This window comes from Rhipicephalus sanguineus, chromosome 1 (assembly GCF_013339695.2).
Source record: "Rhipicephalus sanguineus isolate Rsan-2018 chromosome 1, BIME_Rsan_1.4, whole genome shotgun sequence".
Lineage (NCBI taxonomy): Eukaryota > Metazoa > Arthropoda > Arachnida > Ixodida > Ixodidae > Rhipicephalus > Rhipicephalus sanguineus.
This window is the reverse complement of record NC_051176.1, coordinates 70,171,251-70,448,199: the sequence shown is the minus strand read 5'-3', so window position 1 is coordinate 70,448,199 and position 276,949 is coordinate 70,171,251. Positions and strand designations below refer to the sequence as shown.

Below are 276,949 nucleotides of genomic sequence, written 5' to 3'. Positions count from 1 at the left end.
GTTATATAGTGTACATTTGTATCGCTTCAGTCATGGATTATGAAGCGTAGTAGAATTTATAGAGACGATGTAGTACACCACAAGGAATGTTACTGATATTGATAATGACGATGTATTTATTTCATTGGTGCTCCTTGGGTGGCCTCTAAAATATGTTGTGATCATAAAACATAGGCCTCAATCTATACCTTCATAACTTTATCTACCTCATTGTATTACTGCACTCGCACCTCGCCTGCCATCCATTATCATTTTCGTGTGCTCTGCTCTACAAATACTGAACACTTTTATCACATCTAGGCATTTTCTATGTTAATTTCTTTTTATGGTTATCTCGTCATAAATTGTGCTTGCAACTGAGATCGTCGCACTTCCGTTTTATGTTATCTATTCTTGATAATTTGAACCAGCCAACGCACCAAGCACAGTATGGAAACCTACTATTGTAATCAGCACAGCAACTGGGCTAACAGTTTTTAGTCCAGCCATAGTGGGAGCCACTTCTCATCTCTGTGCTTCTTTTTTTGGCTGGCTGAAATCTTCAAAAATATGTACTAACTGACCCAGATCACAGCGCTACTGTAGGCGTTCTATGTTTGTAGAGCGATAACTGACAATAAACGCTTGCTTTTGCTTCCACAAGATTCACGCTGTCTTGTCAGCGGCTCTTTTTCTGCCTGATTTTTATTGTGCTTTTGTGCTAGATGCAGTGATACAGAAATCCTTAACAATTGTTCGCTATTGCATGATTATTGTTTGAATGACGACACACGTATAAACGGATAAAGATGAAAAAAAAAGAAACTCAGGGAGCTTGCTGACATCTACCGTCGATAGTCAGTTGTCAGCCTATTGGTGAAAATCAAGGCTCAGCGGCCTCAAGGGGTAAGGACAATAGTGACCTTTCTTTCCTCACAAACTTTTTTCCTTCTCAAGTGCAGGATGGCCAACCAGGATCATCCTTGCTTAACTCTTCTGCCTTTCTTTTATAATTCTCTACTTTCTCCCCACTGTGGGAAAGAAAAAAAACTATGGAGAAGCCAGAGTACTTCATACTCGTGCATTCCTTACCTTATCAGCTCGAAATCTGCAGCACATGTGAGTAGATCACCGTGCCCTGGAGAAGCAACATAATTTATACGTTTGGTTTCGTAATAACGCGTGCTGCATTTTAGGGGCGAAGCACCTTAGGGTCTCTGCTTGTCGGCGGTGCATCGTCATCATCCGTCGCCGCGTGCATCGTCGTGACCCATTTGCTTGCTTGCATCGTCGTGTCCCGTCCATTTGCTTGAGCGCAAGCGAGGGCGCCACCACCTTAGCGCTCGCCGTGTGGCAAGAGAGAGCGAATGGCGCGCGGTGACTATGGAAACGCTCTTTCTGCGATGAACCCTGAACTACCAGCTCGCGAGGAACGACAACGCACCCTCGCTCGTGAGAGACAACGCCGACGCAGGCAACGTCTGCTAGCGAGTTTCTTGAAAAAACAGACTGCTCGCGCTGCAAAACCGTTCACCGGCCACGCCTTATACATAGGCACTGGATCTTGATCTGCAGTGTAATACCCTGGGAGATTTCTCGTGGGTGTAGTTGAACATTAAACATTCGCAGCGTGCACGTTAACTAAAAGCGGACTGCGGGTCTCTGTGTCTAATCTTTCTTCTGTCTCTCGTTGCCGATTAGCAGTGATTTTGGTGTGGGAAACACCGGCGCACACTGCATGCTTCGCCCCTCCACAGGTTTCACGTTACTGGACCTGAAACACCCTTCTCAACATGCTTCGCCCCTGCCCAAATTTCTATTGGGGCTCAATGCTCATGGAACGTGCAAATACTTTAATGGTAATTTGGTGTAGAAGAGCACAGCAACGCGTAAGCATGCCTAGTTGTATTGAAGATACAGTTTAATCGTATTTCCATTACTATGATCCCAAAACTGTTCCGGTTACTCGTCGACTATTTCAGCAATGTTTTAATGACTTAGGCCTTCTCATGGTCGAAAATATTAGCTTTTCTATCGAAGAGTTCGCAGCCAAATTATATTTAAAATATTGATCCCTTAGCTATGAGCACTGTCTTTAATTTTGGTGTTTGAGAAAGCCCCGCCACGGTGGTCTCGTGGTTATGGCGCTCCACTGCTGACCCGAAGGTCGCGGGATCCAGTCCCGGTCACGGCGGCTGCATGTTCGATGGAGGAGAAAATGCTTGAGGCCCGTGTACTTAGATTAGGTGGACGTTAAAGAACCCCAGGTGGCCGAAATTTCCGGAGGCCTCCACAACGGCGTCTCTCATAATCATATCGTAGTTTTGGGACGTTAAACCCCAGATATTATTATATTATTTGTTTGAGAAATGTCGGAGGTATCAGTAGCCGCTGCAATAGTTGGAAATGTTGTAGCAGGGTATTATCTTGTGGCACGGATGCGGATGTGTATTGTTGAATGATTGTCAGTTGTTATTACAGGCGGGATTTTTAGGCATAAAAAAGCGCGATTTAGGCGCCAAAAAAAGGCAGGCAAAACCACGCTTTAGGCCTCCAACATTGTAAATTTAGGCAAAATACTTTTTTACATAAATGCCAATAATTTCGAACGAAGGCGTGCGCGACATCGATCTACGAGAGGAAAACAAAAAAGTGTTGGTGTTTATAACGGCGCAAAGGTGCCATCAGTTGGACATAGCCGCGAAACTGTCCTTTGTCCCACACGGTTCGCAGAACATGGTCTCTCAGTTTAGCCTGTAGCATGGTGAATGAAGTGTCCACTGTCCAATCAACGCACTCCTGCGTGTCTTTTTTTTCGGCACGACTGAGAAGTGCAGATTAGGAGCAGATATTTTTTTAGGGGCGAAGCTCCTTATGCCGTGGGTCTGTCCATCCTCTGTTTGTATTACCCACCCCAGCTGCTTCTCGCATTGTTCGCTAGATGACGCTGCGCTGTGACAGTACAGGCGGCGCCGAGGGGTTTGCAAGAGGACGGACGTGTATCGTGGGCTCCGGAATGACAGTGTCAGATAGGTTTTTTTTTCATGATTCGAGCTTGTTTTTTTGGTTGTATGAGTACATAAGCCACTAGATTGAAGCTTAATAGGACTTACAACTTTGTACTGTTTCCTGTGTGACAGTCGCCTGGGTTTTTTTATTATTTGTTTGTTCGGCCACCACGTGGCTGAAAGTTACACATGTGCTTTGAAGTGTAGCATACTTCCGGAGTTTTGTGATACCATTTGGCTTTAAGTGTATCTAATCCGCCGTGTGAACGATCTATCCATGGTCAAAAAGACCGTAAAGTGTTCAGGGTGCGGAATGGGATGGAAAATAGAGGTTTGTACGGATGAGAAGACAGAGGGAGCTGACGCCATGTGTAAGCAATGCGAGTTAGAGGTGAAAATGGAAATAATGATGGCTGCCCAGAATGAGCTCATGGTAAGAATCGCCAAGCTGGAGAATCCGTTGGCGACAGAGCGGGAAAAAACGATGGCTATGGGGGAAAGGCTTAAGTCAGCCGAGGAGGGGTTAGCAAAGGTAGTCATGGTGAACAAGGAAGCAAGTGACAGCGGGAACAGTGGGGTATCGACCCCCACAGTGGCAGACGCGAAGGTGGAAACAGGTTTGGAAAAGACAGGTGCAAGGGTCACAGGACCCAGCTTCCACGAAGTAGTTTTGGGAAGGGAGGGGACAAAACAGAAGCAGTGGCACGCGCTAGTAACCGAGGCAGTGGCCAGGTGCGGGACAGTCCAGCAGAAAAGTCGGAGCACGTGATAATCGCCGGGGACTCGAATTTAGTTAGATGCGCAGAAGCAGTCAAGGAAAGGGTGAGAGGCGACAAACGAGTTTTAATAGGGAAGTTCCCGGGACATAGGCTGGTATCAGTGATGAGACAAGCTACCGCAAAACTCGCAACTAAGGCTAATGGACGTAACCTCGTGATAATCGCGGGAGGTCTAAACGACGTCTTGAATGAAGAATCAGCCGAACTAGCGACCACATTGGCGAAAGGGGTCGATGACATGCGCGCCATTTCCCCTCAGGTGCAGATAGTGGTATGCACATTGCCTGAAGTACCGGTGCGTGACGGCAACCTGCAAAGCGCGGTTGTCGACGCAAACAAAGAGATATGGCAGATGAGTCGAGAGAAAGGCATCGAGGTAGTGGAAAAAACAGAGAGGTGCACAGGTGGGGTGGTTTTCGAAGAGACGGAATACACTTCGATAGGAGGCTTGGTCATGAGGTGGGTTGGCGGCTTGCAGGACGCGCAGTAGCTTTTTTGGGGGGCATGCGGGCCCTTCGGTGCCCAGGGTAGCTTGTAATGAGGAAAACAACCAGGGGGACTCTTTGACAGGCAGTATAGCGAAAAACCAGAGAAAAGGTAAAAGAAGGGAGAAGGCGCGTGTTGCAATTAGTTACATAAACATGCAGGGTGGCAGAAAAAAGGCAAAATGATTAGAGATTGAGGGACAGTTAAACAAGGAACAGATAGGTGTTTATGTGGTTACAGAAACACACCTTAGAGACTTGGAAGAGCCACCACATATTGACAGTTATATTTGGGAAGGATGTTACAGGATCACATCAGAACGGAGAGGTGGGGGTGTTGGAATGTTAATTCATAGCAGAACAAAATGGGATAGAGTGAAACAAACGTGTTCAGAGCTCATATGGGTCTCGGGCACAGTAGGTGGAAAGAAAACGTGGCTAGGTGTAGCTTACTTGTGGACGGGGAATAACTGCAGAGAAAAGAATCTGGAGATAGTGAAATGCATAAGCACCGCTATTAAAGAATTTGGCCATGATGCCGAAATAATCCTTCTAGGGGACGTGAACGCTCACATTATGACATTGATGGATATTCAGACACCAATGGCAGGCTATTGCTAGATCTCTGCGAGCAACATATTCCTGAGATAGTTAACGTGGGTCCTAAGGGTGAGGGGCAGATCACGTGGGAAGTCGGAAACAGGCAATCGAGCATTGATTATTGTCTCATGACCGAAGGAATATATGAGAAACTTAGAGAGATGAGAATGGACGAAGGAGGCATTAACAGCTTGGGTAGTGATCATATACGTATATTATTACAAATGGGATATAAAACTCAAAATAAGAACATAGAATCAAAGTTTGGCAGCTTGTATCTAAATGACAAACAATTAACAAATATAGCCGCAAGAGTCGAGGAAAAAGTAGACGAACTACCAGGCAAAGACTGGAAGTATAGTGAACTGCTACATGTAATCACGAAAGAAATGGAAAAAGAGAAGAAAACTATTTGTTGGAAAGGAAAGAGAAAGCCAAAAAGTTGGTGGGACAAAGAAATCCGGGAGGCAATCGAGAAGCGACGTGAGGCATCACGGGAGCACAGACAGGCAAAAAAGGAGAAGCGGCCACAGGACGAAGTCAACCAAATATGGGAAATATATTTAGAGCAAAAATCCATTGTGCAGAAGTTAGTCGAGGCAAAAATTAAAGGTGAAAGTGAACGCTGGATGACAGAGATTCGCGAAAAGAAGAAGGCCGCGCCTAGGATATTTTGGAGGCACCTAAAAGCGCAACAACATATGGTAGATGAAGGGGGAAATCAATTGGAAGGGTATGAAGTGCTTGGTTACATCCGAAAGATAACAGCCGATTTGTTTAAAAAGGTCGCTCAGGGGATTGCCCCGGTGAGTAAAAGTACGCAAAGGACTGCAACCAACCGACGAAGATGTAGTACTAGAGAATTTCAATTGGAAGAAGGCGGAAGGAAAAATTCCTAAGCGCACTACTCCGGGCTTAGATGGGGTTCCCGTCAGCCTCATTAACGAACTCAGACATAACACTAAAGAAGCACTGCTGAAAGCCGTAGAAAAGTGCTTACAGGAGAGGGAAATACCAGACAGTTGGCGAAAAAGTAGAATGAACCTAATCAATAATGGCAAGGGAGAAAAGGATGACATTCGCTCGTATAGACCGCTAACCATTACATCGGTGCTATAAAGGTTGGCGATGCAGGCAGTAAAATTAAAAATAGAAGCGTGGGTAGAACGAAATGATATTTTGGGAGAACTTCAGAATGGATTTCGAATCGACAGGCGGTTAGACGATAATCTGTTTGTTCTTACCCAGTGTATAGAAGTATCGAAAATAGAAAACAGGCCCTTATACGTAGCTTATCTAGATATCACAGGGGCGTATGACAACGTTAATCAGGAAATTCTGTGGGATATATTGAAAGAAGTGGGCATAGGTGACGACTGTAAACAGCTTTTGAGGGAAATATACCGAGAAAATACACTTTGTATAGAATGGGAAGGAATAAGTAGCAAGGACATCGTTGAAATTAGCAAGGAGCTGAGACAGGGATGTCCTTTGCCCCCGCTCTTATTCATGGTGTACATGGTGAGGATGGAAAAAGCGCTAGAAGGTAGCAACATTGGATTTAATTTGTCACACAGACAGGTCGGCACGATGGTTGAGCAGAAGCTTCTAGGTCTATTTTATCCTGATGATATTGTCTTATTTGCAGACAGTCAAGATGATATACAGCGACTGGCAGATATATGCGGAAGAGAATGTGAGGCTCTAGGACTAGGATTTAGCGTAACAAAAAAATGTGGATTGATGGTATTCAATGATCACGAAGACCATGCGGTCTTATTACAGGGCCAAGAAATACCGAGGGAAGCGAGTACAAGTACCTCGGAGTATGGGTAAATGAGGGGGATAGATATATGGAGGTACAAGAGCAAGCATCGGTAGCAAAGGGAAATAGGAATGCTGCAATTATGAAGCACAGAGCTTTATGGAGATACAATAGGTACGAGGTGCTTCGAGGGCTGTGGAAGGGTGTGATGGTCCCGGGGCTTACATTTGGGAACTCAGTGGTGTGCATGAAGTCAGACGTACAATAAGGAATGGATGTAAATCAAAGGACGGTGGGCCGCCTCGCGTTGGGCGCTCACGGGAAGACGACAAATGAGGCTGTAAAGGGTGATATGGGATGGACAGGTTTTGAAGTGAGGGAAGCTCAGAGCAAAATGAGATTCGAAGAGAGGCTGAGGAAAATGTACAAGAGTAGATGGGCAGAGAAGGTTTTCAGGTATTTGTATAGAAAAAACGTTGACACGCAGTGGAGAAAAAGAACTAGGAGGCTCAGCAGTAAATATACGGCTAGCAGTGCGGGCTATATGGCAACAAGGAGCATTAAGCGGAAGGTCAGAGAGGCGGAGAGGACTTATTGGATGACAGCGATGGAAAAGAAACCGGCTCTGAGCAACTACCGAAAGGGAAAAAACGAAATAAAGAGGGAAAGGTTTTATGATAATTCAAGGGGAAGCGCTTTACTGTTTGAAGCAAGGTCGGGCTGCCTTAGAACGCGTAGTTATAAAGCGAGATTCAGTAACGAAGAAGAACAATGTACATGCTGCGGGGGAACTAAGGAAACGATGGAATATGTACTGATTGAATGTGGCGATATTCACCCAGGTGTACGTGTGGGCACGAGTCTACAGGAAGCCTTGTATTTCAGGGACAACAATGGAAAGCTGAACACGTCCGCGATAGAAATAAGTAAGAGACGGTTAGAGTATTGGTGGCAGAAAAGAAGAGATAAAATACAAAAATAAATAATGGGAAAAAAAATGTGGTTGATCCCTCTAATATAGGAATCGGTATAGAACACGAAAGTGAAACAGTTGGCACATAAGCGGAAGTCTTGGAAAAACTCGCGACCGGGATATTGTCCGGAGACACTGCATTGCACGCGCCGTAGCATCGCGCAAATCACACGTGAACCACAGGCGTTCGCAAACCGTGCAGGCGAAACCGAACGGGTTGTCACTGAATAGTTTGGTGAACTCGCGGTCCGCTGCAGCGAAGGGAGCATGATTTACGGGTCGTGGACCACCCTGTGGGTGTGCTGGGCATCCTGCGTCGTATTGTCGAGCGGCGTCCCGCTGGCGGGTCGCTTCGGCGAAGGTACGATCATTTCGGTCTTGGTTCGGTGTGTGTATGGCAGCCAGTTGGGTCGCGATGCGGTCAACTTCTGGAAAGCGAGAGGCAGAGTTCTCAGCTTGGGCCGTGAACGCGCGAAGGCCTCCCGCTCCCCCCTGGCGTGTCCATCGCTGCACCAAACTCACTTGCGCGACGTTAGCTCGCCGACGTCGTTGTCTTTCGACGGCGCTTAATGCCGCAGTTCTCGTAGTCGGTGCCATCACACTCGTATCAGTAGACAGCGGAGAAACACCGTTGGTGCATATGAAAGCTGCACTACGCTGCACACGCTAGCACAACGCGAAAGACGAAGCACGTAAGTGAATCGTCACCGAGTCACCTCCGCGATCAACTTCAGAAACATTTTCACAGCTAATTGCGGAGGCCACGCTCCGCTGTGCTGAGTAGGGCGAACGCCACCTAGGTGGGGTTGGTAGCACTTCTTGATACCAGCGTCCCTTCGAATGCTGGCATCGAGGCGTCGCAGTGCTGAGACCATCGAAGCGCTCACTGTCGGTGCGCGTTAGTGTCATAATGCAGTACTTCTCTTTTCTGCTCGTAGGCGGCGGCACCGCCCCGAGCAAGGAGTGTCACGGAGGAGTGTCAGATATATAAAGCGCGTCTGTGTAGTTCTTTGCAAATGCGTTTGTGGCGCAATGGGTTAAACGCTCGGCGTTCTATCGTCGTGGACCGAGAGGTCGTGGGTTCGATTCCCAAATTTTCCATATTCGTGAACTTTTTCTTCTGGTTTTTTTCTTTGTATTATGTTCGTGTACATTTTAAGAACGTCACATCCGTGACGGAAATACGTCAGTGAAGTCTTGGTGGACCCTGGCATAAAACACTTTCGTGTTAAAATAAGGTCATTCTGCCCTAAGAGGCAGAGGGATGGACCGTGAATTTATATTTTTTTGGTATAATAACATAGATTTATACAATGTAGATAAGGTATTAGGCCAACATGAAACAAGGAAGGTGTATCTTTTTTTTTTCGAGCCTGGTGGTAGACATGTCACCGCCCCATTATCAAGGGGACGCTCATAGCATCCATCCATCCATCCATCCATCCATCCATCCATCCATCCATCCATCCATCCATCCACATGAATTGCTCAGTAGATGGCATGGAGGCGCGCGCTGCGTGTGGGGTTAGTGTGATAGGAGAGCGCCAGATGGCGCGTTAGGAGTCGAAAAGGCGCTCGCTCTTGACGGGCTTCCTCTTTCGACGCTGCGCCATGAACAGCGAAGACAAGGCGGCGGAGCGGAGGGCACGCAAAGCGGCTGCGGCGCGCGCTCACCGACAGGATCCGGCGGTGAGAGTTCGTGAAGTGATCACTAGATGGCGTTGGTGGCGCTCACTCTATACACCAGAGCACGCCTGTCTCGCACCCAGGCTGCTGGCGAGCCGAGCGGATACTCTCGCACCCAGACGCCGGGCTGACCGGGCTGCCGAGGCGCGCGTGGGCTGCACCAAGTAAACAGGGCAAGCTGCAGTTCTTAGGCTTTAAAGTGCAAAAAAGTACCCGTTCACGCTGCTTCAGCGTATAAGAGCTCGTCTGGGCACTACTGCGTCGTCTTTGGATGCCAAAACAAGCAGCGCAACAAAAGGATAATAGCGTTGTCTGCGACGATTACGACATGCCACGGAAATAGTGCCGGCGCGGTGTTTTCAGCTTCGCCGCGAGTGGATAATTGTGATTCAAGCAAAAAAACTAGGAGCCGAGTGAAAATGCGCGAGTAAGTACGCTAACTGCGTGTATTCTGCAGTGTGATGCCCACCTATTTCATTTTGCGAACCTTATTTGTGTGACACGCAGCTGGGTTGAAAGCAGGCGCGAGCTTTGCGTGGGGGTGCACTTCATACCTTTGAGCGTTTCCTTTGACGAAAATCTTGTGCAAGGTAGTGCTTTGAAGCACAAGCAATCAGCGTGCTTTGCCACTTTCAACGTAGTATTAAGCTTTAGTGCTTTTGATGGCATCCACGCCTAGCTTCGAGATTTCGTCTTCAAAAGGTAATAAATGGCACGGTGCTCCTCAACAGCTGGCCAGAATTTCGTGCTTTCATTTCAGTGTTTGATGTCCCCAAATTTATTTGGACACGAAGCCTCCAGCTGCACATAATACATATATTGGCACGTAAGTAAACAGTACTCGCGCCAGTGTCCTTTACGTCGCAGGCGTAGCTAACCGGTTTAACTAAGAGTTGCACAGTTTCGCTTGTAAAGCACGTCGTTACAAGAATAAAATCGCGCAGGTAGCTTCCAAAAGGGATCGCTGAACGATACTGCAGGTTATACTCTCTGATAGCACGCTTTTGTGAGCAAGACGCATTATTGTAAGAGCGCTCGTGAAACAAAAATTACGTTCCGCGAAACTACCCGTAAAGCGTACTCTAATTATTACGCGATGCATGCTGAAATGATGAGCTTTCACAAAACTTTGTGCACAACTTGTAATATGGGGCAACAAAACATCGTTTCACTCTTTCGCGAGCTGCACTGCAATTACGATTCACGCGTACTACAGCGAGAACGTTTTTTTACAAATGTAACAGCGTACGTATCTGACGAGGTTGCTTCCGCAGCCCACTCAGCACGTACTGTATGCATTGTGGACTTGCATGAGCAAGATGTTCTTGATGTTCCAATAAAATCAGCGAAGATATCCAGGCTAGAAAAGACTCGAAACACGCTCTCCGACGGGGTGAGTTTCGGGAGTTTCACGTTTGCTCTGTGTATCGTCTGCTGGCGTGGCAGCCCGCGCATGATGTTTCGTCGCGTGTGCAATAGATGGCGCGACGCGCGATGCAAATATGGCGATGCGCATGGAATTCGCTGTGTTCTGGTCTATAGCCTAGAAAATGTACCATGTATTTCTATGGAGCATGCTCCATAGAGATACATAGTAAAGGCTAGTGTGACGGGATATCACTAGATGGCGCTACCGCAGCATAGTTGACGATTTAAAATACGAGGTGGCGCTGCGGTGCTCGCTCCATTCAGATGTATGGGATTCTAGGTCACTCTAGTATGGGAGCGCATAGTGTGATGAGCGATCACTAGATCATTGGATGGAGGCGATTGTTCGAGATGTTTCGATGCAGTGCGATGGGAGACCGCTAGGTGTGAGAGCTATAAAATGCGCTCGCTCTTGGCGCGCTTCCTTATTCGCTCGGAGTCGCTGCGCCACATGGAAGACAAGGCGGCGGAGCGGAGGGCACGCAAAGCGGCTGCAGCGCGCGCTCGCAGACAGAACCCGAAGGTGAGAGCCCGCGAAGCCGAAGCTGCATGGAGGCGCCGAGAAACGGATCCCGATGTTCGAGCCCGCGAAGCCGAAGCTGCACGGCGACGCCGAGAAGCGGATCCAGAAATTGTGAGAGCCCGAGAAGCAGCGAGGAAACGCGCGTACATGACGTGCATAGGCATTGCATTTACGAACGTCCACTGCAACCCATACAAGAACCGCTCTCCTTGCATTTCACGGACCACAAAGCCGTCACTTGGAAGGGACAACGGAAGCCAAACCTCATCTAAGAAAATGAATAAAAGCTCTTATATAACCTCACACACTGGTTCTCACGTCTTTCATGATGATGTAATGGGCGAATTTTCACGGAAGAGTCATGAACCTCCGGAGCTCCGCCCACTCATCATCATTCACCCCGTGGATATGCTGTAATTTTTTCATTTGAGAATACCTCACAGGCCCCGTAAGAGGCATAGGGTGAGGGGGACATACAGTACAATTCAATACATTGTATATGAAGATTTTCACAGCTAAAAGATTGTACAGCTAAAAGATCAGAATGGAGGGATACGTCGTCTGGTCGAATCGCGTAGGGTCAATTTCTTCCCTGGCGATGAATACCTTAAAAGGTGAATTACAAACAAAACAAAAAGAGCATGCACATCACATTCTTCTTTCTTCCTTTGCCCTTCACACTCCTTTCCCCTGCGCCGCCACGGTAGTCTAGTGGTTATGGCACTTGACTGCTGACCCGAAGGTCGCGGCTGCTGCATTTTCGATGGAGGCGAAAATATCTGAGGCCCGTGTACTTAGATTTAGGTGCACGTTAAAGAATCCCAGGTGGTCGATATTTCCGGAGCCCTCCACTACGGCGTCTCTCATAATCATATCGTGGTTTTGGGACGTTAAACCCTAGGGATTATTATTATATACTCCTTTCCCCTGACGGCTCGCTGAGATTCCGCATTCGCCAACAGCTCACGCCTTGTCAGCGCGGCGGCGTATGCTGGCCGGCGCGTTCTATTTCACTGCTGCTAGCGGTTGTTTCCCGGAGTTGGCTGAACCAGAGGACTAGGTTGAACCACATAGAGTTGAGAACAGTCAGTGTTGCCCAGTAACATGAATAGCTGCCTAAAACTGCTCCCAAACGCATTTCTTGAGGCCAAATAGTGCTCATGTAGGCGCCGATATTGAAAATTGGAATCTGTAGGCACACACGTCCAAATAGGCATTTATAGGAACTTTAAAAATGCTATAGAAGCCCTTCTTAAGCTCAAATTTATACTCATGTGTCAAAGTGGGGCGATAGGATCGCAATTAACAAAATAGGCCTTTGCCTAAAGCCCTGTCTCTAGTTATTATATATCAGTTAAAAGAACGTAGTCAAGAGTTCGACAAAAGTTCTCTGGTCAGGCATTGGATGAGGTAACACGGTCACTGACCAAGTCTGATTAAGGTATCTGACGTTTCGGAACCGCATACGGGTTCCTTCTTCACTGCGCTGAGGTGCTATGCAGGATGGCCCCAGTTTGGCGAAACTCGGGATCTTTCCGAGCTCTGGTGACACCCCCTTTTGAACGAGCTAACAGTACGGGAAGGTGAAATCCATCCCTCAGCGCGCGCTCCGTTCCATTGGTTACGATGGAACGCGGCGTCACGTCAAAGGCGGTCGAGAAGGTTGGGTGGCGTCGTCAAACTAGAGGCACCTTCTTTCATTTCTTTGTTGTTCCACTGAGTGCAGAAGTGCACCCATGCAATGAAAGTGACAGAAAGTTCTACTAACTATATTTTTTATGTGTTCACGGGCCGTTTGAATCCATTTTCAAGCGTTTAATGTCTGCACTAAGTATCGTTTAGAATACTCAGCACCGTGGTCTCGGAGATAAGTTCCGACGAGCGCCTTACAACACCGCGGCTAGAGCTAATCGCCGAGGCCACATGTATAATCACCATGGTCGGCCTCTACATTCTAGCGCGTTGATCGGCCGGCGCGTGCCCTCGTCGTTCTCTTCTTCATCGTCTGCTCGCTCCCCGAGCAGGTGCGGCCGGCTTATTAACTAATTGGCTCAGTGGTATACCTAGCTAAGTCAGGACATGCTATGACGAAGCTGATTAAGCCTAATCATGCTAAGGCCGAGCTAATTAAGCCACGTCTTACTAAGACCATGATAATGAGCTGTGTAATGCTAAGAACAAACTAATTAAGTTCATAATAATTATCACGATGCTAATCAGGAGCGTGTAATTAAAACGAAGATAATCAAGACCTTCCTCACAGAGATTGTGTTAATTATTATAGTGCTAATTGGGTTTATGCTAATTACATCTGTACTATTTAGGACCTTGCGAATTAAACCTGAGTTGTTAATGCCGTGGTAATTAAACATTGACAATCAAGACAGCACTATTCAGTATCATGTTAGTTAAGACCGAGCTAATTAGGGCCACGCTAACACGACGCTAATTAGGAGCATGCTAATTCAAACCAAGCTAATTAGGAACTTCCTCGCCAAGTACGCGGTAATTATGATCACTCTAGCATTATGTTAAGTACATTCGTGCTAATGAGGACCTTGATAACGAAATCTGGATAATTAATGCCCTGTTAATTAAAACACTACGAATTAAGACAAAAGTATTCGCTGCCATGTTAAGTAGGGCCTAGCTAATCAATAGCAAGAATATTGAGACCGAACTGACGCGGTCATTAGTCTGAGGCAGGCCAAGCATACTGAGTAGACGAGCCAGGTAATAAGCTCGAAGAAGCTAGGTGACCACAAGCTCCTCCGATGGCCCCAGCCTTGCACAAGTAGTGCAAGCTGACCAAATTATCTTATGTGCAAAGAAGCTGCTGAGTAGCGTCCGCTGCATGAAACACTTGACAGGCAGACCGGCACTATGACAGTCCCGAGTAGAACGGGGGCCTTTTCAGAATGAACGAGTTTGTGCCCGAGTTCGCACGTCAATCAATTTGTTTAACAGACTCCCGCTGCGAAGATCGGGTCCGCCTACCACGTTTGCTCTTGCGGAGGAGCAGTGCTCACGGCACGATTAATCAATCAGCTCAATCGCACAGACTATGCACACACGCACGAAGAACTAAAGCTGATACCATCACGTGGCTACGATGTCTCGCATTCCACTTCACCGCGCTCACGATGTACCACTCACAGCCACGAAGCAAGCGCCCCTGGTGGGATTTGCGGCGAGAAATGTTACTTTTTACTTGTTTGTGGAAACATTGTTTCTACCGATTCGTTACTACAGAAAAATCTTCAGACGTGTAATGTAAGTATAGCAGTGACCTGTGCATTTATTTATTTGTATTATTCCAGAGAAGCGAAACGAGCTGCATCAGAGTGCTGCGTGTGCGGCCTTGTTACGTTCGAGAGTGGAAATTTCTATGCTGCAGGTGGAACGAAAGAATTCTCCGAAAGAGGACAAACGCCCACGAACACGGCCCATGGAAGGCGCGATGATCACTTGGCAAAAAGATAGCGCGACAATCACGCTGACGACGCTAGACACTGTCAAAATGTTGACTGAGTGGTGGTGCTGACGCGTTCGCACGCGGCGTTCCTTTGAAAACCGCCGCAAATGCCGTACATGTGTATCTGACGCCATGCTCGTTCTTGTAGCCGTTTTTATCAACGCTGCTATCGCATACTCCGCACTGTCTTCCTGTCATGACCGCCGTAATGCGAGCTCGGAGCAAACTCGTGTGCCCGAGAAGCTCGGGCCATCCTGCATAGCACCCCTGGACTGGAAGTCGTCAATTATGTAGCCAGTAGGTGACGCAACGAGCGTGCGTAAAGGGCAGACATAGTCCCTGTTCTCCTATTCATTGTTGCTGGCATCGACTGAATGATTAGTGATTCAGAAGCCGGCGGAATGACATGTTATCTCCCTTGGCGACGATAGTGGCACTATCCCAGTCAATGATATGATTACGTTCATGCGCATGCTCAGCAATGGCGTTTGTCGTCTGACTGTTATTAGCCACGTCATATTTGAAGTGTAACGATCGAAGACTTAGCGCACGAAAACAAGAGGACGCAAGAAGGGCACGAGGACACAGCGCTACTAACAACTGATTTTTATTGCGCATGGAAACATAATATACCCAGATTCAAAAGGAAAGAGTGACACCCCCGCACCACATCGCGTCACAGCAACCGCGTCCCCACTACCGCGACAGGAACTTTATCTCTTTTTCGGTTAACGATACAGAAGGGCTGCTAAAACAATCTGCGCTTTTGTGAATTGCGAACGCCTCTACAATTTCCCTAGTCATCTGATCTGCATGTTTTGCTATCACTTTCGTTCTAATAAAACTGGGCTTACAACCACAGCGCATGCAATGTGCAGCAAGATGACCGCTCGTTGCTAGCTTGCTGACATTATTGCAATGTTCTCATAGGTGGTCGTTGACACATCTGGCCGTTTGGTCGATGTACTATTTTCCGCATGACAAGCTGACGCAATATACAACACCTTCCGCGCACGGCACGAACTGTTCACGATGTCTTTTACTGCACACGATGCGCTCCTGAGTGGGGTTTTTAATAGGGCGCACGACCCTGAAAGCTTTACTGGGGCAGAGAAAACAACGTCCACACCGACTCTTCTACCAATGTTTTTAAGATGGTGGCTTAGGCTGTGAAGATAAGGCACCACAGCCATTTTGTTTCTGCGCGTCTGCGGAGCGGCATCAGGGCTTTCGCGGGAGCACTTTCCTAACAAACTAACCAGCCACCGCTGTGAGCAGCTGAATGACGTAGCCAGCTGCGCAGAGGCGCGAAACTTGCCTATCGAAGTTGTTCTGCACGAGATGCTGACAAGTTTTCGGAAGAGCATTCCCATACAGAACTGTTCATGTGCGTGGAAGGCGCTATTGACAACCACAGCACAGTGAGCTTTCAGAACGATGTTGGTCTGATCGCAACTGAGTTTCTAGAACTTTTAAAGTTTTATTTGTCGTCCGCGTTCACTGCTTCGGGTGAATCAACGTTTTTCCAGAGAGAAGGAGTATGTATCGGTCCTTGGCTCGCCCCTTTTTTGGGTGACCTCTTCCTTGCACATTATGACAGGATTCTGCGCGCTCGCTTGGAAGCAACATCGGTTGATAGTCTTCCGCTATGTTGACGACTATTTGGTGCTTATTCAATCAATCAGTTACAGAGTACAGTGTACTGTACATTGATCATATATGTCAGATAAGGAGCAGGGTTAGCAAAAAGGCAATTTAATGCCTGACAAAGTGCTGTAACCCGTCCCAGTCAATAAAGTGCACAAGGATCAGTGATGTATACATGTTAAAAAATTAGAAACGATACAATCAGCCACAGTTACACAATTTTTGTTGCTATATGATGGGAACATATAGCAATGATAGTGTCTGTATTCTTTTGTTGTCTAAAATCTGATGTACATTGTATGATGCAGGTCATACACAAGGAGCAATTATGTATATATCTTCCCCGATATCTCGTCATTATTTTTTATTTCTTATTATTTTTTTTAGATGATAGTGGTGTTATGGTTGTTGGATTTTTGTCCTTTGTGTTTTTTCTATTGCTTTTTTTCCTCTTTTTGCTCGCGTCCATGTAACTATTCTGTGTGGTATGCTTGGTATGAGGATGTTTTCGTAGTAATGTATATATATGTTTTTCTTACACCGTATTTGGTATTGTAATGTTAGCTTATGCTCATTTTATCGCTATTACACATCTATTTCATTGTCCCAACTGCCTTGTATAGGGCTCACTGGCCTCGTGAAGCTGTCCATAAACAGCGTTTAGCCAGCGAACCTCTCCGGAACCTGTTTCTTTCTGGGAAATAAATGATTTGAAATTGAAATTGAAAATAGCCTGGCGGTTGCCACATCAACCATTTGCTCAATATTTAGTGACTGCCTCAAACCGTTAAGGATAACATGTGAAGAGTCTGTCGATGGTCGCATTAGGTTCTTGGACCTAACCCTTCCTTTTCTTAGTAGTCATACGTGTTGGTGCTGTCAGCCCCGAGGGCAGAAGCCCCTTCTTCCTTACGCGTCGGCCATTCTAACCTAGTCAAGTGGGGTATTATCAGTCTATGCTTTAGAAATGCTCTTCTGAAAGCGTGTCAGCCTCTCGTGCAGAACAGCTTCGACAGTGAAGTTTCGCGCCTCTGCGCAGCTGGCTACCCCATTCAGCTGCTCACAGCGGTGGCTGGTAGTTTGTTAAGAAAGTACTCCCGTGAAAGCCCTGGTGCCACTCCGCAGACGCGCCGAAACAAAATGGTTGTGGTGCCTTATCTTCACAGCCTAAGCCATCATCTTAAAAATATTGGTAGAAGAGTCGGTGTGGACGTTGTTTTCTCTGCCCCAGTGAAGCTTTCAGGGTTCTGCGCCCGTATTAACAACCCCACTCAGGAGCGCATCGTCTGCAGTAAAAGACATCGTCAACAGTTCGTGCCGTGCGCGGAAGGTGTTGTATATTGCATCAGCTTGTCATGCGGAAAATAGTACATCGGCCAAACGGGCAGATGTTGAAACGACCGCCTACAAGAACATCGCAATAATGTCGGCAAGCTAGCAACGAGTGGTCATCTTGCCACACATTGCATGCGCTGCGGTTGCAAGCCCAGTTTTATTAGAACGAAAGTGATAGCAAAACATGCAGATCAGATGACTATGGAAATTGTAGAGGTGTCCGTAATTAACAAAGGCGAAGATTGTTTTAGCAGCCCTTCTGTATCGTTATCCGAAAAAGAGATAAAGTTCCTGTCGCGGTAATGGTGGCGCGGTTGCTGTGACGCAATGTGGTGCGTGGGTGTCACTCTTTCTTTCTGTACCTGGGCATATTATGTTTCCATGCGCAATAAACCTCAGTTGTTAGTAGCGATGTGACCTCGTGCCCTTCTTGCGTCCTCGTATTTTCGCGCGCTAAGTCTTCAAATGCTGTACCAACCAACCCACTAGTCTGTTTTACTGAAGTGTAAGGCGCAACGAGGACAACGGACCAAAGGGAGAGTACACATACACGGAGCGCCACTTGCAACAATTTTTATTACGAATGAGCACAGTCTATACCGGGTGTCATAGCTATCTTTAGCCAAAAGTAAAAATATAATTTTAGAGGCAGGCGAGTGAAATCTGTTGCAAATTGCTGACAGCCACCTTGCGCACTACGGACAATTTTTTGTTTAGTAATTAATTAATTTGTTAGAATTAAGATAATTTAACTAAATGGCTAAGTATTGACTTTAGGCAAGAAATGCGACTTGCAAAGTTCGAGAGCGTCTTCAGAAACCCCCATTGCATTATTTGCGATAAAGAAAGTCTCACGTATACCATTTTTTCCAAGCTGCAAAGAAAGCTAGCGAAATACAAAAAGAACCACGTGACTAGCGCATTCGCGCGCAGCGAAGGTGCTGCTCTCAGCCGTGGTTTGAGCGAACGAAATTAGCTGCGGCCACAACTCGCCGGCTCCGTTGCAGCGGTAGGCCGATAGATTGGCCCGCGTAAGCCAGTTGGCTTGCGTGACAGCGCAAGGTTTACCGAGCGTAGGCCAAGAAACCACCGTTAACTTATCGGCCTACCGCTGCAACGGAGCCGGCGAGTCGCGGCCGCAGCTGATTTCGTTCGCTGCACGTTCAACGAGTTGAGGATGAAAAGCAGTGCTTATGGCTCGTTCACACTGAGCATTCCGGCGACCGGAGAGCCGCAGAATCCGGTTCGGCGGCGGCGAGATTCGCCGAATCGGCCCTCTCCGCGCCGATCGCTCCCGGACCGATTTTTGCGGCAACCGCCGCCGGATCCGCTCGCCGCGGAACTTGAAAACATGGCGGCCAAGCCCGACACGCTCGTCCCGTCGCAGTCGAAAAACATCCACATAGCGGAATTGCTAATCGAAATGGTGCGGAACTACCTCGTCCTTTACGACAAACGCCACCCGAAGCACAAGGACAGTTTACTGAAGGACGATTTGTGGAATAAAATTGGCAACGAGCTTGGACTGACTGGTACGTACGAGTACTGCTGTCTATGTTGCTTTGTTTCTGATGCAGCTAGCACCAGTTCAAGCATTGCGATGTAGCTGCCTTGCACGCCTTAAGGGCGAGACAGACGGTACGATTTTTCATGCGATTCGACGTCCGACACGGCGGAGGGGAAACCGGAATGGTGACCTTTCATAGCATCGTACAGCCACCATTCCCTCTCCCCCACCGCGGCGTCGGCCGTCGGATCGCATGGAAAATCGGACCCGTCTGTCCCCCGCTTTAGTCGCAAAGAGCGTTGAAACGAGCATGGTCGTTTATAGCAGCGCTGAAGACCCGCAAAATTGCATGGCGTAGTCGGCGTAGTTGCGAGCTGCGACAACATCATGAGAACATCCGGGCAACTGCGAATCCATCCCGCGCTCACCCGTGGTTGATGGCTTACTCGACAGATGCGCAATATGGCTATCCGGCGGCGCGGTGCGCGTGCAGTGCGAACGACACTGTGTTTCGGCGACAGGAGCATTCCGGTCGCTGTGGCCGGCGGATTCCCCAGTGTGAATGAGCCATTAGGGTGACATGGGATTGCCCGTATCTGCTTTAATACAAGGTATGCTGCGTAATATTTGGTGCGAACATTTCAATGATGCTAACGAGAAAACGCTGAAGAAATATGAAAAAACGGTTTCAGGGAACCTTTAAAATATGTGAGAACACATAAAAACGGAAAAATGCCCTTTTCCCTAAGCAATGAGATGCTCGCTCGTTGGCATTTTTTCCAAGCACCCAACAATTGTTTAGATAACATTCTTGACAATTATATTACTGTGCGCTGAATGCGCGCCGCTTACATTCCCAGGTTCCAAAATACCTTATATTTTTGTGCGAATGTGTACAACATAGCTTTACGATAGAAGTAAGCGTAGTAATTACCTCGCTTTTTATGGCACTAGCAACGAGCGATATTATGTTAGTGAAGAAGCATGCCGGGATTAGCCCCCAGCTAGCCGGATGTTCAGCGTCGGCTAGAAGATTATTAAATCTCACTAAAATTAAAATACCTCATACAAAAAGAAGGTAATAGAGTTGTATATGATACATATGATATGAGAGCATAAGTTGAGTGAATATATGGGCCAATTAACTGCAAGCATAATTATTTAGGTTATTTGAATATACCCTGAAGCGCACCCACAATGTGGCGCTGCGGTGGCCCGAGCCGGGCGCCATTTTTCGGGTTGTGACGCAGCATCCGGCCCATGCTTGCCACTGTGTTTGCTGTGATTATGTGATAGGTGTTGTGTGATGTTTCCTGGCCTTCCGTGTCCTCGTGTGTTGCATTTACAATGCTACGGCGATGGAAATGTCCTCTACTACTGCGTGTTGCATGGACTTGCAAAAGTGCCCAGGCCGCAGCACGTTCTTGCGCGTGGAGCTGCATCAAATGAACTACGGTGAACTGCGCGGTTTACGGCTGCTCTAACAGCACAAGAAACTACCCAATGACGAGGACTTTCAACGGGTAGGCTTCTATGTCGTGAAAAAAGTTGAAGTGGGGGACTGTGCGGAGACAACGTATCTGCTGAGGGCTGCCTCAGCAGAGGAAGCGCCCTCTGAGCCTCCGAGGGAGGCCTGCGTCGAAGTAGAGAGGAAACGACCCGCCCGTCTTGAACGAGCACGAAAAGACGTAAGCGGGCGAGGTGGGGGGGGGGGGGTCGCTACATTGAATTTCGATTCTAAGGGAGTGGTCGCGATCGCTGGCGCGCGCGCTATCTCGGCAGTCATTCGCGGACGGCTCGTGTACCCTTCTACGTACTGCGCTCTCCACGCGAAGACACTGTGCGGAAAGAGCATGTCTTCCTGGAGCGGCCGTATTCCCTTACACCAGCGTTTTATAGAGTTACGCGAAATCGGATCCAAAAGAGTTAGCGGCTAGCCTTACTTCGCATAAGATTCCGTTTGGTTGCTATCGTAATCATTGCTTCTCCCTTGTGACGAAAGTGTGATTATTTTGTAGAGAAAAAGAACTTGATAATACAGCTTGTGTCAAGGCGTAAACTAAGGTAAAGTAGGAATGTTCATCATAATAATACCGACTTGACGAAAACATGTCATGTTTCTTTTTTTTTATCACCGATAAGAACTTTGAGCACGTGTAATCTGAAATTTTATCATATGTAGCTTCGACTGGTTGTGCACATGCAGCTTGCTTCCGTATCGTGAATGCGGCTTGGACACGTGACTTTTACAAAACTGGCCTGAGCTGTCGTTCTGGCGCACTAACTGGTATTTCCTACGCCCGAAAGATTAAGGACGAACGGACGGGACCGATCCGTCCAAGAAGCTCAGTACACGGATCCGCCGCAGGGCCGTAAATACGACGGAACATTATGGAAACAGTTCGCCAAGAGCAAGGCGTAACCGCCGAAGACGATGCGGCCATACTAGCGAGAACCTCAGCAACTACGCAGGCGAGTAACTACCTACGCTTCGTTACATCAGCTTTTTATTAGCGCAATTGAGATACATTAGAATTGTACACTTGGTCCTTTGGTTATTGGGTTCGTAGTGTTTCCGTAAGCGTGTCGGAGATATTTTAGAATAGCGTTTGTAGTCCGTGAATCTAGACGCCATAGGATCGCGCTCGGACCATCCCGAGAAACGCAAAGGAGCTTTGAGGCGTCTTGTGTACGTGCGCCATTTTGAAAACACGGTGGTCCGAACAGTTACGCCAAGAATGGTTAGAGTACGAAGCATGTACTGTGGTGAATATCAAGGTCATAGCGTACGCTGAACACTAGATACTCTATTACGAACGTATATATTAGGCTCCTTGGCATAATATTGGTACGCGAAGTAACTACGCCTACCGCGGTGGACAAGTGGCTATTACGCTCGACTGCTGACCCGAAGGCCGCAGGATTGAATCCGAGCCGTGGCGGCCAGATTTCGATGGAGGCAAAATGCTAGAGGCCGTGTGCGTAGATTTAGATGCACGTTAAATAACCGCAGGTGGCCGAAATTTCTAGAGGCCTCCACTACGCCGTGTCTCAAAATCCTATTCTGAATTTGCGACGTAAAACCGCAACGGCTTTTATTGGACTTATCATATTAGAGGTAATTGTGCACAAGGATTATTACTGCAAAACAACACGGCACCTTGCAGCGGCTGTGAAAACAATGATAAGCTGATAATCATACAAGCGCTATGCATTGCAACGTTGTGAATGTGAACACAGTTTCAGGTATTCTTGTTTTAACCTGTTCTTGCGCAACAATATGATCCTGTTCTGTTTTCTCGCATCGTTCTTCGAACGCAAAGGGTACGCCGGGGTAGGTTCGCACGTAAGGTGTCGCGCTGCTGACCTCGAGGGCGCCGGTTCGATTTTCGGCCACGCACGGCAGCTGCATTTCGATGGCGCAGCGCGAAGAACTCGAGGGTGCTTAGGTTTATGTGCACATTGAAAAACCACAGGAGGTCGAAAGCAGTCGGTTGTCATCCACTATGTCTTGCCTAATACGTATATCGTGGTTTTTGCTAATGAAATTTCAGTAATTAGTAATATCTAACGCGAAAGACAAGTTAAAAAGGCATAAGCAAGTCTGAAAATATTCTTCTCTCATTTTTCTTCTTTCATAGATTTTTGTCAGAAATCAGAATAGAATGTAGCCAGCGTCGAAGGCCTATTTTAATGCTGTAACATGTATCAGCAATGTATATTTCCTGTGCTGGAGTCCTAGGCAAAGAAAAGTTTGCGGAGCACGCCGACTGCGTTCGTCTAAGGTTGTTGGACTTTACGAATACCTTTGAGTGGGTCAGGAAGTGAGACGACCACAGCCAGCGATATCTGAAAAGCGTCGCTATAGAGAAGCGGCTCGTCTAACTGCAATTCCTTCTTTAAATATATGCAAAAGTAATTACTTTTGAGTTACTTCGGTAAGTGCCTGGCGGCTTCCTCGTGTTAAGGCTAAACGCCACCCTTTTGCCAATGGCGTGGTCGCTTACAGTAGCATGAAAATAACAAAATGGAACTTTCATTTTCCTGTGGTGCCTTCGGCCTAATGAAAACTATATGGGACAGCAATTTTAACAACGTCAAACCCTTCGCTTGTGAGCGCGTATATCTGTCATTAACCCATATGTGCCCAGTATCCTACACATAAAACGCTTCTTTGATGCACTCTAACATCGCTATTTCTTTAGCTGATGACTAGCGCCATCTACAGCACATCAAGCAGGCCTCACTCTCAACGTGTGCAAGCTTAGACATTGCTTGCTTTTCATGCTGCCACGTGCCGACCACTTTCTCCGGGCAAACGCGTGCTTTGTGTGAAGGACGTCATGGAGCGGAAGAAGTGCAATGGTCGGTGTGCACGTGATATGTTTCAAGGCTTACCACACCCGCACATAGCACACCTAATGCCCAGTGTCCTATACGTATAGGACGGCTTGAAAAACGTGTTGCGTTGCAAAAAGTTTTGCGTTTACCTGGCAGTAAATAAGGAACTTGTTCTTTCTTTTGAGGGTACAAGTACACTTTCTGTGAAAAAAAAATATTTGTTTTGTCGTTTTTTCTGAGTTTGGGCATATATGGGTTAAGGAATATCTAATTACGCAACTTAGAACACTGCCAAAGCACAATACTTCGGCCCTACGGTCGTTTGTTTTACATAGCCACCGCGGTGGTACAGTGGTTATGGTGCTCGGCTGCCTACCAGAAAGTCGCATCTCTATGGAAGCGATAATGCTACAGCCGCATGTGCTTAGACATAGCTTCACCTTAAAGAACCCCAGCTGGTCGAAATTCGAGTGCCAACACCACGATATGATTATGAGGTCCTCGTCGACGGAGTAATTTTACCGTACAATCACGTTCACCAGAAGCACCCACAACTAACGCGGCAGAACAGGCGCTTCGTGCGTAGAGCGACCAACTGATGAGAGCTTTGAATCGCCGAAAAAGGATTGCAATGAAAAGGTGAAAGAATGCGCGCGCGCAAAAAAAAAAAAAAAAAAAAACGTGCAGACGTCATTCTAGCCGAAATGTTCGAGTACGCGGGTGTAAAGTTTTTGTCCGCGACGTTACGCGAAAATAGCCTGTGGCACCGTTAAATCACTCTGCATTGCAACGTGGGATCCTTAATAAAGCTGCGTAATTATTTATTGGTGTCACCAAGTATATAGCACGAAAGGTGGCGCACATGATATGAGTAAATCTTTGACTGCATTCAACGTCAGTAAAATTCGTGTACAGCAGACTTGGTAGTAAAGAAGCTACAGTAATTTACTAACTTTTTACAATAATATGAGTAACGCAATGAATTAATTTTGCGAACTGGTAATTTAGTAAGATAATGTACTATTTGAAGCGAGTAATTTCAAGAAAGTCACTCATTACTTACTGAAAAACTTTTGAGTAAAATATGCAGCATGTCCGCTCCCCTTACCGCATGAAAAATTGTCCAAAAAAGACAGAACAATGACAAAGGCAAGCTAGTAAGTAGGACGTCCTAACGGCGAGGTATATTTCTGAACCACAATGTCCAATTACGTATTCAAAACGAGATTTTCTGAAAACCCTTCCGTGTGAGACAGGGAAAGATGGTGCTGGACATACCGAAATACTCCACAGCGAGGGGCGTGCCATGCGACGGGATTGAGAAAGTCTTCGTTACGAGACCACAGACGCAGTCATCGGGTAATACATGCATGCTCCCAGGTATTCTATGGTCAGCACCAAGCTCGCTTTCAATGTGTACAAAAAAGAATCGGCGGCAGCGATCAAATCTCAACTTGTGTCTTCAAGCTCTAAATATACCACACTGGCAGGTAATATGCCACTGCTAAATGTTTGTTTGAACACTTAGGATAAGTTGCAGATTTGTCTGTAAGATCTGAGAATACCGCTTTGCCTGTTGTCATTATTCCTCTTTTGTCTCTGCTTTTTCTGCGCTGTCAGCTTTATCTTGCGAACATCCCCCGCTGTGCTTTCCATTCTGTCCTTCAGGATTCAGTAATAAAGATGTATCTCAATTTCAAGGAACTATGGAGTGGCTAGCACGAAAAATCTACTGAAAGAATTTGTGTTGATACAGAGCATCCCGATTTTTATGCTCACTAAAATTGCGGTGTACGAGCATTTCGCGTAGTCCGTCCACTATGCAAAGAGGCTGCAGCGGCAATGATAAAAAGCACGTTTCGAGTCCTATTACGTACTTCTTCGCACGAGTTTCGCCGCTGATTAGCGCAGAAAGTTGTTTGTGGCTCTTGTAGTAGGCGAAGTCAAGTGCGCTATGAGCTATCGAATTTGCTGATGAATATATGGAGTAGTGTACTATCCTTATGGCAAACAATATAAGCAGTTTAACAATAAATGTTGAAGTTCTGTGCGTGTAAAAACCGACATTAGATTATGAGGCACGCAGTGACTTTTGACAATCCTTTCCTAAAGGACAACTACATTTAAGTACACGACATTATTTCATTTCATGCTATCCAAATGCTGCAACCATGGTTGGGAACTGAATTCACGTGGTATTGCTGAGCAGCTTTGCTCTGTAGCTGCTAAGCTATAATGAAAGTTGCATGGCCAAACCTGTAGCGCACTAAGAAGGACACGGACTAAGAAAGTGGAGCCAGGCAATCTTACTGTCTTCACTTTCTTGGTCCTTGTCCTTCTTAGTGCGCTTGAAGTTTCGCCATGTAAACCTTTGTCCCTAAAGTTTCGAGACTGAGTGCATGAAAAAAAAAAACTTCAGCACCCCTTCGAAATAGTCTCCCTTGCAGTCTATACACAGCTTCCAACGCTTCTTGAGGTCTTGGTAACAGTTGGAAAACGCTTGTTTTGGCAGGGCTGTCAGCTCCTTTGTCGTGGCGTCTTGAATGGCCTCCACGCTTCCCATCCAGCGACTTTTAGGGCGCCCGCGATGATGCCTCGTTGCCGTTGGCGCCACGAAGGAGCTCATACATCTGTGCGACTGTCTTGCCAAGCTTCAGAATTTTATGTTTACACGCTGTTTGGCGTGGACGTCCATCTCTCCACATTCACTCACAATAGAATGCGCAGACTACTAATGACAACGTACATTTGTACATGTAGTGCCATCTAGCGGCTGCCACAGCAATTAACATAAATAGCTCAGGTTAGCCCGAAAAGATGGCGCTACGCATACGCTGCAAGATTTGTTTTGGGGAATCATTTCTAGAGAAGAAAATAAATCAGTCCCGAAACTTTAGGGACAAAGGTTTCAAATATTACCACCAACAAGCCCATCCTTACATCCTTTCATGGAAGTTAAGTTTTAAACATGACTGTTTGCATATTATACACAAGTGATTGTCTGAGGTTCACAAGAAAAGCTGCAGAGTTTTCTGGTGTCCAACAACAGTCGATCTTCAGTGACAGTCGTAGCACTCGGCCAAGGAAAAAGGTTAATACAGAACATCTCCTGCGCCTCTGGAAAGCCTGATGAAGCGAATCCTCTAGGGGCCTCCACGGGTTCTTGCAGAGGGGCGAACGAACAGCGGGCACACAACGACACAACACATTGGTGTACCTCATGGTACTGAGGCGCCATAGATAGCTGGAAGGTTTTCAAACGCAGTGTGTCGTCGTTTCTTTCGCTAAGTCCATGTGAAGTCCCGTTTGTCCAGCCGGGAAGCTTGTGCCCCGGGTCGCTTAGCACGGCAGGATCAGGGAGACCTGGGTAGAGGGAGGGGGAGGTAGATTTTGTCCAGGACAATTATCCGCATTTGCAGGAACATCAATCTGGCACAAACGTCCTGGGAACTACTCTGTTGCCGCTGTCTCACCCCGAAAGGCGAAGTCCCGAAAAGAGTTCAGTGGACGCACACCCAGAGCGAGGTTGTCGATTTCTCAGCTCACAATTCTACGAGCGCCGTACCGACGTCGCAGGCTTGCTCGCTTGATTAATATGCAGACAACGTCCGGCAGCTTACAGTCTCTGTAGCACACTAGTAACACCTTCTGTAGCACACAGCCGCTGTAGCACACTAGTTTTCTTCCATGGCAAGAAGCACAACGATGCCAGAATCTCATCTTCGGCTAATGAGCCAAAGGAAAAGCGAAAGGGCAAGACACAAGAAAAGAAGAGGGAAAAACGAACGCAACCTGCGCTTGTCGGTGCCTCTTGTTGTATAGTGATAAGCCGCGCAGGTTGAAATAACAGCAAACTTGACAATACTATATTTGCGTCATAGCGTGTATGCCTCGGCTAAAAATTTGTCGTAAATTCGTTTAGCACTCAGGGCCACCTTTTGCAATAAAATAACGGCAATAGCGTCATTGCAGCCGTTCCCTTACCCCTGTTTCTCATATGACATAGAAGTTGACGTATTTTGTATGAAATAAGCTATCTGTTTAAAAACACGCTTAAAACACAAGTAGCTTTATGTTTTACACATGCGCTACATAACAATCGAATAATCAACGCTGATGTCTTCAATGAGCCGTTCTCTCATGAAGTGACTGCCGAAAGCTGTGCGGAGTTAGTTTCTAGTTGCGTGAAGTGCTACGTTGTCATTATTATGCTGCTTCCAATGGCATGTTCGAGACAATCGGAGTCATTGGACCAAAGTCATTACGTTATTGCGATCGCGATGTCATCGTTACGATGCATATCATGTTCTCCTAATTTTTCACAGTCGCTGTATCTCGTTGCAGGCTTCTGAAGCTGCCGAATCTCTCCAGCAACTGAGTTTAAGAACGCAGACCAGCAGTGCGCCATTACGCACAAGCAAGCGTCGATCAGGCACGCAAGAACCACTCATTTACTCTTCATCCACATCGGGACAAGGAAGTAACACACGAGTTGCGAAAGTCTCTCGAAGCGAGATCGATCAAAGTAAGTTTTCTTTTTGATCGTGGCCGACTCTCATTAATAATTCCACAGAGGTACTTTCTTGCCTTCCTAGAATGACTGTTTGGAATCTGGTAGTACGTTACTGCAGGAAGAACTTGTTATTTTAATGTCACGTGCTCTGGTAGCATTGGAGGTAAATAGATGGAAAAGATAGATTTACTATCTCTTCCCGATTTACAGAAAGTCTAGTAGAAAGTTCGCACGTGTAGATGTGGGTCGACCCACGAGAAAAAAAAAAACATTGGCTGTGGTTAATATCTAAATGAAAATTTACCCGCTGGTTAGATGTAGTAGTATATGCTTTTGGAAAATGCAGAGCTTGATATCGATAACAATAAATATTTTTTGTCTTTAAACGAGCAAATGTCGTAAGGAATAGCAAATCTTTTTGTCACCCTATGGGGGTGTGATGGAAACGTGCTGAACGGATAAGCACCTCGGAGCTGAAAAATTGAAGTCTGAATTGTCCGAAAGTAAAAAAAAAAATTGCCAAAATGAAGTGCCGTGTACATAAAACCTCTTACATTAAGCTTTTTGTTTTAAAGGAATTCTGACTGTTTGAAAGTTATTTTGAGTTCGCCAACTTTACAAATAAGTGGGCCACAGAATTGGCCCGAAGTTATATTCTCGGACGTGTCCACATTTCCGACCCGCTGGTAGCAGCACCGTCGAGTTTGGAGGCCAGTCAGTTGCAGATATGCATACCTCATTCTGATTTATTTAAAAAAACACAATAATTCTGTTGTATGCAGAATACGAACACTGAGGGTTTATTAAGGTGAAAAGGCTGCCCTGCCTGCTCCAATCTCATAAACAATACATGAACCCATGAACCTATCTTTAGAGGACCCGTAAGTTTTGGAGAAGTGTTTAGCTTTCACTGAACAACTGTTCTCACCTTGAGTCCTGGTTAATATGGTTCGAAAAGCTTTTAGACTTGCGACTAATCTTTGCTGCACTGACAATATTGTTTTTATTTGTGCTACAGTTGCCTGGGGCGACATGTCTAGAAATGGGCTGGGACTTCTGGTAAGAATCTAGGGACCCCTCGACTCGGAAACATACGCCAACATCACTGAAACCGTCTTCTTGTCGTACGTCCTTCACGGGCCAGATGGATTCTATTTGTTTCCACAAGATAGAACTCCCGTGCAGACATATCGGGGAGTGGGCGCTGTTCCCGATGCACTTGGCGTGTGGCAGCTGCCATGGCCTCCAAAGGGAACCGACATGAACCCGTTTGAAAATGCGTGGGGTATACTGAGAGCCAACCTAGTGAAGTCCCATTCAGCGAATAACAGCGCGGACACGCTGTCGGAAGGGATCAAAGCAGAGTGTGAACGACTTCGCACGGACACCGATGTGTTCCGTTTTCTGTACGAGTCCACTTCACGCCTTTTGGGAAGCGTCGTCGCTGCTTGCAGTGATTTAACCAAGTACAACGAAGCGACCATCTGTCAGCGAAGCCTGGATAGTGTTTGCTTCTCAGCCTTAGCTTTGTTTCAAGATACTAAATACGTTGCTTACAAATTCTTTCCTTCTGTTACGTTTTGCGTCGGCACGATCATTACGAATGGCAGGCGGTGCATATTAACGCTCAGTCAAAGCATACGAACCAAGTTTTTCGACAAGAGGTGTTCATTACAGCGAGCAGTTAAAAAAAAAAGCAGGTGTGTATCGCAAGAAAGAAGGAAATGATTATTGAAAGAAAAAATTACAGCATATCCACGGGTGAATGATGAAGAGCTTGGGCGAAGCTCCTGAAGCAATGATGGGCTCGGGATTCGCTTCTCGTTGAGCCCGTTTCGCAGCGGCGTCCTTGGCGCGCACCGTCATGGGATCCGCCTGGCTGCCGCCAAGCGAGCGCCCGCCGCTGCGCATCGTCCATGCTCCGCCAACGATCCGACACGTACGGCGACGATCCAGGAGAAAGAGAGGCGCTCGCTCCCCGCGCATCCCCGCGCAGCAGCCAATCGGAGAGCAGCGGCACTTCCAGCGCCATCTAGTGTCGATTCACACAAGCGCCATATTGCACACAATTCTATTGGATGAACGCAATCTAGGAAATGAGACGAGAAACGGTGATGACGACACAGATTGTGTACAGCGCCATCCAGAATACCGTCCCTGAACTGTAGTTTGTATGTACTTCTATGAGACAGCGCCATCTATTGCATCATACGGGAGATCCGTTTACGCCGGACAACGGAGACGTGACAAGGTTAAAGAGGAGCTACGCCCCTAAAATAAAACAGACGGTGATCCACTTTTCTCTTCGAAGACGCGAGATAAACGTAGCGGGAACTGTGACTGTGGCGTTTGAGTAGTCGACAGGCGGCGCGCCGAGCACGACGGTCACATGTCTCGAGCAGTGTGAACAATGAAAAGCGCATGCCCACGCCCAAGTGCGAAATACGCAGCGCCTCGCGCAAAATTGGCGACCAGGCAGGCAAACCGGGGAATATAGGACGCGTATGCAAGATTCATTCATATCGGTCGCGAAACTTGGAACGAAAACTGGTCAAAAACCCCTTTACCCTGTACGTTTGAAGCGGGACTAGATGAGGTGGGGACAAATAATGTAAACGAAAAACACAATTGAATTTTTCCAATGTTTTTGTGTTCAAACATGACAAAGTAAACTAGTAATTGACTGTACGGTATATCCGACATTTTGCTAAATAGTTGTCTGCCCTATTTTTTCGGTGGATCCTCAAAAACGGGGGATTGTAGTAGGCGGTCTCCTAGTGTGTGGGCTTGTTCAGTCCGGTGCACTGTCGGGTCAATAAGGCATCGCCAACTTTTGTGCAGTAGTTTTGCGCGTATGTTCCCTACGTTATTTCTTTGTTTTGTGTTGTTTGCTTCATATAAACTAAGCTAGCTCGCGGAAGCCACGGTATATGCAAACTGGTAGCGAAACTTCTCTAGAAGCCCATGTATCAAGTAGTTCGCGGCTCGTTGCCACCGTCGCCATCTACGTATTATGGGGACAACTTACAGCCAGCAAAAAAATAAAAATTAAATATGGCGTCACAATCGGAAGCGGTAGCAACGTCGCGCATTTGCACTACATGGCGCAAAATTGGAATCTTTTTAAAATTGCTGATCTTTTACAAGCTTCGGTTAACTGCGCGATTTTATTACGTCTTTACGGCTCGCCAATGGCGTGTGCGAGAGGAAAGGAATATCAACAAGAAATGTTGGGGAAGCAAGCTTGTTTTATTAGTCAGAGTGTTCTTGCAATATAGTACACCAAAATAGTTTGCAGATGAAAAAAAAGATGATACAACGGCTGACGAGCACAATAGCAAAATAGTTCGAAAACTCACGTTGCCCAATCTGGAGCGAGACAGCAGCCTTGAAAGTATTATTTTGGGAGCAGTACAGTACAGCATTTACTCGTTAAGCGTACCGCATTCACCGTCACGAAAGGTGAGGGCACGCCGGCCGGGCGCGAGCGAAAGCAGTCTGCAGTCAAGAGGAGCGGTTATCTACACATTCTGTGAGCTTGTTCATCTTCTCTCAAGTAAAGGGAACCCAAGCACAGTTTGGGCGCGACGCTCGTGCGGCCGAGCTATGCGTCACTGGGGGCAGACGCTGCCCTCGAAGGCGGCTTGTCGCCGTATCTGGCAGCGGCGGCGGCAAGGACACGTGCGCGCATGCGCTCCTCAATCGGCCTAGAGTGCTGCTAATTAGCAATAGTTACTGTGACGCATCACAGGTGCAATCCGAGAGCTCTGCGCGTGCTCGGAAGCGGAGGCGGCAGTGTTGCGGCCTTGGACATTCCCAGTTGCGATAAGAACAGTGGCGCCGCTCGACGTTGCTTTGGAAGCCTATCACGCCAGTAAACAACACATGAGCAAATGAATAATCTACGGAAGATACGCGCGAAACCTCTGCGCAAAAGTGAGCGTAGCCTCGTTGACCCGACAATGCGCCGAACTGAATGCACGCCCACATAGCAGACTGCCTACTTACGCCCCCCCCCCCTTCACTTACCCATTCTGGCGCTCGACCGAAAAAATGAGGCAGTCAACTATTTAGTCAAGCGCCAGATAAACGGCAAAATGAATTGATAGTTTACTTTGGCATACTTAAAGTTAAGAATATTCGTAGAGAAATTGCATGCAGTTTTTGGTTTTCATCATTTGTCCCCACCTCACTTAGTTGCGCTTCAATCGTACGGCGCACTTTGATGTCTGTGGCAATAGGTTTTCGACCGCGTTTCTTTCCAAGTTTCGCGACCGATATGAATAGACCTTGACAGAAGCTGTAAACAACCGTTCGTGTGACTGTATAGTCTGTTCTCGCTGGCGCACCATACCGAAATATACTTACGTAAATAGCGGACACTGCCGTAGGACTCTGCGGCCGAGCCACTGCATGGGGTCACTAGAAACATTTTCCAGTTACTCTACCACTGCACTGCTGTCAGCGCCACGAGCAGCTGGCCAGACCGATTATGTCTTACAAGAGCTCGGACGATAATCGCCACGAAGAAATAAATTAATAAAACAAGATTTTCTTTCTGGGTTTGAGATTTGAACCCACGCCCTCATGCTCCGAAAGCGGGTGCCTTTACCACTGGGCTACACACCCATGTTTGATCAATGTGAATACGTGTATATCGAAACCATATGAATGCGCTGCACCCGCGGTGCAGAACGAATGTAGAAAGAAAACACTTTCCATGCAGGCTTCATTGAATTTTGCGGTTGTACTTTAAACACCCTCTACGGGGTACGTTGTAGAGCCGACATAGAGGATTATACACATCAATAAAATTTTTCTTTTGCAAAAATTAAAACGCCACACTCGTTTCGGCGGTCCTCCTGAGGGGGCTGTTAGAGCGGAATCGCTAATAGCTACGCCACCTGGCGGGTGTTCACACGCTTGCTTGCTCCGCCGCGAACCGACTCGAGTGGACACTTTTTACTGCATTTGCTCTATGGCCGCACGGCTGGCGTGCCCTCGCCCTTCGTGACGGAGAATGCGGTACGCTAAACGAAGTAACGCTGCGCCGTGTAAGGCCGACTGCCAAACTCATCCTTTCACGGCTGCTGTATCGCTCCGGTGGTTTTCATTGATTGGGCAACACAAGTTCTTGAACTATTGGGGACTTTCAGCGTGTACGTATACTTTTTAACGTTACCGGAATACCGGATTGCGTTTATCGTGTTACCGGAGCGCATGTTTCAGAAAAGGTCTAGCTCGATTTACGTAAACGTTTACGTACGCACGTAAACGTATACCTTTATGTTTGCGCAAACCGCTAAATGGTGATAACTGCATTTAAACTACATTTAATTTAGATAATATTGAATTAGCGCTGCAGCAAAATCATAAGAGGTTTTTAGCGTGTGCAGTATCCCGGTATAATCAAAGGGTTGTAGCAATACCGGGTTACCGGACGATGGTGTCGACATCCTGTGACGTTTCGTGCAACCACAGTCACGGACACGTTTGTTTTCATTTAGTGTTTTTGAGGGAAAATTGATTAAAAGGTAATTCATTTGTAATTATGCCACTGCAAGGCATTTACATTGGGAGTAGAATGCCCGATGTTTGTGCGATAACAATTTTGTGCCAAGGCTGGCCTGGAGGCGCGCGCTCCCTCCTTCCTTTACGGCCTGCGCACGGGGGACTGTTTCTACCTGTGGCCGCAACTTCGTGGGGGCGCTCCAAGCCAAACCGCGCCCGGCCGTTGCGGAGGCTAGCGAGCGCAGGGAGTGCTTGGCTTCAGACTTACCGTGGCCCTTTCTGAAGTTACTCTATATGGTATGCCTGGTACTAATGCGATGGAAACATGATAGCAAGTATATATGATGACTCTGGTAAATTCCGCTTTTCAGAAGGAGTGGCGCTTCTGCTGCTCGGCAAAGCATCGATGCAGTTATAAGAAAGCCTTTTTTTTTAGTTTTATGTAACTCGAGATAAGTAAGAGGGTGAATATTGCATTCGGCGCGCATGTGCGATCGTGCGTTGCACTCGGAAAACTCCGCCGCATGATCTGTCATCCACGGGCGTAAGAAATGACGCAAAACTTATTCGTTGGAAAAAAAAAATGGTTTAGGAAACGTTTATTTCATATGCACATGCTGGCCGTCACTGTACTTTAAAATAACAAAATTGCACATTTTTTGTTGAAGGCATCAGAATTGGTGCTTTAATATTGAAATATATACTTCAAAAAGGTGAAAGTCACTGTATAATGACTTTCAGCTACTTGCGCCACTGCTTTCCACAGGTAGCTGTGAATCGCAACACAGTAGCAGGAATACTACTACTACTACTACTACTACTACTACTACCACTAATAATAATATTGTTTCGTCGGCTTGCTCGAAGAATCAGTCTCGAGCTTTTGATTCTTTTCGTGGGCTCTTTGCAGGGGCCGCCAGGTACGATGGGTCTCCTTCAAATACGGTTGGCACCGAGCCAGGAGCAAGCTTTTTTCATTTTGCATCCACTGGCATAGTCACTCAAAAGAAAATGCTCGCTGCAAACGACAGTGGAGAGAGACTTGTCATTAATCACGAGATTCTGCCGAGAAATGTTTTTATGCCACTTCGCGCATAGTTCCTCATCAGCAGCGAATTGGTGAAATGACACGCCGGCAGTCTTTCCAGACCGCGACTTTCAAAATGGCACACAACAGTACACCATGTGCGCGCTGTGCGAACGCTGCACCAGAACACCAAGCACACACGAAGATCACTTCGCAAAAGCAGGCAGGTACGAAAACCAAAATGCGTCGGGGAAACTGCGGCACGTATATCCAAGTGCGGTGCGTACGGCAGCGAGCTACTTTACCGAATGAGGCGACCGGTCGACGATCCCAGGCTTCATGAAGTAACTTGATGCACCAGTCGATTGATTTGGCATCCCCACCAGATAACCCCAACTAATCTACTGGGCCCGTATGCTCAAACGATCGCGAAAGGTGATAGTATCGCGTTTGGTGACGTAAAAGCTGATGCGTTCAGTAACTGAAGAAACACTTGACCGTGACGTCACTGTTGCACTGGCCATTGGTGTTACGAATGTCTCGGAACACAGGAGTCAGCGTACCGTACGAGCGCAGAGCGACCTGAGTGCGGCGTTTTAGAGCGCACTCTGGCTTCTACGCAGTGGCTAGGCTTGGCTGTGGCTACTTGAAACATAGGACGAGTTGAAAGTGCGTTCAACGTTTTTTTTTTGTGCCATTGTTTAATGCACAGTATGATATTTAAAAAATTCAAGTTTGTGTGAAATGTATTTTCGTTGAGAGTTTTAACACGGCTTACTCGGAGAGTTCAGCTGTAGTGTGCCGCCGCAGCGACATCGTCTCAACATCTCAACATGTTGCCGTCGCGTGATGAACCACGCGAGCAACGGACGGTTCATGTACCTGGAACTTTCAAAAAACGAAAAAACACGCGCTGGCAAGCAACGAGTACTGAAAACAACCCAAGGTAATGCTCGCTGCAAGCTTCAGCGTAAAAAATGTTGCGCACATCCGCCGAGGATTGGATACTATAGAAGCAACCGTCGTAAGTCACTGAAATGCTAGACTTCACCACTAACCGACGGTGATAAGGTGTGAACGTTTATTCCAGGAATGTCAGGAGCGCCGTAGAGCACCGTCACGTCGACGAAAACACTACACGGCGCCCTCACTTTTCCGGTTTTGCTGAATAGCCAGTAAGCCCGCACCAAAGGCGATACTTTTGCGATTGTCGCCTTTTTCGATCGTTTGAGAATAGGGACCCTGGAAGCTGTTCAGAATAAAGCAGCACGATTCGTCTTATCATCATACACGCGATTTCAAAGAGTTTCATCTTCAAAAGAAACATTGAACATGCCGTCGCTTGCTGCGCGCAGAAAATTCTCCAGATTATCTTTTTTCGACCCCCTGCATCATAGTAACACATAATTTTCCCGGTCGCATATTTTACCGCCATGTCATACTTCTAGTCGCACCGATCAGCTTACAAATGTGAACCCTATTTCAGTGGCTTGCCATAAGGATACGATTACCCGTCTCATTGTAGAAACTGAGCACAAGGACGTACTTGGTGATATCTGCATCAGCATGGTCATCCCAAAACCACGATATGCTTATGAAGGACGCCCTAGTGGAGCTCTCCGGAAATTTCGACTACCTGCGGTTCTCTAACGTGCGCCTAAATCTAAGCACACGGGCCTAAAGCATTTTCACCTCCATCGAATATAAGGTGGTCGGGTCTTAAAAAAAATACTGTTGTTGCTAGTAGCGCTGCGTGTACGTCTTGTTTTGCCGAATGCCGAGAAAGGCACTCGGCAAAACAAGACGTACGCGTACTTCCTTCACCGCTTCCCGCAACCGGAAGAATAATTAGCACAAGAAATCGGCCGGTAACAGCTGATTTACAATACGAAGCGCACGCGGGGCAAGGCGCTTTTGGGGGGTTCGCTCGCGACGCCCTCACGCGGAGCGCGCCGTCGTGTTCCATTGTACCCCCGGCAGCTGCTCAGGCCGTAAGGAGGGGAGCGAATACGTGCCTTTAGACCGGCCGTGTTTGCGCTTGCCTGGTTCACCTTGGCCCCGCTAGATGGCGCCACCTATCCATCCTGTCAGGGGCTTTAGGCCTCTCACGTTTACGGATTCGGTATTTTAGGTCGCTGTAGGCTCGGTAATCTGGCTGAAACAAGGTGATCGCAATTCGGCTTATTTTGACTCGGCCTGCTGGAGTCTCCGCAAAGCGGATATCGCGAGTAGCCACGAACGAAGGTGGATTTGCGAGATAAGGCCGTAAACGTAAAGCGAGTAGTTTGTTCCGTAAAGGTTCGCGCATGCGCATATTCCATCCGGTATCCGGTAACACGGTAACGTAAAGAAGTATACGTACGAGCTAAAAGTACTGTTGAGAAAGGGAAAATAGACAACCACCCGTTTGTAGCACGAAGTCCCAAGGAAATCCATACGGATTTCTCAAAAATAAAGCCTCTTTGCCGAAAAATTCGTCCTGGTACGGGGTTCGAACCCGCAACCAACGCTTTTCTGGGGTGGTCGCTCTACCAATTAAGCTAATCAGGAAGCTAGCAATTGGCAGCGCGAGGGCGAATTCATCGACAACTCGAAGCAACTGGACACATATAGCAAATCAGTTCTGCGGAATCCCGCTAGGTGGCGGAAGGGTTAAGAAAGGGAAAATTGATAACCACCCGCTTGTAGCACGAAGTCACAAGGAAACCACCGACGTGCTACAATTGGGTAATTGTCTGTTTTCCCTTTTTTTTAACCCTTCCGCCACCTTGCGGGATTCCGCAAAACTGATTTGTAAAAGTACTATTGTGCTGTTATGCTCGTGAACTGTCGTATCGTCATATTTTTTTATGTGCAAAGTATTTTGCTGTATATTTCATGTACACCCAGAGTACCCTATTTGGCTAATAAAGCAAGCTTGTTTTTCAAACCCATCTTGTTCTTTCTCCTTTCCTCTCGCATACGCCTATTAGCCAGCCGTTAAGACGCAAAAAAAAAAAATCCCGTAGTTTTCGAAAGCAAGTAAAAGACCCGCACTTAAAAAAAATGACATTTTGTGCCACGTAGCGTAAGTGCACGGCGTCCTACTGCCTCCGGTTGTGACGTCATATTTTATTTTTACTTGTTGCTTGTGGTTAGTTGTCCCCACCATACGTAGATGGCGACGGTGGTAACGATCCGCTAACTTCTTGACACATGGGCCCTGTATGGAAGTTGGCTACCCGTTTGCATATAGCTTGGCGTATGCGCTCAACAGGCGTTGCAAATATCCTAGATGATATCAAGCGAAAGAAATGGACCTGGGCTGGCCACGTAATGCGTAGACAGACAACCAGTGGACAATCAGGGCAGCAGAATGGTTACCGAGAGATGGGAAACGCAGTAGAGGAAGGCAGAGAGTTGGATTGGTTGACGAAATTAAGAAGTTCGCAGGGATAAAATAGAATCAGCTCGCACAGGATTGAATAAACTGGAGATCATCGGAAGAGGCCTTCGTCCTGCAGTGGACTTAAACAGGCTGAGAATGAAAATGATGTCGGGTTTCAAACATGATTATAATTACCTATTTAAATCTCATTAACGAAGTAAATAGTAGTGCCTACTCCGGTGTACTGGGAAGAATATACGTACTAGGCTTGCTTCTCGTAATGTCGTTCCTCTTTTTCAAAATTTTGGTGCAGGATAGTTAAGACGCCCTGTATATATACTTTAATACTCTAATAATATTATTTGCACGAGACATTCTTTACAGCCTTGTGCTACGAAATAACAAATTCTACCGCAATACATCGGGAAAACGCAAACGGCTTTACAGATTTTAAGCGAATATCTTCCTACGGAAGACTTCGCTTGGCTGTTTTCGAAATACACAGGAAGAAAATGCGCTTTACTCTGTGCAGGCGGAAGGCTCCACTCAAATGAAGATGGCACACCATCTGTGTTCTTCTCAACTTTTTCGGACACCACCGACGATTCTTCGAGCTCAATGTCTGAAGACACGGAGCCGTCCTCTGAGGACAGCAGCAGTTTCGAAGGAGCTCACGCACGCTATCAGCCAAATGCATGGGCTCACCTAGGAAAGACATTGTAAGCCACAATTTCTCTGGACGTTCACCAGTTTTAGAAACATGTCTAATGTGTCGGAAATGAATTATTGTCCAGGTGATCACATGTATTTATATACAACTGAACTTAGGGAGTTACTTCACTGCAGGCAGTCTTCTTTGGTTAATATTTGGTGTTCCGTTATACCAGAAGAGTGGGACTTTCCCACATCCATATCCATGGGTTTACTTTGCCTTGTTCGGTAAAAAGAAGATCGTTGAAGAATTTGCTCATGCCAGGTCTTTGTATATTGAAGGCCCTCTTGTGTAGGAGAGACAACACTACCCTTTTTCCACTGTAGCCGGGGCGTAATGGTAGAGCGTTCACTTACAATGCGGAAGGTACCTGGTCCGGTTTCCAGCACTGACCGCGAACCCAGCGCATTGCGTCTAATGAGTAGAGGAGTGCGCCGACGTGGCCATTCGATGTTTCTTTGTACTTCGATGTTTTTGTGTAAAAGTGGCCATAGAAATATGTGCTAAAGGCTTTAGTCCATCCTTCACAAAGCACAGCATCAGTGAAGTCACCGAGCATGTGCCGATGCTGTGGGAGGCAAATAAATGCTACTGTCGGGTATCTACCAATAAAATAGGCCCAGCGCGCTTCTTGCCGAGTGCTCGGCAGTAGGAACTTTAAAGTCCATTGGGAAGATACGCACTTTGTTGCAAATCGGCAGAATGGGACAATCCAACCTAAAACTTGGGTCACCTCTTCTTTTCGTTGAGCTGCGAAAGCGGCCCCCCGATGGATTCCAAATCTTGTGCAGCCCGAATAAAAAAATGTGATCACAATAAAGGTCGGACACAACGTATGTTTGCGAGAACCTTTACAGTCAATGGCGCAGAGACCATCTTTCAGCAGCGCCACAAGTGCTCTTGACAATTGCCCATGTCCCGTGCAGCGCACTGACACGATTGCAAACCACCCGCTTGGATTATGTGGGAATAGCCAGTGCTGTCCCTCCCTGCGTGGCCTCGGCCACGTGAAAGCGCTGGCTGTAGCCAGTGGAGTTCATAGCGAACAAGCAACTACTGACTTCCGGCTCGGTGGGAACAAAAATTTCATCTTTCGTGGCAAGGTCATCTGAAGTGCACATACGTGGCTAGAGCAAGCCTCCAGCGTACCGAAAGAAGCAACGGAGAACCCTTCTATTTATACTGCGCATCCAGCACCTAGAGAGACCTGAGACTCTTAACTATTCGCAAAAGCTGCAAACCGAATAACTGGCGCAGAAAGGGGTGTATAATATAAATCTTTCAATACTTACAATGTAACAGTATGCATGTATGAACATATACAAGCAGTGGGGCACTAGAGGAATTTTCAGAAACAATTACGATATGAAAGAGTTTCGTTTATTCAATCCAATGGAGCTGTGTCATAAAAAAACGCACCTAAAACATACTTGTGTCAGTTTTCTCAGTGAATATGTTATTTACACTAAAGCCATTATGATTCTGAGAAAATGGAACTCGGAACGTCTCTCGAAGAAGTTGCGGTTTGAGCTATACTGAAAAAGTACTTTCTGCATGGTTTTTTAGGTGCCTTTTAGTTAGTAGGTTCATCGACGAGCTTGTATAGATTTGATACATGATATTCTTCAACTGTATTCACCCTTCAGTGACCTAAATGCGCATAGAAATTTGTGCGTGGCCTGTCCTTCTAATCCCAGAGGCCAAATCAGTGTGTAGCGACTATAGCCGCGGCCGCACAACCCCGGCGGTAATTTACCATGCTTCTGCAGCGCCCGCGCTTTTACTGCGATAGCAATTATATGGACATTCTCGGCGGGTTTTTGCCGTCGCCGTCATGTTGCGCATAAAGTCCAAATTAATAACATCGTATGTTCTACGCGAGCGCTGGGGGACGAACGCGGCTAAAGCTTAGATGAAACAAGCCGGCCGTCTCCGTCCCACACAAGGCGCATGCAATAGATCGCACTGCGTGCGAGGCCTGCCATCGATGGCTCCTCAAGAAATGGAGGAACGCCCAAACCGTCTATTGTTGGGGGAAGGAGCCTGAAGGGGCGTTTTTTGGGCGTCGCTGGAGCAGCAACTGCGAACTTTGATCACAAGGGCTTGGCCGCAAGAACTGGCGCGCCCGCTATCTCGACAGCCCTCAGTAGACGGCTCATATACATGCTGTACTTTTGCCGTTTCGTGTTGAGATGACAGACATCACGAAGGCCCCTTCGCTCACTCGAGCGGCCATATTTGCTTAAGCCAGTGTTTTGTAGGGTTACGTGAGATCAGATCCAAAAGAGTTAGCTGCTAGCTTCACTTCATATAACACTCCACTTTGTTGCTGTAACATTCATTGCTTCGCCCTTGCGGCGAAACTGATTTTTATTGCGATAGCCATTATATGATCACTCTCGGCGGGCTTTTGCCGTCCAAGTCATGTTCCGTATCAAGTCTAAATAACATACCCAGCGCATCGTATATTTTACCCGCGGGTAAAATAGCGTGGGTCACGAACGCGGCTGAAGCAGAGGTGAAAAGAGCCGACCCATCTCCGTTGCATGGAGGGCGCATGCGATGACATCAGCCCGCGTGCCAGGCCTGCCATTGATTGCTACTCAAGCAGAGAGGAGACGCCCCGCCCTTCTTCAAGGAGCATGAAAGAACGCAGGCGGGAGCGGGGGGATGTCTTTCGAGCAGCAACTATGTACTTTGACTTTAAGGGCGCGGTCGCGATCGCTGGGGCGCGCGCTATCTCGGAAGGCATGACAGATGGCTCGTATACCCCTCTGCGTGCTGTGATCTCAACGCCCGAATGTAACACGAACAATACAGTTTATTCTAGAACTAACACAACCACCAAAACTGAGGCTGGACTCTTCGATGCCACATGTATAAATGCCAACGCGCCTTACCACTGACCACATTACCGTCGGCCGACGGCTGCGATTGCTTGTATCAGCTTGCAACGTGCCCTTTGACTTTTAATATGCCGGACACAAGTTCGCCCAATAAAAAGTTTCATCTTTAGTAGCCCGGCTGCCGTCTTCTTCACGTCACCATCACGTCGCAATATGTGTACGTATATATATATATATATATATATATATATATATATATAATATATATATATATATATATATATGCAAATATATGGCTTTCCTGATCAACCGGAAGAAAATGAGCGCGCAATTAGCACGATGTTGAAAATAGCACACTTAGATGCCATTTGAACACGCCTAGATACTCGTCATTGACATTTTAACAATTAGGTGAATACTTGTCGAGTTACAAATATAATTATGACTAATTATTAAACCTCTTTAACGAAAAAAATAGCAGTGGCTACTCCAGTGTACCAGGAACAGTATGCAGTAGGTTTGCTTCGCGTAACGCCATTCCTCTTTTTTGAAATCGTGCTGCGTGATAGCTGGGACCCCCTGTAAATATATATGTATATATGTAATCAATGCGTTTTTGCGTCTGTAATAATAATAATTATTTTGGGGGTTTTACTTCACGAAACTACGATGTAATATTGAGGGACGCTGTAGTGAATGTCTACATAAATTTCGAGTACCTGGGGTCCCTCTAGCTTTTTCGCCTCCTTCGAAAATGCGGACACCGCGGTCGGGATTCGATCCTGTGACCTTCGGGTGAGCAGTCAAGCACCATAACCACTAGCATGCGCGCGCGCGCGCGCGCGCTTGTGTGTGTTGAGCAACCGCGTTCTTTACACCTGATTTGAAATACATGTCATAACTTGACCATTAGTGCAAATATAGCTTACGATAGCCTTTGTGACAGACAGCTTGTTGTTATTGCTGCGGGGAGTGAGTGTAATAACGCATAGTTAAAGAAAAAAGTCAGTTTTACCGCAAGGGCGAAGCAATGAATGCGATGGCAACAAATTGTAGTGCTATACGAAGTGAGGCTGGCAGCTAACTGTTTCGCATCCGATCTCGCGTAACTACAAAACACTGGTGTAAGGTAATACGGCCGCTCCAGGGAGCGATGCTCTCCGCATAGCCACTTCGCGTTGAGAGCGCAGCACGTAGAAGGGTATACGAGCCGCCCGCCGTGATGGCTTTCGATATAGCGCGCGCGACCGCGCCCTTAGATTCAAAGTTCAAAGTTGCTCCTCGCGCGACACTCGCGTCTTTTGAGGCTACTTAAAGACGGGCGGGGCGTTTCCAGTCTGCTTCGACGGCAGGCCTCCCGAGCGGGGTGATGTTATCGCATGCACCCTCCGAGCGACGGAAATGGGCCAGCTCGTTTGAACTCTGCATCGGCCACGTTCGTCGCCCCCGCTCACGCGCTTTTACCCGCGGTAGAACATACAATGCGCGGGGGGATCTTATCAATTTGGACTTCATACCGGAAGGACATGACGGCGACGGCAAAAACCCGACGAGGCTGTCCATATAATTGCTGTCGCAATACAATAGTTCTTTCGGGTAACATAAGTAAATTTTCAGTGGGTTAGTATCTTTTTTAGAAGGACGCCGAAAGCAACAACGATCACTAGGAGAGAAACGAACGGAGCGCTGAGAAACAAGATTTTCTTATTGAAATGACGCGTACAATTCACTGCGCGTATATAACAAAGGCGAGAAAAAAATTTATTGGCCATAGTAGGGGACATTTAAACAACAGCCTTCTGGTTCAGCACGCTTTCCTAAATGCAAGCCATCTTCAATTGAACCTTTGTACCGAAAGATGCGGCTGCAGACCAGATTTTTTAAATATACAGTTCCGACTAGGTACACAAACAGAAGAGCATAGGATATTCGCAAGGGTTTCGTGACAAAGAAGCAAACGGGCGTCTCTTGAAAATTCATCACTTGCGTTGCACATAACACAGATTGCGTTCCTTGTTACGCATGTATCAATTCCTGCTACCTTCTTTTACATTTCGGTATGACACCCGCAGTTGTGTACACTTTGTCACATGTCAGCGGTATCGAATACTCGACACGTTCTGTGGGTCTGTGTAGGTCGGACAGACGGAAAGATGCGTCAACACGAGGCTTACAGACCACAACTATCGCTGCTCTCAAAAGGATGCTGGCCACCTTGCCGTACACGGCAGGGATTTCTGCTGCGTACCTTCTTAGGGAAAAACGAAGGTGGTGAGGAAGGAAAAAAGCAAATTAGCGGAGAAGCGGCAGACATTTTTTCAGAGGAAGGAAGACTGCGTTAGTTGCCCGTCGGTTACTCTATCTCTAAAAGAAAAAGTTTTTAGGCATAAACACGTGACATTGTGATATATTCCCGTCTTTTTTGCTCGGTGATGCTTTTGCTTATGCGCGTATTGATTGCTGCTGATTGATATGGTACTGTTGCTATTGGTTACTGTACTAGGCTCTCGTCACGTGTAAAAAAATAAACGCATGCGTCAGAAAAGTGCCTACTTAAGCAATCTTTTCCGGAATAAAGGTTACTTGAAGTTGAGCGCTGTGTTGTCCCTCTGTTTCTGTGTTCGTCGTTTCCCCCGGGTGGCGCTGCCATATGCCGTAATGATCAACCAACTCGTACGCAGGCACATTATTAGCAGGTTAGGTAATTGAAAGTAATTTCCATGTAGCAAAGAATCACAACTTCGGATGCTTGACATTACCATAAAATGCTCTCCTCAGATGTTTGCGCTTACCTTGTTGTGCAGAATCAACCTACTCGTTCAAAGAACACATGAATATAGACAGCATCCACTACTTTCAGGCAAGTGGGGGTCCGCCCCATGATACCATATGGACCACTACAGACAGCAACGTTTGTTGGAGCCGCATCAGAAGGGGCGGGTCCTTCCGGTGCGACACCGTTACGTGCTCTCTCCCCTCCGCCCATGTTCAACAAAAGCACGGAACGGACCATTGCTGCTACTGAGGCACTCGCCTGGCAGACACCGGTACCGCAACCCTCAAGGAGGCCTGGTGACTCGCTGGTGGACAGAGCAGAAGTAAGGCTGCACAAACGCTATTAAACGTGGCCGACAATACATGAAGATGACTGCCGCGTTAGCTTTGAAAACGACTTTTCCTTCGCGCGTTATAAATTTGGACAGGTTTACGAAAGGAGAGAATGCTGCAGACAGCGGTAGTTTAATAACACTGATAATACTCTAGAGCGGCTTTCTATTCACATTGGTATAGGTCTCGCCGGAAAACGAGCGTACATACAATAATATTGCGATTTGAAGCAAGATTTTTTTGCATGATCTTGATATTAACCCACATAGAATTGCATTGTAGACTACGCAGACCATGAATTTTATGTACCGTGTCAGTTAACATGTGGATCGCTTAAGGTGTCAGCTTCTCCTCACGCTTTTGCATTTCTAAGAAAACCATAAACACCACAATCTCTTGGAACGTATATGAATTATACTCCTGGTTTCATCTCACAATGACGTAGAGGAGGAATTTACTAACCTAATTAATGTAACAACGGAATCCGTAAAGAACTGCTCGTACCAAATCTGCAGCTATGTCACGTAAATGTAAAAAACAAATATTGGTCCAAGCTTACAGAGCAAGCTCCTGGTAACTAGCAGGGCACTTGGCAAGTAATAAACGAAGCAAATAGGCATACTCGCAGCGAAAAAATTGTGCCTGATAATGTTACTAAAGGTACTGTCAATGACTTCAATAGCTTACTTTAGAAACCTTGGTCCTTCTCTGGCTAAAATGTTGCCTATTGCTAACAAAGCAATGTATGAACCAACCCAATAATTTCGTTGTAGACAGCATAGAGATTAATGTAGTCGGGTTTATTTCGAGTAAACTAATAACTAGCAAAGCTACAGGTCTGGACGACATTACAGCGCGCGTTCTAAAAGAGAATATTGATATAATCGGAGAAGTACTATGCAACCTCTTTAACCGCTTATTACGTACGGGTAAATACCCATCGATACTTAACATAGCTAAAGTCACCGTTGTCTACGAAGAGGGCGACAGGTCTGAACCTCCTTGCTAACGCCCGAAATCTGTACTGGGTGTTCTTACCAATATTTTAGAAAAAGTAATGGAAAACCACATGCCTCTATTTTTCAGCAAATATCACGTGTTATGTCCGCATCAACATAGCTTCCGACCAATGCGTTCTACAAGCGCAACAGGGCTCAAACTAGCCAGATTTTAAATACTGCGCTTCAACATAACAAATTCGGCATAGTGTTTTTTCTTGACCTCAGAAAAGCGTTTAACATGGTAGACCACGGCATCTTACTTTACAAATTACGTAAGTCGCAATACTGTGCGGAATTGTTTCGAGAGTTACCTTCACGGTCCACAATAGATGGTAACTATTAATAACATTACTTCATCCCTTCAGTCCATACAAACAGGTGTGCCACATGGTTCTGTATTAGGTTCATTGCGTTATTTGCTATACATAAATGACTTGCCACTAGGTTTCACGTATAACTCTTACCTTGGGCCAGTACGACGGTTGCAAGAACGAGCTACACGTACCATAACTTTTTCGCCATACAACGAACCTAGCGAAACACTCTTTTCTAGGTTAAGAATCTTACCTTTCGATTTCTTGTGAGAATTAAGATTAGCTAGATGTATTAAGATTGTTGTAAGGAACAATGAACCATTCCCTATTTCGTTACTCCGTACCCCTCGACGCCTAACTAAGAACCAAACATTTTTAGGACGGCTACTACAGCAGAGAAGTACACGTCGCTGGGCTAGTCGGTTCATGTTTAAGTACAAGCCACAAAAGTATGACTGTTCTTGAGCAAGGAAATAACGAGGGAAGGGGTCCAGGGGAGCGCTCCCCAGGACCCCTTCCCTCGTTATTTCCTTGAGCAAAAACAGCCATACTTTTGTGGCTTGGACTTGTACTACAGTATGCTGGAGTGAAAGTTTCGAATGGTAAACCACATTATATAAAGAACGCCCAGAAGTTGTTTACATCAGTGAAAAAGTATTACATTGAAGCAATTTTCTCTGCCTCTTCAGTTGATCGATATTTTAAGTTCACATTCATTTTTTTAACCGCTGGAAGGGGGTATATGGAACGACTCCGGGTAGCAGGCAGAAAGCCGGCAGAGTGAAAAACGGTCCAAGAGGCTCGGCGCCAACAGCTCGCGATCAGGCTCGCGCTTCGCACCAAGAGAGCGTCCCACTGGCGAACGCTTTGCCCCTTCCCCACTACAATACACCGGCGACGAAGAGGAGTTATCCTGGCGACTCAAGGTGACGAGAGAATAGGAGGGTCCTAATAGGGCTTGAGGCGGCTGACGTGAACCGTCTCACGACCAAGACGAAGACGGCGCTTGTCCGTGGATGGCTTGACCGGCGCAATCACATAGGTGACGGGGGAGGGGCACTTGGTGACGCGGTAAGGGCCGGTATACTTCGATGCAAACTTGGAAGTCAGGCCAGGAGAGTGAAAAGGGTTTCGCAGCCATACGAGGCAGCCGACGATGAAAGTTTCCTGGGCAGATCGGGGTCATGGTGATCTTTTTGGAGAGCTTCATTATCCGCGGTGAATGAGCGCGCGAGCTGACGACACTCATTTCAAAAACTTGGCTGAATTCGGAAGCATCTGGATTATAAGGCAAAATTGTGTCGAGTGTGCTGCATGATTGGCGGCCATATAATAAAAAGAGTGGGGAAAAGGCTGTTGCAGATTGTGTCGCAGTATTATATGCGTACGTCACGAAGGGGAGAACGACATACCAATTGGAGTGGCCAGAATCAATATACTTCGCCAGCATGTCTCTAGCGTTCGGTTGAAACGTTCCGTTAGGCCGTTCGTCTGAGGGTTGTAGGCTGCAGATGTGCGGCGTACCGTACGACATGACTGAAAGAGCTGCTGCAGGACTTCGGATAAAAACAAGCGACCTCTGTCACTCAGTAGTTGTGTGGTGTACCATGACGGAGAACAAACCGATGCAAGATGAAGGTGGCAATGTCACGAGCACCAGCCAAAGGAAGCGCTGCCATTTCTGCGTATCTTGTGAGAAGGCCTACGGCGACAATCACCCATCGATTACCAGCAATAGAACACGGGAGTGATCCGTATATGTCAATCCCAATACGGTCAAAAGGGCGTGCAGGACATGGCAAATGCTGCAGTAGACCGGGTGAATGTGGAAATATTGTGTCCATTGTTGACACAATGAACATGACTGGATGTAGTTTCGCACAAATGTGTACCTACCCCGCCAATAGTAATGTTGGCGGATCCGCTCAAACGTCTTCAGCGCACCAGCGTGGGCATGTTGCGGTTCAGCATGGAAATATGCGCAGAAATCGGATCGCATATGGCTGGGTATGACGAGCAGCCATTTCCGACCCGGCATTTGATAGTTCCGGCGGTATAACAGTGCGTCCCGTATTGCGAAATGCTTTGCTTGGCGACGAAGAGCACGCGGGTATCCGGAAGTACAAGAGTCGGAGAGGATATTCAAGAGAGAGACGATCCCACGGACCTTTGCTGTTCAGATGGCATGTCGGTGACGCTAACAGCAGTGAGGTGAAAGTGAATGGTTGAGCTTTCTACTTCACCGGATTTCACGGGTGGCCGTGAGGGCACATCCGCGTCAGAATGCTTTCGCCCCGATCGGTAGCCGACACGCATGTTGAATTCTTCTAGGAGAAGAGCCCAACGTCCAAGACGACCAGAAGGATCTTTCAGTGAAGCGAACCAACAGAGTGCGTGATGGTCAGTCACCACGTTGAAAGTATGGCCGTGTAAATAGGAACGAAACTTGCTTAACGCCCACACAATCGCGAGGCACTGCTTTTCCGTAACAGAGTAGATTGCTCCCGCCTTCGTGAGGCAGCGGCTGGCATAGGCGACAGCATACTCCGACAAAATTTGTTGCTGGGCTAGTTTGTGCATAGTTAAAATATAAGATGGTGGCGCAAAACGGGATAAGGACGAAACAGGAAGAAGAGAGGTATACAAGCGCACACTACCAACTGATTGATTCTCGAAACGACACTCACTATATATAGAGGCGCAGGAGAACTGGCTGAGGCCTATTTCATTAGATTGTACGGGAGTGGGTGTGTCAGCGTTCCTTCTGTCGTCCTGCACAGCAGCAGTTTTGATTTCGGCCGTCTGCGCATGTGCGTAATGCCATATGTATTGAATGTCTTTTCGAGAATAAATCAGTTGGTAGTGTGCGCTTGTATACGTCTCTTCTTCCTGTTTTGTCCTTGTCCCGTTTCGCGCCACCGTCTTATATTTTAACATACTCCGAAAAACTCCGAAAAGCTGAAGGCTAGCGTTGGTAAGGCACTAGAGGGTCGTGTACAGAAGATTGAGATGCGAAGTGAAATGGCGAGAAAAAGCGACAATGTCATCGAGATAGCACAAGCTTATCTTCCATTAGAGACCGCGTAAAACGCTGTACATCATTCGCTGGAATGTTACAGGGGCGTTGCAAAGTCCGAGTGCAATTACTGTAATTTCGTAGAGTCCATCCGCTGGGGCGAACGCTGTTTTTGGCCGATCACACTCGGCCATTGGGACTCGCCAAGAACCCGAACGCAGGTCTAGTGAAGAATAGAATTCGGCACCTTAGAGACAATCGAAGGCGTCATCTATGCGCGGAAGAGGGTGAACGTCTTTCCTCGTTATTTTGTTAACCCCTTAAGTGCTTTGGACGAGTACTCCCTTCTAGATTTCAGGACAAGAAGCGCTCGTCTACAGGTTGGATTGCGTGCAATCCACCAGATGGCAGCATTTACTTGACAATTTTTCTCCTGCTGAAAGAGCGCGGTTTTTGTATGAAAAGATGGCTTGCGGTGGCGGCGACCTATGCATAGCTGGCTCGTCAACACGGAAAAGAAGCTTTTCATTTTCATCTTCTTCGAGTGTTGATTATTCGGATACAGACGTTTATCTTTTGTCCGGAAGTGAAGACAGCGATGGCGATGAATTGAGCAGCTCCTCCGGTGATGATGAAGACAGCTTGGAAGCGAAAAAGTTGAGAAAGGAAACTCGCTTTTAGTGCAGGAGCTGCAACAAGCCGCTTTGGGTTATTCCGTGTTTTGAAATTTTCGACACATTCCCGAAGCTTCCCGTCTGAAATAGCCCAAGAGTGCTTAGCCTACACAAGTGAAGAAAGGTGTGGCGTCTGCAACTGTTTTCTTTATAAGGTTCTTATTTTTATTAGCAGCAGGCAGCTGGTTTCCTATGTATTGTCCAGAAATAGACTTTATTGTGTTGATTTGACTAAGTATGTGGCACAAATATTTTTTCAACATCGACTAGCTACTTTTTAGAACAATCAGATTCGAAATGAGGAATAAAAAAATAGGCACTTTTGGTTGGGAAATTAAAAAAAAATTAAGCACTTTCAAATAAAGCAATTTTCAAATAAAAGAATCGGATCGAACCGTCTTTTTGCTTGAGAGCCACAGCCAAAGTCACCCTCGTCTACGAAGAGGGGGACAGGTCTGATCCTTCTTGCTGCCGCCCGACATCTGTACTGAGTGTTCTTACTAATATTTTAGAAACAGTAATGGCAAACCACAGGCTTTGATTTTTGAGAAATATCACCTGTTATGTCCGCATCAACATGGCTTCCAACCAACGCATTCTACGAGCACAGCAGTGCTCAGACTAAGCCACATTTTAAATACCGCGCTTCCACATAAGAAATTCGGCATAGTGGTTTTTCTTGACCTCTGAAAAGCATTTGACATGGTAGACCACGATATCTTACTTTACAAATTACGTAATTATGGTTTTCGCAACACTATGTGGAATATTTTCGAGAGTTACCTTCAAGGTCGACAACACATGGTAGCTAATAATAACATTACTTCATCTCTTCAGTCCATACAAACAGGTGTGCCACATTGTTCTGTATTAGATTCATTGCTTTACTTGCTATACATAAATGACTTGCCACTAGTACTAACTGCCGAGATGCTCATGTATTCTGACGACACCGCCCTAACTTTCACTCGTAAAAATCTTTCAGACATAGCAGAAAAAATTATAATTAATTAGCGAAGTTTGCCGATTGGTTTGCTGCTAACAGGCTTACCATCAGTTCCGTAAAAACAGAATATATGTTATTCTTCTCCCGTACGAATCCTACTTTCCATAATGAACTATTACACATCAATAATTGCTCTGTTGAACGTACTGACTTTCACATATTTTGGTGTCCTCTTAGACAGCTTTTTAATTTGGCAGTTTCAGCTATGTGCAGTCTGCTCGAATTCAGCTTCAAGTTTTTACGCTTTCTTGCAAGCTCGCTAATATTTTGTCGTTTCAATACTGCGCATTTTGTATTTCACTCTAGTGAGCTGCCACCTTTTGGTATTGTGTAAAACCCTGGGGTTTGACGTATAACTTTTACCTTGAACCAGTACGACGGTTGCAAAAACGAACTACACGTATCTTTGTTCGCCATACGACCCGAAGATATCGGGATCGAATCACCGCCGTGGCGCCTGCATTTTCGATGGAGGCGAAAATATTTGAGGCCCGTGTTCTTAGCTTTAGGTGCACGTTAAACAACCCCAGGTGGTCGAAATTTCTGGAGCCCTCTACTACGGCGTCTCTCATAATCATATCGTGGTTTTGGGACGTTAAACCCCTGATATTAATATAACGCTTCGCGATACAATTCACCCAGCAAACCACTCTTTTTAGTTTAAAAATCTTACCTTTCGATTTCTTGTGGCAATTAAGATTAGCTATATGTATTAACAATGTTGTAAGGAACAGTGAACCATTTCCTATTTCGTTACTCCGTACCCCGCGACGTCTAACAAAGAACCAAAATTTTTTAATAACTTTAATATCTCATCCGTAAAAAAAAGTCGTAGCAAACGACTGCTACGGTACGCTGGAGTGAAAGTTCGAATGGTAAACCACATTATATCAAGAACACCCAGAACTTGTTTACATCAGTCAAAAAGTATTACTTTGAAGTAGTTTTCTCTGTTTCTTGAGTTGATCCATAATTTGGGTTCACATTTATTTTCTTCAACTGTTGGAAGGGGGTATATTGAACGACGTCGGGTCGCAGGCAGAAAGCCAGCACAGTGAGAAAGAGTCCAACATGCTCGGTGCCAATAGCTCGCGATCTGCGCTCGCGTTTCGCAACAAGAGAGCGTCCCACTGGCGAATGCATTGCTCTTTCCCCATTACACTGTGTACAGGTATTGTTTGCTTAGGTTTTCTTGTCTCCTTTTTTCCCCCGAGGTGTTGTAATATTCTTGTAACGTTTATTAACCTATAGAATAGACTATTATTGATACGTGTACTCCCAATATCATTTGGAGATCTGCACAACTTTATCCCAACTATTTTTGTGCATTCTGTAATGTTCTGTTCTTTTTTTCCCCTTCGCTTAATCGAATTCAATTGACTCTTGCTAATAGCCAAATGTCCTGTGCAATAGCCCAGTGCAAAACTCGTGGTGGACACTTGTTCCCAAAAGTTTTTTGAAAAGCGACCATCTCTTCCAAAGCCATTCAGCCTAACCTGTACCACGACTGCTGCTCAAGCCGAAATATCGCTACACGACACTAAAGCCCCCTTCCATGGAGCGGCTCCCACCATGGGACAAAATTCACATAAAATGTGACGTGCCTTTCTAGCACATAAACAGCACTATCCTCGTGCAGCTATATAACAGGATTTCCTCTCACTCTATTACAAATATCGCGATTGTCACCAATTTTACACAGTTGCGTTGAAGACTAGGCACTCTGTATCTGCCGCTGCCATTGGGCCTGAATTTGCGTCTCCACAAAAACTGTACGCACACTAGTATTTTTACCGCAGAATTACATGCAATTCTGTCATAAAATACATTGTTAGTCGCAATATTAAGAAATAAGTGATATTTACAGGTTAATTGAGCGTTGTGTGTGCATTGCACACTGTAAAACCAAACAAAAAATGCAATCCTTACTGATCTCGAAAATAAATTAATTGCTGCATATTGGAGCACCTCAGAGATTACAGTATGAGGGGTACCAGGCCATGTCGATATTGATAGGAACGTGAACGCCGGTGGTTGTGCAGCAGTAGCCGCACAAAAAAGCAGCAGCTTTGACGTTATATGCGCACGCGTAGTTGGCCCTTCGCTGATTCGCAAAAGGAAAAATATATTGCCTAGTGGGAACTCCACAACTTTACTTGCGTAGGCATTCTAGGATAGTTTGAAATGGTCAATTTTACGCGCACAGGTATTCGTTCCCTTGCGGCAAGGTTGGGGCATCCACCTAGAACCGAAGCCAGGATAGCAATTGCGAAGGCCATGGGCACGAGACCCGATGAACTTTCGCGTTCTACTCTTGAAGGCGAAACGCAAGCGTCCTCCAAGTTTTTGTGCATAATGTGTACGAGATAATGTGTGCAATAAAGAACATAGATAACATATGCCATTGCGCCTAACGACGACGGCGGCTACATTGAAGCCAATAAAATCTCTCCGGTAACGATTTCTTGCTGTCTAAAGAAATAACGCTACTTGAATACTCCTGGAGGTACTCGCTCTCTGTCGTATATCCTCGGTTTGTGAATACAAGGGAAAGATGTATTAGATGCGAAGCAGCTTATGGCGGAGACCAATCCGGTGTGCGGCGTGACCACCCTTACTGCGCATGCGCATCCTCCCCCCCCCCTCCTCTGCTCTCCTACGCTCCCCCCTCTCGTGCGCCTCATTCTCTCCTGCGCAAAGTCGCGATGAGCGCATGCGCGTCCCCTCCCTCTCCTCTCCTACGCCCCCCCCCCCTCTCGCGCACCTGTCGACCGAAGTTCCCTGCTCGCCGTGTGAGAATTAACGGCCAGGCTAGAGGGAGGTCGGTAGCATGCCCAACGGACGCCAACGGAACGTGATCGTGCGAGTGCTCCGGCTTCGCATCGCCTCATGGTCCCCTTTAGCGGGAGATGGTTTAATTTTTTGATAAGTAGTTTACATTGACCTTGTGCTTCCTTCGTGCACCCATAGGTGTCTGCGTATCTGAGTGAAATAAAAATTTAATGTATTTACAGAGTTTCACATGCCAAAGCCGCCATGTGATTATGAGGTATGTGGTAGTGGACTCCGGAATATTTTTACCACCGTAGGTTCTATAACGTACACCTAAATATAAGTACCACTTGCATTTCCTAACTATCTAAATGGGGCCGCGGTGAAGGGGAGTCGAACCCGCGCGCTCTCGAACTTAGCAATGTGCTACACCATAACTGCTATGCTTCCATGGCGGATAGTGTAATAAACATATCGAAAGTGATAAATCTTTTTGTTTTTTAACTTGAGCATCTGGTAGCGACTACTTGCTCATCGTGTGCTGACCCGAAGGTCTCGGCATCGAACACCGGCCACGGCGGCTGCATTTTGGATTGAGGCGAAAATGTTTGAGCCCCGCGTACTTAGATTTAGGTGCACGTTAAAGAACCCCAGTTGGTCGAAATTTCCGGAGCCCTCTACTACGGCGCCTCTCATAATCCTATCGGGATTTTGGTACGTTAAACCCCAGGTATTATTATTATTATTATTATTATTATTATTATTATTATTATTATTATTATTATTATTATTATTATTATTATTACTTGCTCGTCATGTTTTGCGCGCCGGTTGCTTTATCTGTTCAGAAAGAGTGAATATTTGGCTTCCGCAGGCTGCCGATGTTTCTCAGGCCACGAAAACCGGCAGCACACACGCTATACTGGCCGACGAGTCCTCCCCTGGGGAAGTTCCGCAAGGGGGTGCACTTCAAGCATCCAAGATTTCTCGCAGATTCACCAAAGACCAGAGCTTAGAACGCTTGCTCGGATTACATGCACGAAGAGAGACACTCCACCAGCGAGCTGAAGCACCGAGAAGGGTGCACATTCCCCTAGACCTCGTGGAATTCGTAGAAGAGCGCTGCTGTTTCATGCTGATGGCTGACGGCGAAGATGCCAACCGAGATGCTACTGATGAAACTGATGAATTTGAAGGAATGGGTAAGCAGTTTCATGTGTAAAAAAAGCATTCAGCTACAAAGCAACAATGCTCTAGGTTAGCTTTCAGATATAGAGTCAGTCTGTGAACTCGCACAATTTTGAGCAGTCGTGGCAGCAGACTGGCCCTAAATAGAAAATGTTTAGCGTTTTTTTAAAATCGGATTCGAACCCTCCACGGGCAAAACATTGCCGGCCTTTCAGGCAGCGTCCTATTGGCCTTGCTCGTAGTCTACCGCAACATATCAACATGCTGTGGGTGACACAATTCCGACAATCAAAAAAGCTCTTTCGACCTTTTCAATCGTGAGTTATTTTTGGAATAACCATCTTGCATAGCCTTGCAAGCTGGACAGTTGCCGTGAATATAATCTCTAAATTCAGTTAGTGGGCCTGCTTTTTCAAGTAAGTGGGTGTGCTCGTGAACGCAAGATAAAGTTGAAACATTTCGTGATTGGCTTGCTTCCGAATCACGCACTGTTGTGAATTTCGGCAGCCATTGTCATAATTTTCGAGAGGACCCTCTGTCGCATGCAGCCGTTTCCGATGAAATCATAGCAATATTTGCTCAAGGCATGGTTAAAACGAAAACTTTATTTTTGGAGGGTAGACGCCAGCCTCGTTCTTGTCTTCAGGTTTTCTTGAACAAACACGTGTACGCTGGCGAGAATAGACCCTTTTCATAATTGTAAAGCTAGCTTTCCTGCCATGCAGTTTGCCCAACTAATGGCGGCTAGTCACTTACTGCAAACAGCGTGTTCAAGCGCATTTTTCTTACGCTATGACGTGGAAAATGTAGACTGGGCTCTCTTGACATAAATACGCATAATAGACAAGCCTCAGCACGTGCAACTAGGACCTCGTCTCCACTCTAAGGAAGAGAGATGCCGCCATTAGTTGTTCAAATATGCAGCGCAGAGAAGCGCACTTGCGGATTATGAAAAGGGTCTATTATATCGTACAACAGCAACTGTTTGTCTTGCTGATTTACAGTTCACCTCTTCGAATGGGAGTCCTTCACGAGGACACTGTTGAACGTTCACAGTTGCATTCGCTGGTTTTCCCTGAGCATTTCGGCTGTCTCCAAGCTGCCTACGCGCTTCTACCTGGGCTTCGATCTGCGTGATGGAACCGCACTGTTGACTGTTGAAGTCGCTGCGTATGCCGACCCGTGGATGGATCTTATGCTGCCGTACCTGCGTTATCTGCGACAAATACTAAATTCTCAACAGGTTGAAATTGATTTGGGCGATATGTCTCCGCGAAATCATGACGGCACGATTTTCGATGACAATCTTTTGGATGGACCTGCGGAATTCAACGATAGCAGGTAATCTATCGGCCTTTCTTTTCTGCTTGCGCAATGAGGAATCCAAGAAAATAATTATGAGAAAGGGCGCAGGCAATTAAGCGAAACATAAGAGTTTCAAGGGTGCTAAAGTATTCTGTTGTCAGCTTTTATTTCCATGCGACTGCGATCGAAACATTAAAATATTTATCATTCTGTGTACTCCCGATCGGAAACCACACGGGCCATGGAGCTCTCTATTTTTCAGTTATATCCTTTGAGCCCTGAGTATGGCAATGCTTGAACGTAATTTCACATTTTATTAGCACGGGAGATTTCGATCTGTCTTCTGACTTCATATATATTTCACCAGTATTCGTAGTCGATACATCGTGGTCGTACATACTATGAGAACGCGTTACTAATTTTCATAAATTGCGCAGTGTTGCCTTTAGCTGCAGTTTTTTTACGTAAGCCGCAGACGTAGGCTTGAAGCACAAGCAATATTAAAAAAATATATACCGCTGACACGCAACGCGCACGTATATATATATATATATATATATATATATATATGTGTATGTATGTACGTATGTATATATGTATGTATGTATGGGTCATTCCATGCCAAGTGTCCCAGACGTGGCGCTCGCACATCGCAGATTTTGCTGATAAAATTTGTGCCTTTTTCCTGTGCCACATAGAGTATTGTGGCAAAATAATTTTGCTAAAAAAAATTTTCACTATCATGGCGCCTCCTCGAATTTCGCTTGTATTTGTTAAACTGTGCCTTATGGGAAAATGTGTATAAAACCTATTTCTGTGTGGTGAGCTTCGAAACCACGCTTGCGCCATCGCAGAGGTTCTGTTTAGTTGTCCCACTCATGAATTCCGAAATTTGTGTGTTTCACTACCAGCTACGTATCTTCAAAAACTGCGAAAATCTTCGAAGTTCGCGATTTTTTCTTGAGCTATCTGGAACTCTCCCTAACCAATCTTAATAATAGTATAATTTTCAGGAATGTGTATTTTAGTACAAAAATGTCTAGGGGTAAAATAGACTTCAAATCTTCCCGAAAAAAATTGTGAAATTACAGAAAATATGCGATTTGTCGCATGTTTGACCGTATTTTTCATACTGATGCGGTCCAAGTAAAAATCCTCGTCATGCGGCTTTTGATAGTATACTACACCGTTGAGTAAGTAAGAAAGTCTAATCAAATCATTTTTTGTTTTAAGGAAGAAAATAATTTTTGAATTTGGCCCTCCGAACGCGTCCTGCATTTCATTTTGTTGGCGCTTCGCCGCAAAGCACGCGGTAGCCCTTGCAGCTGACACTCGTCACAGGCAGCGGCAAGATGCGAGATATGTCAGTGACTCGTGAGTCCAGGAACCCTCTGGCTTCAACTGCCCTCTTGGCCCTGACGACAAGTTGTCGCTGGTCTTCCGGTTTAGAAATTTTTATAGCGGCTCAGTAGCTGTGTTGTTTTTGGATACTATAGGTCTGCCTCGAATTTGCGCGGTAAGGAATTCATCTATCGAAATCCTATGAATCTTCGGAAGAAGGCAAAATCAGCCTGCTTGCTTGTTTTCGGGCATAAAGAAGTGGTACTAGAAATGCGTGAATAATTCCTTGGCTAGAAAATCTGTTATCGTACGTCATATCTTCTACTGTGCTCTTGAGTCGGTCAGGAGGTTAATTAGTCAACCTCCTACCCGAGGACCCGGTAGTTGCTGCCTTGAAGAAAAGACATTTCGAAACGTTGTCTTCAGCAACACCCCGTGCTCAAGAATTTGTCATCACCGAAGAGCTAATATGTAATTTTGTTTCGCTTTGATTTCTTTGAAAATCACTTGTGTCAAATCTTGCGTTCGTTTCATGACCATGCACGTTGTGATAATCCTCGCCCACTCCTTATGTCACGCTTCCTAAAGGGCATATAAGGGCGAAATAAATGATACTTGTGACATTCCTTGCAGGCTTGCACAAATATTGGAAGCAGCGATAGAAATGCCCCGGCTAAAGACATTTTGTGTAGACCTTCTCAACACCGGAGCGGGTCCCCTCCACGAAATCGACATCCGCCTTTGGCTGACCCAGAATACCTCCGGCGTACCTCGGAACCGGCAGTACGAGGTTGACGCAATCTACAAGGATCTGCTGGACTGCGAGTCCACCAACACGTCCACGGTCGGCAGGGCGATTGACCTTCACTCAGCCGCACTCCCGAAACTCTTCGCCCGTCGCGAACTGACGGGATCCTCTTGCGACATCGCGCCGTATATAGTCACGGTGGAGCACCGTTCATTGCCACATCATCGTGTTCTTGAAGTCATTGGGAAAGTATGCATGCGCAGCAGCGACGACTCAGACTGAGAATTTCGAAGGTTTTTGTCAGGGCCGGCCTACAATTGTAAAGTTCGTCGTGCCCGCGATTCTACGGCGTCCCCTGAGAGGCGCTCGTAGAAAGTACCAGGAATCGCATACGTCATAAATGTCAGTACCACTGCCCTATTTAGTATTCCCATGTGGTCAGTGACTGCCGTTTAGTGCGCTTCACAGAAAATAAAAAAAACATCAGTTCATTTCAGCCAATGGAAGTTGCCGATCCTTTTTTTCTTCGTCAGTCTGCTGAATAATGACAGTAAGCGAAGGACGGTCCGAAGAACGACATTGAGCAACGTATTCGCTAATTGGTCAACACATCTCTAAATGCAAGCCAATTTTACGTGGAGAAATATATTCATGCGTGTACGTCACTGCGGCTCTCACTTCCCCGAAATCAAGGTTTGTGTCCAGCAGACTAAAAAATAACCTATGAACTGCTGCTGTTTTATCTGTTTGAGTCGCGTGAAATACTGCGATAGCTTCCTTTCCAGGTTTTATCTGCTTATATCTAACAATTCTTCGAAATTTTCAGCACGCCAGGAAGTTCGTTTAAAGAGCGAATGCCAGACGCCTCGTTTTTGTACAGTAAAGGCCCAGATAAAGACACCTCGCTGTAACCGCAATTTTGACATACCTGAGTAAGAGGCAACGTCTTTTTGGCGTTCGCATACAATTGAAAGAGTAGAGCCTATGTTCAACAGAAAACATGCTATCGTAATGCTTACCTATAACGACACGAACCCAAAATAGCGGTGATCTCACGAATATGGAACCATAAGTCTACCCATCGTGTAATACGTAGCACCAAGACAGCTGCTTGGGCATATTAATTGCGACGATGTAATGTATCTTAAGATTGCAGCGGTGAGTGCTTTTTTCTTCGTGTTCAGCGTCATGACGAAGCATGCTCCTGTTTGCATAGCTTGCATGGTTTTATTCACCCTCTGAGGCTATTTTTCTTATAGGCCTGACTGGCTGCCCAGGCGGCACTGCGAAAGGGGTGCTAAAGAGCGCCCCCTACGATAAGTTCGTTGGTTTCGAGTAGTCAGACTGGCGGCCGCATGCAGCAGTAAGCTCAGATACACAATGAAGCCGCCGCTGTCGGTTGTGCTGCGCTTTGGATTTCGGCCAATTTCTGGCGTGGCTGAGTTCTTCAGGCCAAGCAATCTGCGTAAAGGCAAGAAGCTCGTCAACGCGAAGTACGTTTACGACGTGCAGGAGATTGAAGGGACCGTTACGGCGCGCTACAACTCGCAAGTGCAGCGAATCTCTTACGATGTTGAACTCGAGGTGAATTCTACGAGGCATGCTCGCGCGATTATCGACAGTGCATAAACTAAGAGATTGCTGTTAAGAAAGCCGAAATGGTTTGCATTACACGACGAAACGGAATCAGGAAAGGTCCAGTGACGCAGGCTAGCCGTCGGCGGCCCGAATGAGCGCATTCGCGCCGTGTGCCGTTTTCTGCCGCATTCATTCGCAAACACACATTTGCACCATGCCCGGTCGTAATTCTGAACATTTGCTTCCAGGGAATTCGTCAAATTCTGTCAGCGTGCGGTGGCGGTCGAGGAGCGACGGCGCGCAATGTTTGTTGTGTGGCGAAGCGGGGTTATTGTCCGGAAATTAAAAGTGGCGCTCTTTTCTGCGCCCCACAGCGGGCACGGCTCACAGTACAGGAATAAAACGAGGAGCTAGCAGGTTATGAGGCGCACTAGAAATAACGAGCTTCTTTCCACATTTTCGCCGCACCTAGACGAGCCCACACTGCTTTATCCTGTGGTCAGTGCATCAAATCATGGTATGAGCTTCTTTTTTATTGCTGTACAAAGGTGATTTTTTTAGCGGAAATGCCACCTCCGCCTCATTTTACTCACCGTGGCGTGTTAACCTTGCCAAATTTAAAGATAACGCTCCTCGTTTTTTTTACGTTTGAAAACGTTTGCCATGGTCCGACCACCCACGCGGTAAATATTTCTGACCGAAACAAACAGCAAGAAAGGTCAACTGAAGTAAACAATGAAAACAAAAGGAAGCAAGAAGTGATGTAATTAAAAAACAAAATGAAGTAATACAATGAAAATTTAAGTGTAGGTAGTACAATGCAGCAGCCAATATTTCCTAAAAAATAAATGAAACTTCGCTTTCATTGATGCTCAATACAATGATGAATAGTTTACAAAAGCCGTCAGGACTGCACACAGGGAATATATCGAAAAGTAATCAGCACGTTACGTAGCAGACCGAGTTTTTCTCGCGTACTCACTTCACACGTCGCACGGCACGTATCCAGCGGTTCCGTCGCTCCACTTCGTACGGCTTTCCATGGAACCGGTAGAACCGCACATTAGGATCCTTACCCTCATGTTCGTGGCAATTAACCACGCCACAATAACGGCGGCGACCGCGCTTCGGGACCGCGCGCTGCTCAGAGCCGTCGCCCGGTCCGCCTGCTTTCGGCACGGTTTCTTGAAGCAGGGATCGCTCGTCAAACATGTCAGGCTTTGCAGGCATAGCGGACAAGTTTCTGCGTACGTTTTAAGCACTTTTTGAGTCTGAAAACTACGCGCAAAATTAAGTAAAACGCTCAAAGCAAGTGAGAACTGTGTAACTCAACGGTCGGCGTCCATTTTTGACTACCCAACCAACTTTGGCGCACGCCTCCAGGCTCCGCCACAGTACTCAAAACTCCAGCGCGTCAGCCCTATTCTACACATTCATTCGCATCTTGCATTATTTCTGTGTACATTTTGTGGTTTGCACTTTTTACTGCGTTGAAGTATATTTGTTGCATTGCCTCTCGGAAATGCCATTTGTTTCGATGACCTGCACTTTAGAGATTTATATTCATGTGGTAAAGTAATAGGTGTATTACTGTGCTGTCAATAGCTCAAACTTTCGTTGTCACTCAGTCATTTTTATTGCGATAGCAAATATATGGACAGTCTCGACAGGTTTTTGCCGTTGCCGTCGCCGTCATGTCCTTCCGCTGTGAAGTCCAAATTGATATGATCCCCCCGCGCATTGTATGTTCTACCGCGGGTAAAAGCGCTCGAGCGGGGGAGATCAACGCGGCCGAAGCAGAGATCAAACGAGCCGGCCCATCGTTCGGAGGGTGCATGCGATAACATCACCCCGCTCGGGGGAGGCCTGCCGTCGAAGCAGACAGGAAACGCCCAGCCTTCTTTAACGAGCCTTAAAAGACGCGAGGGGAGGGGGGAGTGTCCCGTCGCGCGAGGAGCAACTTTGAACTTTGAATCTAAGGGCGCTGGCGCGCGCGCTATCTCGAAAGCCATCACAGCGGGCGGCTCGTATACCCTTCTACGTGCTGCGCTCTCAACGCGAAGTGACTATGCGAAGAGCATCGTTCCCTGGAGCGGCCGTATTCTCTTACACCAGCGTTTTGTAGTTACGCGAGATCGGATACAAAACAGTTAGCTGCCAGCCTCACTTCGTGTAACACTACAATTTGTTGCTATCGCATTCATTGCTTCGCCCTTGCGGTTAAACTGTGACTTTTTTTCTATGTACTTGTTGTGCTTCAGAGGATGTGTTGTTGTGGAGACTTTTAAAGGTCATACGTATGTTTTCTTCATCGTAATAAATGCAAAGCATTTCTTAGCCAACCAAAGGCACCTTGAGCGTTTCTATCTATCTATCTATCTATCTATCTATCTATCTATCTATCTATCTATCTATCTATCTATCTATCTATCTATCTATCTATCTATCTATCTATCTATCTATCTATCTATCTATCTATCTATCTATCTATCTATCTATCTATCTATCTATCTATCTATCTATCTATCTATCTATCTATCTATCTATCTATCTATCTATCTATCTATCTATCTATCTATCTATCTCTAACTATCTAACTATCTATCTATCTATCTAACTATCTATCTATCTATCTATCTGTCGTCATAAATCTATCTATCTATCTGTCGTCATAAATCTATCATCTGTCTGTCGTCGTCATAAATCTATCATCTATCTAATCTGACCGCCTTCGTCTGGGCGCTGTCGTGGTCGCCTCATTAACTTTGAGTTGACCAAAGTAGGCACATGAGGGTATCAGGGTATGACTTATCATGACATCAATAATGGAAAAATCCTGGCATGTACGTCATCAAACTCTTTCCTCCAGTTACGTATGGAACATACCCGTACACACGGGCTGCGGAATGCGGGTATGCGCCACAGGTGATTCACAGTTCATATCTACCCAGAAACGGCGAGAAAAGACATTGATAATTTAAACGGGAGAGCGTCAAGAAAATGCGGCATCAGCCGCGTTGACCCGACAATGCCAATAAAAATGAGGATCCCAGCAGGAATCAAACCCAGACATTCCGCTTGTGGTCACGTATATTCTACTACATAGCCACGCCATGTCCTGAAACTGCTTTGCAAAAAGACCCTATGTGCAAGAATCATGTATGTGTAACGTCAATTTTGGTTCCAGTGCTGGCGGCACTTTTATAAAAGTCGAATAAATATTACTTATGTACTCTTATGAATCAGAAAGCTATATTCAAGCGTTGCTCTACCATGGAGCAATTCGCAAACGAATGCTAGGTATGATAGTCTCAGCATCGCACGCGAAATGTGAATCCTACCGTAGCGTGCGCTTCGTTTCAATTAAACAGGTCTGTGCTCTAACTGGGATGACGTTACGTCAGACCATAAGTTACTCTTTAAACGTCAGTGTAGTAGGTGCTTGGTAAGCGCACGATGCGCACGCAACTACTTCATTTACAAAAACACGTCGATCCACCTCGTAACGCTTGAATCAAAGCCAATAAAATGCAGCATAGACAGCTACGCGCTGACTGCTTCGCATGAAATGGATTCCCACAATGCCTGAGATCTGTCGAATTTTTATTAGTGAAATAATCAAGCAGAAACACTCATCAGAAAGGAAAAACTCTGCAGCGTAGAAAGTGTCGTGCTGGCGCGTTCAGGTCATATGCACGGATCTTTCGACATAAACCTCTTAAACAAGTAATAATCTTCCTGTGTAAATGGCAGAACCTGTTAATAGGACACTAAAGAGCAAAACGATTTTTCTCATATTAGTAAAGTACTCGTTCACGACACCAAAAACACCACACTTGCTGTGACAAGACGTTTAGTAAGCGAGAAAACACGCAAAAACAAAATGTGGGTGGCGACGCCACCTTGAAAGTTTCCGTATGATTCGCCCTGACGTCACATGTTTTGACGGCGCCTACTAGGGACTACGTAGTTCCTAATCGGTAAAAATGAAGTACATTGTCCTCTGAGGGGGCCATAGACTTAACATACCAAGTTTGGGGTTATTTTGTTGAGCCAATGGCGCCAAACTACGATAAGTACACTTTAAAATCCGTGACGTCACGCGGGGAGATTTCGGCACGAAATTTAAAAATGAAACCTTGAACTTGATTTTTTCCTGTATTAATAAACCTATGATGGCGAAATTAACGACATTAAAGTTCTCGGAGCACAATTTATCGATCTAAACCGATTCATCGTTTCTCTTTAGTGTCCCTTTAAAACAAAACACATGCATATAAGAGGAGCAGAAATAGTATAGAAAGAAAGGCAGGGAGGTTAACCAGTTTAGGAGAACCAGTTTGCGACTTTACACATGGGAACAGGATGGGAAAGATTGACAGATGGAGAGGAAAATGAAAGAAAGACAGCACACACACCGTGAGTCACAGTCCGTCACTCTTGCATGGTACGCGTCATGAATGTCACAGCGCTTGTCCAAGTTCGTTTCTTTTAAAAACCTACATAGTGCATTCGTCGCCTTCCTCTGCGATGTCTTCATTCGACGACATGTAAGAATGGTTTCAACAGACATTGCTTTATTGTCAAGGGGAGTTAGAGCGGGCACCAGGGACTGTCTCTTAACATTATATCCCGGACAGTCGCACAGAATGTGCTGTAGCGTCTCCTCGCAACGACATGCATCGCATAGAGCGCTGTCGTCCATTCCAATACGAAGTCAATAAGACTTCGTCAATGCGATCTCTAACAATAAGCGACAAAGCAGAGTGACCTCTGTTCGGCGGAGCGCAGTTGGCATGCAGAGATGCATTAAAGAGGACAAGAGGTGTTGACGGTTGTTCCGGTTGGTACGGCTGCTTGGTGTGCACTATGGAGAGAGCATGACCTGCGGTGCAAGCACTCGAAGTCTGCTGGCAGCGTCGGACCTTGAAAGTTGTGTGCTCTTTTCGTGTGTGCCTTGCGCAGCTGCCCGAACGGCATTATCGGCATGTTGTTCGTTTCGTATGACGCAGCAGTGACTTGGCAGTCACTGAAACGTCACGTGGTACCCTTTCTTATGTGAAGTATGGAGAAGACAGCTAATCTCAAATGCGATCTGTTTGTATGGCCCGCGACGCAGAGCTGATAGCACACATTGTAGGGCTGCCTTTGGGTAGCTGAAGATCTAGCATTTTCGAGGTGGCTCCCGATCGACTAGACAAAGTGCAGCGTGCTGAGCGGCTAGTTCCTCAGCTGTCGACGTTGTTGAGTGGTCAGTCCTAAAGTTGATGGTAATGTCTTTTGCTGGGATAATCAGTGCACCGGACGAACACTGGAATTTTGTCAAACCATAAGTATAAAAATGTACACTGTCCGCGTACCTGTCGTGCAAAAGAAGCAGAGACAGTTTCAGCACAGGCGATGACAGCTGAGATTTTTTCGTGATTCCTGGTACACTGAGATGCACAGTCCCCGCCACGGTGGTCTAGTGGTTATGGCGCTCGACTGCCGACCCGAAGGTCGCGGGATCGAATCCCGGCCGCGGCGGCTGCATTTTCGATGGAGGCGAAAATGTTTGAGGCCCGTGTACTTAGATTCAGGTGCACGTTAAAGAACCCCAGATGGTCGAAATTTCCGGAGCCCTCCACTACGGCGTCTCTCATAATCATATCGTGGTTTTGGGACGTTAAACCCCAGATATCATCATCTGAGATGCACAGTGGGTCGAATAAGACACAAAGGGGGCATGGATGGTTGAGATGCCGTGGTTAAGCCAGAGGGAAGGTTGTCGTTGTATTTGACGATAATTTTAGAGAACGATGCTTGGTGACCGTCTGAAGGCAGTGTTGCAATGTGGTGACAGGGAGCACGTGCAAAATGTCTAATGTGCACTTTCAGGACATCCACTGTAATGTTTGCATTGGATGGTCCCGAGCAATCGCAATAGTTTCCTCTGATGACGTACATAGATCTGGGCAAACTAAGGCAAACTCTGAGTGTTTGTGCTGCCTGCACAACACGAATATTTATTTGTCGTGCAAGTGTTGCTCAGCATGGGCAGACTTTATTAAAAAAACCGAGCAAGATTGCGGTGCAAAGTTTCAGCATTGCGTCTCGTGACATCCCCTACGGCTTCCCTGCCAAGAACTTGAACAACTGCGAAATTTGTGTGAGGTGCTGTTTCATGTAGGCCACGTGCGGACTCTAACAGAGGTCTCTGTCAATGATTACGCCAAGAAACTTGTGGGTTTTGGCATAAGAAATGGTCCGCCCGTTGATTGAGATGATATAAGGCGCCATGGGTTTGCGAGTGAACGCCACCAGTGTACATTTTCTGGTGATATGCTGAGACCTTTTATCACGGCTGTGCACGCTTGCCTCTGGGCAATGGTAGTCAATGGCCTGTTCATAAAGGCATGCGCACCCGTCTCTTTCCTGCGATATGGAGGTCGTGCACAGGGTGCCGCTTAGCTGTAGTGAAGTATATATAGGACAAACCGGGCGATGTCTGAATGACAGACTTAGAGAGCATGCCACGTCCCTCACGAGTCAGAGTAACGACGTTCACCTCTCGATGTAGTGTCGGGAGTGCGGGTGCCCTGCTCTCTTCTCTGGTGCCGAGGTAATTGGGAGAATTAGGGGCAGGCTCGAGAGGGAGATTCGTGAGTGGGGCAGGATCAATGAAACTGCAGACATGTGCATAGTGTACCTTCTATACATCTTTCAGGGAGACAGCTTACTTGGGGAGTTAATAGACTTAGGTGCTATTTCACCTTGTTGCCCTCTCTAAATCCATCCTGCTTATTTTTATGTTCACACCTTGCGCCATTACGCTCTAATCTCCTCCTCACCAAGAACGAAACGTAGCATTCATGGTTTCTTCACTTCTAAATGTAACAAGTGTCAAGTCCAAACATATCCATTTTGTTTTTATTGTTTGCTTTTTGTCAGCACGTTTTCTCAAGAGGCATACTGGTTCCTGAGCATGCGCGCTCGTTGTCAATGGGTTAATTTCATACCTATCAAACTCAGTTGTAGGTTGAGCGTCTTTCCTGTCTAACCTCGATTTCGTGGACGTGCTACTTCGGCAAGTTTGCAGATCTTCTATTCCAAAACTTGTTTACACAAGTAGCTCGCTGTCAAAGTGGCTGTTCTTTGAAGCCGCGAGCTTATTGGAGGATGTGTCGAAACACAGATGTCTTCTCCATATATCGAAATCTTGATGGTAGGTGGCAAGTATTCAGCAATCCCAGTAGGAGCGACGTTGAATAGCGCTGGGCCTGCGCACTGCGTCTTGAAGAACGCCCCTGCGTAGTTGGATCATCGTCAGTTAACCCAAAGAATGACCTTGCACAAAAAATGAACTTTCAATCCACAAAAGAAAAGAACTGGACCACCTACGCCAACCGTGGCAAGAGCATCGAGAATATCCTCATGTAATACGTTATCGGATGCGTGGTTCACATCTGAGAACAAAGCTGCAGATAATCACTTACAGGGCATTTATTGCTGAACATATGAAATCAGATCAACCGCATTGTTGATGGAAGAGCGTCGGGAGGTTACGTCGGGAAACCAATAATAAAATTTACAATTCGGATAAATATTGTGGTGCTCAAGGTACCATACTAGGCGGCCAAACATCATCCGTTTCATTATCTTTTTTACACAACTGGCAAGAGCTAATGGGCGGTACAAGGAGAGTTCGAGTGGAGTTTTGTTCTGCTTTAAGAGGTGCACTAAGCGGCTTCCTTTCCATTCGAGAGGAACATTGCCCTTCAGGCATGAGGAGTTGTAAAGACTCAGCAATTCTCTCCTTGAGGATTCTCCGAGATTGCATAAGGCTCGGTTTGATATGCCATCTGGACGGGGAGATGTAGAACGCCTGGGAAGAGCTAGTGCCGCCTCGAGCTCCTCCATTCTTAAAAGAAGGTTCATGCGGCAGCCACGGGAATGGGGACGTCACCTCGTCTTGGAGAATCTGGACGAGTCGCTCGGGTGGCGATCTGCACACAAGTCTTCTGCGACATCGATGTTTTCGCCCTTGAAAAAGCGCTAGCGCCTTGAATGGAACACGCTGTTCGGGAAGGTAACGCAGACCTTGCACCTTTTTCAGATATGAGAAAGTGGCTTGCAGGGGTCTAGTTACTGGCAAATCCTTGGCCAAGGTTCTGATGCTAATCTATCCATGCGATGGTAAATCTTCTTTGGCATCCTCCAGGCTTTCCCGTTCCGCCCGCCGGCAAAGTGCTCGAAGTCGCCGCCTTGCAGCATCGCTCCAGCTCCATGTGAAAGCCATGTCGCATGGAAGAGATGATCAACGTGCGAGTGGAGTTTCGCATTGAACCCTTAATTGTTTGCTCTAACCCAGAGCATAGACCCTCGCTGCAAGCATCATCCATATCATATTTGAAGGTCGTCCATTGAATCGTTCCAATGGTCCTCCATGGACGAGATATAGACAAACTTTGATGTTTAGATCAGAATGTGCTCACTACCACTAGCCTCAACTGCTGGAAACCACTTGACACATCTGGCGAGACAGCTGGAGACGACGAAAGCAAAGCAGAGGCAGCTCCGTATGTCACGCCTCGAAGAAAAGTGGGCCTACCATCGTTCAGGAGAGTAAGGCCATAGTTGTAGGCGGTGCTTGCTAATCTTGCTTGTCCTTGTACTTCCCAATGCAGGATGGTGGGCATTGAAACCTCCTATGATGATCCATGGAGCCTTGTCCGCCGTCCGCGTCAGTCACGGTACACGAAACGGAAACCGAAACGGAAAAAAATATCAGTGAAAAGAATAAATGCATGAGAGGGTGCAACGAAAAATAAAAAAACACACATCAGATCACTTAATTTTATTACATCTGGATATCCCCATAGTATTTGCTCTAAGGTGGCTCTAGAGTCACAGTGTCTGCACTTGGCTGCCGTGTACAAATCTGGGTGTATTATATGCATGATAGCTGGGCTCAGGTAGGATCGGGTTTGTAACTGCCGCCATTCCACAGACTGTTTCTTGCTTAATTTCGGCTGATGGTGTGGGAATGTACGCCTGTGCAATCTATGATGTACTGTAATTTCGTGAAATGTGGTCATTCTATCTTCCCACTCCCATGCATCGGTATTCCCTGAGGCGGCACTAATCGATGCTCGGTCTGTAAGTCCTCGAGCCATGCGGTGCGCCGCGTCATTGCTACCGTCTGATAATGTGTGAGCGTGTGCCCATATCAGATGGACACTTTTTCCTTGATTATTACAAAGTTTTAGAATTCGCAGTGCCTCTGAGGAGATTCGGCCGTTTGCGAAGTTTCGTATCGCCGTCTGCAAATCACTGATGATTCGTGAAAAAAAAAAATACACGAGAGGGTGCTCCGAAAATCGAACAAAAATCAAAACTAAATAAAAGAACGAAAACATGTGTGGAAAAAAATACAGGAGAGGGCGCTGCAGAAAAAAATACACTGTGGTGCAAACATGTCTATATAAGTGCCCTCCAGACCACACATTCTCTTTCTGCATTGGATGTGAACGAATGTGAACGCGCTCTTGCCCGCGAAAGGCAGGGTCGACGCAGACAGCGAGCTACCCCAGAGGTGAGAGAGCAGCAAGCAGCGGCTAAACGACAACGTCGACAAGCGGACCCGGAGTTGGGAGCGCGGGAAGCAGCGGCTAAACGGCAACGTCGACAAGCGGACCCGGAGTTGGGAGCTCGGGAAGCAGCGGCTAAACGTCGAGCGGACCCGGAGTTGAAGGCGCAACAAGGAGCGGCTAAACGGCAACGTCGACAAGCACACCCGGAGATAAGAGAGTGGGAATCAGCGGCTAAACGCCAGAAACGTTTTTTACCGGCGATGGGAGGCGCCGATGCACAGTTCAAGCGTGACCGGCAACGACTGGCTTGCGCAGTATATGACGTCTCGATACGCTTTACGATGCATTTCGTATGACTGTAAACAGCCAACAACCATCAGGGTGATGTGCATAGACCTAGTCTTTGCCAACTTCAGGTTAGATCCGTTCGATGACCCATTGGCTCTACATTTCACGGATCATAAAGCGGTGATAATGAAAGGAAAACGGAATCCAGAACTCAACAAGACATACAGATTATGACCAATAAAATGTATATACTCTACACACTTGTTGGCACTTATATACATGACGAAGGGTGGGCAATGTCACGGGATATAGATGGTTACGGAACAATCCCAGCTTCGCCCCACTCTTCGTCATTCACATCGTGGATATGCGTGGATTTTTTTAAAATCAAGGTTGCTTGAAGGCAATTTATACACGCCTATGGGAGTAAACATGGATTTATTCTTTTGTTTAACATTAGTGCATGCATATTTATTGTCATCGTGAGGCGCAATTGGTTGCGAAAGAAGGGTAAGTTCACGACGCACAGAAACAATGATTTCGCTCCATGCACCATTTGTTGAAGACATGACGGCTTCGTACCCTGACAGTCGGATCCATTTAAAATATATGCATGGGCTAATGATCTGTGTTACTTTAGTTGCTTCATCACTGACTTGATATACCTTAAAGAGATTAGACAAGTCGCTAATTTTACAGCAGATCTGTCATGGTCGAGGTTTTCTGTGGGTCGAGATATAAAATTATCATGGACCGGCACGCACTCTCTCCCTTTCCTCATCGCCTTACTCATATTTTTCTGCTTCGATCCCAGAACACGTGCGCCGATTTGTGCACGATGCAATAACTCTGAAGGGTGGCAGAACGAGTACAGAGAGAGAAAAAGAAAAATATAGAAAGAGAGGAAAAACCATAGTAAATATTCAGGCTTCGAATGACAGAAAGCAGAGAGCAAGGAAGAGAGCAGACAGGGCCATGTATAATATAGTATAGCGAGAAGTGGGAAAGAAAGAGGTGAGAGGGTGAAAGCCTAGCGAAGCCAGGACCGGCCAGGTGCCCACCATGTCTGCTGCTACCCAGCCTTGCGCGACTGCTGAAGCTGCGCCATTTTTTGCATCACCTCGGATAAAAGTCCTTGAAGACAAAGTTGACTTGATCATATCATACGAAAAGCGCTCAAATGGAGTATTGCGTTTCTTTTTACCTGTGACACATAGTGTGCTACAGACCCAGATAAAGTTGTGACTGCTACGCAACAGATGCCTTAAGTTATCTATTGCAGCTTACGGCGAGTCGCCGCATGTCGACCACTTTGATTGCAACGCAGTTTTGAGATAGAGATAGAGCCTTGAATGTTTAGATTGAGGACGCCGCGTGAATGAGATGTTTTGGTGAACTAGAATTGGCACTATAATTTTTGGGATGAAATTGATGGATCTGTACAATGTAGATAATAGCACATTGACGGTGGCATTGGTGACGTTTATGCGGTGACGCTAAGGAGCTATGCGTATGCGGGACTGGGGAGCTGCTACAAGCGTTTCAGAAAAAAAAAACATTACGTGGAACACAAACTAAGACTGTAGAGTAGAAAATAACACACAAACTCAAATTGTGTCAGTCATCAATCACTCGCCTTCACGAATAATTAGCACTTTTAGATACGCGCCCTAAGACTTGTTAGTACTTTAACATGTGACCACCCCAGTTTTTTACTTTTTTTTCTAGCAAACTGCAAACGTGTGTTGTGACGTTTGCCTTTTCTTTTTGTTTGAACACCACACGTAAGCGGCTCTTTAGGTAAGCGTTAGCTATAAACGAGAGCATTGTATTTTCTTCTCTTCACTCTTTGTTTCGCACTCTTTTTACAAGTCGAGACCGACCAATTTTGGAAATTTATGCTTTCATCGGTCGACAACAAAATGTTCTGAACCAGAGTCTGACGACAGTGAAGAACCTGCGAAAGCCATTGACGCCATTGAAGCTATGCTTTATATGCTTACTGACAGTTAAATTGTAACACTGACAAGAACGATGTGTAATTTAAAAAATTCGGCAGATCCCACGCACCATGGGAATCGATGTTATGCGAAGCATGCGCGGGATGGTGACTGTGGCGAAACGTTACGGAATGGCGCTAGAGAAATGTGGAATCGGCATACGCACACTGATATGTTGAAGAGTCGCATATGTATTATAGTTGTTTACAATTGCGTAACGATGCCAACAGCAACATGGATGTTACCATCACCAGACGCGGTAAGCTGATATGTAGTGCCTATATTCTTCAATACTTGATAGCGCGAATCCGAACAGCACAAAGAAGAAACACAAACGCACAGGACAGGCGTTTCTTGCAACTAAGCTTCATTCAGCAAAGTTCTCCTGGATACACACAGCCGAGTGGCACACGCAGGCGCACTGCACGTACGTTACAGTCACAGTTGCAGTTGTTAGAGTTGCGTTACAGTTGTTATGCTTATACTTATCTGTTATGACGGGAACACACGCACGTTTCACGAACCCATGTGTATGTGTAGAAGGAGTTCTTGACAGTTCTTGAACGAGGTCCTCATCACCGTGATACGTGAGCACCAGCAGCTGGACCGGACTTGTTCATCGAATCCGTTCGTGATCGCGGCTACGAGTGGTCTAAGTGTAGTGAAGTGCAAGGTATAGCACAGCTGGTGGAAATCTTGGATGCCTCTTACGATGAAATGATCTATGACGCCTCCTGTCTTGCACGTGGCAGCGAGGTCTTTTGATGCCCTGTCCACATTCACGCCGTCTGTCACGCAGTATAAAGACCAGGCGTTGTTGGGTCTTGATAAATCAATGTTGCAGGCCTGGTTCTCTCGGAAGATTTATTGTAGGAAGCATTGACTCCGGTTTTTGCGTAATCCACGTGGTCCACGTTGCGGACCACCTGAACGAGTGCATGGTAGTTGAGCGTCTTCCAGGGATGTTCTGTCTTCAGCTTCCTCACTTTCCTTGTGTCCGCCACGGTAGTGTAGCGGTTACGGTGCTCAGCTGCTGACCCGAAGGTCGCGGGTTCGATCCCGGCCGCGGCGGTTGAATTTTGCTGGATGCAAAATGCTAGATGCCCGTGTACTGTGCGATCTCGGTGCACGTTAAATAATACCAGATAGTCAAAATTAAAGCCCCAACAATTATTATTATTATCACTTTGCTTGCGTGTCAATGTGTGAGTTCGCGTTCACTGTGCTGGTTGAGACTATGTATCACCTGTGGCAGATACCCGCATAACATAAACTCTGCTATGCGGGTATGTGCCACACGTGATTGAGAGAAAGGGTTTCATGACGTACGCGACAGGTATTTTGCGTTATTCAAGTCATGACCAGTGAATCGCGTTCCTCATGCAATGATCCCCTGTTATGCCAATTTTGGTATATTAGAAGTTATGGAGACGACCAGGACAGCGCTCAGACGTAGGCGGCTAGATAGATAGATAGATAGATAGATACGTAGATAGAAACGCCCAAAGTGCCTGGGGTTCGCTAAGAAATGCTTCGCATTTAAAAAATGTATTGTTTTTACTAACTCCGAAGGTGATGAGTCCAACGGGGGTGGTGAATGCTGAACAACTCATGTGTTTCCCTTAACCAGGGAATATCAGCTGTAGGGAAATTACTAAAGAAAACGACAGTAAAAATACTTTTGTCTATTCTGTCACAAGTGAATACCATTCTAATTATGGCGACAAACTTTCGTTGAACCGTCAAACGAAGTGGAGTAACACCATGATTGTCTTGATCGAAAAAGAAACATCAACAGTGTAAAGCGAAAGGTGGAAAAATGGAAAAGAGCTCAGGCTCATTGCGACATTAGTAAGCTTCACGATGATATGACGCCCTTGAATGGAATAGTAGGCTCCTAAACCTACAAATACATGAAGTTCCTGACACTGAGCGTGAGAACTTGCGGTCCAAGATGAACAAAATAGCACAACGGCTTAACATCGAGTGTTTATCCGAGCAGGACGTTGTGGTTATACACAGCCTGCCAACTTGGTTGTGAAGTATGAATTGTAGCGCAAAGCGCGAAAGCGTCGCATAGGCGGCCTGAACCGCAGAGAACCTACATTGCGCGGTCGTGATAGAAGGAAGACAATCTCCACAGCAAAAGCGTAGGACGAATTGCATTATATAATTAAGGGATTTCTGTGTAGAAGTAAAGCTTCGCCTCGGTTGATGGCTTCCCAGTATGCAACCGACAGTGACCACTGTCAAAAGTTTGGGGGCGGGGGCTCCGCCCTTCTAACTCAAGGCGCATACGTTGCGCCGCCCCCCCCCCCGGTAGATACGCCTATGTAAATAGTTTCCTGGGACCCGTCAAAGTGCATCTTGCAGCTTTTAGCCTAGGAGTCCGTCCAGAATATTTGCTATTCTGGTAAATAAAGAGAATTGAATTGAATTTCACAAGATGAATCAACAGCGCGTCGTTAACGTGGCGCCTAAACATCCGAGTTTATTTTCCTGATCACCAGCCCCTTGGGGGCCATTGTCGAAAACTCGTATTCTACACAAAGTGCCAACAAATCTCTACAAAATATAGCATACTTACATTTCGTACCAGAGTAATACCCACATTGCTGCATGCAGGTTAAAGCAAAGACAATGTTCACCACAAATCCCGAACTCAACGTGATGTTTTAAAGGAGTCCCGACACAAGAATTTCAATACAGTTTGACTCCTACATAGCACTGTTGCGGAGCATATACGGGTAATCTACACAATATCGGCCATAAATTCACCCTAAAACGTATTTTCATTGAGTTTTGAAGTTCTTAGAAACACCACGGCCGCTCGACACACCACGGCACACGTTGCGGCCTGCCGCGTCGCGGCGCAGGCAATGGGCGAGAGCGGGGAAGCGGAGTTGACAGTTGTTGCCGCATTTCGCTAGGAGGGCGCCAGTAGTAGGGGAAGGCTAGTGTGCCTCGATGTGTGCGCCCCCCTTAGGGTGTTGCCATTCTTTGAAGGGGCTGATGCCGCCACGACGCCATTTTTTGCCCCGCGTCTCGTGCCTCTCAGCGCAGCTGCCGTAGAGGGGTGAGACGCCGGTAAGAAGCCGTGGGCTAAAATATGGCAGCCGCGCCGCAGTAGACGCCGCAGATGTCCTCACCCTGGACAAAACGCGCAACAAAACGCGCATCAAGGCACCCTAGGGAAGGCTCCACGCGACGCGCGGGTGGGAAGGAGCGCGCGTTCAGCGGGTAGCTCATGGTAGTGCTTGTTTTTCTCCACATGAATCGCTCGCACTGAGTGTCACTCAAGACTGTTTGCGCATGTGTGATATTTTATACGTTAGGCAAAATGCCGCGTAACTGCTGTGTCCTGTTGTGTTCCACGAATGCATCGAAGGACCCGCAAATACGCTACCACGAGTTTCCCAGTAACGCAGAACGCAGGGCAGCATGGCTGCGAAACATTTCCCCGTGAAGGACCCGGCGGGAAGGGAACAGTATGGCAGCCTAATGACAGGTCCCTGGTGTGCGCCTTGAATTTTACGGAGCAGGACTACAAGAAGACCGAGAAGTTGAGGATACTTTTGCCAACGGCTGTGCCGACAGTGTTCCCCGGTTATCCAAGCTACATGATCACGAGGAGCACGCCTGCTCCGAGGAATAAGCGGCCACGCTCCGAAATAGAAGCCGATAATGCGCAGTCGCATGCCGAGTGCTCGGGCAATGCTGCTTCAAAATAGCCGTTTTGTCATTAGCCAAAACGGCTCGTCAAGTGACAGCACTGAAGCTACGACGCCCAACAACATTGAACTAGAGAATGAAACGTGTGTGGAATTGGCATCGTTTTCAGATGCATCATGTCAAACTACATTCGACCTTGTTAAACTGACAGAAGAAGCTAAAAAAAAGAAAACTCGCTGCTTCCAAGCAAAGATCGCTCGTATGAAAGGAGCACTGCAGGCCCTTCAAGAAGAAGTGGATGATGCTGAGGAGCGCGCACAGTTTTATGAAAATAACACGGACATTGCCTGTTTTATGAAGGTGCTCTATGGTGCTGCGCAAGGTCACAAGGCTGCCGAGTTCGTTAGAAACCAAGTTCGCAGTTTCTCGACGAAGAAGCCCCACTACAGTGACGTCATTTTAAGGGAATGTGTAATTTGGAAGGCATGCTTCAACAAAAGTTATGAGCATGCAAGGTCCAGAAATATCTTTCAGCTCCCTTGTCGCTCAACGCTCCAGAAGTATGTAGGCCAATAAACAGGTGGAATCGGCTTCACTTCATTGATAAAGGAGCGGCTGTGCATCGAATTCAAGGGTTTCACTGTAGTGCAAGAAGCGTTCTGCTCCCTGATCAATGACGAGATGGCCATACAGCAGAGGGTCATATACGACCGACAAGTCGACAAACTATTTGGTTTCGTTGACCGTGGTGAAGAAGAGCACTCAACAGTGGTACCGCAAGTGGCAAACCGATTACTATGTTTTGTAATAAGAGCCTTGTCAACATCATATATTATTCCTGTCGAATATTTTTTCACGAGATGTCTGCAAGGTGACCAGCTGTTCTCTATGACCATGGAAGTGCTGAAAGTGGACTTGCGGGGCGGACGACCACGCCATGGAAGTCTGCAAAGTTTTCATCAGAAAGCTCTTACAAACGCTTCTTGCCACTGGGCAGGAAATAATATGTCTGTTGAGCGTCTCGTACGCTTGGCGCAAGAACCTCTGACCAGGAAGGTGCTGCGCCTGTGATTCCAATAACACAGTGATCCTTTTTTCACGCACGTGCAATAAAGCAAATATGACTCCCCTGATGTTCACAATGCTTTTGTTTCTGAGGTGTGAGCAACAGTCATTTCGGAAATACAACCGCACCTGTCAATGAGCGACTCTCCCGTTGATAAAATAACTGTAACACAAATATACATTATCGAGGGTGAACAACGCAACGGCAACAAAAGAGAGAAAACATGACGCGAAAAATCGCAACACGCACGAGCAACCACTTCAGATAAAACAAACACTTGCTATATTTAGGTTGAAGCATCGCCGGCGCAAATTCGGTAGGACGATTACCAATATAGTTAACGCTATAGCAAGTTTACTGTAACCCTTTAAAAACTAACAAGCGCGTAGCAGCTGCGCTGTCAAGCCGCGATCCACCGCAATAATTCCGGCGCTCTCGCTTTCGGTCTCCCCAGAGGCTCCCCCACTGGTGGCGCCGCGGCGGCAGCCAGGAGCACTAGGCGCGCGACGCAGTATCCGCTCCACGCGGTAGGCCGCACCGTGTGTTTTTCATCGAGCGGCTTTGAAAACACCATATCGGAAAGTGAAGCCCCTAGTGATGTAGTCCTCACGCGGGTCTGTTTTGTAAATAACGTACGTCACTAGTTTCGGCCGGGTTACCGGAGGCGTGTGTGTGATGGACAATGCTATAACGACATCCGATTATGCAGAGCATAACCAGACTCCCAAACCTAACACTGCAGCAACCTACCGGCTTACCGAACATGTAAGGCGTTGACAGTGAGGTAATAATCAACTCACCGTATTCTCATTATTTTCTTTCGACAAGAACACTGAGGCGACCGGGAAAAAGTTATAGTTTATTGTAGTCAGATAAACCGCCACAAGATGTCGCTACCGGCTCCACTGCTACAGTCAAAGGTTATGGTAACCGATTATTTGCAAACGTTCGGAAGTGAACGAACAAACTGAAGTTCTCTTCTGCTGACATTGAACTGCTTGCCCCGCCACGGTGATCTAGTGGTCATGGCGCTCGACTGCTGACCCGAAGGTCGCGGGATCAAATCACGGCCGCGGCGGCTGCATTTTCGATGGAGGCGAAAATGTTTGAGGCCTGTGTTAGACTTAGGTGCATGTTAAAGAACTCCAGGTGGTCGATATTTCCGGGGCCTTCCACTACGGCGTCTCTCATAATCATATCGTGGTTTTGGAACGTTAAACCCCACATATTATTATTAGAGATTGAACTGCTTAGTGGGCGGATTAGTGCTCAGGCGCTCTCGATCACGCGATGTCGTCCGCACTGACACGTGTTGTTAGCGCAGTTCCACATCCTGCTGAATCAACTTAGACGTGCATACGTGGGATTTATATGCCCTGAGAACTCAGCGCCGTCCGATCTGAGTACGTGTCAGTGAAACGTTAGATCAGCCCACTTACATGTTACGCACACACAACTTTACAGAGTGCACAAAAGCAAGATAACGTATAGCAGGAAACTGCCGTGAAGTGCAACTTGATGTAACTTGAAATATTTGTAGCGCCACCGCTCGGAAAGCCGAGAAGTATTGGTCAACACGTCATCGTACATAGGAGCTTTGTGCGCAAATTGCGTTGATCTGCGAAGGCAAGAGAACATAAATCAGGTCTCCGTGCAAAAGATGTGAACTCAAGGCCACACCACTGCGACGACTTGTTAAGCAAGTGTGCACTCGAGCCTCGTACTCGCAAAAAAATCTCTGGGGTATAATTTTCTTTATGTTTTTTTTTAAATGCCGTACAATGGCGCTACAAGTATTTCCGTTCACTCGGAAATTCTTTTACTTTGCATGACATTTCGCGGGAAATTTTTGGGGAGCAACCCCCTTCTTCTAATACATTCTAGTATAACGTACCAATTTTTGCTATCGCATGCATTGCTTCGCCCTTGCGGCTAAACTGTTATTTTTAACAGCGGAACTGTTTAAGCTCCGCTTTTTTTCGCTGTGGTGTAGCAGTGGTTATGGTGCTCGGCTGCTGACCCGAAGGTCGCGGGTTCAATCCCGGCCGCGGCGGTCGCATTTCGATGGAGGCGAAATGCTAGAGGCCCGTGTACTGTGCGATGTCAGTGCGCGTTAATGAACACCAGATGGTCCAAATTTCCGGAGCCCTCCACTACGGCGTCCCATAATCATATCGTGGTTTTGGGACGTAAAACCCCAGAAAAATGGGAAAGGGAAGTGAGTGTGAAGAGAAGGGAAGAGGGTAAAGAATTGCATAGCACTGTATAGTACAGTATAGCAAGGGAGTGGGAAAGGAAAGTGAGGGCGAGAGATGATGTGCTACTGAGGAGGAGGAAAATGAGGAGGGGAGAAGGTAAAGCATAGCCACGTATAGTATAGTACAGTAAGGGGTGGGAAATTTAAGTCAGGATGAGGATGAGTGATGCGAGGTTGAGGAGGACAGAAAAGAGGAGGAGAGAGGGTAAACATAGCCTAGCCATGTAGAGTATAGTATAGCAAGGGGGTGCGAAGCGGAAATCAGCTTGAGGAGGAGTGATATGGTGGTGAGGCGGAGGAGGGAAAGGAGAAGGGGAACGCCACCACTCCGCTGTTTCCTTCGTCTTCGCAACATCAGGGCGTAGCTGCCCCAATATTTTTTTTATTCGGACTCGCTTATCAGCGACAAGTACTAATTTCCACGTGGTATACAGAGGCGCTTAATTGTTCTAACCTGTGATCGTGAGAAATTCATAAAACACACTCGTAACTAGAGACGCGGAGCACCCATTTGCTACGAAAAAGCATCGGCCATATTCTCGATGCACTGTGGGGGGCATATCTTCTGACAGGGGGATTCGGGTCAGGTCCAACCAACGAACACGATAACAATCGGCCTGCCCTTGATGTATGCTTCCCTTCAGAGTTCGATCGTCATCAGTAGTGGCGCATTCAGACCCGGAATCCCCTCGCAGGGCGTGCCGACGAGCGATAATCGGGGGCACTGTTATGCATGTTTGCTCTAAACGCTGATGCGACAAGGAGCGGATCAATTCTGCATTAAATGATTACGCAAGATATAGAGGTTGATTTTATCACTATCTGCTTCGACAGGGCAATAAATGCGAAATATCTGTCACTGATTATTTCAGATGTGTCGGTTGCTGGTTGATGACATGCGCAGACATGGCGTTCACTCTTGTTCAGTGATACCACGCTTATACATCAACCGATTCGAACTAGTCGCAATGAAGCTGTGAAGCATAGCTTACTTCTTGGCAAGAGACACGTACTTCAGGCGCGATTCAGCTGAACCAACTGGCCGCCCTGGAAACACACATGAATATGGATGAAAGTCGGGGTGAAGACGCCTCAACCTCCGAAGTTAAGGCCGCCGTTCTACCTACAGCGTTAGCAGGCACGCAGGCAAGTGTTTAAACCTGTTTATTTAGGTACCTCGACCTCGTTATACTTCGTTCATTTATTTGTACATGTATCTAGCCGTCGTTCTATTGTAATTATAGACTGCATGTACTGAAAATTCACGGAAGACTACCATCTTGTTATGAGGTACGCCGGCGCGTGTTACTCCGAAATGTTATAATAATTGTCGGGTTTTAACGTCCCAAAACCACGGCATGATTATAAAAGACGCCGTAGTGGAGGGCTCCGGAATTGCTACCACCTGGGGTTCTATAACGTGCACCCAAGCCTAAGCACACGGTTTCAAGCATTTTCGCCTCCATCGAAAATGCGGCCGCCGCGGCTGGGATTCGATCGAGCGACATGCGGGTCAGCAGTTGAGCACCATAACCACTAGACCACCGCCGGGGGGGGGGCGGGGGGTGTTCACTACTCCGAAATGTTCCCTGGGTGGATATTTTTAGCTTACTGCAAAGCCTGAGTGCAGGATTATATTTCACCCCTGTCATGTCACCGTGACCCCCTTTGTGGGGTCGAAAGCCAGCTTCGATATTGGCAACGCGACACCATAGCCGCAATGCTCGCGAGCCAGTAATAATTGTAGGGGTTTTCCGTCCCAAAACTACGATATGATTATGAGGGACGCCGTAGTGGAGGGCTCCGGAAATTTCGACCACCTGGGGTTCATTAACGTGCACCTAAATCTAAGTACACGGGCACCTAGCATTCCGCCTCCATCGAAATGTGGCCGCCGCGGCCGGGATTCAACCCCGCGACCTTCGGGTCAGCAGTCGAGCACCATAACCACTAGACCACCATGGCAGGTTGCTCGCGAAGAAGGGTCAATATATTGTACCGGCAGGTGATTCGAAGACATACAGACATCCACTTATACTTGCAGCGCGTTCTGAAGTACAACCTCCGGCAACTTTTAACTACGTCGCCCGCACGCAGTATTAGCGCCTTGCAACGGCGATAATGGGCGAGACGGGCAGTAGTCCGCGCAGGCGCGCATGCAGCTCTAGCGCAAGGTTCGTCTGCCACGCTGTTATTTTCAGAACGATGCACGCCCCATCATAATGCCTGTATTAGTCTCTTTAATTGAAAGAAGGAAAACAAAAGCGGTCTGACCAAGACCATGCGCGACTGGAAAACCGCGAACTGCCGAAGCGCGTTCTCTTTACCTTCCTTCAACTTCAGCCATAGTAAACTGCGCAAATTTGATGCGCAAGGAAATGTCGGGATGTCTGTATCGGCGATTGTGCGCATTCCGGGTAGCTTTAACAAACGTTTCGTCCTGAAACGAACGGCGTGGTTGACGATGCTTGAGGTAGCGATGCTTTGTGCGCCTGTGCGTACCACTGCCGGTCTCGCAAATTATCGCCGTTGTAAGGCGCTGATACTGCATGTGGTCGACGCTCACGCGATAAATATCGCTGTATGCTGTACATCGGCATAACATACTGTCACGTGGTCGTGACCTCGACGAAGACAGCAGTCAGCACGTCCGAGATGAAACTGTTTATATGGCCGAACTTGTGGCCGGGAAACTGAAAGTCAAACTACAGCAATACACTGATAGCGGCGAACAGAGCGTCGACCGTCGATCAACTGACAAGCGGTCAAGCGCGTCGGCTTTTATACAGGCGCTATCGAACTTTCCAGCGATATCGCTGGTGGCGGCGTTATCTCTCGACAAAGCTGGAACATTCGCGTGCGGCGCGCAATCTTAACAAAACGATCTACTAGAATCGCGAAGTTTCTCGAACACTGCTTCGCGGACAGCGTCGAGCGTTGGTAACCGTCCTTGCTGGTCAAACCCGAATACATCAAAATAAAAGAACAAGTGGACGTGGCAATACATACATCATGGGCAGAGTAAAAGATTGAGTCAGTAGCGCAGCAGCTCTGCCCGTAAATGTTAAATTCGGGAATTTCTAGGCGCTTGCTTTGCGTCAACACGTTCTAATGGTTCTTCACAATCGCTGCTACATTGGCGCGGACGCACTATGCATGAGTATAATGTTAGCACTATTGAAGCTACGGTGACGTTTCTCTGCGTTAACAAGCGCTTTACGGTCGAGCATGTCCGCGCGTGCCACTGAGTCATCGATAATCTGAGCGGGGTGTTCCTGCATTAACAAAAAATTGCACATCTCCCCCTACGGGCAACCATGGTGGGATGCGAAAGCGTTGCGGGGGGCGCGCATCGAGTTTCCGTTTCTCTTATGCGATCTATGAGACGGTGATTGTCGAGGCGTTTGAATTACCGCTTGCCGACGCTAACGTTTACGTTCGGCTTCCCGAGCCTTCCTCTGCTCCACGGCGGTGGCGCTGCCGTTAGCGCTGACGTTGACGTTGTTCATGGCGTTTCGCACACCGTTGCACAGAGAGAGAATGACGGAAGCACAGCGAACGCACGCTTTCGCAGCCTCGCAGCTTCGAGATTGGCTTGCCGGCGTTGCTGTTTGCGTTCAGCTTCGCGAGCGCCCATAGCGCCGTTGCTAAGGTGAGTGCAACGGCAGCGAGCACGCGCCGCATTATATACGAGCGCACAGCTGTGGCGGAGAGAGAGAAACGGGAGAGGAGAAACGAAACGGAGGCCGCGCTCACGCGAGGAGAGGGGGAGAGTTGGCGCATGCGCAGTACGGGTGCGGACGCCACAGTACGTACACTGCCCCGAGCATAAGATGCTTTCGCATCTAAAAGGCAACACGTAGCCTATCGCAGCTGGCATTGAAATCTGCTAGCTCTGAGCAAATGCGTTTGAAACGGACTGTTTAACTGCATGGGGTGCCTGATTTACAATATCTAACGTGACTACTATTGAAGTGAACATACTGCTGTCGGTTAGCAGGCTTCTGATTAAGCTCGGTAAATAAGTTACCGTTTCTTACTCGTATGGCGACGCCAATGAAGTTAATAGTTGCCGCTTAGTTGGCGTGCGCGAAGGATATGGATGGGTGAACCTTATTAAAATCTGATATAAATGAGAGAAGTTGAGATTCACCATGAGGCCAAATAAAGATGTCGTCAATGAACTTTTTGTAGCATAGCGGTTTTAAAGGGTGACTGCGTAAAAATTGCTCTTCAATCGTTCCCATAAATATGTTCGCATAGTTTGATCCATTCTTAGTTCCCATAGAGGTGCCGCTAACCTGTACGTAGTGAACTGTTCAGCTGGAGAATCGATGTCAAGAAGTGTCGCTATGGTAGTGCTGTCTACTGGACTATCATCGGGAAGCTGGTCATACGCTTGAACAATCCGCCAAGGTGCTGTCTGAATGAGGCAATGTTTGTGTAGAGTGATGATACGTCCAGCGTTACAAGAAAGGAACCATTTTAAGCACGGTAATATCGCTAAGTACTGACAAAAAGTTGTTAGTATCCTTCACGAAATACATGAAACGTGGCCCGAATGTTACTAATTCGCAAGTCGACATATCGAGCCAGGTTTTCTGTAATCGTTCCGTTACGTGAAATAATGGGACGGCCGGGATTCCTCTGCTTATGAATTTTTGGTAGCATATAAATGTAGGCCTGCAGATAGACTTAGTGGGAGCAATGTTGTAGGTGCCTTATCACATAGTTTTTCTCTATCAGTAGTACATTTAACTTTTCTTCTTAAATTGTTTTAAAGTCCATTGTGGGGTCAGCACGAAGCCCCCTGTAAAATGAAGGATGATTAAAGGGTCACTAAAGTGAACCAATGAATCAGTTCAGATGGATATACTGCACTCTGGGAACTCTAATGTCGTTCTTTCAACACCATAGGTTTAATAATAGAGGAGAAAACTAAGGTCAAAAAGTTTCATATTTAAATTTCACGCCGAAATCTCGCGCGACGTCACGGATTGCAAAGCGTGTTTTTCCATTTTGGTGACATCGGCTCAAGGAAATTTCCTGAAACTTCGTATGTTAAGTCTACAATGTACTTCACTTTTACTGATTAGGAACTACGTAGGACCTAGTAGACGCCTTCAAAATCTATGTCGTCGCGGCGTTTGGTGCGGGAATTACAAGGCGACGTCGCCACCCGTATTTCCTTTTTGAGCGGTTTCTCGCTTACCAAGCGTCTTCTCGCGGAAAGCATGGTGATTTTGGAATTGTGAGACAGTGATTTACTAATATGGGAAAATCTTCTTTCTTTTTGGTGTTCCTCATAAGCTGCCTGTGAGCCTCCTCAATGAAATCGGCTGTGTTGATAACTACCTGGCTTGATAGTGACGCCGACACGATTCCCTAATGTATCTACGGTCTTCACTTTCTCTTGGCGCAGATGAAGGTTGAACAAAGTTTTCTGCTTGTATGCTTGAATGACATCGCGCTGAATAGCATCGATATATAAGTCAAGGTATTTGTCGCGTTCAGAGGATGGTGTCCAGCGTTTAGATGATGGCAAGGCGAAGGAAATATCACTAATGGCAGCTCTATCTTGAACGAACTCCCTCAGCCTCAGGCTGCGCGCGAAGTTGTCTAAGTCGGTGAGTAGCTGGAATTCGTCGTAGTGCGCCATTGCGGGGCAAAAATTTAAATCACGCAATAATGCACACACTTCATCATTGGATAGGACACAGCTCGATATGCTAACAACCTTTAAGACATCAACTGCAACTTGCCGTACTTTGGAAACGGGAGGGCACCCTAATGGAATTCTTCAGGAGTTGTATGGGCGTGCAGTCAGTCATCACGCCAGTCCCGGAGTAACGTCTTGCATTTCACTGCATATAAGTTTCGTTTTGTCGCCTAAAGGAACCTGGCTCATACCCGCGGGGGGATTGGCCACACTGTCGATTTCATTGCGTTTGTTTTCATCGTATGTGCACAGCCAGGTACCCTCTGCAGCAGCTAAGCACGAAATAAATTGCACAGCTGCTTCTCTTCGTTCATTAATGACCTTAAACATGAGTGATAGTGATTGACAGTAATACGTTGTAGTTCTAAAGCTAAGGCTTTTGTAAGGTCTCTTGCCACCTTTTTGCATCATTGTTTGACAATTTAGACGTGGCTGGGCGTAGGGTAAGATTGAGACCTTTAGGCGGAATATAAGCAGCAATGCATACGGTTCTAATGTGGAAGCGTGCAGTTCATGACGAACTCGTTTTTCGACTGTCTTATCTTTTGACATCCCTTAGAACAAGGTGCGAGCCAGAATTATCATTGAAGTAGGCTGAAACTAGTGAATTGTCCGGATTGCTTTTTACTGCATCAGAATATTTTTTTTTTCGAAGTGGGTACCTTGGGTGAGCAGTAGGACCAGCCGCTTACGTAGTAGGGTCTCTCAGAATAGTGGCAGTGTCGACAGTAGCAGTTGGTGCCGGAGTGGCTGTAAAGCAACCCTTACGTCGTTGGGAGTAAGGAACAAGGGTGGACGAGCGGACGGAAGCACTTGCACTGGGGATTACTCACGCAGGTGGCGGTGTCCGTTGCAGAAGTAGGTGTTTTGCTGGCCGAGCAGAATTCCTTACACCGTTGTGCCGAACAAGTGGGGCCGTTGTATTGCACTCTCGAAGCAGGCAGGCGATCATCAGTACGGTCGACGTGGTTCTTGATTTCACCAGTTGATTTCTTTCGCAAAGGCGCAGTTTTAAACGACACAGGGCTAGTCGCTGTCTGTTGACAGCACGCGGTGCTGAATAGCTGGGGCGCAATTGTGCCAAGACGCCGTGGTCGCTTGACTTTGAGATTCGAAGCACAGCTGTCGGACATGGTACGCCACGAGGGGGACAGTTCAAAGCTGGTATGCACGCTCTCCGCCTCGAGGACTCGGGCAGATGACATATTGAATAGAATGCACATTGCGCATTCCATTCAATGTGTTTATGTGCAATGTGATTCAATGTGCAGTTACATCGTATTGTAAGCGTGCTTTAATTCATTTTTATGTCATCTCAAGTACGAGGGTTGGCTCAGGAGAAAAGCGACGTTTGTCCAACGCCTCCTTTTTAAAACTATGCCTGTCAATTCCGGCACGACACAATAGGGCCGCCGCGGACGCCTTGGTTCACGTGCTGCTTGCAGCGCGGCGCTGCTAACTGCCACTACGTAAAACCCCTAAATATGAAAAGTAGCGACACTCTCCTCCACTCCCGTGATTTGCTCCTCTGTGTCCTCTCTCAACCAGACGCGAGCTCTGCGCAATGCATGCAGACTAAGCCACCGTGCGGGCGCCGGCCCTATGCGTTGGCTTGCGCTCGTGAGCGCGCCTACGTTAAAGTTTTTTTAAAGACGATAGTCTTTCTTGGGGAACTTAAACGCAGATATTTTGGTCTGTCTGTCTGTCTGTCTGTCACCCGATTCCGTGACCCGGCCAAATTTGAACCCCTTTCTTACCGCCCACCCATCTTGAACTGGTACGGCTCTTCATAGTTGTGAACGTTGTCGATCAAAAAGCAAATATTAAGCAAATCTAAGGCGCAACATCACTAGGTAAGTATTAGGTGGTGTGTTCCTTTAATAGAAAATACATAGATACGTAACTCTAAAGACCCTAGTTTCTTAAGCTGCGCTGAAAATGCCTATGCGCGCCGACGAATGCCCTCCGCCACGGAGGAAGGAAACCCTCTGCACAAGCTCATGTTTCCCGACGTATTGCCAGATGGCGTCCATATCTCACGCAGCGCCTCCTCTATCGTCTTTACACGGCCTATGCAGCGGAGCACGCAGATACGCGGCCAATTTTTTGTTCTCACGTTCTACTACTACTGCTATTATTATTATTATTATTATTAGTATTAGTATTATTTTTCAATACTGCTAACCCCAATGATAGGGGGCTCTAGCAGGGTGGTACAAAACATATAACAAGGTTTCTTAACAAATACAACGAATTCAGACAATGCCAAATTCAACTGACAACATCAACGTGAAATGTCAAAATTTACACGCCGACAAGTTTTTCGTAATACAAAATATATCATGCTTACAATTCAAGGAGAGCCTGAAATTTATCACATTCAACTACCGTTACTACGTCTTTATCGAGTTCATCCCACTCAGTTACAGTTCGAGGAAAAAAAGAATATTTAGAAACATTGTTCTTGCATTTAAATGGCACTAATGAGTACGGATGTCGTAGCCTTGTGGAGTAACCGCTGGAAAACGAAATATAGTCACACGTTCGGCTCTGTAACTTACCCTTGACAATTTTAAACATGAGCTTAAGGCGAGCGATTTTATTTCTAACTGTAATACGTTTTAAGTCTGCTTGGCGAAGTAACTGAGTAATAGATGAAGGAACCGTAACTGTTAAAAATAAATCGTACAGCCTTCCTCTGAACTCTTTCCAGCTTAAGTGTGTTCGTCTGTGTAAACGGGTGTCAAATAAGCATTGGCATCTTCTAAAATCGGCAGTATTAAAGCTTTGAAAGTGACGAGTTTACAGATGGTAGATGCACTCTTGAGAGACCTCCTTAAAAATGAAGTTTAGACTGTGATAAATGAAATAGCTGTGATATATCTATCCCATTGATAGATATTAGTTATAATGAGACCCAGATATTTGAACTCATTGACACGATTTAATGATTTACAATCAACTGTATATGCATATAAAAGAGGATTTTTCCTGTTACTTACGGTCATTACAGAGCATTTGTCGCAATTCACAGCCATCTGCCACGTCCTGCACCAACGCATCACTTTATCTAATTCAAAATTCGGTGCATTTTGATCTGAAGTTGAATTTATCTGACTATACAAAACACAGTATGTCGGCATATAGCCTTGTTTTAACGCCACAGTCATCCACAATGTCATTGATAAAAATAAGGAACAATAACGGTCCTAAAACTGATTCCTGGGGGACACCCGAATCTACTGGCAGCTTTCTTGAGAAATGTTAATTAAAAACAACATACTGTTTTCGAGAACTCGGGTATGCTTGTATCCAATGACAAAGTTGTGGGTTTTTTAATACTTCCCAAAGTTTCATAAGTAGTCTGGAATGAGAAATTTTGTCGAAGGCCTTCGCGAAGTCCAAAAAAACAGCATCTCTCTGTGACTGGTTATTTGTGGCTAGTGCGAAGTCATGGACAATTTCAACCAATTCTGTTGCTGTGGAAAACCTGCGCCTAAAACCATGCTGACCTGGTGAAAGTGCTGAGTGCGACTCCAAAAAGCAGGAAATGTGTTTATGTATTATGTGTTCCAATAACTTGCATGTTGAAGTCAAAGCTATTGGGCGATAATTACAAACCAATTGTTTATCCCCATGTTTGAATAAAGGCTTAATTTTGGAGAATATCTAATCCTCGGGCAGGGGACACCTCTGGATGATGATCCAGAGGTGTCTGCCCGAGGATTAGGTGTCTGCCAGAGGCCCCTGCTTAGTTCCCGGGAATGAGCGCTGCAAACCTGTGCACCGCCGGTGCGGGCGGTACGGGGCGCTTCACGCTAATGTCAGCCGGCAGCGCCATGAGCGGCAAGCACTGGCAAATTGTAAAGGGTTCCAGGGAAGAGTGATTTAGCGGAGGGGCTCTTTTGACAAGCACAGTTTGTTAAAGGAGGCGTTGGTTTGTCGCTTGAGGACAACCCGAGCGCCCCCGATAAATGGAAAGCAACGAGGTAAATTACTGCTTTTGTCTTTGTTGCATGAATAAGTAATGAACTTGCTTGCATGCATGCGTTTTAAACTTTCTGACGTATTATTTATAAGTGTGGTCGTGGCATACATGTGAGCGAATAGCAACGGCTGGCCCCAGTGTGGCGAGACATGACGTCTAAATAGGTGTCATGCTTTACCACCCATGGACCCCCCCGCAGGGGCGTCTGCACAAGCAGGCGTTTGGTGTGTAGCGACACCACGGACCCGAGCTAACGGGGGGGTTCGGACCCCCTCCCACGCCTAGCCGTGCGTGGCTTTGCCGTGTCCGGGGAAAAGGGGATCCTGGGGGTTGAGCCGACGCCGGGTGATTGGACCTTTAAGGCCCCCCGGCAGACGCAACACACCCCTTTGGCCCCCGGCTTCACGTAGACGGCACCCCTGGGTGACCCACCCAGGGGAAATCGGCAGTCGCCTTTTCCTGCCTCTCCCCTCACATCTTCGTCTTTTCTCTTACTTTAATCTTTCCTGTCCTCTACTCTCTTCCATTGACTTCCGTGTTTCCTGGCGGCAAGGGTTAACCCTGTGTGGTTATCCTACCTTGGATACACCATATTCGGTTATAGTGGTGGCGTACAGCTGGCGCCTGCAGGGCCTGTGCTTACAGACCCTGCAGCGTCCCCTTGTAGGACTCCATGGTGGGTGGCTGGCGCTGCTGCCGAAATATAAACATTTACATATGGCTAGTTCCTTCCCCCCACTCCCTGATCGCCCTCACAAAAGAGGGCGCACCGACGAAGTCTTCCAGTTTTTTTGGTCACCAGAGAGTATCTTCCCCCGATCCACGTATCCACGCTGACACACCCGGCAAACCAGTGCGAACACTTTCACCTTTCTAGTTTCGAAGTCTTTGACCGAAATCTTTGGCCCAGGATATAAAGTATCGAGAATGGCAAGTGGTGACCTCCTCTTGGAGCTCCGCGACCAGAAACAATATGAGAGACTGCCTAATCTAGCGAAATTTGGAGATACCAACTTAATAGTAACCCCACACCGAACCATGAATACCACCCGTGGCGTTGTTTCAGATGATGACTTGTTAGGGCTGACGGAGGCTGAACTCCTGGAGGGTTTCAGCGAACAGAATGTCATCAACGTGAAACGAATTAGGATAAGGCGTGATGGCAAAGAAGTCCAGACTAAGCACCTGATACTTACTTTCAATTCAAGTGTACTGCCCGACTCCATCGAGGCTGGGTACATCAAGCTTCGAGTGAGGCCATATATACCAAACCCTCTCCGATGTTTCAAATGCCAGCGGTTCGGCCACAGTTCACAGAACTGCCGAGGCCGCCTAACTTGCGCCAAATGCAGTGCTGAAGAACACACATCTGATGCCTGTGAAAACTCTCCTCTCTGTGCGAACTGTAATGGGGAGCATGCCGCATACTCACGGTCATGCCCATGCTGGAAAAAGAAAAGGAAATTGTCACAATTAAAGTAAAACAAAACATTTCATTTAAGGAGGCACGAAGGCAGGTGTCCTAACCTACCAGAAACCAGCTTTGCCGAAGTGGCGCGTCAGGGGGCAGCGCCACGACGGCCTTCGGCGGCTGTCCGGCACACGCGTAGTGAGCCGGCGGTGACGCCACCCGCCCCCCTCGGCGGTTGCAGCCAGTGCTGCTCCGCCATCCAAGAAGGACCCACCACCTCCGGTTGGGGGGCGCGAAGGTCTCGTCTTCTGAGGCGAGGCCCTCAAAACTAACGCAGCGCTCGCAAGAGCGCGTGTCCAGCGCCTCGCAAGATGCAATGGACACAACACCGAGCGTGAGGGCGCAGCCAGCGCCTAAGGATCGGCGCGACTCCGTCGACCGATCCAAAAAAGAAAAATCTCGAGTCACGGCCCCTGGAAAGGGTCCGTGAGCTAATTTTCCATCCTTGAGCACACAGCACAAAACACATCTAAAATGGACACACAGATCCTACAGTGGAATGTGAGAGGACTTCTCCATAATCTTGATGATATTAGAGAACTTCTTAATAAACATACCCCAAAGGTGCTGTGTGTTCAGGAAACACATCTCAAGTCCACACAAACAAACTTTCTAAAGCAATATGCCATCTTCCGCAAAGACCGTGACGACGCTGCCGCCTCGTCGGGCGGTGTCGCTATAATAGTTGATAAAGGTGTTGCCTGTAAGCAATTAACCTCCGAACTTCTCTTGAGGCAGTTGCTGTCCGAGCAGTGCTGTTCGGTAAGCTACTAACAATTACTTCTATTTACATTCCTCCGTGCTATCAACTTTCGAAGACACAATTTCAAAGCTTCATTGATGAACTTCCTCCGCCATATATAGTCGTTGGTGATCTAAACGCACATAATCCCCTATGGGGCGACTCCCGTTTGGATGCGCGAGGACGCCTAATAGAACACTTTCTGTTTTCGTCAGGCGCATGTTTACTTAACAAAAAAGAACCAACGTATTATAGCACTACACACAACACATACTCTTCTATAGACCTAAGTATTGTCTCGAGTACACTAATTCCATATCTGGAGTGGTCCGTTGTCAAGAACCCCTTTGGGAGTGACCACTTCCCGATTATGTTGAAGTTAACAAAAGAAGATACATGCTCGCCTGACTTTCCTCGTTGGAACACCAAGTCAGCCAACTGGGAACTGTTCCGAGAAAGCACATTTTTAGACGGAGATGACATTGGTGATTTTAATATAGACGATGCTGTGGCATACCTAACAGCTTTTATCATTGACGCTGCAGTGAAATGTATTAAGCAAACTAACGGAATGACTAATAAGCGTCGCATACCATGGTGGAACGACGATTGTCGGAAAGCGCGCAATAGTCAAAATAAAGCTTGGAGATTACTCCGAAATTACCCAACGGCTGAAAACCTCGTCAATTTCAAACAGGTTAAGTCACAAGCCAGAAGAACGCGTCGTCTTGCAAAGAAAGAAAGTTGGAATAGGTACATCTCCGGTATAAATTCTTACACCGACGAAACGAAGGTTTGGAATAGGGTGAACAAGTTAATGGGTCGGGAGTCACACCCCCTACCCTTGGTAAATAGCCGAGGTGAGAGCCTGGAGGAACAGGCGGACTGCCTAGGTGAACACTTTGAATATGTCTCAAGTGCATCACACTATACAGAAACGTTCTTAAGATTCAAAGAACGCGAAGAGCGGCAGCCCCTTAAATGTAAACGTCCATCCAGTGAGGCTTACAACTGCCCATTTTCATTAGCTGAACTTAAGGCATCTCTTGCGTGCTGCAACAACTCGGCGCCAGGTGGCGATCGCATAATGTACGAAATGATCAAGTATCTTCACCCCGAAGCACTAAAAGCACTCCTAACCCTCTACAATACCATGTGGGCAGCTGGGTTATATTCCATTGTTATGGAAAGAAGCGATAGTCATCCCGGTACTTAAACAAGGCAAAGACCCGTCCTTAGCCGCCAGCTACAGGCCAATAGCGTTAACAAGCTGTCTATGCAAACTATATGAGAAAATGGTAAACCGGCGCTTAATTCACTTTCTAGAAAGTAATAGTATACTAGACCCCCTTCAGTGTGGTTTCAGAGAGGGAGGTCGACAATAGACCACCTTGTTCGCATAGAGACATACATCAGAGATGCATTTATTCATAAGCAGGTTGTACTTTCGGTTTTCCTAGACTTAGAGAAAGCGTACGATACCACATGGCGATTCGGGATTCTACGCGATCTTGCCGCCATGGGCATCCATGGGAACATGTTAAACACAATTGAAAGTTATCTGTCTAACCGAACCTTTCGCGTAAAAGTGGGAAATGCTCTCTCTAGATCATTCACCCAAGAGACTGGTGTTCCGCAAGGGGGCGTGCTTAGTTGCACACTCTTTCTTGTAAAAATGAACTCTCTGCAGTCAGTAATTCCAAGCGCGATGTTTTATTCCGTGTATGTTGATGATGTGCAGATGAGTTTCAAATCATGCAATATGTCTATCTGCGAACGACAAGTGCAGCTTGGAATGAATAAATTCTCTAAATGGGCGGATGAGAATGGCTTAAAATAAACACCCAGAAGAGTACTTGCGTACTTTTCTCCAACAAACGAGGGGTAATGCCACTACCAAGTATTGCGATCAAGGGAGACCAACTCTCTGTCAGCAGCGAGCATAAATTCCTGGAACCACTTTAGATTCTAAGCTCACGTTTATACCCCATATTAAATATGTAAAAATGAAATGTCTGAAAGCGATGAACGTCCTAAAGCTTCTATCACGTACAACATGGGGTAGTGATCGAAAGTGCCTCTTGAAGTTGTACAAAAGTCTTGTCTGGTCGCGCCTTGACTATGCCTCTATAATTTATCATTCCGCAACGCCAAGTGCATTAAAAATCCTAGAACCCCGTCCACCATCTGGGCATCCGACTTGCAAACCGGTGCTTTCAGGACAAGTCCGATCCAGAGCCTCTATGTAGAGTCGAATCAGTGGTCACTTCACCTACAGCGATCCTATAGTAGTTTCATATTTTATAAAGTACGCGCAAACATCAAACATCCTTCTTATTCAACTATAAACGATATGACCGCCGCCACCCTCTTCCATAATCGACCCGCAGCGAGAAAGCCGTTCTCTTTGCGTGTGAGAAACTTAAGTGAGGAAATGGATGTTCCACTGCTAGAACTTTGTCCTATGCCCACAAGCGAAACTTTTACCGCCGTGGCAGTGGCAGCTTATACATTGTGACACCTCATTTGTCGAGATCACTAAACATGCACCAGAAGCACATATTAACATGCATTTCCGACAACTCCAGTCCAACTACTCATGCGTAGAGTTTTATACCGACGCTTCTAAGTCGCATGCAGGGGTGGCTTATGCAGCCGTCGGACCATCCTTCTCTGAATCCGGTGTACTGCACCCGGAAACAAGTATCTTTACGGCTGAGGGTTATGCACTATTGTCGGCTGTGAAGCATATACGGAAGTCAAACATACAAAGATCAGTTATATTCACAGACTCGTTAAGCGTCGTAAATGCATTAAAATCACTTTTTAGATTCAAAAACCCGGTAATAATTGAGCTGTATTCCGTTCTGTGTACAGCGTATATGTCCAACCAGCATGTTACTATTTGCTGGGTACCTGGCCATAGAAGCATCGAAGGCAATGTGTTAGCTGACCAAATGGCCACGTCAATTATATTGCGCGCTATTAACCCTACCGCTACTGTCCCTGCAACAGATCTAAACCCTTCTTACGTAAGAAACTGCGAAGCCACTGGCAACGCTTGTGGGACACAGAAATAAATAATAAGCTTCACTTGATTAAGCCGCAGTTAGGTTACTGGCCCTCCGCTACGAGAACACGGCGAACTGATGTCCTATTCTGTCGCCTCAGAATAGGACACACATATGGTACCATAGCTTTCTGCTGACTGGCGATGAACCTCCTACGTGTGGTAGATGTGGCGAGAGGCTAACCGTCCTCCACGTCCTCCTGGAATGTCCGGAAGCTGAAAGAGAGAGAAAGAAATATTTTCCCTTAGCATACCGCTATCACCTTCCTCTACATCCTATTATGTTTCTCGCGAAGAGCCGCTTTTTGACGCAAAATCAGTCCTTGGATTTTTAAAAGATGTAGTATTGAATGTTTTTAGCCCAACAAGTTCATAGCGCGTCCTCTGTCCAGAAGATGCCGCTGTGATAGTAGCTTTCAATGAGCCCATGCCTCCATGCCCTTCTTTTAAGGGCTCTGCCGAGGCACTAGTGCTCCACGCCAAGTTTTTATTTGATATTCGTATTATTTTAATGAATTTTATGTCTTCATAGCACACATCATTTGTTATTGCCATAATTTTAATGTATGTATATCTTACTCACTTACAGCGACTGCTTTTAGGCCCATTTACAGCCACGTCACATCTGTTTTACCCACACTGCGTAATGCACAGTTCATTATCATCGCTCTGGCGCTCTTTGGCCACATCTGGCCCTTGCGCCAATAAACTCCACTAATCATCATCATCACCACCCATGGACCTATGACCAGTAAACTGGTGCCGTACGCGCACATCCGGAAACCAGAAAGAAGCACAAGACGTGCACAAAACGAGAACCCTGCGTGTACGGAAGGAATATGCGATGTGAAATACAAGGCTACCTGAACATTCATACATATGTTTTCTTCACTACCATATGAATAGAGAATGATCTCTTCTCATAACACGCTTACACATGGTCAGACTAGCAGCAGAAACAAGCTTCACAACCATAACGCTACTCATATTTTGAATAATTACCGTTCATGAAGGCATCCATTATTTCCGCAATTAGTAATCGAGTATTTAATAGATCGACATATCATTCTCCGACCGCTTCTACAGGCCAAGCAGCGGGGTGACGAAGCACAGAGGCCAAATACGGCGGTGCTACCGGCCGTTAAGATTGCAGAAAAGTGTTATATTGTCGTTACTTCAGTGATGATTACGTTTCTTGTTATCGCTTTCACTGTTGTAGGCTGGGGAAACGAACGAAACAGCACAGCAGCTCAGTTCATCAACACAGTTCAACGGCGGACCACTACTCTCAAATGGATACAAAGCAAGGACCTTGCAATCACCAGTCATCCACCGCTCATTGACAACGCAAGAAGACAATACAGCAGGTGCTGCGGCAGGCGATCAAAGCACAGATGACCAATGTGAGTATTTTTTCTTCCTCTCGTCATCATCTTAATGACTGAAACGCAGAAAAGAGCATGCTCTTAGTCTTACTGAGAAGACCTCTATGAGCTGGGCGGACTCCAAAGACCAAATTTCTTGATTCAAGATCAAGGTGTGCGCATTGTCGGAATTGGGAAGCAAAACGCGTAGTAATATAAAGTTTCCTGCTGTACACAGGCAAAACAGTATAACTTAATTGCAGTTGAAACTCGATCTAACGAAACGATGACCACGCCAACATTATTTCGTTAAATAAGCAAGTTCGCAAAATCGAAAAGGAAATTTTTAGGTCCTTCGATATCTGAAATTGTAACGAAGCGACACCCAAAAGCTACCAGTTCATTCTTTTTGCCGCCAACCTACGCCAGCACATGTGAAAAACCCGCGGAGGCAGCCCGATCGCGGCCCAGAATTGTAGCCTTCCGTTTCGCCCGGACATGGAGCCCCTTATGTCCGGGCGGGTCGACACAGGACAGGCAGACGGTTACGTGCAGCTATGACAGCCCACTGGCATGCAATGATACGCTGACAGCGTACGCAGCGATTGTACGAGCAGACCGAGCAAAATAGTTGCGAAGAGATGATCAGTGTTATGTGACATCAACCATCAAATGACGAAAGCAACCGCCGCCACCCCTGACGCCATTTTGTATATAAGATGGTTGTCTACCGCCGAGTCCGTTTTTCCGTAAATCGATGAGGCGTGCAGCCTAGTGAAAATAGAGCTATGGCCGTGGCAGGCGGCTAAAGCGTTGAGCGCGGTAGCATTGGAGCTTACGCTCTAAAAAATACCGTTTGTGCCAAAATTAGAAGAAAATCACTGTTCTTTACTCATTTGCTTCACGGAATACTTTGCTAATTTCGGTTCCGTGACCTAGCTGGTTCGTGAATTCGGATTGATGACAGCATTGTACCCTATAGGTACCTTCCGGGGAATCAAAATTTCTTCGTTAGATCGGGAAATTCGTAAAGCAGTGCTTCGATAAAGATCCGAGTATTAACAGTGTATTAGTAATGAGCATTTCACTGAATCTCCCGGAAGCGATGTTCATCCGTGGCACGAGCACGACGCCGTTGTGCACATTGTTTTCTCTGACAAAGCTTGGTCCCCTTGTTTCACCTTGCGCGTTTCACCTTGGTCGCCTTGCGCAGTGGTTCGCACCATCCTATAGTGTAGCACGAAACGCAGCTGCGCATGTGGCGAGCACCTCCTAGCGCCTCCCGTGGTGTTTGCCCGTTGGAATGTAGAGCTATACAGCCTCGCTGTAAAGGTCCTACTCTCTCTTGCATCAGCAATGAGCCTATGACAGTGGGTGCGGGATCGGTGAGCCGAATCGAGTGGGCCTATCCTAAAAACAACAGAATTATGAATTGGCAATTTACTACTGAGAGCAACGAAGCAAGTGCCCCATGCTAGAAACCGCAATGATGCGCAATGAGTTTTCCTTATTCTGAAGAAATTGAGCTTTTGATGACACATACTGTCTGCACTGTTCATTCGGTACATTTTCTCGTTTTACTGTGTTCTGGTTCCGAAAATGACGTCAGCTACCGGCGCATCTGAGACGTAGCCGAGATGGAGATACAGACCAATGGCGGGCGTACGCTATTCAGTCAACATTACGCGTTTATCGTCTTTGTACGGTAGTAGGCGCGCGGATTACTGTACTGTGAGTGTTGAAAGGACGAGTGCAGGTTCTATAAGGATGCGCCAGCAGATATCACGTATGGGCTGATGCGATAACGTAGCTGCTGGTGCACGACAGGGTGCGTCCGTTGAGAAGCGGCAAACACTAACCGATAAAGGACAGATCCTAGATTCTCCTGTTAATGAATGCTATTCGAACTAAAAGCGCTTTATGAACGAAGGCTGTAGGTACACCCCTCGCAGAAAAAAAAATGTACCGCTACTTTTAGGACATGCACTTGTGGGCATTGTTGCCAGCAAACGCGCCATCAGCAACTCAAAATGTGAAAGTAATGATCCGCTGATTCCCAGCCTACACATTTACTAATATCCGCTCCACATTTCAAATTCTGCTTTACGCGATTTGCGAACTGCAATACCTTCAAATTTATAAAAATCCGCTTCGCATTAACGAGTGGTATTTCAGACCAGGATCGCAAGTATGTTTCTTTGTACTACTGGGACAGGCAAATTTAGCAGTAATATCGCCCGTCGTTAGAGTTGGCTGACTTGCACATGAGCTGTACAAGCACCCATCAAATGAACTTACGCTCGTGAGCAACAATGTTGCCATGTGATGTCTTCGCTGGACGCACGCTATCATACCTGTTCGACGATCGCATGCTGTGGCGTGAAAGCTTCGGGCTAAACAGTGAGACGCTGCAGAGGTATGCTTGTGAAATGAAAATCAACCTGCTCTAGGGCGCAGGTGGCGGCTGCTTCGGCTGACGGGACATCGGTACGCACGCCGCGCATACCTACACACGCGCACATGGACGCACATGCATCGTTCGTAGAATTATTCGTCCTAACAACGAGCATGGTCTTAATTCATATATGCCCAAACTCAGAAAAAATGACAAAACAATTTTTTTTCACAAAAGTATACTTCTACCCTCTTATTTTTCTTAAGTTTCTTATTTACTGACAGGTAAAGGAAACACTGTTTTTCACGACGTTCTATACATATAGGACACTGGGCATTAGGGGTGCTATGTGCGGGTGTGGCAAGCCTTAAAACATTTCACGTGCACACCGACATTGCACTTCTTCCTCTCCATGACGTCTTTCCTACAAAGCACGCGTTTGCCCGGAGAAAGCGGTCGGCACGAGGCAGCATGAAAAGCAAGCAGTGTCTAGGCCTGCACACGTTGAGAATGAGGCCTGCTTGATGTGCTGTAGGTGGCGCTAGTCATCAGCTAAAGAAATAGCGATGTTAGAGTACATCAAAGAAGCGTCCTATATGTAGGACACTGGGCATATATGGGTTAGCATGCTCGGGTTCACTGCATGAAGTGTAGCTATATTCTGGCGCATGATTTCATCGATACCATTATGGCGGCGTTTACCTATTCGCTGATATCGGCAAACTTTGTCGAAGGTACGTGAGCGAGGATCTTGTTGAACAAAGCAACGAAAATCATCCTGTTTATGTTATGGTTTTTATAAGCGCAGGCGGTGGTCTCGGCTCTACTGAATATAGCCCTGCATCAAGTTTCATCGGTACACCGTACGGCAAAGCCGAAGCTTCTTCCAGCCCAGAGTCCCAGACAACGCAGCGGTCTTCTGAGAATATCGCTGCTGTTGAAGAAGCAAGCAAAACTTATCTTTCCATGATAAAGGATGACATGGCAAAAGTGCGGTATGCTACAAGTTCTGTTTACGGTTATATAACCTTCCTATATAGAAAAATGCCTTATAAGAAGGCGCTAAATAGTTACTAGCATACAAGTGTCTATTAATTAAAAACAACCGAGGTGACAGCGATTTGGTACTTTGAAACGTATACACAATATTTAGAGCAGAAGCCACCACGGTAGCATAGGTATTACGAAGCACCAGACGTGTAGATCACATACTTTCGTACTTTCTCCACTAAAAAAGTATTTTGGACATTAATAGTTTCCATTGTCTTTTTAGTGATACTGCCGTTATCCATGGCGCATAGCGTAGCCATTTCAAACGCGATCGCGTTATTAAGGCGCGTGTGTCAATGAAAATCTGCAATTGTCCGCGTCGGCGGCCTTTGTCTGTTAGCGAAAAATTGCAGTGGCCGCAAACAATTAAAATCAGGGTACGAGCCAGAAGCTCGCGCACGCATTCTGCGCGGCAGTCAAGAGAAATTATAGACCATTTCATTTCTTATTCTTTCCCGAAACTCTGTCTCTCTCAAGTATTGTAAATAACTTGCAAGTACGTCACACCGCGGAACTCTGGGATACGATATCGGCATGCGCCGCCATCACCGAGCAGATGGCAGCAGACGACACCGAGTCAAGCTGTGCGGCTCTCGCATTTCCCGTCAACGCCGTACGTCGCAATGGCGATTTGTGCGATATTTGACTGCCGCAACCATACGTGCTGGAACCATACTCCGAAACCATACGTGGCATTCGTAGCTGGAGTATTAATATCAGTTATTTAATTACCGAGGCACAGGATCGAGCAATAAAAAGCATCGAGGAAATTGCGCTACAAAGTACCGAGCAGACATCTTCAACAATCCCATGCGCGGTCCCCTGTGACGTCATTCTGCAACGGCTGCCTCTCATCAGAAGATCTGTTGCTAGTTTCGTGCGCATGAAATAAAACTATACAAGGCTCGAACTAGCCTGGAAAAATCACCGCACATGCGCAAATACATGACCCGCCTTACTGTTCATAATGTTTCCAGTATGACCGGACGATCACTTTGACAGATCCCCTGAGCGGATCAAACTTGAAGAATTTCGTTCGCAAAATTGATAAACGGATTTTTCGGTCCTTGAAACTCTAAAATTGTGATGTAACGGCACCCGAAAGCTGCCTTGGTATGGCATGGCATTTACCGCTAAACCATGCCTGCGCATGGCAAGTCCGCAAGGGTAGCCCTCCCACGTCGCCCCGATGTGGAGCCTCTTTCATGTCCGGGCAATGCAGACGTAGACGATCACGTGAGGCTATGACAGGCTGCCGATATGCAAAGAAAAATGCTAGGATTGTGCGAACAGGCCGAGCAAGAAAGCTGCGAGGCTACGATCGGTGTCATCTGTCGCGTAAGCCATGAAATAACGAAAGCAACCAGTGTAGCGTTCGTGAGGGAGCATCCAAGCGGACAAAATGCCACAGCCAGCCCCAACGCCATTCGGCACGCGATAGCGCTACCGATTGCCGAGTCCGTTGTTCCATGCATGGGTGCGGTGGGCAGCCTCGTTGAAAATAAACTGGGGTCATGACTATGGCGGCTAGATGTTCTATAATGCGATACCGTTGGAGCGCACACTCGTAGAAAAAGCCTGTGCTGTAATTGTTTGATTTAAAAGTATGCCGATATTCCATGAACTGTCGACGCTGGAAAGGAAAGTACGCGAATGAATTTGCCATAAATATTCGCGTTTCGACCCGTGAGCACTGTTCAGTGAATAGCCAGGTCGCTGCCTGTTGTTCCTTTTAATTAATTGGCTTGCTCACGCATTCTGCCATTTAGGCACCGCCGGTGTGGATTTGGCGGATGATAATGAAATGTCATAGATCACATTTTTTGTGCATTCAGTGAAATGGTTTCTATGCTTTTTGTCACAGTGATAACCCAGTGCTTCTCACCTGTTCACCTGCCTGCATAGGAAGACCAGGCGGTTTGTGGCGAAAAACACTCGTACCCCCTACTTTCCCTGCAGTCTTCTTCAGCCTGCGAGAGAAGTCGTCAATGTGTAGGGAACGGCAGCTAAGCGAGAATGTGTGTGCTCCTTTGATCTCTCATTTCTGGTCGTTGTAAAACTTACGAGCAGCTTTTAGGCTAGGCCGTTTCAAAAGCTTCTAGGGGACATGGCACTCGTCAAGCCGTGCCACTTGGTTCATGAAATTGGCCTTTGTCTGGTGAGGGCGATTTTGGACGAGGGCACTTCTCAAGGCGGCTAGGTCGTTATTTGTTTAGGTAGCTTAGAGTATGCTGAAGAATAAGGAAGCGACTTCTTCCGAGACCGCGGAACACATCTACAGCAAAAGTGATATTCAAGCACTAGTAGGAGCAAATACAAGAATCTCAATTCACGTCGTGACGGTACTTTTTTAGTGTTCTCAAGTCGTGGGTTCTTGTAAAACGCGTAGTGAATAATGTTGATGTCCTCGATTGCCGCCATGGTTGAAGATCGCAGGACCACAAGGTAGTTGTCGACGTACATGAACACATTGACGCCTTCGAACACTGCAGACTGGCATCAATGCCTCTGTGATACCGCGCCAACCAGGCGACAGGTGCGAGGCATGGCCTATGCACACACCTTTTTATTCTGGACGAAGACGTTTTCTTCAAACTTTACTATGAATGAACGGAGGTAAAATGTTCATAGCTCCCGGAAGCTACCCACGCTTGTTACACATACATTCTGGAACTCAGCGATGCGGGTTCTAGACCTTCAGCGCTTACAGGTGTTCCTACGAGTATGTTCACATGGGACTATTCAAAGCAGAAATTTGGGCAAGTTGATGGTAGCTGAACTTGTGCATCTTAACAAGTGCAATGGAGCAAACACAGAAGGAGGAGACACGTAAACAGGAGGGGCGCAAGAAATCAAATGAGAGTTTACGGACTTAAAAAGATGGAAATTAGAAGTACGCGTAGAATCCACAAATAGGTGCAGATGCAGACGGCACTTCTACCACAAATACCTTCAATGTCTCTTAAGGTTTTTCCTTGGCATGCAAAGCCAGTGAAGGTGTGCTCACAGATTTATCTGCTTCTAGGCTCATGCAGTAAGCCTCATAGATTTCGCGAGCTTGCTGAGCGGCAAAGCTGCTCAAGATACGGGTGCCCTGAAAGTCAGGCATGCGAGAACATTCGAATGGTTTGCAACTGGACTAGTTGGTGATCTTGCATGTCGAGTGGTTGCAGCGAAAAATTAGACGCACGGACGAAGGAAAGAAACACGAAGACACTGCTGACTAACAGAATATATAAGTGCGAAGAATGTACGTGCAAAAGAGTGGAATCTGCATTAGCTTTCGGGTGGCAACATACCTGTCGGAAATTCTCTTGCCGCCTGCGACAGGAAGATTCAAAATTCCCTGGATTAACCTCATGTGGTAGGAGTGTGCCACTGTGTAGCTGTCCATCTTGTACTGTGCGCTGATGACACAACAAAACCTCGATGTGACACCGAAAAAGAAATGCTAAGAATCTTCAATGAGGCCTGTCCGGACTTCACCTTCATAGTCGAGAAGCTTTCAGAAAACGGACTTGGATTCTTGGACCTCGTCCTGACCTTCGAACCTCAACATGTATGTTGGAGATATGAAACCAGGTCAAGCCAGAACTTCCTCCCGTCAGATTCATGTCACTCAAAGAATGTCACCACGGGACTCGCGTTCTCGGCTCTATTAGCGCAGAAGGGAAGTCGTGCCCACATCAAATGAGACACAGTTTCCAGCGTCGGGTCACAAGGCTACAAGGTGGTGGTTATCCAACCCACGTCATCATAGCCATAAGCTTCTCAGTACTCGGAAAAATGAAGAGGCGCGAAAAGAAAGAAGCCAAGAAGCTGAGTATCAGAGCCCACAGCGTCAAATAGAAGTGATTACCTAGGTGCATGGTCTTAGCCAAAACCTGAAGACAGCTAAGCGCCAAGCCATATGGTATGTTCTGCCCCGCTGAAAAAACGCAGGATGTGCAGGCGCGTCAACAATGACAAGGTGAAAACGCGATGCGAGGTGAAGCACAAGAAGTACGTACCATGTGACCAGGGCTTAGTATACAGCATACCTACTGTCATGTGGTTTCGTGTACATAGGGCAGACGGAACCACATGACACATGGCTGCGTGAACGCAGAGCAAGGGCACACGCGAACAACGTTCAGGCATGCACAATCACAGGCCACCTGTCAGCGCATTGTCGGAAATGTGGGTGCCAAGCACTCTTTGACAGCGTGGAAGTGATTGCCAAAAGGACGGACACAGGCGCTCGTGTAATTTAGAGGCTATAGCAATAAAAACGAAATGCACAGATTGTATCAGTGCCCACTTAGTTGTGCTGTCACAGAAAGAAGCTGACTCGCTTCATGACAAGTGCCCCACTCTAATCTTGTTTAAGCCTTTCTAATCTATTACCACCAGCTCTTAACTGTAGATAGCCGCACCTATACATTCTGCACAGGGTTTCAATATACGGCAGTGTCTCCGTGTTTCTTTTCTTCGTCCGTGCGTCTATTTTTCGCTGCAACCACTCAAAATGCAAGAACGCCTGCGGCAGTGACCTACCAAATGTCCACCCCCCGACAATGAATTGACAGCTGCGCGATGCTCTCTCAGCCTTCCATTAATGCAGCCGCCAGTTTGACCGATATAGCACATTCAACAAGTGGGATCCTGTAGCACCACACCTACTTTGCATTCAATGAATATTGTGGCGTGCTTAATTTGCAGCCAGCCTGAACAGCCACATTCATAAGACTGCACATAAGTAGTTCGCATAAACATTGCGATATTAAGGTATTTACCGAGAATACATGAATCTTCGATTGTGTATTATGCTTCCTGGAGCAATAAGAGACGTTAGAAAGAAACAACGCCTAAGCCACAAATTTGATGTCTCAACCCCTCAGTCAGGAATAGCCATGCCGCCACGAGAAACGCCTTTGTCCGATCGTGCCCCCACCAGACAGAAGCCACTTTAATGACCCAGGTGGCACACTCGACGACTGCTGTGTTCTCTAGGGAACTTTAGAGCGGCCTACCCAAAAAAGTCAGTTTCGCCGCAACGGCGAAGCAATGAATGCGATAGCAATAAATTCGAATGTAACGCGAAGAACGGAAAGCAGCTCGAAATTGCCAGCGCGTCGCTCGAGCCCAAAGGACGCACGAAAAGAACGCACACAGGACGAGCGCGAACTATCATGCGTCACAGCTCGACACTGGAAGCGCACTGCTCAAACATAAAGCAGGACGCACGAAACGAACGAACAGGTACATACAGGACGAGCGCGAACGAACTGTACCAGTGGTTACTTATTTCCGTTTGAACAGCGCGCCTCTTTCGCAAACGCGGCCGCTGCAGCGTCGAAGCGGCCTTCGTACGCTCTGTCACTTCAGCGCAGACATCGCCGGGGGAGCACAAGACATACAACCCCCCGCTCCCCCGCCAGCCGCCCCCTTCTTTCCTCAAGATAAGCGCACGAAGGCGACCACGTTCGCAGGAACGGGGTCACGATCTTTAAAGCGCGCCACGCGCGGACATCGCGCCATCTACGTGGTAACTCAGAAAGGATACTGATGTAAGAGGTGTATATAAACAAGACGAGCGCGAACTAATTGTGACAGTTGTTACTTATTTCTGTTTGAACAGCGCGCTCCTTTCGCAAACGCGGCCGCTGCAGCGAGCGAAGCGAAGCACCCCACCGGCCGCCCCTTCTTTCCTTGAGATAAGCGCACGAAAGCGACGACGCCCTGTAGAGCGAAGAGCAACGGCGTTCGCACGGGCGGGGCGACGACCTTTAAAGCGCGCGCGCACGTCGCGCCATCTATGTGGCCACTAAGAAAGCATCCTGAATTACATGGTGTATATAAATAGCTCGCGTTAGCAGGCTGAAAGACTGTGCTGTCGTGGCCTAACGTCTAACGCGGCGGGCTGCAAAGCGAGAGGTCGCCCGTTCGATTCCGCGCGTCGGGAAGAATTTCTTAATTATTTTTATTTGTGGCTTTTCTATATATATATATACATATACATATACGGTGAATGACGGCGGCCACCGACGGCAAAAATCAGCCGAGACTGTCCATATAATTGCTATCGCAATAAAAGAAGTCACAGCTTCGCCGCAAGGGCGAAGCAACGAATGCGATAGCAAGAAACTAATGCTATACGAAGTGAGGCTCGCCAATGGATACTCTCAATTTGAACAGCGCTCCTGTTGCAAAGGCGGCCAAAGCAGCGAAGGAAACTAGAGTGCTTCAAGTGTCGAGCTGTGACACTTGATAGTTCGCGCTCATTTTCTGTTTTTTCGATTAGCGGTGTCCCTTGAGCTCGAGTGACTTTCGTACGCTCCGTAACATGAGCGCGGACATCATGGTGAAAGCGTGAAACATCCCTCTTCCCCTCAGCACGAGAAAACCGCGCGAGCAGACAGCGGAAGGGCAAGGTTCTCCCTGCGCAAACATAACAAGAAGCGAGCGCGCTCGCCGACGACTTTTAAATCCACCCGTCGCGCTCCTAACACCATCTCGCTGGTAATGAAAAAACGCTTATAAGCGCCTAGCGTCTCTGAGTCCATCCAGCGGTAAATGGTGTGTATATAACGCTCGCCGTTAGGTACGTGGAGGATCTGCGTTTCGTGGCGCAGTGGTTAGCGCCACTCGCTGCGGAGCGGGAGGTCCCTGGTTCGATTCCGCGCTTCGGAAGCATTTTTCTGAATTGCTTTTCTTCGGGGCTTTTATATATATATATATATATATATATATATATATATATATATACTATATACATATACGGTGCATGACGGGCGACGGCAAAATTCAGCCAAGACTGTCCATATAATTGCTATCGCAATAAAACTGCTCGACACTCTTAAAACGACCAGCAATAAGAGACCAAAGGAGCACACAAGCTGTCGCTTAACCGTCGTTCCCCATAGTCTTTTCTCATAGGCTGAAGAAGACTGCAGGCCGAGCCGGGTACGAGCTTTGTTTTCTGCCCTAAGGCGCTTGGCCTCTCTATGCAGTTAGGTGAACAGGTAAGACGCAGTCGACTCTTGGTGTGACAGGAAGCATGGAATCAATTCACTGAATGCGTGAAAAACGTGGTATATGAAATTTCGTTATCATGGGGAAAATCATTCGTAGGAACAACCGGAAAAAGCATAAGTGACCGAATGCGTGAACGTGCCAGTCCTTTAAAATGAACTGCAGGCAGGGGGCGGAAACTCCATGTACCCCCGTAGGACTGCGCCATCGCATGCTGATACTTCGCGGCAGGGCCGCTTCCACCGCTGGCGGCTGCCGGGTAACCAACTAGAAATAATTCACAAACAAAACATTTCTTTCATGAAGTTACTGGTGAGGTCAGCAAATAGAGCGAAAGGGGGCGAAACCGATAGGTGGAGGGTTACCGCGGTAGCTCTCCTTTCCCACTTCGCATGCAAGCGGAATGTGTTCATGCACACTCCCAGGTCCGCTGGCCGCTCAGACGACGCGATCACTTGTTAAATTTAGTGTCTTAATTTTGCTTCGTGTGTTGTGAAGTGGGCAAGTTTAAGCTGGCCGATTAAGACAAAACTCGATAAACACAAGTAAAATTTAAATCTTCTTTTTTAATCACACGTTTCATACTAAAGACAGTGGACATACACGTAGTGTGAAAGTCAATCTGCATGAGGGAAAAACTGCAATGACGTAAAGAAGACGGGGACGAAGCGAAGACACGAACAGACAACACGGGCGCCATACGGACAAACACGGGCGTCTGTTCGTGTCCTCGCTTCGTCCCCGTCTTCTTTGCGTCATTGCAGTTTTTTCCTCAAGTTATGAACCAACTAGCTCAGCAACAAGCCCTGTCAATCTGCAAAAGCAGCTTTATTTACAGCTGAAATATGCATATGAGGAGCAAACATTGAACCCAGAATATCCGAGCCAATGCGAAAATTAACAATCACGAGTAGGCCACGTCGTACCTGACTCCATCTCGTCTGTTATGACGGGCACGCATTCTTCTTTCAGAACTTGAGTACCAAACAAGTTGGTATTCCATTATGAATTGCATTTGCGCACACACAAGACACGATAGACTCGATCGTCTCGTCCTTTCTTTCTATCGTGTCCTGGGTTTTCTTGCGCAAATGATATTGATAAGTCAGAAGTTCAGGGGAAGCTGGAGGCATGAAGGGATGAGAAAATATTGATAAGCGTTTCTTCATTACCAGCGAGATGGCGCGAGGAGCGCGTCGGCGAGCTCGCTCGCTTCTTCTTCTATTTGCGCAGCGAACCTTGCCCTTCCGCTGTCTGCTCTCGCGGTTTTCTCGTGGTGAGGGGAAGAGGGATGTTTCAAGCTTTCACCGTGATGTCCGCGCTCATGTTACGGAGAGTACGAAAATCACTCGAGTCCAAGTGACGCCGCTAAACGAACAAACAGAAGATGAGCGCGAACTATCAAGTGTCACAGCTCGACACTTGAAGCACGCGTTTCCTTCGCTGCTTCGGCCGCCTTTGCAGCAGGCGCGCGTTCAAACTGAGAGTATCCATTGGCGAGCCTCACTTCGTATAGCATTAGTTTCTTGCTATCGCATTCATTGCTTCGCCCTTGCGGCGAAACTATGACTTTTTTGATCACGGCCCTTAGTCTCATGAATTTGTTTTTGTTTCGTTCCTGGTTGCAGTTGTTAGCCTTGTCACCTGATTACAAGTCTTTTTTTTTACTTTGTTGCTCTGATTTCGCCCTAATATTGCGCTGGTTTGCCGAAATGCTCATGAACCAACTAGTCCCCCTAACCTTAGTCTAAAATAGCAGATTTTAAGGCAGGCGCAATTCGCTGAAATATATACGAATCTGAAAACATGTTCCTGTTATTGTTCCTGTAATAAGTAAATTCAAGTTAAATTACGGCTGCATGTGCAGATCTACGGTAATGCCCGAAATATCCACCTCCCCGTCTTTAATATTCACATCAGTAGCACTAACGAATAGCAAGCGACAAGCGGACATGGTTATTTTCGTGTGTTAATACGTCATCCGCTATTTGTTGGCTTTGCATTTGGATACACGCCTTTCGTGCTGTTCGTTCAAAATTTTAGATCACGCTGCCTTGGAATGTTTTGAGTTAATACGCTATATACTTTTCTTATTCTTCATGCATATCCTTTTGTGCAATTTATATTCTAATATTTGCCTGCATTTACGTGCATATACATTAGTTCTTAGTATTCTCTTTGCCTTAACTACGTTTATTTCGTAGTCTTCCAGTTTTACTGTTTGAAATATTTCAAATCGCCTGTTGATATTACACGCTTTCTAGAAATCTTAAAGTTATAGACCGTCTAGCGACCCTCGTGGCTCCACATGATTGCACAAGTGCTATTTCAAACAAAGGGGCAAAAGCTCACGCTCAAATCAAATTCCAAAGCTGCATTCATGGTACCTGGTGGGAATTTAAGAGTTCAACGCAAATAAAGAACTGGCTTCTAAAAAAGCGAGATGGGTATGACTGCACTAGAAGAGACTCGGACAAGTTTTTGTACCAGTGTAGTCCTGTCACCTTCTTCGCGTTTTTATCCTCTCAATAATCGAACACCAACTAGCCCAAACTGCCAGAATTCACTCACAATATCCTAATGGCTAAGTTGCCCCGAACAAAGATTAGTGAAATATTGCCTCAAAATAAGCAGCTTCCCCTTTCAGGCCTTTACTGCACCGAATAACAGCGCATCGGCAACTGGACCCTACATCGTCTGGGGGAGCCGGTTATTTCGGAGAAGTTACTTCCTGTGCTGGACTATCACGATCGCCCTCTACCATGATCACTATCACAGAAAGCGCCGAAGTAACCATCGCTGCGAATGGGACGCCTGCACTGCAGAATGTTACACCACAGTGCTCAAATATTTCGAAACTACAAGGGCCTTCGTCAACCAAAACTGCTAATACACCATTGAACGACACGAAACAAGTAAGTATACGCGAAAACAATTTACATTCGGGTGCAATAGTTGCAGATGGCAGCCGCAGTCGCTGATAAAGGCAGCACTTTGTGCTCGTAATTGAAGCGGGAGAGCGTCGTGACGAACACCATCTCATTAATTGTTATTTTAAGTTTTATTCAGATATATAGTGAATACGGGATGTTTCTATGGATTCACTTTATAATAGGCATAACATAAGTGAAAAATAATGCAGCAGGAAATGCATTATTGCCAGCATGTAAAAAAATATTTCCACCTGGTCGTTGTATTTCTAGTTGAAATCGCTCTAGATGACAGTGACGTTCCGTGCAGGAAATTTTCTGTTTTTCAGACATATTTTATATTGTATACTGTTATTAGAATCTCTAATATGATCATATATCTTGAAGTGACACTTGATCACAACTTATCTTAAATGATGATCAAGTCACTCGTGGTACTAACATTTTGGATTTTGTCTTAATGACTGCTCCAGACACTGCTGGATTGCTTTCCTAGATTGAAAGATATAGCGTTCGTAAGCTCTTTGCTTTAAAATTAATCGACTGTTGACTTTTTCAGGTGCCACTACAAAATATACTCTCGATTACAGTAGGGCTAATTACAAGAGAATAAAAACCGAATTAGAAGTTTTCATAATGGCCTTTTCATGCCGTCCTTTGCTTCACGGGCCGAGAAAGAGAACTGAAGGAGTTTTAACTTGAAAACACTGGTTAGTTGATAAAGATGCACTGCTAATTTGTATAAACAACGAGAAACCGATTCTTTAGTTAACTAAACAACTTCGTTCTTCTAGGCAGTAAAAATGAATGGTTTGTTCAATATCGCATAGCGCGAAAACACCGTTGGTCATTGTGAAAAATACAAGCAATGCCTGCGGGCTCACTGCAAGAAATTAGGCGCAGCCAAAAATAAATATTTTGACGACTTGCCCTTTTATAAACAATAATAAAAAAATCCAGGAAGTAACTGGTCCTAAAATGGCCACTGATCGTATTACTATGCATGACGCGGAGCAAACTCCGCTCTCTGGTGATGCTTGTCCAGTTGCTTTTGATGCTTATTTCTCGTCCATGTTTACGCAATAGTGTGCCAATGTGCCGTGGGTTCCACAGCAAAATTTTTATCTCATTGCACCAATTATGCTTACTGCCGAATGTAATATTACGCTCATTACTCATCCTAAGGTTTCTAATTCATGGGGTATTAACGCAAACTACCAAATACTAATGAATGCTGTAAATATTTCCATTAGCAATGTCCCTCCTTTTTAACCAGTCTTTATGATCATGCGAGCTTCCTGAGGAGTCTAGATCGCTAACGTCGTTCCCTTATACAAAGCCGTTGACAGGCGCTATAGTGATTATCGACCTATTTCACTAGCATGCATATGCTGCAAATTACTTGACCATACCATAGCTTCTGATATCTACAGTCAGCTCGAATCCAATCATTTTTTTCCTGCAATTGGCTTGGCTTCACAAAAGGCTTTTAAACTGTGCCTGATCGCCTATTAATTTCCATATTATCTGCCCTTTGTTTAGGTTATCTTAGCTTCGTAAGTTTGTCTTTGCGAGGAAAGTTTGCAGTATAGTTAACAGCGCTTCGTCTAACTTACGCCACATCTCGTCCTGTGTCCGCCAAGATAGTGTCCTTGGTCCATTGCTCTTCCTAATATACATTAATGAATTACCTGCTAATATATTATCCTCAGTTAGGTTGTTCGCTGACGACTGCATTATCTACCAAACTAATAAATTCTCTTATGTAAAATGGTCATCTAATTCATAAATGGTGCGAAATCATCTCCCCTAACACCTCAATGTGCAAGTGAATTACTTCTAGCCGGAAACGCACCAAATCAGTATTTCATAATTTGATTATAATACTGATAATTACAATGCTCCATCGTACAAATATTTCGGCGTCTACCTTACATCAGCTCCTTCATGGGCTACGCATGTGGCAACTATCTTCCAAAGCTTCAGTCTCTCGGATATCTGCATAGAAACTTCTGTAACGCACCTTCTAATGTACGAAAATTGGCTTATGTAACCTTTGTTTTTCCGAAACTGGAATTCGCTTCACCCGTAGGGTTACCATTTTCAAGACTACCTTATCTGCATGTTGCACACTGTTCAGAATTGAGCATCTTCCAACAAGCGAATAACGTATAGAACTACTACGATATTTCTTGCATTACACGAACAAAATAAGATATTTTCCTTCAGTCAATAGAAAATCGATGCACGGTTGCCATTCTATGTTAGTTTACAGCTACATATATATAAATAAATATCGGTCTGACGATTCATGCCTCTGTGCGCCCGTTTCGACGGATTCACATTGGGCTCAGTTTCATGAGCATGCATCGTCAGACGCAGACGTTTAACCCATCACTGACTCCAGATATTGCGCACTGGAACACTCTTACGGACCACATGCACCTCCTCGAAATTTTCATGACACTCTCGCTGCACCAACTGAAATTTGGGGTAGTTCGTAGGAATTCTGTTTCTTCTGTAGCCTTTTCTTTTCGCTACTTGTTCAAGCATGAACATGATTACGTTTATTGAAAATATTGTATAGTGATGTTCGACTGCACTGATTGTAACCTTTGCTTCGTTACCTTTTTATTCAATGCTAACTTTTCTGTCACCCCTCACTCAACGCACTTGAATGGGCAAGTAAGAATTGTGAGTAAATAAATGTATATACGTCAAGGAGTATAAAATATGAATATGAAGGTCCGCGCAGCTTGCTATGAAAAAAAAACTGATAGGCCTCTCCCTTGAAGATAGGAAGAGTACTGAGTAGATCGGAGAGCAGGCGGGGGTAGCCGATATTCCTGTTCACCATTAGGAGGGAAAAATGGACCTAGGGGGTACGTAATGACAATCAGTGCCCAATCAGAGTGACGGAATGAATACCAAGACATGGGAAACGTAGTCGAAGATAGCAGAATGCTGCGTGTGACGAATAAATGATAAAATTTACAAGCATGAAATGCAACCTGCCAGCGCAAGACAATATAAATTGGAAATAATCGGCAGATGTTTCTTTCTCCAGAGGAATGTGCTAGGTTTATACAAATATTCACGATAGTGTATCCACTATATTTTAGCCCGAATTAATGATGCATAGCGTCTTTCTCCTGAGAATCTAATTGCTCAGTCTCTGCGCCCGCTACGGCAAATTACTGTTCCTGCGAACTCTTCGAAAGAAGGATTTGAGCACCCTCCCTGCCCCCCCCCCCTTAAAAAAGAAACAGAATTGTAATCAGTGCTTGTAAACAATAATTACAATGAAAGCATTGTAATGTTTCCGCACTTTATTAGGGTTTCCGTGTATCTCCTCGAATGTATGGATATGGCAAAAAAAATAGAATTTTGCCAATCAGCACCCAGCCCGTAATTACAAGGCATTCTATCTCCCCCTCATCCCGCGCTGTCACCTGCCTCGCTCAAACTCTGCTTTATCAGATTACCAAAAAATATTCTGATGAGGGTCATGGTTGCCGGTGGATGAAGCGCAGGAAATGACTTACTTCCTGCCATATTTCGTGCACTAGTGTCACTTGTTTCTCAAGAAGAGCGAATGTTTTGCTTCTCTACAGAATGCAAGAACTGCGCCGGAGGTGGATGTCTGCGACCTGTCCGACATTTTGGGTGGTCGGCTTTGTAAGAAGCGGAGATCCGCAACTGACCCTCGTGATTCATTCACTAACACAAGTCCAGGCACTGTCGGCGGCGAGAGTCTGGAAAAATTGGTGGGCTTACGTACACCAAGCATACGGCGCGTCCAGGGAGGTGAAGCATCAAGACGAGTGCACGTTCCAAGAGATCTCGAAATAAGAGAACAAGGCCCCTGCCTGCTCGTACTCGGGATTTCCGCCGAACAAGCCGCTACAGCATCCTTTGGCGCCCCTGAAGGAATACGTAAGCAGATTCATCTGTTTAGCAAACGATCAACTCGCGGTATCTAAATCTACGCATAGACGTAAGAGGCTGCCCAGGCGGCGCTGCGAAAAGCACTAGCACCAGTGTCCTCGTCGCAGCCCTGGAGCTAACTCTGTAGTGCAAAGAGAGCAGCCCGCAACCGAATGTGCGTAGGCCACAATAGAACCCCGCTTTTCGTTGATGTCGAGGCATGGTTTCCTGAAAATCAAGCACCTCGAAAGCTTCTTGAGCCAATCCACGCTTCAGAACAGTAGGAAACTCATCGAAGCGAACTGCGGGTATCATGCAAATCAAGTTTATTTCGGAGCGCTGCAATTAGCAAGTACAAGTGAGCATCGCACGACATCGAGTTCGAGGCAAACCCTCCGACGGTGGTTCTGTAGCGCCTAAATGCGTTAAATTCGGGTATATACATAGTCATCCATGTTCAATTTAGTTAGCTATGTATGTGAAGATCAGTGGTACAAAGCTCGCTTTATCGGGGACAAATTCCCCCCAATGATTTTCACCTTTTCATTTGCATTCTCCCTTCATCTCTCGCTTCCTGTACGTTGGACTGTTTTATTACGCATCCTCGAATATTCTGTTGACGGTTGCCATCCGTTTGTCTATACTGCAAATGGGAATACGTGCGTGTCCGCTTTCGCGGGGCCTCACCAGTGGCAGAACCGTGGCCTCCGAGATTGGCTTCAGCAATCGTGGAGGCCATGGGCAAAACAAACCTGAAGATGGTCACGACCAACATTTTGCGATTTATTTGCATGACACACGTGTTAGCATTTGCTAGCTAGAACCGGAACTCAGAGCCTTCAAAACGTACGTTCAGATTATGAGAGATTGCGGTGTGCGTGATGTTTATCACGCTTCTTCAGTCTGCCTCTAGCTGCTGACTCTGTGTTACAGGGCGCGCACCATGGCCGAGGCTCTGCTGAGCTTCATAGTCAAAGTTACGACGGTTGTCCATCAGGGCTACGCAAAACTATACCAAACACGTTCGCAACGGCCCGTATCCCGCGCTCTAACCATTCTGCTTCGTACGACAGCTATGGAAATTGATAAAACAGAACGTTGTTATTGAGTCATTTACGCCCATGGCAACTCAAGACGCAACAGTAGCGTCGACTGCGGCGTTTTTTCGTAGCGCGCGGAGATGCCGCGTCGGCTTTTGTTTTCGCCATCGTTCTGGCGAGTGGTCCAACAAGCGCCTCTTGGCGGTTCGGTGGAAACGTCCAACTAACGGAGGAATTTTAGAGCTCTCTCTCTGAGTGTGAAATGCCCCCTGAGTGAAATGCCCCCTGAATGTTATGGCCCCTGAAAAAGAAATCGACGTCATTAACCAGATCACTGCGACTACCGGTGTACATGCGTTCAAGTCACCCGAGAGGTGTTGCTGTTTCGAACTCAATCGGTCTGAGGACGCGAAAACGAGCTCTCACTGCGGCGTCTCTTACAACGAGCATCTCGGGTGCGCGCGCGCCTGCTCGGTAGCCCCGCGCTCGTGGCCGCTGCAGCGACCAAATAATTTCAAAATTAACGTCTTCAGTGCAGGCGACACCTTTTTCGGTACCTGCTGGCCTTTTAATAAAAAGAAATTCAATCCTGCCTGCATTTTATACACTTGCTGGGCAAGAAGTCGGAATTGCCGATCCTTGCCTAATGGTCTAATTGGAGGTGCCGTAACTATTAGTGCAACGACATTATGCAACATGTTTTTAATGATTGTGAAAGCTGATGTGGAGGAGAATAGGCGAACAAAGTTTAAGAAATGTAAAAAATGGGCTTTTTTTTAATTGTCGTCAGAAGTTCCCATTGTTCGGTGTTTTCTTGAATTTTGCCCGATCATATCTCTTTACTGAAACGTTATATAAATATAAGATTCGGCAATTTGGTAGATAAGCATGCGAAGAACGTAATGCGGAATTTTTGTCGCTCTGCTACAAGGCTTTTTTGAGATAAAGACCTTCAAAATAAAGAAAATCAACGTTTCCTCCGCCAATTTTGAGGCTTTTTGATAAAAACATCTACACTACACAGAAAAACTAAAAATACCTGAGCAGATACAAAAACATGCATATATTCAGTTAAAGAAATTTCAGCTACCTAACTTTAATATATTTTGTGCAAATCATAACGAAAGTTGGCAAAACAGCAGAGCGGATGAGCGCTCCACTCCATCTCTTCGTCATTATTGATTTCCTGTGCTTCGAAAAAATTTTTGGCGGCAAAACAAATTGCGGATCTCTTCTTTCCACTCATCAGGCAATAATATATAAAATTTTGAAATAAATTTGAGAGGTCGACCAGCCATCGTTTCTTCGATCTTACGTTGAATCGATTACCCAACATGCTATGGTTTTGTGTCCACTACCGGAAACTGAATTCTGTACTAAACGGGATGCATATCCCCTTCCGCGCATTGACTACACGTTAGATCGGCTTCGGTGTGCAAAGTTTTTCTCCTCACTAGACCTGAATAACGGATACTGGCAAATCGAAGTTGATGATCGCGAGAGGACTGTTTTTGTTACCCCGGACGGACTCTATGAATTTAAGGCTCTCCCGTTTGGTCTCCGTTGTGCGCCGGCAACGTTACAGCGCATGATGGACACTACATGTACTTTCCGGATCGAAGTGGCAGTATTGTTTAGTGTACCTAGACGACGGTGGTCATCTTCGCCGCTACATTCGAGGAGCACATGAAGCGTCTGCGGTCAGTGTCACAGGTAATCCGTTCGGCAGATTTGACAATCAAGCCAGAGAAGTGCCAATTCGGTTTCGAAGAACTTCTATTTCTCGGGCACGTCGTCAGCGCCCGAGCTGTTCGCCCTGATCCCGCTAAGACAGCCGCCGTCACAAGGTTTCCGGTGCCAACAGACAAAAAGTCAGTACGGAGATTTATTTGTCTATGTGCCTATTATAGACGATTTGTCAGAAATTTCTCGAAGATCGCCGAACACTTAACGAAACTTACGACAGAAGATGTGCCCTTCCAGTGGGAAAACGAGCAAGAAAGCGGCTTCGACGAATTAAGAAAACGACGGGAAAAGCCCCCAATTCTTGCCCATTTTGACGAGGCAGGTGACACATAAATACACACAGACGCCAGCAACATCGGCCTTGGATCGATTCTAATACAGTGGCAGAATGGCGAAGAAAAGGTGATAGCTTACTCCAGCCGGACTCTATTGAAAGCGGACCCCAACTATGCAGCCACAGAAAAAGAATGCCTTGCCGTCATCTGGGCCATCAGTAAATTTGGGGCATACCTCTACGGCGCTGGCTGGCGAACCTCAAAGACCCATCTGGACGACTAGCAAGGTGGAGCCTAAGACTGAAAGAATAAGACATAACCGTGGTATACCGATCTGGGAGGAAGCATACCGATGCCGACTGTTTGTCGCGGGCGCCTGCAGACACAGCACTATCAGAGGAAGAGGACTTTGCGTTTGTAGGCATTGTCGAGACTACTCAAATAGCCGAATGTCAACGCGCAGGCGAAGAATTGGTCCCGCTCATTAAACTACTGGAAGGAGTCGGCGTACGAATACCCCGCATATTTTGTCGAAGCCTCACATCGTTTTGCCTCCGAGGAAATGTTCTCTACAAGAGAAACCTTAAGCCGACTCGTGAAAGTTCTTGCTTGTCATTCCTACAACTATGCGGCAAGAAATACTACGAGCGTGCCACGACGAGCCCACATCTAGACATTTGGGCGCGACTCCTATGCTTGCTTGAATCAGTCTCCATTATTAGATGCGAGGCAGCTGATGGCAGAGTTCAGTCCGGTGGTTGTGGTGGTGTACGGAGTGATCACCCTTACTGCGCATGCGCATCCTCCTCCACTCCTCACCTCTCCTACGCTCCCAGCTGTCGCGCGCCTCATTCTCTTCTGTGCGACGCCGCGATGAGCTTCCTCCTACGCTCTTCCCATCTAACGCGCCTCATTCTCTCCTGCGCAACGCCGCGATGAGCACCAGCGAATGCGCGTCCCCTCCCCCTCTCTCTCCTCGCCTACGCTCCCCCCTCTCGCGCGCCTGTCGACCGCGTTCCCCGCTCGCCCTGTGGGAATTAACGGCCAGGCTAGAGGGAAGACACGACGCGCGTAGCGTTCCTCTTCGCGTTCCACGACGCTTTGAATGGATGGGTGCAGCTTACGGCGCAGAACCTGGTAAGCCAGCTCCTAAAAAAATTACATCTCCGGCTGAGACGAACCATCTCCCCGCTGCTTCGCATCCACACATGGTTCCCTTTAGCGGGAGATGGTGTAATTTTTCATTGGCCCAAACTGTTAGCATCAGTACAGGACTATGTCAAGACATGCCGCGAGTGCCAAAGACGAAAAACACCAAGTATTAAACCAGCCGGCCTTCTAAAACCTATAGATCCACTGAAAGCGCCGTTCCAACAAGTTGGAATGGAGCTCCTTGGACCGTTCTCGACCTCTTCGGTAGGCAAGAAATAGATCGTTGTGGCGACAGATTACTTAACCAGATACGCTGAAACAGACTCCCTGCGCCGAGGCACGGCGGCTGGAGTTGCCAAGTTTTTTGTACACAGCGTAGTTCCTAACATGGCGCTCCAACTGTTGTAATCACTGATCGTGGAATGGCCTTCACGGCGGAACTTATGCAGTGCCTGCTGAACATGATTTATACTGTCCATAGAAAAACCAACGCCTACCATCCTCAAAGCAATGGCCTCACTGAACGGCTGAACAGAACTCTAGCCGACATGATATCTATGTATGTCGATGTTGAGCATACGGAAGTGGGACGAAATTTTACCATAGCGTCACCTTCGCCTGTAACACCGCCGTACAAGAGACCACCAAGGCTACACAGTTTCAACTTTGCGGTCGTGCAGTTACCACAACACTGGACGCCATGTTGCCGATAGACGGAGATGACTACACCCCTGACCTCGACGACTTTCTACAAAGGGTGGAAGAAGCCCGCCAGTTAGCAAGGTACCGAATATGTCGCCAACAGCGGATCGACGCCGACCGCTACAACCGGCGAAGACGTGAAACGCGGTACGACGTTGGGGACAAAGTTTGGATATGGACCCCAGTACGACGACGCGGCCTGTCTGAAAAGCTCATCTGTAGATATTTTGGCCCCTATGAAGTAGTACAGCGACTGAGTGACCTGGTCTATGAAGTCAAACCTGCAGGACACGCGCATTCACGACGACGCAATCCCATGGAGCGCGTGCACATTGTACGCATGAAGTCATACTACGACAGATATGAGGACTAGCCACCCATATCGCCCACTATACTACCACATCGTTCCTCCAAGCCCGTCCGCAAAACGAACTCTGCGATGCGCCTTGAGAGGGGGGATAATGCCATGGAAAACCGCCATCCCTCAGCAAAACGCAGGCGCTGCAAACCAAGCGAAACACTGAAGGCATCGTTACGACAGATGAAGCCAGCCGCAGTCCGCCGGTTGGTCCTGCATACGCACAAGCTTCGAGCGAGTGGCCAACGCGCGTGAGGAAGAGAAAGACGGCGTTCGATGGGGGGCAAGGGGCCGCCACAGGGTTCGGTTTTGTCGGCGTTCCTGTTTAACCTCGCTTTGATTAAGATACCGCCGAGGCTGGAAGAGATACCGGGACTGAAGCACACATTTTATGCGGATGATATTACTCTATGGGTGACCAGGAGTAGCGACGCGCAGTTGGAGGAAACACTACAACAGGCAGTCAATATTGTAGAAGAGCTCGCAGGAGATGCGGGACTCTCATGCTCTCAGCCCAAGTCCGAGCTCTTTGTGGTTCGGGACAAACCACGAGGTCCACATGCAAGGCAATATATTCCGCCACCACCGCTGGAGGTAAAAGTGGGGGGTATGCCGGTCGCCGAAGCCCAAACGATCAGAATCCTGGGCCTATATTTACAGACTAACAGGAAGAATACGGTGGCCCTTGAAAAGCTTAAGAACACGGTCAACGCTACCATAAGGCTAATCAGGCGAATCGATAACCGTAAGAGCGGGATAAAAGAAAAGAATCTCTGTAAGCTGGTACAGGCGTTTGTGCTCAGCAGGATTACTTATGCGACACCTTACATGAAATTGGATACCGCAGAAAAAGGCAAGGTCGAGGCTATGATTAGGCAGGCTTACAAGGCAGCCCTTGGGCTTCCTAACAATGCGTCAACAGACAGGCTACTAAGATTAGGGGTGCACAACACCCTGGAGGAACTACGGGAGGCGCACATGGTGATGCAGCACGCTAGGCTTTCGACAACGGAAACTGGCAGGGATATATTGGAAAGGATTGGCGTTGGCGCCGAGGCTCCCGCTGATGACACTAAAACTCAGGTGCGGCGAGAATTACAGCAAGGCCTTGTACATAAAGCCTTTGCCCAAGAACATGCATCCGATCCACCATGAGGGACGCAGGCAGGCAAGAGCCAGAAATTTACATGTTCAATATGGGGAGTACAAATCGGCAGTCTATACAGACGTCGCGGGATATAAGGACAAGGACGCATTTGCGATTGTGGTGGTTCAGGGGCGTAGCCAAGGGGGGGGGGGGGGGTTGGGGGGTTCAAACCCCCCCCGAAATTTTTCAGTTTTGCTTGCCTATATATACACGCACACATACAAACGCACGCACGAACATACATAAAGTATGCTTGAACCCCCCCCGAAAAAAATTTCTGGCTACGCCCCTGGTGGTGGTGGACAGGCGGGGACGCTTAGTCGCCTCTGGATCAGTCAAAACCCGCTCCTCAGAAACTGCTGAGGAAGCAGCAATAGCGCTAGCTATTACTAATTCTCAGTCTGACCTGATTCTAAGTGATTCAAAAACAGCCATTCGAATTCTGGCGAGGGGCAGAATATCGGTCACCGCCGCACGACTGCTGCACCGAGCCGCGGGGCGAGAAATTCGGGAAATAGAAATTGTCTGGGTACCAGCACACTCTGGAAACCCTGGGAACGAGGCGGCTCACCAAAATTCTCGAGGTTTCGTCAGCCGGGCAGGTGAGCCGCCCGTTCCGGGGAGATCCGCGAGAGATGGGCTGGTGTCCTTTCACGACATCACTAATCATTATAAACTAGAGCGTAGGCTTTATCCGCCCCCGCACAAGCGGTTGACCAAGGCGCAGGAATGCGTCTGGAGAAAACTGCAGACGCGATCTTTTCCCAACCCATACGTGTTGAGCAAAATATACCCGGAGGAGATGAAACCACAATGCAAATGGTGCCAGGCAGTGGCAAGTTATGACCATATACTGTGGGTATGTAGCATGGTGCCGCCACCGGCGGATATTATGCGTGATCCCTCTCTCGAGCAGTGGGAGGCCGTGTTGACCAGCTCAGACCCAGTCGTCCAGACAAGGGTCGTGGAGTGGGCCACACAGGTCGCCGTCAACTTTGGGTTGATGGCCATCTAACACGGAATCGTCCCCTTCTGACGAAATAAAGTTTTTCCATCCATCGATGGAGGCTCGCGAGAACTACGGACTCTCGGTTCTTTTGTAGCGTTAGCTACACTTGCCTAGCCGGAGCCGATCTCGCGTGGATCCTCATGAGCCGTGCTACGCATGTGCGAGGATCAGTGATGTCACACAGCTGGCTCACCGGAGCCGGCATCTCACGCGCTCTCCGCCACCGCCGCGCGCTACTCGCCGCTGCTGGTCTGCGCGTTCGGGAGGAGTGGCGTCGTAACCGCGGCAGACACACTGGCGCCGGCGCGCGCGCAGAGTCCGCCACCGCCGCGCGCGACTCGCCGCTGCTGGTCTGCGCATTCGAGAGGAGTGACGTCGTAGCCATGGCAGACACACTGGCGCCGGCGCGGGCGCAGCTACCCGCCTTCGCTGTGCAGACGCCGTCTAACACTGCGCTGGAGCCGCTTGATAGCGCCTCTAACTGGCGTTTGCAGGCGGGTAACGCCCTCGAGAAGGAGAGCGCAAATGCTGCTCAACGGCGCAGAAGAGCCGAGAAGCTTATCTCATCGGATCCCGAAGTAGTTGCCTGGCAATTAGAGGTTCAGCGTACGAAGAATGAACAGAAGGCTAATAATCCTAGACAATCTGGAAAGCTAAGAATTATCAGCTGAACCTTTGCTAACGCTACGTATATCCTGGCATAGCCGAGCTAAGCCTCTGCAAATTTTTTCCTGAACTGCTGTGTTTCTTTTGGCTTTGGGCACTAGTTCGCCCTTAATAAATAGTGTAAATAGCAAATACTTGTACTGAGGTTTGTTACAATATGTAACGCGTTCCTGCCGAGAAAGTTGTTTGAGCTGTACATTGAGGAGTACTTTGATTTGGGCTCGTTGTTTCATTATCGGACTTGTTCGGAAGTGGTAGCACAAAGGCACAGGAACAAAGAAACACGGTAAACGCCAACAGCGCTGAGAACGCAAAGACACAAGGACGCAAAAAAAAAACACAGCGCCCGTGGCGTCTACTGTGTTTCCTCGTCCTTGTGTCTTTGCATGGTCACTCCTTAAAAAGTTGTTTGCATCCGCGGCAGAGTGCAACGTGTCCGGTGTCTGTGCTGAAGAACTGCCGGGTCGGAGAATCTGTTGCCTGATCGAGTGTCTGTGCCTTTTGTTTTCACAGCGAAGCTGTATGGGGCTAAGATGCGGGATTTCATGGCTTCCTCGAGTAAAAAGTCTAGTTTCTTCAGGCACACCGCGATCGCGGTTGCCGTCTACGCTGGAACACAATGAAATGAAACCCGACTCGGGGCAGCAGCGAGCAAATAATAAAATAATAAATTAAGATCCTAGGGACTTGCTATATTCATCAGACGGCGGACATTGCCCCTGGAAAAACGCCTTTCCAGCAATGCACTTCTGTTTACACGTAGGAGCCGACTTTTAGAGGATCGGTGCTGGCTTTCTCTATGGAAGCTGGCTTTCCCACTCGGATAAATAGCAAACAGGAATAAAAAAATAAAAAAGGTCCTAGGGCCGTCATAATATGTTATTAAACTCCTTGTATTGCCTCTGGAAGATGTCTTCCCAGCAGCGCATTTGTTTTAGAAGTGACGCCGACTTTAAGGGCATGGTTGTTAACTTGGTCGTTGTAAACTGGCTTCCCCACATTGCGATTTGCAATGAAGCCTTGTCATAAAGAAAAAGTCGCAGGCGCATGTCGCGAAGCAAAGAATGCGGAGTTTAAGTGGGCGTGCTGAGCAAAAGTCTCTTAATGTGCACCTCGATGGTGGTGTCGTTGTCGAGGTGTGGTGGTAGACTGTGTACAGTGATTTGAACATTGATGAACACGTTCTCAACCTTGCCTTTGATACAAACTGGCCTCCGCAATGTAACCTTTGTGTAGTCTGCTAAACAGCTTCGATGGTCATCAACATTCAGAGTGGAATGGCTTACACTTTTTCTCATGGTTCTTTGTTACTCAGCTGTGTGCCCTTTTATTGACGCAGCTTCCGTGACGGAAGTTCTTGGGGGACCCATACATAAAACTATTTCATGCTAAAGAGTGTGGACTTGCGCAATCCGTTGTGAAAATGGCAATTCGGAAGGATTGGGCGAAACTGAACTTTTATAAACATGAACATTCGTCTCTAATATGCACATGTGTTGAGAGCAATTACATTATCACTATGTGTAACATGAAGCGAATTTGCTATTCACAGGTCATCTCGCAGAATGGGAGACCTTCACGAACTCACTGCTAACCATCCACGCTTGCATCCGGAGCTTGTACCTGAAGATCTATGCAGTCCGCCAACCCCCGACCCACTTCTACCAGAGCATCAGCTTGCGAAACGGGACAGCGATAATCAAAGTCCGTGTATCCGCATATGACGACCCCTGCATGGACTTTATGGTACCATGCTTGCGCCATCTTTATCGACTAAATATTCCCCAACGGGCAGAAGTACTCGCTGGATTCGTTTCTCCCCCGTTATATGACAACGGCGACGGCTTACTTCACAACATGTACTGCCAGGAGATCGTGCAAAATGGGCCTCTCGAGTTCGGCAACAGGTACAATGACATCCTTTCCTCTTTTCAGTGGCAAGTAGGGCTGAAAGTACTTATGGATACGCGAGGAGAATGTGCAGAATAATAATTGTTGGGATTTAACGTCTCAAAACCACGATACAAATATGAGGGATACCGTAGTGGAGGGCTCCGGAAATTTCGACCACTTGGGGTTCTTTAACGTGTGCCTAAATCCAAGCGCACGGACCTCAAGCGTTTTCGCCTCCATCGAAAAAGCGGCCGCCGCAGCCAGATTCGATCCCGCGACCTGCGGGTCAGCAGTCGAGCACCATAACGACTAGACCACCGCGGCGGGTGAGACCACAGCGGAAACGTAACCCTAGTATGTTCCAGAGAAGTTCTTGGCTCTGCCACTGTTACTTTCAGACAACAATGCTCAATATTTTTCTGTAGATTGTTTATTAGTGAGGTGGGGGGGAATAGTGTGAAGCTAGGGTTTCCATGATATAATGTAAGAAACATTCATGTCTTCTATGTAAAATTTGTAACATTGGGAAAAAAACATTGTGTTTTAATTTTTGGTATAAACAATAATACCATAATTCAGGTTGAACGTTCGTTTATAGTTTAGCAAGTCACCGCGCTGTTATCGAAAATGCCAGGTAATTGTCTTTATTACCCTCTTTAAAAAAACCTTCCAAAATTGTTTTAAACGTCAGCATGGCGGGCAAGTTTTTTCGGAATGCCACTGGAGTCGCATTATGCCCGGTACAAACGCTAGCAAGCCCATGAAAAAGGTCGGACGAGTGCTGTGCCAAAACACTGCCATGTCCCACACGAAGGGCGGCTGAAAACTTGAAGTGGCGGTACGCTGTAATCTCGAACGACAGGCAGTATTAAAAGCTTATAATCACGAAACTTCTCCAAAGTGCCTAAATGGGTTGCTTAAATGGCCCGAAGGAATTATACACTAGCAGCTCAATGGGTTTGGGAAAACCGTAAAATACTTTCGGGGTCCCGTTTAGGTTAATCATCCTCGCTCAAATGAACTCGCTGCACTTAATATGCGAGGGCTTTCGCGTTCAAAGTAATTTCTACTTGTATCGTGTTTTTTTTATATATGTATATTTATATATATATATATATATAAATGAAGGGAAGGCAGGAAAGATCCGGGTATCCGGGTATATATATATATATATATATATATATATATATATATATATATATATATATATATATATATATCCGGTATAAACGAGTGTGTATTATATTCTCACTATCTTTTTAGGCACCTTGCCCGAATACTGGAGACAACTTTGAACATGCCCTTTCTACGTCGCATCGCGATATGGCTCGGCAACAGCGGTGCCGGACCACGAGTACCAGTACGATTCTCGTTAGAACTGACGCGCCACCTTTGGAACGAACTCCCAAGACGACTGAAATATGAAGTGGACCTGAAGTACGCGCATCTCCTGCACTGTGAGCGCAACAACGACCACGGCAACAGCACAGCGGTTACTGATGAGACAGCCATTCAACTTCGTAGAGCGCTCATCCATCGACAACTGACAGGATCGATGGGCTCCGCTGTGCCGTACTTCTTTACGGTTACACGCCATTCGTTGCATTTACATCGCGTGCTCAATGCCTTAGCGATTGTACACCGCTGCCAAGATAAAGAAGCTGGTGGGGATTAGGAGTGAAAAAAGAATTTGGAAGGTTCTTGCAGGTAAACGACAGCGATAAACTGTGTTACCTTCGAGCATGTATGACGTCCCTTACAAGGCATTCGAAGAAGTACGGGGAAGCAGAATCATCGGCAAAAGCATTTGCTTTGCCATATAGCAGGGGTTCACAAGCTTTCTGGCCTTGGAGAACCCCAACGGCTTTTCCAGAGTGCCCCGGAACCTCCTAACTTTTTCGTGGACATGAAGACAATCGAAACGGTTCGATGTCGGGGGGGGGGGGGCGGTTTACAGCACCTCGCGATGCGCTCAACCACAGTATTATTGCTGCCCGTGTTGTTGGCCTCTTTTTTCCTTAATATCGAAGGCCATAGCCTGTGATGTAGAACTCGCCATAATAAAGAGACTTGCGATCCCCCCCCCCCCCCCCCCCCCGCATCACTCCTTGAGTCGCATAGAGCGCCCGCCGAAGATGCACTGCTTGCTTCAGACACCGCGCAGCGTAAGCAATTTGTGCACGCCAACGAAGTGCCGGACGTACAGAGGCCTGTTTCATGTTTTGCAAAAAAAAGGGGGGGGGGGGGGGGCATGTCCGTCGCACAGCTAAACGGCCGTCGACCGATCCACCGGTCGTAAAGCTAAGCCTAAATACTCGTGTAGCCTACAGCCGGCACCAAGCGACGCGTCTTACGCTTGTCAGGACGCGCGTTGCGCGTTTTTAATAAAAGACCGACCGTGGTGGCAAATCAGAGTGTATAAAACCTGTGCCACGTGAAGGCCGACGCCTCATCTGCCACGAATTAAGCGCCGAGGTACCCGCTAATGTCGTTTGAACTACTTTGAACGCTCACGAGCATGAATTACCAGCGCTCCGCGCGTTCTGTCACCACGGGTCCGCAGATCGTGCTAGTTTCATGGCACGCACTTGATGATGAGCCTTTAGTGCTGCTACCAAGTGCAGTCGCTCGCTAGTCGCAGACATTCGATGTGCGAATGCGGCGTGCGATAGCTATGTTAAATACAAAATGCAATGCAAATTTCCTTGTCTTAATAAAAACTTCATTGGCAATGGGGGTGTGATGCATGTACTTTTTCTTTTTACGACAGCTCTCTTGGACTGAGCATCGGAGAGTTTTATTAAGGACAAAGCCATTGCATTCACAAACACCACACAATACTTTTAATGAGAAACTGAAGAAAAAACAACCATACACAGGTAAACGCTTGATAAAAAGTTCACTGCACACATTAAACCAGTAGTAAGGTAATCTAGTAAAGAATAAGATATTTAAAAATTACAAAATTTACGTGTACTTAAGTTAACAGCCATCTCCATAAAAGGTCCCTGGCGTCGAGTCTACGCATTCGTTCCGAAATCGAACGCGAATGTGTTTCGGGAACTAATTTGACAGGAAATGTCGTTTTCATCGAATGTCATTACTTTCCCCGTGTGAAAGCAAACAAATAACATTACAAACGAATGACATTCGCTGGAAATTACATTAGATTTGCCGTGTGACAGGGGTATAATGGAGTTGACGAGTCTGGCTGGCGTCGATGAGGGAACGGTGGCTACTGGGCGACGCGCTGAGATGCAAGGGCAACCTGGTCATGCAGCTGGACGCACAACTCGGGCCCGTAGCCCAACTCCTGCCGTTACGTTGCGTGCCGGCACCGGAGTCCGCAGGCGTTGGGACGGAGTCCGCGCATCACGGCTATAGTCTCGCACGGGAATTCGATGGCAGGAGGCCAGGGCCGGTTGAAGTCTTGGTGGCTCGGGTTCGCAACCCGACGGCCCATCTTCAGCGCCCGGTCCGGTGACAACCTTCTGCTTGTCTCGTTCCCTTCGAACTCTCCTCTCTTCTCTCACTTTTTTTCTGGGGTTTAACGTCCCAAAACCACGATATGATGATGAGACTCCTTAGTGGAGGGCTCCGAAAATTTCGACCACCTGGGATTCTTTCACGTGCACCTAAATCCAAGTACACGGGCCTCAAACATTTTCGCCTCCATCGAAAATGCATCGGCCGCGGCCGGGATTCGATCCCGCTACCTTCGGGTCAGCAGTCGAGTGCCATAACCACTAGACCACCATGGCGGGGCTCTTTTCTCTCCACCAGTGTTTTTTCGGTCTCGGGTCAACTTGTCATATCATAATTGGAGACTGTCGTACTCCCGTGCTCATTAGTGATTCGTCCCTGGGATCTCCGTGCTCGTTAACCTTGGATCTCTTCTATGTATTTCTCGTCGCACCGCCAGTTCTTGTGCTTAACACTCTTCAACGTCGTCGGTGTTTAATGCAGCACCGCGCGTGCACCCTGCTGTGTCTTCCTTGTCGTCTTCTTTCTTCTCGTGTCGCTCACTTTTTGAAGGCATGAATAAAACGCGCACATTTCAAACTCGCACCACACATCACATATATAGGCGCCATTTTGAAAAGGGTTTGTGGTTGAAAAACTGCCGCTCGGTGCGCGGAACACATAAGTGATGGAAAGCACACACCATACCTGTTGTGTACTAAACTATCTTGAATACAGTCAGTGAGCACACAATAATAGCACTCGCAACAACAACCAGGGGTGCTATGCAGGATGGCCCGAGCTTCTCGGGTACACGAATTCGCTCCGAGCTCGCATTACAACGGTCATGAAAGGAAGACAGTGCGGAGCACGCGATAGCAGCGTTGAGAAAAACGGCTACAAGAACGAGCATGGCGTAACAAAGGCATGTGCGGCTTTTGCGGCGGTTTTCAAAGGAACGCCGCGTGCGAACGCGTCAGCACTGCCACTCGGTGAACATTTTGACAGTGCAGCGACGTCAGCGTGATTGTCGCGCTATCTTTTTGCCAACTGATCATCGCGCCTCCCACGGGCGTGTTCGTGGGCCTTTGTCCTCTTTCGGAAAATTCGTTCGTTCCACTTGCAGCATGGAAATTTCCACCCTCGAAGGCAAGAAGGGCGCACACGCAGCACTCTGGTGCAGCTCGTTTCGCTTTTCTCGATTATTACAGATAAATAAACGGACAGGTTGCTGTTATACTTACATTACACGTCTGAAGATTTTTCTGTCGTAACGAATCAGTAGAAACAATGCCTCTACAGACAAGTAAATAATATTTCTCGCCGCAAATCCCACTAGGGGCGCTTGCTTCGTGGCTGTGAGTGGTACGTCGTGAACGCGATGAAATTGAATGCGAGACATCGTAGTCACATGATGATATAACCTTTAGTTCTTCGTGCGTGTGTGCATAGTATGTGCGATTAAGCTCGTAGATGAATCGTGCCGCTCGCTGGCGTTGCGGCGTAAGCACTGCTCCTCAACAAGGTCAAACGCGGTGGGCGGACCCGCTTTTCGTCGCGGGCGGCTGTCAATCAAATTGATTGGCGCGCGAACTCGGGCACAAACTCGTTGATTCTGAAAAGGCCCCAGCTCAACTCGTGACTGTCATAGTGCCGGTGTGCCTGTCAAGTATTTCATGCGGTGGACGCTACTGAACAGCTTCATTGCATATAAAATAATTTGGTCAGCTTGCACTACTTGTGCAAGGCTGGGGCCATCGGAGGAGCTTGTGGTCACCTAGCTTCTCCCAGCGTTTTTACGTGGCTCGTCTACACAGTATGCTTGGTCGGCTTCGGCGTAATGACCGCGTCAGTTCGGTCTCAATATTGGTGCTATTGATTAGGAAGGTCTTAAACAACATAATATTGAATTGTCCTTTCTTAATTGTTAATGTTTTAATTACCACGACATTAATTACCCAGGTTTATTTCGCAGGGTCCTGAATAGCACAGAGGTAATTAGCATAATACTAATTAGCACGATCTTAATGAAAACGACATCGGTGAGTAAGACCTTCATTTTCTTCGTTTTAATTACACGCCCCTAATTAGTGCCGTGTTAATTAGCGTTAATTGTCAGTGTTTTATTTACGGCACCATTAATTACTCAGGTTTAATTCGCAAGGTCCTGAATAATACAGAGGTAATTAGCATAATCCTAATTAGCACAATCATAATTAATACGATCTCGGTGAGTAAGGTCTTGATTACCTTGGTTTTAATTACACGCTCCTAATTAGCGTCGAGTTAATTAGTACGACCTTAATTACCTTGTTCTTAGCTTTACACGACTTCATTAGCCTGGTCTTAGTAAGACGTGGCTTAGCTCGGCCTTAGCATGATTTGGCCTAATCAGCTTCGTCATAGCACGTCCTGACTTAGCTAGGTATACCGACCAGCCAATTAGCTAATCAGCCGGGCGCACGTGCTCTGGGAACCAGCAGACGATGAAGAGAACGACGAGGGCGCGCGCCGGCCGAGCAACACGCTAGAATGTACAGGCCGACCATGGTGATTATACACGTGGCCTCGGCGATTAGCTCTAGCCGCGGTGTTGTAAGGCGCTTGGTTGGAACTAATCTCAGAGGCCACGGTGCTAATTATTTAAAGGACACTTGCTGCAGAGATTAAACGCTTGAAAATGAATTCAAACGGCTCGCGCACACACAAAAAATATAGTTAGTAGAGTTTTCTGCCACTTTTCCTGCATGGGTGCGCTTCTGTACTCAGTGGAACGACAAACAAATGAAAGAAGGTGCCTCCTGTTTGACGACACCACCCAACCTTCTCGACCGCCCTTGACGTGACGCCGCGTTCCATCGTAACCAATGGAACGGAGCGCGCGCTGAGGGATGAATTTCAGCTTCTCGTACTGTTAGCTCGTTCAAAAGGGGGTGTCGCCAGAGCTAGGAAAGATCCCTAGTTTGGCCAAACTCGGGCCATCCTGCATAGCACCACAGAACACAAAACTTGTTCACCTGCCTTAGAGTGATAAACCAGTTGCGTTATATTACCTTCATATAACACTAGACAATTAACACCAATGGGTGCCAGTTTGTAGTGTGTTCTCTATAGAGAATCATATAGACATCGAGAACACAGTGTTCACAATAAAGCTCTTAGTCGTCACAAAACTTAAGTCCGTTTGCTCTAGGCCAGAGGTCATTACTCTGTTACACCATTCAGGCCAACCGAGCAAACCTAATGCAGCATGACCATTCCGAAAAATAGCCTCCTTCAGTTTCAAACCAACTTTCCCCATAAAGTAAGAGAACTGCTCCAAAATCTCTGTACATAACCTCACATCCGACATCAATATCTATACAACACATCAAATTCGACCTCAAATTGAGGTCCACAACCAACTCGGATATCTGGAAAACATATAAATCCGTTGTCCAAAGTCCGGAATCCAAAAACAGCGACGGGTCATAAAACTGAATGTTCAAGTTATAGCGTCCCACACGAGACGAGTGGTCCTCTTCTCGCGTTGAGAAAACAACTGTAGCAAAGACGCCCTGAAGCTTGTTCGCTGAAACGCGCGTATGTACCCTTGCATGCGACCACACGGATGCTCAGCGGAGTTTCTAGCCGCAGCGTAGCGAGGAATAAACTGAAACTGAAGGCGTTGCTTCCAGGTACACCGAGACATGAGTGTTCCATTGATCCCTTCCTGCCCGCGATTGCCTTTCTTTGCCTCGCACTCTTTTTAACGAACCTGAAGCTTTAGAGTAAATGCGCTCCGCGTTCCCATACGCTACGGAAAACGCACCTGTTTCTCTACTGCTGAAGCCAGGATGTCCTTGCAATCTGTCATCTTCTCCTAGTTCACCTTCAACCCTCTTAGCGCTTGGTTCAACGCTGTTCACCTTACCATATTGGTCATCCGTCTCGGCCACATCGATAGCTACTGGGGAAAGCATCTCTGACGCTAAACTTTCCGCTTGGACAAGTGCTTTTGCACTCTTCTCATGCTCTCTCGGAGAGACTGCATCTGTAGAAAGCCGGTAAGGCAGACTCTCTCTCCCTTTAGGAGCGAGTGATTCACATGGTCTTCGACCATGCACGTGGCGCCTGTTACCACCTCCAGTGGAACACAATGATCGGCGGCCACCAGCTTAAATCTTTCTTCACGGCACTCGCCATCATCACGCAGGCGGTCTTTTTGTGCTCCTTCAGTGGAGCTCTTTAGAGGCAATCCTACCTCTTCCTGATACGTGCTCGGCCTCTCAGAGGTTCCAAAACCCCATTTTCTCTCAATGGAACTGCCTTGTTCCATGATTGCGAAGCTGTCCTCCGCTTCAAGCTCAGCAAGATTCCTACGTTCTTGGCTGCCTACCTATCTGCCATCCTCTATCTGAGCTCCTGGCTCTATCAAAAGGCTATGGCAAGGTTCAAGGCTAACCCTGCAGAAATCCAACTCCCTCCCCCGAAAACTGCTACTTGAGCAATCATCGACCGCTTGCTCATGTCTCCGTATCTCTAGTTGCGTCCCTTTAGCCATCGCGAGTTCGAGTCGCCGATCAAGTGCTCGCCTCTCTACTTCGAGCTGTTCCTTTTTATCCCTAAGCACCGATTCAACATGCTCCGTCTTAGCTTTTAGTTCCAATTCGATCATCTCTTTCTTTGCCCTTCGTTCTGCAGCCCATTCGTCTCGCTCTCCCACCCTTCTCTCGTCTTACCACACTCTAAACTCCGCTCCCTCAAGACCGATGCGTTCTGCCAGCTCCAATATTTCCCGTGTGCTCGTCAACCTTCAAATATTGAAACATCAAGTTGAAAAACAAAGGTTTTGTCTTGTCGCTGCGGACGCCAATTTGTGATGCAGGTACGTTTTCTTTTTACGACAGTTGTCTAGGAATGAGAATCGGAGAGTTTTATTAAGGACAAAGCCGTTGATTTCACGAACACCACACAATACTTTTAATGAGAAACTAAAGAAAATACAACTATACACAGGTAAACGCTTAATAAAAAGTTCACTGCACACGTTAAGTACTTCTAACGACACACAAAATGCAAGTTCAAAGACCTAAACTACACAGTCTAGTTCTGACGCAGCGGAGCGGCGGAGCGGGAAACAATACGAGTTTAGTCTCGCGAAATCGCGCAGACTTGACTGATGGAGTTGACGGGTCTGGCTGGTGTGGACGAGGAAACGGTGACTTCTGGGCGACGCGCTGAGATGCCAGGGCAACCTGGCCAGGCAGCTGGGCACAGAACTCGGGCCCGTAGCCCAACTCCTGCCGCTCCGTTGCCTGCCGGTACCGTAGTCCGCAGGCGCTGGGGTGGAGTCCGCGCATCACGGCTATAGTCTCGCACGGGAACTCGACGGCCGGAGGCTACGGCCGGTTGAAGTCTTGGTGGCTCGGGTCCGCAACCCGACGGTCCATCATCAGCGCCCGGTCCGGTGACAACCTTCTGCTTCTGTCGTTCCCTTCGAACTGTCCTCTCTTCTCTCTCCACCAGGTTTTTTTCGGTCTCGGGTCAACTTGTCATCGCATGATTGGAAACTGTCGTACTCCCATGCTCATAAGTGATTGGTCCCTGAGATCTTCGTGTTCGTTAACCGTTGGATCTATTTTATTTTATGTATTTACTGTCGCACCGCTAGTTCTCGTGCTTAACACTCTTCAATGTCGACGGTGTTTAATGCAGCACCGCGCGTGCACTCTGTTGTGTCTTTCTTGTCGTCTTTCTTCTCATGTCGTGCACTTTTCAAAGGCACGAATAAAACGCGCACACTTCAAACGCGCACCACACATCACAGATGTAAAACGGCAGCGGATTGCATTCGTTCTGGCCACCCGTGGAACCCTAATATGTTATTCACTGAAACCCTGGGTTACGCGGAACCCAGTTTGACAACCCATGCAATATAGCATTCATATGCAGAGACCGACCACTTGTTGTTCACCATGAACGCAAATTACTGAATGTACAGACGCTTAAGATGTATTGAAGCTGCACACCTGTAGGATGGATGGAAGGAACTTTTTTTGGTCCTGCAGAGCCCCGATAAGACAACCCCCGAAGGGCGGTCCGCCGAAGTTGCTGGCCGCGCCCACACCGGTACTAGAAGACCATGGCCCTCCGCCCGTTCGCAGGCCTCCTGGACTGCCGAGAGCTGGACTGAAAGTTCTGGGAGGGGGCTCTCGAAAGCTGCACACCTGTAGTCGCCACTGTGCTAGCGGATCAAAATCGAGCAATAAATAGCATAATCGCTTCGGTGGTACATAAATATGTTTTAATAAACGAATTTTTGGTTGTTCGTGTGAATAGCTACGGTGGCGGCTTCTATGAAATAAGTGTACATCTGACTCGGAAAGGCGCTGGTGCCGGGTTCGAATCCCCGGCTGAGAACAACTAAATCTAAGTGCACGGGCCTCAATCATTTTCGCCTCTATCGAAAATGAGGCCGCCGCGGCCGGGAATCAATCCCGCGCCCTTCGGGTCAGCAGTCGAGCACCATAACCACTAAACCACCGTGGCGGGTACCCACAAAAACAAAAACAAAGCAAGAGAGATGCGTGTTAAAAAAGTTTTTAAAGGTGGTAAAATAAGCGGAAAAGTAGAAATTAAATTTAAGGACATGAACACAATTTAACAAAAAAATGGTGAAGCTTCCACGAAGTCGCGCAAGGCTTCAAACACCGCAGCTGGGCGATTCTGAAGTCTTATCTGGTTGCTTCTAGGTTGTTGTGAGGCTGTAGCCTAGGTGATGCTGGGTTGTTTCTAGGCTGTTTCTCAGCGCAAAGAGGTTGGAATTAAACTACAGACAATCACAGACACGACACGAACGTCCGAACTCCGGAGACAGAAACTCGCGCTGAAACCGAACGTTCGGTCCTCCCATAGATCTGCGGGCATGTCGTCGTTCGAGTAGGGCTTCCATCACTTCGGGGTCTTCTCGCAGCCGCCGTTGCCTCTCACGTTCCCCTGTATTCTCTCATTGGTACATGCCGCTGAAGCACTCCGTACAGATGCTTCAGCGAAGCTGAAACGTGCAGCCACAGTGTTTATCACTGGGTTAATTAATCTCGACGGTTTAATGAAGCTTTTCTCAATTACTGGTTACGTCTGCCTAGAAATCTTAATTAGTGTTTGTTGCCCGTCTGTTGCCTCTTCATTTGTAGTGGTAGGGGGATTTGCCGAAATTTTGTGGCACATAACCGCTCGTGCTGATGACAGTTTTTGTATACATTTGTACATACCAAAGTTTTTAGGCCGGCTTAAGCAGCTTCGCATTTTTATGCTGGATTCGCACTGTAGAAGGAATCCCCGATTCACATGCGGACTAACATGACGCCGGTTGATTCCACCGGGTCTCGATGCTGCAGTTTATCAATATTACATTCTTTGTATGTTGAACATACCTAATCCTACTTATAATTCTTGCAGAAGAGTGGCCGCAGGCGTTTCACAGCGAGTGCTAATGAAGGTCTCATATAAGAATCTAATGAGTGGTCGCAATATCTACATAGTGCGCTAGTTTCACATATATCCGGAAATGCAGAGTTCTTTAAGATTCTTGTTACACAAACGTAAATAATTTGCCATTTAGTAAACATTTTTAAAACCGATGAGCAGTGAGAGACTAACGAAGAGTAAACGTTTATTTAAACAAAAGTTACTTAGAACTAAGGTGGGTGAGGCTCTTCGTCCACGGCCCCACTAGGAGAAGCGGCTCGCCGTGTCTGGTCCAAGGTTACCATTTCACTTTCCAGGGCCTGTTCGGAGAGTCGCGCCTTGCACGACCAGTGTGGTAATGTGTTTGTCTGTATTAACTTAGAGTTGACCTCCCCAGGATTCGAGGGACGCTGGTACGTAACGTTTAGCAGTGTTGATATCCCTCTGCACTGGGGGCATTCGTCTCGGTATTCTGTGGTGTGTACCTCAGTATGTGAAGGTTTGGGTATGTGTTTGTCTGCAGTCGGCGCCAGACCCCGGTCAGCCGTCTGTCCAGCTTCTCGTCAGGAGATGTCATGTCGACCAGCAGTGAGAGTGCCCTTCTCACTGTGATTGGAGGAAATCGGTGATGTAATCAACGTCCAACACTTGGGTGTCGCCTAATAAGGCCAGCAAAGCCGTTTACGCTGTGTGATGGCAGCGCATATCATGTTACCCATCAGCTGTTCAAGTCACGAGGCATGCTCGAAGAGTAGTCACTGAAGCGCATTCACTGAACTTCAGGCGAGCAACACCTGTCCAGAACATTACAGGGGCTTATCCAAGTCACGCGCTGGCGTGTCTTGTTGAGAGGCCAATTTTTCATTTTTGGAATCTCCAGTCACAAGATCTCATTACTCTTATTGGTAGCCAATAATATTGGGATATTATACCTGACGAGAACACATTGCTGCCTCTATATTCTCCTTTAGGAAATATAGAAACGCTGTACTAAGTAAACTTGCTGCAGCTTTGATGTATAGCACTGCGCTTGCGCTGCTGGTGGAATTTTGTCATTATGGCTTTCCGATTTCACCGGTCCCTTGATAATAATCTGAATTCCCCGCTACCAAATATGTATATATATATATACCGAAAGTATGTAAGACTGCGTGAATTGATAAAGGTTTATAGGTTAAAACAGCGCAAAAGACGGAAGCACAAGGCAGAGAAGACCACAGGACAAGGCTTGTCCTGTGGTCTTCTCTGTCTTGCGATTCCGTCGAATTCCGTCGAAATCGAATGTCAAAATCTCTTTTTTTTATTTTACACATAAAATATTTCATCGTGTGCAGTAAGCGCTACGCTTTCTCCCGCCTTGTTCATAAGTGCTCAGCCACAGTTCCAGATTTGAAGAAGACAAGTCCACTTGTCGAAACGTCGGCTCGAGCACCCACCCCCTGTTTATGGATTTTTTCATCGCAGCTACAATAGATGATATATAATAATTATATCTGTAGTTTAACGTCCCAAAACCACGATATGATTACGAGAGACGCCGTAGTGGAGCGCTCCGGAAATTTCGACCACCTGGGGTTCTTTAACGTGCACCTAAATCTAAGTACACGGGCCTCGAACATTTTCGCCTCCACCGAAAATGCAACCGCCGCGGCTTGGATTCGATCCCGCGACCTTCGGGTCAGCAGTCGAGGGCCATAACCACTAGACCAACGTGGTGGGGTACCGTAGAAGATATGTCCTACACTTGATTCATGTTGAATTGGTCGACAGTGAAATCCTTAAGTGCGCAAGAACATGAAGTTTGATGGGATGGCACACGCATTCTTCAGCGCACATTGCTGGTTTATTTCGTTGCGTAATGAAATGCTAGTTTTGTTAAAAGACATTTGTAATTAGTGTGTAACCGAGAGTCAGCAGGGATACCGGGACGTCGATGTTAGTGCGTGCTGCCACTTAACTACGGAATCTAATCAATTTTTCTTTTTGTTTTGCAATTTGCGACGTTCGCAAGCATTACATTTCCCTTCGCGTACTTTTTGATGTTCGTGTTTAAAAATCATCCGCAATATTTGACCTTTTACTCCGGGACTTTGACAGAAAATCAGGTCAACTAATCAAATAAACAATCGCTGCGCCTAAATTGCAACGTCAAAGCTGATGCTCCCACGCAGCTATATGCTGCCCATTGCGCTAACATGCTAGGTTTCGTACTTACCACTACATCTTGTCTGGTTTGTGTATTCTGTATCACGCCGAACTGCGCGTGCGCAAAAAAGTGAAATGTTATCATATGAGCCACTCACGAGTAACGCAGTTGTCCCTCGATAGATTTCTCGAATGCCCTCTAGCCACGCGACTTTTCTGAAACCAGCTTTACAACAGTTTTGTAGGCGTATCTAGAAGTTGCCTAGCTCAGAAGGAATTGGGAAGCCCAGCTCGATGCGTCCAAACAAACCACGAATAGCACCGGGAAAACTAACGGAGCATTTATGGAAGGAGATGGCCGGGAGCAAGCCCCAGTCAACGAGCGTGATGCACCGATCGATGCGACAGCTTTATTGACTGCACAGGCGAGTGCGGATACTTCAATTACGTAGGTCTCGGCTAGCCTATTTAGCTCCCTTGTGTGGCGTAACTACGTAACTACGACTACTTTCGTTAACATTGCTGTGTGGCATTTGTAGCCTAATAGAAACGTCCTAAGTGCGGCCTACACTTTCATGTCAGTTTTCTGTGCGTAGTGAATTTTATGCAAAGTTTGCCAGAATCATTCTCGACAGGATTGTGTTAAGTTACTGAACCGATGTTCTCTCGTCGTGCCTGTTGTGACAGTCTAACCACGGCTTTAAGCACCAACAAGCCATAGCTTCCTTTGTCCGTCGCCATGGGTGTTCGATAATCACAGCCCGGCGAGATTGACTTGCTCACGAGTACATTTTTAACGCTTCTTCCAGCTGTTGTGTGGGGCGTTACGACAGTCGTTCACTACGCCACAGCAACAGCTAGGTACGAGTCATAATTGTTTGGGTTTTACGTCCCAACACCAGGATATGATTATGAGGGACGCTGTAGAGGAGGGCTCGGGAAAGTTTGAGTGCCTGCTAGGTACGAACCATCATAGCGGCTATTGGATTTGAAATTTATTTCAGTGCTCCCAATTGTTGTATCTGCTTTTGTTTTCGCACCATTATGTTCGTCGTTATCAACGTCCTCTGCTCGCAACGACTTTCTGGAGGCTTCCACACTTTGCACACGGTCGCTGCGGGCACGGACTCGCGAGCAGCCACCGAATAGCAGCCTGATGGCGCAAGCGCGGCAAAAGCGCAACAGCGACTTATGACGTCATCATACTAGCTGCGCCATCTTGGAGCTCAGCCGCAGTGGCGACGTCTGAGAAGTTGGGGATGACCTTCAGGTCACCTTAGATGATGTAAGTGCCGCAAGGTGCGGCATTGCCATCACTCACGTGAAATTCAAAATTCATATAATTCATATCTCAAGCTATATCGCTGTTGACATTTGGTAGATGATATATGCATCTTCATGGCTATTGATCCCGCAGGCAATCTCGGCCGCGAAATTTTGTGCCAGTACACCTTGTGGGGATCCTCACCGCCTGATGAAATGACGAGTTGCCACGCTGCCTCCCAACTCAGAAAACATTTATTAGTACAAATAGCAATTAAACTGAACAGTTCAACTCGTAACTCAAGGTCCTCACGGCCACCACATACCATAAAACGTTCAACCCTCGCCACGCCGGCCGTCCAACACACGTGCACACACACCCCGCCAGTCTGTCGCCAACTCCCCGCGCCTCGTGTTCGCTGGCGCTTTTATGGGGTATCTGTGGGGCGCGCGCACCCCTACTGCGCAGCACGTGCAGTAGTCGGATGGCGTTAGCGCACGATTCCCACAACCATTAAGCATCAATCCTTTGTATCTAGCGCCTCCGCGCAGTAGAGAGTAGCAGCTCTGGGAAGACTGAGTAGCTATCTCGAGAGAATGCTTTCATGCAAATTACTCAATTATAGTTCTGACAAATCCAAAAAGATGGTTTCGCCGGAAGGTTGAAGCAATGAATGCGATAGTAACAAACCGGAATGTCATAAGAAATAAGGCTAGAAACTCACTCCTTTAGCATGGCACATGGCGTAACTCCACAAAACGCTGGCGTAAGAAATAGCGACCGCTGCAGCGAGCGAAGCGACCTTCGTGCTGTCTATGGCTTAAACGCAATGCACGCACAAATGTATGAGTCGCCTGCTGATCCCCTGTAAAGATGCAGTGCACGCGACGCCCGGATGGTCAGAGTACGCATATCCAGCTGGAGCCACGCAGTCTTCCCTCTCCGGCATGCCTTCATGCGCATTTCCCGTAGTGGATATGGCTGGCGCCTTTCCTCTCTACTTGAACAACGATCATCAGCAGCCCTCGCGCGCTTTCGATGGCACATAAAACATACTTCGCGTGGCGCGATGCTATTGATTTGGACTAAAGCAAAATGATGGCAACAGCAACGGCAAATATGCGCCTGGAGTGCCCACATAATCGGTATCACATAAAAAATTCAATACTTTGACCGTTTCCTTATTAAAGGGACGCTAAAAGCAAAAAAAAAGCCCGCAGATCCCACGCATTGTGGGAATCGATGTAATGCGAAGCAGCCAGCAAAGAGCTGCATACATCGTCTTGTGTGTCATTGAGGGAAATGCGTGTCATGGTTTTTTATTGTTAACTCCTATTATTTATGTTCGTCACACAGTAACGTCGCGCAATACCAATTTCGGGGTAGATCAAGCTAGCGAAACGGCCGCCAGCGCATCATGAGCGTGGCACGTAAGTCATGCTGTACATGACATGCGTGTCATGATTTTCATGTTAACTCGTGTTTTTATGTTCGTCACACAGTCACGTCGCGCTATACTAATTTCGGGGTAGATCAAGCTAGCGAAACGGCCGCCAGCGCACCATGAGCGTGGCACGTAAGTCATGCTGTACATGACATGCGTGTCATGATTTTCATGTTAACTCATGTTTTTTATGTTCGTTACACAGTCACGTCACGCAATACCAATTTCGGGGTAGATCAAGCTAGCGAAACGGCCGCCAGCGCATCATGAGCGTGGCACGTAAGTCATGCTGTACATGACATGCGTGTCATGATTTTCGTGTTAACTCTTGTTTTTATGTTCACCACACAGTCACGGGGCAAGATACCAATTTTGGTGTATATCAAGCTAACGAAACGGCCACCAGCGCACCATGAGCGTGGCATGTAAATCATGCTGTACATGACATGAGTGTCACGATTTTCATGTTATGACTTGTCATTTATGTTCGTCATACAGTCATGTTACGCCATACCAATTTTCGTGTACATTCGATTAACCAAGCGACCAGGAGAGCACAAAGTCGTAGGCGGCTAGATAGATAGATAGATAGATAGATAGATAGATAGATAGATAGATAGATAGATAGATAGATAGATAGATAGATACGCTCAAAGTCGCAGAAGTTCGCGAAGAAATGCTTCGCATTTAAAATTACACCATCTCCCGCTAAAGGCGACCATGAGGCGATGCGAAGCCGGAGCATTTGCACGATCGCGTTCCGTTGGCGTTCGTTGGGCATGCTACCGACCTCGGGCATGCTACCGACCTCGCGTCGTGGAACGCAAAGAGGAACACAACGCGCGTCGTGTCTTCCCTCTAGCCTGGCCGTTAATTCTCACAGGGCGAGCGGGGAACACGGTCGACAGGCGCGCGAGAGGGGGCAGCATAGGAGAGCAGAGAGAGGGGGAGGGGACGCGCATGCGCTGACGCTCATTGCGGCGTTGCGCAGGAGAAAATTTCGGCATGTCGAGCCCGCATTTCAGAGAAATCAACCGAAGCAAGCGCTGGACTGAACGCCCGCAGCGCTCTACCCGCTTTATATTCACACTTGAAGGAGAGGAGACTAGAGGAGGAGAGTAGCGCATGCGCCGCGAGAGCAGAAGCGAGAACGCAGGAGAAGCGCAAGCAGGTGCTGGGAGAGAAGTGGAGAGAGTAACGCGCAGCTGTTAGAGAGAGGGAAAGAGGAGAGTTGCGCATGCGTAGTGTGAGTGCGGGCGCCAACGCCAACGCCGCGGGACATACCCCCGAGCAAGAGATGCTTCGCATCTAATAGCAATATGTCAGAGGGAAAGCTCAATGTACGACAACCTCTAAAACAGCAATATTATCAACAGCAGTGCCCTACTTACCGAGAAGTTAAGCTAAATGTATCACACGATGAGCGCCACAAGCGGGACATTTTGGAAATGATCCTGATGACCTGAGAGAGTCTGACTACAATTAATCACTAGTAATCAAACTAGCTGCAGTAAAAAAAAAAGAACCTTCGGTGCATCAAGAGACGTAATAATATGCTGCTTGTTCGTTTCTGTTTGATTCATGAAAAAAAACCTCTTTGGCGTTGCCACGGGGAACGGCGCGCGTGGTTCAAAGGTTCCGTTTTCGCCGAACTGCGCTTCGCCCGGCGCCCTGCTTCGCTCACGCGGTCGCGTCTCAGTGCTAGTTTCGGTATCGCGTACTGCCGCGTGTGTTATGCGCGCTCGTGAAAGTCGCTCTGACAGAAAGTTGGACAAAATGCCGGATGCATGTGATGTCGGATGCCCGAATGGTGCACGCCGCCGCGCAGTGAAGGCGGGCAACGTTGGGCACGGCAACAGTTACGTGAGAAAGACCGCTTTCAGGCGGGTGATTTGAAGTGCGCAAACGCGATGCGGACCACTAAAACGTGATTTTATTTCAAAATAAGCACTTCCTTGGCACAAAAGTAGCACTACGAGGTTTCTGGACCACTATTTCAACAATCAACGTCGACTTGATATTTGCCTTTAGTGTCCCTGTAAACTCCGACGGAATTTCGCTTTGCCTTCGCCTGGCTAGATTGTATCTACACGTTAGTAGACGCAATATTAGGGCACAATAACACTGGTTACCAGCAGCGATCACGCGGCGAAATTAGTCGTACGGTGGGCGCTTTCAAATGACCATTTTGATCGAAGAGAGCTGACTCGCTGCTTCATTTGTAAGCCGCGCCACTGCACTCGCTAAGTTGGTGAACCAATGAAATGCGCAGGAACTGGACGTCGGCTTATTGTTACGAGCCAACAGCGGAGCGAGCAGGTGTGAATGGCATCACAATCGCGAGGCATATTGGTGTGGCTGTGGGCATGTAGCGCCAGCAGGTGCGAACATCGGCCGCTTTGAGTCACTTCCTAAAGTAGTCAGCCACAAGCGGTCGCGCGAGCTACTTAAGTTCCCGGAGAGAATGAGCCCTCAGGGCATTGTCGTTTCGAGAAACGTAAAAAAAATTATGGCTGATCCCTCCGTCATAGTAATCGGTATCGCACGAAAGTGAAACTTGTCGTCACAGAAGTAGTTTATTGTTTATAGTGCATTGGCATTTGACAGCTCGTAGAATGTCTTCTGTTGTTTGGAAAATATAGCACCGCTTGATGTGGACGCATCTAACTCACGTTGACGCCTAGTGGCACATCTCCGTACCGACGACTAACGCCCATGATCAAGATTTAACCCTCGCTGTAGCTGAAGTTCTTAACATATACGTGGACAACGCATATGGGGTGAATTCCGCGCAAAGATGTCATCAACAAGCACATAATAAACACTAATACTCGATATGCACTCCTTCAAAGCGTCGTGAAATGCGAAGAGAAACGCTACGCGCGTCGTGTCTTCCCTCTAGCCTGGCCGTTACTTCTCACAGGGCGAGCGGGGAACGCGGTGCGACAGCGATGCGAGCGTCGGAGGGCAATTTATCGATATGGATGGATGCTATGAGCGAGGCTTGGGCCAAAACTGCCACCTCGCGGTGAGTTAAAGCGTTGATGAAAATAAACTTGTATTGGAAACGCGCAGAATGGGACGGTCGCAGCAACGGCGCGTTTTTTTTTTCGAGCCTGGTGGCACAGCTGTCACCGCCACGTTATAAAGGGGACGCTCATAGCATCCATCCATCAAGCCAAGAGCATTGTGAGAGGAAAGTGTGAAAGATAACAGGCGCGTTCATGTAGCCTCCGTAATATGTGTGGCGGTAGTTCAGTGGGCTAAACGCCCGCCAGCCATCGTCGTTTTGATGAGGCATCTAAGGTTTTCGCCTTTATAAAAACAATTTCAAGACTTTATAAAGTGGTATTGTTCAATTATTGGCGTAGAAGCGGGTTCACCTGTTTATGAATCTACTCATGAACGTCGCAAACTCGGAAGCAGTCACTAAGAATTTTTGAAAATAATGTGCATTATAAAGAAATACGTTTTTTATTAATTTTGGGCATCACTAGAGCAGAAATACATATACAATTTTTGTTTGTTTCACATGTAAAAAACACTGCTTAGTAGTGTTTTATGAAATCTTCCTGTATGCAGCTCGTTGGACCCGATGGGTTCTGTAGTAATATTTACTTTCAGAGCGAAATATTTTCGACGGCAGAGCGGATGTCTCGAAACAATCGGTGATCAGAAGGCTCTACTTATATGAGGTACCAGGCAAAAGCTGTTTGTCACAATGACACTTAGGAAGACCCATGTATTCTTGTTAACAGAGAGTGGTATCTATGACTTCACCGCACCACTGGCCTTCAAGAGCCATGTTCCTTATGGCTCGATTGTATTAAGTGAACATTCTCATGGAAACCTGCAAGGAACGGTCAGCACGTACGAACACAACTTACCGTCCCGTGCAATAAATGTGGCAAGGTGCCGCGGTCACTTCAGGTGGGGATCTTTCTGTTGCGTAGCACTTAAAAATGACAGAAATATTGAAGCAAATACCGCTCTAAAGCCGGTAATCTATTTGTAATGAATGCAAGATAGAATAATTACATAACATTCGTATCCTGCAGATACTATGCAAATGTGGCTATAAAAATTTCGCTTTTCTGCGTAAACTAGGTTGCCGCAGCTCTTCCTCGTTCTTCTTCTAAAAATAATATCTTTGCACAGTAACAATTTGAGGTAGAAATCATTCTGCCATTATGTCGAATAAATCTCGCACCCCAACCTCTTGTTTGGTATCGCAACTGCTTCAGCTGACTTCTCTCCGCTCAGTTTTTTTAGTGCAAGTTACATTGGTTCCTCAGTGAAAGTGAGTACCTTGCTTTTTACAGTATGCAGAAGGTGCACGGGCAGTGGACGCCAGCAAACGCTCTGAAGCATTCGGCGCTGAACTCCCTTCGCAGCAGGCGTCAGAAGTGGACGTTGAAGAGAGGGCTAAAAAACCACATGCCAGTGCCACAGTCAACACATTGGAACGCTTCTTTGGATTGCATGCGCGAAAGAATAGGCTTGGCCACCGAGATGAGGCAACAATACCCGTGCACGTTCCCCTGGATGCCGAATTTTTCATGGAAAAGCCATGCAGCCTCATGTTTCGGAATGCCCGGCAATCCAACACCACAGCTGTGCCTGATGACGCTGGTAGAACACGTAAGCAATTCGACATGTACAGGAAGCGATGAGCGCGCCGTGCCCTAATCGGCAATGCGAGTACGAGAAACCTATCTAGAAAACTGCAGTTTTGTCACAGCATTAAAACGTTTGGAGCCGCCAAAAGCTAGTCATGGCCTACATATATGCTCATAAGCTACTGCATGAAATAACAAATCCAACGGAGTAGTATTTAAATGCGAAAGACGTGAAGGTTCGCTAAAATGAACACCATAGTTTGGCTATACAGGGTGTCCCTGCAAACGAGCACCAAGATATTAGAAAAAGAGGAACATTGTTATACTCGAAGAAAATTTAGTACACATTGTCGCCAGCACACTGGCTGGAGCTGCCACTACTATTTTGACGTTAACGAGATTTAGTTAGTTAAATATAATCAATTTTGTAACTCCACAAATACTGACGCAAGAATCACAATATTAATGAGACACATGTAGGCATGTTTAAGTGACATCCAACTCCGCTATTTTCTGCAGCCTACTAATTGCGTGCTCATCTTTTCTGGCTGAAGAAGGAAGCACGCGAAATATGAAAATACCACATGACTGAACTGCAGCGCACAACAAGAAGCAGCGCCCTCAAGTAGGTTCACTGTGAAGTAGGCAGTATCAAAGAAAAGACGCAGCAAAAAAAAATCACCCTAGTTCTTTTCTTGATCTCCCGCAATCGACCTGCAAATGATCCGTAAGACTTGCTTTACCGGCTCAGTGCGTTTGTACAAAATGTTCAAAACTCTTTCACGGTTCCTCTAAGTTGGGTGAATGCGCCATTTGCGTTTTGGGCCAGCTGATGGCTTCCTGTCCCTTGAGTTGCGTTTCAGGAGGAGGGTATTTCTTAATCTGCATTGATGAGCAAGAATCTCGTCCGACTTCGTTGAATTGTGGTTATGCCGCTGGCTTATCGGCGCAACACCTGTAGTGTCTGCCCGTAAATGAGCCCATGCGCTAACGATTCGGCCTACTCCATTTGCTTCTGGCAGATGTGACGTCAGCACCACGCGATCCGGGGATGATGTGCGATTTTCAGTTTTTCATTAGTGTTATTGAGACTCCTTTCGGTTACGGAACTCCTAAAAAAATATCACAGCATATCCACGGAGTGAATGATGATGAGTGGGCGAAGCTGCGGAGGTTCATCGGTAAACCGTGAATCTTCCGTGAATTCTGCCCAGTACATCATAACCGACGTGAGATCGGGCGCGTTTATAATAAAGGTTCGATGAGTTATGACGACTTGCAGCTCACTTTAATTTTACATGTACACTGTGAATTTTCATTGTTTAGAAAATTATTGCTTTAGAAAAATCTGGCGTCTTTCGTTAAGCAGCTGGCGTCTTTTCGTTTTGCTTTAGAAACATCTGGCGTTCTTTCGTTCTGCTTTTACAAAACATCTGGCGTCTTTCGTTGGTTTATTTCATCAATCAACGGCGTTTTGGACAAAATTTTTATTGTTTAATCACGCACAGGAGAAATCTCACCAGGCACTACCTTGGAGGTAAACAATGGCTGCTAATGGGAATGAGAGACAGAAGAAGTCGGCTTTTAGCTAACACTTACACTTCTACTTCTACTAACGTTTCCTACTGGAACATGCCAATGGCTGCTAATGGGGAATGAGAGACAGAAGAATTCGGCTTTTAGTTAACGCGCACGCTGCGAATTTTTTATTGTTCAACAACGCACAGGAAAAATCTCCCACCGGCACCACCTTGGAGGTCAAAGCGTAAGACTTGTTACGGACTACGACTACTACTACTACTACGACGACGACGACTACGAGGGACGAACGGGTGCCGCCTTAAGGAGCTTCGCCCCTAAAACACGTGACACGCGTTCTGTGAACCTCAATATTGCGACGACACTCTGCATGCGTAACGCGAGAGTGAGGCCCATTGCCATGATTAATGTTTCCGCAGCCGCCGAAGTCTCTCTCCTGATGGATGCAGCGAATTGTGGTTAGGCTTTCATGCGGACAATTACCACGGCCTACGTCTTCCAAACGGTCTTCAACGGAGCTACTTGGTTCATAGATAATACTCGTTCGAGCAATGGAACTGAAAAGTCACCCAGCCCAGTTCCACGACGTGAAATCAGCTGTGGTCATTCCTTCAATGTTTTTCTGTGATTCTCGGTGTTTCGTTTCCGGGTTTTGGTGAGGTATGTGTGCTTTTCTGTGATTCGTGGTGTTCTTTTTGTTTAACTATGATTCTTGCGTGTTTCGCTGTGGTGGCCTTCGATTCCTTTGTGCTTCGTTCTCTGGAACCTCGGGGTTGGCGGCTTCCCTGCACTGCTGGCTCGAAGCACGGGGTTTGCTGTTCGACGTCGGCACTGCCGCTCTCGTGCGAGCTCCCCCTGCCAATCGAGCGGCACAGTGTCCATTGCCCTCCGCCAGAGTCCATTGCCCTCCATTGCCCTCGCTCTCATTGGTCCGCTGCTCCGATACCCTCCTGTCCTTGTCACGTGACTTTGCTGTGCTCCTGAGTTCTGCAGGATGGCAAACGACCGACCAAGAAGAGCTCCCCTGCTAATACCACTGTGACACGGCCACCACAGAACTATGTTAAACTCCATAAATGTACAACTCCATTAGGGAGATCGACCGAGACGGAGTTCTGGCTATGTCACATGGCAATTTTACGAGCTTTGGACAGAAGCCACAAGGGGTCCATACGGCGCTGCTTCGCCTACGTGTGCGTGCATAATTTTGCGTCTAATTACACTGAAAGCATTCTTAATCGTACGTTTCATTATAAGAAACTATAATTTGTTCAAATCGAAAGAAGAAAATTTTTTGGATTTTATCACGGAAACATGTACCTGCAAGCATGTTGGCAGTAATGTTGATAGGAGTGCTGGCAACACTATACGCTTGTTTTGGTACGCGTTTTCTCTACGTGCGCGTATTGTGAAACACACTGCAAGCTGTCATCGATTTCTTTAAAGTTGCGCTACCTCCTAGAGGACGTTGCTGCAGGCATCAAGTGCTACCACCAGGATATAGGCTCCTTCGCGAGAAGACAAGGCAGCCCAAGGCCTTGACCTCGACGGCAGCAACGATGGCAGCCCAGCGCCGCTTACATCGATCGTGCTACAACGACCCAATAAGCCGCCAACCCTCCGGGGATTATCACTCGAAGACACAGAAAGCGCACTCGAAGCATACGGCCGGGTCACCGTTTTCAGTAATTGAAGCAGTGAAGGTGACCTTCGGCATATTTAGTTCGCCCGGGAAGGCCCCAGAAAGACATGGTACGAGAACCAAAAGCCGATCCTGACAAGACGGGGCATCATGTCTTAGCCACCTTCGCGAGCGTCGTCCGAAATGAGAGGCCGAAAGCTCTGTTCGAACCCGTCGAGCAGCTTCCAAACGAAAACGTCACGCTCTTCAGAGATGCCATGACTGTTGCGCCACACCGGTCCTCCCATCCCCGAATAGAATCAAGTTTGCTGCATTATGTGAGGAGTAAAGCTGGAGCTATTCGCTGGTCTGATGCGGAAACGTCTGAAAACTGTCTAAGGGTTCGTCTCTAAAGCGACAACGATTGATAAGATGCTGAAAAAGCGCACCCGGCAGAAGTCGCTCAATTAATGACAGCGGAGCTATTCAAGCCCTTAGCTCACGAGGCATTTCTCACAAGGACGCTGTTGTAGAAAAAACTCAGGGATGTGAGTGTTCTTCTCGCTTTAACAAAGACAGGGAGATGTTCATCCATGACAAAGCTCGTTCTCGACGCCCGTCTACTTCACTAAAATTTTGTGACTGGAGCTAGAACATTACTGACGGACCATTGAAGAGTTGGAAAAGTTGGCTGGTAAATCTTGGAGCCTGGTTCAGTTAAAATTAACAAGAAAGTTTGGAATGACAAGGGTCACTGAGAATTTTGTGCCCAGAATTTTGACAAACGAGCAAAGAGGTCTTCGAGTGAAAGCAAGCCGTGCTCTGAGAGAAGAGCCCCAAAGCGATCCAACGATTCTTTCCAATATTTGTACTTGTGCCGTGACAGTGCTAATCTTACGACCCCGAAACTGAATTTCACTGCCGCGCGCTGTGCACTTAATTGGCCATAAAAAAAAAAAACCGAGCGCGTGCTACTGGTTTCACAAATAAAATCACTGCAGCCGAAGGAACCTTTCCTGAGAGAAGGCACCGGATGCAATGAACTCGAAAGGAGTTGCGCGATGCTCGCCTCGCGGGAGAAATGCGTACTACGGCAGCTCCACCCAGTACAGTGCTATTCCGGTTACTTTTTGGTACCCACTCGTATTCTTTCCACACCAGCCCCTTTCTCCAGGAGCACCTTTTGTGTACACAGGGGATGCAGAACTATCAATAGCACTATCGATACTATCGATAGTTGAATTGCTATCGAACTATCAATGGTAAAATATTATTAATAGCGTTACCAATGTAAGTTTCATAGCACTATCGATAGTATAAAATCAACCGCACGAACTCGTGAACTGCAGCATAAACTTTGTCGCCCGAGTACGTGGTATTCGCAACTTTCACGTACCGTGGCGCCACCGAACGGTGGCCGCCGGAAGCAGTGTTGAGATTATTGAAGTGTTGGTTCTGCTTGAGACAGGAAATGTTGCCGCTTGTTTTGTCTCGTTTGTGGCCGTTTTGCAACGTTGTGAACGGTCGCGATATTAGCATGACACTTTGAGTTCCCCAAGTTGAACGGAAAGTAGAAAGAAAAGGAAACAGGCAACTGTGGGTACTGTGGGTCTCGATGCTCATAGCGTACAACGGGAGGCAAGTACGCTTCCGGTTCCGATTAGCGCCTCAAAAAGCCGTGAATGGTTAAACGGGTTCAACTTTCAAGCAAATAACCAAGACCCGTGAACTTATGTAGTTACCTAAGTATATCTACCTCTAGGTTTGCACCTCATATCACATTTTTCGCGCTTCGTTCCTCCGCTCGTCATGGCCGCTGTGCAAATAGTACCAGAACTTATTAGGAATATGTTCCGCCTCTACAATGTAAGGAAACGTCTGGTGTGAAAACCTCCGTCGCATATAATTCCACGTCTGAAGCGTCTGTGAAGTGTCTGTGACCTTCACATCTCGAGCACTCTTTGTTCGGTATTACTTGCTGATTGCGCTCCCTGTGCCGTACCATGTTATTTCTTGTACTGGCATTTTTTCATGCGCTTATTTCTTTCACTTTCTTGCCGCTGGTTTCATTCGCTGCTTGCCGACGTCTTGTGGTGTTCTGCTGTATTTTGTATAAAAAAGTGCCATAAAATCTGATTGCCGTTATTCGGAGATGCCTCAAGTGGTTCTTGTGCTTCTCAGGATTTACTTTTGGACTAGTTTATTCGTATTCGCAGTAAAACAGCGCCGGCCAAAAAATAACAGACCACACGAGGTGCTTCGGTCTAGAAAGGCAAAACATTTTTTTTCGGCTACATTTTTTTTCGGCTAAGTGGTCTGAGCAACCTACGCGGCATATTGCAATGCAAGTAAAATTAGATAAAGCACGTCTCCGAGAATGTGTATCTGATATTTCTGAGAGATTTTTACTAAGACTCCCACTATAGTTGTGTTCTAACAGCATAGCAGGCGTTGCAAAGGGCGATTAAGCGCTGCTAGCAACGCGACGAGCGTGTTTGCCTCATTTACAATTCCGCGCATATTTATTAGGGGTGTGCGAATATTCGAAAGTTTCGAATATTCGTCGAATATTACATTCGAAATATTCGTATTCGATTCGAAAATCGTGTGTTCGAAAAGTTTCGAATATTTGATAACTTCGAATATTCGAAAAATTCGAATATGCGATTCGATTATCATGCATAAAATAACTCGTCTTCCACATTTCTGCTGCCTTCGTATCGCTAAAAACGTTGCCGAGAGGAGCGATAAACATCGTAAGTACACGGAGGCACGATATCTGCCTGCGACGAGCGCCCCAATACGTATGATTTATTGCTGGTGCATCTCCGACGTGCAGCGCTGTTGGCGATCATGTAACCGTACATTTTCAATATTATGCGGCCGTAACGTGCCGCCCTACCACTCGTTCACTATGCGGGACCACTTCTGAAGAAAGACAGTGACCCACGTGACTGGTGGCGGACTGTAGGCACCTTCAGATACCCCAGTCTGGCAAAGCTTTTTTCAGTGGCATGGGTGGGGTGGGGGGGGGGGGGTGTTGTCTCTGTTAGAAGGGAGCGCCTGCTGCCTGATCATGTGGAGCAACTCATATTTCTTCATAATAACATCTAGTCATTACTTTCATTGTGCCGTGATATTTGCTTGTGTTGTGATGTGCATTGTGCTAGCCTGGACATTGTGTTCTGGAGATAGCAGTGTATGTTGTGTTGCCAGTCAGGCTGTTTTTTTTTTAAATAGCTACATGTTAAATAAAATATTGTTACTGTGGAGGCATTTTTCCTTTGATATTCGATATTCGATTCGATATTCGAAGGTGGATATTCGTATTCGGTTCGTATTCGAAAAATTTGATATTCGCACACCCCTAATATTTATCTGCCTAATCTGGTTCCCGACATTCCTGTACTTATTGCAATATGTTACGGCTCACCTACATTCACAAAAAAATATTAATCAAAGGGCAATCGAAGCGCAAAGAACTACACTCTCCGTCAAACGTGTACGTTCCTAGCAGTCTGTATCGGTGTGAGAATCTCAACGACCGCCATGTTGGGTATACAGTCGTGCCGCCTATAAGCGGAGAAAGTTGCGATACTGAAGGGCATACTTATGCTCCTTCACCAGAATGCTTCGCTAACAGATGATGATTTAGTTCAACTGTTCATCTGGAGCGGTAAAACAGCTGTTACATATGGCGGAACCGCTTGGCTTCCAATTCGTACTGCATTTTGTGATTTCAAAACAAAAAAGTCACAGTTTCGCCGCAAGGCCGAAGCAATGAATGCGATAGCAAGAAACTAATGCTATATGAAGTGAGGCTCGCCAATGGGTACTCTCAGTTTGAACAACGCTCCTGTTGCAAAGGCGGCCGAAGCAGCGAAGGAAACTAGCGTGCTTCAAGTGTCGAGCTGTGACACTTGATAGTTCGCGCTCATCGTCTGTTTGTTCGTTTAGCGGCGTCCCTTGAGCTCGAGTGGCTTTCGTACGCTCCGTAACATGAGCGCGGACATCACGGTGAAAGCGTGAAACATCCCTCTTCGCCTCAGCACAAGAAAACCGCGCGAGCAGACAGCGGAAGGGCAAGGTTCTCCCTGTGCAAGTATAAGAAGAAGCGAGCGAGCTCGCCGACGACTTTTAAATGCGCCTGGCGCGCTCCTAACGCCATCACGCTGGTAATGAAGAAACGCTTATAAGCGCAGCCGTCTCTGAGTCTGTCCAGCGGTAAACGGTGTGTATATAACGCTCGCCGTTACCTACGTGGAGGATCTGCGTTTCGTGGCGTAGTGGCTAGCGCCACTCGCTGCGGAGGAAGAGGTCCCTGGTTCGATTCCGCGCTTCGGAAGCATTTTTCTGAATTATTTTTCTTTGGGGCTTTTATATATATATACATACTTATACATATACGATGCATGACGGCGGCGACGACGACGGCGACGGCAAAATCCAGCTGAGACTGTCCATATAATTGCTATCGCAATAAAATGTCAAGTAATAATTGTTGGAATTTCACGTCCCACCACAAACTTATCAAGAACTTAGTTTGTTAATTATGAAATATAACTGTTTACTTTTGAATGTGCATCTTTTTATGGGCATATACCGGCATTTGCGCTGCGGAAAACGCCCCGCCACGGTGGTCTAGTGGTTATGGCGCTCGACTGCTGACCCGAAGGTCGCGGGATCGAATCCCGGCCGCGGCGGCTGCATTTTTGATGGAGGAGAAACTATGTGAGGCTCGTGTACTTAACTTTGAGTGCACGTTAAAAAACCCCAAGTGGTCCAAATTTTCGGAGCCTTCCACTACGGCATCTCTCATAATCATATCGTGGTTTTGGGACGTTAAACCTCAGTTATTATTATTATTATTATTATTATCGCTGCGGAAATAATTTAGTTCTTTCGCCGAAATACTGCTCACAAATTAAACGAACTGATTATTTCTTGCAGTAGGCTATCGCAAATGTTCTAAAGTAACGCCGGCCAACTACAGCATACATATTCACGGCAATATCGATGGCATTATCGGTAGCAATACTAGGGATGGTACTATCGATGGTACTATTGATAGTTTATCGATATTAGTAGGGATAGTTTCTTTACGTTATCATTAGTTTCAAAAAAATTAATGATGCTATCGATAGTGAGTTTACCGATAGTTTTCTATCACTTACGCGGGGGCGTTGAGCCGTGACCACGGCCGACAAAAATGAATATCGATGTTTCGCTTAAAAGGCTTAAATTCTGTCGTCTCTCGAACGCCATATCATGCGATATAAGAAGACCCCTGCCTGTATTGCCTAGCGCGCATCCACTCTTAAAACAAAATGAAATGTGTACAATGAATCACTTTAGTATAGCCTAGTGCTTCCATCTGTCTGTGTCCATGTCCTTCCCGTATCCCCATATCTCTGTGATGAGTAGACAAAGTATAAGCCAACCTCTTTTTAAATTTACATACTATTATTTTTATCTGAAGGTTGCTTGGACGAAATAACAAATATGTCTGAGTCTTTAGGCGAGTGTAACATTTCCGCGCTTGTCGTGGGAATTGCTATACCATCTCTAGAAGAGGTCAACAATGTTTTTTTTTTTTTTGCAGATAATCTACGTGAATGGGAGAACTTCATGAGGACACTTTTGACCATTCACGGCTGTATTGAAGTCTTGTTTCTACACATTGCGGCTGTCGCTCGGCCGCCTCGAAAATGCTGCCGGACTTTCAATATGGAAGCTGGGGTTGCTCATCTCTTCGTGGAAGCTTCGGCATTCCAGGACCCATGCCTCGATTTTGTGGTGCCCCACTTGCGTTATCTGCGCCAAGTGCAGAATCCCCAAGCGACCGATATATTCATCGAAGACATGGATATCCAACGGCATGAGAACGTACATTACCGGGTGTACTCTGACGAGATCCTGCGGGATGGAGCTCCAGAATTGATCGACAACAGGTACTCACTTCACCGCCTTTCTTATGTACTTAGACAAGTAGGACCCAAATAACTTGATTTTAATAAGTAATTACGCGAATAACACCGCGGAACCCAGATAGGTGTATGTCTCTCAATATTTTGACTGATTTATTTCTTACTACGATTGGCACTGTGGAAATTTCATGCTCTTCCATTTTCGACTCAAGGGTTCATGGCTTACTTTCGCATCGACACTGTATTAACGGCTGTAAATTTATTTCTCGCGAGAAATGCTTACGCTTGAAGCTTGCGACGTTTTTTTGGTCATTAGAATTATTTAAATACCTAAGTAAGTTTTCACAATGAGACGTTTTTATGAGCTAAAATAAATCCGTATTGCCTCCTGGAAAGTAGAAGACGACGATGGTCTCATACCGCGGACAGGTGCTATCATCATTGGAAGTTCAATTGATTCCACCTGATTGGCAAACTTCAAAAGAAATTCGTTTATCATAAAAACAAGCCGCTGGATTTACACTAGATAACATCAGGCCTGTATCGCTCGCACCTTATCTGGTAAAGCTCATCGACAGAATCTTACACAGACGGATAGTTAATTGGTTGACTGAAAACATGATCCCGTGCCAAATTTGAGCCCATGCGAAATTGGATTCAGGCGTGGCTGCTCCATTTCATGTGCCCACGTTGAGTTGAAAGCAGAATGCAACTTGCTCGGTAAAAGAAACGGTTTACCGCTTTAGTAAGTATAGATATTAAAGAAGCTTATGACAAAGTGAAGCATATCAAAAATTGGTTTACCACGTTACTTTGTCGCGTGTGCATATTCTTTAAGTGGCAGACAATTTTTGTTCACAATCTGATTGGTCTTTTTTAAGATATAAGCAAGCTAGAGTTCTGCCCCAAGGGTCAGTATTGTCACCATTGCTATTTAATATATTACTATGTACTATCCCCATGCAACAAGGCGTGCAGGTGTATGTACAGTGCCGTCCACTCTTAGGGTGAACACGGCTCAGCGTGGCCGCGCTCTGCGGAGCGCCAGTGCATCCAGCCAACGCCGGTGCTGCACGCCCGTGATCGCTTCCCTGTAGTACAGCAAGAGGAGCACGTTCCCAAGCGTCTGCGCCGTTTCGTTTCGATGCGCAGAGCGCGGCCATGCTGATCCGTGTTCACCCTAAGAGTGGACGACACTGTACATACCATTGCCATCGCGTTTTTTCGCTATATCAGTAGATATACATACACTGTATCAAAGTCTACCGATATATATGAATACACTGGAAACGTGGTTGGAGGGCAATAATTTATCCCTGAACATCATTAAAAGTGCAATCGTAATTTTCCGTAAGTACACCTGTTCAAACTACGTTGCTTTACCAACAAGACATTATCCCACAGGTGGATTCCATTAGGTATATAGGGGTGGCTTATACCGAAATACTTGTTTGGAGCCCGCATATAGAAAACATGTCAGTTAAGGGAGCACGTGGTGTAGGGGTGCCACGTAGGCTCAGCAGTAAGCGTTCCGGGTTAGGCCGTGATGTGCTCATAATGATTTATTCTATGAATATTTTCCCAATATTAGAGTTCGGCCGCGTTTTGTTTTCTGGTGCACCTGCTTACAAACTTCGGCCACTGGTTCCACGAGAAGGGAATCATTACGTGTATGTCTTGGGCTCCCTAAATTGGTCGCAAACAATATTTCATATGAAGAATCGCTCCTTCCATCTCGTACACAATTCCGCATCCTAATCGTACGAACCCTCCTAAAAACATATGCACCACCACAGACAATTTCACAGTAGGTTTTTTATTAATCAGCCGGAATCTTTTTAACCACCAGTGGTCTTGATTACGGTGGCCACAATTCATTTTCATACAGAAGCTTTTGGAAACCTTACAAGTGCACCACTGTGAAGTAGTCATGCTGAACAGATTTGTACAAACAATTATAACAGAATTTGAAGACTTCTTTCCCCTGACTTCCAAATATTTGCCTAATAGCTATTTTAAATGGTATTTTGGGAGTCCATTTGCCAAATTTTGAAACAAACATCGTGATGGCGATTGACGATCCAGTTTGTGAAGAAGAGGCACGAGCGGGAATTGCATGATTCTCTGGACTGGTCTTTCTTCTAATTCGTTACCTGATTTTCGCCTATTTTTCAAGCGAAATTACTTTATATTCTCCTAGGTCTATGCAAAATACCCCTATCTATAACAGCAGTGGTCAATCTGACTGTCTGTCAGTCTGCCCTTCCTTAAGTGCACCTAATTTGTCAAATACCTTAGTAGTTTATTCTCTCAACCCAAGGCATTTACGTTTACGTATTATTCGCTTTCTGTGGGTACCTGATAAGAAAGGTTTAACCGTCAATGAATATGCGGATGCACTCGTAGTGTCATAACACGATGGCCCCATAATCATCAATATTGCCGACGTTGGAGCCTAGTCCCTGCGGTGAGATTCGAAAAGTTTGCGACATCCGATAACTTCGCTAAATCTTCTTTGTCAGAATCTGAGCTTCCTCATCTTAATTGTCTTTGGAAAAGTCGATGGTGCTCTCCTAAAAGGGCAGAACTATCAATAAGCAGGTTGCAATGACTGATTTCCCGACTGAACTCTTACAGTCACTTGTTTGGTCTAGCCCACTCACCTATATGCCTCTACGGCAATGAGAGTGAATCTCTGAATCATTTCTTTTTAACATGGCCAAGTTTTACAAATAGAAAAAATATTACTAGAAAAACCCCTCAGAACGATGGGCACAAATTTGTCACTTCTGGTGGGTCTTTCCTTCGTTGCTACCGTACTGTGTTTCAGCCACAGGAATGTTTGCGATGCTTTGTGCGATTTCCTACGGGAGACAAAACGAAAGCAATGTAGATGTTATACAATTTCAGTTTCTTCTTCAACCATATTCGTTTTTTAATTGTTTTTTCATTGATTTGGTCAATAAGTTTTGTAAAGTATCTATTTCTTAACATATTTAAAATATTAAACCATTCAAGTGCTAAACCATGATACCGCCCGCTTAACCGCCGATTAACGGCCGCAAAATCAATGGTGTTCGCATCGTAATGCCCACAAAAACTGCAGCCGATAAAAGGATATTTACCCTGCGTGTAGCGAAAGCTGGAAGACCTAGAAAGGGCACGCGATTTCTTTTTTTTTTCTTTTGTCATTCCCAGTGTTTTCTTGTGTACACTTTTCTTCCATGCTATTTGGCTTGAAATGCGTGCACTAGAAAGGAACATCCAGTTATCCTTGCTTTCTGGTTCATGTGCAAGGCTGTTTGAGTTGATTCACGATAGGTTCGACATGCATAACTGGCCGAAAATTGTTGAATGAGACCTTCAGCTTTCTAAAACAATGTTCTTCTGAAACAACTTAGTTTTAGGTACAATTTCTGCAGTTCACCCGCGTGCTGTTACGAACTGTGCGTATATCTATTTTCATATTATTTCTTACAGACTTGCCGGCATATTGGAAGCAACGGCGGACATGCCGTCTCTACAGGATATCGTCATTTTTCTGCACAACACTGGCCCTGCATCAGGCCACCCAGGAGAGATCACCGTTAGGTTCACTCACCTGGGTTTCAGCGATGAGCAGAGGCTCAGACGGCAGATTGACGCCTACTCCACCAATTATCTCTATTGCAAGCGTGGTGCCAATGTCGGAGCCGACACGAGGGTTAGTGTGCACGCAGCCATGCTACCGAGACTCTGCGCTCATCGCGAACTGAGAGGATGCCCAGGTGGCTTGGGGCCGTGCTTTCTTACAGTTACACGCAGTCCACGGCCTTCAACATATTCTGTTGTTGTTTTTGCATATATACAAACACACGATGAAGATCACGTGTTTGAACACTGGAATTAGTCAAAGAATTGGGAACGCTTCCTTGCGGCGAATAGCATGGGCAAACGCGGCTTGCCTTCGTTCCTGCGACCGTCTCTGAACGGTTCTACAAAACGCACGCATGTTAAACAGCACAAACGCTCTACTACATACCATGCTTCCAATGGTAAATAGATAATTTCCGTGAGTCCCAGTAACACCACCAATGTCCCCAGCAAATGACGGTTTACCAAGGGAGGTCCATAATTTTATCCCGGCATTGTAGCACCCTACCAGAGATATAACAGATATTCATAATATTTCTCTGTTTATTTCATGCTGATGCGCCCCTGGCTGACAAGTAATTACTGCTTTGAGAGCACAAATCATTACACTGACTTCATTACTTGAATGTTTAATTTGCCCCCCGAGTTAGTACAGCACTGACAACTCCCATATCATCCAATATTGTTTCGTGTATTAATCACCCCGTTTTGTACTGCATTCATTCTTTTATTCAAATGACACCTGTTGAAGGAACAATAATGAACTTTATGTGTTTGCATGGGCTTGATCTTGCCACAACAATAAAGTGACAGATTCGCCGCGACGGTGAAGCTATAAAATGCGACAGCAACTAACTGGAATGTTATACGAAGCAAGGCTAGACGCTAACTTCTGTAGCTTCCAACCTGGCGTCACTCAGAAAAACCCCGGCGTACGGAAACGCGGTCACTGCAGCGACCGAAGCCATCTTTGTGCTGTCAATCACTTAAACCTAAACTCTTGCTACCCTGCACTGAGGAAATAAATAAAGGGGCCAAAAGAGAGACAGAAGAGAGGAATGGACAGAATCACAAGCAAACATGGGGGAGAGCATGCAGTCTACAGGCGGTCACTCAGATCTGTTTATTTTAGGTACAGAAGGCGACTAAATCGAAGTTCCTGCTAGGGCAACGCAGCCCCCCATCATTATCATGAAATAAATGGCATAAAAAATAAATTACATTGTTTATCACGCGTAAACCGCGCACAGGGTGGACTATATGGGCAACAGGTCGTGCGCGCTCTAACTGTTATTGTAATTTGATTGTTGCGATCTTACGTTCCAATACCACGATATGGTTATGAGAGATGGCACAGTGGATGGCTCCGGAAATTTAGACCTCCTGGGGTTCTTTAACGTGCTCCTAAATCTAGGCACACGGGCCTCCTGCATTTCACCTCCATCGAAATGAGGTCACCGCGGCCGGGATTCCACCCCGCGACCTTTGGGTCAGTAGCAGAGCCCGATAACCACAAGCCCACCGCAGCCGGTCAACTGTGATTGCGGGACACCGTCAAAGAAGACCTTATGTTCCACTGGATCTGCAAATTTGAATACAATTGCATCGCCCATAGTAGGCATTGCGGGAAATGATGTTCGTGAGTTCACCGCGTACAAACACAAAGCTTGTCGCTTGTATTTTTTTATTGAAGTACAAATAAATGGAGTAGTTTTCACCATTTCTTGGCGACGGTTACCCTTTTTCACTTGCTTGTTAGCATACAAAAATTAGTCTTGCCGCAAGGGCGAAGAAATCAATACGAGAGCAACAAATTGTAATATTATACGAAGGAAGGCTAGCTTTTGCATCCGATCTCGCGTAATTACTAAAATTTGTGCGTGGATTTACCTGACGTAACTTCGTAAAGGCCGTAAAGGCCAATGTAATGCGGATCTGAGGGGAAGCGTCAGCGATGAAATGCAAAGTCAGGCAAAGCTAGGCGAACATGGGCACTGAAGAAACCTCCTCTCTGTTTGACCACCTACATGTCTCCAACCTCAAACTGGCCTCACTCCTCCACTCGCATCCGCTATACTATCTTATACTCTCCCTCCTCCTTTCCCTCCTCCTCACGCTCTCGTCCCTTTCCTCCCCCGTGATTTACTATACCATACATGGCTATGCTATGTGTGTCATAGTGCGTGTTTCTAAGTTCTTACCTACTTGTTGTCTTGCTCGCGCAGTTTAAACTTGTCCGCTGGATCTGTGAACCGACTAGCCCAACAGCGTACCATACATCGACGCTTCGTGTGTGTCTGTGTGTGTGTGTGTGTTGTTACGTGTTGTCTTCATGGCGCAGTTTATTGTGCTGTTTGAGCTCGGCTATAACAACTCTGGTGTAAAACGCTGGTGCAAGGGAATACGGCCACTCCAGGAGGAAAAGCGGTTTTCGTGAAGTGTACGGTGAGAGTGCAGCACGTAAAACGCCTTACGGGTCGTTTGGTGATGTCTGCAGAGATACCGCAAGGTAGATATTCCTAACGTAAAAGGTCCGAAAATCACATATAAGAGAAACCCAACTACACAGCTATAAACGCTAAACTCCTTATTTTCATGGAAGATTTCTTACCCCACTATCTCGAAAGCACCGTTGAAACGAACTGGTGAATATTTAAGAACAAAATTCAGAAAATTATTAATCGTTATACTCCTCTACAACGTTTGCGCTGTAGCAGCCCAGCTCCTCGGTTTAATACTCGGCTTAACGCAAAAAAAAACGCAAAAAAATTGAACACTCCGGATCGCTCGCTGTCGTACAAAGAACCCGCTGCACAATACCTATTCATACGAGGAACAACAAAATTCACCTTTTATAATAGTACTCTTCCTAACATACATGAAACAATCCCGAAAAGTCGCGGAATGAAATCTCTGCAGCGGCGGCCGCATTTTCATGGAAGCGAAAATGCTAGAGGCCCGTGTACTTAGATTTAGGTGCACGCTAAAAAAATCCCCAGGTGGTCAAAATTTCCGCAGCCCTCCACTACGGCGCCTCTCATAATCATATCGTGTTTCTGGGACGTTAAACCTCAATAGCTCTTATTACAAACCCGAAACCTTTATGGAATATTGTTAAACAAAAAGATGGAAAGAAAACATCGCTTACTACACCATCTGGTAATTCAGTGCCTGATAATGACTGCGCAGCTATGTTGAATGACATATTCGTAAATTCCTTTTCACGCACATTGATTCATGATTATCCACTCTAAGAGAGTGATAGCCACTCTCCGATGGAACGTATTACATTTAACTCTACTGGTATTCGCGCCATAATCAATAAGTCAAAACTCTCCACTTCGTGTGGTGTTCACGAAATAAACTCTGAATTTTTAAAGAACACTAATGAATACTCTCTATCACATTAGAATGCATTTTCACCCAATCACTCACTACTAGATCACTACCAATGGATTGAAAAACAGGAAAAGTCATTCCAATTTATAAATCCGGTGATAGACATAACCTTCGCTATTATAGATGAATATCACTTACATCAGTATCATTCAAAATAATGGAACGTGTCATATACTCACACCTTGCACGTTTACTTAAGAATAAAATGTTTTAATCCGTTTCCACATGGTTTTCCGAAAACATTTTTATGTGATACTCAACTTCTACTGTACACTAATGATTTGCATGCATGGATCGAGGAGCAGGGTACAGTTTGACAGCTGTTGCTGCCGATTTTTAATATCCGTTTCTCGCCTTTGCTAATAATCAACGTGTACAGAAGTTTTATGATGACTCGTTCGATAAACACGCGCCTACATGAATTCACACTGAGTAGTTTTCTCGCGCAAGCGACGATATTACTGCGGGACGGGCATGCCTGTATTCTGAATAGCAGTTCTATCGATACCTACAACTATAAAACCGCTCAGCAAAAACAAATACAATTCGTTGAAAAAAGATGCTGGTGTGTTACTTCACTAACGCGTATTAGTTCACAGGTATGTGTTCTGACGTATGAGTCAGAGAAGTGCCGGCGAGTACGGCCGGCTGCTTTCGGTGAGCCTGCGTTCGTTGCTGAAAGCGCGTCGCATCGATAGTCATCGCTTCTTGTGCGGACACCGTACACAAGAAAAAATGGTTAATTTAGGTTAACGGATGTCCAGACTATACTTTACAGTAACTCTCACACGTTGGAATTGCGTGTGCTTAAACCAAGAAGCGCCGGTGGCATGTAGACGGGCTCGGCCGGTACGCTAGGCCTAACGCTCGCTGGGAGCCGCACTGGGTAGAACCGATCTCGGCGCAGATGAGTTCCGATGGTTGAAGTTTCTGCATTTTGGCCTCGGAACCTTTTTAACTGTTACCTAACGAATAGATGAAGTAAGTGGAAGTGCAAGAATTAACCGAGATGCGTTTTCGGGGTAGCGATATCGAACAACGGCTGTTTTTCTGGCCTCCGTCGGGTGGGGTCGCGAAGCCAGAGCTCATTTACTTCTTGCCAACTGCACGGCGATGTAACGATTTGCTCTGCATGTTCAAACCGACGCCTCCAGACTTATAAACATTACAATACGAAGTCATTACCGCAATACATGACGGATGAAAAACTGATATATATGCGCGCGATGCGCAAATGTATTGCACATTGCACATGTGTGCCACATTGCACAAAACGTTATCTGTTCGTTGTTTGCCTCGCTTTCTGCGCATGCGTTTGCATATATATATACTACTGCAGTAAATTTCGAATAAACAGTCGAAAGTTTGCGCTCCCCTTAACCCCCCCCCCCTTGTGTTTTCTTTGTGCGAAATAGCCACTTCCGTGGCTTCTGAAAGGAATGATGAGGTACAGTCGCGCTCAATATGACTTGCAACACGGGAGCGCGTGGCCTCACGAGTTTAAAGATTGCGCATGCCTTCAACTTGCTTCATTTCTGTAGCTAAATATTATTTTCCTATTTGGGAACACCCTCCTGCAAGAGAACAGCGTTTAGTTGTAGAAATAGCTGCTGGTGGAATGAATGCGAAATCTTTAAACTCGTGAGGCCACGCGCTCCCATGTCCCAAGTCATATAGAGCGCGACTGCACTTCCGAACTGCAAGAAGCGGAACAATGGCGGGTGCGACGAACGGAGACCTGTATACATCTACGACACGAAAAGTGGCTCGCATAATGCCTTGACAGGGTCCAATTTAATGCCAGACGTATCTACTGTTCATTGCAGCCAATCTTGTCTTACATGAGTGCAGCAAGGCTTTCGCCTTTTTGTGTTACAAGAGAATGACTCTTCTAGAACATGTGATTATTTAGCAGTTGTTTAACTGAATGAGGTGTGGTTTGTATTCCTGACCGAGTTACTGCAATCCTCACTGATAGGCGGCAAAGTACAGCGCTCCGCTTGACCAAGCCACCAATCGCCGAGCTAAAACTTTCGTCGTGCAACGCTCCCCTGATGACTTCGAGCCAAATTTGCTCAGCTGTAACTCCATTTTACCAGAACGTGAGGAACGAATACGACAGTCAGCTTTATGTTCTGGCACTAGCGTTGGGGAAGGCGTTTTTTTCCTTTGTCTAATTTTCGGAAACTTCGCAAAGTCAGCTCGGAGGAACTACTTGCATATCCACTGGGCAATTATGTAAAGTCTAGAATCAGCGCTAATCAGGCCTTAATTGTACGATTGTTGAGATTGCAAGTTGCATCTAGAGCAATAGGGACGGTGACGTAACGCTTAGTGGACCCCCTGTGCTATAATGATTCGCCCCACGCCATCATCTCTAGAGGCGTTGGCAAGATCAGTCGTCTCATAATGAAATAGCAAGCCTTGTGACCATGAAAATACAAACTTATGCTGCTTGGTGTCCTCGTGACGCACTTTTCCTCTTCACTTGCGAAAGTTAACGAAAAAAACGGCCGAGAATGAGCAATACCTTTGAGAAACACGTAGGAGCTGCCTACCTACGTGATAGGAGTAGCTTCTATCCTCTCGCCGTTTACAACGAAGCTAGCTAGCCCTCATGTTAGAGAACGTTCATTCACTCGACCTTTCATGTTGACTTCAGCAAGTCGAACGCCGCGCCGTCGATTGGGAAGAGCAGTCAGTGTGCTTCTATGAAGGTCAACGTCCATTCTAAAGTCCAAGATCTATTTTATTTCTGGGTCGCGTTGTGATCAACTTCGTGTAGGAAGAGCGTCGATGACAGTTGAGAATGCGAGAACAAACCTCAAACTGGTCTAAGAGAAGAGAAGACGTTCCCACTTGATTTACGCAATAAATGTTGTTTTAAGATTATGTTCCGGTACACATATGGACATTGCAATAGCGAGCACAATACACGTTTTATTTTCTGAAGTCCTTTTCATTTTTCATATATGCAGTTCAAAAGTACTAAGGAACCAAAGTATGCAGATCCGGCAGTGTTTATATTGCACATTGAGACTATAGCGGTCAGCCATTTGCTATTGGTGAGCATAGCCATTGGTGAGCATATTGGTGAGCATAGCCATATTGGTGAGCGTAGCTATTGGTGAGCATAGCCATTGGCAGGCTATGCTCACCATTAACCAAAACAAACTACCACTACGGAACGCTAGTGCAACCTCAAAGTGTTATTGACAAGTCATACTGCGCGCTTTGAACTGCGAGGGAATAATTAAGAATTCAATCATTTGTCACCCCACGAAATCGGAAGTGCAGTGTATTGTGGTTTTGGCACAGCTATGCCCTTAGTAATTATTGCTTTATTGGCCTCGAGCTCGAAAACACTCGGCAACTAGCGGGGAGCGGACGAAACCCCGTAGTGTGGATGGCTCCTTGCGTCGTCTGCTAGCCACATGTGTCCCCATGTGTGGGAATGTCATGTACGTCATCAGAGCGCAGATTATTCTGTTGTGTTAGCACAGTATCAAATGCTTGTACGTATGTCTGCACGATATACACAAGCATTTGCCCTTCCGAGGCTTGTTTTCCGGAGCCCACCACTACGGCGTCTCTCATAATCATATCGTGGTTTTGGGAAGTTAAACCCCAGATATTACTATATCATTATTCCGCGGCTTGTGTGCACTCTACGTGAGTCCATGCACCCGTCAGTATGGCACTAAACGTAATCATCGTACTGTCCATTCGCCAATGCCATTTCAATGTGGGTGCCACTTTGTCGTTCAAGCACACCACTAGTGCATTTGACGTCGTCCTAAACGAAAGAAGTAATAAATGCCGAGTTGTGAATGCAGAATTTTAGCGACACCATCTCGTGGAGTGCTGGAGATTTTGAAATCCTTGTGATAGCGCAAATCATGAACTAGCGTCTGCAAGGCCGGTTAGCTGTAAGAAAGACTTCAAGCCACGCACTTCCATAGCGGTACACGTATTCATGCTAACAGAAAATCAGAGTGCACTAAGTTCAACTTCAACTAATTATGCAGAATATCATGGCTTCGTTTTCTTTCTTTCTTTTTGGTAGCCGCTAGAGAACAAGTAAACACTTAAGTGGCTGAGTCGCGTAACACCATTTATATTGTACTATAGGCAGAACACAAGCTAAGCACGTACAAATAAAACAAGAAACATTGAGCACAGTGCAAAACACGTCTGTCACCAAAGGCCAGCACCCCATTGAATGGTAGATTCCGCTTCTCTCACACGTAATAGGCGCGTCTGGCCGGCTTCGTGCATTAAAGGTGGCTGTGGAGGGTGTACAGATCACCATTAGGCTGCAGCACAGTCTAGGAAGGACAGGTGACTCAACGCGGCGAGCGAGGGCTGCGAAATTTTCTCCGGTTTCACGTACGCGCTCACAGATAGCGCTACGCGAACGGGGGCCGCCGCCCGCTAAGCACACACACACACACACAATCCATACCGAAAACCGGGTCATAGCATTGCAGGCTTTTGTTTTGCGCTGCTTCTTGCTAGGTGTGATGTTGCCGGGCCTCTTAGCTGGCCTCTTTCGTTCTTAGATGCGAAGTACCTTATGGCGCCGCTCCAATGGCGTGCGGCGTGACCACCCCTACTGCGCATGCCCTAACCCTCTCCACACATCTCCTGTCCACTTCCCCTCTCCCCATATCCTCTCCCCTCTCCTCTCCACTCCCCTTCTTCGCTACTCTTCCCCCTCTCCTGCGCAACGCCGCGTGAGCGCCAGCACATGCGCGTCCCCTCCCCCTCTCTCTCCTCTCCTACGCTCCCCCCCTCGCGCGCCTGACGACCGCGTTCACCGCTCGCCCTGTCAGAATTAACGGCCAGGCTAGAGGGAAGACACGATGCGCGTAGCGTTCCTCTTCGGTAGCATGCCCAACGAACGCCAACGGAACGCGATCGTGCAAGTGCTCCGGCTTCGGTATTGCCTCATGGTCCCCTTTAGCGGGAGATGGTGTAACATTTTTACTTTTTCTCTTTCGACAGATAGCTTGGGCAGTCTGGACATATAGTAGGCACTCCATCTTCCGAGAGGAACGCTTTCCGGGGCGTGAGAACCAAGGCATTACCGTTGTAGAGAGCCTCCCAGGTTTTGGTCACCAGATGAGGCTCGCAGTGCCTTTCGCAGAGGTGGTCGGTAGACTGCAGCATCCGATCTCTACGAGGTATGGCATTCTTCTATACATACCCGAAAGTGCTCTTCTATCAGCGTCGAAAACATGAGAGTTTCATCATTTCACACCTTCTACCCTGTCGCGCAATGTGTGGCGAAACATTTCTTGCCCATAGCTTCCTGGGCCTACGTACCTCACATAAGTTCACAGGATAAAGAAAACTGTGACGGAGTACAAATAAAATACGAATAAAGACGTTTGACAAGCAACGTGACTTCGCGGGCAGAGCGAAGTGAAGCGGCGCCCAGCGATTTCACACACGTTCTACCGCCCCCCCCCCCCCCCCCCCCCCCCCCTGAGCCATAAATGGGGAAAGTCTGGCAAATGGGCGGGGCAGTGACGTCGCGGCGCGGCGATGACGGCATTCACGTCACCGCCACGCCTCCGCTCCGGCGCCGTCCGCCATATATAGTCTTTTCGCGCGACGGGCACATGGCTGAGGTTATGTACGCGCTGTTCATTCGTGCAATCTAGCGCTGCTAAACAAACTGCGAAAGCGAAATTCTGCACGCACTTTGTTATACAAATTTAATGAATAATATGGAGAGAATTAGACGTGCCCAAATAATCGAGAAACAGTTGTGTACGCCGATTCGAGTCCACGACGTTCTACGATACACGCTGTGCTTTTAAAGCGCACCTCTTAGGCGCCTGTTCCTGCGTTGTTCGGCATCGCCGTTGGTGTCGTCGGCGTAACCGATAGAGCGAACGAGGACGAAAGACAGCGAACGCGGAGTTTGTCGATATCACGAGCCACTGCAGGCCTTGTTCTTGTTCACCTTCAACTGTGGCTCACACCCACTGTCGGGGATTGGCCAAGAATTGAGTGGTTTTATAAAATGTTTAATACTTTAGAAGGGAGGCCTCTAACCAATGTAACATCGCTTTCTGCCTCCGTCATGCGTGCTCGCCCTTCGGTCGGAGCTCGTGCGCGTGCAGGGCTGGCGGGTGCGCTGCGACTGTCTCGCTTGTCGGGACGAGGATGTCGATGTCAGCGTTTCGCTTGGTTCGCAACGCCTGCAATGCACAGAGTGGTGTGCGTAGCATTTGAGCTCTGGCAGTTTCTGAGGCAATATGTAACGAATGTTCCAATGCGGATAGCCAGAACTTAAAACACAGTTGGCGTTGCCTCAACACAAAGCTGCGCTCAGAATTCGCATGAGGGAGTATAGTAATCGTCGGTGACTTTTCGTGCTATGGAGACCTGTGGGTTTGCGTCTATTTTGGTTTCTGTTCTTGATTGATTTTTTTGAAGCTTAGGTTCAATAATAACGACGTTTGGTAATGTATCTGATGCTGAAGATGTTTAGTACAGTTCGACTGGCGCTTCTCTGCACAGTGATCTCGTGAGAAGTTTTTCGACACTGCGATGATGCTCGCTCCGAAGTTGGAGTTGAACTGCTGAGTGTACTATATATACATAACATTGATTTCTTTATTTGCTTCGGGAGCCAGTGTGCCGGCGAATGCGCAAGATCACTACAGTCAGAAATCGAGTCTTTCATGCTCGCGCTTTCAACAGCGTGGGGGTGATCATGCAAGCACAATTCGCACTGTTGAATATCCTGGCCATTAAAACATTGCTTTCAGGGCGAACGCCTTAGATGCCTCATGAAACGGGCGAATTGACTGGAGTCCCGAGGCTTCGGCGCCAACACGAGTGAGGCGGAAAATCCTGTGATGACGTTACCACAACGTCGTAGATAGCTCAAACTTGTGACGTGGCAATGTCGACGTCCGATTACGTTACGTCATCTGATATTTTCATCACATGACATCGACGCTTTGCACAGACTGTGTGATCGGCCCACCAATCACGGAGGCAATGGAAGACCTGGGGACGTGCAGAAAGCTTGCAACGCCTCCGATCTTGGGGGCAGTAAAAATCATGTGATGACTTCACTAGGACGTCATAGATAGGTAGAATTCCTGACGTCACAATGACGTCAAGTTGACGTCAGCTTACGTTACGTCATCCGATAACGCCATCACATGACATCAGCGCTTTGCAAAGCCTCCATGATCGGTGGGCCGGATCACGAAGGCAGTGCAAATCGTTGAAGTCTTGTGATGACGTCAATGCTTGAAGTCACGTTATTCGACGTCATCATGACGTCACAACTCTGGTGCTATAGTGACGTCATTACGTGATGATTTTTCACATTCCTCCTGTTGACGCCGCCGACGCGGACGCCGGCGGTCAATTGTCGTATTTGCTGAGGCATCTAAGGTTTTCGCCAGAGCAGGTGCAGAGCCCCTAGAAGGCGAGTGTTAAATGAAAACAATACTTCGTTCTGCTGGTCTGTGATAGAGGACATCCTGTTGGTTTACTTTAGACAATCATTTTTCTGCTCAACCTTCTTCACGCTCTACACTTCCTAATCACGAAATTTTATCGAGCACATGAGGGCCCCTTGCTGTAGTAAAAGTGCTTCCTGCGCGAGCAGAGACATCGTGCACTATACGTGCATTACTAAAAAGCGCAAGGCACATTCGCTTAGAACAGAGGCGCGGATTATTTTACATGCGCGGATTAAGCGTGAAACTGGTAGCATGTACACAAGCGGCAACACAGCGGTAAATGACACCATAGGCTGACAGTCACAGAAACGCACGCCACATAACGTACAACACATGCTAGATAACCGCCGCAGCTGACGCGCGGCGGCACTAACCTGCGATATCGACATATATCTTCCCCTCACAACATCACGGTAACATCCCAAGCTCGTGCTCAGAAGCGCGCGATAAATTACGTAAACGCAGCACATTACGCTTCACACTTATAGCGTGATCGCTACAAAATTTCAATCTGCCCAAGCGAACGAAACGCGAAACATAAAACTCCTTTTTTCAGCGTGACAAAATGATTTTTAAAGTTTATGCGCCTGAAAGGGCCCCATTGCACAACAAATAATAGGTTAGTGTTAATGGTACGCTGTTTATAATACCAGCAATATTCAAGCTAAATACTCAAGTAGTACGTATCTTGCAAAACACGGAGCAGTCGGTCGGGGTCCATTTGCAGCGTCTGATGTTTCTAATCCAAAGGCGTCGTCGCTTCTTTTCCCTGGGAAGCCTAAAAAGGCGGAAACCCTGCGCGCTGCTGTTTGAGCAGCCAACCGCTCAACAACAGCACATCGCATGCAACAAACTCACGCATGAATGCGAGAAGCAGTCGCCAATACGCACGCGAGACCGTCGCGGCTCCGCCAGACTCCGCGCCGCGCTGCCGCCCGCCGCCGCTGGCGAGGAGAGAGGGTTTACGTCACGTGAAGAGGTGGCGCTGGGGCGGAGCGCGGAGAGCGGCGAGATGAAAGAATCGCCAAACTCTCCCGAAGGGTATATATGGCTCTGCGGCCCCATGCGCCTAGCGCCGTCTGATGAAAAGAAGACGAACGTGAACAACTTTTCGACCCGGCTGCTCTGCTACGCCTCCGAGCCGATGTGTCACCTCTCCTTCCTACACCGTGGATTGCAGTGAACGCGCTTTATTCGCCGACAATCGGCTCAACCCGCTCACAGCGAAGCACTGTTGTGTGCATTTGGATGCGAGCCGCCGACCGCCTATCCACACTAACGCGGCGACGGTGCTGCCACCTGTAAGCCGATGTCGCGGCGAATAATCAAATGTTTAGATGAGATCCGGCAAGCATTTGTAACGCAACGATTATACGAACCAATTCGCTAATTGAATATTCCGATCCTCAGCATGAAAGAAGTGGCTAGCTCTCCCGTAATCGAGAGTTGATGCACGCATGAAATGTGCATCGGGATAGCAGATTGATTGGAGGTTACAGTAGCCACAATATTGTGCATGCTCGCGTGGGCACGCCTCACCAAAGTACACTACAACACACTGTGCACTTGTTTATATGAACACCATTGTTTCCTCTCACTGTGCGAGATAAATTCTCAGCCTTACCCAGAGTATGCGGCCATGACGCAGCATCAGGCTGGTGCGCCGCACGCAGCGTAGCGCCATCTCTCGAAGAAGGCGGCAACCTGCGCCTCAAAACCGCTGTCTCCAAGATTAGCTCGGGCATCGCGTCGTTTACTCGCGAACAGCTGGCGTTCAAAGAGGACGGGCTTTGCGCATGCGCTTAAAAGAACAAATGTACGGTGCCCCTATGGAACATCGCTATCGTAAATATCAAATAAAATTTCAGCGTACAGGAAGTTACAGCTTTGGTGAACAAACAATCAGAAAAACCCTGAAGCAATACATTTTCTAATTTAATTGGACCGTACCTAGCGTATATAATGCGATTCTGTACTAAGGCTTAACGGCCAAATACCGCATTTTTTTTTTTACTTTAGGTCTGATTACCCTGATGTTTCGTTTCGTTCTCGCAATGCTGCCCGGATTTGGTTCAAGGTCACTTGAAGGCCGCCGACAACGGGAGCTAAAAGCCTGTCATGCTTAATTATTTCAAAGTAAAGACATGACCTTTGTCGATACCGGCGACTAAGGTCATCTTAATAATAAACCACTACGTGCATTATTCCTACGAACCGAGGTCAGTTACAGCATAACATTATTTCATAGCTTCCACGTGACGTCCGTCTTGGGCTACCTACCAAGAGTGTGCCACGCTGACTGTGTCGGCTCGTGTGTGCATAACATCGGCAACTAGGGAACATAAACTTGCTAAAACGCAGTTGCAAGCATCGACGTTGAAAGTAAAGCTTCTCCAACCGTATTAATCTGACGAGCCGCTGAGCGTCGTGGCGTATTGGATAAGAAATACACGGATTAGTTTTTCAGCGACCTGAATTCCAGATGCGTGAGCACGGAAAAACACTATTTGAGACTCGCAAAACGCGTGCGTGACAATCTTTGGGTCATCACAACTTCCGCCACACGTGACTTTTCTAAGGCGCGCATAGTGACAGTCGTTCCAGCGACCATATCTAGTATTCGAGTGCCGAAGGATCGCTTCCGGCATTCCAAAGCACGAATGTACCTTGGAAACAGCGGAGCATAATGAAAGATGGTGACCTTCAAGCCGTGAACAATGCACTCGAACAAGCGCCACCAAATTCGCAGGCAAGTGCATATACTTCGTTATATCTTGCTCTCTCTGCCAGCTTACTTGCGTTTGCGTTTCAGTTCGTAATTTTAGTCTCTGTCTTGCGAATTCTGCGCCGGACTCACATTTCAGGTTTGTTGTGAATACTGTTCCTCCTAACGCTCCATTAATTGCCTGCACATTGTGAGTACCTCAGAGGAGGAACATAGAGCATTTTCATGCTCGATGTTCTTCATGGTTTTTCATATCTTCAGATTCTTCATGAGGGAATCCAAACTGTGCCAAGACGGACACAGAAGCAGGGAACCAGGCGACACAAACGCCGCCACGTTTGCGGCGTTTGTGCTGCAAAAACTTATAATTAGGTGGTAAAAAGTTAGTAACTGCCGCAATTACTACCCCATGTCCACTTTACTACGTGTCACTAAGCATTTTCAAATATATCACAGGTATTAAATGCTGTTAATACTACTCGGCCTGTCAGGTTTAGTACTGTTAATACTTGCGTGCGGGGCAGGTCAGTGCGCCTTATTTCCTCTACTGGATGCAGTGCGTTATGCTGTAATTGTGACCGCCGTATAGAAAATTTAGGCAAAATATAATTATCTTGATTATGTTGGAATGAGCAATGTGCTCTGTCATGACACACGGTTATCGCAGCAGAAAGGTATAGAAATCTGGGTTCAAAAGGTCGATTATAAGTGTAAGTTCATGGCTACTCACCGCTGGGAACTTATTATAACTAGATCCACGTTTTCGGATAAACCCTAAAAAATACGATTAACACTCGCCGGTAAATTTTTTTACAATTCAGGTTTATCCTTTAAACTACGATATTCACGGCCAATACGACCCTGTTCCGTTCTTTATCGAAAGGGCATGTTCTAAGCGGTCACTGATACATCGGCCACTTTGGCCGATATAAACTTTACTTTACTTTTGTCGTGCATTCTGTCATGCTGGGATTCCACTGCAGCAGGCAGATGGACTTTTTGGCAGCCTCTTTCGAAACAAATGTCCGGCGGCACGCACGACGCTAGGTAGTGATTAACTATATTGGAAATAGCCACATAAGGTCCGTGCGATAGACATTGCCACGATAAGCTCTTCGATGAAAGACCGCCCCATTTCTATTGCCGTCGATCGACGTGTTGCCGAAAGAACGCCGACGTCCGGGGGTGGCGGTGCTTGCAACCGTCTACGACGACGAGCTTCCTGGACAGTAGGACCCTCGTGTTGAACTTGCAAGTAGTTCAGCAGTGTAACGCAGTATCGACTGGCATGTTGATACTAACCGCTCTCCAGAAGGTTGGAAAGGCCTTTGCCGACGAAGCTGTGTTGTGCTCCCATTCAAAGATGAGAACAACAACGGAAAGGAAAGCGCTTCCGTCAGTGACGGCAACCAAGTAAATTATCTTAGAAGACCTTGTTACTGGGCTACTTGGTACATAACTTCGAGGAAAACCGATATGCCTCAGCACCACGCTCTTTTCTTGTGCTTCTTTCTGCTGGCGCTGCTTAGACGTCTAGGTTTTTTTTGAAGCTAGTAAAGTATGCTTGCGTCTATCATAACAAGCTTTAAGGTTGCAATACAGAATAACGTAGGTGTTTTGTATTCACGTATTTGTGCTTGTGAGTATACATGTTTGTGCGTTCGAACGTTCCAGGCAACTCAAATACGCTTCGTGTGTTCTGATGTTTTCGTGTTCAGATAGCATTTCATCTGATATACTGGAGCACTGAGAATAACGCAAAATTAAACTCCGAATTTCTGAGAACTGGGGATTTACGAAGAATAAATTCAAATAAACGCCGAATTTCCATCAAAAAGCAAACTCCGAAAAACACTCTCCGAGTTTCAAGAAAAAATAAACTCCCAAAACACGGAGACCTACCTAAAACTTGGAGTATATGTCGCCTAGAAGTCATGAATTTGTGTGCTCGCGCGTGAATGTTGTCTTTGATGGCTCGTTAACATCTTCATGCATACATTCTTACCTGTAAGGTAATGCTATGGATTAATTACTGATTATAATTAGTGTAACAGGCCAATGATGTGCCGGTTCAGCTTACTTATTGGAGCTATATGATTTTGTTAGATATTCGACTTACGTGGTAGTCACTGTTATGGTCGTTAAAATGAAAATATCCTTGAGTAGGGGTGTGGCCGGTGTCAATGTTTAGGCAAGTGAACTTGTGTTCAAGGCTGGAACTGCTTACCTTAGCGGCGTTTATGTACACGCATCGCTTACTCCACCCCCACCACAATAGTATCGGAGTGAGAGAACAAATGCGAAAACGGGAGGAGGGGGAAGTAAAGGAAGGACAGCCGGGGGCTGTTCAGACAGGTTGACGATCTTCTATGCTCTGGTGAGTCGTCCACAGTGCAGTGTAAGTCCTCAAAACAGTGCCTCATCAAACAGCCCTTCGATCCACACGTCTTGAGATAGGCTTGCGCGATAAATAGGGTGAGTTTTTTTCTTCCCACTTTACACTTCTTGCACTCCTGTCCTCCTCCTATTTTGTGGTTGGCAGAGAGCGAGAGAAGCTGTCACACATGCGCAGCCAAGAAAGGCAGTTAATGCCTTGATGAATGTAAGGCTGGTAAGGCCACTTCTCGAAACGAGTTGCATTGTGGTGTCGGCGGTGTACACGTCGCGAAAAGTCTGGCGCTTTCACACGGACCGGTGTATACAAAGACCGCCCTCGAAGCTGCGCCGGTCGCATGCCTATTTCTATGCGCCGCTGTTCAATAATTGACGCTCTCTCGATATGGTGCTTGTCGGCGACCAGCCGTTTATGATATGGCAATGGGAACTTTTATCGAGGTCGCTTGTCATTTCGCGTTGCTACACTTCATTGTCGTTTTTCATTGCGGCATTTCCATTGTCTCACGAATGTCCGTCGTTGTTGCCTCTAGCAACAGGTGTGTTAGTGGTCGAGGTGTAGTTCAGATGGTCGAGGTCTAGTTCCGGGCATGGAGCAAGGGAAAAGGAGGTAGCATTACTGCATTACTGCTTCCCTATATCTGGTAATTGTAAATGGTAAGCGAACGCTTAGCAAAGTTACAAACTTGGCATTTACTACCTACAGTTATTACAGAGGCAGTGAATTTCGCGAGAACCATTTTTAACCTCCAAGTTAGTAAGTGCAAGCACTCTTTCAAGAGTGTACTTTCAAGAGAGTGGATGACGCAATATTCGACGGAGGTGAAAATGCTTGAGGCCCGTGTACCTAAGTTTAGACGCACGTTAAAAAACCCCAGGTGATTGAAATTTCCGGAGCACTCCACTACGGCGTCCATCATAATCATACTGGGTTTGCTATATTTTTGACACGAGCATAATAAAACCGGCTGTGGTATATTCATATCAGCTACAAATAAATAGCATAAAACAAATTTCATAAAAATCAATCCCGTAGTTTTATGAAAAAGAGTGGGACATATATGTCCCACTGACTCATGAGAGTGCTTTCATACAGTGAGAAAACATTGTCCCACTGTGTCATAAAGGCACCATCACGAGATTGCACTAACGGGTATTTGGAATGAAATGGCCGAAGCAAGTGGCATAGAATATCACTTCTCAAGGTGTGCTGAGGAACGTCGTGGGGATCTCATTCCAGCAGAAGAACACCACCTGCACCTGCGCCTCTTCTGAGCCGTCATAGCGCTCTGGTCTATTCCTGTAAAAGTTACTTCCGCGCATGCGCCAACCATTTTTTCTTTATACATTTGCCTGCCGTTGCTTTCGTTGTCGAAATTGTCGAGTACAGTTGTTGTCCGTGAATACGCGAGTACTTTTCAAGAGATATGATATCACGGAAACTATTTCCACGTACCAATATCCGCAATTCCGCGGAGAAATGAGCGCGGCAAAATCGCAGGGGATTGTTTCAATGGATTTATCGGTCAAGTTATTCCGCAAATTTACAAAAACACGTGATGACTGGAAGCTAAAATCACCTCTCTGAAAAACCCGGAAAAGAGGAAATTATCCGGTATTTTAATTGGTAGGTTCTTTTTATCTGAAGAAAATTCAGAAGCTGTCATGAAAAAATTGTTCGAAATTCAACGTCACTGTAACACTACTTCCGCCTTTCGCAAGTGTGGTAAAATATTTCTCATCGATAATACGAAGACTTAGGTAGGATATGAGTGACGTATCGTTGCGCTAATTGCAGCGGGTGATGCAGGAGAAAGTTGTTTCTGCAGAGGGAAAAGTGTGTCCCGCTGTCGCACAAAGGGTTAAACCCCAACAGTTGCAATAAAGACAGTGGATGAGCCTGCAGTTGGGGCACGCGGGCTTTGAATCTGCAAGATTGCGCTGTTCGGAACATTAATCTCTGGTAGAGATAGCTGGATCGCGCTTCGAGCGCATGGTTGTGTAGTCGCCGGCCTTATCCCAGAAGCGAGTGCCAGTGGCCACGCGATTGCTTCCAGGGGGCCAGCGTTTATTTTCTTTTTATGACAGCATTGGTATGGACATTCTCGGTGGGTTTGACAGCGAAAGCTGTTATGGAGATCATAACAGCCGTTTTTGGTGCCGTAATTGTCCTCCGCCGCCGCCAGTGTCCATAACGACTAGCTCGCGAAATAAGAAAAAAAAAATGGCGAAGCTTGCACTAAGCCGCGCAAGGCTTGAAAAAGCGACACTGGACGATTATGAAGACTAATCTGGTTGCTTCAAGGTCGTTTCTAGGCCTTAGTTAGGTGATGAAGGTTATTTCTACGTTGATTCTAGGTTGTTGCTAGGCTTTAGCTAGGTGATGATAGGTTATTTCTACTTGATTCTCCGCGCATAGAGGTTCGAGTGAAAGAGACCGACAACTAGGCAGAACGTCTGATCAGATCCTGGTAGAAATGAAAAGACCGTGGAATGCAGTGACAGATTCCAGCATCCTTTTTACGTTGTGAGTAGGATTTATATTTTTATATCGTACTTAAAAGTAACAAAAACCGGTATGTCGCGCAGCCTATCGGAAGAATCTTGAAGCTGAATTATGAATTCGGTCGCATTGCTGTACGTAGTCTGATGCTGTCATGCGCGATATAATTGGTCATCAAAGTTGGAGTATGTATAATATTATCTATTCCCGCTCTGTTCTCCGCTGCCTACGAGGTAAAAGGAGTTGCACGGTGAGAAGCGGCGCTGCCTTCGCGGCCGCCAGTGGTCCATGTCGAGTCGCGGTGAATGCGCGCGGAGTGCACGCAGGCGCAGTAAACCGCCGCGCTCGAACACGAACCGCTCTCGCGCTCGAACACGAACCGCTCTCGCGCTCGAACACGAACCACCCTCGCGCTCACTGTCTGCAACATGTGAGGTCAAGTCTGACTTCATATTTGCCGCAGATAGAAAAATTCTGATTAGAAAAGTTTCACGGCGTTTTGCACGTTACCGTTCCGTGGCTAGACACTCTAACCAGTTAGCTTTCCGTGGCGCTAATGAAAATAGGTACCCGAAAAATTGGTTGTCAGTCCCTTTAAACCAGAGACAGCCACAGACAAAAACACGGATGTCCAAACTGCAGATACAGAACTTAGCGCTCGAACCAAGCGTTCTCACCTCTCATAGATGTATGTGCACATAGTATTCTCTCGTTGTACGTCTTCGGCTCGCCGCCGTCGCTTCGGAGCAATTTCTTGAGCTAACTGTTGCCTTCTTCGTTTTTAGTGGACCAGTGGTGAGTAGGGGGATTTACGCAATTTCTGTGGCACATACGCGTTTTTGATGATGATAGCGTTTATTATTTGCCTGACAAGGGACGATTTGCTAAACAGGTTCGCTGTTAAAACAAAATAACAAAACATATGCAGGATGAAACGGGATTCCAACCTGGGCCCCTGTGCGTGGAGCACAGTATTCTACCTCAGAGCGAAGCCGGTGCTTGAAATTTGTTTTCAAAAAGACACTATACAGGCTTAATGTCTCGAAGGAACTATATTACCATATGTAATATGGCGTGGTAGAAGAGTAAAATAACAACCAGGCATCACGCAACGCGATTTCTGTAACCAGGTGTCACACAATGCGAATTGCGCAACGAGTGAGTCGTTGAATGCTTCCAACCCATTACACATGGCGGAACCATAATTCTTCGTCGTCATCAGGAACAACATCAACAAAGTGCACGAAATGCCCCGCAGGTGTGTAGCGGGTACTACGGTTCTCCTCAGAATTACGAAAAATGGCATAGTGGCTGCTTCCCTACTTCAAGGAAATTATGATGAATTATAGCGTAGTGGGTACCTCGGAAGTGTACCCGTATTACGTGCCAAGGAAGACCATAAGGTCCCCATATTGCATTTCCTCAGGGCCTCAATAAAGTTATTTCCCTCTCCCTCTCTCTTTCTCACGCTAACATATGTAATAAGGCGTGGTAGGAGAGTAAATTAACGACTGGGCGTCGTTATTCTACTTTAAACGACCCACTAGTCACTTAATTCGCATTGTGTGACGCCCACTAGCACAATGCGAATTAAGTGACTAGTGGGTCGTTTAAAGCTTCCAGCCCATTACAAAGGACCCAGCCATAATTATTCATCGTCATGAACCGCCGCATCAACAAAGTGCACATAATGCCTTACAGATCTGTAGCGAATCACGAATAGAATCACGAATAATGGCGCAGTGGGTGCTTCTCAACTTCGCAAAAATTGTGATTTATGGCGTAGTGGGCACATTGCAAGTGTAGTACGTGTATTAGTATCCCCAAGAGAGTCACAATGGGCTCTACAAAAGCAGCTCTTCCAGCTTTCGCTGTGAGTGTGCTGCATGTTTCGCGCAGGCCTGGCGATTTTTTTTTTTGCGTTTTGTACTGCACAAGCAGAAATAAAAGCCTATAGTCGAAAAGTGCGAAACTTGGATAGGCAGAACGCTTAGTGCTGACATGTGCACGTGTTTTATGAACAAAGGGCAAGGAGGTGATAGCACCCGTACGAGGGGTAGTAATTGCGATATAGAATCCACTCTCTCGTCTTTGTACTCGGGAGGGATTATAGGCGCTTTAAAGGGTGTCGCCCCGCTGTCACCGGATTTGCACTGCACGCCTCCGGTCCTGTATTTTCACCTACAGGGCGTGGTCGCCCCTGCGCCCGCGCTGCTCTCTTGAAAGCGGTTCAAGAGATGTCTCCTAGCTTCATTCATGCGTATTGTACCTTGATCGCTAAGTTTGCGTTGGAGCCATAGACCGCACGAAGCTCACTTCGCTCGCTGCAGCAGCCGTGTTTGCTAAAAGTGAGCTGCTAGCCTTTCTTCGGGGGGGGGGGGGGGGGGGGGGGGTATGGACATTTTAGTTTGTTGCTATCGCATTCATTGCTTCGCCCTTGCGGCTAAAGTGGGAGTTTTTTTTAAAAGAATGCTTGCCTATTGCGTTGTAATCTGCACAAGCCGACGAGATGACTACAGGGAAGACGGGTCAAACGAAGATTCCCGAAATTGTATTACCACACATTTGACTGCGAAATACCGGCGGTATATGATCGGCTGGTACTAGGTATCTCGTGCTTGTTTGGGATCCCCGAAAATATGTTACTTGAAAGGGAGGCGGGGCGTCTTTCTCCGATTTACTATATGGGGGCAAAGTAACTGGCTACATGGCAGGCTTTATGTGTCTGATTATGGAATGACGAAATCTCTGTGGGATGTGCCACACAGTGAGGTTACCAAACAGAAGTCCGTCAGCATTATTGAATTGAATTGAATTGTGTTTATGCACCACAAGGCTGCGAGGATGACCAGTCAATAAAGCTGCATTGAGCAGCTTGAGGGGAACCTGGCCACCTCATACACTGGGCAGCTTCACAGCGGTCAAACACACGGTATACATAATGAATGGACTAACTAAAACAGAAAAACAGTAAACATCCGCGGTCGGAATAAATAAACAAGGTTATTGTGGAAACATTAAAGTGCGAAAATCGTGGTGGTCTACACGCGCCGTCATCTTATGTATTATACACCTTCTACACAACAGAGAAAGTTGCCAAGTTAGACCACTTCATACGACTTGCGAAATGCGTAATTGCATCGTATATCAATTAGCATGAATCACCCTGCCGATACATCCACAGTCGCACTGGAACGCTGCTTTAACGGCATGTTCGGTGAAATAGTTTCTCAGCGCTAGCATTCTTAGGGTCTGTTTTTGGGTACCAGCAAGTGGCGGAACGTGCCGGCCACGTACCGTCGACTGCTACGCGGCAGTATGGTGCCAAGAATATTTATATACAGTTGCAAGACGGTGGCGGGTAAATCTGTTTATGTGCTTCTTAAAGGGCCTCTAAACCATCCCGAGGTCGAAATTTAGTTGTGGTGTTGCAGTTGTGCACGAGTATACAACGAACACGTAGCCGTGAGAATTTTTCGAAGCGGTGTGGTAATAACGGAATTACACGCCTTTGTTGATACGAAAGATGCCCTCGCTAGTTTCTCTTTCCTTTGCTACGCACAGTTCGTCGGCTCGTCTCTCCTCCTGGCCGAGTGTTCTTCCTCACCGTGCGAGGAAGAAGAGCAGTAAGCGCGCGTACCTGCGAGCGGACACACAGGTGTTGTAGACGACAGGGAGACGACATGTTGACGTCACAGCGAACGATGAGGATGCCGAAAAGCATGAAGAGGAGAAGGGATTGTTCCTTGGAATTTGTGGGGGACCCGCGGCTCTTAGCGCGGCCGCGTTTGGCATTGTTGATCGTCAAGGCATTCTGAACTCGATGCACGCGTTTGCTTGAAATGGTAATATATATATATATTATATATATATATATATATATATATGTATATATAATATATATATATATATATATATATATATATATATATATATCGGAGGTGTTTAGGCGCCCTGTGTCTATAAATGGTAGTACACTTATTGGGCATCTTTGTATTACATTTCGCCGAGACAAAGACGCTGAACAGAGATCTCGTAGGAGCCTTTCTTGGTCAATTGTGAGTATCCGACAATTTCTTGATTTACACAGCCATGTGCAGCTGGGGGCTGACAGGGCGGCGTTTTTGAAACTATTCCACCGTAGGCAAAAATTAAAATGCATGCAGTACCCCCAAAGCGAAATACATGGAATCGGTGAACTTAAGCGCCGTGAACATCCGGTGGGTGCGCATATTCTATAGAAAGAAAAATAACCAGATGTCAAAACCGCGACATCTAGCGTTAATGTATCTGGCACATGGCGCACTTTGAGAGGCGCCAGAGAGCAGTGTGTATGTTTTCGTCTTAAATACAATTTAAGGTACCTTCGGTTGACACGTCTTCTCTGAAGTCTTATCTCGTCAGCTAGTGCAGTTTACAAATCAACAGGCAACCATTGTTTCAAAAATAATGTTCTTGTGTAGCGATTGGTGTAGTTCTAATCCTGCGGTAAATGCAGCTCCAGTACTGCGAAACCTGAGGAAGTGCATAGCACGGGCACCCAGCGATTCCCGTTCGTAGAGTTCATACATCTCCGTTTACGAAACCGTCGATGACGTCAGTGTTTGAGGTAAGCATGTAGTGTTTCCCCGGCACAAGTTGACTCTTGCGCGATACTTTTGCGATACATGCGCGATACTTTTGCTGGGCTTTATCGACTTCTTACGGCAGTTGAGATACGTGTCTTCTGCGGCGAGTTCCGTCAGGTTATTTTCTGCTTCAGATGTAGCGACGAAGGCTAACATTTATCCCCATCTGTGACTCTCACATGCTCTCTTGTCTTCCTCTAGTGATCTAAAGAAAGTGTTATTTTAAAGAAAACTGAAAAAAAAATTCACGGTTTTGCCGGAAAGGCGAAGCAATGAATGCGACGACCACGGAATTAGAATGTTATAGGAAGTAAGGCTAGCGGCTAAATCTCTTGGATCCGATCTCGCGTAACTCTATGAAACGCTGGTGTAAGGGAATGCGACCGCTCGAGAGAGAGCGAAGCGGTTTTCGGGCTGTCTATTGGCTCAAAGCGAAGTAGGCGGTGAGAGCACAACACGCACAAAAATGTGGGGACCCTTAAGCTTCGCCTTTAAGAGGTGAACGCGATAGCGAAATGCGGCCTCTAGTGCGCACTTCAACCACTAAGTGCATACTTAATAATGTGTATTGTTGCACGCACGCGCTCGCGAATTGTACAGGTTTTCGATCTAAAGCAAGAGTCGCATGGCCTCCAAGATAGACGCCGCGCGCCCGCCACCTCGGTGGCCATAAAGAATTGAGACATATTTCTCACAATGCCTCACAGATGGCAGCACATTTTCTAGCGTTTGCTGTTTGCTTGATCAACGCTTGATCAACTCCGGCGTCGCCTTGATATGTTTTCCGCTAGATGGACATAGTTGTCCATTTTTAGAGCTGTTTGAAAGTTTGTGTTTTTAGCGGCGATGGCTGCACTATCCCGGCCTTTTTCGACGTAGTTTGATGGCCTCGCGAATGCGCCGAATGAGCTCGTTTCCGTCGTGACACCTGCCGATCAAAATGCGTTGAAAAGACTCCTTTCACTACATGGCATTTATGTAGTGTTTTTTTCCAAGGCAGCTGCAAGTAACATCGTGGCTTTGTGGTAGGACACCCGCTTGCCACGCGAACGGCCCGGGTTCGATCCTCAATTGGACCGAAGATTTTATTCTTTATTTTATTTGCTTCTTTCTCGATTTTTCGGTCACGGACGATTTTTCGCTCACAACCAACGGTGCCGACACCGGAATTTCTGCGACACGAGCTCTCTAACGCTATCGCGTTAAAAGTATACAAGTGATCTAGTCATGTTTATTGAGATAGCGCGCGCCAGCACCCGCGACCGCGCCCTTACCAACAAAGTTCGCAGTTTCTGAAGTAAACGGTGAGAGCGCGTCCCCTCCCCCGCCCTTCCCCACCGGCGCCCCTTCTTGTTCCTGCAACTGACGAAAGACAGGCGGCGCGTTTTCTCTGCTTGAGGAACCATCGACGGCAGGCCCGCATTCGGGATGATGTTATCGCAAGCGCCCTTCGTGCAACGGAAATGGACGGTTCGTCTCATCTCTGCTTCAGCCGCGTTTGTCCCGAGCGCTCGCGCGTAGAACATACGATACGCAGGGTGGCTTTTGTTGATTTGGACTTGATACGGAACGAGACGGCGATGACAAAAACCGAACGATACTGTCCATATATAACTGCTATCGCAAAAAAATTCGATCAAAAACGAGCTTATCTCGCATTGATGAGCGCAGCAGACGGCAGTGTCAGGAACAGGCGGAGGAACTGCCGGTGGCTTCGCAAGCTAGCGCCTCGCAGTGCGCCAAACGGGTATATTATTTGAGGTCAGTGGTTTAGAATGCGGCAACTAAAGTCATAACGCCGAAGTAAGAAAACCAGTTTCTATGATAACACCCATAACAATTGTTTCTCTGAGCTCATCGAAAATGCGCTTATCGAGCCCTGTTTCCAAAAGCAGAAGGTATAATTCCATTGCATGCGGAAGTGGCCTTGCGTTACCAGCATTCGGATACTTTGGTCGTGCGTGCAGCGTGCAGATTTGAATGATAAAGCAAAGAACGATGGACTACTGCACCTGTGCATTTAAGGTGCGTGGTTCATACGCGTGTTTTTTTTTATTGCGATAGTCTCGACAGGTTTTTGGCGTCACCGTCGCCGTCATGTCCCTCCCGTATGAAGTCCAAATTGATAAGATCCCCCGCGCATCGTATGTTCTACCACGGGTAAAAGCGCGCGAGCGGGGGCGACGAACGCGGCCGAAGCAGAGATCAAACGAGCCAGCCCATTTCCGTCGCTCGGAGGGTGCATGCGATAACATCACCCTGCTCGGGAGGCCTGCCGTCAAAGCAGACAAGAAGCGCGCCGCCTGTCTTTAACGACCATGAAAAGACGCGAGGGGGGGGGGGGGGGCTGTCGGGCGAGCAGCAACTTTGAACTCGGAATCGGTCGGAATCGCTGGCGCGTGCGCTATCTCGACAGCCATCACAGCGGGCGTCTCGTACACCCTTCTACATGCTGCGCTCCCAACGCGAAATGACAATGCGGAGAGCATCTTTCGCTGGAGCGGCCGTATTTTGTAGTTAAGCGGGAGCGGATACAAAACAGCTAGCTGCCAGCCTCACTTCGTGTAACACTACAATTTGTTGCTATCGCATTCATTGTTCCGCCCTTGCTGTGAAACTGCGACTGTTTTTTTTTTGCCGCCGATCTTCTTGCCATCAAGTAAATAAAGCTGCGCCGTGGTCGTGCGATTCTTTTCTTGCTTACGATAGCTGAAATGGTCGTCTAATACGGGGCGATAAGCGACACATAGCATTGAAACTGCAATGCATGGCATCTAGGCTTTAACCTGGTGCGATGAATAATCAAATTATTTCACGAAAAAAGTGTAGAGATGGCGGACTCGATGCCCTGGTAAATTGAAACGCCGCCGATCCGCGTTGATGAAAAGAGGGATAGTTAGACAGCTATGGCACTGTCGTTCGCTCATCAGCCATGTAGAGTGGCTTAATGGGGCCCTGCGACACTTTTGCGACTGCCTTATTTAGCACCGCAGATGCGTGTAGTAACGAATGCGGAGACGAACGCAAAAAGAATTATGAAAACTGGTGCACGACAAGTGAACTTATAAGTCCTGAGTTCAAAGCTCAACCGGAGGACGACGAGAAACGTTCCCTTTCACATTTCACTCTCCCGCTGATGTCAAAGGCCGGTTCCAATCCCCGCGCACGTCTTATCAAGACATACCGGAAATGTCACCTCATGGTGGCCTTCACACAGTTCCTTGCTACCGCTCTTTTCGACGGCGTTGTTACCGTAGTAACGACGAACCCCGTCCGTCAGCTAGCAGACGCTCCCATGGTTTGTCGTGTAGTGCACACAGTGAGTCCAAGGTAAATGTAAACGGTAGCGAAGCTTCCATAGAAGCCCATACGTTCAGAAAATGGCTGCTCATCAGCTGCTCATGGGGCTTAGCGCCATCTATGTGAGGAGGGAACACTTCTGGCGGAACAGAAAAATAAAGCGGATGTGACGCAATATTCGGTAAAAAAGTGACGTCATTTTGTTGGCACTAGCGCGAAATTTGACCTCAAAATATTTTTCTTAGGCCCCTGATCGCTAAGGACTCGCGCTACGGCGAGCCGGGAAGCCCTTGGCGAATGCGCTTGAAGCCAACGCCAGCTAAACTAATATCGACCCGTGACTAAACAGCGGTGTTTAAGTGTACCGTCGTGCAATTCGCCTTGGTTTTACCAGGAAACTTTATTCTCTGAGCTTTTATTCTGCGTTCGTGTCATCTTCCATGGCGTGAATAATGTAAGCAACAGCGTACCTCTCATGTTTGTAGCGTTGCTTATTTGCTTCGCACATGCGCAGGGGACTTAAAGAGCGCATTGCATGTGTCCTTCAGTTCTAACGAGAAGAAATGAGGCCTGGTCACGCCAAAATAATATTTCAGTTTTATTCAATGATCACAATAACGCAATTTAACACACCCTACACAATGAGGAACAAATGTCACAATAAGTACAAAAAGTGCGTACACTACGTGCACTATGTTTTGTCTTTTGTTCCGATAAATTAACCTTACGCGTAACGTATCAAGACATGCGAAATGTAGTGATTGTAGCACGACAGATAACTTAGCGATCTGCTCACCGATAACAAGAAATATAGTAGGCACCGCGTGTTCACGAAGGAAACCGGGCAGCAGGAATACTGATCCATGAAAATCCAGCAAGCACACTACTTCGAACCGTTGCCCCGGTGTCTTATCTAGAAGAGAGGGCTCGCCAGGTGTACGCGTGTTGCTATTGCATCCTTGGAACACCACATCGTTTCCGCGAGTACCGAGGAAAGCGTTCGGCGTGAAATGTTAGCCGCCTCGTGCCGTTGTCCGTTGAACACCGTAGCCAACACGTTCACCTACGATGAAACGCACCTCGCAATTTCGCGCACACCAAAATCAAATTCTCACCACAATAATTCACAGAACGCATGCCAGTGCGAAACACCAGAACACCTGAGGGGGCGTGTCGCCGCAGACGAACTTACGAGCGCGCCTTTCCATGCACCGCAAGGGCTGCACTGAATGACAGTGACGTGCACCTCTCTTCAGGGGGCGCTAAGAAAAATGTCTTTCGTAAGAAATAAACACTGTCGTACATTCTTGGCACATTGCGCCTACATAATATTGTTCGGGAAATAAATGTAATTTGTAAAACATAAAGATTCCTTTATGTTTGAATAAAACTTGGTTTTTCGCTATTAGTGTTTGTTCCCTCCAAACATAGTCGCGCTTCAATCGCAGCACCCAAAACTCCCCTTGCTGGTGTCCGTGGCAATAGGTTCTGAACCGTTTTTCGCCCGAAGCTTCGCGACCTATTTGAGTCGACCTTGGTGAGTCTGCAAGACCTCGAGCGCGAGCACTTGCCACAGAGGGATGGTTTGCATGTCGTACACGCCATTCGAGGGCCCGGACGAAACGCTACGCCCGATAACGCGGAAGGTGTCGGCCGGTAGGCGTTTAGAATGTTTTTTTTTCGTTGACAGCATCGAGCCGAACAGAGCGTTGCGTGTTTCGCAGGTGCCGGTGTGGCCGGTGTCACTCGATGCCGCAAAAGGCAAGACGCGGAAGAGTGTCGTTTGATTACAATTATCACCAGTTCCACAGCGCACCTAGCGTCGTGTTGGTTGTTTTGAAAATACATAAGTTAAAAACAGGAATGATTTTTTTCTGAGAAAGCATAAAAAGGGGCTTTCAAAGCTCCGTATTATCGCCAAGCTACCACCGTATGAATATTACATGGTACTTGCGTCAAGCCAAAGAAAACGCACGGACTTTGTCGTCACTGTCACATGACGAAACGACACTTCTCATAAAAAAATAGCCGATGTGTGTCGCTGTAGTCCGAAATCAAGGTAGTTTACGTGGTGAAATGAAATTATAACGGCGTCGTTTTCAGCGCTGCCACTTGCGCAACGATGTCGGCGCATTCAGAGTACCTGAACAAGCGTTGAATACGACATCCTTAATTTGTGTCGCCGGGCCCCTTTAAGTTTCCGGCATGTTTTCAACCAATACCATTTCGCAAAATCGGATCGCTGTGGCGTAATATTAGCGGAATTCTAAACGATATGCAATACACTATCCATGAGATTCAGGTAAACCCTCGTTAAGATTCTCATCGTTGGTAGGCTGAGCTTTTCTCTGGACATTATGCAAGCGCATGAGCCAAGCGGTTAGCTAACAATCTATGAAAGCAATGACAGAGACGTTATTGGCAAATTCTCCTAAATGAACTGGGTGAAAGATGGTCAGGAACTTCTGAGCCAGGCACGTAACATAAATGCACAACTGCCTCCTTTACCAGAAGGGGGATTTATGAGCCTACCGGGAGGTAATCTCCAAGGTAGTTCTGTTTTTAACCATAAGCGCTGGAAGTTTCTTTTCCTTCGCCATAGATTGAGCAGCGAATAATTTTCCTTTAAACGAACTGTGAGTACTTTACTCCTGCAGGACGTAGACAGCGGACAGGCCGTAGAGGACAGCTCGCCATCGAGCATGTTGGCCAACGAGCCTTCCAATGGCGGCACTCCACAAGCGGCTGCTATTGGGGTCGCTACAAACGCACGTGCACGTAATGTGGACGACAGTTTGCAACGTTTGGTTGGATTGCATTCACGAAGGACGAGAGTTCGCCAGCCAGACGAATCAACACGAGTGCGCACGCCCCCAGATCTTGAAGACGTGTACGAAGGACCCTGCAACTACAGGCTGCAGGTAGCCGGCCATCAAGGTCCGAATACTGCCCCTGCTGCCTGTGAAGAAACAAGTAAGCGGTTTAATTTTTCGAAAGTGTATAATTAGCGGTCTCCGTATGAGAATCTCAGCGAGGCATGCGTGCAGCCGCTGGTTATTATGGAGATGAACTTTTTGCTCCACGTTGGCCGAATTTAGATACCAGTTTCATGTAGTTTGTCACTTCCACTGGTTGTTTCAGTTTAACTCGCAAGGCTCTGCGTCATTCTGAGTTACTCTGTGGCCAAGGCAGACATCCGTGAGGAAATAGAACAAATAAGCGTCACTTATTATGTTCATGTAAAATCGGTGCGCGAGATTATGCCCACATTCGGATGGCTAATTTGTTTGCCGCGGCTCGTACACGACGGAAGTTCGCCAGCATCTTCAGGTTCATGTGATGCATGCGGAAAGAACTCTCATTGTTTTCTCTCGAGGAGCATTTTCGCTATGCGCTGGAACATTCTTCTGTTGTTGAGTGATCGCTCTAGTGTTTTTATGACCGCTCAAGATTGACAAGTGAGACACCATAAGAAAAAGTGCAAGCGAAAACTGTCAAATGTATGTTTGATATCGCCAAGACGGCACAGTTTAGGGCGGACGAACTGTAGTTTTCAGCTAAGAAGTGAAATTTCACGGAACAATGGTGTGTACGTCACATATGAAACAGGCCAAAAACAGGCGCGGCAACGCGTGATTACCGCAGATGGCTAGATAAAGTTTACAAATCTGTCTTTATAACCAGATCTGCCCACTTTTGGATGTCTCAAAAACAACGCGATCCTGCGTGTATTTTCTCACCGCACGTTTGGTTGCCGAGGGCTGGATTGCACTTGGAACATTGGCAATGTCAGATGGAAGTCCATCATGACCTTGAGCTATGCAACCTGTAAAGGCTTTCTAATTGTTGATTCGGCTGGTCACCTTTGAGCGCACTGGCAGGCGTGCGTCATATTCGACTGCTTTAAATGAAGTGCCCTGAAGCCGGTTAGCCGGCTATTTCACAACACCGAGTTGTAGTTCACAGTGCTGAGAGGAGTCATCGCTTTCGACCTGGGAGCGTAACTAGTTCTCCAGAGTTCTGCTCATGTGTCTCTTGAAACTTCCGTTTTTGCCGTGAGACCATCTATAGCGTGATGCGCAGTAGTTTTTCGGCACACAAGCCCTTTGTGCGAACACAGAAAAGGCGGGGGCATGGGTCTTCTTCCGGCCTCCGATTTCTCCGATAAACTGGCTGCACCTTGCCGTTTGGACGCTTTCTCTGGCTTCGATCAAGAGCGCATTCTTGCAATCCGAGCCAGCGGGGACAAACAGATTGTGCCATAAGTCTACCAATATGGCGGTTTCTCGTACTTCTGATAAACGTCGTCCCATAGGAATACGTTAAGTGATGTATACACCTCCATTTGCGCAAGCGAAGAATTTCGTCACCTGCATTTTCTGGAAGGGGGAGACGAAATGCAAGGTCATTTTAAGAACTCTAGGTGGTCAAAGTAATCTTCGGCCCACACACCCCAACCAACGGCGAGCCTCATAATCGTATCGTGCCTTTTTCACGCAATACCTTGCAATGCGTTCACGCAATGCGTTCCCTTTTTAGAAGGCCAGTTACGTGTTCCGGTTATTTAGTTTTGGCAGAGTTTGGGGAGCGTCACCAGTGTGAAAAATACGAAATATGTGCCACGCATCTCTGCAACACTGATCCGGCGATGACAGAAGCGTGATTTTCTTTTTTAGTGAACGGCAGGGGATTGCAACAGGTTTTGCCTTGTTTCGGCAAGCTTTGTTTTCTTCCTGCTCTAGCTCCACCTTACTACCTTTGCAAGGCCTGAGACACTGAGACCACCTATTCTTCCAGATGGCCCAATTTTTCAAACTAGGCTACTTGGTATAGTGCGCTGTTTTCCTGTACGTGCTGAGAAGACACAGTGAATATTTTAATGATTGGTAGCATTGTAACCTGTGAAAACGCAAATTATGTGTGGACACCAGGGCTGGGCTAATATACTTGGAAATTGTACGCCGATACGACATAAGATACCACAACGCCGGCATGTTGGTGTACAACGCCGATTGTATCCAATACGATACATTCCAACTGTACCTTAAGATACTTCGATACAATCGGAAATTTGATAATATATATGTCATATTCGGAAATGTAGCTCTGAACGCCGATGCACAAAAATGTTTGCTTGAAAGTGTATTAAGTGCGACTAATTTTGCTTCATTTGAATGAAATGTATGTTAGTATCTTAAATATTTTATTTCTTGCTGAAGATAAATTACTTTTGTTCTCTAACAACTTATTGGAGTTGCTTTATGTGCTTACAATGACAGCTTCTTATACACTTCACTGATAATGATTTTTGCTTGCCGCGTTTGTAATTTGGTGGAGTCGATGCTCTGCTTGCCGACCAGCTAGCGGGCTGGCATCTTCAATAAGAAGCCTCCGCACAATGGTGCAAATACCGTATGTAGTTCGACCTTGCCCGTAAACGTATCGCGGTTTTGCAATACCCAATCACCGGACAGGTGTACATCAGCTAAAACGCACGTAGCGACATTCTTTGCGACGCATCTTGTTTATGTAGAGGACATAAAACTGCAAATACTTTTATATTCTACTTATCTGCTGGCGTAAAGCGTTCGTTAGCGACGTACTCAGTAATGCGCGATCTTCTAACAATTCTTCATTTATGACAGAACATCTGCAGCTCAGAAAACGTGTCAGAGGTATTATATAGTTCCACGAAGTGCCACAGGACACCGCCGCTATTCACACTATATTGTCACTTAAGCTCCGATTACCTGGTGATTAGTAACAGTAAAAATTTTAGAGAACACTAAAAACGAAAAAGAAACAAACATAACTAAGTAAAATAGAAAAGCGGTTCTGTATCAAACACAGGGAATAAGTATAGGAACACGATACAGGTGGCACCCCCAAGAGCTAATAATAATTGCCGAGTTTAACGTCCCACAGAACCGCGATATGATAATGATAGACGCCATAGCGGATGATTCCGGAAATTTCGACCACGTGTTGTTATAAAACTTATATATAAGCACACGGGCATCAAATTGCGACCGCCTCGACCTATGGGTTAGCAGTCAAGCACCATAACCACTAGACCACCGCGGTGGGCAACCCGTAATAGCCATGACAATTAGGCATTTAAGGTAAGACCACTGAAAATTCAGCGCCTATGTAAAATAGCGTAAACCGACTCGTTGAGACGCTCATTAGAAAAACGGAGCATTTTGTATAACAATATTTCTCCAATGCCTTTGCTAACGTCGTTCAGATGGCTCCTAATAATTTACGTTGTTATCATGAAGACTCAATTTCGCTATTTTATTAAGAAGTAAGCAGAACTTTTGTTACTGTATACTCCAAGCGCGCGCAGGTTACTACATATTTGTTTTCAACGTCGACTTTACATAACAGCAAACTTAGGTAGAATATAAGTCTGTAAACAGTAGCAGAAATAATGCAGACAGCTAAAAGTAAGAATAAAGCAGAGAGCTTACCTTGCCAGCGCGTTGAAGACTTATTGCCGTAAGCAGACCCGAAAAAAACAATACAGAGACATAGGTAATGTATGGGATAGAAAAGAAGAGCTTAAAAAGAACGTGTGCTAACAAATCAATTATGATTTTGAAAAATAATTGAATAAAAGAATGGGAGACGTACGCCAAGATAGCTTCTGTTAAGTGAATGTTTGTTCTGTTAAATCCAGCATCGGTACCAGTGGTGCTATAGCTGTTAGAATCTTATTTGCATATAAGTCAATCTCGTTGCATGTAAGTCAAATTTGCGTGGATGAGGTCCTTCAAATCGCCGATGTGTGAATGCCACGAGACGCAAAACAATCCTCTTTCTTTCGTTCTTCACACTCCGTAACGACGCAAAACGCAAGAGAAACTTCGATAACGAAACTACAGACTACAGCGGCATCAGAATTTGTGCAAAAGACACCACACGCATTGGAGTACTCGGCACAGGATAGTAGCTAAGATCCAAGAAGGCGGAGACGTCCGCGCGTTTGTCGAGACGGCGCGAGCGCCACTACGTGACTCTGCTCCCTTAAAAGGGACACTCAGAGCTCATCACCTGCCCTGGCTGGAAAACTCTGGCGGAAAGATTAAATAATGTCATTGTTTTTAGTTTTAATCTGGCGGCTTAGTGGGAGCAGTATCAGCTTGAGAAGTGTAGTTCAACCAACGTTTATTGTTTCGCACAGCGGTGTTGCGACCTCAGTATCTTGTATCTTAAGATACACGATACATTCTTCAATGTATCGGAAATACAGATACTGATACACGTCTTGCGAGACGTATCGCGATACAGATACACAATACCCAAATAGTATCCAAGATAGTATCGAAGATACATGCATCTTTGATACTGCCCAGCACTGGTGTACACGAATGTAATCATCGCCGTAGATGCTGGAGCGCTACGGAGCTCACAACGAGATGTGCCCTAAGCTTAGGAACATGAATTAAAACGTTATTCTCGAGGCGTTAAGAATTCACAAGTGTCTGTTATGCATGCCTTCAGTATCGTCAACAGAAAAAGTGACACGGTGTCTCCACAAGATTTTTCCTTCTTGTTTTCTTTAGTTTGACGGTTGTTCCTGTCCCTTTTTCAAGGGAATGGGTATATGCGCAGCGAAACATAATTCACACTAGAAACCAACTAGCTCACTTTTTTGCCTTTAGCACTGAAGCTGTTTTATGTAACGGCATGCGCGACGCGGTATTACAGGAGTCTAAAACTACTGGGCTATCATAAGTTCGTCGCGTTCGACGAAGTCGTGCGTTTGTTTTCTCCCCCCAATCATCATACTGCTACGAAAAGCAGATATCCATCTGCTACTGCTTAGTTTCCAAAGCTTGTTCCTGAGCGAACCACTTGACAGGCAATGATATGTGTCTAAGAACAAGTTTAGGTAAGATTTTTTACGCCGATAGCCCCTGTCAGAAACATTTTACATTAAGGCACAAAATGTCATTTATAATATACGCACAATAATTCATATTTCATCCGCAAAGAGAATTAAAGCAATGTTCAGAAACATCTTCGCGTAGTAAATAGCGAGCAAGCCAAAATTTAAACAACATTCAGGTGAGGAAGACGCAACAACAATTCGAGTAAGGATAATTATACGCTCTTTGTTAGAGTTACACAAATAAAAAATATCGATATTATATTTTGTTACATATTTGATATAGGATAACGATGTCTGCAGAACATACTGCCTGGTATCCCTGAATGACCTTTTTAGGGGCGTCCTTTGAATCCAGAGAATGCATGCGAGACAGCGGCCCCGTCTTTACCCAATTCATTTGGCAGCTAGCATTATTTAAACGAGACGAGAAGCAACTGAATACGATTGGCTACCTATGTTTACTGTTGGTCATGCCAGGTGTGTAAAAACCGGTGAATGCTTTCATCGAATGATATGTCTTCGTGTTTACGTGTGAGCGCAGAAACCATGCTTGTTAATTTAATTTGCGTGTTGATGCTTATTTCAACCTAAACTTCTCATGCAACGATTAACTCTTTTCTAGCTTTTAAATGCATTTATTTATTTATTTATTTATTTATTTAATTATTTATTTATTTATTTATTTATTTATAAATACTGCCGATCTAATATGAGATCAAGGCACGGAAAAGGTTACAACAGCAAGAACATTAAGCAAAAAAATTCAATTACAAGTGTTCTCAAAGTAACATAGAATGACAACTTAAACAGCGATACACAGAAAGAGCAAAATATTACAGGAGGATGTAAAACTACGTCCCTGCTTATGCTAGATGTGCGAATTCGGAAATTGGTGGTGGTGGTGATGTTGCAGCAGGCGGGGTTATCCTGGCCTGCATGGTCGGCGATCGTTCCGCCTGAGCATCTCCTGAATTCGAAGTGTCTGTCACCACGTGTTGGACAGCCCAGTGTCTCGCAGGAAGACCAGCAAAATTCGTTGCACGCTCCTCCTCGTTCCCGCGGGCCCTTCAGGAAAAATGACGTCTTCAACTGTCCGGTGTCTGTGACCTTTTTGCAAGGTGCGGACCATCGCTGAAATTTCCACATCGGACTGCGGGCAAAGCCAACTAAAATAAGAACCGGCTCCGCATACAACCCGGCTTGGTCATTTAAGACTGGGCGGTAAGCTGAACCGTTTTGTGCCTTCTGCGATGACATTGGGGATATTGAATTCGGAAATTGTTATCCCTATGAGTGATTCGCTTCTCAGGCGAAAGTGTGCCTTTTTAATGACCTGTTAATTGTGAGTAGCTCTTGGCTTCGACATCTGGGGAGCATTGCTTGTTCCTGAAAAATGCACTTCTTTTTTAGTGTCGCGAAAGCTTTTCAGTGCAAGGAAACAGTGTAATCTTTTTTTCTGTTTAGTGAGGAAGTACCTCGCTTTTCCTGGCAGACTTCTCAATGACTCACATGGGTAAACGAAGCGTTAGCTTGGGTTCTGTTCTATAAACTAATGAAAGAATCGCCGCAGAGCCTACTGAACAAAAAAAAATTGCTTGGTAAGTAATAGCGAACGTCTTCAAGTAAGCCTAGAACATGTATGCTTACGTGGGAAACTAAATCAATGTCGGGAAGGTAAACGTATATCCCTTGGTTCTTCGCAGATCATCTCGCCGAATGGGAGACCTTCACGAGTGCTTTGCTGAGCGTTCACCCTTGCATCCACCGCATGGATCTGCGCATCTCGGCTGTGGCCCGGCCACCTGGGCACTTCTATCAGAGCTTTAGTTTGCGAAGCTGCTGGGCATTGATCGAGGTTGAGGTCGCCGCATTTTCAAATCCGTTCCTCGATTTCGTGCTGCCCTGTTTAAGCTATATGTGCGGGTTAAGAAATTACGAGCTTTCTCAAAGAGAGGTTCAAAATATCTTTTGGCAACATCATCCCGGCATAACTTTCCAGGCGTACTGCGATCTCCTGAGAAGTCAAGCATTACAATGCCAAGATAAAAGGTAATTCATTTCCTTTCCTTTCATGCATATGAACAAGCATGCCCAAAGTGATTAGGTTTCGAAAAGATACTACAGGATGTTCAGCCGAAGCTTACGTATAGTGATTATGTAGGTGATTTTACAAATTGTTGTCATTGCGCGTTCACCTCATTCGATCTGTGCTGTCGATGACACATGACTACCTTGATTATGTAGCCTTCTTGTCAAAACAGTTGAGGCAGTCGTCCCGAATACAGGGGCTGTAAATTGAAGTGCGCCGAAAATAGAACGCTGAGATTCGTTTTTTATTGCCAGTATGACATGCATGTTGCCAAGGAATAGCGACGAGAAAAAACATGCAAAACTGGAAAAGCATTATCGAAAAATCTATGAATGCGCACAACACAAAATCGTACGGATAGCGCACATTTGCAGCGTACATTGCGTCGACAGAAAATACGTATTAGGAAATGAGCACTTTAATATGTAAATTCAGCTATCAAATGTAATAAGGAAAGTCGCCTGTGGTGAGAGCTAACACGAAATAGAGACGCATGCACGTCAAGTATAATACGAGGATGCGTGGCAAATAAAGATACCGTTTATATATTTGGCGCAAATATTTAGAATATATGTAGCGCAGACTGAAATGACCCGCTCTGGAAAGTCATATATCACCTGAATCAAGAAAATATTAATGGTACGCTTAACCTCCATGGAAAATACATTCATCGAGCTAATTAGACACGCTCATGAAACAGCAGGCATTCTGCGGAGGAGAAAGAATGTACTTATCTAAATTGCATTCAGTACGCCGATAGCCCCGCCACGGTGGCTTAGTGGTTATGGCGCTCGTGCTGACCCGATGGTCGCGGGATCGAATCCCGGTCGCGGCGGCTGCATTTTCGGTGGAGGTGGAAATGTTTGAGGCCCGTGTACTTAGATATAGGTGCACGTTAAAGAACCCCAGGTGGTCGAAATTTCCGGAGCCCTCTACTACGGCGTCTCTCATAATCATATCGTGGTTTTGGGACGTTAAACCCCAGATATTATTATTCAGTACGCCGATAAGGACAGCAATTCTTTTGACTGGTTGAAAATGTCAGTTTTTTTAGCTAAACAACTAAGGTGAAGAAATAAGAGTAGCTATACCTATCTATTTTTGAACACGATTTGCAAATTGGAAGTTGAGATATTGTTGGAAATGGGATATCGTTTTGTCCGATTAGTTCACTAGGAGCACGAGGTTTGCACGACATACAGGTGTTTCCATCTCAAACGCTGGCGGACCAACAGAAGCGGAAGAAGCGCTAGCAAGCGCGAGAGGCTAAAGATAAAATTTGAGATGTGCCTGCAGCAAATGTTAATTCAGAATCTTAAGATCGAATACGATGAGATTTTCTCATCTAAGCCTCAATTTCAATCATACAGGGTGTTAAATTGCCGGCTGCAAGATAATCTTGCACACGCGTAAACAAATAATATAGTAGTCATGGATGCTTCAGTAACTGACGAAAATGCAGGCGTAGGTATTTACTCCCCTTAGCTTTGCTGGTCATTTTCATTAAGACTACCGGACTTCACCCCCGTTTTTTAAGCGGAATTCTTGGCAATTATACTAGCGCTGCGCAAGCTAACTTTGAACGCCCATTGTGCAATAATAATAACAGATTCCCTGTCAGTATGTACCTCTCTTAGAGCTTCATCAAAATCAATTGCCTTGAAGACGCTCCTTACGCTAGTTCCTCCAGTTGAAACTCGAAATTATGGGTATTTTGCCATTGTGGATCAGAATTAAATGAAATGGCCGACACACCAGTGCGAGCTGCATTGAATTGTCCTATATTTTCGGTCCTTCCTGTAATGGCCAGCATAACTGCGTATAGGTATAGGAATTCTTCACTCCGGCAGACGCCATAGAATCAATAACGTTATCGACAGAATTAAGACATTTGAAATTTCCGTGAAAAATCCAGTGGAGTCAAACTAGACAATTGGAAGGAATATTAACTAGATTACGATGCGAAGTTAAATCTCTATGCGCACAGGGCTGGTCTGGCAATATCTCCCCTTTGTCAATTTTGTTCAGAAATCGAATCAGTACAGCACTATTTTTTATCGTGTCGCCGCTACATATTACAAAAAAAAAGACTTCTTTAAACTCCCTGTGCTAAGCTGGGGTTAAACTTAATAGGCGCTGTACTCACCTTCGGTGCTTCGGCTCTGGGCTTCAGCCACAGGAATGTTTTTGATGCTGTTAATGCTTTCCTTCATGAAACAAAACGAATGCGATTTTAAATTTCTAATTGCAAACGTATTCCTATAGAAGCAATCATTCCTATAAAAGTAAGCATGGGAGAATCTCATCACAGACGAGAACTTCCAAGCCGAGTATGACTCAGTCTTGGAATATGAAGAGAGTGTGATGCGAATCCTTGCCGAGCTCCTAAGCAGGCAGGACCGTATTTAGAGTACACAAGCAGAAGAGGGACCCATAGAGCTACCCATACGATCGCTACACCATCAAACAGGACGGGAGCCAATCTACCGAAACTTACGATGTTGCCTTTTTCTGGATATGTGTGTAAATGGGCCGAGTTCTGGGAACACGTTTGTCCAGATTGTTCACAACAACGCCAGTCTGACTGCGACGGAGAAATTCTATTATTTCCGGCTGACTCCTGTTCAACCATTTGGTGACACAACAGCCCTCCAACTCTGACCACGTACTCACGAAAATCCGAGGGCTGTAGTCACTGGGTGTGCAACGGTCGTCATTTTCGCCGATGCTCTTCGACATAATACTTAGGGCATAATATTAGAGCTACGGTTCTCTGTCACCGTAGCTGTGTCACACAAGCTGGGAGTAGTACCGCGGACAACGCTGCTGTTTTTTCCGGGCTAGACGGTGTTCTGAAGCTCCTGTCGGTCGAACTGGAGAGTCTGGAGAAGAGCGACTACAACGATAGCAGCGGGCGAGACAGCGGCGGTCAACATGTGTCGAACCAGCCAGGCCGTAGTCGTCATGTGAAGCAGCTTACGTAACCTATTCTCCACACGAAACCGATTCGTGATTTTCAGCATTACAACGAGATGTGTGTTCTGTTCATCAAGGCGGCACTCAGCAAAAGCGTGTCGCGTGTCCAACCAGTATGTGCCCGATGCAGAAGCAGCAAGTGCTGTCCAACGATAAACGGTGCTTCCGATGTACAGCGAGAGGTCACATGGCGCGCTACTGCGAACGCAGGGTCTCATGCTTGAGATGCAAAGGTCGCCATGCCTCAATTATGTGTGATTTGCAGAGGATGATTAAGAACTCGCATCAAGGCACCGTAAAAGACCGTGCGAGAAAGTCAAATGAATAGGCAACGAAAAAGAAAAGTGCAAGCAAATCGCAACCAAGTAAGTCACCAGTGGTTGATGGTCGAGAAGATGAAGGCTTCCCCGGCTGTACCCTATCGAGTGGAACCCCCGAATACCACGATGCGACTGCGCTTATTCAGACGCCGTCTACCCTGTCGGAATAGAAGGCCCAAACGGAGACTGCATTGTACGCTAACCGTGAGGGGCTCATCCAGGAGAAGGCGGTTGCACCGCGCCAAGTTGCAGTTCATTCTAACATGGAGCAAGCAGAATCGCTGAAAGCCAAGATGGTCGAGCTGCGATCGACGTTGTACGAGGAGATGATGAACTGTGAACCGGAACACAGGCACAGTGCGACTGAGCGGAGGGAACTTCAACGCCTGCTCTCCGAGGAGCGACGACATCGTGAGAAATTCGAAATATAAACTTGAAGAAGTCATGAGGAAAGCTGCTCAGCTGCTCAGAGTGCGACTTGAAGGAGTATGAGTCAAAAGTACAGGAGTTGACTAAGGAGTTTAACGAGGTAGGGAAGCGGCCGCTTGCAACAGAAGAAGGGCTATGACAGGCATCCCCTGTGAGGTACAACACCACAATGAATTAGAACAAGGAAAAAAACAGCCAGGTCTTATTGTGGAACGTCCGCAACAGCAGACGATAGGAAGTGAGGCGCTATTGGCTAGCCTGGAGAGCAGTCTATAGGATCCACCCCAGGCAGTGGGAACCAATGAGGATTTCGCTTACAAGACCATGCTCTCATCCAGTGGCTACGAGGGAGTCTCTTACAGCTCACCAAAGAAGACGCATCCTTTGCTATTACTATCGATATCGATGCCAAGACGGCAGAACTCCCTTACTAGGAGCTCAACCTAGATATGAAGACCTTGCCGGACTGTTTTACCAAAACCTCCTGCATGTGGAAGAGTTGAAACAGCAGAATGAGAGACCTGTTGACCTAATTGCCTACATCCGCCAGCTGCGGGGTAAGGAGGTCCTCGGTCTGCAGGCCAAGTGGCGAGAGAACCTTCGCAAAATGAAGGATCAGCTTGAACAGTACAAGGCTCGCGATGACAGGGCAAGGTAGCATCGATAGCTACAGAATCGCGTAGGAATAATTCAGTTCTTAAGAAGCTCTGATAGTAACGTCCGTTCTTGCTCTGTAAAGCGACGAAGATGCATTATCGTAACAAGGCCTGTTCAAAAGTTCTGCCACCGGAAACTCCGCGATTAACTTCACTGCGCGGCCGGGAATTTTGTTTCCATCGCATGCGCTGGAGGACCAACAGAAGAGGAAGAAGCGTCAGCAAGCACGAGAGGAGAAACGGGGACGTTAGACTGTTAGCATGGATTTAACGGCCTCAGTCAGTGTAAATGAAAGCGTTTCTTAACTACGTCGACGGACTCTGGTACAACTGCTCTATGCCATATCGCAAACACAGGATATGAATGACTTCAGTTGTAGTATTTACAGTGGCTCATCAGCCTTAGTGTAAGAGTCGCATACAAAACAAGTATCCTGAACATTCATTCTTGCAGAAAATAAGGTATAAGTGTATTCTCAGTGGGGACGTTTTAATGCATCCCTTAAGTGATTCCCAGAATAGGAGTCTCATACGTTGGAAGTATCCGCATCTCAGCCTGATTACTATTGTGACATCAAGCTGTCTATGCTTGAACCTTTCTGTAAGTGGAGGTGAGGCCTTAAGGAGACGACTGCCTCTATTGGTTTTATAGTTGATTCATTAAAACTGTTTCGCTGTCACTGAATTCTTGCCGCTGATATGAGAAAGAGTGTATTGCTTGAACGCCTGAACCACAAACACTACATAAATTCAAGGATGCCATTTCTGTTAGCAATACAAGTCGTTAGCAAACAACGTGATTTTGATGGACTCAGTTTTGGTTACTGATAGTAACATGGAAAATTTCAGCAGTTTTCATGCGCGATGGGAACTGATGTTATGTGAAGCAAGTAGTGGTGATTTGGTGGTCGTACATCGTTTCACTTTGAGGTAAACGTTAAGAGCTGAATCGGCGTTTGAGTAAACTGAGTAATTGAGTGCGTGAAGCAGCCCAACCAGGCGCGTTAACTGTTGTGGCGCCTTAAGGGTTGTTGTAGCCAGACGTAACGCCGGCGCTCGCGTTCCAGCGTAAACGTCAATTACACAAATGAGAGTGGACACACTTGTACGGTGATGTACCGATCATAAGCAGCATTCGTTGCCGCATTTCGCGAGTCAAGCAACGCTAGGTATAGGTGGCAGAGTGGTAGTAGGACATACGTAATACTTATTACATTGTTAGACCAGATAGGCAATACAACAGGACTAAGGGCAACAGAAGCCAGCATTGCGGAACATAACGCTACACTTGCCCGCTGGTAACCAACAATAGCCAGTGCTAGCGGGCCCTAGTGAATATAAGGCAACACAACACTAGTCGATAGCCAACATAACAGTGCTGCTCAATAGACAGCCAACTGCAATCATTGCTAACGAGCAATAGAGACCGGTTGGCAATAACTTGCCGAAATTATCGCACCGCCGCTAACAATAGCCAGCAGTACACAAACGCTAGCGAAGGTTAACGAGTGCTGGTGAAGATTTAGTCAACACGAGTTACCATTGAGTAACACTAGCCAATGTGGCGCATTTCATTTGCGCGCTATGAACGATTTCTATGACATAAGTATCAAAAATCAAATTTTCTCCTCAATATAAGGTCTACGTAGAACATTGCCGTTAATCCAGTGACAAAGGTTGAGCTTAGTTCCCGTATATCATGACGGTCGGCTCACTAATCCATTTGTTCACAATATTTTTCGCAGGTTAGCCAGATTATTACAAGTGATCATGGACATTCCCTTTTTGCGGCAGTTCGTCGTTAATCTCATCAGCCCAGATGCTGGACAGCGTGAGCCTCGAAAAATATTGCTTAGACTTCCTCGCCATGATGCACGAGAACAACAAAAGCTGAGATACGAGATCGACGATGAGCACTGCCACTTTCTTCAATGCAAGTCGTCCACCCTATGCCGGCATCAGAACTACATATACTCTTGGCGAAGTTGCGCTCCCCAGATTATGTGCCCGTCGTGAACTGACAGGTTCTATCGGTTCTCTGGTGCCGTATATAACTACAGCGATACCCCCCACAGTGCTTGATAGTTGTATTTTACAAGTACGTTTCATTGTGAGCCCACGTAACGAAGATGAACTTAGTTGACGTTCTGGTTTAAATTGTATTTTTAAATTTCTTGACCAAAAAAACAAACGTGAATGTCTGCATGATTGCGCCTGTGTAACCCGTTCTTTGAAAGGCGTTCGAAGATGCTTCTGCATGTAGTCAATGTTGAAACGTTCTGACATTTTACTGATTTCAGTACAAATTTCTATCATTGTCAAAGTGTTAAAAATCCGTTTCACCGCAAGGGCGAAGCAATGAATGCGATAGCAGCAAATTGTAATGGTATACGAAGTAAGGCTGACAGCTAACTCCTTTAGATGCAGTCTCGCGTAACTCTACAATACGCTAGTCTAAGATAATATGGCCGCTCCAGGGAGAGAAGAGGGTTTCGCACAGTTGCTTCGCGTTGACAGCTCCGCACGTAGAAGGGTATACGAGCCGTCAGCTGGAGCCTGCCTGCCGAGATAGCGCACACGCCAGCGATCGTCACCGCGCCCTTACAATCGTAGTTCACAGTTGCTGCTCGAGCCAACCCACCCCACCCCCCTACGCGTCTCTTCATGCTCGTTCAAGACGGGCGCGGGCGCGTCCTCTGTGCTCGAACAGCATTTGACGACAGGCATCGCACGCGGGTGATGCTATCGCATGCGCCCTCCGAGCGACGGAAATGGTCCGGCTCGTTTTATTTCTGCTTGAGCCGCGTTTGTCGCTCCCGCTCGCGCGCTTTTACCCGCTGATAGAACATACGTTGCGCGGGGGATGTTATGGATTTGGACTTTATACGGAACATGAAGGCGACGGCGCAGACCCGTAGAGAGTGTCCATATAATTGTCCACTAAAAGAAAATGATGGCAAACACAACTAAAATGATCTGCCTGGATCTTTCAATGAACGCTGAATAATTTTATATTCATGCGCAGGAGTGCCTTTGTCTATTTTGTTGGCTTATAGGAGTCTCGAACATGTTGGCTTATAGGAGACTCGAACATGTTTTCTCTATGTGCAAGCTTCCAGCCTTCAGAAAACGGCTGTTTGGCCTAGTTGGAAATGGTTCATCATTTAAGAAGCGCAAAATGACACGGGGACGAAGCATAGACACACACACGACCTGTGTGTGTCTATGCTTCGTCCCCGTGTCATTTTGCGCTTCCAGCCTTAATCACCGTTCATTTTTCTGGATAGCTTCAGAGGGGCGTTAACAAAGCAATGTGATGCGCCCGATATAGGGCAGTAAAGACAATCTTATTTAGTAGTATGCCCACCTAATCCAAACCTAATTTGTGGTGCAAAGTACAAAACAATAGCAAACGAAAGAAATGATCTATAGCACAGCTGCCGCTCATATTCCTAAGAGAAAATATGTTTAATGCTCGTTTATTGCGTTGTAGGCTGTCTTAAAGGGGTCATGAAGCACCCCTTGGGCTTGTTGAATTAACACATCCAGGGGAAAGTTGACACGTCTATGAACTGCTCAGCGAAACATTGCAGTCGTGCGCGCCGCGCAAAAGCTGCAAGCGGAGCGCGAAGTTGCTCTTTTCTCAGGCGCCCTCATTTCAAACACAGGTAGATTCCCACTCTCGTTGTTGGGCCTGGCGCCTGTCAGTTGACACCACATATCTGTTTCTCCGCGTTGCAAGAGACATAGCATCCTTATTGGCTAATAGCCGACATAAATCAAGAGCGGTTTTTGAATCAGATGCGCTGGTTCACGTTGACTCTGTGTATATTAGTTGTTGTAGCTAAATAAACAGGCTAAAATATGGATAAACTTTGTTGCGAGTTTTTAAAAAGATGGCTCACTTCCGGTAGAGACTAAATGTCGTCTGCTGAATTCGGCGCGCCCACGCACGTTCTAGCATAACCTAAATTTGACCACACTGCCGTTTCGGTATCGCAGCCTCTTGTGCCTCGCTTGTTACGATTACTTTTGAATGTCATACCTGGCCTAAAATCTTACAAAACTTGTGTGTGGCGTTGAGTTCTAACGCCACGGATCTCGTGCTGACTTGATCAGTGCGTGCACAGATCGAGTTTCAAGCAGGTTCTTAATTAACAGGCCGGAGAGCGGCCCCTCGTGAACCATGAGGGTTGGATTATAGCTGAGGCTTTTAATACTATCCTTCTTTGGGCAGAGAATGCACGCGATCATTTACTTCACGTCAAATAATACACTTCACGTCAAAGATATCCCGAAGATGTATTCAGTGGGAAGGTCGGAATAATACAACCTGAACTACTCTCAACTCACTGAGAGAACTTTTGCTCCCAGTCGTCTTCAAAGAAAAAACCACCGGCCTGTGCTTATGCTTACGTAAGGCCACTAGATGATTTGAGGGGCGTGATGCAGACCGAAATAAACATCTTCAACTCCGAATTCTTCGGTTCGTTGTGTAGTGCCGTTAAAAATGATAAACGTGTGCCCTCTGGAGTACTTCTCCATATATCGACAATCCTTTTCGCTTGCCCGAAATTCGTGGATACCAACGTGACAAAGGTATCTTCAGTTGGCCGAACGTATGTGCATTCCATGGGCGTATGCTGTGGGGCAATTTTAGTAATTTCTGCCGCGACCTGCACGCGTCCAGTGGCAGCAGCATGTTCTGAGCTGTTCTAAGACCACCTGTGTTTGCATTGTAGGGGTCTGGGCCAGCCGTCCGCGCAGAACCCCGCAGACACGAGGACGAGGCGCTAAGCAACACGTATTTATCATTCCAAGGCGCGGCTGCGACTCACTGTCAACAGCCACTGCACGCGAGCTGCGAGCGTGCCCATCGTTTTCTTCTACCGTCTACCGGCTGCCGCTCCCATAGCATATAAAAGTTACGCACGCAGACGCCACCGCTGCAAGGATATTGTAGCGCGCCTACATTAAGTGCATTTAAAGCGCGCCTACTGTCGCGAGCTGCACGCAGGGGTAGCAGGGCCTTCTGGGCGGCTGAACGATAATCTACTTCCGCAATTAGCACTTATTTGCAATTCGCGCTTTAGCGTGGCATACAGTGGTTCTCTATAACTGATATTTTGTATGTAGTTGCTTTCATACTCGGAGACTACCTACTATCTTACTAATAAACGGTTATTGTTAAGCATCACACCACCGCGTTAAAGTGAATGCCAAACGCGCGCCGATGTGAAGCTAATCTAGTAACGCTGGTCAAGCACAACATCCACAAATTTACCAGTGACATGCTTCACGCAAAATAAAAAAGTTAATGCACTTGTACTTCTCCCCTGTGAACATCCATGTGTACTAGGACAGCCTAGTCCTCTTGCAGATGACGCACAGATGCATGCACAGATGACGCAGTACAAATAAAAAAAAATATGTATTGCAGCCCTCCTAATTTCTTCATAGAATAATGGTTCGTTTGAATTGCTAGTATACTATATTCACAGCAGTAGGCAGGTTGGCTTGTTCGCAATTCAGAATTTTACATACACCTACAGCCTACAGATGATGGCCTACAGATGAAGGCAACTAAATTTATACAATAAGGCTAGCTTTACTTTTGAGAAATATGCAATCACGTAAATAGGCACGTTCAAGTTTTTTTATTACATTAGTTTGCACTATGGCATCAAAATGTCGCACATGATCAGAAAGTTGAGTTTCGTGCAGAAAATTCGGTACACAGAAACGTGAGGACTACCGCAAAGAGGCACAAAACTGGAAAAATTGGGTCATATGTGCACTCCCTCGTCCATCTGCACATCATGTTGAAGTTCACTTATACAAGAGGCACCTTCAATTAGGTTACGATTGATGAAATATCACCCAATCTACGTTAGAACACAGTGATGACTTGTTGCCTAACTGCCTGTCACCTATTTCTCTTCCACAATGTGTTCTAATGTGTGAATCATCTGTTCTATTTGTTTGGTAATCAAACACAAGCCGTTACATTGAGCGAGCAGTGTTTCACCAATTTGTATTGCATGTAGAAGTTCGTTTCTTCCATAGGCATGCATCACAAATAGTCACACCTCAACTGAGACAAGAAACAGTGCTTGCACTATTTTATTGGAATCAAAACAGTAGCAGTTCTGACGTCAGTGTAAGCATATGTATATTTCCATCTTTGTGCACAGAACCTGCACACAATACTGAACACATGGAACAACATATACAGTACAGCCCAAGCACAATACATAATTCACAGCAGTAAATCAACGTGAAAGTAGTGTGTAAAACCTCTTCATAATGCCTACTGAAATGTGCACTTCAGTGCCAGTATCTAAGCAAAATCCAAAGAAATGGGATGAACAAGGAACATGGTGTCAGCCTACAGATGAAGGCAACTAAATTATTACAATAAGGGTAGCGTTACTTTTGAGAAATATGCAACCATGCAGATAGGCATGTTCAAGTTTTTTTTATTGCATTTGTTTGCACTATGGCATCAAAATGTCGCACATGATCATAAAGTTGTTTCCTGCAGAAAAGTAAAATTAATTGTAGATCCACTTACCACGTTTTATAAAAACATTAAGCAATGCCCACAAAATGACCACGCTCCCTTCATATGTTGCTGCTCATATTTACTCAGATATCTGAAAACTAACGTTAATTTCCGGAATTATGCTTGGGAACTTGTCGGCATTATCACATGACTGCAATGTACAAATACTTCTATTATGCATGATTAGTGCATCTACGTTTACAATATATTCATGCCAGCTAGTGCCATCTGCAACTTAAAGCTCTTAATCTTCCTCACTTCGTGGCCTATGCATAATTACCACATTGATAATCAAGCCCAGCTATATGGCTGCAAAGCCAACTTGAAATTAGGCAGTCACATGCTCAAAATTACAAATTTCCTATAAATATTGGCTGGTGGCTTGGTTCATTGGGTCCTAGGACTTCATATGCCATGAGGTTGAATAAAATTTGACCACGCAAGTATATAGGCTGTCAAACAATTAGGACTTCAGAGAGAAATAAATGAAAAGGAAGAGGTAGGGAGGTTAACCTGGTGCGAGTGACCGGTTTGCTACCCTGCACAGGGGTGGGGATATAGTGGTATGAAAGAAGACAGAGAGAGAGTGAGATAAAATCAAAACAAAACAAAAAAATGCATACATGCACACACGTGCAGGACGTCCTATCAAAGCCATTCCGATAGACCGGTTGAACGCAGAAAGCGCTTTAGCGCCTGCACAGCCTTATTCTGTGACGTTAAGTACTGTCGGTGGCGCAGGATTCTTTCTTCCGAAAGAGTTCGGTCGTCCAATTTATCAACCGCGTTGCAAAGCGACTGTCTCTGCGAACAGAACTGTGGACAGTCACACAGAATACGCCGAATTGTTTCATCTAGGGGTGTGCGAATATTCGAAAGTTTCGAATATCCGTCGAATATTACATTCAAAATATTCGTGTTCGTTTCGAAAATCATGTATTCGAAAAGTTTCGAATATTCGATAACTTGAAGTCCAGGGTTCGACGGAAACCCGTCTGGTCGGGAAAATTCATGGTGGGAATGGCAAGCACCGACCAATCGTTGAAACAAACACAAAAATTGACGTTTCGGCCCCGCTACGGGGGCCTTGTTCACAAGGAATGAAAGTTTTTAGGGCATGGGTTATATGGGCTTGATGATGTGACGTAAGCATCGAGTGTATATCGGGGGCAGATTGCCTGAGTTGCGGTTGAGCGTGTTATCGGTCGTCTGAATGTGAAGGGATTCAAGATGAAGCCTAGCTATTTTGTTCTTTTCTTTTCCTATTATCTTCGCGCTATCACAGTCGATGTCATGGCTCGTGGACACTGCGTGCTCAGCTAGCGCGTTAGTTGCCACGTGCTTGGTTTTCACGTCATAGCTGTGCTGTTTAATTCTTTTTCCAAAGTCGCCTGTTTCACCGATGTAGACTTGATTACAATCGGCGCAAGGAATTCTGTACACGACGCCCGGGAACTTCTCCTTATCGAGTTTGTCCTTCACCGTCCCCACAGCTTGTCTGAGCTTGCGCGTAGGCACGTGAGCGACGTCCACTTCATACCCCCGAAGAATTCGGGACAGACCTTCGCTTATGCCGGGGACGTACGGCACAGGAATCCTTTTTCTCCTCCCCTTGTCGTTGTGTTGTTGAGAGTCATTTGGCGTAGGATGAGCTAGGCTCTTTTTAACAGCTTGAATGAGCGAACTGGGGTAGCCCGAAGATGAGAGGTCACGGCGTATCGTGGCTAGCTCGGCCGCTTGGTTCTCCGGAGTTGAGGAAATGTTTCTCCGCCCTACGTACAAGTGAAGCGACCACCGACATCTTCTGACACATCGGGTGCACAGAGCTGAAACTTAGGTACTTGTCAGTGTGAGTTTCCTTCCTGAAGACACTGAACGACAACCTACTGCCGTCGCGTTTCACGAGCACGTCCAAAAATGGCAGACGACCATTAACTTCTTCCTCTGTCGTGAACTGTATGGCTGGATCCATGCTATTAAGGTGCAGAAGAAAAGCGCTCAAAGCAGACTTCTTAACCACTGAGAAACAGTCGTCCACGTAGCGTAGGAATATCCTTGGACGTGGGTTGAAACTAGACAGGGCACGGGACTCCAGTGACTCCATTGCCAAGTTCGCTGCGGTGACTGAGATCGAGGCTCCCATAGCGGTTCCATGGACTTGTTTGAATAACTTTTTCTGGAACGTGAGGTTTGTGTTGCTCAGACAAAACTCTAGAAATCTGCTGAGATCTGGGGCCTCGAGCGGTGTCCTTTCTGCAAGACTTGGGTCCGATTCGAGAGTGTCAGTGCAGACCTTGACGGCGAAGTCAATGGGCACGCTTGTGTAAAGTGACTTCACATCGAAGGACACCATGATCTTGTCGTCATGTAGGACCGTGTTGCGAACCTTTTCAATAAAGTCGTACGAGTTCCGTACGTACGAGTTCCGTACGTGCCTCTCCACAAGTTATCGAATTACCTTCACAGGATTATCTCCCCTTTGGTCGGCAAAACTGAAACGCACGTACGGAACTCGTACGACTTTATTGAAAAGGTTCGCAACACGGTCCTACATGACGACGAGATCATGGTGTCCTTCGATGTGAAGTCGCTTTACACAAGCGTGCCCATTGACTTCGCCGTCAAGGTCTGCACTGACACTCTCGAATCGGACCCAAGTCTTGCAGAAAGGACACCGCTCGAGGCCCAGATCTCAGCAGATTTCTAGAGTTTTGTCTGAGCAACACAACCTCACGTTCCAGAAAAAGTTATTCAAACAAGTCCATGGAACCGCTATGGGAGCCTCGATCTCAGTCACCGCAGCGAACTTGGCAATGGAGTCACTGGAGTCCCGTGCCCTGTCTAGTTTCAACCCACGTCCAAGGATATTCCTACGCTACGTGGACGACTGTTTCTCAGTGGTTAAGAAGTCTGCTTTGAGCGCTTTTCTTCTGCACCTTAATAGCATGGATCCAGCCATACAGTTCACGACAGAGGAAGAAGTTAATGGTCGTCTGCCATTTTTGGACGTGCTCGTGAAACGCGACGGCAGTAGGTTGTCGTTCAGTGTCTTCAGGAAGGAAACTCACACTGACAAGTACCTAAGTTTCAGCTCTGTGCACCCGATGTGTCAGAAGATGTCGGTGGTCGCTTCACTTGTACGTAGGGCGGAGAAACTTTCCTCAACTCCGGAGAACCAAGCGGCCGAGCTAGCCACGATACGCCGTGACCTCTCATCTTCGGGCTACCCCAGTTCGCTCATTCAAGCTGTTAAAAAGAGCCTAGCTCATCCTACGCCAAATGACTCTCAACAACACAACGACAAGGGGAGGAGAAAAAGGATTCCTGTGCCGTACGTCCCCGGCATAAGCGAAGGTCTGTCCCGAATTCTTCGGGTGTATGAAGTCGACGTCGCTCACGTGCCTACGCGCAAGCTCAGACAAGCTGTGGGGACGGTGAAGGACAAACTCGATGAGGAGAAGTTCCCGGGCGTCGTGTACAGAATTCCTTGCGCCGATTGTAATCAAGTCTACATCGGTGAAACAGGCGACTTTGGAAAAAGAATTAAACAGCACAGCTATGACGTGAAAACCAAGCACGTGGCAACTAACGCGCTAGCTGAGCACGCAGTGTCCACGAGCCATGACATCGACTGGGATAGCGCGAAGATAATAGGAAAAAAAAGAACAAAACAGCTAGGCTTCATCTTGAATTCCTTCACATTCAGACGACCGATAACACGCTCAACCGCAACTCAGGCAATCTGCCCCCGATATACACTCGATGATTACGTCACATCATCAAGCCCATATAACCCATGCCCTAAAAACTTTCATTCCGTGTGAACAAGGCCCCCGTAGCGGGGCCGAAACGTCAATTTTTGTGTTTGTTTCAACGATTGGTCGGTGCTTGCCATTCCCACCACTCGATAACTTCGAATATTCAAAAAATTGGAATATGCGATTCTATTATCATGCATAAAATAACTCGTCTTCCACATTTCTGCTGCATTCGTAAAGCTAAAAACGTTGCCGAGAGGAGCGATACACATCCTAAGTACTAGAGCTGTGCACGGGCTCCGGGTAGCCCGAAAGCCCGAGTCCGACCCGGTCCGCGGGCCGGGCTCGGGCGGGCTGACGTATTTTCACCTCGGGCCCGGGCCGGGCTCGGACTACTTGGAGTTTTATCGGGCCGGGCTCGGGCCCGGCGCAAAGCCCGACTCAAGCCCGAAATATAGAAAATGAGCGGGAATTGTTTTCCAGAACGCATACAGCGCCTTTTCCGCGACCGCCCTTTACCGCTTTTCCTTTCAATTCGCTACTTTAAACAAAAGGGGAGCAGGTAAAGCACTGCCTCTGTTGCACTCCGGCAAACAGAGAAGTAACACCACCTGAGCTAGTGACGGCGCCACGCGACTGTTCGCGTTAGATTTAAGGCCAAATCCTATATGAGGGAAAATGCACGCGACAGCGACGAACGACCCGACGTAGATCGCCTTCGTGCAAGCTGGTGCTTACATGGGCATACCCCATGCACATGACGGCTTTGGCGAGTGAACTCCATTGTTGCTGGCATGAGGCCGTCTACTTGTATAGCAATAGTACCGCGAACACTCTCTATTAGAGACTGTTCGTCGTGTGTCGTTTGATCATGTTTGATATGCTCAATAAAATGCCAAATTACCGGAAAACGAAGTTTTGTTTTCGCAGCGAACCTTCAAAAAGCCGGGCCGGGCCGGGCCGGGCCCGGGATTGTGTTTTCGTACGTCGGGCCGGGCCGGGCGAACTCGCAGCCCTTTGCCGTCGGGCTCTGGCGGGCCTTCGACAAAGTCAGAGGGCCCGGGCCGAGCTCGGGCTCGGAAATACGGCCCGTGCACAGCTCTACTAAGTACACGGGGACACGATATCTGCCTGCTACGAGCGCTCCAATACGTATGATTTATTGCTGGTGCATCTCCGACGTGCAACGCTGTTGGCGATCATGAAAACATACATTTTCAATATTATGCGGCCGTAACGTGCCGCACTACCATTCGTTCACTATGCGGGACCACTTCTGAAGAAAGGCAGCGTCCCATGTGACTGGTGGCGGACTGTAGGCACCGTCAGATACCCCAGTCTGCCAAAGCTTTGCCCCCATGTACCTCCCTATACCAGGTACTTCTCTTCCAAGCGAGCGTGCCTTTTCAGTGGCGGGGGGGGGGGGTGTCTCTGTTAGAAGGGAGCGCCTGCTGCCTGATCATGTGGAGCAACTCATATTTCTTCATGATAACATCTAGTCATTACTTTCATTGTGCCGTGATATTTGCTTGTGTTGTGATGTGCATTGTGCTAGCCTGGACATTGTGTTCTGGAGATACCAGTGTATGTTGTGTTGCCAGTCAGGCTGTTAATGTTTCTTTTTTCGAATAGCTACATGTTAAGTAAAATATTGTTACTGTGGAGGCATTTTTCTTTGACATTCGATATTCGATTCGATATTCGAAGGTGGATATGCGTATTAAAAAAATTTGATATTCACACACCCCTAGTTTCATCACTTCCTGCAGTGGTCACAAGCTGCGGCGTCGGTCATGCCTATGCGGAACGAATACGCATAGGTAAATGCGAACCCCAACCATAACATGCACAGAATGGTAGCGTCACCTCGGCGAAGTCATGGGGGAATTTGAAGGCTGAGAGTTGGGTCTAGGGCATATAGTCGTGCGTGCTGGAAGTGTGGCTCGTTCCACTGTGACATTGTGCGTTGGCGAACGCGGAGCTTCCGTGCCGCGTGAGTTCTGGAGAGCGGTTAAGACTTAAGTTGATAGTGAAAGAGAGCGGGAAAACAAAACCACAACAGACGTAGAAATAAAGGGGACAGGACGACGCGCTACTAGCAACTGAAGTTTAACACATGTTGGGCTTTTTTAGACGTGCATCTCTTTCTGCGACTGCGTGATTCTTTAAATTTGTAGTTTTTCCGTACTGTGTGTGTATATCTTTCTCTCGTTGCATAAAATTTCAGTTGCTAGTAGCGCATCGTTCTGTGCCTTTCACTGTCATTTCTCTGTGTTGTGCGTTTTTTTTTTTTGCCGCACTTTCTTTAACTATCAATATATATCAACTCTCCCAACTGTCCATTTCATCATAAAGTTTGTGGAATATAGCCAGTTCCACTAAGTGTCATTTTGAACAATGCGAAATTTTCAAACGCCCATGTTACTGGGAAGGTTGCATGCAGTATCATGCAGAGCACTCTGCATCAATCGCAGTATTTGCCGAAATGCTGAAAGATGTACGAAACGTTCGAGATAGTCTATAGTGAGGAACAGTGGAATGTTCCCACAATGCACTGTCTCGAACACAAGCAGTGGGCGAGCAACTCTTGCGGCTTTGCCAGAAATGCCTTCCTGAAAATAATACAAAAAGATGTCCATTACGCTTTCTCTGTCCATAAAAATGAATATCTTGCCAAGGACTCACACTTGACTATACTAATTGCCGACTTTACATGAAACAAATGAGAAATTGTGAGGCTGCTAAGTAGTTCCTTGTGAACTTTTCACTTAAAGTATACAGGGCGAAAAATGAAGGCAAAGCAATGCGAAACAACACCACAAGTGTCACTCTTGTCCTGTGTACCACCATTCGGGTAGTTTTCGATGTCAGTCAAGTTAGCAGTATAGTGTAAAGGAGTGTCAATTTTAGTGAGGTTCACTTTGTATTTACAAACTTTGAACACTAGCTTCTTGATCAACCACAGCGGCTCTGTTTAGGACTGAGGATTTGGCGACTTGGTATTTATTCATGGCAAAAATAAACAGTGTACTTGTAATGAGGAAAAAGAAGACCTGGACACAATGCTAGCCCTTTTACCTTGTCAGAAATGGCGCCAACAGTAAGAATGGTGTGTATAGGTCATAAATACTATGGCAACATAATGCAAAACAAAATAACGAGCGGGAACAAACAAGGTGATTTAACGACTTGGGTCAACAGGTTCAACTGACTTATATCAATCTGATTTAAATAGCCTTGAACAACTAACACATCTCCTAAAGGATTTAAATATGCGCATGTAACCCTGGCATGTTCCAGTGCTGATAGGCGACTAATGAAGTGACAATACCATAAAATGCATGTTCTTCACAACACACACTGTCACTTAGCGGACGTATGTCACATCATATCGCCATAATCATGTATAATCATATGGTCATAATTATGTGACGATTATGTCACATGTAAACGCGCACAAATTGAGATCGAGACGTAGGATCACAACAGGGAAGTCAAGCATGAAAACAGAATAAACAAAAAACAAATGTGGTCTCAATGCACATTTCATCACATGACAGCTTGATAATAGCGGCTTTTTTTGCTTTAGTGTATACTCCTTGAAAGCGCTCTGCATCATTTATGCTTTATCGCAAAGAAGGAAATTATGTCGTACAAACATCTTTTTTCAAGGCGCACTCGCGCATGGATTGACTCGCCATGCAAATCATATGTGCTATATTCACAGGAGTTCCTAAACACGCATCACACATTGTGTCTATGTGAGCCTAATGACTTTTTTTTTATTTTGATTGCACTTTTCACTCGACGCAATGTGCAGAGCGACACCTACAGCTGCCCGAGCGACGATAAGGACGCCCGCAAAGAGGAAACGTAAGTATTACTTACCATTTGTGTTCCTGATGGTACGGCGAACGCAGCGTGCCCATGACATGCTTGGTAATAACACAGCGGCAGGTTCGCTTGAGTCGCCGGTTCATCGTGACACCATATCGCACCCGAGTAAGGCACATTGCACTGTCGTCAAACCACGCATTTCATGTCCACGGCGACAGCAGGCACACAACGCGCACACACGACCGACACAGCTCGGCAGTTCAGAAGCGGCATTCACAACGCCAATGTAATCCCATGACGGCTTTACTTGGGCATTCCGCACGGTACTGGGTCAGCCTAAAATGACTCTCTTCTTGCGTTTCTTTCTTTTTTGTTTTTTTTTTCCTTCGCGCGCGCATACGTCGCGACGCTTTCTCCTATCTCGCTTGTATTCCGTCGCGTCTGATTGTCTGATTCTCTCGTTCTTGCCGACGAGCAGGCAGGCCGCAGCCGTCCGAAGGTCGAACGGGCATTTTTTCTCGTTTCCTCCCGTTCACAGCCGCCGCTTAAAAAAGAATTGCGTTTTTTATTCACTTTTCTTTTGCTTCGCATTTTCTCCGCACGAGATTTATTCCGTGTGTTGAGGCAGGCCGCTTTGGCCAGTTCGTTTTCTAAAAGCGTATACTGAGTGTGCCTTGCGCGCCACTCGACCGAATTGTCGGCTTTTCCTTTTAGTTTAATTTTGATTATGTCCATTTACCTGAAGTCTACCTTTTCTTCTTGGGCAGGTGACATTTATTTCCAAAAACATGCTGTGTGCATCGCTCCGTCAATAGTCTCATTTTGGTGACTTATTTATTGCAAAAAAGAACAGAGACATTAAAAGCAAGCTCAGTGGCTTTGGTGTTGTAAAAATTCTGAGGCATGTTAACGACTATTTGGTTGTAATGGGGGGGCTCCAAGAAAGACTTCGACACTAGCTCCTTTCAGACGGGTATGACTAGGACCCTTGAAATTTTCACTGAGTGTTTAAATCCTTTGCTAATCACACATGAAGCACCATAGAAAGACTCCTGGAGGTTTCATGACCTAAAGCTCACGTTCACATTTGAGCACATCTGCTGGCAATACGAACCACGCGGTAGCAAGCCTTTACTACCTTTCTTATCAGGCCACTCTAAGCTCGTTAAAAGAGACATCACCAAGCTCACCCTAAGAAATGCTTTAAGCAGATCCTGTTCGCACGCATGTGAGGCCAGCTTTCTCGCCCAAACAAATCGTTTCATCACAGTAGGCTACCTCCAGCATGTCATCACTTCAGTAGATGAAGGACTTTTAAGGAGAGTCAAACGGAACATGTGCAAATCCTCAGGTGATACCAATGAGCACATCAGCCAGCAACGCATCTCTGTTATCCCTTATATACACGACATATCGCACCGTCTTAAGAAGGAAGCCAGCAACGCGAACATACGGGTGGTTATTTCCGCACCGAACAAACTCTCGAGGCTTTGTAAGGCAAGTTACAAAAAGGTCAGCTTTTCATGCGTCACAAGACATCGAAACCCTTTCGTTTCGTGTCGAAAAGGCGTCGTGTACTCTTTCCCACTGTAATGCGGAAAGAAATATATCGGACAAACCGGCAGGTGCCTAAATAACAGACTTCGTGAGCATTTTACCAGTTCTCGGAATATACCAGCCGGTCATCTTAGTCAGCATTGCAGGACCTGTGGTTGTGAACCTTCATTTGATAATTCCATCGTCATCGGCACTAGCAACAATAAGACAACCCGCGATATTATTGAGGCAGTGGAAATCGTGAAAGCGGGAGCTTTGTGTATCAGCAGAGCATCTATTGGCCTAACGAAAAAAGAGTTTGCATTCTTAAACAAAACGCCGTGGAGTGTCTCCGCATGTGTCAATGTATAGTTTTCCAGTGTTTTGATCAGTCTGCTCCTGCCCCCAAGTTATCATTGCATTTGATTTTGCTTCGTCGGCCCAGCCAGGACTCTCAGCGCCTGCACACACTGTTCAAAGCATATGTTCCGCCTCTCTTTAATAAACAGTCTCTCGGAAGTAAGCGCATCTTCCAGTCGTCAATTTTTTTGTCCGTCTCTTTTTTTGGGCGCCACAAGTGTCACCATGTATAACCTCCAACAAGCACTTTCTTACCTCCTTTCCATTTTTGATTTGATGGAAAACGATATAAGCGAAGTCATTCTGGGGTCTAAATGCTCCGTGAACCCGAGCCCAACAGTCCAAGGTGTGCCCTCTGCAGCATTCCGTACGACAATGTATATCAGTCTACGACACGAAGAACTTATTGATTAGCGGTTTCATGAATTAACCATTCTGAGAAATTTGTGCTTTCTTATGACAACGCACTTCCCCCTGCACAGCTGCATGCATGTCCGCCCGCACTGAAGGAATTGCAGAGAGCTTCGGAAATAAATAAAAAAACATAGCTGATCGCACCGTCATAGGAATCGGTATAATATGTAAGTGAAACGTGTCTTCACAGAAGTAGTGCTTATTGTGTAGTGATATATGACAGCTTGTACAATGTCTATTCGTATTTGGCAACTATAGCACCGTTTGACGTGGATGCGCCCGTGTTGACGCGTAGTGGCACGTCTCCATCGCGACGATTAACGCCCAAGATCATGATTAAACCGTTGTGGTAACTGAAGTTGCAAACATATATTTGGACACAGCGAATCAGAAACCCGCATACAGATGACATCAACAAGTCCATAATCAACACTGGTACTCGATATGCATTTCTTCAAAACATTGTCAATAAAGAAGAGAAACGGCATGGTGTGTGCTTTCTAGTAATGGGTGACCGACACCTGTGCTCATGCATGCACTACCACGCTGCGCTTCAGTAACGCGGGAGCCGCAAACGCGTGCGTCCCGCTGGCCTCTGTCTTGCTCCACCAGGACACGACGTTCGCCCGTCGAAATCGTGTCCTTTCTGCAACGCGTATTGCAGCAGTTTTGTTAGTCTGTGCTCTCGCAATCGAAGTAGTCGGCGGCGGAGCAATCCCCATTGGTGCCAAGGGGGTTGGTGCATGTGGAAGCTGTACTACTCCGATGAGCCGGCGCACGCTAACACGAAGCGAAAGGCAAAGAACGTAACTGCGTCTAGAGCGTCTAGGGTGCCTCGGCGACGCCAGCGCGGCCAGTGGCCCTCGCTGGTATCGAGACGTTTTAACTATGACCTCCGATATCGCGCGCAATCTCGGAGTAAGTGCTAGTAAGTGTCGATCGTGACGCATTAAGTCTTTTGACGTCTCACAGACGGCGGCACCGCCCCGCCCCGCTCCGCCCCGCCTGCCTGCAGCGCCAACAGAGCGCACCGTGCGAGAGGAAATGTGTGATAGATATAGGGCGCGTTCGCGTAGTGTCCAGTGTTTGCCAAGCTAGCTTAGTCGTTTTACGTCGCAGCCGCAAGGTCGTGGGTTCGATTCCCAGCGGCGGATCTTTTTCTTGGCTTTTTTTTCTTTCTCTACGTTGGCGTCCATTTTATCGACGTCATATCCCTAACGGATGTACTTGGTGGATCCCGGCATAGAACACTTTTGTGTTAAAAGAAAACATGACAGAGGAGGTGAAATGGGCGTTTTTGGTCTCGTTCGTGATGAATGACGTTAGATCGTGAATTTACTTCCTTTCTCCCACCTTTCATCCACATTTCTCAACGAAGTAAAATTGTGGACGCAGAACCTTAATACACCCACCTCATTACACCCTAAGGGAGTATAGTCCAGATGCAGGTAGTATTAAGGAGGATTGCAGCCCTTAAAACGCCCAATTAGCCTATTTTGCGTTTGCAGTGTACCACACACAACCTCTGTTTCCCACAATCAGTGGAAGCCGTCGGTGCTGTGTTGTAGAGCTTAGCGGTGTGTCACTATAACGGTCGAAAACCATTTCCCGTGTCGTACGTTCAATCCGCGCTCGGAGCGCGGGATCCATCGGCGGGCTCTTACGCCTGCTGGTGACGTACGCGCACAATCGAAAACAAGCCGCACACAGAGGACGTAAGCATGCGCGCCTCCGAGGCAGTTGGCGTGCGACTAAGGAAAGCACAGCGCATTAGACGACAGTGTCAATGCAAATAGGTCGCGTCAGCGCCTAGACCCAAGACGCGATACACCGCGCCAGACCGCGCAGTGAGAAGCAGCCGACCGGAACTATTAGCTACCAGCAGCAGCCGTCAACACCGCCAAGTTGCACGGAAAGGAAACCACAACATTGAATTGCAGTGATGTAATGCACTGGGCGGGGCACCCCGAACGGTGCTGCCCTCTCCTCCGTAATCAAGCGAGTTGAGAGGGAGTATGTCAGGTAAATGTAGCGATCGCTATATCTCCGGTCCTACTTTAGCTTTTCGAAAAATTCTTCCGGCTATATATTCCTCGGAAGGGTCCGACTCATTCCAAGGTGCTTTTCACGCCAAGCGCGAGGGGTGGTGCATTACCCCTTTAAGGGCAACTGACACCTACTCAAATGTAGCTTGCTAGACACATTTTAGAGCGGGGCAAGAACCACCCAAGGAGTGTCACCGATATTCCTAAACTTCGTATAATCGTTTGTTTTGTAAGCGATCCTCATAGGACAAATGAGTATTGCATTGACATCAGCCGTAACAAGTCAGGCTGATTTGCTCAATGTTCTATACTTTTTCGCACGTGCTATTATTGCTCATCTCGCATAGAAAATCATTTTAGAGTCTCTTGTCCGTTCTTTGCTTTAGCCTATTTAACCGCTCATACTATATCGACGTTTGTTGAAGGTGACTTTCATCATACAAATTGTTGCTTATTCTGTTGGTGCGCTTCGTTTTTCGATGACTGATGTTTGTAGGACAAGAATAAACAATAGGTAATTGATCCTGCTCTGAGAGCGTTGTTGTTCTCTGTTCCGGTATTCATCGTACTTCACAGAATGCGGATTGTGCGGGAAATCACTATTTCCGTAATGATTTTATCGCAGCCACATTATTAAGGTGAAGGCCTTATGTAGCTAATCAGCAAAAAAATTCAGCGCAGCTTGCGGTAAGTCGCGCAAGCCTCGGTCACAGGAGAGCTGGTGGGCACCTGGCTGGTCCTGGCTTGACTAGGATTTTACCCTCGCACCCGTCTGTTCCGCACCCCTTTAACTATACATGGCTATGTTCACTCTGTTTCTTTTTTTTTTTCTTAGTTTGTTTTTCTATATCTTTCTCTCTGTCTAACTGTTTCTGTCTTTCTACCGTTTTTTGTCTCTCTTCCCTTTCTTTTTAGGGGCGAAGCTCCTTATGCCGTGGGTCTGTCCATCCTCCGTTTGTAGGTTTGTAGTAGCCACCTCTAGTTCGTGAGAAGCGCGCGTTCTGGTATGCAGTAGAAGAGGAAGACGACGTTGACGAGTGAGACTCTCGTGCGTGTTCGCCTGTGTGGCATTCTTTCTTCTTTACTGAGCGTGTTCTGGTATGCAGTAGAAGAAGAAGACGACGTTGACGAGTGACATTCTCGTGCGTGTTCGCCTGTGTGGCGTTCTTTCTTCTTTATTACGTCTCGTGTTTTCAACGACACCCGAAGACATTTCAGAAGTAACGCGCCATGAGGCTCCCTCTTGGCACGCTTTCTCTTTAGCTCGGAGTCTCCAGATGGAAGACAAGGCTGCGGAACGGAGGGCAGGAAAGGCGGCGGCAGCGCGCGCTCGCAGACAGAATCCTGAGGTGAGAGCCCGCGAGGCCGAAGCTGCACGTCAACGCCGCGAAGCAGATTCCGCCGTTCGAGCCCGCGAAGCCGAAGCTGCTCGACAAACTGCACGGCTGCTCCGAGAAGACCCCGCCGTTCGAGCCCACGAGGCCGAAGCTGCTCGACAAGCTGCACGGCTGCGGCGAGACGACCATCCGAGGGACGTGTATAGACCTGGTATTTTCTCATTTCCAGTTGCAATCCGTACAAAAACCGCTGTCCCTTCCCTTCACGGACCATAAAGCCGTGATAATGAAGGGACAATGCAAGCCAAGCATCATCTATTTAAGAAAAATAAAAGTTTCATGTTTGTAATATACACACAGTGTTTCTCACTCTTCATGTGATGATTGATGGGGCGTTACACAGAACATTCACGGTTTACCGATGATTCTCTCCGGAGCTTCGCCCCACTCATCATCATTCACCACGTGGATATGCGGGGCTTTTTTCTTCCTTTCTATGATTTTATTTTTTTTTCTCTCTCTGTCTCTCTGTAGTCGTTCTCTCGCCTTCTATCGTTTGCACTTTCTTTCTCTCTGCGTACTCATTCTACTCTCCTCCCCACCCTCACTTCCCTTTCTCACTCCCTTGCTATTCTATATGATACAAGGCTAGGCTATTCTGCTAGCGTCACTGCATAAGGGGAGAAATCGGCCTTGTTGGTAAGACGAGAAGCGATACTTAGCGCAAAGTAACGCAAGGACGCAACACGTGCGCTAGAAGGGAGCGCACGTGTTGTCCTCCCTTCTAGTTTTTGCGTTACTTTGCGTTAAATATCGCTTCGTTCCTGGATAGCCGAGTGGTTACGACGCTCGCCTTCGTGTCGAGGGTACGCGGGTTCGAGTCCTGCCTCGCTAAGAAATTTTGTTCGCCAGGAATATCTCTTTTACTCTCTCTCTCTCTACTACTCATTATCTCGCCCATCAGAATCATTGCATCCCACGTCGGACAAATCGGCGCTAGTGTTCTGGGAGCGACGCAGAAGAGGAAGGCGATTAAGAAGTGGACGAAGACAGCGCGTACCGGTTCATGACGATAATTTTCTATCTACGACACACGGCAAACCTAGACCGTGACAGCTCTGCTGTAAATATGAAGCAAAATATAAAAAAAAATCCCCCCCGGGGATTCAAGAAAAACGTAAAGTGTGGCCTCCGAGATTTCAGCGAATACGAAACTCGAAATGAGATTTCACGTTTTACGTTGCTTTGTGTAGCAATACGTAGCACCAGAAGCTAGTTTTAAGAAACAAAGGAATAACCAATACAGCTATAAAAAGTGACAATAAGAATAAAACCCCACTATCTACAGCTGCTATTCTATCCCGGACCTTTTGAGTGGGAAGCGAGCCCTCTACCCCTGAACCACTTTGGCGGAGCCACGCGCAACTCTTAAACGACTGCACATTGCATACTACCGATCGCAGCGCCACAAGCGGATTGACCCTATTTGGACTTCACTTTCTATACATAGGTGCTGCGGGTGTTCCGAGCACTCCCCTGTTCTAGTAAACTCTAGCAGGGGTATCAAACGGCAAGGAGGGTGTGACATTAGTCATGAATATAAGTGTTTTGTTTCTTGTGCCACGAACGTAGTGTGCAAAATTCCCTTGTCTTGCGGTGCCTCTAAGGCTCTTACATCGGCCAATCGGGCCGATGCGTTAATACGAGGTTCAGAGAGCACAGAACGACGTTGAATAAAGATGAGCGTGGTCCCTTGGCTGCCCACTGTAGGAAGTGCAACTGTTATCCTGTCCTCACTGATACAAGTGTTCTATACAGACATCAAGATCGCACCGTCAGAGAAATAATCGAAGCATTTCGCATCAAAATGGGGGAAAAACGTTGTATCAGCCAGACCTCACTTTATCTTTTAGAAAGGGAGATTAGCTTTCTAAATGTCACTTAGGATGTGTAATATGATGTCTTGCTGAACTGGCGCATGCTCTCACTAGCTTATGGCCTTATACGCATATGTTCCATCATGTGATGATCATCTGTATATATATTATGTGTATGTTGAATACAATTTCAATTTATAGACAGCGCTCGTGTCGTCGGTTCTTTCCTTCTTTTGTCTTCGTGTGTGTGCGCTGTTTTATGATGAGCATTAAATGACTGCGTTTGTGGTACTGTAAAGCAATAGTGCTGTACAATGCAAAGTTTTCCTGTACAGTACAGCACTAAATGCGAATCACAGGTACTTTGACCGTTTCTATCTCTCTATCTATCGATCTAGTCGCCTACATATGGGCCCTCCCGTGAACGCCTGCTGAACTTCGTATCTATCAAAACTGGCATAGGAAGGCATGCTTGTGTGACGAACACGGTTCACAGGCCATGACATGAATAACCTGAATTACCTGTCATGCACGCTATGAAGCTCATCCCACCATTCACGTGGGACACACACTCGCATACCACGGGATATGGTATGCGGGTATGCGCCACAGGTTATTCAGCCTATAGACGGTTTCAGTGTTTAGAAACACATTGTTGTTAAGAAAAAGTTTATTTCATCGTAGGATGCTATGAACATTTAGACACAGTGTCCGTACAACAAGAACATTAACATACACAAATGACGAAACACAATATACATAAAACGTTTTAACAGAAATGTCGAAGTCCATAGGGTGCCCCTAACGCATGCTACTAAGAACTGGCATACGCACACTTACCACAATATGTACAATGTACATGACGATGTATATACACAATACAGATGACTTCATGAACATGCGAGCAAATATGTACAGCAGATGTTATGGTACATGTAATTTACGTAATTTACAGTTTTAGCATGAAATGTGTATATACAAGAACCTACATGGCTACGGGGACATGCACACACAGAAATAGTAAATACAAACAGACTATATGCATTAATATTCACTGTGTGATAGCCTGGCTACAAGAAAGAGGTCAAACACATATGCCCTAGATGGCTTGCGGTTTTTGTCCACCGACTTAGCATACTAGGAATGTCGGGGAAGAAAAGCCTTTACCAGTAGCCCACAGACTTTCAACAGTTTTCTCTGTGTGTTTAGCCAAATATCTCAAATAGTTATTTTTCTGAGCTGTACAAAAGATTTAGAGGTACTCTTGAATAATGTTATGCACCCGCCATTTATCGGAAAGCATAAAAAAAGACATTCCTTACTTAAAGGCACGGTTTACGCGTCGGTGTTAGAAAATGATAAATGAAGCAGGGCTGGGCAGAGATACTTGGAAAAGTATTTGGGAATACAGATATCGAAATACATGGACTGGAAGCCTACAATACAGATACTGAGATACATTTGCCGTTAACGTAACGGGATATTTCGGAGATACTTTCGTAATAAGACGAAAAAAGTATTCCGGAATACAGATACTGGAATACTTTTTAACACGAAAGTGTTTTATGCCGGGGTGCGTCGCGGCTCCACTGACGTATTTCCGTCACGTATATGACGTTGTAAAATATACACTAACAAATGGCAAAGAAAAAAACTAGAAAATAAGTTCCGCAGCCGAACCAACGACCCCTCGCTCCGCAACGCGCGGCGCTAACCACTCGCCCACAGAGCGTACGTTCTCCAGCTTACTAACGACAAGCTATTTATATACACCATTTACCGTTCGCGGTACTCGGAGCTCCGTGGCTTCAGCGTGTTATTGTTATCACTAGCGAGATGGCGCGAAGAGCGCGCAGGGCGCGCTTTAAAGGTCGTCGCCCCGCGCGTCGCGATGCGGAGCGCGCTTCTACAGGCTGTGCCTCTCGTGCGCGCGCGTTTACCTCGTGATGGTGGCGGTTTGTACCTCTTGTCCTTTCGCCGCATGCTTCCGTTGACCGTTAAAGGAGAGCGCGAAGGTCACTTCGCTCGCTGCAGCGGCCGCGTTTCTGAAAGGAGCGCGCTGCTCACACGCAAAGAAGTAACAATAGGGACAGTTAGTTTCGCGCTCGTCCGGTGTATGTTCTTTTCGTGCGTGCTTTCTGCTTTAGAGCGCGCTTGCAAGTTTCGAGCTGCTTGCCGTTCTTCGCGTGACATTACAATTTTCTGCTATAGCATTCAATACTTTGCCCTTGTGGCAAAACCATGCACAATAAACGCTCAACTACCCCTGTGAATACATGTTTCACTTTCGTGTTACACCTTTTCCTATGAAAGGGGGATCAGCCATGTTTGTTTTTATTTCAAGGATGCTCATACTCCTCAAAGACATTTAAAAGTGCGGCATAACGTTGTAAATAAAGTTGCAGCTCATTGATACTTTCAGTTCATTTATTTATTTATTGCAGTACCCTCACCGCCATTAAGACATTACAGAGGGGGGGGGGTTACAAGGTACTTAATTAGTAATAATGATATAATTACACGTATAATTTGAAATAAGAAAGTACACTATTTCACAGCAACAGTAACAAGCATTGGACACCGAAATCGATATACCTTGGTGACAACAAGATGAGCTGTGCTAGAAATAGCACAGTTAAGTAAATCACTCGAATCACTAATGAACACCAGTGAATTGAGAAAAAGTATACATTTATCTTGCACATAATATCTAGTTTGCTGAGAAGGTTGCTGTGTGAGCATCTCACATAGGCTGTCTGCTAGACAGCGTCGGTTCGGCCTCAGCACAAGACTCGCGAAAGAAGAATAGTCTCTCTACCGCTGCAGACGAGCACAAATTCGTGTTATAGTGAATAAATCGTTCTTTTCACCATTTTTACATCAGTGTAGTTTGACCCCAGTTTTCCCTTTGTATACCTCTTTGATCACATTTTTTTTACTGTTATACTGTACCCTAAATTCTGTTTATCCTACACACTGTTACTTCGTTTGTTTTCACCACTTTTACATCAGTGCATTTTTTACTCGTTTTCCCTTTTGTCTGCCTCTCTGATCACCTTTTATTTTTCCGTATTAGGATGTATTATTATTATTATTATTATTATTATTATTATTATTATTATTATTATTATTATTATTATTATTATTATTATTATTATGTACTATTACGTTTTCTCGTCTGCCTTTGTTAACTGCCAATATTTTCTTTATGTGTAATTGAAGTTTTGCTATTTCTATTGTTATATTGCAACAATTCAATATGCCCTTCCTGCAGAGATTCCTGATGGGATCGACAGTATAAATAAATAAATAAAGTAAATAAATAAAATACCGCCTTCATATCCGGATAGCCTTGCAGCGTGGCGATATCTCTTCTCTGGTCATCTAGATACCGAAACACTTCCGCCCTCACGTGGGTTGTTCTGACCGTTCAGAAGCCGAAGTCGGTCTCCATCTTCGGAATCTTCAACCGTCTGGCCCGGTCGGCGCCGGGTCAGACGGCTGAGGATTCCGCTGCCTTATAGGCCGGCCATAATTTCCTGCGCGCAATGGAACCCCATACGTCAAAACTGCACAATTCAAACATTGGCTTCCTAAAATCACGTTCTTTGGGGGTGAGAGGGTTTAAGCTCTCCCAAGACGCTCCTGCCAGCTCTCTAAACAGACGGGGAAACAGGGACAGCTGCTGAGAGCGCCCCAACAGAAACTACAGCATGCACTCGCCTGGGCCGAAAGGGTCACTCTTCAATAAAGCTGTCACCACCACCGACGCTACCAGCCCCCATTCAAGCAAGCCGCGACAGGTGAAATCGGCTCCGGCGGTGGGGGAGCCTGGTACCACAAAAGACCGTTTCACGCTTGTAATCAATTAGGAAGGCAGCCTGACATGCTGGAGAGGTGGCTGAAAGCACGACAAAGATATCCATCTTCTAGGCACTCCGCCGCGACAACGGGAACTGCTTTTGTAAGTGCCGCCGCTTTGAGAACTGAACGCATGCGAAGCATTGCAAAGCCTTTGTTCCAAGGCGGTATCCTCGTGGGGGGCCACGAAGTAATGGCTCGCCACCCGAAAAATATTAGGCGTCTGCACTGGCCTTCAGAGACAGCGACTTTCGTCGGCAGAGGCCGACAGCACTGTCTCCGCGATTCTGCCGTCTGTGGCGTCGCGCGCATTACAACATAGGCGTACTTGAGGGAAAACCGTCGCCGCCCTTTCTGTCGGCGACCGGCGGCGCGCCTTTGCTTGCCTCTTCGCAAAAACAAACAAAATACCGTCATTCGCCCCTTGGAAACACGCCTCAACTCATTTCCGACAAAATAAAATGTAGCGAGATACCTGTGTCCTGCATAGTATCGCGATACGGACGATACATCGGTAAAGTATTGCACTACTGAGATACAAATACATTTCTCAAATCTATCTCGATAGAGAAATACAGATACTCAAATGTATCTCTGAAATACTATCGCGATGCTCTTGTATTGTGATACTGACTGGCCCTGAAATTAAGCGACTGTCAATTTCTTGGACTAGAACGTTTCCTGCTACTATCGCAGTCGCAAAACAGTCTATATCAACCCAGACTTTAGAAATCACAACGCGACAGCGTGGAGACGTGACGTGTCACAGAAAATTCGGTGCAGGCGTCGGCGGCGTTGTCGATGAGGGAAAAATCCCGATGGAAGCAAAGAATAAAAAAATCAAGGCTCGGACCGGAATTCAACGCTGGTAGCCTCCATTGCAGGCACATATTCCACCACAGAGCCACCCAAGTGCTTCAAACTGCCTTAGAAAAAGACGTTATATAATCGTCTCGCCGCGACGACGCCTATTGTGGTTGCAGTGTTGACTGCACGCTGTTACGTAATAAACGTTACATATGCACACCTATATGGCTCCACAAGCTTTGGTAAAGCAGAGCTCGAATACGCCGGAGACCGCTATATGCAATATGCACATAACCGCACCCTAGCGTGCACTTCGTTGCGCGTAAATCTATCTCTGGTCTAACGTGAGTGCCGACGTTACATCAGACAATGAGCTGCCCTTAAGTCGTCAGTGTAGATGACCCGCCTGGTATGCCCACGGTAAGCGCAGAAATACTAAATTTACACAAAGACGTTGATCCACTCGTAACGCTTGGCTCAAGGGCACAAATCTGGCTTAGGCTGCTAGTCCCTGTCTGCTTCTCTTGAAATGGATTCCCACAACGCGTAAGATCAGCCGGAATTTTCGCAGTATAAAATGCGCACTTTTTCATATCTGGTTTGTGATTTCTCAAGTCTGTATGCGTATCATTCGCTTTCGAATATATAAGAAGAATATTCGATTTGATTCGCACTTGGCTTTAATTACTCGAATTAGCTTCGAAGTTGAAAATTAGATATTGGCACACCCCTCATAGAAACGCATATACGAAAGAGAAGGCGGCAAGAAGCAGACTGATATTTGCTGTAAAGTTGGGAGCTGTCGGTCTACTGGTAATAAACAAAACATTACGCAGAAAGAAAAATATGTAGCGAGACTTGAGTCATTTGTGCTTTATATGCCCTCCTACGACGGGCGCCCGTGGTATAGATGAGAAAAATATAATAATTTCCTCATTGTGTAAGGGAGATACTATTTATGCAAAACATTTGCCATCATCGATGACCTACAACTGTGGTCGCCGCTGTAAAAGGGGATACTCAAAATGTATATCGCCGTCTGTCGACAACCTCACAAGCTCAATCCGCCATGTTTTCTTGGATGCGAAAACGAAACCAGTCGCATATCGCAGCTTTTCAGGTGCTAGCTACTGGTTTTTTTAACTTCGTTCTGCGATGAGTTCCCAATGCTTCGTACGCCGTTCAGGATACGAGGGAGCCCTGACAATGCCGGGAACAAGGTAGCACCATTTTTAGTCGAATTTATCAGTTACCTGAACGAAGAAAAAGAATGTACCGACGCGAACTTGTTTCGTCAACCAAATTTGCTTCGGAAATGACCGGCGCGCGCAAAAGAGCCCTTCAACGACAGCTCTTAGTTCTCTCTGCAATTTAGTTGCTCGCCTGCAACATAAGGTATGCCTGCAGAACAATATGTTACGATATATGCATTTTAAGAGAGACTGCCGACGTCGCACACGCGCGAAAGAGCATGAGTGATCAACATTATGTTGTGGGTGTTGCAGATCGACGAAAGCAATGATTTACGGCGCTGTGAAAACTCATCTCGGAGAGAGGGAAAGAATAGGACTATTCATGACCCTGTATGTTTAGCTCGAATCACTGTGCAGACGTTTCCAGAATAGGCCACCCTCCGTCATTTATGTGCTGCGCATTACACCGTTGTTATCCCCTTCCTTGGTATATCACCGCCGCAAGTAAGCTACAGGTGTGACTGGTCTGACATAGTTGCATGAACAATGGTCACCCTAGAGCGTAGTAATACAGATGCCCGCGTGCTTCGCCAGGGCCGTAATAAGGAACATAAATGCGGTAATAAGGAACATTGGTACGTGCTACGAGTGGTCCACTTGTAGTGCTTTTGGCGGTACTATGTCACTGCAGCTGCGGCGTGTGCACATACAAAAAGGCCCACATTACAATTAAGTAACACTCTGAAATAAAATTGTTATTTTTTTAAGAATGGAAAAATGACAACGAGAGAGAACTTGTGAACTCAGCGAACACTGAAGTTGAGCATTTCGTAGCTTTGCTGCACACGATAGCTTTCTAGGGGCGCCGGATTTTCTTCCGAACCTTCTCAGAAATTTTCGCCCTTGTGTAGCAAAAGCTGCGTACATACGTAAGGCAAGTATTGTAGCACTGTCTGCAGCAGATACTGGCAATTTTGTGCCGAAAACATCCAAAAAATCGCCTGATCTTCCCGTGCCAATGTAGTCGCATGCTACGCATCTAGCGGCTCTCTTGTGGACGAACTCGGAGGGCACGTGCTTCATCGTATAGGCATCCTGGCTGTCACGGGGCGCTACCGCGCATGGAGCCACGCACGTCAGAGCCTGAAATAGCGGCCACCTCTTTCAAACAACAAGAAAGAGCTAGAAAAAATGCTTAAGGGCCTGAGGCGACATCATTTGTGCGCTGCGCATTACACCGTTGCCATTCCCCTCCTCTCTTAGCAGCCATCGTGCTCCCAGCGATGAGATGAGAAAGAAAACGCATAGCGGGAGCGATAATTCTGCTTTTAGTAGAAGGTATCAGCAAATATTCGCGACAGAATATTCCTGAGCCAGTCCTATGGAGAGGCCATTCTATGATAATTTAGAAAGGTGTTAGAAGGCCCAGAGGCGTAATTCATTCCGCATGTAAAAAGTGCTACGTGAGGAAGCGCACATTGGTATTCAAATTATGGAAAAAATGACATGAAACGTATGAGGCCACTTCAACAGTGAAACATTTTTTCCTTATAAAGCTTGCATCCACGACACTCATCCTGCAAAGAAATCTGTTCCGGTATTGTCCATACAAACTGAAGTTAATTGCAATGTAAAAATCAACAGCCCACACATGACGCCATGCCTGCTGCTTATCTTTGTACTCGTCCTCAATATGGTAGGCAAGATGACGTCGTCACTGGATGACAAGTGTGCGCTACGGGCATTGTTGTAGTCTGTATGCGTTAGTGTATCTTTCGCACCTTTATCGTGGATAATGCGCAAAAGGCCGTTTAATGTCCGGCTGCAAAACACGAAGCGATACTACGCTACCCCTGCACATCTTGAATCATTTAAGGATATGTCATGTTGTGTTCTTCCGTCCTTCAAATTTCCAGGTGCCGTGAAAGGCAACAAATATCTCACGAAGATAGCATGCGTCTGAATCTTTTTTGCGTCGTCACCACTCTTGAGGCACGTGACAATTCTAACACGCACTTCGAAACAGTGCATCGAGCACCATATGTAGTGTTTTTCAGAGCGGTGAAGGATCCGTTCTTACGGCCCCCAAACACCAGTCCAGCCCGTGAACCAGGGGCGATAATGGAGGGACGTCGCTGTCAAGCCGTGGGCGACGAAAACGCAGAAACGACAGCACCAGCAGATCGTCCTGTGAGTACCAACACGCCAACACGCTGAGTGAAGTTCTTGTTGAATTTCACCGTTCGCTTTCGTCTTCTACAAATAATGTGCCTCATTTCGTTCATTCTTGTTACGCATCCTGTGCCTCCACCGTGCCGAGTGGCTATGCATTATTCTGTGCGTTGAACCTTTCCTTAGGCCTTACACCTTGAAGTTTAAGCATGCATGCGTGCGTAACGGCCTTATTGACCAAATTGTCCAAATTGTACACCAGGGTTGCCTAGTAGTCGAGAAACAAAGTATTGCGGAATATTTTAACAAGTATTTTCATAGCGTTTTTTTCCTATAAATCTGTTCCGCTACGTTTAAACCATACACCTGCTGTTTCACCGCCTGATATGATTTCAAAAGCGGTATAGTCTCTAGGTTGCTTAACCTAAAAACTAAATCAACACCTGGACCGGATTGTATACCAAATGCTTTCCTTCACAGATACGCGGAAAAATTATCCGAATTTCTAGTCATTATTTCTTCAAGCATCATTGTATTGTGCAATCCTTCCTATCGACTGGCTGAATGCACTTGTACCTATACTAAGGAAGGGGGATGCTGCGCCTTTCACTAATTATTATTCCATTTCACTAACGTCGTCTTGTTGCAAGCTATTAGAAAATATTATAGCAAAAGAGATTTACAAATTCTTCACTGATAACCGTCTTTTGTCTGAACACCAGCATGGCTTTCGTAAAGGTTTGTCTACTGTTACCCAATTAATCACTATAGTTCACAACTTCGCAAGTGTGCTTAGTAAGTCCGGACAAATTGACGTATTTTTTCTAGATTTTAGAAAAGTATTTGACCCCGCGACGGCGGTCTAGTGATTGTGGCACTCGACTGCTGACCAGAAGGTGGCGGGATCGAATCCCGGCCGCGGCGGCTGCATTGTCGATGAAGGCGAAAATGGTCATATCTAGGTTTTGGGACGTTAAGCTCCAACAATTATCATTAAAAGCATTTGATCTTGTTTCGCATCCTCACCTAATAGAAAAACTCAAATTGATTCACCTGCCATCGTACCTAATTAATTGGATCACTGCTTACTTAACTAACCATAAACAGTTCGTTGAAATGGGCAGTAATTTGTTAGGTGAGCTTCCTGTAACCTCGGGTTCCCACAGACCCTTATTATTTTTACTTTATATAAACGACATTGTTCATGTAATTAAATCACCCGTGCAGGCTGTTCGCGGATGACTGCCTATTGTTTAACGAAATAACCTGCAGGGAAGACCGAAGCACTCTTAATTCAAACCTTGAAATCATAGCATCGTCGTGTTCCAAATGGCATACGGAACTAAATGCTAACAAATCTGTTTTTATGAATGTTACGAGAAAATTTAACAACTTATATTTTCCATACAGCATTGCTTCTACACCTCTCACAGAAGTTCGTGAATGCAAGTATTTAGGTGTCACAATAACGAACAACTTATGCTGGAATGCTTATGTTTTTAACATGCGCAAGCTTGGCAGCTTTCCGGAAGCTATGTTTTCTAAGACATAAATTAAAACATGCTCCCCCTATCACTCGCTTAACAGCGTATTACTCACTCATCCGTCGTAAACTAGAGTATGCATGTCTCGTGTGGGACCCTGATACAAAATCTAACATTAACGCTTTGGAAAAAGTCCAGCGTAATGTAGTCCGATTCGTTTTTTTCCAAATATCGCTCAACCGACTCCCCAACCAGCTTTATGCTAGTTATTAACATCCAAACATTGAAATTACGAAGGAAAATGATTCGCCTTAAATTCATTTCTTTGCTGAATAACAATCATTTTTCCATTAGTCCACATCCTTTCTTGAAGCCAGCCCCGCCACGACGGTCTAGTGGTTATGGCTCTCGACTGCTGACCCGAAGGTCGCGGGATCGATTCCCGGCCGCGGCGGCTGCATTTTCGGTGGAGGCGAAAATGTTTGAGGCCCGTGTACTTAGATTTAGGTGCACGTTAAAAAACCTCAGGTGGTCGAAATTTCCGGAGCCCTCCACTACGGCGTCTCTCATAATCATACCGGGATTTTGGTACGTTAAACCCCAGATATTATTATTATCTTGAAGCCACTTGTAGCACAGCGAACGAGACACCGCCATGCAGAATCCTTAACGCCTTAGCTCACGAAAACTAACTTTCAAATACTCTTTCTTTCGCCGTACCATAACTGACTGGAACTACTCATCCGTAGCTAATAATGCAGCACTTATGCTATTGATGCAATTAGTTTAATATATCGTTGCTCTTTGTGCATCTTTTGTTACTCTGCTAATATATAATTTGGACCTATAGTATTGTTGTGCATTTACAATATTCTTTGTTATTTCCGGGTTCAAATTCATTACGCACTATGTTTTACATATTTTAATGAATTGTGCTATTGTTGAATCTTAGTGTTCGTTTCCTTTTCTTTTATATCTTTAGTAAAACTTGCTGTTGGGCTAGTTGGTGCATGTTTATAAGAAAATTCGACGACGCAAACCACCGAGAAGAAAAGGAGAAAGGAAAGACCGTCAACGCTCTTTCCTTGACGCTCTTACCTTTCTCCTTTTCTCCTCGGTGATTTGCGTCGTCGAATTTTCTTGTAATCTTTTATATCTGTTTACATTGTAATCTTCTGTCCCTCCAGCTTGGACCCTTACTGGGTCTGCAGTATATTGTAAATAAGTAAATAAAATACAATGTTCTTGCATAAATATGAAGATTGACAGCGATAGCTAGGCTGTGTGTTCTTGGTTACAGAAATAAGAATACTGCCTTCTCAACAATCATACCAGACTGCACGACGAGATTTTGAAATTTTCTGTTGTCATCGCAGTAAAGTATTTGCTTTCTCTGTGTAGATGCAAAATACTGCTTTTCCAGTGCGTTCGCAAAGACTAGAATTTTTCTGGCTGCAACCGGACGAGCTTGGCATTGCCGTCAATTCATCCCTTAATCGGACATCTCGCGGTGCGATTTGAATTAGTGCGCACTGACACGCCATGCTACTGCGCATATGAAGCTTCTTCACGACGTCCATGACTTGGCGTCCAGCCGAGCTGTTGCTCAACAGAGTACTTTATCAAATATTTTTATGTAGTACCACCGTAGCCCTTCGAGCTTCCGCTTGCCTGCGATCCTTACGGCTGTCTTTACAGTTATTTCGCAAGTGGAAAACTGCATCCCATCTCTGAAGCGTGGAATTCGCGTGTGCGACTGTGGCAAATATAGCATCGTTGTGGCAAAGCTTCTATAGAAGCCCATCCGCCCAAAACCTGACTGTTCATCAGCAGTTTATGGTGCTTAGCGGCAGGTAGGTGAGGGCGAGTCACTTCCAATGAAAAAGGAAAAAAAAACGCAGAACACGCAGCACAATCACAGTGAAAGTGGAGGAGCGACCTTTCTAGAAGCGACTGTAAACTCTCTTGGGACGACAACAACAAGTACAGTTGCAAGGAACCCACTACGCCATCAATCACAATGTTGCGAAGAAGGGAAGTACTCACTCTTACATTATTCTTCATTCTGTGGAGAAGCGAGGTACCTGCTACACATTTAAGGCATTATGTGCACTTTGTTGATCCTGTGGTTAAAGATGACGAAGATTTAAGGCTGCGCCATTTTTAGTGGGTGAGAAGCTTTAAACCACCCACTAGTTGCGCACTTCGCATAGTGTGACGCCTGGTCATTTTTTACTCTGCTATCACGCTACATTACATTGGTTAACGTGATTCCTTGACCGACATGAAGCCATGTATAGGGTCTTTTAGCGAACGAGTTTCAACCACCGGCGTGGCTCTGTGGTAGAGCACTTTACTACAACGCAGAGGACCGGGCCTCTGATCAAATCACACTCGTTCCTTGATATGATTGTCTCATTATGCACAGTAGCGGTTACGGAAACCGGCGGCGGCCCACATCTACGCCACCAAAATCGGCTGTTGTTATGATCTCATAACAGCCCTCGCTGTAAAATGGCGGGGTAGAGGCGGTATATCGCATGAATACGCAAATAGTGACGTCATGGCGCTTGCCTATGGCACACATTTTGTGTGTGTGCACGCGTGTGTGCGCGCGTGTGTGTATGGGCTTGTAGCCGTGCGATTAGGCCACTGAATTAAACCATCGCGCAATTTGACTCGTGTCTGATATGGAACAGGTGTTGAAATGATCGAACTCTACTTGACAGATACAACGACACGCCAACGGTACGCTTGCCTCTGTTTTATATTTGCATTTGGAGAGAGCACTGTTTCAGCTCATGCAAAGGAGAGTTTTCATTTTTCAGGGCCATATGCATTGTCCCGAAGGGCACCGATCCTGTAAGCTCTCCACGTTCTATGAACACTTCGAAAGCCCAAGCTTATCCGATGTTTAAAACTAACCTTTCATTTGCAATTGATTAGTTCTTTGACACTATAGCACAGCCCTCAGAGAACGCGCACAGCCAGCGTGTAATTCGCGCCACCGGAATAGAGAAATGATACAGATGAGGAAACACATAGATTTGATGGATGCGTTATCATGAAGAACGAGCTGCGTGAGTGGGCTCTCCTTCGTTAACGCCCTGTTTTCTTTTTATACGCGTACTAAACAAAATACGTATATTTGTAATACTAAAGTGAATGACAACAGTCTTCCCCTCGCGCATCACTAGCCATCAAGAACATATTTCAATGAAATAGGCTTGACAAGTTTTTAATTTTAAAATTTGTTTGCATAAGCTTTCGTCCTCTTCTCGTCCAATTATGCTTGGGTCGCAACTCGTGCAGGCATCTTCTCGTTGCTGATGCCACTCCCACTCTTAGTAGTAGCTTATCGAGTAAAGTTTTATGCTGTTAAGCTCCAGGATGGGGGTGAATGATCGACCACGGCGGCCATATTTCTATGGAGCCGAAGGCAAGAACACCCGTTTACATTGATTTAGGAGCAATAAACAACAGCAGGTGGTCGAAAGTAGTCCGTAGTACCCAACTACGGCGTGCCGCATCAGGAAAGTTTTGGTGTGTAAAACCCAAGAAATTATTATTTCGCTGCTGATTCCTTCTCGATCGCTCTTCATCCAAAGCTTCGCGACCATGTGCATCTACCTTGGAAATACTGCGGAGCTAAAGTGAAACGCTTTAATCTGACGTGAAAGGATATACAGATAACAAAGTATGTCCCAGCGTTGCATGCAAACGCCGGTAAATCGCACCTAAGGAGGTAAGAAAAAGTGAACTTCCTCCTATTGTCTGATCACCTCCTCTCACCAGCGAAATTCACTCACCCTAAAGATTCTGGCTTCTAATCGCGGTTTGCACGGAAGCTCGCTTATATTTGTATTACAACGGCGTCGTGACAATGAGTAGAAAAAGGACGCGGACCACGGAAGAATGGTTTGCGAAATTTCACACAACTGCTGTACCAGGAGGATTAGACAGTTCGTGTCGGTTTCGCAGTCCACGAGCCACATTCACATTTTCTGAACAAGGTGCTTGTCAGAGGAAGCGAATAGTATCTCTTTACACGGGCACAGCCATCCTCCACGTCAACAAGCTGTGCACGTGTACAGTAGGCAATGTTGAGAATGAGCGGTAAATGTTGGCGGAGGTTTGCTGAATGTGTCAGGACTCGAGCAGTAGCTTCCTTCTCTGGTTTGTTTTGGTGTCTAATACAAAGGCACCGGTCCGTTTACGTCACGTTCCTCCCGGCGCTCTGCAAGACCCCTGCGTGTTGCGTTTCTATTCTCATTACGTCGTTTCCGTGTTGGCGAATTCTATCATGAAAACTCTTGCTTTCACCGAAGTTACAGGCTGGGCACGCAGAGCATGACGGTCGAGGACGAAATGTCTTCGCACAAAGAAAGAGACGAGGTGAGACAAAAAATACGACACAACTCCTACAACCCACTTGGTTAACACCGGAAGAAGGGACCAAACGTGTTCCGACACGTCAGGCACAATATAAAGACTATGGCTGGTGCTATTTCACCTTCCGGAATTCTTTCACCCAGCCAGACAGTTTTCTGTCAAGTATGTTTCTTTTTCATGCTTCTACAGTACCCTTTTAAATTAATCATAGTTTGAGCTAGTCGATGGCGCGATGTATCCGAATGAAATTGTGATGCATACTCTACGAGATTAAAGAAAAGCTTCCGTTTCCTTGCCTACTTTCTCCTCGCACAGATGGCGCCGTGAAATTATTTGATTATGACAGTGCAAGGAGTGCGTAGATCAACAAAAGGGCTAGATTTTAGTTTTTGTCTTGTAAGCAGACTGGACGTAGTCTAGTTAACCTCCCAGCCTTTCCCATATTCCTTCTCTCTCTCTTCGTTTTCTTGGCCTACCATAATCAGTATATCTTGTACTTTTCCCAGGCTGGTGGATCAAGCGACCTTCGACAGCGAATGAGTTCGTCGACAAAGTCCGACAGCGAGCCAATGCTAACAAATGTTAGCCAAGAATCTCACCAGAATGCGACGGCGAGAGGTCAGAATGCATAGTGTACACAGTGGTTTTATCTCCAGCACTCGTCGTTCTGGTGCCCTGTGATGCAGAGAGAACTGACATCACAGAGCTGGCTTTGATTCATAAAATATGCCTAATTAGTGGTTCTTGTATGACGGTACGAAGCCGGACGCTTTCAGACACTCGTGCTCTCGTGCGCAGTTGCTAATTTCGGCTTGTTTTTTTTTTTGGGTACCCTAAGTGATTTCAGTTTTCTGAACGCTTAGAAACAAAATGCTTGTACAAAAAAGGGAGAATTTCAGCTTTCGTGAAAGGATAACGCGCTTTCATGTTCTCAGTGAACACCACTTCTTGCTCTGCAACCTCTCCTCTTATGGGAGGGTGGGAGAGAAGGGCTGGGCAGTTGCTTTTCACGCCATGCTCTACGACACCCTTATATGAATGGCCGCATCTTCATCTTCTACCTGTATAATAAACCGGTAGATCTTCCCCGAAACCATTTGTTATTATCGTATCGTGGTTCGCCCACATGAAACTTATTATAATCACAAATTTTCGCTTATACTTGCAGGAACAACTACTGTCGAGGGATTTTGCTCAGCGAAGTTTGCCGAAAAAGTCTAAACTGCGAAACGCTTAATTTTTTTGTTTCCCGCAGATGGAGGTCTCCTCCCAAATGAACATGCTCCAGCATCGCCTTCGCACTCTTCCTCCAACCTCGATTTTTCTCCCAGCTCAATGTCGCAAGCGACGCAATCTTCCCAGGATAGCGCGGGTCTCCATACAGCTGACGCGGCCGCAACGGTTGCTGTCCGCCCGTACAACATCCGGGCTATCCTGAAGAAACTGCGGTATGTCCAAATTTCATGTTACCATCAGCAACTGTGGAGAGGGCACAGTGCAGTACGGCAGTAAATACTCCCGTAACAAGAGTCTCCTATGCCCATTTCAAACAAACGTCCTAACAGTGACAAAACATCACTCCAAGACAAAAAAATTCGGCAGATCCCACGTACCATGGGAGTCGATGTTATGCGAAGCATGCGGCGGGTAGGGGACGGTGGCGTAACCTTTCTTTACTGAGCGACACGTTACAAAATGACGCTAAAGATTTGTATAAATTTTATAGGCACACATATATATATGTTGCAGAGCCGCATATGTGTTATATAACCAGTTGTTTGCGGTTACGTATGCAACGTGGGTATTACCAACACCAGTAGCGGTAAGCTGATACGTAGTGCTTATACCTGTCTCAAGAACGCACGCGCGTTTCAGGAACCCGTGTACATGTGTGCAAGAAGTTCTTGAGAGTTCTTGAACAAGGGCATCATCACCGTAATTAGTGAGCACCAGCAGCTGGTCATGACTTGTTATATTATTCGGTCGTGATCGTGGTGACGAGGGGTCCATGTGTAGTGAAGTATGTGGTATAGTAGAGCTGTTGGAATTCGTGGATGCCTCGGTCATTTCGTCGACAAATTGTCTGTTGACAGAGCCGGCGACATGTCTGAACCTGAAGCCACCCATCGCATTGGTGAGGTTCAGGCCGTCGAGGCTGGTAGGCCTGGATAGTGCTGCGTAGACCAACATCAGTGGATGGTGTTTGTCGTGTTCGTAGACTACCTGGGTGTGTGCCCTACGTAGCGTAATCTACAAAGCGGCTGTCAATCAATCTGGCATCATCCTCGGTCACCATGAGGCCATCGCCCAGCCTCGTAAGAAATGAAGAGGACACTGCACCGTTCTGGTGGACGAAGTGCACTTTACGGTGTGGTGATGTGGATATCATATGTAACTCTCGTTAATGTATTCCTCCGGTGTCGAGCAATGCTTCAATATAGCTTGCTGAATCGTAGGAATACAAACGTAATGTTTATTAGACTGCTATAAAAGCGGAGCCGACACTGGAACTACAGACGTTAATCTGATACGACGCCTGTATCGTAGGAGTACATATCGGAGTATCATGTAGCGTTTATTGCTTTCTTGTTAAATTAGATAGCCAGCACCACAACCACAATTGACGTTGTACCGAATTACGCCTGCGTAGGCTGTTTTTTTTTCAAACCGGTTTATGAACCTGGCGTGGCTCAGTGGTAGAATACCTGATAGCCACGCAGAATTCTTGGGTTCGATTCCTGCTGGGATCCTAATTTTCATTCTTTCTATTCGTTGAGTCAATGCTGCCGACGTTGGTTTTCCTTAACGCTTTAGCATTTAAGTAACCAATGTCTGTTCTCGCCGTTCCTGGGTAGATATAAACTGTCAATCACCTGTGGCGCATACCCGTACACCGCGGCCCATGGTAAACGGGTATGTGCTACACGTGTCTAGTGGAAAGGGTTTGACGACGTACGCGACAGGATTTTAACGTTAGTCATGTCATCACCCGGCAATCATATTCGTCAAATCCTCTTACCCTCCCATGCAAATTTTGGTCTACACCAAGTTAAGTAGGCGATCATGAGAGCACCCAGACGTAGGCGGCTAGATAGATAGATGGATAGATAGATACGTAGATAGAAATGCTCAAAGTGCCAGAGGTTCGCTAAGAAATGCTTCGCATTTAAAAAACCTCGCTACGGTAGCTTAACTGCCAATGAAACCCACGCTTAATTCAGAAAGATGTGCATTGCGTCTTCTTTTACGAAGAAAACGTGCAAAATGAACCTTGTCTAAATTTAATTCGGAGATGGCAATCATATGGACACTCTCGGCGAGTCAGCTATGTCGCAACTAAGTGGTCCAGCTACGGTACAATGATATCCATTTAACAAGTAGCGGTTGTCGGCGTATTTATATAGCACTTGACTATAGTTTCCGGAGGCATAGGTGTACATACTACATATGTAGGGCCCAGTAAAAAGTTGTAAAAGCAGATAGCCAACACTGTTACCACAATCGGCGTTGTCCCGACATAATGCTTGCAGAGGGTCCTTTTCCTGAAATAGTTTGAAGGTATGGCGTGCCTAGGTGGAAGAATACTTGACTGCCACTCAGAATGCCTGGGTTCGATCCCGGTTTGAGGCGCGATTTTCATTATTTGCTTCCATGCGGACTTTTCACTAACCCATCGGTGACGCCGACAACGCTGGCGCCGCATATTCAGCGACACGGGCTTCTTAACACTGTCGCATTCCGATTTGCAAAGTATTGGTCAATATGAACAGTGAAGCACCAGTGGCGCTTACTGGCGTACATCGAGCAGCGGTATGCGTATATGTGCCACACGCCACGTCATGAAACCCTTACCACCCGTCACGTGTGGCACATACCCGCTTTACACGGCCCGTGGCATACAGTTATGAGCTACAGGTGATTCACAGCATCTATGAACCCAGGAACAGCGACAAGTGACTTCGAAAATCTTTATGAGAAAGCGTTAAAGAGCTCGTGTCGCAGAAAATCCGGTGCCGGCGATGACGAAGTTGTCAATGAGCGAAAAATCCCAATGGAAGGAAAGAATAAAAATCCCAGTTCGAACCAGAATGGAACCCAGGCATTTTGCATGATAGTCAAGCATTCCGCCACAGAGTCACGCCAGTTCTTCAAATTTCTTGCTAAAAACCTCACACAAACGTCATGTCGGCTCAACTCCCATTGTGGTTGCAGTGTTGGCTATCCGCTTTTATAACACTGTAACAAACAATGAATACGCAAGCTGTAGCCAAGCGTTGCTCGTATAATAAAGTTGCTTCTCTCTCTCTCTCTCGAATACGCCGACGAACGCTACTTATCATATGTAGTTATCGGACAGTGGCATTCACTTCTTGCGATAAAACATCTCTGCTCTAACGTGAGTGTCGACGTTACGTCTGACCACGAGCTACCCTTTAAACGCCAGTAGAGTCGTTGTGCCTGGCAAACCCATGATTTCCGCCCAACTACTCGATTTTCACGAAAACTTAGATCCACCTCGTAACGCTTGACTCAAAACTAAAAATTTGGCATAGGCCGCCACTCGCTAAATGCTTCGCACGAATCGATTTCCATAATGCGTGGGATCTGCCGGATTTTTTTTCACACCATGAACTGGGAATCGTGTTTGTCCTACTCATTTTATGCCATGCCTATTTCAGTATATGCCAATTTAAGGAGACTACCATGATATCGCCAAAACGTAAGCGGCTAGTTACATGGAGATATAGATATACAGAAATAATCAGTGTCTTTGCTTCGTGAGGAAATGCTTCGCATTTAAAATGCATATATCTGGGCTTAGAATGTCCCGGGAAGTTGCACTGTCAGAGCTTCACTTAGCAGAATATAAACTAGTTCCAAATAGCGCCAAAACCTACATCCAGCAAACAGGTATTTAACATTTCGAGGGAATATGACTAAGTGATGTTACCACAGGCCTACATAAAGCCACACTAACACTTTAGAACCAGAGGATGGAACTTTAAAGCATTGTAGTAATCAGAACGCGATTTACTAGACTAAGCACTGCCTGGCTTATTAATTTAATGGTGTACACAGTAAAACACTTGACACCTTTATGGCGGTTTTACAGTGTCTACCACCCTTACACCCTACAAAAAACGCATTTTCACGAACCCCCGTCATGGGGGGTTGCCAACCGTCTAAACAGCCTTATCACTGAAAAACAGGAAAATGAAGGCTGTCAGGCAGGGAAAATTTAATTGCATTAGCATCGAACAATACAATACCGCCCATAGACGCCCAACCGCACACAGAAACATGACATAGCGAAACACCAAGTACACAGAGCGCTTGCTCTACACAACCTACACCAATCATCTGGTATATATAGCCATAGTATCTTGAGCCGTCGTTCCTGTTCTGAATGATCAAACAAACCCTTCCTAAAATATGTGTTAACTAATGGTGGCCTTGTAGATAGCCCTAAAACAAACAAATCTGTTATTCTAAACTCACCTAATAATTAACGCCTTATTAAATGCGAAGCATTTCTTAGCGAGTTTCTGCGACTTTGAGCGTATCTATCTATCTATCTATCTATCTATCTATCTATCTATCTATCTATCTATCTATCTATCTATCTATCTATCTATCTATCTATCTATCTATCTATCTATCTATCTATCTATCTATCTATCTATCTATCTATCTATCTATCTATCTATCTATCCGCCTACGACTTAGTGCTCTCCTGCTCGTTTCGTTAATCGAATGTAGACCAAAATTGGTATGGCATTACATGACTGCATGACGAACATGAATGTTGAGTCATAACATGGAAATCATGACATGGATGTCATGAACGACATGATATACATGCCACAGTCTTGGTGCTCTTACGGCCGTTTCGTTAACTTGATATATACCAAAATTGATACGACGTGACAAGAGTGTATGACGAACATAACTGAAAGGTCCTAACATGCAAATCATGATACGCATGTCATGTACAGCATCATATACATGCAATGCTCATGACGCGCTCGCGGCCGTTTCGCTAGCTTGATATATACCAACATTGGTACTGAGCGACGTTGCTGTGAAACGAACATAAATAGCATGAGTTAACATGAAAATCATGACACGCATGTCATATACAGCATGACTTACGTGCCACGCTCATGGTGCGCTGGCGGCCGTTTCGGTAGCTTGATATATACCAAAATTGGTATCTTGTGACATGACTGTATGACGAACATAAATAGCACGAGTTAACATGAAAACCATGACGCGCATGTCATGTACAACATGACTTCCGTGCTGCGCTCATGGTGCGCTGGCGGCCGTTTCGCTAACTTGATATACCCCGGAATTGGTATTGCGTGATGTGACTGTGTGACGAACATAAATAACACGACTTAACATGAAATTCATGACAAGCATGTCATGTACAACATGACTTCCGTGCCGCGCTCATGGTGCGCTGGCGGCCGTTTCGCTAACTTGATATACCCCGGAATTGGTATTGCGTGATGTGACTGTGTGACGAACATAAATAACACGACTTAACATGAAATTCATGACAAGCATGTCATGTACAACATGACTTCCGTGCCGCGCTCATGGTGCGCTGGCGGCCGTTTCGCTAGCTTGATATATACCAACATTGGTACTGAGCGACGTTGCTGTGAAACGAACATAAATAGCATGAGTTAACATGAAAATCATGACACGCATGTCATATACAGCATGACTTACGTGCCACGCTCATGGTGCGCTGGCGGCCGTTTCGGTAGCTTGATATATACCAAAATTGGTATCTTGTGACATGACTGTATGACGAACATAAATAGCACGAGTTAACATGAAAACCATGACGCGCATGTCATGTACAACATGACTTCCGTGCTGCGCTCATGGTGCGCTGGCGGCCGTTTCGCTAACTTGATATACCCCGGAATTGGTATTGCGTGATGTGACTGTGTGACGAACATAAATAACACGACTTAACATGAAATTCATGACAAGCATGTCATGTACAACATGACTTCCGTGCCGCGCTCATGGTGCGCTGGCGGCCGTTTCGCTAACTTGATATACCCCGGAATTGGTATTGCGTGATGTGACTGTGTGACGAACATAAATAACACGACTTAACATGAAATTCATGACAAGCATGTCATGTACAACATGACTTCCGTGCCGCGCTCATGGTGCGCTGGCGGCCGTTTCGCTAACTTGATATACCCCGGAATTGGTATTGCGTGATGTGACTGTGTGACGAACATAAATAACACGACTTAACATGAAATTCATGACAAGCATGTCATGTACAACATGACTTCCGTGCCGCGCTCATGGTGCGCTGGCGGCCGTTTCGCTAACTTGATATACCCCGGAATTGGTATTGCGTGATGTGACTGTGTGACGAACATAAATAACACGACTTAACATGAAATTCATGACAAGCATGTCATGTACAACATGACTTCCGTGCCGCGCTCATTGTGCGCTGGCGGCCGTTTCGCTAACTTGATATACCCCGGAATTGGTATTGCGTGATGTGACTGTGTGACGAACATAAATAACACGACTTAACATAAAATTCATGACAAGCATGTCATGTACAACATGACTTCCGTGCCGCGCTCATGGTGCGCTGGCGGCCGTTTCGCTAACTTGATATACCCCGGAATTGGTATTGCGTGATGTGACTGTGTGAGGAACATAAATAACACGACTTAACATGAAATTCATGACAAGCATGTCATGTACAACATGACTTCCGTGCCGCGCTCATGGTGCGCTGGCGGCCGTTTCGCTAACTTGATATACCCCGGAATTGGTATTGCGTGATGTGACTGTGTGACGAACATAAATAACACGACTTAACATGAAATTCATGACAAGCATGTCATGTACAACATGACTTCCGTGCCGCGCTCATGGTGCACTGGCGGCCGTTTCGCTAACATGATATACACCGGAATTGGTATTGCGTGATGTGACTGTGTGGCGAACATAAATAACACGACTTAACATGAAATTCATGACAAGCATGTCATGTACAACACGACTTCCGTGCCGCGCTCATGGTGCGCTGGCGGCCGTTTCGCTAACTTGATATACCCCGGAATTGGTGTTGCGTGATGTGACTGTGTGACGAACATAAATAACACGACTTAACATGGAAATGATGACAAGCATGTCATGTACAGCATGACTTACGTGCCGCGCTCATGGTGTGCTGGCGGCCGTTTCGCTAACTTGATATACCCCGGAATTGGTATTGCCTGATGTGACTGTGTGACGAACATAAATAACACGACTTAACATGAAATTCATGAAAAGCATGTCATGTACAACATGACTTCCGTGCCGCGCTCATGGTGCGCTGGCCGCCGTTTCGCTAACTTGATATACCCCGGAATTGGTATTGCGTGATGTGACTGTGTGACGAACATAAATAACACGACTTAACATGAAATTCATGACAAGCATGTCATGTACAACATGACTTCCGTGCCGCGCTCATGGTGCGCTGGCGGCCGTTTCGCTAACTTGATATACCCCGGAATTGGTATTGCGTGATGTGACTGTGTGACGAACATAAATAACACGACTTCACATGAAATTCATGACAAGCATGTCATGTACAACATGACTTCCGTGCCGCGCTCATGGTGCGCTGGCGGCCGTTTCGCTAACTTGATATACCCCTTAATTGGTATTGCGTGATGTGACTGTGTGACGAACATAAATAGCACGACTTAACATGAAATTCATGAGAAGCATGTCATGTACAACATGACTTCCGTGCCGCGCTCATGGTGCGCTGGCGGCCGTTTCGCTAACTTGATATACCCCGGAATTGGTATTGCGTGATGTGACTGTGTGACGAACATAAATAACACGACTTGACATGAAATTCATGACGAGCATGTCATGTACAACATGACTTCCGTGCCGCGCTCATGGTGCGCTGGCGGCCGTTTCGCTAACTTGATATACCCCGGAATTGGTATTGCGTGATGTGACTGTGTGACGAACATAAATAACACGACTTAACATGAAATTCATGACAAGCATGTCATGTACAACATGACTTCCGTGCCGCGCTCATTGTGCGCTGGCGGCCGTTTCGCTAACTTGATATACCCCGGAATTGGTATTGCGTGATGTGACTGCGTGACGAACATAAATAACACGACTTAACATGGAAATGATGACAAGCATGTCATGTACAGCATGACTTACGTGCCGCGCTCATGGTGTGCTGGCGGCCGTTCGCTCGCTTTTTCTACACCGAAATTGGTATTGCGCGACGTTACTGTGTAACGAACATAAATAACATGAGTGGCACGCATTTTCCTCAGTGACAGACAAGACGATGTATGCAGCTCCTTGCTGGCTGCTTCGCATTACATCGATTCCCAGAATGCGTGGGATCTGGCGGCTTTTTAACTAACGAGTTCCTATTATCACCTTGCACTGCTTTGGTATGGGAAATAGCGGCTTTGATAACCAACACTCCTAAAGGGTATTTTAGGTAAAGCTTTAACCCTTGCGCAAACGTAAATGCTATTTCGGGAAGCCAAACAACCTTACAGCCCCATTTTTACAATTTTTGGTTCGGCGAAATGGTGCGTTATTTACTTAAAGTCGCTTTAAGGGTTCAGAGTGGTTTATTGTGTACGGATGCATAGGCGCGAACAAATACGGCGCATTGAATTTCTTTCAGAAACACCTAAACTAGCCTGTTCTAATGCGTTCTGTGGAACCCCAGTGACGTATTCTGTAGTTTCTCGACCACAATCTCGGTTTGTTTACAGGCCGGCTTAGTTTGCACATTCGTATTGCTTTCATATTTTTCGCATGACGAGCGAATAATGTCAGCTACCATTCTATGATCGCTTCTGTTTTTACAGCGAAAGCTGTTATGAGATCATTTCACCGGCCGTTTTTGGCGCCGTAGTTGTCCGCCGCCGCCGCCGGTGTCCGTAACCAGTATCGCTCGAAATAAGAAAAAAACTAAATAAGAAAAAAATTCCAGGATGGAACGAGGTTCGAACCTGGGTCCTCTGCGTGGGAGCCCAGTATTCAACCTCTGAGCCATGCCGGTGCTTGAAACTGCTTTGCTAAAAGGTCCTAGACAGGCTTCATGTCGGGAAGGAACCACATTAGCATATGCAATATAGCGTGGTAGAAGAGTAAAATAAGCACCAAGCGTAGCACAACGCGAATTCTGTAACCAGGCGTCACACAATGCGAATTGCGCAACGAGCAGGTTGTTGAATGCTTCCAACCCATTACAAAGGACCCTGCCATAATTCTTCATCATCAGGCACAGCATCAACAAAGTGCGCATAATGCCTTACATGGGTTTAGCAGGTACCAACGCTCTCCGTAGAATGACAAAAAATGGCAGAGTGCCTGCTGGCCTACTTCTCAAAAATTACAACTATTTATAGCGTAGGGGGTTCCTCGCAAGTGCACTTGGATTGGTTGCCAAGGAAGCCCATAAGCGCATGATACATTTCCTCTGGGTCTCAGTAAAATTACAATGATTTATAGCGTAGTGGGTTCCTCGCAAGGGCACTTGTATTGGTTGCCAAGGAAGCCCATAAGCGTATGATCCATTTCCTCGGGGTCTCAGTAAAGTTCTTCGCCCCCCCCCCCCGTCTCTTTCCCACGTCAATGTATGTTATACAGCATCACGGGAGAGGGAAATAGCGACCGGGCGTCACCCAATGCAAATTACATAACTGGTGGGCCGTTTAAAGATTCCAACCCATTACAAAGGGCTGAGCCATAATTCTGCATCGTCATCAGTCGTCGCGTGAACAAAGTGCACATAATGCCTTACAGACGTGTAGCTGGTGCCTCACTTCTCCGCAGAATGACGAATAATGGCTTAGTAGGTGCTTCCAAACTTCACAAAAATTGTGATTTATGGCGTAGTGGGTACCTTTCTAGTGTACTTGTATTGTAGCCCCAAGAGAGCTTAACGGGCTCTAGAAACGCCGCTCTTCCAGCTTTCGCTGTGACTGTGCTGCGGTTTCAGCGCAGGCCTGGCGTTTTTTCTGTCGGTTTACTCCCCCTTAAAGACTTGGGTTTAGGCCTAATCCACATTGTCAAGGTTAACTGTGCAGTCTAACGTCTGCCGTTAGCACTACCTTGCGATGGATCTCTTCCATGTCTAAGGATATTAGTATTATGGTTTATATAATAATTATTATTTAGCCTATTTTACGTATATATCACAAGAAGTCCTTTTGAGCACACCTTGATTGCAAGGCATGCAAGGAAATTTTCTATTTTGATTCCACCGCGTAACTGTCTAGCATCCACAGCTGTACTTTTTTTCCTTCCTTTGGCAAAAATTGCTTGTATTTGTTCAAGAATTAGGGAGCATTGATGCATGTAGTCTGTGAACGTCCCCATTATGCTAGGGCCCGTGAGCCACCAAGCGCAATTTCTAATTCGGCCTGTTGTCTTGCCTATGTCAAACACCTATTAAAGAAACAAAAATTTTAAAAAAGCCTTCTGAGCTACACAGAACATTTTCGGCTTTCGTGCTATTTTTTTTCTTCCTCCTGCTTTACTATGCATTTATCTGTAGGTAAATTAGAGTGAAAAAGGCCGTGCTACAGTAACTTCAGGGCACAGGCGAGCGGCGATGTGAACTGATGACATCATCAGACGACGTCATGATATAACTTCGTCACTTGGTTACGTGACTATTGGTATCGTTCGTGTTGACGCAGACGCTACACATCGAATTTTTACATCTTCAGCTCTGATTTCGTCTTTACCCTTTCAGTTGTTGCTCACAGCCGCTGTTTTTTTTTCATCACTGGTATAAAATAGCGCTTGAGCCTCTATCTTCTTACTAAAAGCCTCAATTGCACATCGCAACACCTCGAGCGCCCTCTGCGTGAAACATGCGCACTTTAAATAAAGAAGCATTGTCCTTAGCGAATATCTACTCACACAAGCCGACTTTGAAAAATCTTTAAGGGAAATACTTTCCTAATGCGTAACAGCAAATCTCATGGAAACGGTACGGTTCTTAACGGCAGAAAGCCCATTGCAAATTAAGACAACATTTTCGTATGTGAATAAATGAAGGTGATTTCGGGGATACTGAGGCAGAAATCTGCATTACACCAGTGCTTTTTCGAGATCAATAACTTCGCGTTGAGGTCAAGATCTAAATTTTTGAAATAGGAAAAAAGAATGCACTTCCGAAATGGAACATTTCATCGCACGTTCATAGAGTTAAACTTTACAAAACTATAAGCCTGGCCACAACGGCAGCTCCGCATCAGTACCATAGCCGAGAGTTCCAAACGCCCACATATCGCAAGTTCTGATATTGAGAGCCCTAGACCGGAGACTTTAGCCTGCCGGTGCTACACTTGTATTTGCTGCTCAGTTAGTGAATGTGCTGCCTGGTGGGACGATGTGATATGTCGCTAACTGAATGTCGGTTTTTGTTGTTTATTTCGCGCCTCCATCAGCTTCTCATAAAAATAGAGAAAATACGAAATTTCTTCAGTTTGGGCGTATTTGGCATTTACTTGGCATTTAGATGCGAGGTGCATCAAACAATAAATGCTGAAAACGTGTAGGAAGAGTAATTTGTTTTTTTTTAAGCGATGGTTTATGTATATAACAATAATAATTACGTTCTTCGAAACCACATGTAAAAGACATGTTTAAGCGAGTATTATTCGAACGTGCCAGAAAAAGCTGTTACGCCATAGTGCGTGCGCTCAAAGATATGCGCGAATAGAAACATTTGCTACCGCCACAGTTGTATTTATAAAAAGTAACATTATTAAGATATATTTGGCGAAATCCGCATGTGTTAGTATATATTTTTATCTTGCAAGTTTTTCTATAGGTATAAAAATTTATGTAGAATTAAATTTGCTGTCAGTAATATACATTAGCAAGACTTGGTCAATAGGCCTATAGATCCAAGATTCATGATCTTGTGGGCTCGGAAGGCCAAGGCGAAATGTGGAAGAAAATTATTTCATGCTTGAATTAAGCTCTCCAAACTGATGTCCAACTATCAGTGGCACGGATTGGTAGGAGCTTGATTTCAATATTTTTAAAGAACTGGCCGGTCGTGCATTCTTTGCAAGCTATAGGTATCACTGAAAGTAAAAGAGAGAGAGGGTAACGAAGAGGAAAGGCAGGGAGGTTAACCAAGCTTTGGCTCGGTTGGCTACCCTACACTTGGGGTGGGTGAGAGGGGGAATAATAGAAAGGAAAAGGTAGAGAAGAAAGAAGAAGAGTAAGAAAGAGATGGATGAACAGCGTGAAACTACACAACACGAACTCGCGCTGTTAGTTCACAGGCGCTCGTGAAGTCCTGTGGTCCTCAAGAAGCACAACAGGGCTTTCGTGGCCTTGCGCATATGCGAGACCGTAGGCCAAGGTCCCAAGATCTTCTTTTCTGTCAGTGGTCTTGAGTCCAGGTGACGGAGCTTAACTTCCATACTACGTCGTTGAGAATGATATGATGGGCAGTGGCATAGAATGTGTTCAAGCGTCTCCTCGCAGGCGCAAATGTTGCATGCCGCACTGCTGGCCATTCCAATGAGACACGAATACGCATTCGTAAATGCCACGCCCAACCACATGCGGCACAGTAAAGTTGCATCGCGTCTCGAGAGCCCGGATGGCAAACGATGTTGCAAATTTGGGTCAATCGAATACAGGCGCGCGTTGGAAAAACCCTGCGTATTTCATTGTAGAAGAGTGATACGGCGTGGAAATGATTGTAGTCGCCACGCGGCGTCCGTTCTCAAGAGTGGTATGGGTGTCCGCAGGTCTTGGTCATGAGCCGATCGTGCAGCTTCATCCGCGCAGTCATTGCCGACAATTCCGCAATAACTCGGCAACCATTGAAATATAATATTATGTCCTTCCTCGAGTGCTTGGTGGTAGTCGTGCCTTATCTCGTACACGGATTGTTCGTGTAATCCGTGCCGTAAAGCAAACCGCAATATTTGTAAGGCTGACCTGGAGTCGCAAACGATGGCCCACCGATTAGGTGGCTGCTGAAGGATGTACTTGGCCGCACCTTGAAGCGCTGCGAGTTCTGCGGCTGTAGACGTCGTGATGCGAGAAAACTTGAACTGTAACAGTATGTTATCAAATGGAACAACCACCGCTCCGGTAGAGCTGTTGGAATTAGTGGAGCCGTCGGTGTAAACATGCTTGCGATCAATGTAGGTTTCTTCCAACAGACGCAAAGACAACTGCTTCAGGGCTAGCGGTGACATGCGTGCCTTCTTAACGATTCCAGGAACCGATAAGGACACGTCAGGTTGATGGAGACTCCACAACGCAGATGCCGGGCGCATCGCAGGTTTGAAGTCAGGCGGTAATATGTCGTGGTGTTTTGTCACAATACCGCAGAACGAAGCATGGGGCCTCCGCGCTGGCAAACACGCTAAATGATGTGACAGTAGCCGTGACAAATGCCGAATGTACGCTCTCAGCGTCTCAACGATAATATGAGTTGTGACCGGCTGTTCTTGTGCAATAGCGATAGTTGCAACTGTCGATGAGCATCTTGGAAGGCCAAGACATGTCCGAAGTGCTTGGGCTTGAACGCTCTGTAGTGCACGGATGTTAGTAACGTACTCCTTCAGGCAATGCATCTGAAATCAAGAACCTTACATTTCAGGCAGTTTATCCGCCGCCCAATCGCATACCTGTCTGCATCGTTGGCTGGACGGGGATCAGTTGAAAATGGGCGTCTCTCCGGTGCTGGACCATCCCAATCGCTCCCAAAAGTGGTTATGCGCAATGAAAGCACTGAAGTAACCATGACGACGACTGGGACTGCTCTATACGAGTGTTCAACTGCTGTGGAGCATGAGCCTTCGAGTGAAACTACTGAAGTACCCATGACGACGACTGGGACTGCTCTATCCCAGTGTTCAACTGCTGTGGAGCATGAACCTTCGAGTGAAACCACTGATTCACCATTCAATGGAACAGAGGTATACGGATATAGAAACGCCTTTTAATATAGCAGTCAGTACAAGCAGAGAGCTGCCACTATTGCAGGGCAGGAACATTCTCTCTGTTTCAGCATTAACCCAGTGTGACCCATGCTAAGCATGCCGTAGGAATTTCATTCAAAACCAACACATATATCACGTATTTAAAAAAAAATATCAAAAGGCCAGAGTGATGGGCTAGTTTGTAGCGTATAATTCTGAACAGTAGCGCACTGTCCCGCCTTGATCTGTCGCCGTCCGTGTGATTCTTTGCGCCACACTCCAGAAGTAAAAAAAATATATTGATATGTATTTGTCGGTTCTCAAGTTACAAAGCTATAGCGCACTGGGTACACGCGGATTCAATGGTCAAGGCATTTTTCGCCGTGCTCCTTCTTCGTTGTGCAAAAATTTTCGCACACAGTCTCTCGAAGCACAATTCGCATGCAGAAATTTTGCATCTCGAAGATTCTCGGGCGTGATAAAATTGAAAGAGCAGTTACTTTCCGTCTTTTTTCCCGTAGAGTCTGCACCGTGGCCATCTGTCGCAAAGTGTGATGCAGACGTCAAGATTCCCTGAGCTCGAGTGCCATCTCTCGCACCAAGGCCCAGGAACTTGAAAGGTGTGGCGCAAGGTTGTCAACGAGAAGGAAGAAGTAAGAGAAAGACCGCTCTTTTTTCTTCTCGTTCGTAACCTTGCGCCACGTGTTTCAAGTACTTATGCACCAACTATCCATTATTGCGTGTTGTTGGGCCCAGGCAGTTCTGCGCGAGGATTATCGTAAACTAAGCAGGTGCTTTGGCGAGTCAGAGGATAGATGATGTAATCTGCAAGGATTCACGGCACAATGATCTATTACATGGGTCTTTTTATGAGCAAGAACTTCCAACACTTACAAGGAAAACCATTATTATAGTCCCTTGTGGTTCTATCAAGTAGCTCTACGCCACCCATACCACAGTTGTAAGCGAGGAATGAGTTCGATTTACTCGCCTGTAGTTTTCTTTTTTCCGCGTACCATATGTCCCCATACTTCGAGGTATGAACGTTCTCGTAGTTTGTAGCAGCTGCGGCGACGTTACTGTCTCGCCACTCGACCAATATTGCCACGCACGTTTATTGCTTTAGTTTGATGTATTCGGGTTGCACGCGCAAAAACTGTTAGGAATGTTCGGCGCCGACCACGCCGCAATGTTTGAGAAGCTTCGCGATTGTTTTATATTATTCTGTTAAGATTACGCGCTGGACGAGAACAGTCAAGTTTTTTTGAGAGCTCATGCGAGCACCAGTGATAGCGCTGGAAGGTTCCACTACTGATGAATAAAAGACTACGCGTTCCAACAAAAAAGATCAGATTTCTCGACAGCCGCCGACTGTTCTCGCCGCTGTGAGTGCACAGCGTGAATTGCTTGTACCTTGAGTTTTCATTTTTCGGGCACAAGTTCGCCCAAATAAAGAGACGCGTGTTTTGCGCTCTTGCTGCAGCCATCCTCGCCGTCACAACCACGTGACAATATTTAACGACGGCATGAAAGCATTTGCATAGTCACTTCTATCACGTTCATAACTATCTTTTTTTGGCGTGATGATGATGCGTTGTGTATGCTGTTTTCTCGAATCGTTCCATTTACTGGGAAGCCTTTTTGCTGCAGTATGTCGGACATTGTAGGCCCGTAAGAAATTTATAGGAATGCACCATGTAGTCAGAGGCACATCCACTACGTTACAAAACATCTTCACGACCGGCTGTTTAGCAAACCTCCCTGGCTCTTTCCCCTGTTTTATTCAATATTCTGTTAAGCTCAATTCCGTTGAACAATAACGTTACAGTTTATGTATATGCAGACGACATTGCAGTCTTCGCTTCGGCAGGTAATATTCACTCACTGTATGCAGTGTTACAATCATACTTGGGAAGTTTAGAATTCTGGTTTGAACATATTCGAATAACTCTAAACGTTAGCAAATGTTCCTTGATTGTTTTTCTATTGAATCCTCCAGTTAACATTTCCCTTCGGTATCGTCGAGAAGTAATTCCCCAAAATGACTGTGTCAAATATTTAGGAGTTTTTTATGATGAAAAACTCAGCTGGCGCAAACACATTGAGCACGTCAAATGTAAGGCAACACGCGCTGTTGGAATGTTACGTAAGCTTGGTCACCTCCCTTCTGGGCTACGCAGAGACAAGCTACTTATGATTTTTCGGATGTATGTTCGACTAATTTTAGAGTTTGGTTGCATATTATACTCAGGGGGGCCTGCATGCAAGTTTCATCCCCTGGTTCTCATAGAGCGAGAGGCCCTTCGAAGTTGTCTAGGGGTACCAAAATTTACAGCAAACAGTATTCTATACCTAGAAGCCCGAATCCCCACTCTAGTTTGCAGATTCCGCATTCTCACCGTCAAAAAATATTTAAAAATTTTTGCGTCCTCACAAAATCGAGTGCAGTTCGTATTCGTATCTGAATCGTCAACGTTTTTTAATGAGCCTTGGTCTCGAATATATAAACCACAAGTTTTGTTCGTACAGGACCAACTAGAATCATTAAATGTTAACATACGCGACATCGTAGCAAACGATAAATCATCGGTCATAGCAAAAATTGAATTTGATGATATTTTCCCATCTAATGCCAAACTTTTACCTTCTAGATATTTAATAGGATTGTTAGAGGATCATTTACTTCGATTGGGTATAGATAACATAATTGCCACTGATGCATCCATGTGCGAAGAGAAAGCGGGAGTGGGCATATTTTCAGAGGCTTTATCATGGCCGTACTCCTTGCGCCTCCCAGATTATACTCCCATATTCGAAGCTGAGCTCCTCGCAATTGTATTAGCGCTTCGAAAACTACCAGTAAATGAGTCATCAGTTGTTATAGTTACTGATTCGCTGACAATATGTACATCTTTATCTTCTACTGCTTCTGAGTCTCCCGTCCTGAATGCATTCACTTCCTTAATCCCAAAAAATTTGACTACCGTGCGGTTGGTATTGGTCCCAGGTCATTGTGGCATACTAATAAACGAGATGGCAGACACTCTCGCGCGGTGGTCTCTGGGTGGTCCTATTTTGTCCATTGTACCTGACACAGCTTTTATTACTGATTCGAGATTTCGGAAGTATTCTTTAATTAAAGATGCCAAAAGTATGAAATTACCAGTTCCCGAATATGGTCATCTTTCATTCGGCTGGAATAATGAATGGTGTCCCACTCGAAGACTGGAAGTGGCTATTACGAAATTGCGATGCCGGATACCAGCACTTAATTTTTATTTATACCGGTCTGGTCTGATGCCATCTCCTATGTGCTATTTTTGTCAGGAATTTGAAAACATTGATCATTTCTTGCTTACCTGCCGTCGATTCATAAGGCATAGAAAAAATCATTTCGAAATGTTATTCAGAAACTTAAGAATTAGTCTGAATTCTCAAAATGTTCTTTCCCTTGGGGCGTCTTCTCTTGGCTTCCGTAACAGGAACGTCTGCTCAGCCCTATGCGAATTTCTGGGTGAGACACGAATTCCCTGTTAACTTATTCCTTAATTAAATTTGGTACTCCAGACTTCCTTTCATTCATTCGTTCATTGTTTCTCAAATTGTGGTATTATTCTGCTCCTTATTCTATATCGACTAGTCATTCTTAAAATTTCGTTTATTCATTCGGCTATTGATTGATTCCTCATTCTTTATATAAAAAAAATTATTAACTTAACCACCGGTTTCATGGCCGATCCCCCGTAGTGGGTAAGTGCCAACAAACGGGAACAAGCAAGCAAGCAAACCTCCTTGGCACGGAATAACACAGAGCTGAGCCAGTTTGTAGGTATTCATGTTAAGAGGACTGGTGTCTACCTTCTTTTTCGACGCTGTGCGCCTTTTACAGCGACAGCTGTTCTGAGACCAGAACAAGGGCCGTTTTTGGTGCCGTAGTTGTCCGCCGCCGCCGGTGTCCGTAACCACTATCGCTCGAAATAAGAAAAAATTCCCAGTATGGAACGAGGTTCGAACCTGGGCCCTCTGCGTGGGAGCCCAGTACTCTACCTCAGAGCTATGCCGGGGCTTGAAACTGCTTTGCAAAAAGACCCTATACAGGCTTCATGTCGGGAAGGAACCACATTAACATATGGAATGTAGCGTGGTAGAAGAGTAATATAACAACCAAGCGTCACACGACGCGAATTCTGTAACCAGGCGTCACACAATGCGAATTGCGCAACGAGTGGCTTGTTGAATGCTTCCAACCCATTACAAAAAGCTCTGCCACAATTCCTCATCGTCATCAGCCACTGCATCGACAAAGTGCACATAATGCCTTACAGGTGTTTAGCAAGTACCACGGTTCTCTGCAGAATGACGAAAAATTGCATAGTGGCTGCTTCCCTACTTCACAAAAATTATGATGATTTATAGCAGGGCTGTCCAGTATTGCGATACAAGAGTATCGCAATAGTATTTTAGAGATACTTTTGAGTATCTGTATTTCTGTATCGAGATACATTTGAAAAATATATTTGTATCTCAGTAGTGAAATACTTTTACGATGTATCGCTTGTATCGCGATATGATGCAGGAGGCGGGTACCTCGTTAAATTTTCTTTTTGTCCGAAATGAGTTTACGCGTGTTTCCAAGAGGGCATGATGGTTTTTTTTTCATTTGTTTTTGTGCCAAGACAAGCAAAGGCGCGCTGCCGGTCGCCGACAGAAAGGGCGGCGATGGTTTCCCCTCAAGCACAGAATGGCAAATGTGGTAATGCGCGCTGCGCCGCAGACGGCAGAATCGCGGAGGCAGTGTTGTCGGCCTCTGGCGACGAAAGTCGATGTCTCTCAAGGCCAGTGCAGCTCCCCTAGTTTTTTTCGGGCGGCAAGCCATTACTTCGTGACGCCCCACGCGGATACCGCCTTTGAACAGAGGCTTTGCAATGCTTCGCGTGCGTTCAGTTCTCAAAGCGCCGGCACTTCTAAAAGCAGTTCCCATAGTCGCGGCGGAAGTGACTACAAGATCTTCAGCCGCCTCCCCACGCCTCCCCGCGCTTTCAGCCGCCTCCCCAGCGTGTCTGGGTGCGTTCGTAAGTTATCACAAGCGTGACACGGTCTCTTGTGGTACCAGGCTCCCCCACCGACGGAGGCGACTTCGCCTGTTGCGGCTTGCTGAAATGGGTGCTGTTAGCGTCGGTGGTGGCGACACCTTTATTGAAGAGTCACCCTTTCGGCCTAGGCGACAAGTGCTTGCTGTAGTTTCTGATGGGGCGCTCTGAGCAGCTGTCCCTGTTTTCACGTCTGTTTAGAGAGCTTGCAGGAGCGACTTGGGAGGGCTTACACCCTCTCACCCCCAAAGAACGTGATTTTAGGAAGACAATTTTTGCATTGTGCAGTTTCCACATATTGGGCTCCATTACGCGTATGTAATTATGAATGGCCTATATGGGCAGCGGAATTCTCAGCCGTCTGACCCAGCGCCGACCAGGCCAGACGGCTGAGGAGTCCGAAGATGGGGACCGACTTGGACTTCTGAGGGGTCAGAACAACCCACGTGAGGGAGGAAATGTTTCAGTATCTAGATGACCCGAGATGTCGCCGCGCTCCAGGGCTATCCGGCTATGAAGCCGGTATTTATTCACTCTAACACGAATTTGTGCCTGTCTGCAGCGCTAGATAGACCTTTTCTTTCGCGAGTCTCGTCCTGAGGCCGAATCGACGCTGTCTAGAAGACAGCCTGCTTGAGAAGCTCACACACCTTGTCATTCTTGACACACAGCAACCTACTCAGCAAAGCAGATCTTATGTGCAAAGTAAATGCATACTCTTTCTCAATTCACTGGCGTTCATTAGTGATTCGGGTGATTTGCTTAAACTACGCTATTTCTAGCATAGCTCATTTGGTTGTCACCAAACATGTCGATTTCGGTGCCCAATGCTTGTTACTGTTGCTGTGAAATAGTGTACTTTTGTATTGCGATTGATATGTGTAATTATGTCATTATTTCTAATTATGTACTTGGTAAGCCGCCCCCCCCCCCCTCTCTGTGATGTCTTAATGGCGCTGAGGGTACTGTAATAAATAAATAAGCTGAAAGTTTCAATGCACTACAACTTAATTTACACCATTATGCTGCACTTATAAATGTTCTTTGCGGAGTACGAGCATACTTGAAATAAAAAAAGAGAAGTATTCTAGTATCTGTATTGCTGTATATGTATTCCGGAATACTTTTTTCGTCATATTGCAAAAGTATTTCCGAAATATCCCGTTAAGCTAAAGGCAAATGTATCTCAGTATCTGTATTTTAGGCTTCCGGTCCTCGTATGTCGATATCTGTATTCCGGAATACTTTTGCGAGTACCTCTGCCCTGCCCTGATTTATAGCGTAGTTGCTTCCTCGCAAGTGCACTTCTATTGGTTGCCAAGGGAGCGCATAAGGCTCTCATGATTCATTTCCTCAGGGTCTCAATAAAGTTCATTCCCTCTCTCTATCTCTTTCTCATGTTAGTGCATGTTATAAAGCATGGTGGAAGGGTGAAATAACGACAGGGCGTCACACAATGCGAATTACGTAACTAGTGGGTCCTTTAAAGCGTCCAACCCATTACAAAAGGCTCAGTCATAATTCTTCATCATCATCAGCAGTCGCATCAAGAAAGTGCACATAATGCCTTACAGATGGTACCTCGCTTCTCCGCAGAATGACGAGTATTGTCGTGGTGGGTGCTTCCTAACTTCACAAAAATTATGATTTGTGGCGTAGAGGGTATGTTGCTAATGTAGTTGTATTGGTAGCCAGAAGAGAGTTTAAAACGGGCGCTAGAAAGGCCACTCTTCGAGCTTTAGCTGTGACTGTGCTGCGCTTTCCGCACAGACCTGGCGTTTTTTTTTTCAGTTGCTAGTCGGCGTTTGTGGAGTCTTGACTCCTCTCATGCGTCCGTGCTTCCACGCCCAGTCTATTTAACATCAATACCTCCCTGGCTGTTTTCCGATCGCCCGCAGTATGCGCCAAAGGCGTAGGAGTAGCCGTCTCCACTATAGAATATCCAGTTCTAGTAAGTGAACTCAATGAACCGGTTGCACGGATAAAGCGCTTTACTATACAACTATGTGTAGGTAAATAGGAGTGCAAAATGCCGTGCTCCAGGAACTCAAGCGGCAATGTCAACTGATCACATTAGATGACGTCATAACATGACGTCGTCATAATTTATCACGTGGCCACGTGACTTTGATACCATTCATGTTGACGCCGACGCCACACTTCGGATTATTCGGCTCGTGAGGCATTGTTTCTGAGAAACTCAGTATTCGTGCTGTATAACAACGGAAAAAAGAAGGAACACCATTTTTAACTTCTAATTCTTAGTGTGCTATATCAAGTACAACAAAATTTCATTCATCTTGTATTCTTTGAAACAGTTATGCAGATATGAAGTATCCGCCAACCTATGAATTTGGGGTAAACCGCATTCGACCAATAGGCGGCTAGAAGTGACTTGCTGCCGTGGTGCTTTGAGCGGCGATTTCGTTGTTAACAGCTCATGCCGTCATCTGCAGGAGGAAGAAAGAGAACGGCCGGTGGATGTTGGTGGCTCCTGCGATGTACTAGGCGGTCAGCTTGCTCGGCAACAGGCAGAAGTGGGTCCTACCCAAATCGCTGGAAACTCGCGTGCGGGCACCGCGGCCGAGACCTTGGTGCGCTTGACTGCGTTACAGAGGTTAAGGGTCTTGCAGCGAGGTGAAGCAGCAATACAAGTACACGCTCCCCGAGATCTCGATGTGTGGGCGTGCAGCGCCTGCAACTTCGATTTCCATCCCGCCAGAGCAGATATCGCAGCTACTACCGGTTTTGCAGAAGACGCACGTAAGCTGTTTCAAAATTTCAGGAACCCATCAATAGGCGCAGGCCGAATCATTGCCTTAGCACTATCTCGGACAGAACAATAGAAAACAAGTTTGTAGAGTACGTTTTGCTTCTCTTTTTTTTTTTTGCTGATGGAATGGACCTGATCTGATTACAGCAGCGAAAGGTCCTTCATGCAGGTAGTGAGGTCAGCGTACTGTGATAACAGCTAATTATAATTTTGAAACGTCGAGTAGCCATAGATAATACTGTTGTAATAAAATGGTTTGTGTCAAACTGAAATGGGTTAGCTTCTAATCCCTGTCAAGTTAAATGTTGAGCGACCGTCAGAAGTGTTTCGTCATAATCATGTCTCAGTTCTCTGCGTGTATTTCTAGAAGTGCACTTAAATTAATTCGGTCCGATGCTTTTATTCATTTCAAAACACTGAAGGTTTTGTTTTTATTTCTTGAATAAGATATTGCACGTAACTTACTTGTCTACTTGTGTATGGTGCCACATTCTTTCACAGCACCGTCATCCCGACGACTGCGTGCCTAATTTTGCTCTCTTAAACTATAGCGAAGCAAATACAATTAGTAAGCTGGAGCTCGGCGAGATAAAAAAAAACAATGTAACGCAGTCACGATAAAACGCCAGCTATATTTTTCATGGTGCTTTGCTTCTTTCAAAATATAGTAGGTAATTAGTAGGTAAAATTAGTAGGTAAGTTGATTTTCGTGTACATTTTCATATAATAAAAAAATTATCATAATATACACGAAAATCAACTTACCTACAAACTACTGGATAGTGCCCCGCCACGGAGGTCTAGTGTTTAAGGCGCTCGACTGCTGACCCGAAGGTCGCGGGATCGAATCCCGGCCGCGGCGGCTGCATTTTCGATGGAGACGAAAATGTACTTAGGTTTAGGTGTACTTAGATTTAGGTGCACGTTAAAGAACCCCAGTTGGTCGAAATTTCCGGAGCCCTCCACTACGGCGTCCCTCATAATCATACCGTGGTTTTGGGAGGTTAAACCCCAGATATTCATTAGACTCATCTCTTGCTATTGTTTCAAATATATGTTTTCATGCGTACACGTATATTGGGAAGAATTGCTGTTGCTGGAGTGAATAGCATTTGGTTATTTGCAGATCATCTCGCCGAATGGGATACACTAACGAGGGCAGTATTGAGCGCGCACCGTTGCATTTGCCGCCTGCTCCTGCAAGTCTCTGCTACCGTCCACCCTTCTGGATACTTCTACCGGAGCTTTAGTTTGGAGGAAGGCACTGCGTCAATCGGAATTCAAGTCTCTGAATTTGAAGACCCTTACACTGACTTTGTGCAGCCCTGCTTGCGATACTTCTGCCGATTATTGAATGCCCCACAGACCGCAATGTCGTTTCAACACAGCTCTATCTCAGGTCCTAATGTAGCACCCAACGAGCTGTATGCTGCACTTCCAGAACTCAACGACAAAAGGTATTTCATCGTCCTTTTTCTTTCGCTAGAGCAAGCAGCAGCCATAGAAATTGGTTGTAATAAGAACTTGACTGGCATATTGGGGTGTAAAACATACGTACAGAAAAATTGTGCACATTTCGACCAATTTTTCGACTGTAATTGTGATTCGCTGTGTTCAATCTTCTTTTTTGCGTTTGGAGATGTTTCTCTTGCGGCTTAGATTAAATAGGCCGCTCCTGCTCTCTATGTATAATTTAAACAGCAAATACAAATTTTAGATGAAATGTGTTTCTTTTCAGCGTATTACAGTGTATTAAGGACGCTAGGCGTATGAAATCGTATCCATCTTTTATATTGTTACGAAACGATACCCTAAAGAGGATTCTTCGGCGAGTTGGTGCGGCATACTTGAAATAGAAACAGCGCAAACGACAAATGAGCAGTAAAAGGACAGTAAAAAACGCTACGAATAGCGATACGAGCATCAGCTAGTGCGTTACTCAGCGAAGTGATGAAAAGGACAAGTGTGCGTGGTTAGCCTGTGTGTGGGGCTCTTCCGTCATCTTGGATGGGTACCACAATACGCCTGTAACCATTCACTGTACCACTATCTCGACTCCATCAAAATATATAAAAAAGTCGTGGGCTTGCTTTTACTAAAATCATTGCACAATGTATTAGACACTTGCCATTATCAAAGTCTCTAAATTAAACGTGGCAAAATTATTTTACAACCTTATCCATGGCTAAGCAAAATAATATCTGCCACATATTGTGGAGACGCAATTTTTAAAACAATTTACTTGCTCAAGTTCATATATGGGGAACGCTCTGCATTCTCTGTCACCTGGAATTAAAAAAAGCTGGAGAGTAAAGTACTGGATAAGATAGAAGCCATAGAGGTGTACTAGAAATAGCCAGAACAATGACCACGTGTGAAGTTTTTCATTGCGTTAGGAATTATATGGACACACTCTCGGCTGATTTTTGCCGTCGCCGGCGTCATGTTCCATGTGTATATATATATATATATATATATATATATATATATATATATATATATATATATATATATATATATATATATATATATATATATATATATATATACTTATAAAATCCACAAAGTACAATAATTCAGAAAAAATTTCCGACGCGCGGAATCGCACGGGCGACCTCTCGCTTCGCAGTGCGCGGCGATAGACGGCTGAGCCACGAAGAGTACCGTCTTTCAGCCTGCTAACGGCGAGCTATTTATATACACCATTTACTTCAGCATGCTGTCTTGGTGACCACCGGGATGACGCCAAGTGCACGCGGGGCGCGCTTTAAAGATCGTCGCCCCGCTCCTGCGAACGCCGTTGCTCTCCGCCCTACAGGGCGTGGTCGCCTTCATGCGCTAATCCCGAGGAAAGAAGGGAACGGCCGGAGGGATGGAGCGGGGGGTTGTATGTCTTGTGCTTTCCCCGCGATGTCCGCGCTGAAGTCACAGAGCGTACGAAGGTCACTTCGCTCGCTACAGTGGCCGCGTTTGGGAAAGGAGCGCGCTGTTCAAACATAAATAAGTAACAACTGGGACAGTTAGTTTGCGCTCGTCTTGTGTGTACCTGTTCGTTCGTTTCGTGCGTCCTGCTTTATGTTTGAGCAGTACGCTTCAAGTGTCGAGCTGTGACGCATGATAGTTCACGCTCGTCCTGCGTGCGTTCTTTTCGTGCGTCTTTTGGGCTCGAGCGACGCGCTGGCAATTTCTTTGCGTTACATTCCAATTTATTGCTATCGCATTCATTGCTTCGCCATTGCTGCAAAACTGTGACTTTTTATATGGACAAATAGAAACGGACGTCAGCAAACCGCATGCCATCATTATTTGTCGAAATTTCCACGAACATACTTCTTTTTCGTCGCTATCAGTCTCTAAAAAAATTCCAGAGATTGCATTTACGAACATTTCCCTTATCAAGCGGTGTGAACTGGAACTCGCAGGATACAGCCGGTGAATCCCAAGTAACAGTGACAAGAACTTTATTGAATAGTCGTGAGGGAAGTGATGGGGGAGGCCAAGGGCTCTCCATCGAGTCGGTGGCTCCACCCTGGACGAAACCGGGAGGCGGTGATTGTCGGCGACGAACCGGGCCCACGGGACAGCCTGTGCACTCTTAATCAGGTCCCGCTTAAAGTGCTAGACATAGCCAGGAAGCCGGACACTTTCCATCTAGTTTCCTGGATATAGCCAGCATTTATCCAGGACCAGATTAAGAGCGTAGTTGGAGAGTCATGTCCAAACTTCGTAGCGCTTCGTCCCACTTCGTCTTGCTGTGCAGACCGCAGCCCACATTGATTGGGTACAGCCAGAGCATATCAAAAGAGTAGGAATCGTATCCGCATTTAGAGCATGACTGCGGATTCAAGGGCCCCATCAGGATCAAGCGCACCGGAAAGAGTAGTTGGAGTCAGGTTTAGTTACTATCCATGCAGTATTAGCACTGATTTTGTAAGCGCTATGTAGTTGTGGCAAATACTCAGACTAAACTACGGCGACGCCAGTGCGAACCTTACGCTTCACCTACTTCAAACGTTGGCCGTGACAAAAAACACACATCGGCTCAAATGAACAAATTTTGCGTTTAAAGTTAATGTGATCCAATGTTATTCACCGCGTGTTTACAGGAGGTTTTCAGGGCCCTAGATTGGGAAGAGTTAGGGATAAGAGTTAATGGAGAGTATCTCAGTAACCTACGATTCGCTGATGACATTGCATTGATGAGTAACGCGGGAGACGAATTACAGCTCATGATTACTCAACTGGATGCGGAAAGTAGAAGAGTAGGTCTGAAAATTAATATACATACAACTAAAGTAATGTGGAACAATCTTGGCAGAGAATAGCGCTTTTGCGATAGGTGGCGAGACGCTGGAAGTTGTAAAGGAGTACGTCTACTTAGGACACGTAGTAACCGCGGAGCCGAACCATGAGAGTGAAATAACTAGAAAAATAAGGATGGGTTGGGGCTCATTCGGCAAGCATTATCAAATCATGAATGGTAATCTACCACTATCCCTCGAGAGGAAGGTATATAACAGCTGCATCTTACCGGTACTTACCTACGGAGCAGAAACCTGGAGACTTAGAAAGAGGGTTCAACTTAAATTGAGGACGACGCAGCGAGCGATGGAAAGGAAAATGATAGGTGTAACCTTAAGAGACAGGAAGAGAGCAGAGTGGGTCAGGGAACAAACGGGGGTTAAGGACATCATAGTTGAAATCAAGAAGAAGAAATGGATATGGGCCGGGCACGTAGCACGTCGGCAGGATAACCGGTGGTCATTAAGGGTAACTGACTGGATTCCAAGAGATGGCAAACGCCTGAGGGGGAGACAGAAAATTAGGTGGGTAGATGAGATTAAGAAGTTTGCAGGTATAACGTGGCCGCAGAAAGCACAGGACCGGGTTGATTGGCGGAACATGGGAGAGGCCTTTGCCCTGCAGTGGGCGTAGACAGGCTGATGATGATGATGATGATGATGATCCGTAGAACGATCAAAGGCAAAGTGAGAAGGCGTGTAAGCACAAACGCTATTGCATCAAATTCAAGGTTGTGTCACAACTGAAGCGGCGGTTATATGACTTAGAGCTCCACGGGTTAGCACGTCACTGGCACTTTTTATATCTCAAATGGTGCCTAGTTTGCACCTCAACGCCTTGAACGCCGCACCTTCGTATGTAAAGTACAAACTGTGAGGAAATATAAAGCTTACTCACTATCGGCAAGAGGTCATTTGGGGTGTGTGAACAATGCTATCCCCATCGTAGACATTTAGTGTATTTAAAAACGTGAAGCAAAAAGTCAGTTTCGCCGCAACGGCGAAGGAATGAATGCGATAGCAACAAATTAGAATGTCACACGAAGAACGGCACGCAGCGCGATACTTGCAACGCGCCGCTCGAGCGCAAAGGACTGGCGAAAAGGACACACACACTCTAAGAAAAAAACCGGCTGAAGGGGGAGTAAAGTCAGATTTAGTCCTCAAATCGTGTCGTTAGTCCCAACTGCCGCGAAGTGCGTGTCGTGTGCAAATTCGGAGGACTAGACATACCTCGGAAAAGACTAATGGGGGGACGAACGGTTGCATTTACTCCTGCGGGTAGAGGTTGAAGGGAAGACGTTTTTTCTGTGGCCTTTGTTTGCATCAAGGCTCAGCATCGAACGAACGCGAAGCAGTGATCGTAGACCCACGAATGCCTCTTTCAAAGGTCATGAGCTTAGCTCTCGGCCAGGTGCGCCCTATTGTTCCGAAGCCCTCCTTTCTACTCTGTCGCGGTGCGGGTTGCAGGCGGCGACGACCTGAGGGGTAAGGAATTCGGCGAACGCATGTTCAAAATGTCCACTGCACAGATGACAAGAAGGCATCGGCGGGTCGGCCCGCTTACTGCTGCGATCAAGAAAATAACGCGAGAAAAGTTTAATTTAATTTGTAGTGTGTTAATATTGTGTCATAAATTATGAGGACTTGAAACTTAGTTCACCAATAAGCTTCCCAATATTCACTGGCGGTGACAATCGTGTAAATCTGATGGACGTTTCAGCGCTTATGTTGGGTATCCTTCCGCGCCGCACTCCTTCTTCAGTATCGCTCGCCGGAGTGTCGGGTGCGGGTCTTGTTTGTCACTTGTGATCTATCTTTCTCTTATTTCGGAGTCAGCGAGTGCCGCTATTTACGCAGACTATGAACGCAGCTGTGAAGAACATACCTCGCTGCATGTGCTGCAATTGTGGACGCGCATGCACGTTTGTTTCTGTGTACCGGCTGTTTATTGGACCCAACATCGTAACTTTCCTGCGGAAAAATGGACACCTCAGCTTACATGCAAGACTCCATCGCAGCTTCCTTTCTGCAAAGCTTCAGAGATGGACGCCGTCACATCGAGGTGTGATCAACAATTTCTGGATTTACTTGCTCTGCAAACAACGTCCCTCTGCTAATTTTAAAGGTAAGTTTATTATTTTCATGCCTTGGTACATTGTATTATAAATAATATGGACTAAAAAAGCATTGTGCGTCGCATGTTTTTGAGCATGCGACTGCGCAATTATTGGGGCTTACGTCATTAAGTCATTCTCTTCTAGCTACTTTATTTTGTAACAAAATTTTCTTTTTTGTATTTCTTCCAGGTAGGACTCGCCCTAGTAATTCGGGAACAGGCCCTACACCAACTAAATGATGGCATTCGTTCCTTTTTGGTGTTTTCGTAAAATAAAGATTGATGTTAATAGAATCGTGTTTCTCTTTCTTCCTTGAATACTTTATAGAACACCGTACGTTATCTGCAACTTACACAATCAAGAAATCAAAACCGTTGGTAACCTGAATCACTGTGCATGTGTGTGTGTTTGGTGTCATTCATGTGACCTGTGTTCCCGTGTCGTGGTTTGCCACTTCTCGCCAAGTTTTTACCTTGTTCATAGGATTCAAAGTGTTTTAAAGAACTGAAAGATCAGGGCACGCAACTAAATATTCTCGCTAGGGCAAGTCTTGAAGCCGGTATACACAATTTCTCTCAAGTTCGGCAAAGTAAATTCGAATGATCAGCATTATTGCTTGCAAGCGCTCACTGAATGCATTAATAGAAGTTAATACATGTAAGTTGGGTACCACTTCTAAAGCACTATTTAAGTGGCATGTTTCCGTGAAATGTCCGTTCCTAAGAGCCAGTAACTTCGCCACCATTTTTTACAATTGCGAAGCGCGATTTGCTCTCCCAAGGATCATTTCTGAGGATCAACCAATACTCCTTCAAGGAGTAACATTTGCTCCTTCAGGGACCATTTCCAAAAACCAACTGTTAGTCCTTACAGGAGTAACATTTGCTCCTTCAGGGACCATATCCGAAAATCAACGGTTACTCCTTACAGGAGCAACCGTTAGTCCTTTGCAGTTAATCCTTCAAAGACTAACTGTTTATCCCCTTGCAGTTCATCCCCAAAAGGACTATTGGTTGTGGCAAATCAGTTGATCCCCAAAAGGACTAACCTCCCTACCCCTTTTAGTCCTTTTTTTCTTAGAGTGCACAGACGACCGCGAACTAACAACTGTCACAACTCGACACTTGCAGCGCACTGCTCAAACACAAGGAAGGACACTCGAAAAGAACGCACAGGTACACACAAGACGAGCGCGGACTAACTGTTACGGTTGTTACTTCTTCGTGTTTGAGCAGCGCGCTACAACCCAACGCGCTTAGACTTTATTTTCTTTAAAACGGCGGCGCGTGGAGTGACCCCTCCGCGTCTCCTGCCACGCGGTGTCGTTTGACGCATCGTTTACTCGGGGTTCCACATCGTCAGGGGTACAGAAATGGACCACTTTTTAGTGCGCGTCTGAAGGAAAATATAGGAGCGTTGCTTTAAAGCGCGCCCTTCGGACAATCTCGCGGGTGTACTACGCATACTGAAGCACCTCCGAGCTCTGCGTGCCGTTAGCGTTAAATGGTGTATATAAATATCTCGCAGTTGTTATGCTATACAGCCGATGGCGCGTGGCCGAGTTGTTTAAAGCAGCGCGCTGCCTCTAGTTGGTCAGCATTTTTCATGACTCTTCTCGCAAAAACGAATCGTCGAAAACCATCACCTTAAAAGTAACAAAAAAAACGACAATATCCACACATACAGGGCTCAAACATCACCTGGCGATGTAGGCGCAAGTGTTGATGTTACTTTGCTACTGCAACCTTAATAATATTCAATAAATAACAGTGGTAACTAAGTGAACCCCTTTTAATCAACTTTGCTTCACTTCTCCCGTTGGGGCACTGCCTCCGGGATCTGCTTACCTTTTCTGAGGGCACATTTTACGTGTGTCAGACAAGAGAAACTTATGCAGGTTGTTGTAGCCTGCAACGATGACGTGCGCATCACACATCACACAGCCTAGCAAGTATGTTTTGCGTCACTAATTGTAGTGTTTTTTTTTTCATTCTTTATTTACAAAATACTTTACAATATACAAAAGCATTACTGGACCCATAGCCATTGGCTAGTTCCGGGTCCACAGACAACTTAGGGTATGAAATGCAGCACGCGAGCAAACAGAAACAGAAGACGTGATACATAATAGTAATATTACCATACATAACTCATACACAAATATAAATATAACATCAGTGTTCTATTATCCTTCTCGCACGCAAGCGAACAAAGCAAATACATAACAATGAGTATGACATGCACAACTTAAGCATTGACACGCACAACTTATGCAAGAATGTAAATATAAAGAAGTGTACTCTCATCGACAGTATTTTTCAAAAAAGTATTTTCTGACAGCAGACCTGAAGTTGCGGGCTTCTTTTATATGTATGGGCAGAGAATTCCAAATAAGTGCGCCGTTAAATTCCACGAGCCTTTTCCCGTACAAATTATGACATGGAGGCAGATTAAAACACTGATTAGTTGCAGCTCTTGTATTTCGTAGCGGGATCTTAAACAATGTAATTGGAAGCGGATCATTGGTATCGATAATACTATGAATGACCTCAGCAATTTTCAATTCATATAATGCATGCACTGGCAACACATGCAATGAGCTGTACAAGTACGTACTGGATTGAGTACGCGTAGAAGTGATAATTCTTAATGCCGTTTTTGCAGACGGAATACAGGATCAAGGTAAGTTGTAAAGGTGTTACCCCATGAATCAATACAGTAAGATATGTGACTTTGTATAAAGGAAAAGTACAGAATGCGTAGGACAGGATATTCGAAACATTCACGAGCCTTAAGAAGAATATAACATCCGTAAGCAAGCTTGGAACAAAGGTGTTTAATGTGAGCTTTCCAGTGCATGTAGGAGTCTAAGAAAATGCCTAAATATTTATAGGAGAAAACTTGTTGTAGTTTTATACCTTGTAATGATATATCCAGTGTTTCAGTATTGAGTTTTTTCTTCCTGGAATGAAAAACTGTATACTTAGTCTTACTAAGATTAAGGGTCAGCTCATTGGATGTGAACCCAATATGAGTCCTCTAACGCCAGTAGTGGAGGAGATGTCTGTCTAACGTGACTTGTGGTGGTGGTTGTGTAACAGCTGTCCTGTGCATCCACTTTGACAGGGTTAAACGAAGGCGGACTCTTTCCTGCAATTGATTTTTCATGAAATTGCGTTGGTCTTCTGGTGCTTTTTTGTTAGGGGTGTGCGAATATTCGAAAGTTTCGAATATTCGTCGAATATTACATTGGAAATATTCGTATTCGATTCGAAAATCGTGTATTCGAAAAGTTTCGAATATTCGATAACTTCGAATATTCGAAAAATTCGAATATGCGATTCGATTATCATGCATACAGTAGCTCGTCTTCCACATTTCTGCTGCGTTCGTATAGCTAAAGACGTTGCTGAGAGGAGCGATAAACATCGTAAGTACATGGAGGCACGATATCTGCCTGCGACGAGCGCCCCAATACGTATGATTTATTGCTGGTGCATCTCCGACGTGCAGCGCTGTTGGCGATCATGTAACCGTGCATTTTCAATATTATGCGGCCGTAACGTGCCGCACTACCACTCGTTCACTATGCGGGACCACTTCTGAAGAAAGACAGCGACCCATGTGACTGGTGGCGGACTGTAGGCACCTTCAGATACCCCAGTCTGGCAAAGCTTTGCCCCATGTAACTCCCTATACCAGCCACTTCTGTTCCAAGCGAGCGTGCCTTTTCAGTGGCAGGAGGGGGCGGGGGGTGTCTCTGTTACAAGGGAGCGCCTGCTGCCTGATCATGTGGAGCAACTCATATTTCTTCATGATAACATGTAGTCATTACTTTCATTGTGCCGTGACATGTGCTTGTGTTGTGATGTGCATTGTGCTAGCCTGGACATTGTGTTCTGGAGATAGCAGTGTATGTTGTGTTGCCAGTCAGGCAGCTAACGTTTTTTTTTTTTTTCAAATAGCTACATGTTAAATAAAACATTGTTACTGTGGAGGCATTTTTCCTTTGATATTCGATATTCGATTCGATATTCGAAGGTGGATATTCGTATTCGATTCGTATTCGAAAAATTTGATATTCGCACACCCCTATTTTTTGTTCATCCCCGCTCGTTAAATTAATCAGTTTTTGTTAATAAACCAGCTGCAGTAAATCTATTTCCTTAAATGGAGGAGCGTGACTTTCTGCGGGCCATTTTACTTATGTGATGTTTCTCTACGTACTACCAAATCTTGTCTAATTCATGCAAGTCATCACAAGCGACGAAATAACAAATGTCCTTTCCATTATCCCCGCAGGTTTTCTCGACTATTAGACTCAACAATGGATATGCCATTTCTGCGGGAGATTGGAATATACGTCCGCAACGGTGGTAGAGAACCAGATGTAACACATGATATGGTGTTACACCTGACACACCATGGCGACCCCGAACTTCGGAGGTTCACGTACGAGGTCAATGAACGCCTAGATCAGTGCTTGCACTGCGCAAGTACCAATACTATCGTTGTCAGCACAACCGTTGATAATGAGCGGGCTGTACCGCTACCTAGACTGCTCGCACGTCGTGAACTGACAGGTTCTGCTGCCCACCTGAGGCGCTACATAATCACGCACACACGTCCACCATCGCTCTCTGATTACATGATCAGTGTAGTAACAGCGGTAGACATGCAAGAAAGCGATTAGCTTCATTTACAATTTCTTTGACTCTGGAGTTAGGAAAAAAAAACCGCCTTAATCAGCCGTAAGTGCTGCGCCACAATCGTTCCTGCGACGTACCTTGCATGTTGCAGAATGTACCTAGAGGCGAAGTGCTTGAAAACATCATTCTCGTTGCTATTGAGCTTTCCCGTGTAAAGAGTGCATTTCGTCTTTGTGCTTCCCGAAAAATTGTAAAGCCTTGCTTCACAAAGTTGTCTATTCATGTTCGCCGCCCGGCTGTGCAATAACGTTCACAAAAATGTAACTGAATGTGCGGGGAACAAAAACTAAGCTATACACTCGCTTTTGAATGGAAACACTTCTGCGCGTATGCATTTCATTGTAAGGGGGTGTCTTCTTTTACGTGCCTTAGTCCGACTCTATATTTTCTAAAGAAAGCTTGACTGCAGTTAGAAGAGCAACGAAATATTATGGGCATCTTTTTAATAGTTCTTAATTCTAAGAACCTCACAATATTCGAGTAATTGCAGGCGTACTCTCAAAGTGGGACATCTCGCATCGTTTCAGTAAATTTTGCACGTTCTTTTCGCCTCATTTTCACAGCATTTTAAATGAGCAGCAATGACAACGGCTCAATCATATTTACATATGAGTGCCAATTTACACGACATACCTCACACAAAAGACTATATTCCAAATTGAATAATATTCAGACAAATGAGTGACGATCGTGCGATAGTATATGTCAAGCATGCACCACATCACTCAATTTTTAGCAAGACAACAAGCAGAACAATTTAATACAGACGTTCTTGCGTCCAATAAGGACAGCAGATATTTTACGTTTTTAAGCGTCATTCGTCTTGAACATAATCATCACCTTGGGATCACAAAATTTTACCCTGATTACATCACGTGTCTCGGCATATCATGCATTCAGCATCGTGCTTGTTTAGTATGCTGTCTGCTAAGTGTTTTTTTTACATATAGCTGCTCTTTTGTAATACATTGATGCCATTTGAAACATTGTTTCTTGTATATAGATGAATCTTACTATTCAGAACGATGTGCTTTGTTTTGTAGAGGTTTTGATTTTTCTGGCACAAGAACAGTAAACACGTGTTTGCGCTGTCAGTTGGTAAACGATGCGCTGGCAATGGCTGCCTCTTTTTTTTACATGTGTGTTATTATCAGTGAATGGACGTGTTCTGGGCTGCGTAGGCATGCTCTGTTGTTGTACAACTTTGATAATTATCTTGTGACTTGGTCACTCAAAAGAATCCACGGAATCTATCTTCAATGGATGTCGATCTGATGCGATAGCAATCGTTTTATGAAAGGCAAGTGCAACAATAAAGAATCCTGAAATACGAAATTTTGCGCATTATTTAGAACATTTGGGAAGGCTCGCTTTTAAGAGGCCATTCTGTTGTCTTGTTACATGTTTTTTTTCTGTAATCACCCTTATGTCTGCTTTTGCTCGAAAATAGGGCTGTTTTCATAGAGCGAGTGCCCTAACAAACACATCCACTGGTGACAATAAGGCCTAGTTCACGTCGACTCGAAGTACGTGCTGATTGAAGTTACTGCGTAAAACGGAACCTACGTTAACACGTCTCCGTCCCATTTATTTTATTGCTATAGCAATTATATGGACAGTCTCGGCTGGTTTTGCCGTCGCCGTCGTCATGGTGCGTATATGTATAAGTATGTATATATACATCAATATCGCAAAGAAAAATAGATCAGAAAAATGCTTCCGAAGCGCGGAATCGAACCAGCGACCTCTCAATTCGCAGCGCGGTGCGATAAGCACTACTACACAAAACGTAGATCCTTCAGGCAGCTAACGGCGAGCGTTATATACACGCCATTTACCATTTGCAGTCCTCCGAGACGTAGGCGCTTATAAGCGTTTCTTCATTACCAGCGAGATGGCGCTAGGAGCGCGACGGATGCACTTGAAGGCGTCTGCCAGCTCTCTCGCTTCTTCTTATATGTGCGCAGAGAGAACCTTGCCCTTCCGCTGTCTGCTCGCGCGGGCGCTCGAACAAGCCACCGCAGTGTTCATGATTCTCAGCAGATGGAGCTACGTGGTAGCTCTCACCGCGCGTCGCGTACGTGTAGCTAAAAGCGTTTCAGATGTCGTGCACGTAACGTACGTGTACTTTTCACGTTTCCGTATGAGAAGTCCCTACGCACGTGAAATTAAAACTGTCTAGTAGCTGCCGGGTAGTGATGGACGCACGGTAGTTGCAGCGCGTCCATCATGAGCCGCTTTTCTTGCTATCGCATTCATTGCTTCGCCCTTGCGGCGAAACTGTGACTTTTTATATCCAAACAAGAGTTCACAGGAACATGGAGGCTTAAGTGGTGAATAACAATTTAACAGATAATGTCGCTGGAGGCAACGTTTGGACCAGTGCTCTTGTTTTCGCCAAGGCTGTAAATGCCTACCTTAGGAGCTTGTTTATGTACGCTTTGATCGCTTTCCCCTTACCTCTAACAATGTGCTTGATTGGACTGGTTGGTGGTGCATGGTAAACGAATAAACACAGCGCTAGACACAGGACGAGAAGAGGACACATACACGGCGCTGAACTAACAGCCAATGTTTATTGCAAAAAAGTGCAGTATATCGGACACAGGTGTCTGGGCGGAAACATGAGCCAAAGTGCACATACACGTGATAAAGGCCAAACGGCAAACATTATCAAGAACCTGCCAAATCAGTGGACCCCAGATATCTAATTTCACAGCCATGAAGGGAAATTGAGGGTACGCTAACACAAGAAACATCGTGCTGTTCAATGTGAAAGGCTTCCCTAATCTCGCGTTCGCACTGCTTGCTATAGCGCCCCATGACCACACGCTTATCAAGAATCGGCTGACAACCACAATTATTACAGTGGTCCGCCAGGTGGCTGGGGACAGAGCCTTTCAGAGAGTAGGCGTGCTCCCTCAGCCGATCAGTTATGTATCGGCCTGTTTGGCCGATGTAACAGCGCCCACAAGTGAATGGTATCCTATACACAATCGCTGAAACACATTCAACATAGCGCGTAGCGTATTTCTTAGTGCATGCTTTTTTTTTAGGTCCATCACTGTTAACCCTGCGGCACAGCCCGGCGAGCTTGCCGCGTGCGCAGAAAACAACTCTTACACCAATTTTGCCTGCAACTTTCTTCAGCCTGTGCGAAACCTCAGGTACGTAGGGAACAGTGCTGGGCAGTATCGAAGATACATGTATCTCAGATACTATCTCAGATACTCTTTGTGTATCTTGTATCTGTATCGCGATACGTCTCGCAAAACGTGTATCAGTATTTGTATTTCCGATACATTGAAGAATGTATCGTGTATCTTAAGATACAAGATACTGCGGTCGCAATTGCATCGCGCGAAGCAATAAACGCTGACTGAACTCCGCTTCTCAATCTGATACTGTTGCCACTGAGCCGCCAAAATTAAAGGCAGTGACATCATTTTATCTTTCCGCCAGAGTTTTCAAGCGAGGGCAGGCGATGAGCTCTGAGCGTCCCTATTGATGGAGCAGAGTCACGTGTTAGCACTCGCGTCGTCTCGACAGACCGGCGCGCGAACGTCTACGCCCAACAGACCTTTCGTTTTCTCGTATTTTGTTTTAGTTGGGTCACTACCATGACACTTTGCTCTCAGCCACTGCCCTGTGCGACGCACTCCAATGCGTGCGGCGTCTTCCGCACAAATTCTGATACCTCTGTAGTGTCATTATCGAAGTTTCTCTTGCATTGTGCTTCGTTACGAAGTCTGAAGAATGCAAGAATGGGATTGCATTGCGTCTCGTGGATTTCACACACCGGCAACTTGAAGAACCTCGTAGATGTAATTTTGTCTTATATGCAATGATATTGACTTATATGCATTAAGATTCTAACACCTATAGAACCACCGGTACCGATGCTGCATCTAACAGAACAAACATTCAGCTAACACAAGCTATATTGGCGCACCTCTCTTTTTCTTGTATTCAATGAGTTCTTAAAATCATAATTTGATTGTCAGCACAAGCTCTTTCTAAGCTTTCCTTTCCTATCCCATACATTACCTATGTGTCTGTATTGTTTTTTTTTCGTCTGCTTACTGCAATATTTCTTTAACGTACGGCCAAGGTAAGCTATCTGCTTTATTCTTACTTTTAACTCTGCGTAATTTCTGCTACTGTTTGTGTACATATATTCCACTTGAGTTTACTGTTATGTCAAGGTGATGTTGAGGAATAATATAAATATGAATCTGCGCGTGCCTGAAGTATACACTAACAAAAATTCTGCTTACTACGTAGTAAAATAGTGAAATTGAATTCGCATTATAATAACATAAATTATTAGGAGCCATCTTACAGACGTAGGCAAAGGGACTGGAGAGACATTGTTCGACAAAATGATTCGTTCTTCTAATGAGCGTCCCAACGAGTGGTTTTGCGCTATTTTCCATAGGCACTGAATTTTCTGTGGTCTTACCTTAAATGCTTAATTGCCACAGCTATTAGGGGTTACCCGCCGCGGTGGTCTAGTGGTTGTGGTGGTTAACTGCTGACCCGAAGGTCACGGCGACCGCATTTTGATGGAGGCAAAATGCTAGAGGCCCGTGTTACGCTTTAAGACCCCAGGTTGTAGAAATTTCCGGAGCTCTCCTCTACGGCGTCTGTCATAATCATACCGTGGTTTTGGGACGTAAAACGCAACAATTATTATTAGCTCTTGGCGGTGCCACCTGTATCGGTTTCTATGCTTAGTCAGTGTGTTTAATACGGAACCCCTTTTCTATCTTACTTAGCTAGATATACTTGTTTTCCTTTTTTTAGGCTTCCTAAATCTTTTTACTGTTACTAATCACCAGGTACTTGGAGATAAAAAAGTGGCAATATAGTGGAAATAGCGGCGGTTTGCAACTGTACAATGCGTCTGAGACGTTTCTGGGCTGCGCATGTTCTCTTGTAGAAAAAAAAAATGTTAAAAAAAGTCAGTTTCGCCGCAAGGGCGAAGCAATAAGTGCGATAGCAAGAAAAGCGGCCCGTGATGAACGCGCTGCTACGCTGCAGAAACATCTACCCCCTGGCAGCAACTACCGCGCAAGCAGACAGCTCAAGGGCAAGGTTCTTCCTGCGCAAATATCAGAAGAAGCGAGCGAGCTGGCCGACGACTTTTAAATACGCCCGTTGCGCTCCTCGCGCCATCTCACTGGTAATGAAGAAACGCTTATAAGCGCCTGGCTTCTCTGAGTCCTGCCAGCGGTAAAGGGTGTGTATATAACGCTCGCCGTTAGCTGCCTGAAGAATCTGCGCTTTGTGGCGTAGTCAATAAAGTAAGAAAAAAGCGCTTTTTGGCGTAGTGGTTAGCGCCACGCGTTGCGGAGCGAGCGGTCGCTGGTTTGATTCCGCGCTTCGGAAGCGTTTTTCTGAATGTTTTTTTTTTTACTTTTATATATATACATACTTATGTATATACGGTGCATGACGGCGGCGACAAAAACCAACCGAGACTGTCCATATAGTTGCTATCGCAATAAAATTGCGAATTACTGAGTACGCCGCTAACGAACGCTTTACGCCGGCAGATAACGAGAGTGTAAAAGCCATTGCAGTTTTATGTCCTCTACGTCAACACAATGCGTTTCAATGAATATCGCTACCAGCGTTCCTACTGCTCTACACCTGCCTGGTGATTCGGTATTGCGAAGACCGTATTGCGTTTACGGGCAAGGTAGAACTCCCCAGCGCTATTGGTACCATCGTGCGGATGCTTCATATTGTAGTTCTTGTGATTAGATGGCAACCCGCTAGCTCGTCGGCAAGCAGAGCAGCGACTTCCACCAATTACACAAGCGACAGGCAAAAATCGCAGTCAGCTAAAGCAACGTCAATAAGTTGTTTCGAAATGAAACTAATATGCCTTGAGCAAGAAATACAAAGCTTTTGAGATAGTAACAGACATTTCATTCAAATATAACAAAATTGGTCGCAGTTAATAAATGTTCAAGCGAATATTTTTGTGCATATGCGTTTAGTGCTACATTATCTGGATATATAATAACAAATTTGCAAATTTATCGAAGTATCTTAAGACACAATTGCAATGTACCGTATCGGATGCAATCAGTGTTGTGGTATCTTGTATCTGTATCTCAAATACTTCTTGCCTGAGTACCTTGTATCGTATCGCGATACAATTTCAAAGTATCTTTGCCCAGCCCTGGTAGGGAATAACAGCCGTGCTAGAGTGAGGCGTGATACGTTGGTACCGAGGTGCAGGAAATAATATATCAAATATGGCATTACATAGATATTTCCTTCAACTAGAGACTAAATAGTCATTAGAGAATCTGACTTTCCAAAAACACACTGATTCATACTCTTCACGAATGAATCCTTGCAAAGAGGGAGGCGAGTCACAATTAGCAGACACCACTAAACTTGCTAAAACATCGGTAGCTCGGTACCGCTCACTCTATGTTGGACTGCGCCACCGTCACATACTGTGGAGCCTTTACAAACGCGCCTTCTATACATCACACTTTCCTCGCACAGTGCTCTTGGTCGGCGGGTGCTGTCGCCATCTGGAGCGGTAAAGTGAAGTAATGCATCAGGACCGTGGGCTCCGTCATTAGTTCCTGCAATGCGTCGTTGCTACGCGTCCGTCCAATTCGGCGCGTTTCCAATAGAAGTGCCATTTTGTCAACGCCTTAACACACCGCGAGGTGGCCACCAAACAGCCCAAGCCTCAGCCTCGGTCATACCATCCGTCCATATTAAAAATAGCTCTGCGACGCGCGCCTGTCTCGCCTAGCCGTAACACCGCGTTCCCCTCTTTCGCTCGCCCCGAGAAAAGTCGCGACCGGGCTAGAGGGAAGACACGACGCGCGTTGCGTTTCCCTATAGTCCCGCCGTGGTGTTCTGTTTACTCTTTGACATGCCGCGGGATGGTGCCATTAGCCAAAGTTCATCGTCCAATCAGTGACACTCTTCTAGCCATTACACCGCCTTTTCTGATTGCGCTCCAACCGTCAACTATTACAGCTACCACAAAAGTTCGTTTAATCGTTGATCATGGACGTTAGTCGTCGGGATGGACATGTGCCACCAAGATGTGCTGGCAAACATCAATAGACATTAGGCAAGTTCATTTATATCAATGTACAGTAAAAACTCAGCTACTTCTGTTATCATCCATTGCGCAATCCCAGCATATGTGTGCTTGTTTGGTTCTATGGCGCAATATCTAGCGCAGCATTTAAATCGCGTGCGCATCACAAATGGCACAAAAGAGCGCAGCAACATCTGCGCTGCGTTGCTATGCCAGAAGGCGCATAATAAAATAACGGCTTCGACCGACGCATGTTGATGGTGGTAAGATTTCCGTACATTATTGTCGGTTACAGAACCGCAGCTAAATTTAAATTATTCCGGCGTTCCCTTACTTCATTTCATGTCGTGCAAGACTCTGTTTTTCTGTTTGGCATTCTACATGTAAACGAGAAAAAAAGATTCCTCCACCGTTTTTCACAAGAACTACCACGTCGAAAGTAGCGTAGCACGGAATACACACGAGCAAAGCAGCCGCAAAATGCCTCTAAACCGGCCCAAACCGGCTCGGCGACTAGAAAAAGGCGCACCAACGCCGCCAGTGGCGTCTACTGGCTCTCGGGCGTGACACGCTTATAACTCGAAATGCATGCGCAATCTGTTCAACAGATCGAGATATAGAGAGCCGAGCAAATAGAAAGTTATGTAGTTTTCAATGTCGCTGAACAAAGTGAACCGAAAAGGTGAAGTATCCTGTCGCATAAGAGCTTTTCCAGCACAGTTTGTGTAGTTCGCTGCAGAAACGAGTGTTCTTCGAGGGGGACGAATTCATTTGGGCCAACTGTGCAGCCACTTAGAACGACGCTCTTTGACGTAATTTTTTTCCGCACGGAATGCAAAAATACACGAGATTCCCTGATTACGTTCGGTTGCTGGTTGATGATGCGTTTAAAAAAAGCGACGAAGTACTTTTAGAGACCGTGGTACTGCCAAATACAATAAGAAGTATGCACTAAGTGGTCGAAGTACGTGCTAGGGCAGGATATCGATACCGCGTTCAACTCTTAGAGGTGAAGCTCAAGCATCCTCCAATTTTCTCGTGAAGCTAATGAAGGAAGACTACAGCCGACGCCCTAAACAACATACACACCTCTTTAATGAGAACCGACAGACAATCAAGCCTAGGAAAGTACAGGGGACGTTATTGCTGTATTTATTACACGAATGCGAAGACGAAGAGACACCGTGCCACCGGCAGGGACCGAACCTGCAACTTTCATGGCTACGAGCGGCGCTCACTCAGACTCCCAGGCTTAATGCACACATATACGTACCCGATAAAGTGGACGGGAAGACGACCGCCGCCGTAGCTCAATTGGTAGAGCATCGGACGCGTTATCCGAAGTTTGCAGATTCGGTCCCTGCCAGCGCCAAGTTGTCTTTTTGTGGACTTTAATTTCTTCACACTTTTATCATACATACTACAGATAACGTCCCCTGTACTTCGCTTTGATGTCTCTTGGTTCTCATTAAAGTTGTGTCTAACAAAGCAAAAACGAGTCCTGAAATTCCGCTTGCCTCGTTGCTACACACCTCTTGCCATTCAAGAAATGAGGTCGCAATTCACTTTTAGGGGGTTTAAGAAAGGGTGTGCCACACATTTCTTGTTATGTAGAAAACTAAATATTAGCGCAGCTTGCAGTAGGTCGCGCAAGGCTCGGTCACAGCAGGGCTGGTGGGCACCTAGATGGTCCTGGCTTGGCTAGGCTTTTACCCTCTCACCTGCGTATTTCGCACTCCTTGCTGTACTACGCTATACATGGTTATGCTTGCTCTTCTTTTTTATCTTTTTTTTCTTTTTTTTGTCTGTGATCTCTTTATGTATATTTGTTTTTCTGCCTTTCTATATACTTTCTATTTTCTCCCTTTTTTTTCTCTTTCTTTTCTAACACTTTCTACGTCTGCTGCAAAAGTCCTATAGCGCTTATGTGCCACAGAAAATGGCAAATTCCATTGCTCGTCTCCCTGGTCTGGAATGGAATGGAAAAAAAAATTCAGGTCCGTCGGGGCGTGAACATGCACGTAACGCGCCGCTCCCACGTCGGGACAGGTCCACTATAAATTAACAAGGGAACTCAGGGGCGGCAAACACCGATTAAGATTTCTGTACAGACGCAACCAATAATTGAGGGAGACTTAACGAAACCGTCGAGATTAAACCAATGAAAACACCGAGGCCGTTCGTGTCAGCCTCTCTTGTTAACCATATGTCCGCCCAAATCTTTAACTGGCGTGCGCAGCGGGGACTTTTGTGTGTGCCAGTATCACGTGATGGAATGAAGTTGCAAAAGATCGTTTTGTGGGCATGGTGCTTTGTGGGCATGCCCTTGCCATCACACTTTTTGAAACTTAATTCAGTCATACGGCGAAGATACACAGAAAAAATCGCCGCGGCAGAATAAGGAACAAGAGAGAGTACGACGCACGTAGATTTTTTACGGCATATTTACTGACGTTTCGGTTGGTGGACCAGTCCATCTCAGAGTCACAAGTACATGTCAACGAGTTTCCTTATAAATACAATATACATGAGATAGTATAGCATGACGACGTGGATCAGCGATTACACAATTCATTGCGTGCAGTGCCCATGACGCCACAGTTAGATCTCATGCGGAAAAAATAAAAAAAAGAAAAAAAAGAAAGAAGAAAGTACAGAAATCACTTCTTCGCGCACACAGCATAACTATGTAAGAAAATATCAACCACGATATCCACAATTACAATGCGAACATGACAATATGAAAGCGCCGCGTGACAGTGCAGCCAGATTACACGTCATATGCACAGCTCAGTTATTGCGAAGTGAATAAGATGAGTAGTCCCGGGTTTTTGTTGGCGCGTGCGCGGTGAAATACAGACTTGCATCCATACCTATACAAAATCAAAGAGGCATTGGAGGCAGAATCCAACAAGCTTAGCCGAGCTTAACCATCGGTTCAGCTTCTTGGATATATATATATATATATATATATATATATATATATATATATATATATATATATATATATATATATATTATAGTTAGAGATTTGGGGTGTTATGCAGGATGACCCGAATTTGGCGACACTCGCGAGTCTTTCCGAGCTCTGGCGACAGCCCCTTTTGAACGAGCTAACAGTACGAAAAGGTCAAATCCATCACTCAGCGCGCGCTGCGTTCCATTGGTTATGATGGAACGCGGCGCCACGTCAAGGGTGGCCGACAAAGTTGGGTGGTGTCTTCAAAGTAGAGGTACCTTCTTTCATTTGTTTGTCCTTCTACAGAGTGCAGAAGTGCACCTATGCAAGAAAAGTGTCAGAAGCATTTACTAACGATATTTTTAGAGGTATGGGATGTTTAAATTCCATTTCAAGTGTTTAATGTCTGCACTATATATATGTATCCTTTAGAATAATCAGCACCGTGGCCTCTGAGATTGGCTCCAGCCGAGCGCCTTACAACACCGCGGCAGGAGCTGATCGCCGAGGCCACGCTTGTAATCATCATGATCGGTCTGTACCTTCTAGCGCGTTGCTCGGTCGGCGCGCGCCCTCTTCGTCCTCTTATTCATCGTATGCTCGCTCACCGAGCCGGTGCGCCCGGCTGATTAGCTAATTGGCTGGGCGGTATACCTGGCTAATTAAGTCAGGGCATGCTATGACGAAGCTAATTAACCAGGTCATGCTAAGACCGAGCTAATTAAGCCACGTCTTACTAAGACCATGCTAATGAGGCGTTATGCCATGACCTTGTTGATTAACATGGTGCTAATTAGGGTGTCCTATTTAAAATTAACTAATTAGGGTCTTATTCACCAAGGGAATGCTCATTAGGAGCGCGCTAATTAGGATTGTGCTAATTAGCTCTGCAATAATTCATAGTCTGCTAATTACACTTGAGTAAATAATGCCCCGGTAATTATTACAAATGAAGACATACCTATTATACATCATGTTAGGATTTAGCTAAATAATACCATCACAATTGAGACCGAATTGACGTGTTCTTTACTCCGAAGCAGACCGATCAGACTGAGTAGACGAGCCGCCTAAAAAGCTGGAAGAACCTAGGTGATCACAGGCTCCTCCGATGGCTCTAGCCTTGCACAAGTAGTGCAAGCTCACCAAATTATTTTATATGCATAGAAGCTGCTTCTCAGCGTCCACCGCATCAAACGCTTGACAGGCACACTGGCACTGTGACAGTCTCGAGGTGAACTGGGGCCTTTTCAGAATCAACGAGCTTGTACCTGA

The 276,949-nt window shown here is 46.3% G+C and overlaps 2 protein-coding genes across 2 annotated transcripts; both read left to right on the top strand.

Moving 5' to 3' along the window:
- The first annotated feature begins 38,483 nt into the window (after positions 1 to 38,483).
- Positions 38,484 to 198,125, top strand: LOC119392842 (uncharacterized). Its single transcript, XM_037659795.2, has 13 exons — positions 38,484 to 38,668; positions 44,368 to 44,605; positions 54,273 to 54,600; positions 55,591 to 55,927; positions 57,866 to 58,076; positions 94,623 to 94,806; positions 97,971 to 98,157; positions 107,874 to 108,141; positions 151,390 to 151,565; positions 155,022 to 155,244; positions 184,277 to 184,592; positions 191,220 to 191,565; positions 197,732 to 198,125. The coding sequence occupies exons 1-13, from the start codon at positions 38,568 to 38,570 to the stop codon at positions 198,000 to 198,002; spliced, it is 3,186 nt and encodes a 1,061-aa protein (XP_037515723.2). The 5' UTR covers positions 38,484 to 38,567; the 3' UTR covers positions 198,003 to 198,125.
- A 27,505-nt stretch (positions 198,126 to 225,630) lies between these two features.
- Positions 225,631 to 257,948, top strand: LOC119396878 (uncharacterized). Its single transcript, XM_049417888.1, has 7 exons — positions 225,631 to 225,766; positions 232,131 to 232,242; positions 232,880 to 233,072; positions 246,317 to 246,635; positions 254,185 to 254,491; positions 255,628 to 255,958; positions 257,924 to 257,948. The coding sequence occupies exons 1-7, from the start codon at positions 225,698 to 225,700 to the stop codon at positions 257,946 to 257,948; spliced, it is 1,356 nt and encodes a 451-aa protein (XP_049273845.1). The 5' UTR covers positions 225,631 to 225,697.
- Positions 257,949 to 276,949: the final 19,001 nt, after the last annotated feature.

Bases quoted from the DNA above. Each gene is read 5' to 3' on its own strand.
- LOC119396878 (XM_049417888.1), top strand. From the start codon at position 225,698: ATGGAGGGACGTCGCTGTCAAGCCGTGGGCGACGAAAACGCAGAAACG. The intron at 254,492-255,627 runs GTAAGCTGTTTC...GGTTATTTGCAG, and splicing joins CGGTTTTGCAGAAGACGCAC to ATCATCTCGCCGAATGGGAT. The intron at 255,959-257,923 runs GTATTTCATCGT...TGGAACTCGCAG, and splicing joins CCAGAACTCAACGACAAAAG to GATACAGCCGGTGAATCCCA.
- LOC119392842 (XM_037659795.2), top strand. From the start codon at position 38,568: ATGTCTGAAGACACGGAGCCGTCCTCTGAGGACAGCAGCAGTTTCGAA. The intron at 184,593-191,219 runs GTAAGCGGTTTA...GGTTCTTCGCAG, and splicing joins TGCTGCCTGTGAAGAAACAA to ATCATCTCGCCGAATGGGAG. The intron at 191,566-197,731 runs GTAATTCATTTC...TATTTTTCGCAG, and splicing joins TTACAATGCCAAGATAAAAG to GTTAGCCAGATTATTACAAG.